The sequence below is a fragment of the Acomys minous genome (assembly GCF_964271855.1).
Source record: "Acomys minous genome assembly, chromosome: 1".
In the NCBI taxonomy this organism is placed as follows: domain Eukaryota; kingdom Metazoa; phylum Chordata; class Mammalia; order Rodentia; family Muridae; genus Acomys; species Acomys minous.
Window position 1 is genome coordinate 95,593,168 of NC_140483.1, and position 280,422 is coordinate 95,873,589.

Below are 280,422 nucleotides of genomic sequence, written 5' to 3' on the forward strand. Positions count from 1 at the left end.
ATTTGATCAAGCTCCTTTGCTTCTTTGTTTAGTGTTCCCCTCACTAGGGTTTTCTTGTGTGGACCACATGTCTGGAGTTGTTAGACACACAGAGGAGCTGGGTTTCCTAATCATAGGCCATCTGCGTATTCTGGCAGGAATGGAAGGATTAGAATGACAGGTCCTTCTGAGCCCAAGTGGCTGCGAAGGTCACAGAGGCCTTGAGGTTGTAGCCTCAGCAGCCCCCTTTGCCCTGGCTTCTTTCCCAAGGACCCAGGATAGAGCTTGTTGGGTCTTCAGGAGGCAGCACAGTGAAGACCAGAGGCCTAGAGCCTTAGACGTGGCCAGGATGTGTTTGGAAGCAGGCTAGTTTTTACCCACTAGCATTCTGGATGCCGTCATAAGGGTACAGAAGATGCCCTCAGCTGTTCCTAAAAGAGAAGGCAGTCTACACAGGGAGCAGTAAACTGCGCGACGGTCCCTGAGAAGTCTGAACCCATCTCAGCATGTGGTTTTTTTATTAACTCCCTTTGAAGCCCACACCTATGCAACTAGGTGTATCTTACTTTGTCTGAGTGCCTCTTTTTCTGTTAATCTTCATGCTGCCAGGCAGCATGGTGGTGCACACCTTTAACCCCAGCACTCAGGAGGCAGAGGCAGGAGAATCTCTGAGTTCGAGGCCAGCCTGGTTTACAGAGCAATTTCCAGGACAGCCAAGGCTACACAGAGAAACCCTGACTTGAAAAACAAACAAACAAAACCAAAATCTTCTTGCTTACATTTATATTAAAATATCTTTATTAAATCCAACTCTGGGGGCTGGAGAGATGGCTCAGTGGTTAAGAGCACTGGCTGCTCTTCCAGAGGCCTGAGTTCAATTCCCAGCACCCACATGGCGGCTCACAACTGTCTGTCACTCTAGTTCCAGCGGATCTGACACCCTCACACAGATATGCATGCAGACAAAGCACCAGTGCACATAAAGTCAAAATATAAGAATAAATAAATCTTTTTCTAAAAATCCAACTCTGCTTCAGGTGGGGTGGGGCGGTGAAGCCACCCTTGACTGAGGCCATTGGGATGGTCCCAGTGAGCAGGAACAGACTGGCTGTGACAGCTGCTGGGATGAAGACCCAGGGTCAACAGCCACCAGACAGGTAAACACAGTAGGATGGGGAGGCACAGGCAGATGTCTGAGGTTGGGAGAAAACAAAGCAGAAATGTTTGCACATTTGAGTTGCACAGGGAAGAAGGAGGTAAAAGGGAGGTGTCAGAAATACTGTAAATAGGAATGTTCACACTTAGCTCCTGATCACACTGCCGGGCCTCTCACTAGATGTCAAAGGGCCTCTCCTAATCAGTTCCTTTTTTGGCCTGGGATGAAATTACCCTGCTAGCATTAGTAGGCAGCAAGCGGAATGGATGCTGCTGGGAGGGGGGTGCTCAGATTCGCAGACAGCTGCGGGGAGTGGCACCCTGAATCAGCGTCTCCTGTCACCACCAGTTGTTAGGGTCAGAGGATTTGGGTAACAAGCCACTATGAAAACCAAGTTTGAGCCAACAAAAAGTAGCTTTATTCAAAAGCTGATATATCAGGGAGACAGCTAGGTTTGGGATCCACACTGTGATTTTAAAAGCAGAAGACCCACAAAGGAGGTGGGGGTCGGGCATCCAGTCAGATGCACACATATGTGGCGTGTTCCAACATACTTCCTACCAGGCATCTAGGGGCATCTTAGGTGGGCGTCTATGTCGAGTATCTCAGATGGCTTTCTTGATAGCTTGGCCTAGGTCTAGGCCAGCCAATAAGAGCTGAATCAGCCGGTGCTAGGATTTGGTCCCCGCTGTGTGATAACCAGTAAAGCACAGGTGAGACATTGCTGTCTAGATGCATCGGGGACATTTGACTCTGAAGCTGAATCTGGGAATTGGAGCCGTTCTGGGAATTTAGCTTAGTACAAGATGGAGACTGTACACAAGATGGAGTCTGTAGCTAAGGAGGCCCCTGACACAGTGTCCCTCCTGCTTCTCCTCAGCACATGATCAGCATGTCTTTGTGCACACATAGATGTGTCTGCAGAAAAACTTGCCCCAGAACTGAGAGCTAGATGCATTCCTTAAGTGCTGAGATCCTATTTTTCCATCCACAGCCCCTAGGCTGCTGTGCAGACCCCTGGGAGGTAGAATGCTTAGTGCACAGCTCCACTCCCAGGCCAAGAAGGGAACAGTTACCACTTCCTGCTCCCCATGAGCACCTGAACCAGGAGGGGCCGCTCAGCAACTTGCCAGAGCCAGGAGTAGATAGGGGTTACCAGAACCCTGTCACTGCTTCTGGGACACTAAGGCTTTGTGGGAAAGGCCTCGGGGTAGATCTGGGGCCACTGCAGTCTGCAGAGCCTCAAGCTCTGCTGCAACAGCTTCTTGGCAGCTGTCTGCTTGGATTTGGGTCTCGCCAACAAATTTTCTTAGAACTGGCTCTTGGCTTGTCCTTAGTCTTAAGTTCCCATCAGGACTTTCCCTGTGAATCTGAGATCTGGCCTTGCTCAGTTAGGAAGATGAAAACAATCTGAAAAGCCTTGATGGCTCCTTGGAAACAGCTGCTGGTGCAGCAGGGCCGGGTTTGCGCCTGTGGACTGTGGAGGGCCGCATCCTCACTGGATGGTTCAGCTAGCCCCCACCCTGCTGAGAGACTCTGCCCCTCCTTGGGGGAAAAAAACCTACTTTAAGATCTCCAAGAGAAAAGTGATCCCTGCGAATAACAGAGGGAGGAAACTCAAAAGAATAGGAAAGCAGAGATCTGAGGAAAGCCATCTCAACACCTGAAGGCAGCAACTATTCTGGGATGGGGATGTTGCTTAGGGGTGGGGTGCCTACCTCCGAGCACATGGCCCCATACTTAGCACAGCAGAGCCTGGAAGCAGCATCTGAGTCTGACTTGCCAGACACATTTGTTTCACTCTCTACAAAGATGGAGTAGGAAGGGGTTTCTCAGACCCTGAGAAGCAGTCGCCGCTCGCCCTGTAGCTCTTCCTAGGCACGCTAGGATGGTGACCATCCCCACACTTCCTGTAGCCCAGGGACTCCTAGGAAAGTCACTGAAGACCCTATCTTTCTATCATCTGTCCTGGAAACACTCAGCTTTGCTTACTAGTGAAGATTTCTTCTTTCTTTTCTCCTAACCGCAGGCCATGTGGACCCTGGGGAGAATGACTTAGAAACAGCCCTGCGAGAGACTCGGGAGGAAACGGGCATAGAAGCAAGCCAGCTGACCATCATCGAGGGCTTCAGAAGGGAGCTCAATTACGTGGCCAGGAAGAAGCCTAAAACAGTCATTTACTGGCTGGCGGAGGTGAAAGACTCCGCTGTACAGATCCGCCTCTCCCAGGAGCATCAAGCGTACCGCTGGCTGGGCCTGGAGGAGGCCTGCCAGTTGGCCCAGTTCGAGGAGATGAAGGCAACCCTCCAAGAAGGACACCAGTTCCTCTGCTCCACACCGGCCTGAGCTGACCAGAACAACTGCTTCCACTGCATCCTTAGGGTTTTTGGAGATAAGCCAGGATGTGCTGGTCTTGTCACAACCAAGAGCAGATAGGTTGGCTAAATGAAAATTAACTTGGCACTCTCAGGTGAGATCAGGGAAGCCCTGGATTCAATCCCTAGCACAGAAGATAATTACTTTTAAAATAGGAGCAAGCAAGAATTTTAGCTAAGTTCAAAAGCAAAGGAGGGGTAAATATTTAAAGTGCCAGCCCCAGAAATTGTATCCTAAATACACTTCAAGCAGCTTACATGCCCTTTTAACCCGTGTCTGTTTCTTGGACTCGTGCCATGGGCTAAGGAAAAGAAAACCAAAGTTATTCAGAGCTCTATGGATTTAACCAGAGGGACTCCTGGCCATCCTGACTTGTGTAAACCAGGGGAGCCCTGTATCCAAACACTGTACTCCAGGAAGCCAAGGGCTCTGGGATGAGACTGGAGAAAGCCCAGCACATCTAGGGTAACCCCTCTGCGTCTGCAACTCCAGGTTCCGCCTCCCCACAGACAGACCCACAGAGTTGGAATTTCCAAGCCATTAGAACTGGAGTGCAGAAACTGGATGTTTTTTTCAGTTACTCTCTCCAGCACCCACATATTTTGTAGTTGCATAGGAAATATTTCAGATCCAAAACTTTGGGCTGCCTGGGCCAAAACAGAGCTGGGGCCGGGTGGTGGTGGCACAGGCCTTTAATCCCAGCACTTGGGAGGCAGAGGCAGGCAGATCACTGTGAGTTCGAGGCCAGCCTGGTCTACAAAGGGAGTCCAGGACAGCCAAGGCTACACAGAGAGATCCTGTCTTGAAAAACCAAAACCAAAGCCAAACAAAACAGAGCTGGGAACAGGCAACCTGGAATCTCACATGGACCCTCACCTCTTACCCAGCCTGTCTCCCAGAGTAATGAGCCTTGTCAGCATGATTGAGGGAGACAACGAGGCCAGCCCAGGCCCACAGGCTCTGCCCAGGCCATGTCATTACACACATGCCTTTCACCCAGAACCACTTTCCCCACTTTCAGCAGACTTATCGCTGCCGTTTTTACCCCTGACCTCTGCTGCTCGCTGGCTTTCTCCGAAATGCCACTGTAAGACCCCCGAGGTGCGAGGGTTTGGTCTCAGCCTTCTTTCTGCCTTGCTACTGGGCTCAAGGAATGCTGAGGCAGGTGTTAGAGCCCTTCCAGAAGCTGCTAGCAGCTGGGTTCATGTGGATTTTATTAGAGGGCTGTTGCCCAACGACGTGCCGAAGATTGGAGGGGAAGGGGCATTGGCAAAGGTCAGCATGGATTACCAGAGTCAAGAACAGGCGCTCCAAAGGGGGGAGAGCAAAGCCACCCGGTCTCAAGCAGCCTTCCAGATGTTTCCAGTCACTGGTTCTCTGCAGACAGGGCAGCACTAGTGAGCAGATCTTGGAGTAGAGCCAAGGACCTAAATGGTTTGTTCCTCGCCCCTCTGAGCAGCACTCTCCAAAGGAGGCCCTGCTGCAGGAAGTTTTTGGAGTTTAATGTTCTCTTCCAGGCCAGCAGGGACCACATCCCACTGATTTAATAAATGCCTGCTGGGCACTGGTGCCAAACCACAGACAGGCTGCCTCCTAACAAGGACTGGCCAGCCTGCCTTGTGCTCTTAGGATGGGAGACTGGAACCTGGAAATTCTAAAAGCTCATACATCAAAGTTGGAAGGGACTGAAAATGACCCAAACTTGCTGCTTATTTTTTATTGCACGGGGAAATTTATGGTGCCTGGCATGGCGTGCACAGCCTGTAGAGCCTCAGCACTTTAGAGGCTGAGGCAGGAGGATTACCGGGAGTCCAAGTCCAGCCTGAGTTACAAGAACAGGACCTGGAGAGATGGCTCAGTGATTCAAAGGACTGCCTGCTTTTCCAGAAGATATGAGTTTGAGTCCCAGTGCCTCCTTGGTGGCTCACAACCATCTGTAACTCCCCTTGAGAAGAATCTGATGTCCTCTTCTGGTCATGGCATGCACATGGTTCACAGACATTCATGTAGGCAAAATGCCCATACACATTAAGTGTTTTTTTTTTTAATCTTAAAAAAAAAAAAGCTAAAACAGAAGCAGCAGTCACAGAGTGAGGAGAAAGTGGGGAGGAGGAACGTAATGGCCCTTGGTCCTGGAAACTGTATGTGAGAAGCTTTGAGACTGAGCTTGCCACAGCGAAGGCTTGTTAGAATATAGAGGTGGCTGAGGTGGCTCAGTGGGTAAAAGTGCCAGCCTAGTCTACAAAGCAAGTACAGGACAGCCAAGGCTACACAGAGAGACCCTGTCTAGAAAAACTAATAAAACAAAACAAAACAAATAGCTCATTAAGCTCCAAACACACAAAGACTTTTCCAGCCTAAGGCTCTAGAATCTTCCACCTGGGTCAGAAGAGGGATGGACAGTCCTCCCTCATGTCTCCAGAGAGTTTGGTTCCATTAAAAAGTGTCTAGGAGGATCACCCTCTCTCTCTAAGAATTCCTTTGTCATTTTTGTCCCATCTTGGGCTCCTAAAGTCTGCCTCCTTCAGAAGGTTCCCTAAGATGCTCGGCGATTGCTGGGTTCCGTTCCTCTTAAGCTTCTTTCTCAAACTCAGGCTGCCTACTAGGAAGTTGCTTCTTTCTTATCTCTGCCTTGTAATGATGTCCCACCATTAGCTCGAGACAACCTCAGACTTTTCTTCCAACATGGTCAATTCACTTAGCTTTCGGCCCTGGCCTTCTTTTCCCTCCTTCTCTCACATATCCTGTATCTGAGACATCATCGTGAGGCAGAGGCAGAGGGCTGAGAGGAGTGTGGCCCAGTGGTGTCTGGAGGGAGACCTGCTGGTACCGCATTGGCATGCGATCTTTGGATGTCTCCGACTCTCCAGCATCATTTTTCTTGTGCAGTGTGGCAGGTGATAACAAGAACAGATGCTAGGCTGGGAGGCTGAAGGCCACAGGCTGTCTGTGAAACCAGATGCCCAATCTTTTTCTTTCTTTCTTTTTTTTTTTTTTTTTTTTTTTTTTTTTTGGTTTTTTGAGACAAGGTCTCTCTGTGTTAGCCTTGGCTGTCCTGGAGTCACTTTGTAGACCAGGCTGGCCTCGAACTCACAATGATCCGCCTGCCTCTGCCTCCCGAGTGCTGGGATTAAAGGCGTGCGCCACCACGCCCGTCCCCAATCTTTTTCTATTTTTATTTTTATTTTTTTATTTTAAAACATTTTGTGTATATGAGTGCTCTGCCTGCGTGTACACCCGCAGGCCAGAAGAGGTCATCAGATCTCACTATAGATGGTTGTGAGCCACCCTGCGGTCGCTGGGACCTCTGGAAGAGCAGCCAGTGCTTTTAACCGCTGAGCCATCTCTCCAGCCCCTCCTTTTTACTGTAGGGAACCCCCAGCCCGTGGAATGTTGCTGCCTACGTTCAGGGTAAGTCTTCCCTGGGTTAAACCTCTCTAGAGTTGCCTTCATAAACGAGCCCAGAGGTGTGTTTCCCTGGTGACTCCAATCCAGTCAAGCAGACAAAAATGATTAATAGACATAGATATATACAGGTCGTAGACATATATAGCTTCAACAGCTGTTGGCTGGGTGGGGGTGTGTGTGGGTATACTGTATAGACTTTCAGCTTTTCAGTAGGTTTGACGTTTTCTCATGAGAACTCTTGGGAAGCCACACAGGGTTACAGACCCAGCTCATCAGAAGAGTGAGGCAGAAGGGCCACTTTAGCCCAGGAGGGGCTTGGGGGGGATAAGTATGACTATGGCTCAGTAGTGGTGGCACAGCTGTTTAATCCCAGCACCCAGCAGGCAGATGTCTGTGAGTTCAAGGCCAGCCTGGCCTACAGAGCGAGTTTCATTGCATGATGGTTAAACCTAGGTAATTACCAGATACGTCACCTTGTTGCCACTGGCCATTCTCTTTTTTGTTTTGTTGTTGCTGTTATTTGTTTTTTTGTTTTTGGCTTTTTGAGACAGGGTTTCTCTGTGTATCCCTGGCTGTTCTGGACTCACTTTGTAGACTAGGCTGGCCTCGGATTCACAGAGATCCATCTGCTTGCCTCTTAAGTGCTGAGGTTAAAGGCGTGCGCCACCACGCCCAGCAAGAATTTTTAAAAACTGAACTTATGCTTTTTTTTCCTTTGGTTTTTTGTTGTTGCTTTTTTGAGATAGGGTTTCTCTGTGTAGCCTTAGCTGTCCTGGACTGGCTTTTCTAGACTAGGCTGGCCTGGAACTCACAGAGAGCCACCTGCCTCTGCCTCCTGAGTGCTGGGATTAAAGGCATGTGCCACCACGCCCAGAAAATTTATGTATTTTTATTGCATGTGTGTAAGTGTTTTGTCTGAATGTACGTGCATCATCTGTGTGCAGTGCCCAAGAAGGCCAGGAGTGGGTACCGGATCCTCTGGAAGTGGAGGTGAGTTGTGAACTGCTTGTGGGTGCTAGGAATTGAAAATACGTCCTCTGGAAGAGCCACCAGTTCTCTTAACCACTAAGCACCTCTTTAGCCCCTGGTTTGTTGTTTGTTTGTTTGTTTTAAAATTTATTTATTTTTAGCTTTTTGAGACAGACTCTTAAGCATGTAGCCCAAGTTGTCCTCAGACAGTCTTCCTCCCTCAGCATCCTGTGGACATACAGGCATGTAACACCGCACCTCAGCATCCTGGGTGCTGGACATACAGGCATGTAACACCGCACCTCAGCTTAAAAGCCATATTTTTGAAGAGAGATTTTTAAAAATCTCTTTTGGTAAACAACAGCAACAACAACAAAAAGCAAAAAACAGAACTATTTTGGATGTAAAAAATATTCAAAGCCTGGTAAAACTATAAGCAGGTGTAGTTTTTAATAGTATGAAGTTTCAAAGATCTGAAAAATAGGAAAAGAAGGACCAAAGACAATGGAAAATGTCTTTCAATTACAAAAGGACATTTAGCCGGGTGGTGGCGGCTCACACCACCTTTGATCCCAGCAGAGGCAGAGGCAGAGGCAGATGCATCTCTATGAGTTGCCTGGTCTACAAAGGAGTTCCAGGACAGCCAGGGCTGTTAACCAGAGAAACCCTGTCTCGAAAAACTTTTTTAAAAAAGAAAGAAGAAAGGAAACAAACAAATATCCAAGTCAGTTGTTCCTTCCTGAACATCAGATCAAGCTGCCTGCAGAAACAGGAGGTAAAATGTGTTGACTGTAAGGGGCGTAATAATAATAGGTAGAAAAAGCTAGGACCAGCTTTCTGTTTATTCCAGAGTTTCTGTTTATTCCAGATAAGGATTCTCTCTCTGTACTCAGGCTGACCTTGAATTTCAGCTTTGATATCCTGAGTGCTGGGACTCATGGCATGTGCCACCACACCTGGATTGAAGGCTGATTAAAAAAAAAAACCAACTGAGACATAATTATAAATAACAAAGTACATCTTCTTCCTCAGACAGACAGAGCCTTGGCTGTCCTGGAACTCACTCTGTAGACCAGGCTGGTCTTGGACTCACAGAGATCCACATGCCTCCACCTTCCTAGTGCTGGGATTAAAGACCTGCACCACCACACTGAGCAGTACATCGTTTTGAGAAGTATAATTCAGTAGTTTTCCTTTATTCACAAGGCTGTGTAATTATCACCGCCACAATTAATTTTAGAAGATTCTCAACACCCAAAAAAGAACCTCTTGTATATCTCTTAGCAATCTCTCTTCTTCTTCTTCTTCTTCTTCTTCTTCTTCTTCTTCTTCTTCTTCTTCTTCTTCTTTGCTACCATTTATGTTACTTTCTGCGAATAGATTTCCCTGTTCTCTGTATTATATGTAACTGGAATCCTGCAATCTGGCGTGGTGCTACACACCTGTAACCCCAGCACTTGGGAGGTACAGGCAGAAGGAAGAAAAGAGTTCAAGGTCATCCTCAGCCCCTAGAAAGTCCAAGGTCAGCCTGGGCTACTGGAGGTTCCATCTCAAGAAAACAGTAAGGACATAAGTGAATCATACAGTTTATGGCTTTTTGAATTTTGCTGCTTGTGTTTAGCGTGCTTTCAAGGTTCACTCATGTATTGTTTCCTTATTCCACTTTTATGATTATTGCTTCATTGAAATATAACAACTCTGACTCGAAAAACCAAAAAAAAAAAAAAAAAAGAAAGAAAGAAAAAAAAGAAAAATACAATCTGTATGCCATATGAAACACCCACTTTAAAGTATACACTTGAAGGGTTTTACTATATTAATGGAGTTATGGAATTACAATTTTAAGACATTTTAACCATCTCTCAAAAAATGAAAAACAAGCCGGGCATAGAGCACACAGGAGGCAGAGGCAGGTGGATCTCTGTGAGTTCAAGGTCAGCCTGGTCTACAAAGAGAGTCCAGGACAGCCAACGCTACACAGAGAAACCCTGTCTCTAAAAACCAAACCAAACCAAACAAACCAAAACAAACACATAGCCACCAGCAATCACGTTATTTCTCCAAGACCTTAGGCAGCTACCCCTCTACTTTGTCCCCTCTGCTTATAGATTTGCCTGTACAGGACATGCCATAGAGTGGACTTATACAATATGTAGCCTTTTGTAACTATGGTGTTTTCAAGGGTAATCCATTTTGTAGCATGCATCAGTACTTCATTCTCTATAGTTTCGATATTCAATATTGAGTTGACCCAATTTGATTTGTTCTTTCTTTTTTTTTTTTAAGCCACTATTAAAAATGCATCAAGTTCTGTGGATACGTCGTCCCGTCCCGTCCCCCCCCCCCCCCCCCCCGCCCTTGGATATAACTAAGTATAGAACTGCAATGTCAGGTTGTAGCTATCTGTCTAGCCTCTGAGCTACTAGACTGTTTTTTTTTGTTTGTTTGTTTGGTTTTTTGGGACAGGGTTTCTCTGTGTGGCTTTGGCTGTCCTGGACTCACTTTGTAGACCAGGCTGACCTTGAACTCACAGCGATCCACCTGCCTCTGCTTCCTGAGTGCTGGGATTAAAGGCGTGCGCCACCATCGCCTGGCAACTAGACTGGTTTTAAAGTGGCTGTACTTCTTAATAGATCAACCCAGGAAGGCTGAGGGCTGGGAATGGACACAGCCTCTCCGGCATCTGTTGTTGCTGTTGCTGTTGTTGTTGTTACTGGCACCCCAGTGAGGATGAAGTGGTGTCTTAGTGCTTTTATCCTAATTGCTCTGGTGGGATATCGTTTTTGAATAGCTTTTCATACCTTGATCAGTAATTATCAGGTCATCAGGCTTGGTGCAGGTGCCTTTACCCACGAGCCATCTTGCCATTCTTCCTTTTGCTTTCTTGATGGTGTTTGCTATAGCATGGAAGGGTTACAATTTAGTGAAGTTAAACTGGCGTGTTTTTTTCTTTCTTTTGTGGACTATATTTGTAGTGTCCTACTTACGTGTGTGATCTAAGGTAATGGAGATTTACATGTATGTTTTCTTTTTAGTACCAGGGATTTACCCAGGGCCTCATGTGTGCTGGAAAATTCTCTGCTACTGAACTATACCCCCAGCTGACATCTTAATGTATGTTGGAGACAAGGTCTCGCTAAATTGCCCAGACTGACTGTGAACTCACTGGGACCCTGGCAGGCCCTGGTGTGTGATCCTACTGCCTCCTCCTAGACCAACTCCTCTAGGGTTTAGGGCTTTGGTTGTATTTAGGCCTGTGATACATTTTGAAATTTTTTTTTATGTGATAAGTAGAGGACCAAACACCAATCAGAAAATGATTCCTCCGTAGCATTCCAATTTTAGTATCTTCGCTGCCAAGTCGAATACAAGAAGATGACTCCTGACCTTGCCAGGCAGGCGTGGTGGTGCACCCTTTAATCCCAGCACTTGGGAGGCAGAGGCAGGTTGATCGCTGAGAGTTCAAGGCCAGCCTGGTCGATATAGCAAGTTCTAGGACAGCCGGAGCTACATAATAGAGAGATTCTTGAAGAAAGGAAGGAAGGAAGGAAGGAAGGAAGGAAGGAAGGAAGGAAGATGATGATGATTCGTCATCAAAGAACAGAAGCATGGGGAAACTTCAATATCTTCTTCAATTTGGGGCCTTCGAGATTCCAGAGGGGAGCCTCCTGGAAGCTCTTCCCAGTAACCATCCATCCTGTACCAAGGGTGCTCCTTCGGGAATCCCCTGCTCCCACCACCTCCACCCAGGGCGAAGGAGCAGCTGACAGACTCAGCCCTACAAGGGAGGCAGGATAATTCTCCTTTCTGAAGCAGCAGAGGCTCCCCATCACAATGTCCTCTTGCTCTTGGAAACAGTCTTAAGCCTCTAGAGAAGGCATTCGTTTGCTGAATCAAAGACCTAAAGTAATGAGGTTATAATAGAAATCCCTGCGCAGGTGTGGGAACCACGGTGTGGGCCTTCTGTGGTACAGGCTGGATTCTCCGGTCATCTTAGCCATTGGCCTGACCCAGCTGTCTCCTAGTTGAGGGCTGGAGGGTGGTCCCAGCTTCTTCCTCTGCCGCCTAGTGGAGGCCATGATATAAGCAGTCAGAACACAGACTACTCTTACATAGCCCTCGCCCAACTCGTGATTGGAGTAGGAAAGCCACGGGGTGGTGGTGGTGGGGAAGCAGTCCAAAACCTGCAGAGCACCATGATCTAACTTTCCCTGTCCTCTAGACTGGGGACACCAAGGAACAGGGCCTCCTCCAGGGCCACTTAGGGCAAGCTCAGGGCTTGCCACCTGAAGCTGAATAGCTCCCCACTTATCAAGCTGCTGGAAAGATCTTTGGGTTTGCTGAAGTAAATGATTAGTTTTAAGATTAAAGAAAAAAAGAAGGAAAACAGGTTGTGCCGTGGGAGCAGGGGTGTACCCTGTGGGGGTTGTTAGCAGAAACTGTTGGAGCCAAACAGTGGAAGGAAAGGCAACCACCCAGTTGCTACTGCACTTTGCTTCAAGGCTAAGTCTGAGCAGACCTCTCCTGGCAAGGGATAGTTGTACAGTTGTCCCCCAGAACATTTCTTCAAATGCTTTTCAAAATAGACTTAGATATATCTGAGTATACAGACAAAACAGAGGGGTGAGAAGAGGCAGATCTTAGATGGCTGGAACACCAGAGCTGGGGTCCCCCACCCCACAAGGGGCATGACTGAACTTTGGACAGCTCTCCTTGATTGCTGTGTAGGTTGGACTTGAAGGTGTGCAAGTGGGACGTGACTGATAAGCACTGATAAGAGTGCTTCAGGAGTCTCAGAGTAGAGGCCAGACTTCAGGGAGCCTAATAAATCCGAGTCTAAAACAGAGAAAGAAAAAAACCAAACAAACCAAACAAACCAAAAAAAAAAAAACAAAACAAAACAATAAACAGGAAAGGAACTTTCACCGGGATAACTATACCAGGAAGACAAGGGGACCACTGTCCTCAGCCCTGGCATCAGAGCATCTCCTAGGAGCTCCCAGCTTACACAGGACGGGGACAGAAGCCGTGGCAAGGAGCTCATACTCATCAGCCTCAGCTCAGATTGTGGTCTGGTTGATCATTATCTCAGGATTGGTCCTGCAGGCCTTGTTCAGTTGCCTGGGGACGGGGCAGTTTTGATCCTTGTCACAGCTGTTTATCCAGGGCCTCTGTTGTTCCTGGAATCCACCAGACTGTGAGAGAGGGACTTGCTGACTTGCTGAAGGAAACAGGTGCAACATAGAGGCATCCTATCCAGCTTTTGTTCTGCTTTTTAGTTAACCCATTGGGTCCCTGGAGGGCCAAGTGAAGGGTCCAACGCCTTTAGCAAAGGCATCCTTTAAGTCTTTGTTTAACAGTGGCCAGAGGATGGAGAGGCCAGTGCTCACCCTGGATTTGGGGAAGGAGAAATGTCCTGAGTGCTTGTTGAGGGGAAACAGCACAATGCTTGCCCTGGATCCAGAGCAAGAGTCAGAGATGCTTTATGCACAAGTCAGGGTATGGTGGCCACAATTCTCTTAGAAAACCTACTTGGCTAAAGATCAACCCATTCATACCCCATCCCAAAGCTCCCTTCGGTGGCCACTCAGGGCCTCCCTCCTAATTGTTGTAGTCATGCCAGCACACACACACACACACACACACACACACACACACACACACACACACGACAGCCTAGGTGCAGGAGAGACCAGTGAACTGGAGCTACAGGCGGCTGGAGGCCCTTTGGAGCAATGCTAGGCCTCTAGGATCCAATATACAGGGAAAGAGAAAAAGTTGGACTGCACAAGAGGTAATAGCAAGGATGGAGGGCAGGGCGAGGCCAGAAGGGGCTGGAAGGATGGTTCAGCAGTTAAGAGCATGTATTGCTCTTCCATAGAACCTGGGTTTGGTTCCCAGCATGCACAGGGTGCTCATAACTCCATCTCCAGGGGATCTGATGCCCTAAGCACCAGGAGTGCATGTGGTACATACATACAAGAAGACAAGTGTTGAGGGAGGCCTGCTCCTTTTGGGTAGCATAACTATAGATATTTTTATTTCAGGCCCACTTCCCCATCATCTCAGCTCATTGCTGATGTAAAAGAATCTCTATACATAGTCAGGTTGACCATAAACCATGTTTAAGTTCAATATACCCCATGTCCTTATTAATCAGCAAAACCCAACCATAAGCCCAGCTGCCCCCAACTGCCAGGCACACTTTCTTTTTTCTCGTTTTGTTTTTGTTTGGTTTGTTTGGTTTGTTTTTTGAGACAGGGTTTCTCTGTGTAGCCTTGGCTGTTCTGGGCTCCCTTTGTAGACCAGGCTGCCCTTGAACTCACAGTGATCCTCCTGCCTCTGCCTCTCGAGTGCTGAGATTAAAGGCATGCGCAACCACGCCCAGCCGCCAGACACACTTTCAAGGTTAGCTACAACTTCTTGTTAGCAAAATAGTCAGAGCTGACACCCTGTTCCACCATCCGCCCCGCCCAGCATGAGCTAATTGTGGTGTTCACCTTTAAATATGTGTCTGAAGTGAGTTTTCTCAGCTGCCATCCCAAACCCAGCAGCAAACGCATAACATAATTCTTTTAATTTCGTCCTCTGCTCCTCGGGGGCTCTGGGGAGAGCTTGCTTGGTGAAACTAACCCTAACCCTGACTGAGAACCAGAAGAGCAGCTGTGGGGTCCTTGAGTCCTAGACTTTCACGCAGCTTCCATAGGGCAGTGAGAATCTAGGTTCTCCTATCTCTCTGCGGGAAGGGGAGTCCTGATAGCACAGTGGCCTGGAAAGTGCGAGGGCTGAGAGACAGCTGGGGAAGCCAGGAGCTAAACTTTATTGTGCATGCTAAGCCTCGGGCACTCAGTGTAAAAAGGGAAGTCTAAGCTAAGACAAGAGTCAAAAAAAGGTGTGTGTGTGGGGGAGACCAAAAGGAGGGACCAAAAAGGTGACCCCTATTTGGGAATCTGGGTTTTATAAGCCCTGGGAGTTGAAAAGGGGGACCTGAGAGTTGTAAAAAGAGGAAATCTCAGGATCTGGCTTCTGTTTATAGTAAATATCTTGACAGCCTTATCTCAGAAGGGAGCGCAGCCCCTGGAAATCTGAGGTGGCTGTGAAGTTTTCATCAGAGCAGGATCAGGTCTGTGACATCTCTTACCAGATGAGATTTTAGAGCCCTGCTAGGTTCACAAGGGAGTCACCCCCTTTTCCAAGTGTCTTAGAATGGCTAACTGGAAGAGGCAGTCTTTGACCTTGCCCAGCAATGCCCCATACTTTAAAACCTGAAAGAGCTGGGCGTGGTGGCACGTGCCTGTAATCCTAGCACTTGGGAGGCAGAGGCAGGCAGATCTCTGTGAGTTCAAGGCCAGCCTGGTCTACTAATTGAGTCCAGGTAGCCAGGGCTACACAGAGAAACCCTGTCTTGAAAAACAAAAACCCACCATAAATAAATAAATAAATAAATAAATAAATAAATAAATAATGATAAAATAAAACCCCAAAGAGCCCTTGATTTTAAGCAAGACAACAACAGATACCACTACAACAGCCATCTTTTATTGAGCGCCTACTTTGTGCCAGGCACTTTCCATACATCTGTGCTTATTAATAAAATGACCTTAGAGGTAGGCACTATCATCACTTTTACATAGAAAGAAACAAAACAAAATTGAGGATCAGTGGGGTTAAGCAGCGTACTCAAGGTCACCCTGCTGGTCCGACAAATGAGCCCTTGGGATGTAGCTCACTGCGAAAGTGCTTGCTTAGTGTGCTTAGGGCCCCGGGTTCTGTCTTCAACTTTGCCAACGAGAGAGGAAACAAAAGAATTGGCACCGGAGATGGAGGTGGGTGTCCGCGGGAGCCCTGAAGCTTTCACCCGGAACCTTTCACCCAGAGAAAACGAAGAATCAGGCACAGGCTCTGTTGTCAGAGCCGCTGAGGGAAGCCGGCCATCACTCCTCCAGACATAGCCATGGAGTCGGGGTGGGCACACTGTGGCTAGAGTTGATCTTACAACAGGAGACTGGCTGAAATGAGAGACCTTACCCAGCATGTGTGTTAGCAGGTGTCAGTGTGTGTTGTCAATCACACGCCAAGCACTGTCGCAGTCGCAGTAAGAACACGGCTCCCTCTTAGGCCACACTTGAGAGCGTGTGTGGCAGCTAAGTGGTCTTAAAAGGCTGTTTGCTTCCTACACGTCTCTCCTTATGCAACATGATTTAGGGATTGAGCTTGGGTGGTAGGCTTGCCATCCAGTGCCTTCCCCTACTGAGTCAGCCCCTCAGCCTGGCTCTGGAGTTGTGAACTCTTTTTTTTTTTCTTTTAAGATTTATTTATTATTTATACAGTATTCTGCCTGTGTATACACCTGCCCCACCACAAGAAGGCACCAGATCTCATTACAGATGGTTGTGAGCCACCATGTGGTTGCTGGGAATTGAACTTGGGACCTTTGGAAGAGCAGATGGTGCTCTTAACCTCTGAGCCATCTCTCCAGCCCGAGTTGTGAACTCTTAAACTGGGCCTGGCATCATCCTGTTGAAACTCCCTGGGGAGGGGATTAGCTCAACAATCAAAGCCCTGAGTCGGCCCTGTCCCCTTCAGCTGGGCTTAATTAGCTTCAGGGATATTCCCTTCATTTCGTAGGTTCAGAGACTCATAGTGGGCACCTTTCTGTCTGTCTGACACAAGTATGTACACACATACACACACACACATGAGACACAGGTTCTTGAATTAAGGCATTGAGCCCCATCTTTGTGGCCCTACAACTTTGTCCACCAGGCACATCTGGCCCAGGGCTGGGTCCATAGTTGAGTCCAGTATATACACGAATAGGTTAGTGCAGCATTAGGCGTCTCTTCACAGACAGAGACAATTAGTCCAGGCTGAGCCCCGCTCTCCTACGGTTTGGAGAGAGGCTTTTGGCTTCCTTGAGGGCTGGCCAAGCCAAACAACTGTACAGATGGAGTGGGACCAGGCCAGTCCCTGTTCAGGTGTGTGCTGGGAACTCAGGGCCTAGCTACTGTCACTAAGAAGGCACACTTTTCTTTTTTCTTTTCCGGAGAAAGGGTTTCTCCGTGTAGTCCTGGCTGTCTTGAAACTTGTTCTGTATACCAGGCTGGCCTCGAACTCACAGACCCCTCTGCCTCCTGATGGGATTCAAGTCGTGCACCACCTCGGCCTGGTACACTCTCTAAACATGGTAGAAAACTACTTGGGAACTTTTAAAAGAAAATCGGTTCCTCATCTCAGTGGACAAAGGCAGCCACAAAGGCCAGGGGAGAGAATAGGTTTCTCTCTGTGCTTTTAAAACCAGACCCTGTGTAAGCAACCAAAGACCAGACCTTTGACCTCGGAGTTCTCTGGCCTCCGACCCAGGGATGAGGGTTTCTGGGGACTGGAAGGTGAGGAGGCTCTTAGCATTGTGCGCTGGTGCGGGAGGTTGTTTGAGCACCTCCACTCCCAGGCCTCCCAGCTCATGGCTGGAGAGCACTTTTGAGTCAGTGCCCACTTCGTAGGTGGTCTAGAGGTGGGGACTTCCTGAGGCGGGAAGATTAAAAGTGTATGAGGGATGGGATTAGGGCTGTGGGATTCCTAGGTTCTGAGCTGGGTCAGGACGCCCAGGTGAAATAGGCGACCTCATCCAGGTCGACCGGGTAATCCGTGAGCAGCACCGGCGTCTTGTCAAAAAGCTCACCCTTGTAGCTGCGCCACTTGCCCGCGGGCAGATAGACGTCTCGTTCCTGCTTACCGGGCTCCAGCACCGGTGCCACCAACAGCGTGTCCCCGATAAGGAACTGTGAGTCAATGCGGTGAGCCGTTTCATCCCCGGGTGCGATCCACCATAGGGGGCGCACGATGGGGTCGCCAGTGTCGGTGACCTCGCCAGCAAGCTCGAGCAGCAGTGGCGCCACGAGCGAGGCGCGAAGAGCGGCGAACTTGTGTGCGATGGCTACCACTTCTGCATCGTACTGCCAGGGCGGGATTGAAAACTGCATGGCAGGCATGAAGGCGGCCACCTCCAGCCAGCGCACGTAGAGCTCGCGCTCCGGTCCCGGTCCATCTTGGCGGCCGGCTGTGCGCTCTGGCACCGCGTTGCCACCTACCATATCGGGCAGGATGAACGGATAGCCGAGCATACTGACGGTGAGCACCGCAGGGATGAGAGAGCGCAGTCCCAGGTCGTAGCCCCATACCGAGTCGCGGTCCACTAGGCGGAAGAAACAGGAGATGTTCTGGGACTGGTATCCCACGCGGACCTCGGCCAGCGAGAAGAAGGGCAGCGCCATCTCGGTGTACCGTCGGCTCCACACACTGGGGTCGGACAGAGGCCTGTAGGTGCTAAAGTCCCGGGGCAGGTAGCTGACCTCACCCGCATCGAACTTAAAGGAGGCCACGTTGTAGCGTGAGCGCAGGCGCCGTAGGTGTCCCTGGAACCACTCCCGGGCCTCCGGGCGCGTGAAGTCCAGCACCGCGCCAATGCCGTTCCACCAGCGCACCAGCGCGGGGAGCCGGCCGGTGGGCTCGCGCACGAACAACTCGCGCTCCACGCCCTCGCCGAAGCGCGATGAGTTGTAGTTGACGAACGGATGCACCCAAAGCGTGACACGGAAGCCAGCTTCTCGCAGGCGGCGGAACATGTCGGTGGCGTTGGGGAACTTGCCCTCGTCGAAATCGAAGTCGCCATAGGCGGGCGTGTACATGTCATCGATTTCCAGGTGGCTGCTGTTGAAGCGGTGCTGGCGGATCTGCTGGGCGAATTGCAGCACCTTGTTCTGGTCCACAGCGCGCCCATACAGCGCCCACGTCGACCAGATAGGGTCTCGGAAGGCCTCTGACGCTGGTACCCTGGATGGCTTGTTGAAGTAACGCCGAACCATGTACTTGTGGATGGAGGTGACATCGGAGCCCACGCACACGCGATAGCTGAGCTCCGGCGCCGCAATGCGGCCAGCTGGTGGCTTGTAAGACGTGTCGTGGTAGCGTGCCTGCAGTCGCAACGAACGCTCCGTGCTGTTCCAGCCCAGGTGGAAAGGCACTGAATCGTTGACTTTGATGGCGGCCGCGCGTGAAGATAGCCAGTAGCGCTCCAGGATGCCCCCGAATGCGGCGTCAGAAGAGTAGACGTCGCTCGTGACAAATGGCTGCGGCTCCTGCTGGCCATCCAGTCGGATGGGCCAGTGTTGCGTCCTCATCTCCGCGCCGCCATACCAGTGCGCCGCAGCATCTCCCAGAAACATCGCGTGCTCTACAGCACGCCCTGGCGCAGCTTCTTCCCAGCGCACGCGGTAGCACATGACAGTGTCCTTGGGTCGTACAGTCTGGATGAAGAAGTGCAACGGGCGCCCATCGGCCGTCCGGGAGCAGCCAAGCAGGGCACCCTCCCGGCTGCAGGAGTCAAGGTCCAGCGCACCCGAACGGAAGGCCAAGCGGAAGACTTGCTCACCCTTCTGGTTACGGATGGAAAAGCCTCCACGGTTCAGGTCCAGCAGCTCTGCGCGCAGGCGTTCCGCCTTGCGGAGCGAGGCGCTGTAGTAGCACCAGGCCACAACAGCTGCCAGCACCAGCATCAGTCCCAGGACTGCGGAGCCCAGCAGAGGCCTCAGCTCTTTGGTGGCCTTGGGTTTGGCAGGTGAAAAATTGTCAGGCAGGAAAGTGTACATGGTTGCTGCTGGGATAACTTTGAGGCTTTTGGGGCCCGCGTGGCTACCAGGTCGGTGTCGGGGATAGGCCTGGTTCTTCTCTCGAAGGTTCTGGGGCATCAGTTCCTAGCTAAGGACGGAACTGCCACACCAGATCCATCTGAATCTGCCCTGCTGGACTCTGCAAAGGGGGAGAGAGAGAGGGAAAACTGAACTTTCTGTTCCACGATATTTCCATTTCTGTAGCTTAGTTGAGGGGCCCGAGTGCTTGACAAAAGGCAAAGGCAAGGGCTCTTATCCAGGGCAGTTGGTGTCTTAGCCTCCCTTTTCTCCCTCAGACCCCACTGCTTGCCAAACTGGTGAGAACGATGCGAACTGGAGCACTTCTGCCCTTCTCGGTGGGAAAACAAAGCCAGAGAAGAGAGGCACTATTCCGGATCGCAGCATAGGCAGCCGGGCGCTGGAGAGGGAGGACGGAAGTCCTGGCCTGAGAAGAGGGCTCACTTCACTATGTGTAAGGCGGTGGTGATGGGTCAGCCGGTTCCAGGAGACCTTTAACGAGAGGCTTTCCTGCCTCTTAGCCCCAAAGGAGAGGGAACAGCTCAGTCATGGGATTTGGTCTTGAGTCTAGCTACAGGGATATCAGGAAATTAAAGAAGACGCTCACAAAAAATAAATGAATGAATGAATTAATAAAAAAAAAAGACACTCACATCCACATTCAGTCACAGAGACTGATTTAGAGGAAGGTAGGGCTGGGTCAGGAGCTCGGGGAACGACCTCGTTGTTCTGATCTGTCCAATCTTAGTGCTTAAACTCTACCTGGCTCTCAGCCGGCTTACCACCAAGTCCATTTCTCTGCCCATGTTTCCCGCTCTGGCCCCAGGAGAGAAGCCGGAAGCGTTTCGGTCAAAGCTCAAGGCTTCATATGGTTTCAGCATACTTTTCTGTGCAGCCCACCCAGGAAAGTGGCCCCGAGTTTGTGATCCTCCTGCCCTAACATCTGGACAGCTGCGGTGACGAGCACACAGCACATCTGAGCTCAGCTACCTTCTGATTCCATGTCCAACCGGGCCTATCCAGAGCCCACTAAGCTCTACACACACGCGCACGCGCACGCGCAAGCGCACGCGCACACGCACACGCACACACACCAACCTAAATCCTCAAGTCACCTGCTTCTAGCTTGATAACTTCTCCTTTGCCTACCCGCTTTTCTGGCCACAGATGGCCACCACCACACATATAAACACACAAAGTGTGTGAAACATGGAGACACAGCTGTAGAGAAACTTAAGACTTTCGGGGAAGGTTTGTCTCAACCTGCTGAAAAGGCCACTATTCCTATCTCAAACCCTCAGGGCAGAGTCCAACAAAGAAGCAGCACCTGCCAGGTGCACACACACAGGCAGACACACCGCCAGTCAGTGGGTTGCCTAACTCCCCAGCTGGGGGGGGGGGGAGGCAGATGGCAATTAGTGGCTTCCCAGATGTCAGTGTCTGTTTATCTCCAGTGACTTCCAAGGTGATTAACCACTCAAGTTCTCTCCCATGCAGAATCCATCAGGAATGCCAGGTGCAGGGGCTGGAGAGACGGCTCAGCAGTAAAGAGCAATTAAGTTCCAGTGGATCCAGGCTTCCAGTCCCAGCACCCACATGGCTGCTCACAACTGTCTGTAACTCCAGTCCCTAGGAATCTTTTCTGGCCTCTGCAGGCACCAGGCATACACCCAGGCAAGTACCCATACCCATAAAATACAAATAAATGCATCTTAAAAAGCGAATGTGTGTGTGTGTGGGGGGGGGGGACTCGCTGGAGAGATGGCTCAGTGGTTAAGAGCAGTGGCTGCTCTTCCAGGGGACTCAGGTTCAATTCCCAGCACCCATGTGGCAGCTCACAACTGTAACTCCAGTTCCAGGGGACCTGACACCCTCACACAGACATACATACAGGTAAAACACCAATGCATGCATGCATGCATGCAAAAAAAAAATCAAAATAAACAAAACCCCCAAATAATTAATTAAAAAGAAAAGAATGTCAGGTGCAGATGCTAAAAGAATGCACTTGGCACCATTCTTTAACCCTCACAGCTCTCTAACCTCTCAGGTCACACCCGAGACCCAGTCTGGGACAGCCTCTCACTTCCTCTCTGATTGCACAATTTAGATTTCCCCTGGGTCCCAAGCCTGACTTACTGTTCACGCAGCACAGCCAAGGCGACACTGGGCACTAAGGGGCTAAGAGGAGAGAGTCTGATTCTGAATAGGAAAGATTCCTCCAGCCTTAAACCTTACATGTTAGGTTGGCCTTGTCTTATGACTCCTGGAGGCCTGAGAAAGTCACCTTGACGCCTGGAAAGCCCTTTCAGCACTCAGGTAGAACCCATTCAGTTCTTTGATGAAAGGAGGAGCCCGCAGACTTAAGCACCCACTCTGTTGGGGCCTCCAAATAAACCCACAGCATCCAATACCAGCAACACTTCCGCGCTGTTGTTCTCGGTGTCCATTTCACAGATGGGGAAACAGGGCTCACCAGAAGTCACCCGCACAGCACGTTAACTGGAATCCAAACATCCTGCCTCCACCTTCCAGCGAGAGAGACGGGTGTGGATGGGTGAGGCCTGTCTTTTCAAAGGCTGCTGCAGCTTCTGCTTGCCACAGGCAGATCAGGACGATTTTAGGGGTGTGAAAGGGGCAATTTAATGGCATCTGGTATTGCCGCTATGGGGGAGGAACTCTGTGGCTCCAGTCTTAGTGGCGTTCAAGACCCCTGTAATCTGTCGCGCCTGCCATCTATCTGGCCAACCACAGGCTAACACTAGCAGGCGCAATCTGTCCCAAGCGGGCCTGTATAGGCTCAGCCAGTGTCTTCCTGCTCCCTTCACTCTCAACCTCAGTCTTGGCTGCCAGCCCCTAGCCTGCAGTGTAAGCGCGAGGGACCAGCTCAGCTCAACTGAGCCACTTGAGGCAGAGTCCTTTGTTGGACACAGTTGGGAGGGGAGTGGAAATGTCAAAGGCAATTCGATCCTGTCCCATCTCCCTCCCCTGCTCAGGGACAGGATCTGCCAGGATCAAGTGACTGCGCTGACACAGCCTGGAATACTTCACACACACACACACACACACACACACACACACACACACACACACACACCCTCCCCCCTGTGGCGCCACACCCGACACGGTCCTAAGGGGCAGAGGAAGGTCAAGTGACCTGTCGCCTGGAGCAAGGGGTTCAGGTGTCTAGGGTTGCTCTACCAACTAGAGAAAGTTCAGGAACTGTGCTCCGTAGGCAGCTCATCACCCCTCACTGGGCCTCAGAGGCCTCCCACTGGGCTCACTCACCGCAGTGACCACCACACGGAAGAAGGGACCAAGGAGGTCTTCTGGCAGATCCTTTCTCCACGAGAGCAGGAGTTGAGCAGCCACTGCCCTGCGGCTTGCTGCCTAGCTGGGCACCATGGAGCCCCTCCCGCGCCCCGCCCTCGGCTCCGCCCCGCCCTCCAATGTGGGTTCAGACCTGGGACTCCAGCCCCACCCCTGGCGCCCCTCCCCTCCCCCACAGCCTCAGGAAGCTCTGCAAGTCTTGCCCGGACTTTCTTCCCACCGCCCAAGCCCTGCCCTTTGGGCACGCCTCTAGTTTGGTGCCTCTTAGTTCCACTCCCGCCTCAGGCGCCGCCCTTGTCAGGCTTTGGCTAGCTTGGCTCGTCCCCGGGCCTTATGGGAGATGTAGTTCTGAAGGAAGAAGGCGCGCTGAATGTTGGGGTTCTTGCAACTCCAGGCTAGGTTTGCTATGTGTATGAGTGCATCACGAGGTGAGGAGGCAGAGGTAGCTGTGGTGGTTTAAGTAAGAATGGCTCCCATAGGCAGTGGACATGGTACTGTTTGAAAGGACCACAGGACTAGGAGGCATGGTCTTGTTGGAGTAAGTGTGACCTTGCCGGAGGAAGCGTGCCACTTGGGGCTTTGAGGTTTCAAAAGAAATGTTTCAGAATGTAGAAGTCTGTTTCTCCAACACCATGCCTGCCTGTTGCCATGCCCTCCACCATGAGCACGATGCACTAACCTCTAGAAGTGTAAGCAAGCCTCCAATTAAATGCTTTCTTTTATAAGAGATGCCGTGGCCGGGGGTTGGAGATGGCTCAGTGGTTAAGAACACTGGCTGCTCTTCCAAAGGACCCGGTTCAATTCCCAGCACCCACATGGTGGCAGCTCACAGCTGGAACTCCAGTTCCAAGGGATCTAATGGCCTCAACCAATGCAAATAAAGCAAAAATAAATTTAAAAAAGACAGGAGAGAGAGAGAGAGAGAGAGAGAGAGAGAGAGAGAGAGATATGCCGTGGTCAGTGTCTCTTCACAGCAACAGAACAGTGACCAAGAAGCCTTTGGGAATCCACCACCTACTCCAGGTTTGGGCAGCTGGGTAGTTTTAAGAACCAACACAAGGCCAGAGAGATGGTAAGCAGATAAAGGCTCTTGCCACCAAGCTTGCTGACCCAAGCCCAACCCCAGGAACCCACAGGGTGGGAGAAGAGGGCAGACTCCAAGTTGGCCTCTCATCCCCACACATCGCACAGAAGTGTGAAAAATAGGTGTCACAGTTCTGGGATGACCCCCATGCTCCCATTTCCTCCTGGCTAACACCCCAGTCAAGAGCTTGTAGACCCAAACAGCTCATGCTGCAAGCTGTCAGTTTTCACAGGACCAGACCAGAAGCTTCCCGGTTTCTGCTTAGTATTTAGCAGTGCCCACGCCCCGCTTCTCCTGTTAGTGACAGCCTTCAGTTAGAAATGCCCATGTTGTGCCATACCCTCCCCCCTAAAGTGAGTGGAGAACCTCCTCCGACCCCCACCCCCCCAGCGGTTCCCCTGTGGGACAGAGCAGATCAGTTCAATGTGAAGTTTCTTGATCACGAGTCCTTCCAAAATTATGGCCTGCAGCTCTTAGACTTGGGTGGGCGAGGGCAGCAAGGGTGTCTGAGCACAGAGAACATTTGGGAGGCTCTAATGGAGACCTGAGACCTGAGGTGTGAGAGGAACCTATGTGGGGCCCCTGAGGAACACATCGGCCAGAGGGTCTTCAAGTAGATCTGCGTGGCCAGTGGGACTCAGTTGTCAGCGGCGATAGAGAGGACAGTGGCAGTGCTATGTGGGGGACGGGAGTACTCAGGGATGGCTTGGGGAAGAGGATTTTCCATCTAGATCTTTCTGGGTAAGGACCCAGGAAGCAGTCTTTACAGTGAAGAGTTTATTGCTCTGCCTCCTCTTCCTCTTCCTCCCTTATCCCCGGTCAAAGCTTCACCAGGAACGGTAGACAGGACAGGTCTCAGACACAAACTCAGGATGGACGACATAGTTGTTTCTCTGGGCACCACCGGTCTTCTTAAAGTGACTTGTGTCCCACCTGCAAGGAGAGATGAGGCTGACTTCTCGACATTAACCTTACCTCAGCATTTTCTCTCTGACACTGTCCACTCGCTGACCTCACGTTCTCCTGCTGGATGTCTGATACCCAAGTCATAACTTCCCAATCCCGACTTCTTACTCGCTGTATAAAGCCTCGATTGAACCCAATCCCCTCGAGTCTAGGTCTGTGGCTAACTCAGTCCCTTAAGGCGGCTCTCTATGCGGGTTTTCTGGTCTCTAGGAACCGTTGACTGCCCATGACACTGGCGCCCCCTGGCTTTAATTTCCTGTCTGTGCACTGCAACCAGCATTCTCCCCACCCCCCACCCCCTCCACCAGTCTCCTGGCCCACCCTCCAGTATGCGAGTGAGTGTATCTACGCCAACCTTACCTAAGGTTGGGAAACGGGTAAAATGACGGCGGGGGAGTTGTAACAGCACATTGCATCCCGGGCCGGTGATCGTAGGGCGAGACACTCCTAGTGACAGAAAAAAATAGCAGGGAGGGTCAGGTGTTTTTTTTTTTTTTTTTTTAAATATCGTCGTATCCCAGACCAAGAACAGTATACGTCCTGTTGTTCCTTCCTTGTCCGTCATAAGCCCCACCGCAGCGCAGACTCTGAGAAGGCTCCAGGAAATCCCATCCCCACCAAAGCCTGGTTTTTGCTACCAGGATTCTGGGGAGGATCAGACATACTCTTTAGGATCCATCTCCCCATGCCCGTTTCTGTAAGACAAGGACTTCTTCAATGCAAAGAAACAGGCAGCGAGCATTTCTAGGCCTTCTAAGAGGCTCAGGCACTTTCGCACACCCTCGCCCCTTCTGAGGGAAAAGATCCTATCTTTGACAGTAAATCAGCGTTGAGGAAGGGTAGAGGATCATCACAGGATTCGAGACCCTTCTGCCCAGTTCTAAACAGTCACAGACTTGGAAGGTTCCCCGCAGGCTCCACCCGTACTGTCTGCTGTGGCTGGCTGCAGCTTGGGTGCTGTGTTTTTGTGGCTTAGCTTTAACACCCAAAGAAGCCAAGGACCCTGTGGGAAAGCAGTACCGGCTTCCTTGCCCCCAGCCATTTTACTACCTCCTACGCCGAGGCCCAGGCAAGAGAGAAGGAATATTCTGCAATCTAGAACCTCTGTCTCCAGATCCAGGTGTCTAGTATGGATGGGCCCAGGGCCCCGAAAGCATAAGGAAAGGGTGTGGCCGAGGAGAGGGGTTTGAAATCCTTTTAAACTGTTCTGCAGGATCTCAGTCTCCAGAATACAAACACTTGTTATGTTGACCTTGAGCACGGTTGGAAAGGACAGGATTGAGGACTTGGGAGTAACCTTCGTGCCGGTTCTCCGCCTTAGCTGTTCGCTTGTGCCCTGGGGTCCTGCAAGCAGGCAGAAGCCAACGGGGGCCTGGCATGGAAACAACGGGGCTACAATGAGGCTGCCCGCAGAGGGCTCGCAGCCGAGCAGAGCAGAGCGGGACTTTAGGGGGCGCGGGGCTCGTTTGTGGGTTGAGCCCGGCTAAGGCGGGCGGTTCCCTGCGAACCTTACAGTCGGCTGGTTCGAGCACAAAGGCCGCAGGCGGCGTTCTGCGCTGGGCTCCCCCGTGGTGCAGTAGTCCATCCCGCGCAGACAGTAGTGGCGGCCCGAGCAAGCGCTTTCGTATCCTTGAAAAGGCAGGCGGCCTGGCAGAGGGTCCACGCACCCGCAGCGGGGCGCAATCTGTGGCAGAGTCCGGTTCCGGGACAGCGAGTTCAGCATGTTCACCACTACCTCGCGCTCTGAACCCGGAGTTCAGGATACCCAAAGACAGTGTCAGAGGGATGGGGGAAACAAAAGTTAGAGCCAGAGGCAAACAAACAAACAAACAAACAAACAACAACAAACCGGGAACAGAGCCACAGTTGCATCCCGTGACCCTCATCCTGCCCTCTGGCTTCCTCCCTTACACTCAATCCTCTTCCACCCAATCCATTTACCGTAGGCGTTGAGGCGCTCCGGCTTTGGAGGGTACTGCAGCGGCATTCCTCGTACTGTCTCCATGCCGGCATCCTGAAAGTGGCACACGCGCTACCTTAAGCTCTGACACAAAACAGTTGCTCCCTCCGCCATGCGTGTGTGTTTAATGTCTTCCCACAATACCCATACTTTGTCCTCAGCAACTCCCCCACACTCCTGGATTGTTTGGAGTTGTTGCTGGGCAACGCACTTGCTCCGCCTACACTACAGGGCAAGGTAAGCATGAGGATGCTAGGACCCCCGGCAGGGGTCGGTGGGAGACGTGGTTTAGCCTGACAACCCTGCTTCAGCATTTACCTACATGCCATTTGTGTCTGCGCCTCTCTAATGTGGGGAGGGGGCTACGGTTAATATTGCTTGTCCATCAGAATCCCTTGGGGGAACTTTTAGGGGAAAATCCACTTCACGAAAAAGTCCTATTTCACAGGGGTTCAGTCAGCTATCAGCCTACATTTAAGATTTGAGTTTGCCTCACATTTCCCCCGAAAAAGGCCTGGGCTTCTCTGGGATTCCCTATCTCAGTCTCTGGGATTCCGCATTCACCTTGCCACCCAGCAATTTCATTCTTCTCCTGGTCCTTGCTCCCATTACAAAGGAGTGGAAGGTGGGGCAGGGAGGAGGCGGCTCATTATTGACTCAAGGGCAGCACTGATGTCATAGTAGCCAGAGCAGATGAGGCAGCACTACTTGGCAAGTTTCAGAACAGTGAAGGAGTGCACATTAGCCATGTCCCCAGCAAGCTAGGTCAGAGACTGAGACCCACGGGTCTGTCACGGCCCAGCTCGTGACCTCCATTGTCAGCTAAAAAATAGAAAACCCTAGTTTACAGAGGGGCAAAGAGTCACTGCCGCGTGGAGATGGTGTGTGTGTGTGTGTGTGTGTGTGTGTGTGTGTGTGTATTCGTGCCCCAGATTTTTGGTAGTTGTGGTAGGCACAGTGTGGTACCTTAGGCAGTCGGGGAAGACACGTGGTATACTTGTTCCAGTAGCTGTTGTACGGACCTGTCTTCCATGTGCTGTACCGGTCATTGTCCAGGTAGCTTGTACAGCATTTGTCCTCTTCATCATAGGAGTGGAGATTGTCAGGATTACTTCTCGGGCCACCCAGAGCCTGGGACCGTCTAGATCTTTCTTCTCTGGTCTCTATCACAAGGCTGACCCTCCCTGACCCCAGGTCCCTTGCCCGGACTTGCAGATGCCCTGTTATTTATTTACTCATTTTAGAGATGGGATTTTGCTATATAGCCTGATATTCTGTGTAGCCTGAGCTAGCCTCGGTCTATCCTCCTGTCTCAGCTTCCCTAGTGCTGGGATTATAGGCCTGAAACACTATGCCCTGTTCCTCCCACCCTCTCTCTCTCTCTCTTTTTTTTCCCACTGAGTTACAGATCATGTCTCACCTAGGTAATGTCTTTGAGCAAGGTTAGGCTCCATTGGGCTATCAGATCGCACTCTGGCTGCACCCCCTTTTCAGTCAGCTGGCCTGGAAATGATGTTCCCCCTCTCTACCATATCTAGGCCTCAATGTCTGCCGGTTCAAAGCTACTTGACTTTCTCCCCTCTTCCTCTATGATCTCATCCTTGTGTCACGGTTAGCACACTGCGCCCTGCACTGCGCAGCCTGGCCTCAAATTCCAGCACTGCAGAGGAAACAAGCGCAGGGCTGTTGTGAGGCCTAGAGAGGCACTCTGTACAAATGTTTTAGGAAAATGCTGAACACAGCGGCTCACACCTGCAATTCCAGCAGGCTGAGGCAGGAGGATTGCTTTGAGTTCAAGGCCCAGTCTGGACTATATTGTGATATCCTGATTAAAAATGCCAAAACAAACAAAAAGCCCTGGTAATTCCAGTCCAGAGAAGGCAAAGGCAGGGGTATCGAGAGTTTAAGGTCTTCCTTGGCTACAAATTAAGTTCAAGGCCAGCTCTGGGTTACATGAGAGACCCTGTAAAGAAGAGGCGTGTGTGCGTGCGTGCACGTATGCGTGTGTGTGTGTGTGTGTGTGTGTGTGTGTGTGTGTGTGCATGCCGGTGCGTATGTGCGTGTGTGTACACGCACTCTGGGTTACATGAGAGACCCTGTAAAGAAGAGGCGTGTATGCGTGCGTGCACGTATGCATGTGTGCGTGTATATGTGTGTGTGTGTGTGCATGCCCGTGCGTATGTGCATGTGTGTACACGCACTCTGGGTTACATGAGACCCTGTAAAGAAGAGGCACGTGTGTATGCATGCATGTGTGTGTGTGTGAGTGTGTAGGAGCAAAAGGAGGAAACTATTCTGATTAGCCCACTGATCTCCTTGCTCCATCTTTGAGACCGTACAATCTAGCATCAACATAGAAGCCATGACACTTTCCACAAGTGAAATTTAACTATGATACTATTCTAGTTCAACATTTCAATACTGCCCATCTCTTAATCCTGTCCTACAAGACCCTCTGTGGTCCATTGCCCCAAAGTCTGAAAGACAGACAGGATGAAGGAGAACTCAGCCCTAATGGTATACTCTGGTAATCCCAGCATTTGTGGGGCTTAGGTTAAAGGGCCACAAAAAGGTCGAGGCCAGACTGGGTGACACTGTGTAATTCTAAGCTAGCCTGGGTTACAGAAAGACCCTGTGGATAAAGGCATTTGCTACCAAACCTGACAACCGGTGTTCAATCCCCGGGGCTCATATAAAAGGAAGAGAGAACTGATTCCTCAGAGCTGTCCCTAACCTCTGCCTATGGGCTGCAACAGGGGCAACATTAGTAAAAGAATGTATTAAAAGGCTGGGTATGGTGGCACCGCTCCTATAGCACTCAGGAGGCAGGGGCAGGGGCAGGGGCAGGGGCAGGCAGACCTCTATGGGTTCTAGGCCAGTTTGGTCTACATACCCAGTTCTGTGCTGGCCAAGGGTATATAGCGAGACACCGTCTCAAAACAAAACAAATGCAAAATCCTACAAAACCATAAAAGAAGTGCAAGAGAAATAGCTGCGGGAGGGGAGGGGAGGAGCGCAAACTGAGTTTGAGGTGTTTGAACATCCAGGTCAAAGAGCAAGAGAGTAGGATGCTAGTGAGAGGTCAAGGCCTGAAAGACTTGTGATTTTAGTAATTAAAGCCATGGGGCTGGAGAGATGGATCAGCAGTTACAAGCACTGGCTGCTCTTTCAGAGAACCTGGGTTCAATTCCCAGCACCCATGTAGCAGCTCACAATGGTCTATAACTCCAGTTCCAGGAGAGCCGACATTTTCATACAGGCAAAACTCCAATGCACATGAAATAAAACTCCAGTTCCAGGGGACCTTACACCCCCCCACACAGACATACATGCAGGCAAAAACACCAATGCACAGGGAAATAAATATAGACAAATACCCCCCCCCCCTTTTTGTTTTTGAGACAGGGTTTCTCTGTGTAGCCTTGGCTGTTCTGGACTTGCTTTGTAGACCAGGCTGGCCTCGAACTCACAGAGATCCACCTGCCTCTGCCTCCTGAGTGCTGAGATTAAAAGCACTGACAAATAATTTTTAAAAAAATAATTAAGCCAGATGTGGTGGCACATACCTTTAACTCAGGATGGCCAAGGCTAACACAGAGAAACCCTGATTAGAAAACACAAAACCAACCACCCAACCAAAGTAATTAAAGCCATGGATGGGTTATGTAAAAATGGCTTTAGGGGAAGAGAAGAGAAGATGGCCCTGGATTGCACCCCGAGGAACCTCACATTCCCACAGTGAATGTACCAAGGACCCAGGGAAGCTGAGGGAGGAGGTTCTTTCTCAGAGCGAGTGGTCAGAAGAGTGAAAGGCAGGGCTTGTCCCCGAGGGTAAATGCGAAGGGTTCCCGTAGGTGCGACAGTCCCACGCACAACTGCAACCTCAGTGTTCTGGACCCCCAGCGTTAACTTGGAGTTATCACTTCCTCCTGCAAATACTTATGAAGGTGCGTATGAAACCCTGTGACGGAGAGGGTACAGCTACGAGCAAGACAACATTTTGAACTTAAATGGACCAGGGAGACAGGCCGTGAGCGTTTAGCCAGAGGAGAGAGAGCATAGACTATGTTTCTGAGAAAGAGAAGGCAGCATTTTTAGGCAGAAGGAAAATGTCCCAGGCTATAGAGGGCTGAAAGGCATGAAGATGGAGGTGACTGTTGGAAAAGGGTTGCTAAGAGGATAGGCTGTAAGAGGGGGTTGGGGAGGGAAAAGTCCAAGTCGTGAGGGGAAGTTCAGGATGGAGAGAGGTTCAAGTTGAGGGCCACTGCTGGGGTCATTTCTAAGGTCAGAATTGGGAAGAGGCCAAGGACCCTACCTTCATCTTGAGAGAGCCAGTACTTCTCAGGCAAATAAGGGTGGCCTGAGATGGAACTCTTATAGGTATAGTCCTGTGCAGCACACTTGGCCATCTTCTGCAAGGCCTCCGGATCCACGTGGCGGTGCATAGTCTGAGTCAGACCCTGAGCAGAGAGGGAGGAGAGGGAAAGTGGCTAGCCGCAGGGAGGTCCCAAGCGTTGGGACCCTGCTGGAGCTGTTCTAGCCTTTCTTGGAAAGGTCGGCCTGGCTGGGTTCCCACCGATCCCCAATGCCTGAGGGATGGGTTCTCACATCACACTGGACCTACCTTCTGTTTTCATTTTAATTTTTGGTTGGTTGAGTGTTGATGTGCATCACACACATGCAGTGCCTTGGAGAGGCCAGAAGAGGGCATCAGAAGGCCGGGCACTGGAGTTACAGACATTGGCCAGGCACCCTGCAGGTGGTGGGAACTGAACCTGTTCCCTCTGCAAGAGCAGCCAGTGCTCTTAAGCACTGAGCCATTTCTCCAGCTCCCAGGCCTGCTTTTTAAATCATTTTTATTTCCCCTTTCTCTTGCTTGTTGTCTCATCTAAAGTTGACACTGGGATCAGCTAAGGTTGACTTCATTCTGCTGTTTCCTGTTTCCTGGTAAGAGATGCGTCTTCTGTTCTCTCTCCTGGACTGTGCACTCAATGGGAACGGGGCCCTGAGTCTCCTCTGTGGGGTCAGTGGACACAACCTAGGGCTTCAGGAGAGGCTGGCTCCCTGGGAGCTGACTGCCCTAAGGCAGATGTAGGGCAGATAGAAAAAGGCACCTGGGACCTCGAAGCAGGATGGGTTTGGTAGGATACCTGCTTTAAGGTGTAATAGCCTGTCACTGGCAAGATCCCGATTCTGCTGTGTCTCTTTCTCTGACGCCAACATTACTGCCCTTAACCTCGAGGTCCACCACTTTGCTGTGGTCCTTATGCAGCCTTGATATTTTTCTTGTTCCTATTCTGGACTCTGGGCCCCTGCACTTATTGAAGTTCATCTCACTCCTTGTTTGAATAGATCTACGGAGACCCAAATGAAGACCTTCTTTTTCGGGGATCCCTTTATCTTCAGTTTGAGGGTTTCATGAATCTTTATAAACAGCCAGTCTAAAGAGCCGAGACCCGCTCGTACGTGACCCTATGATTTCAAGAATAAAGGGGTGTGTGTGTGATGTCTGGTTGCTCTCAGAAAAGTCCTTAGTTCAGGACCTTCTGGGACAACGTGTACCTAGCTAACATTGTCCTGCCTTAGCTGGCACAGTGACATTCCCATGTTGGGTGGAAGGCAGCGTGGGGGCTGTATGTGCAAGGATGCCACGGTTCAGCGCTTCCCTGAGCTGTACATACACAGAGTCTAGCTACATTTAAACCTACACAGATGTGCACCCATATACACACTCACATTAAACACATACACAGAAATAGTCACTCAAGGCTGAATTAGTAATGCGTCTGCTAGGTGAGCGTAGAAACCTGAACTTGGCTCCTCAGCACCATTGTGAGAAAGCTGGGCACAGTAAAGCATGCTTCCAATCTCTCCACCCTGGGAGCATGGAGCAGAAACAGGCAGATCCCTAGAACTCACTGTCACTAAGACCAGGGTGCTCTGATCTCTGAGTTCAATGCTCCCTTAAAGATTGTGTCTCAGCAAGGTTGATGGAGGATGCTGGGAAAATGCCTCAGTAGTTAAGACCACTTGTTCCTGGCTTTCCAGCCCCCACATGGTGCCACAACAGTCTAGAAACTCCAGTCCCAGGGGTTCTGACGCCCTCTCCCGACTTCCATGGGCACCAGGCAAGTGCACGGTAGGCAGACATACATGCAAACAGAACATTAAAATAAGAGGGAGAGTTAGGGGCTGGAGAGATGGCTCAGTGGTTAAGAGCACTGACTGCTTTCCCAGAGGTCCTGAGTTCAATTCCCAGCAACCATATGGTGGTTTATAACCATCTATAATGTGACCGAATGTGCACTATATACATAATAAGTAAATAAGTAAATAAATCTTTTTTTTAAAAAAAGAGAGAGAACAATTGAAAGAGACTCCCCCAAATCAATCTCAGGCCTCCACTGGTGTATACCATCCTGCCACCATGCACACACACACACTGAGGGGGATTTCAACAGTCAGTATATGGATGCTCATCTGCTTTCAACATTCTTGCCAAGGGCCTGCTGGGAGTGGGTGGGGGTGGAGGTGAGTGGGGTGGTAGAGGTGGTGGGGTGGAGGTGGGTGGGGGTTGTGCAGGGGAAGCCTTGTGACTTTTCAGAGACAGAGCCAGGTTAGTAGGTTTAAATGACGTTCAAATATTCCTTATTTTAGTCTTGGTCCTGCTGTCCCACCTTCCGTTTCAGAGGACCAGAACTGCCAATCCCGGAGCCTTTTTTACTTCCACAGCCTTCAGCTGACCGGTGTCGGGCATCCCACTGCTGGCTTCCTTCCCACCCACACCTCAGATGCACTAGGCCAGTTACTGCTCCGTCAGGGTTTTCTGGCCCTTTGTCACCATTCTTGTGACTCTGGATGGCAAGTATCCATTTGCTGCAGTTTCAGGCAGGGGTCAGCATGCATGTGTGTTCAATTTTAACCCAGAGGATTACCCTTCTTTATGTACTCTGTATACTAATCAGTTACATGTTGCAAATCTCTCAGCTTGTGGCTTTTTTTTTTCCCCTTTAATTTTCTTTATGGCGTCTTTGATGAACAGAAGGTCCTAATTTAAACTGGTTGAATTATTAATGTTTGATGGCTAATGCTTTTTATGAGTAAAGGAATCTCTCCATACTCCCAGATAATGGAACTAATGTCCTGTATTTTCTTCTGAAAGCTATACGGCATTACTTTCCAAATTTAATCTGCCAGGACTTTCATTTTGGGTGTGGTGAAAGTTAGGTATTAGTTGTATTTCTAGCCATATGAATAACTAGTTTTTTTTTTACTAGGCACTCTATTTTTTCCCTATGGTTTGGCCATGCCACCCTAAGCCTGATGAATCTTTCCCGTCACTTTACTGTCAACCATTTTTGCTGAATACCATTCTCATAATGTATGAGTCTGTTCTTGATAGATGCTATTTTATTTGTCTATGACTTTCTATAACTTTGTAATCAATATATGTAATTCATATCTGTTTTGGAAATTATCATCTGTGAGTGAGTGTGTGTGTGTGTGTGCGCGCGCGCAACTGCACATGTCTGGACATTTGTGTGAAGGCCCAAGGTCAGAAGCCAGGTGCAGTAGGGCACGTCTGTAATCTCAGCACTCAGAGAGGCAGAGGCAGGGATCTCTGTGAGTTCGAGGCCAGCCTGGTCTACAAAGTGAGTCCAGGACAGCCAAGACTACACAGAAAAACCCTGTCTCAAAAAAAAAAAAAAATAAAATCTCAAGGCCAGGTCAATGTCCAGTGTCTTTCTCTGTGATTCTCTGCCTTACTTTTGAGGCAGGGTCTCCCGCTGCACCCAGAGCTACCTGGTTCATCTAGCCTGCCTAGCCAGAAAGTCCCAGGGATGCTGACTCTAGGTCTCCCGCCCCGGGATTACAGGCATGCGTCACTGCACCTGGCTTTTTACACTGGGTGTTGGGAGCCGACTTTACATCCTCATATTTGCACAGCAGTCCCTTCACAAACTGAGCCACCTCCCCAGTTCCATTTTAAAAGATTGGCTTTGAGACAGGGTCTAACTATGTAGCCCTGGGTCTCTTGGAACTCTCTGTGTAGCCCAGGCTAGCCTCAAACTCACAGGGATCCACCTGCCTCTGCCTTCCAAGTGCTGGGTGTGCACTGCCACACTGGCCTTAAGAAGTGTGTGTGTGTGTGTGTGTGTGTGTGTGTGTGTGTGTGTGTGTGTAAAGCACAGTAACAGCTTATACAAGTCTGTTCTCTCCACCACGCAGATCCCTGAAATTAAACTCAGGTCAGTCAGGTGCTTTTACCCACTGACCATTTGGCCGGCTTTTAAATTAATTTTTTGGGTCTACAGAACACAAATAAAGTTTATTGTACAGATTTAAGACTTCATATTTCATAGCTCACTAAAGCTAAATAATAGTTAGGTGGCCTAAATATCTTCCTCTCAGGCTGTCGCCCAGGCTGGTTTAAAATGAGCTCCTTCAGCCGGTCTCTTGAGTGGCTGAAATTGCAGACAAGCACTGTTCTCCCAATTTTCCATTTGCTTTCAATTTTATTAATGTTGCTCAGACCATTTGTTTTTATCTATTTTCTTCTAGATCTTCGGTTAGAAGTGGTTTTTATTTGTCTGTGTTTTGTCTTTCTTGAGAAAACTATAGATTTGTCTGAGTCTTATCAAAAGCCAACTTTGGACCTATATTCCTTGCCCTTTGAGTTAAAGTTTTAAAATTTTGTCAATTCTAGTATCCAAAATCCTCAGTGGTAAAGTCTTTTATTTCTGGTGATTCTGTAATATGGTTTTTATTCTCTCTCTCCCTCTCTCTCTCTCTCTCTCTCTCTCCCTCCCTCCCTCCCTCTCACTCTCTCTCTCTCCCTCCCTCCCTCCCCCCTCCCTCCCTCCCTCCCTCCCTTTCTCTCTCTCTCTCTCTCTCTCTCTCTCTCTCTCTCTCTCTCTCTCTCTCTCTCTCTCTCCTCTTGAGCAGGAGCAGTGTTGGGGGTGTAATCTTAGGGCCTCATGTTTGCTAGGCAAGTGCTTTACCACCAAGCAATGCCACCAGCCTTCAATTGTTGCCTTATATCTTAGTTATGTTGGTCAGGCCTCACTTTGGAAAGCTGAAGACCTGCAGTGAGAATGTTTTCTTGCATAGAAGTTATACAGTGAGTGAGTGAATCTGTGCCTGTGTGTTTAGGTGTGTGCGTGCATATGTGTGTGTGTAAAGTGCCTTGTATTCCAGTGTGGAGCTCACAGATATGGCTCCTCTACTTTCAGCTAGTTTAAAATAAATGTCTCTCATAGTGTTGGTTGGCATTTTCTGGCAGTATATTTATCCCTCATGATTGTTTAAAACAAAATTAAAATTAAGAAGTGATTTTATGTGAGATTTAGGGCTTTATTTTGAGACAGGTATCCATATAAAGCCCAGTGTGCCCTTGAATCTGCCATCCTCCAAGCCCCCCTCCTCTTTGTTATAAAGGATACTTAGATAAGGATATTTTTTAAAAAATTCTATTCATAAATTCTTTTTGCTACTACCACAGGATCTAATTCCCCACATTCATTGTTTCTCTTCTATCCCCAGGGCGGACAGAAGGGAATGTGGTACCCATGCATAAAGACATGCCTTATGGACATTTCTGGCCTGTTCTACAGCTAGCCCCCAAACATTTGCACATCCCCATAACTTGGAACTTTCAGCTGTTCTATCCTTTTGTTGTTGTTGCTTGTTTTTTGAGACAGGGTTTCTCTTTGTAGCACTGGCTGTCCTGGAACTCCCTCTGTAGACCAGGCTGGCCTTGAACCTACATAGAGCCTCCTGTCTCTGCCTCCCTGAGTGCTGGGACTAGAGGTATGCACCACCACGCCTGGCTTTAGAACCTGTTTTGATAAATGTAAAGCAACCCCAGGCAACACTTGCGAGGCTGATGTCGGAGGATTATGATAGCCAGTTTAGACTACACAGTGAGGCCTTGTCAATAAGCAAATAAACAAATACATAAATAAAAAAACCTAGAAATAACTATAAACACAAAGATGGCCGCATGCCAGCCATGCAGACACACGACTATATACTCCATCCGTCCCGCCCACGGCCTCTACTTACTGGGGTCACAAACTTGTTCGCTTCCCAGGCCCATAAAGGTGGGTCCTTATAGACCTCCTTGATGGAGGTAGGAGCCCTGTAGGAGTCACTGTAGGTGCTGATGGGGGTCTTGGTCTTCCGGGAGAAGAGGAACATGGTGTGGGGTCTCAAGGATGCTGTAGTGGGCACTGCCTATCAAGGACTCCTGCTGGACATGAGTGACCACCCCTTCCCTAGAGAGCCCACGCCTCCAGCCTGGACGGTGCCCCTAGCCGCTGTGACCCCCCTCCTTTGGAGGACCTCTCAGTGCCTTCCCCCTCAGCGTTCCTGCTCCCACCCCACCCAGCTTCCTTCCCAGGATGGGCAGTGCCCATTGTGATATCACCTGCCTTGCCCCGTCCCTGCACAAAAGGCCTGATTTCCTCCCTTTGCCAGCCCCTTCCTGCCTTGAACTCCTCAAAATATCCAGTTCCCAAGAGTTCAGAAGGCCCAAGAGAGACTTCTCACTGTTGACGAGAGGTTCTGAGGGGTTGTGATTCACCTAGGGCCACTCATCAGGAACAAGTGCGACAGGGGTGAGGTGGGGGGTTGGGGGTGGGGCAGCAGTGGTTTCCCTTCCTCAGCCCCATTGCTGCGGCCCATACCCCAGGTAAGGAGCTGAGTCTGGCTTGTTTGATGCTTTTAATATCATTATTTGTGTTACACGATACACAACCAAGGATGATGGTCAATACTGCGATGGAAATGTTAAAAAAAATATTATACACGGCTCATGTCTTCCACACACCTTCTTGGAAATAAATTAGTGAGCACGGAGAAACCTGGCTGGGTGGCAGCCACAGCCGAGGGTGGGGGAGTGTTAAGGCAGTATCTACAAGGGGTGGGGGAGCAGGGGCAAGCTAAGGCCCTGGCTCTTCCCCTTCAACTTCCAGACAGGGAAGGAGGAACTGTGTGCTCTCCTCGGACTCAGAAGCTACAGGCCGCCAGCTTCCTACCCCTACCCGCTGTGTATATACCACCTCAGTCTACAGCCCTCGCCTGCTAGTGTCCTAGTGTGTCCGTGCAGAGGGCGCTTTCCCATGGCGCTCAGGGCCACAGACACTAAGAACCCCCACAGGAAGTCGGCAGCAAAGGCGGCCATCTGAAGAGAGGAGGCACCTGTGTTCTAGAAGGGTGAGTCAAAGAGCCCAGTGGGTGGGGTGGTAGGGGTTCTAGTTCTGGGGCCAGAGGATGGGTGGTGGGGTGCTAACCAGGGCGGGCAAGGGGGCTCAGATGGGGACCACTATGGGCCTTGTGGCCCCCGCAGATGCTTTCTGGCTTCCTTCGGCATTTTCTCATTATCTAATGAGGATCTCTGCACTGGGGGAGGTGAGCTGAGCTGGAGGCTTGGGGACTGGAAAGTGTGCAGCCCCCGGGTGTGGTGGAGGGAGAGGTGCTTTCCTTCCTAAGCCAACAGCTCTTCTTCCCACCCCACTCCAGCTCCCAGCTCCCAGCACTGGCCCCAGACAGTGTACCGATGTGAGCAGAACCCATGACAGAAACACCAGCATGTGTGGGGTGTCAGCAGAAGGCTCGGAGAAGCCACACTTCAGCCACATTGGCTCCATGAGAGGAGGGCACAGGCCTAGCAGACTGAGACTGTGTGCGCTTTCAGTTATCTTCAGCCATGGGAGAACCTACCTCTTCAGTGAGCTGCATCCTCAGCCTTCCTCCCTCAGAACAGCATCACTGTGAACAACACACACACATATACACACACACAGACACACATACACACACCGACACACACAGAGACAGACAGACACACATACATACACACACAGACACAGACACACACACACAGGTACCCACACACAGACACATACACATACCGACACACAGACAGACAGACAGACACACACATACACACACACACAGGTACCTACACACTGACACACACACACACACACACACACACACACACACACACACACACACACACACACACCTCAGGGTGCCTCCTATGTGAGTTCAAAGACACACAGATCTCCTCACAGTCCTCTGCAGAAATTCCTGTAAAGAATTCCTTCAGGTATGAAAAGGCTTTGTCAGTAATGTCAGCTATTGTTTATTTTCCAGTTGAGAGACTTGAAGCCCTGGAGAAGCCTGGGAATTGCTTAAGAGCTCAGGGAGCATGCCAGAGCTGGGACCAGAAGCCAGGCTTCTGATGGCCTGCCAGGCTATGCCCTCGGTCCACTGCATTCCCAGCAGCCTTTGACACAGTTAACGGACCACAGTCCTTTCCTCATCACAGACACCCACCAGGCTGATCTGGACAGACAGGTTCAACACATACACACACACACACACGCACACGCACACACACACACACACACGCACACACGCCTTTCTGGAAGCCAGCCTCCTGGACCTTGGGCTAGGGTGAAATGGGGACGCCACATTGGCGGCCAGCCTTATCTCTTGCTTTCAGCCGGGAACCAATAGACAGAAGACTGAGGGGTAGGGATGAGGCAGAGGGACAGCCACATTGGTTAGAGGCCGGGAAGAACAGGCTTCTCTCTGAGGCCCATCTTACCCTCTCAGCCCTCAGAAAGCAGGGAAGCAGGGGACAGAGGGAGGGAAGAGGCTGTGGTCTAATGGGGGGCACAGCTTTGCCAGGCTCCCATCTGAAGAAGATGAGAGCAGAACACACACAGGTCCGTGGGCTGGCACGAGGGTGGGGAGGCGCTCTGAGTGTTGAGAACTGCGCGGTCATTGGGGCCTTCGCTTCTCCAAACCCCTCTTCTTCCTTTCCGGGGTGGGCTTGGGGGATTTATGGCTTCACCGGCGTGGGGCCAACCCCCCCCCCAGGCCTTGTGATTCCTTCACTGGACTGCTTACAGCTGGCCTCTGGCCTTCAGTGCTGCCCCCTGACTACAGCGTTGGGAGGGGTGGCAGGGGGCTTGGGTGTAGTCCCCCTAAGTAACTGAACAGTGCCCGCTCCTCAGCCCCGGGGCTGGAGACAGACCCGGTTTCGGTTTCTCCGGCTCCATGAACACACAGAGGTACACGTCCTACCATAGGAGGAAGCAATGACTGTTACGAGGTTGGCGGCTGCAAGGGGCTCGGAGCTGGGGACCAGTGGACCAGCTGGGTAACAGGTTGCCCCCGCTGCGTTCCACCTGGCCCAGGTCAGCACTGCCCAGTGTGCCGCGGCGACCCCGCCCGCTACTGGATGTGGCAGGCGGTGGAGGACGTGGCCTGGCAGCACATGCAGGTGGGGTTCACAGACTTGGGGGGGATGAGGTCAAGGTCCTCGTCGTCGGGGATCTCGTCTAACCGGTAGCCGTCCTTCAGCAGCTGGATGTTCAAATCTTGGTTGATCTGCTGTAGAAAAGGCTCGCGTCAGCTGGAAGCACATCCCTCTGGGCTGGGGCCTCCACTACCTCCCCAGGGCCACCAGGACAGCTCCCATCTCATCCCAGGTCTATTTCAAACTCCAGCCCGGCTGAGTCTCACTTCCTCCAGACAGGTCTTCTTAAGGCCCTGCCCAGTGCAAGGTCAACTTCTCACCTCTGTTCCTGACTCTATTCGGGGTTTGCCCAATTTGGACTTCAGGTTCGCTCCTGTAAGCTGTCGCCTTACTTCACACCTGTTCTATTTCAGAACTTCGCTTTAATAGCCTCGGCCTCACTGCAATTCAGGTTAGTGATTTCTTCCCAAACTCTCCCAGCCCAGGCCTGGCCTCATGCTGCTGGTAGAGGCAGCCCCCAGGCCCGCCCCGCCCTGGTCTGTGGAGGAAAGGGGTGGAGCCTCACCTCTGCAGAGGAGTAGCCAGAGGAAGAGTATCTGGACATGTCAAAGTCATCATCGCTGGCCCAGGAGAGAAGAGGAGAGAGAGGAAGTAATTCAGGGAAATTAAATAGAAAATTCTCTGCATCTTTGCCATACCCGCCCCCCTCCAACAGTGTGATTTAAATAACCTGTGCTCATTATGCAAATATATGTTTGCAAAGGCATGTTTCCTAGCTCGACTTTAACTGAAGTGGCTTCTTAAATCCCTTCTGGATAGAACTGCTTCCACCTTTTCCTTCTGCCTCATTCTCATGTTCTTGTTTTAATCTTTCTGCTCCTGGGTTCAACTCACCCTGGCTGTTAGGATCTTCCCAAAGTCTGTGGCTAAGAGGATGCTGCCCTGGAACAGGGCTCTTCCCTGAGATGGGGGAGGCATTAGGCATCCCATTCTGCTGGCCAGAGACATCAGGGTCCATCATGGAGCAGGCATGCAGCAGCTCTCCCATGCTGGCCCCTGCCCTCTCCCTGCCCACCCTAAAACCAACCACCAACCACAAACCAACCAACCAACCACAAACCAACCAACCACAAACCAACCAACCACCAACCACAAACCAACCAACCAACCACAAACCAACTAACCAATCAACCACAAACCAATGAACGAACCAACCAATCACAAGCAAACCAACCACAAACAAACAAATCATCCCCCTTGGAAAATTTCACCCATGGAGAGCTCCCAACTATAGGACACACCACTTCTGGCAATATGACAGGTGTGTCCTATACAGCCCATCTGTGCTCACGTAAAACCATGTGGCTTCCCAGCTTCCCCAGAAGCCATACGCACCTGTCTGTGTCAAGAGCTACCAGTGGCTTCTCATCGGGGCTCTGGTCAAGCGAGGAGTAGCCTTTATTAGGGACGACCAGCCTGGGTAAAGAATTGGGGAGTTGGAGAGTTAGCTGGAGCATATACACAAGGCAGAGGACTGGGTGTCCCACCCACCTCACTTGGCTCCTCTCCCCCTCAGCTCTCCCAAGGAGGGAGAGGCCTGGACCAGCAATGGTAGGTGTTGGCAGGTGGGGTCCCGCTGGGATGGAGAGGCTGCCTACCTCGTCCGGGCCATAACGTTGTTCTTCTTGGGTTGCTGGTTGACAGGGCTGCCCATGCTGCCATTCTTCAGGGAGCCCTTCCGGGCCAGCTCCCTTTGCTTCTCTGCAGAAGGACATGGGGAAGAAGCTGTGTCCTGCCCCAGGGCCACTGTGCCTTGCAGCGTGGGGCAGCCTGACCTGGGGTAACTTCCCTACTTGGGAGAGCCCGTGGACCCCCAGGCACCTGATGCTTAGTGGACGTGCACTTGGCTTTATGTAACTCGAGGCAGATAGTGCAGACGGAAAGAGGGGCTGACCCCTACTTTGTGAGAACCTCAGTTCCTATGCCAGGCAGCCAGTGTGTGCTTGATGTCAGGGAAGGCTGGTGAAAAGGAGGGAACACAGAAGGCTGAAGCAGAGAGGCCTTTCTGGAGGGAGAAGGAAAGTATGAACGGAAAACAGCCATGAGGTGAGTGTAACTGTGGGTGGGATGGAGGGGAGGGGAGGGGAGGGGAAGAGTGACGTTGGGAAAGGAGCCGTTTACTCAGTTAATTATTCACCTAACAAACACCAGAATCTCACTTCCGCATCAAGCGCTGTATCACAGGAATGGAATGCTCCCGGCGGCCACAAACTCAGAGCACACAGAGAGACCCCCTTGGAAACACACAACGACAACAACAAGCCTTGGCCATAGGACTGAAGCTCTTGGATTAGTGTGGATGGAAAAGGAGCCATTGAGGGTTTCAAAGTGGGAGAGACAGGGAGGGATCGTGGTCAGGGCAGGGGCAGGAGGCTGGGGAGCCTGCAGCCTGCAGTCTGCAGGGGCTCAGCCTGTAGTGTGCTGTGGGGCTGGACATCTGGCGACCTGCTGCGTGGTACACGCCTGTTACTACCAGGAGCTGCCTGAGTCTGGAAGGAGGCTCAACCACTCACGTCAATTAGAGCCAAGATGTAGGAAAAGGGCCTGTTCTATGACAGAAACATGGAGGAAAGATGTCTGATAAAAGTTGTCTCTAGCATAAAGATGGGAGGAACCATTACAGCACCTGTGACTCACTTGAAAATGTTCTCTGATTTCCATGTCTTTGAAGCTCTCATTTCCTACTCTCTTTGCCTCTTACTCTAGTTGACTTTCCCAGCCCCTTTTCAGCAGGCAGCAACGGTCATTACCACATCAAGCCTCTAGGGGGTGCAATTTGCCTTAAAGTTCTTGGTGATTTTCTTAACCGCCAATTGAGACAAGTTGGGAATGTTTTTCAGCCTTAGTGGTAATACAAGGTGAAGGGAATAAAAAGGCTATTTTAAAGGCATGCTAAGTTTGTTTGAAATCATGAAAAAACCACAGACAATAAGCTGACAAGGCTCAGACTGTGGACTACTATGCAGCCATTTAAAAGAATGACGTCATTCTCTATAGGGGCTTCCAAACATACGCAGGGGAGGGAACAAGGCTCACAAATGTGTACAGTGTGATGAGGCTACAGGGACTTGGAGTTGTTACCTCTGGAGAGAGTAGAGAATTTATATGCATTTAAAATACTTTCATTGTTGCATAAACCATAATGCTGTACTCTGAATAGAATGTCCTAGGAGGACAAACAATTCCATCAAGCGAACTGCTGCTGTTCTGTTTAGAAAACCAACCCGAGGGGCTGCCTGGACGTGGTCTAGAAGGACAGAAGCAAGGTCTGCTTTATTTTTTTTGAACTGACTAAAAGAACAGGCTCTGTGGAAAGGAATTCTGACAGCTGTGGAAGGGCGGGGCTGTTAGGAGGTCAGGGAGGCTCAGTCTTAGCTGAGGAAGAGCGCAGTTTTAGGGGGCTGAGGAAGAGCACAGTTTTGGGGGGCCGCAAGAGCCTGACTTCTGAGGGAGATGGCCGCAATGATGGAGGAGCTGAGGACAATAGCAACTGGTATTTGTTCTGCTCCCTTGTGTGTGACATGTTAGAATTTTTCTTCAGGAAATCAACCTTTTGGTGGAAGTCTGCTGTCCATAGCAGCTTTGGACCAGCAGGCTCTCCCATGAGCAAGAGGGAGAAGAACTGCAGCCACGGCTCTTTGGGCCGCTGTGGGAGTCAGGGGATTTCAGAGCAGAGAGTAGACATCAGAGCAGACATGGAACGCTCCCCAGGGGAGGTGATGTCATATCTGGAGAGGGGTTCTGGGGTAGGATTGGACAGTCTCCCCAGACAGAAGTCACCCAGGGCCTGAGACCTATTCCTCAAGCACAGCAGCAGCTACCCTGTCTTTGGGAGGCAGGTTCCCTTTGTGTGTTCTGGGTTTCGATGATTTACACTTGCGGCCACCCCTAGAATGCCTGGGCCGTGAGTAGCCTCAGGGATGTCCCCTAGAGCTTGAGGATCCTGCGGAGAACTGTCCCTGCCTGCTCTGTCCTGCAAAGACACGAGGTGCCTGGGAGTGCCAGGGACTTACCTGGAAGAGGTTCGGTCTTGGAATCATCTAGCCTGAGCTACTTTAACTGCAGCGCCTTGTAACCCAGCCCACGAGCAGCTTGTCCCCACATCTCCCGCATGGGCAGCCTGTTCCCACATCTCCCGCACGGGCAGCGTGTCCCCACATCTCCCGCATCCCCCAGACACACTCACCCAGCTTCACCTGGAGCGGGGATGGTTTGTAACTCATGACTACTGACTCACCCTCCCGGGCGTCACAGTCTCCATCTGAGATAGAGGCGGCAGCTGGGTCCTGTTGGGGAGAAGCAGAGCGACAGCGAAGTATTAGCCTGGGACCCCAGAGGTTGCCCTGAACCCCGAAGCAAACCTTCTCATCTGCCCTCTGCGTGTCTGGGAGCATATACTCTACGAGCAGGCCAGTGTTCAGGTAGGGAGAGGGCAGACTCATTTACTGTGACCCACGTGGAAGAGCCAAGACGGCATCCTACACACATCCAACAGGAGTCCTGTGTAATCCGGGCTGCTCCACAAAGCCCATGCAACTGCCTAAAACCCACAGCTTCCTCTATAAATTCTCATACGAGCTGTCTGGTTCTCAGGCTTTTATGAGTATTTCTTTCTTTTTTTATTATTATTAATTTATTCTTGTTACATCTCAATGGTTATCCCCTCCCTTGGAGTATTTCTTAAGAAAAGGGTCGGTCTACATCCCTTTCAGCGTACTGGTGGATTAAGGCCAGAGCAGGTGCTCCCTGAGAGCCCTCTGTCTGTTTCCTCTTTGCAGGATCCAAACCACTAACCGGCCAATCCAAGCAAGACCTTGAGACTAGCCAAGGACTGAGGGGGGGAAAGCAAACAAGGACTTCTGAGGTTCCCAGACGAGGCCTAAGAAGAGCCTCCTGGGAGGCTGGCGGGAGTGGTGGCCGAGAAGACAAAGCTGACAAGCCAGCAGGTCACCCTGAACCACAACACGACACGGCAAGGTGGGGAGGCGTGCAACCTTGGCAACCTTCCTTGCACTAGCTCTCCCTCGCCTCCAGCTCTGGGCCGGCCCCTATGCTCGCCACAGTCCTTAGCTGGCCTCTCTATCTGTCCAAAGCGCCTTCCCTGTATGAGACCCAGGGCCCTGGCCCACCCTGTCTCATGCCACCTGTACTCTGAGAAGGTAATCCAACTCCTGTTTTTGTTGGGGAGATTGAAGAGTTTATTCATATCAAGCAGTATTTGCACCTAGATTTGAGATGTTATTGTTTTACAGTCATTTCTCTATTATAGGCAACATATGAATTTTGTTGTAATTCTTTTTCTGGAATAAAAGATCCTATCAATATTTTTCATAATTGTCAGATTCATAATTTTAGAGGAAGCTAAAAATGTGCTTCTCTTAGGATGACCAACTCTTATTTTTAAAATGTTTTTACCCTTAGGCCTGTAGAATTGGCTCAGTGGTTAAGAGCACTTGTTCTTACAGAGGACCTGGGTTCTATTCCCAGCACCCACACATGTGGCGCACATACCTACATGTAGACACAAGACCCATAAAGTAGAATAGATTTTAGAACGTTTTTACTCTTGGAGAATCTCATACAAGGTGCCTGATCATACTCGGCCCCACACCCCCCAACTCTTCCCAAGCCCACTCTTCCATTCTCCCTCCCTCAACTCTGTGTCCCTTTTCTTTTCTTAAAAAAAAAAAAAAAACCAAAACCAAAACCAAGAGGCCGGGTGTGGTGGTGCACTCCTATAATCCTAGCACTTGGGAGGCAGAGGCAGGTGGATCTCTGTGAGTTCGAGGCCAGCCTGGTCTACAAACTGAGTCCAGGACAGCAAGGGCTACACAGAGAAACCCTGTTTCGGGGGAAAAAAAACAAACAACCCAGCAGTTCAGTTTGTGCTGATTGTATACCTGGGTATGGTACCATCCACTGGAGCATAGTTGACCACAGGTAGACATACTCTTAAAGAAAAAAATGGCTCTTCTCCCATCCCAGAATCCATAAATTGCCTACAACTCCTCAGTCAGGGCCACAGGACCGACTGACTTGATCCGTGGCGGGTGTGTGCTGGGGGGGGGGGGTGCTGTGGCGGGTGTGTGCTGTGGGGGTGTGTGTACTGTGGGGGGTGTGTGCTGTGGGGGGTGTGTGCTATGGCGGGTGTGTGCTGTGGCGGGTGTGTGCTGTGGGGGGTGTGTGCTGTGGGGGGGGTGTGCTGTGGGGGGTGTGTGCTGTGGGGGGTGTGTGCTGTGGGGGGTGTGTGCTGTGGCGGGTGTGTGCTGTGGGGGGTGTGTGCTGTGGGGGGTGTGTGCTGTGGGGGGTGTGTGCTGTGGGGGGTGTGTGCTGTGGGGGGGTGTGTGCTGTGGGGGGTGTGTGCTGTGGCGGGGGTGTGTGCTGTGGGGGGTGTGTGCTATGGCGGGTGTGTGCTATGGTGGGTATGTGCTATGGCGGGTGTGTGCTGTGGCGGGGGTGTGTGCTGTGGGGGGTGTGTGCTGTGGGGGGTGTGTGCTGTGGGGGGTGTGTGCTATGGCGGGTGTGTGCTGTGGGGGTGTGTGCTGTGGGGGGTGTGTGCTGTGGGGGTGTGTGTGCTGTGGGGGGGTGTGCTGTGGGGGGGTGTGCTGTGGGGGTGTGTGCTGTGGTGGGTGTGTGCTGTGACGGGGGGTGTGCTGTGGGGGGTGTGTGCTGTGGGGGTGTGTGTGCTGTGGGGGGGTGTGCTGTGGGGTGTGTGTGCTGTGGCGGGGGTGTGCTGTGGCGGGGGTGTGTGCTGTGGGGGTGTGTGCTGTGTGGGGGTGTGTGCTGTGTGGGGGGTGTGCTGTGGGGGGGGTGCTGTGGGGGGTGTGTGCTGTGGGGGGTGTGTGCTGTGGGGGGGGTGCTGTGGGGGGTGTGTGCTGTGGGGGGTGTGTGCTATGGCGGGTGTGTGCTGTGGGGTGTGTGTGCTGTGGGGGGTGTGTGCTGTGGCGGGTGTGTGCTGTGGGGTGTGTGTGCTGTGGGGGGGGTGTGCTGTGGCGGGTGTGTGCTGTGGGGGCTGTGTGCTGTGGCGGGTGTGTGCTGTGGCGGGTGTGTGCTTTGGGGGGTGTGTGCTGTGGGGGGGGTGTGCTGTGGGGGGTGTGTGCTGTGGGGGGTGTGTGCTGTGGGGGTGTGTGTGCTGTGGGGGGTGTGTGCTGTGGGGGGGGTGTGCTGTGGGGGGTGTGTGCTGTGGCGGGTGTGTGCTGTGGGGGCTGTGTGCTGTGGCGGGTGTGTGCTGTGGCGGGTGTGTGCTTTGGGGGGGTGTGCTGTGGGGGGTGTGTGCTGTGGGGGGTGTGTGCTGTGGGGTGTGTGTGCTGTGGGGGTGTGTGTGCTGTGGGGGGTGTGTGCTGTGGGGGGTGTGTGCTGTGGGGGGGCTGTGCTGTGGGGGGGGTGTGCTGTGGGGGTGTGTGCTGTGGGGGGTGTGTGCTGTGGGGGGTGTGTGCTGTGGGGGGTGTGTGCTGTGGGGGGTGTGCTGTGGGGTGTGTGTGCTGTGGGGGATGTGTGCTGTGGGTGTGTGTGTGCTGTGGGGTGTGTGTGCTATGGGTGTGTGTGTGCTGTGGGGGGGTGTGCTGTGGGGGGTGTGTGCTGTGGGGGGTGTGTGCTGTGGGGGTGTGTGTGCTGTGGGGGGTGTGTGCTGTGGGGGGTGTGTGCTGTGGGGGGGCTGTGCTGTGGGGGGGCTGTGCTGTGGGGGGTGTGTGCTGTGGGGGGTGTGTGCTGTGGGGGGTGTGTGCTGTGGGGGGGGGTGCTGTGGGGGTGTGTGCTGTGGGGGGTGTGTGCTGTGGGGGGGGTGTGCTGTGGGGGTGTGTGCTGTGGGGGGTGTGTGCTGTGGGGGGTGTGTGCTGTGGGGGGTGTGTGCTGTGGGGGGGGGTGCTGTGGGGGGTGTGTGCTGTGGGGGGGTGTGCTGTGGGGGGGTGTGCTGTGGGGGTGTGTGCTGTGGGGGGTGTGTGCTGTGGGGGGTGTGTGCTGTGGCGGGTGTGTGCTGTGGGGGGGGGTGCTGTGGGGGGGTGTGCTGTGGGGGGTGTGTGCTGTGGGGGGTGTGTGCTGTGGGGGGTGTGTGCTGTGGGGGATGTGTGCTGTGGGTGTGTGTGTGCTGTGGGGTGTGTGTGCTATGGGTGTGTGTGTGCTGTGGGGGGGTGTGCTGTGGCGGGTGTGTGCTGTGGGGGGGGTGCTGTGGGGGGGTGTGCTGTGGGGGGTGTGTGCTGTGGGGGGTGTGTGCTGTGGGGTGTGTGTGCTGTGGGGGATGTGTGCTGTGGGTGTGTGTGTGCTGTGGGGTGTGTGTGCTATGGGTGTGTGTGTGCTGTGGGGGGGGTGTGCTGTGGGGGGGGTGTGCTGTGGGGGGGTGTGCTGTGTGGGGGTGTGTGCTGTGGGGGGTGTGTGCTGTGTGGGGGTGTGTGCTGTGGGGGGTGTGTGCTGTGGGGGGTGTGTGCTGTGTGGGGGTGTGTGCTGTGGGGGGGTGTGCTGTGTGGGGGGTGTGTGCTGTGGGGGGTGTGTGCTGTGTGGGGGTGTGTGCTGTGGGGTGTGTGTGCTGTGGGGGGGTGTGCTGTGTGGGGGGTGTGTGCTGTGTGGGGGTGTGTGCTGTGGGGGTGTGTGCTGTGGGGGTGTGTGCTGTGTGGGGGTGTGTGCTGTTGGGGGTGTGTGCTGTGGGGTGTGTGTGCAGGTAACCGCAGCTGCTTCGAGTTCGTGAGTCCAGAGGACACTTTTGGGTCTGTCCTCCCTGACCCGAAGGACCCAAAAGACCCAGGACAGTCTCTAGCATCTCGTCTTCCTGCCTCCTCTTCCTCAATGGTCCCTGGGCTGCATTTGTGGCTGGGCATTCCACCTTCTCTGCACTCTGAATTAGGCACCAGGATGACCAGTACAATAAAGGTGCTGTCACCTTTAACTGGGGACTACAGAGTCTCCAACCGGAGGTCTGAGGACTACTGCTTGTTCTGTCCTTGAAGACACAGACAGACAGACAGTCAGACAGACGGGCAGAGAGAATGCTCCAGGACTGCCTGGTGACCCGCTTAAAATGAAGTGAGGCATAGAGAAGTGGCACAGTGACTAAGCACAAGGACCAGGGTTCAAATCCCCAGAGCTCAGGGAAAGCCAAGAGCACGGAGTGTCTGTAACCCCAGTGTTCTATGGTGCGGGACAGAGGCCCAGTGGCTGGACTCTGACAGTACTCTCAGGCCACGGGGTGAGCTCCCGCCAAGACATCCAGGGGGAGGGATTTTCAAAAGGAAAACTCTGTAGGCATGCTGGTGGCACCAGTGCCAGGAAGGATCCAGTCATTTCTAGGCTCCTCAGTCACACACAGTCCTTCATTCTTTCTGTAACCGTCGAGTGGGACACACGGCACATTCACCTGGAGCTGATCTTTTCTATGTCTATCCACAGGTCTTTGTCTCCTCAGCAGGGCCCCACCCTTCCGACTCCATTTTCTTCTTGAGGAAACTTGATGCCTCCTGCAGTCTGGATTGACATTTTATACTGACGACTCCTACACTGTGGCCCGTTGGTTCTCTACCTGCTCCCTGACCCTCTGCCTGCCGCACGAGAGTTTGTGCTCACTGTCTTTTCCCTGAGGCTGACTGCAGAGATCACAAACCCCGGACAAGTGGGGCTATGACACTGTCGCAGCACAGGCAGGTGCATCAGTCTCTTCTCTGGGGTGGATGTGACGTGTGATGCAGAAAACCCAGGAGGGACAGAAGCGGGGTGAGGACTGGGGAGCTGTTGAGCAGCTCTGGCCAGTGACCCCATTATAGTAGTTCCTGGTGGCATCTGATCCCGAGCGAAACCATAGGATCAAAGCCCTCGGCTGAGAGGCTCCACGCCAAACCCCCTCCCCTCCCCCGCAGGAGCTTCTCCGTCAGTGTCCATGGTAGAAGGCCATTTAAGCGGCAACTACAAAGGCCTCTGGCACAGTGCCACCAAACACTGTGGACTTCCTGAGTGTCTTCTCTGAAAACGCAGGCGGTGCACCATGACCGTAGTGTAGAGATTAAATGTAAAATATTCATGAACAGAAGTAGCAGAGAGGACTCAGGCAGAAGGAAGCGTCTGGCTTCAAGAATTAGAGAGAATTTAAAATGCCCCCAAAGGACTTCCAACAGGCATTAGCTAGATCCGGGAACCAGAGTGGGGATTAACAAGATTATTAATAAACACTCGACAGAGACAGACCTGAAATATATCTCTAACAGCAATCCATGCCTCTACAACCATCAAACAAATCCTCCAAAGGCTGTAGAGAAGATTGATAGCCCGGGCTACAGGCTAACGGCAGCACACCATCAACACAGGCAGCGGGGAAGCAAAGCGCCAGAAGGAACGCCATCCTGGGCTAACATGGTCCACAGCCCTCATTCAGCTGCGCCTTGGGTGGGGCTGTTACAGGGTGCTGGTTCCCTCCAATCGAAGAAACCCATTGTTACTTCAAGTCTATATTAGCCTTTCTGCAACATTCTGGTTAGCAAAAGGCAACAGGGTTTGTTACTTAAGGGAAAAACCACTAAACACAGCCCTAAGCGACCTCGCCGGGTAAAGGTGCTTGCCACCGGCCTGTGACCCACGTGGTGGAAGGCGAGAACCAACTCCGGCAAGTTGTTCTCTGACTTCCACATGTGGCAACTTCCCACCTCTCACCAATACATCAATATGATAAAAATACAATGTTAAAAAGCAATTGATTTAATCCACTCTAGTCTTTTAAAATACTTTGTGGAAATTACAGAAAACAATGATAGTGAGATTCTGTGTCTGTGTGTGTGTATCTCTGTGTGTGTATATCATATGTCTGTGTATATGTATGTATTTGTGTGTGTATGTATATGTGTGTATGTGTGTATATGTCTGTGTGTGTATGTCATGTCTATGTCTGTGTGTATATGTATGTGTGTATATGTCTGTGTCTGTATGTGTGTGTTGTATGTATGTGTGTATATGTGTAACATACGTCTGTGTGCATGTCTATGTGCATGTATATGTGCATGTATGTACATGTATGTGTGTGTATATATCTGTGTGTGTATATGTATGTATGTATGTGTATGTGTGTATATGAGCGTGTGTGTGTGTGTGTGTGTGTTGCACTCACTTGTGCTTGTGCATGTAGAGAGGCTGAAGGGTCTCTGCTGAGTTGCTGTTTCTGTTTCTTTCTCCCTGAATCTGGAGCTCTGCAGTTAGACTAGACTGGCTGGCAGGTGAGTCTCCAGTACTGGGCTTACAGACATGCACTGTCACACCAGCTTTACACTGGTGCTGGGAATCTGAACTCAGGTACATATTCTTACACAGCAAACATTTTGTCCATGACCTGTCCCCTACCCTCTACCAATTCTTTATTAAAAAGAAAACTAAATACACATCACAGAATCATCAATACATTAAGCAATTAGCTGGAAACCACATAAAGAAAACAGTGTTGTTTTAAAGAGAGGAACACAAATGTCAACAGCTTTCTTTGAGGGCTACAGAGGAAAAGCAGGCAGATGGATAGACTAATAGGTTTTAAAAAATGTTCACAATACAATTAAAAACTCGGGTACAATGGCCTGCCAAAGTTCTTCTTTTGCTGTGTATTTGAATTCTCTCACAATAAAACAAAAAGGTGCTTTTCATATAAATAAATAAATGAATAAAATAAGAAAAACTGAGCTGGGCATGGTGGCGCACACCTTTAATCCCAGCATTTGGCAGACAGAGGCAGGTGGATCTCTGAGTTGGAGACCAGGCAGCTTTTGGTCTACAGAGATAATTCTAGGATAGACAAGGCTACACAGTGAAACCCCATCTCAGAAAAACAAAACAAAAACAAACAGAAACCTCCTGCTGGGGAGGGAGATGGCTCAGCAGTTACCAGCACGTGAAGGAAAGCTGGGCCCAAGGAGGAACTGAGGAATGCAACGGCCTGGCTTGGAAGGAAGATGCTAAGGAGACACTAAGACTTGGAGCAGAGATGGTCTCTGGGTGGCTCTTCCTGTAGAGCCACAGGTCAGTCTGCTTATGCATCCCTTCCCTGGGGCTGATTTGGTTCCTCCATGGTCCCAGCTGCCTGGCCTTGTCACTGCTGGCAGCTGGGGTAATGGGCAGATAGAAAGCTAAGCTGGGACCCTCTGGTGAGCAAAGAGTGGGTGTGACAACAGGCTGAGTCCTCAGGGCCGTCGGTCTTAGGAGAGACAGGCCTGGGAAGTGACAGGACAGAACGCCTGCCTGGACAACCATCCAGTCTGCTGCAGAACTCTGGACAGCAAAACCAAAGCATGAAAGAGACTGGCTTTGTGGTTTCTCATGCAGCTCCATGAGCCTCTGAAGCTCACAAGTGTGACTGCTTCCTGAATATTCACACTACACCTCTCCTCCACTGGGAAAAGGCTTGAGTGGTGTGGGCTCACTTTCAGTGCTAAGGGGCTATCTCATAAAAGGTTCATCCGATCTCTCTTTCTCTCTCTCTCTACACACACACACACACACACACACACACACACACACACACACACACACTCTGAAGGCAAGTTCCTGGTCTCAGATCCCAGCCTCACCAATTACTAGTAGTGTGATCTGGTTCCTCAACTATAAAGTGAGATGGATTCTAATGTGTACATCAAAGACTTGTGTGAGGATTTACCGCTTACTATAGTGTATGCTGAGCAGCACACCTGCGTTAGCTATAAAGGTGCTATTGTTAAGCTCAGCATGCTGTGGGAGCCCACAGCTGAAGTTCTGGTACCATACAGTTGAAATGTGGCTTCTATGTGGAGCTACCTCTGGGAAAGATTTTCTCTCCACAGGGTTAGGGAAGGGCCTGGCTAGGGGGTGGTCTGTCTTCTTCCACCATGCTACAATGTCCTTATTCATATCAACACTAGTCCAGGTATCATAGAGATAAATAGAAAATAGACCTAACTTCAAATAATTATCAATCAAAGTAAAATGAGCCACAAAAAGTAGGAGTTGGGTGTGGTGGGGCACCTTTAATCCCAGCACTTGGGAAGCAGAGGCAGACAGGTATCTATGAGTTCCAGGCCAGCCTTGTCTACAGAGCAAGTTCCAGGCCAGTCTTGTCTACAGAGCAAGTTCCAGGCCAGCCTGGTCTACAGAGTAGGTTCCAGGACAGCCTGGTCTACAGAGTAGATTCCAGGACAGCCTCATCTACAGAGCAAGTTCTGGGCTAGCCTGGAATACATAATGAGATCCTGCCTCAGAGTGACAAAAAAAGAAAAACAAAAAACAAACAAACAAACAAAAAAACAAAGAGAGCAATGAGGTGACTTCAAAATAGCCAATCGGCAGTTCCTGGAAGAGCTTAGGGACATCTGCAGAAGTCCAACAGCCTGTGGCTGGCAAAGCACTTCCTAGCATTTTGCTTTGGCTGAAGCCCAGAAGGCAGAAGTGAATAAAGCTGGTGGGATTAGATCACAGCGGGAAGTGGGTCCTGATTCTGATTTTATTCACAGAAGATAGTGGGGAAAGCAAACTTAAGCACAGGAGTGACGTGAACATACTTGAGATGAAGGGCTCTTTATAGCAGCCATGTGGGAGATATGTTGAGAGAATGACACCAGAGGTAGATAATTCATGCCAATGAGACAGAAGGGACCTAAACCAAGTAGGAGCAGAAGACAGATGGACAGAAGGACACCCTGAAGACAAACGTGCATGAGGAAGTGTTGATATGCCTCTGGTTTTCTGTCTGGAGTATGTAGAAAAGAAATACTAATTACTCCAAATATGTAGGGGAGGAGGACACTGCCAGGGAAAAGCAGGTCAATTTATTTGTGGGTATGTTGTGTTTGGTGGTGTGTTGTGTTTGTGGGTATGTTGTGTTTAGTGGTGTGTTGTGTTTGGTGGTATGTTGTGTTTGTGGGTATGCTGTGTTTGTGGGTATGTTGTGTTTGGTGGTGTGTTGTGTTTGTGGATATGTTGTGTTTGGTGGTGTGTTGTGTTTGTGGGTATGTTGTGTTTGTGGATATGTTGTGTTTGGTGGTGTGTTGTGTCTGTGGGTGTGCTGTGTTTGTGGGTATGCTGTGTTTGGTGGTGTGCTGTGTTTGTGGGTATGTTGTATTTGGTGGTGTGCTGTGTTTGCGGATATGTTGTGTTTGGTGTTGTGTTGTGTTTGTGGGTATGCTGTGTTTGTGGGTATGTTGTGTTTGGTGGTGTGCTGTGTCTGTGGGTATGTTGTATTTGGTGGTGTGCTGTGTTTGCGGATATGTTGTGTTGTGTTTGGTGGTGTGCTGTGTTTGTGGGTATGTTGTGTTTGGTGGTATGCTGTGTTTGGTGGTGTGCTGTGTTTGTGGGTATGTTGTGTTTGGTGGTGTGCTGTGTTTGTGGGTATGTTGTGTTTGGTGGTATGTTGTGTTTGTGGGTGTGCTGTGTTTGTGGATATGTTGTGTTTGGTGGTATGTTGTGTTTGTGGGTGTGCTGTGTTTGTGGGTATGTTGTGTTTGGTGGTGTGCTGTGTCTGTGGGTGTGCTGTTTGTAGGAATGCTGTGTTTGGAGTGTCTTTGGGGAAGCAGATGGTATCACTAGTCAGTAGGATTTGAGGTTTGGGAACCTAGGGGAAAGGTGTGGGTTGGTCATGATGGAAGCTCAGCAGGATGCATCTTCCTGGAGAGAATGGGCAGAGTGGAAAAAACAAGCGTCAAGGGTGGAACCTCAAGGAGCATCCAGTGTCAGTGAGCATGTGACATCAGTGAGCATGTGACGTCGGTGAGCATGTGACATCAGTGAGCATGTGACGTCGGTGAGCACGTGACATCAGTGAGCATGTGGGGGAGGCTGGGTTGTACAGCAGGATGAGATGCAGAAGTAGGAAGGTGTAGAGTCTCAAGTGCCCCAAAGAGGGGCCTGGCTCCCAAGAGAAAGATTAAACTTAAAAACAAGGAAGTCATAGGCAGCACTGGACACAGTTTTAGTTGAAGGATAGGAGCTGAGATCTGGTTACAAGGGGTTTGGAGGGAACATGATATTGGAAAGTTGAGGTAGTGGGGAGAAGATGTGAGGGAAGACGAGTGGACAACAGCTGGAGGAAAGGCAAGGTTGTAGGAGTTCTCTAATGCTGGGGACACGTGACCACTGTCCCATGTTGAACCGAACGCTAGGCATCTAAAGAGACCGTGATGCAGCATAGTGGACTGTCTAGAGAGACAGGGGCAGAGCTTGGACCAGGGGAGGGAAGCGCTTTTCAGAAAGGCCAGGGAGGTGCTGCTGCAGGGAGATGCAGGTAATTTGGGGTCCGGGAGGTCAGTGGAAAGTTGAGGGAGTCCATTCCAAAGGCCTTATCAGGGAAAGGAAGGGGGTGAGCACCAAGGAGCAGGACAGGAGAGGCTGCTTGACCTTTCAGCAGTGCAGTACAGCCGCGGGGAATGAAGGTGCTCTCCGCGGTGCTGAACAATGGAAGGGCTCATGTTTTGTGTACTGCGCATGCTTGGTTCAGGTAAAGGAAGTACTTAGTCTTAGTTTCCCACAGGGAACATACGTCTTCATTTCCAAGCGTCAACTCTCAGGAAAAAGGAGGCTGAGCTGGACTTCGAATGAAGTATGAAGCAAGATGCCCACAGCAACACCATGTGACCTTTCTTTACAGAGCATGCAGTCAATTTTAGAGGAAGCTGGAGAAGGAGGTTCAGAGTTGGGAATGCTTAATGGATGCTTCTGGAATAGTCATGTATTCCTGGGTGAAATCAGGAGGGAGAGAAACAGCATGTCAGGACACTGGGGTCAGCGAAGATAAAGACCCGGGGAGGCCTCGGCGCAGGCCACTCTCTGACAGGTAGGCATATTGATGAGGGATGACCAGCTCTGCCCTTGTCACGGTTTGTCCAGAAAGCAGTTCAGTAGTTGCCTATGGATTTAGTACTTTTGTTTAGGCTTATACTTGTCCCCCAAGATAACTCTTGGCAGTGGGTAGAACTAGAAATATTAAGATATACTTAGAAGAGGGCTAGCAAAAACACCTTAACTTCACTGAGTGCCCACTGCTGAGAAACCATAGCTCCCATTTGTGTCTCTCAGTTCCTCTCTAGAGCTAAGGAGCTGGCCAAGACTTCTCTCTTTTAGGGACACATGAAGGTCTCTAGGGATCCCATTTACAGGGAAAGACAGAGACTCTTCATGGGTCAAGGTCTCCAAAGGACTGGAGGGGATCAGGAAACATAAGGAAGACACTCCCTAATGTTTTGGGCTCTTAGAAAGAGTGGGTATATAGAAGGCCTGAGTTTGGGGCAAGGGCACAGAATCCCCGGCTCAGGGAGGCTTCTCTTACTAGTCTAAGCCTCCAGTCTCCTGAGTTTTTCCTCTAATAAAACACTCAATTTGCTAGTGACACAAACCTCTAGTCCCAGCACTTGGGGACGCAGAGGCAGGCGGATCTCTGTGAGTTTGAGGCCAGCCTGGTCTACAAAGCAAGTCCAGGACAGCCAAGGCTACACAGAGAGACCCTGTCTCGAAAAACCAAAATCCAAACCAAATCAAAACACTCAATTCAAACAAAACCAACATATTGACCACTCTGTCTGTTCTGGGCTACAAGCTAATGGGAGAATGCAGAAGAAAGCACTCATACATACCACACTTGTCAGAGTACTTGAGGGTTAAAACATGCACAAGTGCACATAGGTATGCGCCAAGGATTCTCATGTTAGAGCTGAAGTCGAGGAACTCAGGTTGGTCATGTAAGTAAGGGTGTGTGTGTGTGTTCTGTTTTTTTTTTTTTTTAAAGACAGGATCTCCTCCACAATCCTGGCTGTCCTGGAACTGGAACTTGCTATGTAGAGCAGGATGGCATTAAACTCACAGAAGTCCATCTGCTTCTGCCTAGCTTTTTTTGTTTATTATTATTATTATTGTTGTTGTTGTTATTGTTATTATTATATTTTTAGACAGGTTCTTGCCAGGTAGGGTCTTCTGACTGGCTTGGTATTACCATATATTCCAGCCTGGCCTCAAATACTCAATAATCCTCTTGTCTCAGCCTTCCAAGTACTGAGACCACAGGCGTGTGCTACTATGTTCACTATCTTTCAACTGCCCCATTTACTACCAAACACAAGCACCAGTGAATGCTGGTGTCTTAGAAAATACTTGTAAAAGATTATCTGTGTGTGTGTGTGTGTGTGTGTGTGTGTGTGTGTGTGTGTGTGTGTGTACATGGCAAAGGATGGTTTGCAGGAGTCAATTCTTTCCTCCACTGTATAGGTCTCAGGAATTAAACTTGGTGCATCCAGCTCAGTAGCAAGTGCTTTACTAGCTGAGCCATCTTGCAGGCCCAGGCCTTAGTATATTTATTATGATATCTGTCACTGAAGAACCAAAATGGAGGAGAGTGCTGCTGACCCCAAGCCCAATGTAGCCCAGGCTGGACTCAAACCCATGATCCTATGGCTGTCTACAGCAGGCTAGGATTACTGGCATGTGCTGCCATACGTAGCCTATTCTGTATTTTCAACAGTCAGTATCAGGGGGGCTAGAGAGACAGTCCCACGGGTGACATGCTTGCTGTGCAAACGAGAGCATCTGAGACTGGATCCCCGATGCCCACAATGAGAAGCAAGGCATGGTGGCACATGCCTGTAGCTCGGTGCTGGGAAGGGGAGATACGAGGGTTCTGGGGGATTCCTGGTCAAACAGTGAGCTCCAGGTTCAGAGATGACCCAGTCTCAAAAAATACGGTGAAAAGTGACAGAAAACACATGACACCAACCTCTAGCGTCCACATGCATGGTCATGCACACATGCATACACAGTGTATACACACACATGTAACATACACAAATTAGCACCGGGATGTATTTAGCTCTCCATATTCTTACATAGCGTGTGTAGCTATCAGTTTAATGGCAGCATAGATATCCACAGGGAGAGTACAATAATTTTGTAATCCTTCAGGTTGACATTCAGGATGTTTGCAATTTTTCACTATTGCAAATGATGCCACACTAAAATCCATTTGGAACCATTCCACAAATAAAGTAAAATTACAAAGTCAAAAGCATGAATATTTTTAAGGTTCTTGATATACATATTACAAACTGTCTTCCCAGAGGATTGTTCCAATTTTACAATGCTTCAGTCATGAGTGAGAGTATGGCTGGCTTTTAATATTTTATTTCACACTGCGTGCCAGGGAATTCCAGGCCATCAAACCTGTCCATCATCTTCCAAGAGAGCTCCAGCCCTCATTTTCCTGTCTCCCTCTGGGGAATCTTCTCTCAAAGAACAGAATTTCCCTTGGGGATCACCTGACAGACAAAATATTCTTGACTTGAAGCTATCAATGAGGAACAAGAGGAAGGACAGGTCTGTCACCCTGAAATTTAGGGAAGCACTAAGTAGATTGGCAGAATTGCCTGGTGGCTGGCCACAACACTCAGCGTTAGGTCCTTGTTCACCCAGCACACCAGCCCTGAGGACCATGACTGCAATGGCAGAGCCAGGAGGCAAACCTCACAGAGCAGTTCCTTTGCTTTCAGGGTTAGGCCAGGAGAACTAAGCAAAATGTCCTAGAAAATATAGAAGCTTGTGTGGCAATTCCCACATCAAAATTTAAACAAACACTATATTATGGTGTATGTGTGTTCGTGAATGCACTATTGTATATGTGTGACTTGTGAGTGCTCTATTATGCGTGTGTGTGTATGATGTGTGAGTGCACTATTGTTGGAGGAAGGTCTAACTGTGTTCTCATATGCTGATTTCAGTGCCTTGAGATCTGGTACCGCCCTGCCGTGGGCATTGTTATGAACGTTTAACCATCTCCTGTAACCATGCGATGACAAGGAATGTTCCCCAATTACCCCTGATTGGCTAAATAAAGATGCTGAAGCCTATGCCTGGGTAGAAGAGAGGGAGGCGGAGTTTTAGGTTCCTGGGCTTGGGTGCAAGAGATGAGAGGAGCGAGGGGAAAGCAGAAGAGCAGCAGGAGGGGAGGAGCCACCATAAGACAAGAGGCCAGAGAGAGAGGAGCCGCCATAAGACAAGAGGCCAGAGAGAGGAGCTGCCATAAGACAAGAGGCCAGAGAGAGAGGAGCCGCCATAAGACAAGAGGCCAGAGAGAGAGGAGCTGCCATAAGGTGAGCATGTGGTGAGCAGACTGATGGAACAGAAGCTGTCCATCCCCAGAGTCACCAGATTGATAAGTGATTAGTTTTTAGGTTGGTTTCAAATGTATTAGGATTGGAATAGCTCAGCATCTGGCCACCATAGTGCTTACAGCTTAATAATAAATCACAGTCTCTCTGTGTCAGTCATTGGAGAAGTAGCTGGTTAAAGAAAACTGCTGCCATAATATTTTACTGCATTGATTAATATAGAAAGAATAATTCATCTTCCTATACACTATCATGAATGTACGTATGTATGATGCGTGAACACACTAGTGTGTGTGTGTGTGTGTGTGTGTGTGTGTGTGCACATGTGGAGGTCAGAAGACAAGTGTGTGGAATTGGTTCTCTCCTTTCCCCTTTCTTTGTATTCTAAGGATCAGACTCAGGTCATGGTCTCATGTCACAAGCACTTTTACCCACTAAGCCATCTCACCTGCCATACTCTTTCTCTTTTTTTCTTAATTTTCCTTCTTTTTTTTTTTTTAATTAAAAAAACCTGTGAATAGGTATTTTGCTTGCATGTGTGTCTGTGTACCACACGAGTGCCTGGTGAGGCCAGAAGAGGGCAAAAGATCTCCTGGAACTAGAGCAACAGATGGCTGTGAGCATCTGTGTGGCTACTGGGAATTGAACCTTGGACCTCTGGAAGAGCAGCCAGTGCTCTTAACTACTGAGCCATCTCTCCAGTCTCTTTCTTTTCTTCCTTCCTTCCTTTTTTTTTTTTTTTGAAATGGGGGTCCTATGTAGTCCACGCTGGCCTCAAACTCACTGTGTAGCTAAAAATGACCTTGAATTTCTGATGCTCCTGCCTTCACCTCCCAAGTGCTTAAATCACAGTCATCACCCCCATGCTCAGGCCTTTATATATTAGTTTTCAGAAATAGCTATAGGGTGGATACTTGAAAGAAATGCAAAGTCTAGGGCCAGGGAGTTTATTGTTTACTTTTGTATGTGTTCATGCATGAATACATGTATGTGGGCACACATATGCATGCAGATGTGTGCACATACACGTGAAGGCTAGAAGTTGACATCAGACGATCACTTTCCATCTTATACATCAAGGAAGGGTCCTTGGCTGACCCACAGCTCACCGACTTGGCTAGATCAGGTTAGGTAGCCAGTTTTGCTGGAGTTCCTCATTTCCACCTCCCAAGTGGTGGCATCGCAAGCCTGCTGGTCATGAATGTGGAGCTAGAGATGCAAACCCTGGATCTCAGGCTTGGGGAGCACTTTACCTGCTGAGCTGTCTGTAGTGAGGCTGTGTGTCTCCAGGTTGTTTGTCCTGTGGTCTCTGATAAAGGGTCTCCCCAGGCTCGTGGCAGATTGTAGTCTATCCCACCTCACCCACCACTCCATGGCTGCTGTTGTGTCACTGACTAAATAACTCAAGGGTACAATCTCATGCCCGAGGCATCCATAGGAAGGAACTATGAAAGAAAACCAACTTCTGTGATCCCTAAGCCTTTGTGCAGTTAACCCATACCTCAGAGAATGCCTTTGTCCTGACCTCATTCCTCCACCACAGTCCCACTCCACCATGCAGTCCACAGCCCTGGTCTCCTAGGCCACATTATATATGACAGACCACCTGGGCACCGTGAGGAGCAGCCTGACTCAGTGATTACAGACTGCAGCCTGGCGTCTGCAGCTCATCCCAGGTCCCAGGTGATGGCCATGTTAGGAGCATGCTTTTGAATGGCAGGGCTCTAGGTCAGGCCTTCCACACATACACCATCCCCAGACAGTCTCACAAAGATTCTTGAAGCCTAGTCCTACCCTGGCTACATTCTTAGTGGTAAAAGGGGACAGTCATTGACAAAGCAGAGGGAGGACAACTTAGGAGTGTGTTGGGGAGGCAGCTCGTAAGTGTTCTGGCCAGGCCACTACAGAGCTGCTCAGAACAATCTGTGGCTCTTCTACAAGTCAATGCACCCTCAGTCACTGTCACTATATTACTATAGGCTACATCTATGGCCATGGCACTAGAGGCCTTATCTACCTCATTCATCCCCCCCCCATCCTCCCCAAACCAAGTAAGTCCTACTATTCTCATCTTAAAAGTAAAAAAAAAAAAACCAGGTTGTATAAAGTACTCACAGTCATACCTTGAAGATGATTTGAACCCAATTTGTTCATTTTTCATAACTCTCAGTCCTTGCCTCAGGAGAAATCAGGTAAGATTATAAGATTAATGCCATGCCAGAACTTACAGGGCAGTGGGATTTGTCTTCCAAAGCAGTCACTTGAAAGACTGGCACCTAGTCTAGGCAGGTCTTTTATGCTCAACACACACTTGAAGGCCTTCTTTAGAAGATGACATTAGACGCTTTTTAACTTCCTGTTGAATGGATTCTCTACTGGAGGAAAATATTGTCACTCCTGAAGCAGCCAATAACTGAAGATCACACACAGACACACAGACACACACACACACACACACACACACACACACACACATACACACACACACACACACACCCCACTCAGGGAATGGAGAAAGACGAGCAGCCCAGGGGAGGAAGCCAGAAGGCAGCATAGGCTAAGATGGTGGGAAAGATGACAAGAAGGTTGAAAGGGCTCTTCAGCCTCTGTCAGGCTGACCTGGGAAGAGTGCTGTGAGGGCGTGGTAAGGATGCTAGAGCTGGAGGCAGAGAGAAAAGAGAAGAGGCATTGGAAGAGGTGTAGGAACTTGAGCAAGGGTGGACACAGGTTAAGAAAGAGGGCAGAGGGAAAACTTCTTGGCGCCATGGCTGCTGGGCTTGAGGAGGAGGAGTGAAGAGCCATGCAAGGAGAAGCAGCTGGCTTGGGAGACTAAGAGAATGCTAATGCCCCCATACGACACAGAAGGAAACAGGTCAGTTGTGCTGCCTCTATGCAGGAGGCGGTGCTTGTTCAGACATTGGAAGGGACAGAGGGGGAAAAAAAGCCACCTGAAGCGCATCAACCACAAGGAATGGACAAAAGACCTGGGGCCACAGTGACATGAACGGGGAGGGGGGCAACAGTGTCTGGGTTCTAAGAAGAGTAATGGAAGACAGGAGCCAGGACCAGAGTCCTGGGTGGAGGTGGTGGCTTTTACCATATGACAGGAGAGGCTGGTAGAGAGGTGGGTCAGTTGTTTGAAGCTGTGCAGAGAGAAACCACAACACATAATTTTCACAATATCTTTATTTTCAGTAATTACAGATCTGAACCCTGTGAGGACTAAGGCTTCCCACAGAGGGATGCCCACCAGGAGCAAGTTCACTAGGGGCAGGTTGGCTCTTTTTTAGGAAGTGTGGCTAAGGCAAGGGAGGCTGAGCAGGCTGTGACCAACCTACAGGTGAGCACAAGTGGTGAGGGTGGTGACTTGACTAGAGTCCCCTGACAGCCTTGGGCCATGCTCCCCAGCCTATAGGAAAAAAATGCAGGCAGCAACAAACTCTTGGGGCAGGGAGCCAATGCAGACTTCAGGACTATCCTGGGAATCCAGGACAGACAGAAACAGTGACTTGATGCCCCAGAACCTGGAAATTACATACAACCAGACGGAGGCTCAGCTTGGGAAACTATTCTCTGATCATGTTTTCTTACTTTTAAAGCTGGGAGTGATGGTGCATGCCTTTAAGGGAGGCAGAGGATCTCTTCGAGTTTGAGGCCAGTTTGGTCTACAGAGAAAGTCCAGGACAGCCAGGCTACATAGAGAAACCATGTCTCCAAACAAACAAACAAACAAACAAACAAAAAATAAAAAATAAGCCCTTTGAGCTGGGCGTGGTGGCTCACACCTTTAATCTCAGCGCTTGGGAGGCAGAAGCAGGCAGATTGCTGTGAGTTCAAGGCCAGCCTGATCTACAAAGTGAGTCCAGGGCAGTCAAGGCTACACAGAGAGACCCTGTCTCAAAAAACCAAACCAAACCAAACCAAACCAAACCAAACCAAAACCAAAACCAAACCAAACCAAACCAAACCAAAACAAAACAAAACAAAAAAGCCCTTCAACATCACCCTCCTGTAAGCACAAAACAACAAACAAGCAGGTAACACCAAGCCAGACGTTATCAATTTGTCTTTGGGTGCAGCGATAGAAGCTAAAGCTAGGGATAGATCTTTGTCCCTTCCATCTCTTCATCGGGACACCGAATCCATGCGTGAGTGGAAAGGCTAGGGTGGGGGAAGTCAGGCTTGGGCTACGGCAGAGGACTGGCAACCTCTCTGAGCCTGAATTTCTCCCAAAACTTTGACTTGGGGAACAAATGCATTTGGAAAAATAATCAGGTTTTGGACATGAGCAGCTTGTATTTGCTATTTATAAAAATTGGCCTGCGAATGCTTCCCAAGTTGAATGAATGTATTATGACATTTGATGCATTTGAAATAACTCAATAATCTGAAGACTTTCTGCTATGAGAGGAATGCTTGTTCCGTAGAATTAAATCTTGGTTACAATTAGGAAGGAAACTCCTACAGTTACTATGTTCCCAGGCAGGGATATAATACTTTCTCTCAACTGTACAACCTCCTGTCAATGAGAACTCTGTTGATAAGACCTTCACATCTGGGCTTCAAGGAAGCACAGAATATTTATTTCTAGGATTACTTTGGGTTTTAGACACACCAATGTAAGTGTGGTACCTTGTACCTGGTACCCCAGCATTGGAAAGGCTGAGACATGAGGATAGCAGCCTAGGCTACAGAGTGAGACCCTGCCTCAAAATAGCCACAAAAACAGGCTGGAGAGATTGCTCAGTGGTTAGAGCACTGGTGATTTCCCCTCTCTGTCCCCCTATACACACACACACACACACACACACACACACACACACACACACACACACACGTGCTATGCCTGGACCTTAAATTAAATCTTTAAAAAACCGTTTCAAAGACCTGAGAAGCCTGTTACCTGCTGCTACCATGGTCCCCACTCTTCCCCTCTCCACCTTAATCCCAGAGAAAACCTGTTGAGTGTGCAGTTATTAATGCTTTTGTGTAATCCCATGTTTCAGAGCAATGTTCAGCTTCCTGTTACACCTAGGTGTGTTAAGACAGCTTCTCTCCTTACAGATAGAAGGAATGATACTTTGTGGAGGAGGAACCCCTAATCCTGGGTGCCTGCCTACAGTAGACCCTGGGGTGCTCTGGATTCTGAGAGTTTTGCATCCTCACTCTGACTACCTCTGGCCCAACCGCAGCCAGCTGCAAATTGTGTGGATCGAGCAAGCTGCTTTGACACGCTGATGTTATCAGCCTCAGTGCCTGAAGCACACAGATGGGAGCCGGCAATGGCGCCGTCTCACCGGATGAACTAATGTAATTTAGTTTCTGAAATTCAAGTATAAGTTTTTTTCAATCCACCTCAGGAGGGGTGGGCAGAGCATAGAATTCCCAGAGGAGCCATCTAAATTGCAAAATGGCTTCTGTTGTGTATTAATAAACAGTTCAAAATGATGGAAAAGTATGCAGAGAGGATTTGCAGGAAAGTTAAGTGCCTGGTATGGAGGCCCACTCCACTTGAATGCTACCCAGGCTAGGACTAGGGCCTCTTCCTTCGCCTACTGCGTGATGGTGCAGGCACACGCCTGCCCCAGGGCCATGCATGGCTGGGAGTCTGGGCGGGTCTCAGCCCCCCTCTCCTAGGGAAGGGCATACTCAGATAGGGTTAAGAATTTTGTCTGGCTAAAGAGCAATGCTGGCTTTCCCTCTGGCTCCTAACCCTGTACTCTGCGTCACTAGCCTTACTCCCTCTCAACAGGACACCATGACTGCCCCGCCTTACACTCTGTTAGATTGTTGTCATCCTCAGACCTCGACTGACTATTTGACTATTGTCTCTAAGAAGCTTCCCATGGAGGCCGGGCTAGGGTAGGCATTTCTCTACTGTGCATTAACAGTTCCCTCCCTCCTCATTTCTTTCATGCACTAAATGCTTTTTTTTTTTTTTTTTTTTAGTTTTTTGAAACAGGGTTTCTCTGTGTAGCCTTGGCTGTCCTGGACTCACTTTGTAGACCAGGCTGGCCTCGAACTCACAGCAATCTACCTGCCTCTGCCTCCCGAGTGCTGGGATTAACACTAAATGCTTTTTATTAAGTGATTATTTGTATAATTTTTTGTTTAGCAAATGTTCCTGTAGGGGAGGACTGTGTCTTTCTCCATAGTGTCTTCCCAGTCTCTAAAACAGAGAATTGTAGGCTACAGTCTCTTAGCAGATAAACAATGCAGGGCAGGGTAAGGGTCTATTTGTAGGACAGGTGGAAAAGGCTAGTGGCCTGCACCGTGCCAGGGCCTTGTCTAGTGGCATCCTAGACAAATGTTGCAACTATGTATCCTCTTAGGGCCTTTCTTACAGCTAAGAGCCAAAAAACTGCCTCTCAGTTAATTTGGAAAATGCCACAGCAGGGGTTCACACTCGCTGGTCTGGCGGCTTGGCATAGGATGCCACTAGACAAGGCCCTGGCTGTGGAGTCCAGTTTGCCTGTGAACAGCGCTGACTGGGAGTCTAGACTGGGCTCTTCACCCCCTGAGCTCAGGGCCTGCTTTGAAGAGCGTCCAGAGCAGAGAGCAAATGAGTTGTCCTAGGTCAGTGCCAGACGGCAGCCTTGGGATTAGAATTCATGGGCTCCTTTTTCCCCCCAGCCAGCTGTTCCCTCCCTTGAGACCTGTGCTGTTTCTTCTGAATGCTCAGGGTTGTATTCAATTTAGTAAGGTTTGTGGTCACATAATCACAGCTCCTAAATAAAACAATGAGTACAGAGCATCCACCAGAAGGAAAGAAAACACAGGGGAGCCTTTGCCCCTGAGAACAGACAGAGAGCGAGCTCTGGCTGAGGCTAGGACTGTTCTACTTGAACAAAATCCAATACAAACAAATCTCTAGGGACCAGGCAAAGTCCTCATGTGCTCTTGTTTCTTCTCGATGGATACTTGTTGAAAGAGCCTGTGCTTGGCCTCATGGGAAGAGCCTCTTGGAAACTGGAATGTGCTGTTTCCAAAAGCAAGAGGGGCCAGGCTGAGGGACAGCCCAGGTCCGGGTCATTGAACATTCTTTTATTGTTTTTTCAGTTAATCAGTGGCTCTATCTGCAGGAGCAGCAGCAGCAGCCACAGTCACTGGAGCCTGGACTCTGTCAGGTCCACTCCTACCTCAGCAGACAGCAGATGCTCTTTCCCTGCCCTTCCTGCCCCTGTGGCTGGTTGGTGCTGGGACAGCGAGCCAGCCTGCGTGTTGAGTGGGATATACTATTTCAATAGTTAAGGCCGTTTTTTTTTTAACCAGTATGTTTGTTGAGGTGTAAAGGAGGCAGTAACCATGGGGTGCAACAGATCCTTCACTAAAAAAATCCAGGAACCTATGCGTTCTCATTGCCAGGCTGAAGTTAGGTGGTAGCCGTGGAAGGCTCTTTTTTCAGGCTTTGAAACATTCTCAGTGTTTCTCTTAGCATTCCTCCCTCATGCTCTGACCAAAGAGGAGAGTTTAAAGAGGAGAGTACCAGGGATTTTAAGAGACAAAGAGTCCTACAGCCTTGAAGGATTTGGGTAGCAGATTCTGGCCATGAAAAGCTCAGGAGTTTTATCTCTAAAACTGACTTTGCTTTGAGAGCGATGGTGACCTCAAGAGAGTTCAGCCAGGCCAGATATGTGTTGCAGGTGGTAGGAAAGGTGCTGAGGCAGAGAGAACTTTTGTACTCACAGGAATAGTCTTGGAAAGAGAAGAGGCCCTTTGAAGTGAGTGCCATGTTGAGGAAGGCTATTCAAGCTTGAGTTAACACAGAGCCTGGATAATGTGGGTATCCGGGGTCTCCCCTCTTAGCCAGGACAGGGCCTCTGTTGGGAGCTATCCAGCGTTCTGAATTACCTCCCCCAGAACATGTGGGAGGATCTGGTCAAGGCCTGCCTGCTGGTTAGTGGTGACCTTAAATGTCGTCAGTTCATCTTTGCCCGTGGCTGACACCAGCTGCCCGCTTGGTCCATGGCCTGGATGCCTGAAGTAGACCCAGCATGACTCCCGTCACTCTCATGGACGCAGCCTGGCCTTCATGCCAGAAGCTTGGCTCTCTGGGAAGATTTTAATAAGGGGTAAGATTCAGAATCTTGGTATGTATGTGATGAAATAATGTTCCTTAGTATATCTGGGAAGTTCAGGACCAAACAAACGTGGTGCAAGGACAAGGAAGCCATAGGGGAGATAATTCTTTGTGTGGTGCATCCTTAGATAACTCCTTAGCTTCCCTCCTCACCCTCCCCTCTATGACTACTACATTCACACAAACACAGACAGATGGACGGACGGACAGACAGACCACACACACACACACACACACACACACACACACACACACACACACAGAGAGAGAGAGAGAGAGAGAGAGAGAGGGAGAGAGAGAGAGAGGGAGAGAGAGAGAGAGGGAGAGAATTTTCCATTTTGTCACAGCAGAGAAGGTAGTCTCCACTTTCTGCACTTGGCTAATGGACCTGTTTTGTTCTCATCTTAGATAGTACAGAAAGTTGGCAGAAGCACCCGAGCTTAAATAACAATATCTTTTCCTGAATTCAAAAGAAACAGTCACTTAAAAGGTCCAGATAAGGAGAAAAGAGAAGAGCATTACTTCTAATCCCACCATCTAGAGATACCACTGTCAGTGTCCAGGCACATCGGGGTCTCTGTGTGTCAGGAGCAGGCGGTACAGCCACTTAGAACAAGTGGTGTGGCTTTGAATTAAGTCCTATTTCTGCTGTGTACTCATCTGTGTGGTTTTCTCCACAGATGAGGCTAAAGCCAGACACGTTCTTTGCCACTGAGCTGCACCTCTCCAAGTTCCATTATGTGATCGTCACCAAGTCTCTAACCTCTATGACTCTCCATTTTCACTTTTAATGTGAGGAATCTCATAGCACCTGTCTCAGAAGGTGGTAGAGAGGATTAAGTGAGGTGATATCATAATGCCTTTACCACAGTCTCTGCCACGTGGTAAGCATGTGTTTAACACACACACACACACACACACACACACACACACACACACACACACACACACACACACACAAACCACTCTGTAATGCTGTTTAAGGCCCATTTAAGACACAGATTACTCTCTCTTTCAAATACAGGCTGCATGGAGAATAGACAACTCCTTCTATCTCATGTTCCGTCCAGCCTGACTTTGCAGTCCACAGGGGATGACCTGGGACTTGGCTAATGGACTAGCCTCCTAGCTAAGGGATGAAAGAAGCAGTCCTTGATGCAAGGCCTCCAGCGTCTGGCCTGAGTCTGGCCACAGGCAGGAGGTGGGGGGGGGGTATCTTTTGATCAGCTCTTCTTGAGCAAGTAGATCTGGACATTTCTTTCTTCTCTGTTTAGAAGTATCCATTCCTCCTTCCCCTAGATTTTTTTTTTTTGACAATCTCTCTCCATATAGCTCTTGCTGTCCCAGAACTCACTGTTTAGATGAGGCCATCCTCAGTCTCACAGGGGACCATCTGCTTCTGCTTCTTGAGTGCTGGGACGTGCACCATGGCTCACTCCCTAGGAGCTCCTTATAGAAGTCTATCTGGCTAGCTTGGGTGAGCCTGCTTCCCCACCCTGTGAGTCCTGGGGACTTGACTCCTTTATCTGTCTGCATATGTGTACATGTGAGTACAGGTGCCTATGGAGGCTGGAAGCCTGAGGCATTGGATCTCCTTGGAGCTGTAGTTACAGGCAGTTGAGAGGTACCTAATATGGGTGCTGGGAAATCAACTCAGGTCCTCCATAAGCACTAAGCCATCTCTCCAGCCCCTTGACTAACTCTGGGGGTCAGTGTCATGCTCCTAGTTAAAAGTCCAATGGCCAGCCGGGCATGGTGGTGCACACCTTTAATCCCAGTACTTGGGAAGCAGAGGTAGGTGGATTGCTGTGAGTTCGAGGCCAGCCTGGTCTACAAAGTGAGTCCAGGACAGTCAAGGCTACACAGAGAAGCCCTGTCTTGAAAAACCAAAACCAAACCAACCAAACAAACAAAAATCCAATGGCTCTTTCTTTTTATCCCCACTGGATGTGAGGTTTATTATTGAACATGACTTGGGAGGGCATAGGACAGTACACTGGAATCCCTCAGGCGTGCAGGACCTGCCACTTGTCCAGGGGACCACAGCTCTACAATCATAGTGACCTGCTTCTCAGCTACCACGTCTCCAAGCTCCCCTGAATTAAACTTGAAGCAGGGCCCCAATGCATGCACCTTATGCTGCAGTTTGCTGAAGACAGACACCATCTGGCCACTGTGCCCTGGGTTTCCCCAGAGGCATCTCACACCCCTGCCTGAAGCCTACACTGGGGAAAGCACGGAGACCAGATGCATGACTGAGCAACAGGAAGTTGTTTCTGAGATCCCTTAGGGCGCCCCATAGGCAACAGGTGCACAGACTACTGCGGAGAATGCTGTTCGCAGGCACTGCCACCATGAGGCAAAGAATTGGCCCACTTAATTGGCTGCGGAACAATCACTTTCCCTAGTGATTGCCCCTCACTTCCAGTATCATTGGAAGGGCTGATTAGATATTTTGAAAATTCTATCTTCTCTTCGGTTTTTCTTTACTTGTTTATAAACTGTGTAGCCCAGCTTGGCCTAGAGTCTTCATTTTTTCTTGTAGCTATCCTTATCTTGTTAATGGTAAGCTTCTTTTCCAGCCAAATACACTAAAAATGATGGTGAGGATACTTTTAGCCCTTTTTATTTTGAAATAATTAAAGTTTTGTTACATTTACTTATTTATGGGGGTAGAGAGTGTGCAACAGGGCATATGTGTAGGTCAGAGGCCAAGAAAATGCCTGCTTAGGTATTTCCTAGAATGTCTTTTCAATTTGCCTAATGTATCTTTTAAAAATGTTTTATTTTATTTATTTGTGTCTGAGGAGGCCAGAAGAGGGTGTTGGACTCCCTTGAACTGCAGTTATGGATGGTTGTGAGCTATCAGATGGGTACTGGGAATTGAACCTGTGTCCTCTGGTAGAGCAGCCAGTGTGCTTAACTGCTGAGCCATCTCTCCATCTCTGCCTAATATTTATTGTAACCAGTTCAGGTTACAGACTTTGGAGGAGAATACAATGGAGGTAATATCTCCTCATTATGGCACACTGGGTATACATGCCTGTTTACTGGTGAGATTAATCATTTATTTATGTATTAGACAAGGTTTCTCTGTGAAACAGAGTCACGGCTGTCCTGGAACTCACTCTATAGCCCAGGCTGGCCTTGAACTCACAGAGAGCCACCTGCCTCTGCCTCCAGAATGCTGGGACTAAAGGTGTGCGCCACCACGTCCAGCCTGCTTTTTATTTTTTCAGTGAGATTAATCTTTAATCACTTTGGGGTAGGGTTTGATAGATCTCTCTGCTGTACAATTACTATTTTGTCATATTGTTTTCTTTTCATCAGAAACAAATGACTTAGTCCAGCCCATATTCAAGGGGAGAAGAGTTAAATCCCATCTCCTAGAGAGAAGGGTATCATCAACCTGTGGATGCATGTTTAAAACTACCACAGTAATTAATATGTAAGAGTTTTGTATGATGATTCAAATATCTTGATTCCTCTTAAAGTCCCACCCTCTAGATTTACAATCAGTGAATCTTGACAGCAGCCCTTGTTACTATGATGTTTCAGTGGTAATTTCTATTTCCTTCATTTTTCCACAAATATAAAACTTTAATGGAATATATATGTATATATAAAATTAGAATTCTTCTGAAAGGACTATTTGTCCTTCTTCTTTGTCTATTAACCCAGTTACCTGGGACTGGCGTTTATTTTACTTGGTGTGATAACCCAACCCCATCACTATTTTCTTTTCTTTTTTTTTTTAATCTTTTAAAAAAATTAATTTATTCAGATTAGAACTCAGTTGTTCTCCCAGCACTCATATCCTTCTGTTCCTCCTACCCTCCCACCCCCACCTTATTACCCTCCCTTAGGTCCATGTCCGAGGAGGATCTCCTCCCCCACTTTATGGTTGCAGGCTAACAAGTCTTTCTTGATAGCCTGCCTATTCTTTCTTTGCATGCCACAAGGGCTCCCCACCAAATATGGGGCACCAGATCTAGCCAATGGACAGGACATCCTCCTCAGTTATGTGGAGAGCAGGGACTAACTCTGACATCACTATTTTCTTACAGGTTGCTCCTGTCTCCCTTTGACCTGACAGGTCGTCTTCACCGATCCTCTTTCCCTTAGCCCTCTGCCAAACCAACTGGGAATGCAATGTAGCACTTTCTTCAAAATAGCTATCTTCCTGTCAGGCCCAGGCTGGCTCCAAGCTCAAGCTCTTCCTGCCATGGCCTCCCAAGGTCACCACCATGCCTGACGTCTATATATACATTTTTGTCTTCCTTTTTTCTTTCAAGTAATCTTATGTGTTATTATTTTTTAAGTATGTGTAAAATGGATAAAGCTTAAACAAAACTAAACTAAAATTTGTGTGTATGTGTGTGTGTGAGCACATGTGTCAAGGCATACTTGTGCAAGTCAGAGGACAGGCCGGTGGAGTTGGTCTTTTGTTTCCACCTTGACTTGGATTCACAGGATTGAAATCAGGTCACCAGGTTTGCAAGGCCTGAGCTATCTTGTCCACATTCATTATTCTGTTTTATTTTCTATTTTATGTACATTGGTATTCTGCCTGCTTGTATGACTCCAGTTACATGAGGCACCATGTGGGTGCTGGGCATTGAACCTAGGTCCTTTGGAAGAGGAGCCAGTGCTCTTAACTGCTGAGCCATCTCTCCAGCCCCCTCCCCCACATTTGTCATTCTTAAAACACTGTTCTAAGAATCAAAATTACTCTCTATAGGACTCCTTTGCCCAAGACCCTTCAAAGGCTCCCACCACTTAGAAATTCATTGACCTGACATTCAATAGTTTTAACAACATGGTCCTAATTTGCCAATCAAGCTGTTTCCCCAATTGCTTATCTTTCTAAATCCTTTGTTCTCTTTGCCCCAGCTGTCAGGCCTCTGTGTGGGTGACTTCCAATGACTATTTCTAGTTTGACTACATTATTTTAAGCCACTAGAAAATGGGTATTGGTTTCTGTAACTTAAGAAAGCAACGCATGTTCACTGGGGAAAGAAAACAACACACAGCAGATGAAGCAGAATCCGACTCTCCCTGCCCTGGGCTTTTGCCGATGTTCTGACTGTGTGTTCGTCTGTGTACCTCATACACATCTGCTTGTCCTCACAGAACCTCAGAGGCTGTAGGATGCCCTGGAACTGGAGTTAAAGCCTGTTGTGAGCTGCCGTGTGGGTGCTGGGAATTGAACCTGGGTCCTCTGGAAGAGAAGCCAGTGTTCTTAATCACTGAGCCATCTCTCCAGCCCTCTTAGGTTGTTTTTAAGAAGCGGTCTTTCAAGATTTGTCAATGTGTCTTATATTCCTATTAAGTTGTTGTTCCACCATAGGCAGATGCAGAAGCACGCATGTATACACAAGAGCATAACATATCTGAAACATAGGCCTTTATATTTGTAGTGCAACTTATGCTTTCAAAGCTTTCCTCTTATTTTCTCATTTAATCTCTGGCAATCATAAGTAGCATCTATTATTTATTCCAATTTTGCAGAGGAAAAAAAAATAAACTTTAGTAGTTGCCATGTAGTCTTCAAGCCAGGACTGGTCCTCACAGGCTGGAGACATGGTTCAGTGGCTAAGAGCATGTATTGCTCCTGCAGAGGACCTGAGTTCAATTCCCAGAACCCACATCAGGCAGCTTACAACTGTTTGTAACTCCAACTCCAGGGGATGCCCCCAACTTCAGGCACATGCACATATGCGGACAAACACACATGTACATGTAAATAAGTAATACTCACTATTAAAAACAAACAAGCAAACAAAAAAACTCTTCCTCACTTCCGTTTGCTGGTGAAGCTGAAGCTATAGGAAAGCTGCCATCAGGGGCTAAGAGGCGGGGTGTGTGTGTGTGTGTGTGTGTGTGTGTGTGTGTGTGTGTGTGTATCTGTTGTATCTGCTCAATGTGGAGCTTTTCATTTCCAAAGAAATGCCTTGTCCCCTTACAGCCAGAGGGCTCTGCAGGGTTAGAGAAGGAAGGGCAGATGTGAGCGGAGTGTGTGAGGTCAGCGCTGAGAGGGCCCAGCAGGAACAAGACAAGCAGATGAGTAGCCCGTAGGTATGAGGTAACGTTGCCATCCTCAAATGCATCTAGCCAATATGTCCATAAAATACCTGGTTCCAAACATATGTGGATGATGGGACAAAAATTCTACTGCCTGTGTAGGAATATGTCAGGGGAAAGATTGTAATTTTTTAGCACTTGTTACACAAAATAATAAAAGGAATAGTAAAAAATACGGTAAAGGGATGTATTATAAGAGAGTCCAAAGCAAAGGTGACTAAGGAAGAGAGTGAGCATTCTTGTATGATTAGAACTGCGGCTGCTGTGCACTTTCAGGCTTTGAACACAGATGGAGTTAGACTGCGCACATTTCATACGCATCTTATGATGGCCACTTTTATGTTAGACGCTTTTTATGCCAAGGAAAAATAGATTATAAACATCTTTTCATCTAAAATTTATTTATTATTAGTGTATGATGTGTGTGGACACACATGACACAGTGCATATGTGGAGGCCAGAGGATGGCTTTGTAGAACCGGTTGTTGCAGGATATTTGATCCCACTGTGATCCCTGAGATTGTGAACTGTAAAAACCTGTCTTTGATCTCACTGGGATCCCTGAGATTGAACTGTAAATCCCTGTGTCTTGTGGTTGAGCCCTAGCACACTTTTAATCCAAGACCTTTATGTTTATTGTAAACAGGTGATTAAGTGTGGTTCACCCAACCTTACACACACCTATAATCCAAGAGCTTTCTATACAGAGGATTTAATAAAGTTAACCCTAGGTCAAGAGGCGGAGCAAGAAACCAGCTGACAGGGATTAAAGAGTAGGAGAGACTTTTGAGTTGAGGGGTATTAAGACAGCATGTCAAAGTAGAAAGGGTCTTTGGCAATTTTAGCTTTAGGCTTTACTTTTGGGATTTTAGCTCTTTGGTTTTTAGCTCTCTAGATTTTGAGCTCCTCAGCTCCTTGGCCTTTGGCTTTTGGGGCCTTAAGCTAGCAAGCCTTTGGCCTTGGGTTTTTTGGCCGTTTTTTCCTGGCTTGTCAGCTAGGTAGTGAGCCTCTGGGCCTTCTCCATTGGGACATGAGCTGAGTAGGAAGGTCAACTGGGTGCTTTCTCTGCCTCTCTGAGCTATCAGATTTTTCACCACAGCATCTGGCTCCTGAGTCTTTATTGGTAAAATAGACCGATCAGGGATTTTCACCTAAAACAACAACCAGTTCCCTCCTTTCCTCTTCATGTGGGCTCTGGGGATCAAACTACAGTCACCAGGATTCTGCAGCAAGTGCCTTCACCTGCTGAGTCAGCTCATCAAGCTGGTCTTTAAATTTTTTTTTAAACAACTGGGTCTCATGTATCCCATTCTGGTATTGAATTTGTTATGTAGCCAAAGCTGGACCTAAACTCCTGGTCCTCATGCTTTGGCCTCCCACGTGCTATGGTGTGACCTACCATGCCTGGCTAACCTCTCCATTTATAAAAGACTGCCTATATATGCTATGGAAAGAATGTTCTATAATTTATTTATAAGTCGCCACTACTGAAGGCTTTGCTTTTGTGTGTGTGTGTGATATCTCTCTGTGTATTCCCGACAGTTCTGGAATGCACTATATAGACCAGACTGGCCTTGAACTCACAAAACCCCTCCTGCCTCTATATCCTGAGTGCTAGGATTAAAGGCATGCGCCACCACCTAGCCTCTTTGCTTTTTACATTCTTTTTTCTTTTCACTATGATAATGTTGCAGCTACTGTAGCTTTATAATCTTTATTGGAACTAATTGTTTTTGTTTTGTTTTTGGGGCAAGGGTTTTTCTTGTAGCCTTGGGTTTTCTGGACTCACTTTTAGATCAGGCTGCTAGAGTTCACAGTGATCTACCTGCCTCTGCCTCCCAGAGTGCTAGGAGTACAGGGGTGTGCCACTGCACCAGGCTTAATGGAACTATTTTGAAAGTTATATACATATTTGTTTCCACGTTTTAGAGGCAGCGTCTTACCACATAGCTCACTCTGGCTTTGAACTTGTGATCCTCCAGCTTTAGTCTCTGGAGTTCTGGGATTATAGCACAGACCACCACACCTACATGTGTTTATTCAAGAGTAATTAAAATGCCTAGTAAAAGGAAGTCTTTGTACATTTGCCTATTTCTCCAGTTTAACCAAATTCCCAGAACTAGGAACGATACTCCATTGTTCATTGTCTATTGTCACCAATTCAGTTTGGGGGGATGCTCTGGTCTCAAAGTTAGGAAGACCAGCTGTTGTATGACTTTTGGCAAGTTACTTTTATTAATGCCTCTTTCCTTTTATGGGTACCATATAACCTAGTTTGCAAGGCTGGTGTTAGAATGAAAGGGGATAATGAATGTAAAATGTTTTACAGCATGCCTGGTGTGGCCAACAAATGGGAGCTGGGTTATATATTTACGACACTTTTTTCTCATTTGCATGTCCCCATCCTGTCTAAAGTGTTTGTCAGTCCCAATTTCTCTGCCACCAGAGAAGCCTTGGCATGCTGGATAACTTGAGTTTTACTGTAATCAAGACCAAGAGGTATTGCCCTTTCATGCCTTAAAGCTACTTTCCAGAGTGCTGTCTTTAGTGACTACATCACAGAGGCAAGCACTCCTTTCGCCCTCTCAATTATCTTTATTAGAATCTTAATTAGCTCATGTTTACTCCCGGGGACACTGCAGATCAGGCCATTCAAACAGCTGGTCTTTCTTTTCACTGAGATGCTATATTACAGCCTGGAGGTGGCAAAGGGTCCATGAAAAACATATGAGGCAACAGCCCCTGAAATGCATGGCCCAGGTCAAACTCCACAGCCAGCTCTGCCAAGCACTCAATTACACAGCTAAAAAAGAACCAGGACCTGGTGGCAACTCTGTGACATACCAAAAGGGGGCAGTGTGGTACTACAGTTAGGAGGCCACAGGGCTGGTTTGATATGGCTCCGCCGCCTAGCTGTGTGACCTTAGGTCTAGGCTCCCTCTCTGTAAGTTAAGCACATACCACATCCACAGAGTGGCAAAGGTAAGGCGAACTGTTGCATGTCTGGTAATGCTCACCACCATCAGGGCACATGTGAAATATGATAGGATAACACAGGTTATTCATTCGACAGGAAGTCAGGAAGAGTTTCTGCAGAAGTATAGTGTGAAAACAGAAATGCTCTCCGCCTTCATAGAGCTTAGACTTCCTAAGGCCTGTCACAACAGCACCGCTATTCATAAAGTCCTTAGATTACACCTGTGAAAAGTACAATAAGGAGAGAAGGCCCTTGAGGCAAGCCCAGAAGAAGGACTGGAGTCAACCCAACAAGGTAAAAGGTCCTGAACAAAACATCCCACGAGAGAACTACATGCAAAAGCTGACACGAAAGGGAGCAGACCTTGGAGAAAACCGAGAGAGGGCGGAGAATGCAGTCAGTGTGGAAGCAACAGGGTATGTATGGAAGGCTGGAGGCAGACTCTCTGAAGCCTTACAGGTTGTTTGAAGCATTTGAGTTTTTTTCTTTTTCTTTCTTTTCAGGCAGAATTTCATGGAGCCCAGGCTGGCCTTGAACTTACTGTGTAGCTGACGTGACCATGACGTCCTGATCCTCCTGCCTGTGTCTCCAAGTGCTGAGATCACAGGTGCTTACTTCCATACATGCTTGGGGAGTAGTAGTTGAGGTGTAAGGGGTAAGAGACTTCCCTGGACTCAGCAACACACTTTCCTCTATATCTCTGCTTGGGTGTATGTTTTTAAGGAAGTATGTGCACTGTGTGCTGGTATACAGGAGCGTATGTGCACTGTGCGCTGGTATACAGGAGCGTATGTGCACTGTGCGCTGGTATACAGGAGCGTATGTGCACTGTGCGCTGGTATACAGGAGCGTATGTGCACTGTGCGCTGGTATACAGGAGCGTATGTGCACTGTGCGCTGGTATACAGGAGCGTATGTGCACTGTGCGCTGGTATACAGGAGCGTATGTGCACTGTGCGCTGGTATACAGGAGCGTATGTGCACTGTGCGCTGGTATACAGGAGCGTATGTGCACTGTGCGCTGGTATACAGGAGCGTATGTGCACTGTGCGCTGGTATACAGGAGCGTATGTGCACTGTGCGCTGGTATACAGGAGCGTATGTGCACTGTGCGCTGGTATACAGGAGCGTATGTGCACTGTGTGCTGGTATACAGGAGCGTATGTGCACTGTGTGCTACCTCAAGTTTTTGTTTGTTTGTTTGTTTGTTTTTCCTTAGAGACAGTGTCTGCCTATGATGTTCAGGCCAGTACTGGAATTATATACTCAAGCAATCCTCCTGCCTCAGCCTCCCAGTTGATGAAGCTCCAGGCACAGGCCATCGTGCTTGGCTATCAAGTGAGAGGCTTGAATATTCACGGTTGGCAGAGAGTAGAGGCACTGGTCCTAAAGCCCGTCCCTCACAGATGCTGAGAAGCCACTGCACTGGGCAGTGGCCACCACTGTAGCACACCTGATGTTTTCTGGCTTGTGTGGCTAGTCCCTGGCCAGTCTGCACCTCTCAGGCTTCCTGCTCCATCCAAAGCTCTGGTGCCTGGGACACAGTGACCAGAGAAGTAACAGCTGGGTGGTAGAGGGGCAGGACTCCTCGTATAGTCAGGGTTAGGGTCTGGTGGACACTGTAAGAAGCAGCTCCCAGCTCTGGGCTCTCTAGTCAGCCGACCCACTGCAAAAGCATTGCATGAGCTTTATTTGTCTCGAACACATGAACACACAGAGCACAGAGTCCACAGTGTCTCCTCTGAGAGGAACCAAACTGGATCAGTGATCATGTGGGGCACAGGAATGCCCAAGTGCCAGAAGGTGGTAATTGTTCTGCTCTCAGAGGTACTTAAACTTGGTAGGAGAGAGAAAAGGACATGAGTGCTGGCATTGTCCTTCCCATGCCTCCCTCCCCTCTCCCAGCCCATAAACAGGAAGCCAGGCTTGGGTCCCTGCCAGGACCCAGGCTGGGGCAGGAAGCTTAGGAAATAAGTGTGGAAGACTCTTGTCAGTACAGAAGACCGCTCCTGAGAAGTCCCTGGGAAGGGGAAACGATGCCAGCTCCCACTATGCCAGCAGACCTCTCCAGAGGAGGAACAGCCTGAGCTTCAGGCACTCCTCGTGTGGGTCAGGCATGGCCCTAGCAGGATTCAGAGAGCTGCCTAAGTGAGAACAGATCCAAGTCAGGGCCCTCCCCTCGGGGAAGCAAAATGCAGTTCACGAGGCTTGAAGACGTGTTTGGGCCACTTGGGTTGACAAGGAAGGAAATGATGGGATGGGATATGGACGGACGGTGTGGGAAAGATGCAAAGGAGAGAGGGCCTGTGACCAGGGACACTAATGCGCACAAGGAACTCCTAATGAAATAAAGGGCTGCTGAGAACATTAGGTAACCAGATGCTGAGGAACCTTGGTAATGGGCTGTAATCAGGCTAACCATTCCATCAATCCATCTGAACACCACAAAAATAGGCCAACTGTGTGCTCAGGATGGTGTACTCAGCCATACCTCAGTGGAGGGCAGGGGAATGCACAGCGCTGCTACCAAGCACTTGTCACAGAAAGTTGAGTCTGAATCTCACCAAACTTGAGAACTAACTACTAGATTACAGAAATGTAGGGGAGAAGAATAGGATTAGAAATACCACAAAGAGCCGGGTGTGGTGGCGCACGCCTGTAATCCCAGCACTCAGGAGGCAGAGACAGGCAGATTGCTGTGAGTTCGAGGCCAGCCTGGTCTACAAAGTGACTCCAGGACAGCCAAGGCTACACAGAGAAACCCCGTCTGGAAAAACCAACCAACCAAACAACCAACCAAACAAAACCAAAAACCAAAAACCAAACAAAACACCACAAACACAAACACAAAAAGAAATACCGCAAGGACGTGATCAACAAAAGTCCAGATTGTGGAAAACAGCAACAAAAAGGCTTTCAAACAGAAATTGCAAGAAAAGAGAAGGTAGAAGGAGGGCTACAGACTACACAGAAGCCCATGCTGTACAAGCTCGACCACCTGGGTCTGATCCCTGGAACCCGAGTAAAGATGGAAGGACAGAACTGACGCCACAAAGTCATTCTCTGATTAATAGACACACACGTGCACACACACACACACACACACACACACACACACACACACACACACACACACCAAAATTTAAAAAAGAAAGGTCACCAAGTGCAATGTATGGACTAGTTTCCAATGAATAGAGTAAAAGTTTTACGATGTTAAGGAATTATATTTGGATATGATATTATGGCCTTTTAAACACAAATTTTAAAAGAGAAACATATGAAGATGCTAAATGTGAAAGAATTGTTTAGAATTACCTCATGGTGGGGGCAGGGGTGAAACGTTGTTCTTGTGTTGATAATTGTTGAAGTTGCTTGATGAATAAATGAGGGTTCATTTTATTTCCTAGTATACATATGCTTGAAAGTTACTCTGACAAAATGTTGACAAGACCTCAAAGTCAGCAGACTGGGGCTGCCTCTTTCTCTAGCCTACTGACACAGGGGAGGGGCTTTTCAAGTGTCTTCTGAGCACTGACCTTTGTTACCTGAGCTAGCAGCAGGACAAGGCTCTCCAGGAAGGACCCACTGTGACAACAGGACTCACAGACATGGCCCAGGGGAAGGGACAGGCTCTCAGCTACCCTTCATAGCTCCCCTTGCTCCTGCCCTCTAACGGGATACCCTATGAGAAGAGAGACCTTTTGTCTCTGGGCTGGTCTTACCACAGCCATCTATCAAAGAGGCAGGGGAGGGGAAGTTTCTCATTTGATGAAGAGAAAAGGCATCTCCTCATCCTCGCCCACAAAGGTCCCCTGGGAACCACTGATAGGAAAAGGAGATAGCTGACCCCTTCATCACCACCAATCCTCGACCAGAAATGATAGAGCATTTGCAGTTCATCTGTATGTGCATGATCTTATTCATTTCATAAGTAGTCTAAAAGGAGGCTGGCCAAAGGTCATACCGAGGACAGAGCTAGGATGCACCCAGTGGACTCCCTGGCAATGCTGGCCATACCTCCTGCTCCAAGGCCAGTGACACTCGCTAGCTCCATAGGGTCTCTATAATTAAAGATATTCAAATCAGTTTCTCCTGAGGGAGCTTCCTTTGATGGTTTCTTTGTTGTGTCTCACAACCTCCAATTTGCACGAGGTCCTATCTGAAGATGACGGAGAGGTTGACAAGTGGCCCAGTCTGGTACCCATGTTTCCTCTCACTTATCTCCCTGCCATCACATAAGTCTTCCTTCTCTTCCCTAAACCAGCAGCCACACATCATGATCCCTGCTTGGCCTTCCAGAGACTGTGATCTCTTCTATGCCAGGGCTGTGAGCAGCAGGCCAGCTGAGAGCAGAGAAGGCTTTCTGGAAGCTAGTGTCTTCAGGGGACAGCTTTGGGGTCCACAGGAAGCTCAGTGGAGGCTCCCCTCAGCAGCTCTGCAGTCCGCATGCCAGCAGCTGACTTTCCCACCAAGGGGCAGGCCTGCCCCGGACAGAATGACTGGCACGTTTAGCTTCTGTACTAATAATCCTGACATGCTATAGGCAGGCTGTCCAGACGGTATCCTTCCTTCCCTGCTCCCTCTGAGACCTTGGATACCTTTCCCATCTCTAGGAGGATATATGCAAGCCACACAATGCTGGGGGACTCAGGTAAGAGCCCTTCATCAACAGAGCCTTTCTTCGCTCATTAAATATTAAACACCACCGCACTATTAATAGCTCTCCCAGACCCACAACAGAGCTGTCAGCGTGGTTAAAGGTTTCACTACAATTGGAAATGGGGCTACGCTGGCCCTCCCATGTACCCACTTCTGACAACTTACTGGGTACTGCAAAGGGAGAAGATGGAGAAAGGCCAGTTTGGAAGGGACTCAGTGGGGCGTCCCTGAAGTAGTCACTTCCTGTCAAAAGCACCCAGGGCCTCCTGAGCCTGTGGTCTGAGCTCAAGCAGCACTTTCTCACAGCACCTTATCTGACAGCTCACCTCCCCATTTTCATTCATGTCACCTTTCCTCGTGTTTCTGCCACTTGTCTTAGTTTATCACTGTGATTTTGGTTGTGTGCTTTATTTGTTTAGAATCTGTTTCTCCCACTGGGTTGCCATGTTTGCTTTCGTGACTATTCTATTCCCTACTTCTGGTGCAGTGTCTTGCATACAGCAGATGCTCAAAATGTTTCTTTGAATAATGAATGAATTCTTCAATCCATATACCCCCCCGAACACCCACAGTTCTTCAATATGTATGTTTCTGCTCCCCGGCTCCCACCTACTCATTCTTCAGAGTCCCCCAACTCCTGTCTGCTCTTACTCATCCTCAAACAAGCCAGCTGTCTTCTGTAATTCCATTTCACAAGACCAAGTCTCTTCTTTCTGGGCTGTCAAGCCCTGGGAGTGGATGCTTCCTGCCAAGGAGATCAGGGAGGAGCTCACTGCCGTGGACACCCTGGACCAGAGTGTCACATACAAAGTTAGGTACTGGACTAGACAAAGGTTAGAGCCTTGAGACTAACAGCACACAAGAATAGCCAGGAAAGGCTTCTTGGAGAAGCAGAGTTGTTCTGATTTTGAACTGGGTAAGAGTGAGTGCGTAGTCAGAGATGGAGAGGATTCTGAAGAGGAGGCTATTCTCTAGGTACCAGTAGGCGGCGAGGTGAAGGGGTTGGCTGGTCCTGCAAGAAAGCTGGCAGGAATGGTAGAAATGAACAGTCTTGAGGGATGAAGTTGGCTTAGAGGCCTCAGAGGCCCATGAAGCTTGGTGGAGAAAACTGTACTCCTTTAGATGACCAGGACCTTGGTTTTGGCCTGGCTAATGCTTATGCTCCTGGGTGACAAAAAGCCAAGCCTATTTCCCTAGGTGGGTCAGGTGTTTGTGAAATCTATTTCCTCTCTCTTAAAAATGAATATAGGATAGGCCTAAGACATTACACACTACATTTCACAGAAACTCGCACACAGGAGTGAAAGATGGCACGCTTATATCCTGTCAAAAGAAAGGGAGGCCAGGGAAAGATGGCATCTAGAGGACAGGCTTTGAAATATAGAGAAGATTAGCAAAAGCTTATCACAGAAACCAAGTGCTGCTCATAGTGTCTGGAACATGACTGCCTCACTCAGCCACGTTTCTGCTCCAACACAATTCCTGGTGCCTATTTTGGAAAGAGCATGGCATTTTCCAAAGAGCAGTGTGTCTTCAGGTGTCTTGGGCTTTGGCCAGCTGAAAAGCCACTATCTTGGGGAGGAGAGGAATAGACACCCTCCATGCTCCCATCCAATGGGGAAGGGAGGAGTAGACACCCCTCATGCTCCCATCCAATGGGGAAGGGAGGAGTAGACACCCCTTCAAGGTCCCATCCAATGGGGGAGGAGGAGTAGACACCCCTCATGCTCCCATCCAATAGGGAAGGGAGGAGTAGACACCCTTCATGCTCCCATCCAATAGGGAAGGGAGGAGTAGACACCCTTCATGCTCCCATCCAATAGGGAAGGGAGGAGTAGACACCCCTCATGCTCCCATCCAATGGGGAAGGGAGGAGTAGACACCCCTCATGCTCCCATCCAATAGGGAAGGGAGTAGACACCCCTTCAAGGTCCCATCCAATAGGGAAGGGAGTAGACACCCCTTCAAGGTCCCATCCAATGGTCCAGCATGGTCCCTGTGAAGTCACAGGTTGCTTGAAATCTAACCTCCTTTCCTGATGCTCATCCTTTAGGACTCAGAAACCTTAGTCATGTGCTCTTCTCTCTGAGACTGCTTATCCACAGGCTGAACAGCCGCAGTTTTTCCAACTCTTCTCACATGACATGATTTCGAGTCTTTTTGTTACTCTCTTGAATGATGACAGCAAAGAATTCAGGTTTCAGGCAGTGTGGACCAGTGCAGAAGAGGATGGAATAGGATCATCACCCCCTCAGCTCTGAACTTCATACTTCTATCAGTGTAACCCAACACTACATTAGCTTTCCTAGTGGCCAGCTCATACCATAGATGTATTAAATTTCCTGTCCATTGGGACACTAGCTCTCTTTGAAGGCTGCCTCACCTACTTAATCACACAGCCTTACTTAGATTCTTATTTAAAATCCACCTTGGTGAATTCAGACAACTATTTTCTGAGAATAATGGTTATAAGACATATAGCCGTGCATGCTGGCACATGCCTTCAATCTAACACTTAGGAGGCAGAGGCAGGGGAATTATATGAGTTTGAGGTCAGCCTGGGCTATGCAATGAGTTTCAGGTCATTGTGGTCTGCATAGCGAGAACCTGTTTCATAAAATCAAAATAACAACAGAAAGATTTACATCACATACACATGATGTTCTTGATTAGAGTGAGCTGCCATCCCATAGCCTCCATGGCCCCTCACTAGCCCCTGTGGCCCCTCACCAGCTTGGCTTACATACAGTTCCAGCATTGCCTCTTGACTTTACACTGCTATGCACTCTTCTCTGTTCATCCACTCTAGTTGTGCACTCTTCTCTGTTCATCCACTCTAGATGTGCACTCTTCTGTTCATCCACTCTAGGTATATATAGTTGTGTAGCTAGGACAGTGGGAGGTTGGGGAAAGCTTCAGAGAAATCACAGAAGGAGAAGCAGGGTCGACACTGAGGCTAGAAGAGGTCATGGTTTCATTCTAAGCATGGCCAACCACTTCTGTGATAGTCAGGACATCTTTGCCTTATTCTGCCTCCTTCAGTCTCTTTTCCATTCGGCAGAGTGAAGGACCCACCTTCTCACCTAGCCCACCAATTTCCAAAGGACTATTAGCTTTGTATTTGTTCATTCTTCAAGATCCAACGCTGAAGATCTACTTAGGAAGACTGAGGTAGGAACAGTCAATTTTCAGTTAAATACTACGTCACAAGATTGCACCCCTCAGTGAGACAGTCTCCCTTTCCAGCGTTGTCTGCTCAGGATAATGATGATGGTTAAGAGGAACCAGCATCGCAGGGCAGAGCACCAAAAGGCCATTCCTCCAGGGCAGACATGGAGTGCACACCTAGAGTGGATGAACAGAAGAGTGCACACTTAGAGTGGATGAACAGAAGAGTGCACACCTAGAGCGGATGAACAGAAGAGTGCACACCTAGAGTGGATGAACAGAAGAGTGCACAACTAGAGTGGATGAACAGAAGAGTGCACAACTAGAGTGGATGAACAGAAGAGTGCACACCTAGAGTGGATGAACAGAAGAGTGCACAACTAGAGTGGATGAACAGAAGAGTGCACAACTAGAGTGGATGAACAGAAGAGTGCACACCTAGAGTGGATGAACAGAAGAGTACACACCTAGAGTGGATGAACAGAAGAGTACAACACCTAGAGTGGACCAGAACATGACTCCTCTAAGCCAGGGACAAGGGACTATTCCATAGAGCACACTGGCTCTAAGATGCTAGTAGTGAACATTAGAAAGAATGTTCTGGGCTGGGTGTGGTGGTGTACTCCTGTAGTCCCAACATTTGAGAGCCGAGGTAGATAAACTGATATGGGCTGTTGTTGTTGTTTATGGTGGTGGTGGTGGTGGTGGTTTCTTGTGGGGGAGGGGGTCAAGGCTACTGTGATCTTGTTTCAAATAAAAAAATTCTATTAAAAAAAATCTTGGAAAGCATTGAGCTAACACAGTTGAAGATGCTGCTCCTCGGCAGGACTCCTTGGCGCTTTTACATGATGGTAAACACTGCAGCAGGGTGGAGTGGGTACTGTTTTCCCAAGGACTTTGGGTAGGAAGCATTTTTTATCCTAAGTATCCCAAAGGATCAATAGTCTTAACAAAACACTACAGGAGATGCAGGTCTAAGTCATTTTTGGCTGATGACTCACTAATTCCTTTATAGGGATACAATTAATATGGGAACCATAAATAACTTACAGCCTGATCGTAATTATACTAAAATTAACCACATAGTGAAATATACAGATTCTCGCTTCTCAGTGTGTGTGTTTCTCGGCTTTTTGGTTTTTTCCCACAGTGTCAGTATGTAGCCCACGCTGGCCTGGAGTTTGCCGTGCATCCCAAGCTGGACTCAAGCTCAAGCAGCTCCTGCCTCTGCCTCCCCAGCACTGGGATTACAGGTATGAACCTCATGACCAGAAATTCATTAAATCTTTTTTAAAATGAAAATTCTGATGATTCATTTATTTTTTAAATACTTGTTTGTTGGGTCATCTGTGTATGTGTGTGTGCTACATGTGCGAAGATGCCCACAGTGGCCAGAAGAGAATGTTGAACATCCTGGAGCTGGAGTTACAGTGGCTTTGAGCTACCTGATGTGATGCTAGGAACTAAACTTGGGTTCTCTGGAAAGGCAGCCAGTGCTCTTAACCAGACAGCCACCTCTCCAGCCCCTTGGGTATGTTTGTGTGGGCTGTGCACATGTGCATGCCAGTGTGTACACACATGTGTGTGAGCTCATCTGGGGGCCAGACATCAAGGTTGGGTTTTTCCCTATCACTTCCACTTTATTTTTTGAGGCAGGGTTTTTGTTTGTTTGTTTGTTTGTTTGTTTGTTTGAGACAGGGTCTCTCTGTGTAGCCTTGGCTGTTCTGGACTCCCTTTGTAGACCAGGCTGGCCTCAAAGTCACATCGAGCCACCTGCCTCTGCCTCCCGAGTGCTGGGATTAAAGGTGTGGGCCATCATGCCCAGCCTGAGGCAGGCTCTTTTATTGAACCTGGAATTCACAGACTGCCTAGATTGGCTAGCCAGTGACCTCTGGGGATCTAGCTGTTTCTGTCTTTCCAGGGCCGGGACTACAGACCCACTCTACCAGTCTCCTTAGGAAACAGTGACTCCACGCCTTTTCTTCCTTCAGCCAGAACCTCTGGTTAACCTCCTCAGCCTTAGTCTCCCTCTTCTCCCCTCTCATGGCACTGCTTGGACCAGTTTTCCCACAGTCAGCTGAAAGGCACAGTAGAGCTAACCCCAAGTGCTCCAGGGGTTGTCTTAGGTTTCTATTGCTGTGATAAAACACCATGAACAGCTGGGCAACGTGGCGCACGCCTTTAATCCCTGCATTTGGGAGGCAGAGGCAGGCAGATTGATGTGAGTTCAAGGCCAGCCTGGTCTACAAAGTGAGTCTAGGACAGCCAAGGCTACACAGAGAAACTCTGTCTCAAAAAACAAAAAACAAACAAACCAAACCTCCCAAACGAACCACCACAGGTTTATTTCAGCTTACAATCCTCAGGTCACTATGGGTCCCTGAGGGAAGCCAAGGCAGCCATCTTGGAAGGCGCTGAAGTGGGTCCTGTAGGAGTGCTGCTTACTGGCTTGCCACGCATGGCTTGTTCAGCCCACCTTCTTATACACTGCAGCACCATCTGCCCACAGGTGGTACCACCCACAGTGGGCTTGGCCCTACCATTTTGATCATTAATTAAGAAAATGCCCCACAGTCTTGCTTCAAAGCCAACTTTATGGCAGGGCATGGTAGCGCACACCTTTAATCCCAGCACTCGGGAGGCAGAGGCAGACAGATCGCTATGAGTTCGAGGCCAGCCTGGTCTACAAAATGAGTCCAGGACAGTCAAGGCTACACAGAGAAATCCTGTCTTGGAAAAACAAAAAACAAAAGACAAACAAACCAAAAACCAAAAGCCAACTTTATGGAAGCATTTCTCACTCATGGTTTTCTCTTTTCTGATAACTCTAGTTTGTGTATAGCTGATAAGACAAACAAACAACAACAAACCCAGCAAAAACAACAAAAATTCATATCTCTCTCTCTCTCTCTCTCTCTCTCTCTGTGTGTGTGTGTGTGTGTGTGTGTGTGTGTGTGTGTGTGTGTGCGCGCGCGCCCATGGAAGCCAGAAGATGTGGGATGCCCTGGAACAGAAGTTACCCTTGGTTGTGAGAGGCTTAACATGGTGCTGAAAACCAAATCCAGGTCCTATAAGAGCTGCAGACACTCTTAATCAGGGAGCTATCTCTCCACCCCACTGTTCTCATGTGGCACAGGCTGGCCCCAAACTCATCATGCAGTCAAGGATGACCTTGGATTTTAGATGCTTCTGCCTTCCTTTGCTAAGTACTGGGATTACCAGTGAGCATTTTCACACCGAGTTTGTGCAGTGGTGAGGATGGAACCGAAGGTTTCCTGCTCAAGCACACACACTATCGACTGAGGTACATCCCAGGCTTCTGTCTACTCTCTCCTGAAGAGGTGCGGGGCCCAGAAACTAATCAAGTTCAAGCAAAAAAAGTCTCTACTTTCAATTCCTGTTCACTCTGGGCTACCAGCAGTTAAAGGCAGTAGATTGCTTGGGTCAGTGAATGACTCAGCCTGAATATCAGATACCATGGTCACCTGCCTGCAGAGCCACTATGGGGGCCTCTGGGAAGCCAAGCCACCGGTAAGAGAGGCCTGTGTGTGTGGCCCCCTTGCCTGCGATGAAGCAGCACTCAGGGTTCAGCTCCAGGTGCAGCTTGCAGGGTGTGTGCAGTGATCTCAGACAGAGGGGGCGTGTGTCCTTTCCTGGTGCGGCTCTTGCAGGTAATGTTGTAGCACACACACATTCACTGTAGAATAAACCAGTGATAGGGCCCAGAAACCAAACCGTAAGTTTGCCCAAACAGATGATGAGATGTCAGGCCAGAAACGCATGCACGCCACAGGGTTGCAGATTACACTGGAATCCCAGCACTTGGAAGGTGTGAGGAGGAGGAGGCAAAGCTCAAGTCATCTTTGGCGATGCTGTGACAGAGGCAGAGGCAGTAGGGATCAGGAGTTCAAGGCATGAGACTCTGTCTGGAAAAAAATTAATTAAAAACCCCACTACGGTTTCCTGCTGCCACCAACTCTCTTGTACTCAGCAAAGCAGGCTGCAAGGGAGAAATATTTTCAGGAACACACATGTCAGTGACCCTTTGAGGCTGAGTGGTCACTGTCATCCTCATGTTTGGTTTTCTAGAACTCCAGAGATCCCTATAATTCCAGAAGTTGAGCAAAGGAAAAGAGACACCTTCTCCGTTACAGGGAGTCTCTAAAGCAGGGGTGTGGCTTCCACATTTCCTGAGATGGTTGGTGATGGTCCCTTCCTCCATCGAAATGTGCACATTGGAAACCTGGGCGTCTCCACCCAACCTCTAAAGAGGCTCCGTATTCTGCCATTCCACCTTACTCACATCTGCCCCCGCCCTTCACTCTGCATCTGTTTTAGGCCTCTCTACTGACTTCCTCACCCTCCAACCTCACCTTCTCCAACCTCTTATTCACCGCAGAGCGGTAACCTAAGCTCTGACTTGTTTCCTGTAATCACAGCCTTTAATTCATCCCAAATGTACTCTTGTTTCTTCCTCCACGTCCACTGCCTGGAATTCTTGCCTTTCCTTCACCATGGCCAGACTGCTGGTTAGCAGTGTCGACTCTAGCCAGGTGTAGTCGCACATGCCTTTAATCCCAGCACTCGGGAGAAAGAGGCAGGCGGCTCGCTGTGAGTTCAAGGCCAGCCTGGTCTACACTGGTCTACAGAGTAATTCCAGGACAGCCAAGGCTACACAGAGAGACCCTGTCTCGAAAAACCAAAAAAAAAAAAAAAAAAAGCAGTGTCGACTCTATGAAGCCCTCCCTTACCACTGGACCATCCATCTTTGCACGCACTGAGCCCTTCTCAGTCCTCCTGTTACTCCATGGTGCCTCAATCAACCCTGTTACTCCATGGTGCCTCAATCAACCCTGCTCTGGACATGCTCCAGGGCCCAATACAGCATCTGGATTCTTTCTTAGTAGTTTTTGGAGGAGGAGGAGGAGGAGGAGGAGGAGAAGGAGGAGGAGGAGGAGGAGGAGCTGTGTAGGTAAAGATGACAGTCCTGACAAACCCAGCCCCAGTTTTCCATAGAGGAAGACAGAGAGGGATGTCCTCTCTCCTGAAGCCACACGAACTCACTAGGAGGATCCACCCTGAAACTGGAAAGCCATTTGACTGCAAGGAACAACTTAAAGGTAGTTAGACCAGGGCATACATCCATGTTGCTTTGTGATGCTCTCTCCCACTCTGAGAAGCTCCTGTGGCCCAGCCACTATGTTAACACCCTGGCAACCCCCAGCCCTTAGTTTTGGCAGGCAACAGAAGTTGTCAACTCCTCTCTCAGCTCCAACAGTCAGAGGGTTAGTCTCTCTCTCAGGATCACCATGCATTGCTGTTCATCCTGACATATCTCGCTAAGCTTTCCTGTCCTCTTTCAGGCCCATCCTTCTTCTGGAGATCCGCAAACAGAGCCTTTACTTGTCTCTGTATCCTCCAAGTGCCAGGGACTGAGCAGACATGCAGCAAACACTCATGAACCAAACAAACGAGTTAATAGGTAATCTGGTTTCGGTGAGGCTGGACTAGCATGCTCTCAAGCATGCAAGGACCACATTTGTTGCCAAGTGCCACCCTCTGACTGCACAGGAGGCAGGATGTCACTTGATGAGACTAAGTACTCAAGAGGTCTATTTGCCTTTCTGGCAACACATCTCTTCCAAAACATAGACTGTGTGGCCGCACCAACCAGCTGAACAGACAACAGCCACAGGGCCCGTGCCTACCACTCATACTGCTCAGTTGCTCAACAGAGCCCTGGGCAGCAGGGAGTTTCCCTGGCTCAGTGAGGTGTATGGCACAGCTGGCACACAAGATGGGCTGATCCCAAAGTTTCTGAGAGACACAGCAGGAGCAGAGCCCAGGGAATAGGCCACCAAGAAGAGCTCTTATTTCTTTCGTAAGGAGACAAGAAGAGACCCTGGGGAGCTCAGAGACAGGCTGGGGCCTGGTTCAGCTGCTGAGATGCCGCCAGGGCAATTAAATGATTGTCATGATAGGGAAGGAAGGGAAACCACTGCTTTCGGGCAAACTCCCACCCCAGACAGGAGGCTCCAGGCAGCTGTGGTAACAGCAGCAGCAATAGGGCAGGGATTTCTTCCTCTGCCTCCCACTAGCTGAGAGCTAATGCTTAAATTAGCACCTTGGAAACACCCAGATCTGCTGGCTGCACCTTCTCTCTCGGCTGCTGCCACTCCCCCAAGCCTCCTTTTCAAGAGGAGTATCTCTTTCAAGCAAAAATGAAGAAAACGATGCTTTTCCTGCAGCTCATCTTTCCGAATGAGGAATAGCCTCTTCGTTTCCCTACCACCATGTGTCGGGAGGGTGACTTGGTGATGGGGCCAGAAGACACAGGCCTCTGCCCCTACACCGAGGCCCTGAGAGAAGCGATGAGGCCAATGCCAGAGCTGCTGTCTTTTCTTGGGGGCCTAAGGAGGCAGACTCCACTCTGCTCTCGGGGAGCTCACTCATAGAGTGAGAAATAAACTCTTACTGAATGAACTGTGTGGCAGCAGGGGCAGGGACCATCTTAACTTACATTGCCAACCACTGTGTCCCTAACACCTTGTGTAGGACCTGGGTAGAGTAGATGTTCAGTAAGGATTGGTAAATCGATTTTCTGAGTCAATGAATCAGGCTCCATGACAGTCTTTGGAAGGGAGATCAAGGAACTATTTGTTTAAACATTAAGTGAGTTGTTTGTCTTTATTTTGTAAATGGAAAAACAGCTCAAGGAGGAGAGAGACTTTCTAGAGGTCTCCATAAATAATAGCAAAAGGTGGAAGGAAGCGATCACAGGTGAATCTGAGCCCCAGGCACCCTACAGAGCCATTCTGCCTTCTACCTCTGGGGTGTGCGTCTTGATTTCCTTATGACTCAAATGAAGGTCCCTGGGGAAATGCTACACACGACTCTGCTGTTCTCAACAGAATAAAGGGCACCTAAGGAGTTGGGGAGGTGGCTCTCCACTCCAATAATGGGAAAAGCCAAGAAGCAGGGTACTATCTCTGACCCCCAAGTGTGAGACTATATTGTTACTTAAGATTCGCTCAGCCTCAACACAGCTTTCTCTTGCATACTACTCTAGCTTTCAAAAATGTCGTGGGCGGCTGCCTCTATTCTATTCTGATAAGCGCCTCCTCACCGCAAACTTTTCTACTTTAGGGACACACAAACCAAAACAGCCAGGAAACAAGAGTCACCAAGGACAACTGTGCAGTCCTGATGGCCTTAGTCTTTCTCCTCTTCCCTTGGACGGCTGTCATCCTGGGAGCCTCCTCTCCTGGACTTCCTAGCACCCCCCCCCCCATCTCTCATCCACCCTTCCATCCAGGATTAGCTTAGAACTGGGAGGGCACCCTAGTTTGAAAAAACGTGGTTAGCGAAACCTATTGAGCAAGTTCCAACTCAGCCCAAGGCCCTTCTTTACACTCACAGAACGAGCTTTTCTCTGGAGATATTTTTCTGCTTCCCAAATAATTCAGTAGCGGCATCAAGGTAGGAAAAGGTCCTGCAGCATCTCTCAGTTGGATATTGTACGCGTCTACAAAGCCCATCTGTTTCAGCTTCACAAAACGCAGAAGACACTTAGCTCCAGCTAGACCGTAACTAATTACCCAGCAAACTACCTGGCATGGAGGCTGCCTCAGTTCCTACCCTGCCACCGTGGTCCACCTCGGCTACTGTAATAGGCAGGTTACTTATCTAGGAAGCCACAAAGCATACTGACAATTCGGCAGCAGCGGAAGGCCCAAGAGAAGAACCTACTCTGGGCCACCCCTAACACGGAGGGAAGAGATTTAGGGTGCCCTCGAGCTTCAGGAGTTGGGGAGCGCATGTCAGTTCCAGCAAAGAGCAAGGCAGTCACCCATACCTTGTGGTTCCTGGCCTACCCTGACTCTTAACTAGCACAAGCCCCAAGGTCGGTTAAGCGAATGAACACGGCCTCTACATTCGTCCCCTCTCCGTTCTCTAGGCCAGCTGGCTAGACTTCTGACTTTCCTACCCATTGCTGACGCGATGACAGCCAGGTAGCCTCAGGGCAATGGCCAGCAGGCATCATCTTCTTTAGGCCATGCCTCTGTATATTGGCATCACCCTCCTCCTTCCATCCCCCTCGGCGCCGGCATCGATGACATCATTCCTGCCTGACTCTAGGACCGCGGACCGGAGGCAGGATCCCCGCCCTTCAAAGACTCCAAGCACGTAGGCCTAAGATGACATGGGCTCTCCCGATTTCGGAACCGGTCGGCCCAGCCCGCTCCAGCACAGCTCCGCCTCCTATCCTGGAGGTGCCTGAGCGTTCTCTTGGAGCGTACCCTTGCTTCTCCATCAAGCTGCCTGCTGCACGCTCTTCCCCTTCCCGATGGACGCCCCCAGCTCCAACAGGGACTCCTTTCCCCGGAAGGGAATTCCCAGGCCCTACACCGAGCCTCTGACCCCAACGGTGCCTGGTTCCTGATCAGCTTTGCAATCTTTATTGCAAAGGCGGGCAGGCCTCTCTTTTTCTAAAAAGCCTATTTCCAATCCTCCTTAGACTGATCTCCTGGCCTCCTCCCTCGCCCTGAGCATCACAGGCCTCAAGGGCTAAATGCGTTTTTTTCACACCCACCTACCCCAATCCCGACCCTCTGGGCCTGCTGCCAAAGATCCCCCTGTGACGTGCCCCTCAATGGGCCCCCACTAACGGTGTGCACTATTTTGCTTCCTTTGGTCCTATCCGACCTCGTCCTGCCTCCGCTACCCGTATCCTCCGCCCTTCCAGGTCCTTCGCTCGCACCGCAGGTAATCTCCTACGGTTTTCTCGCTCTGCAAGTCTCCCTCCCACCGCCCCCACCCCCGGCAAGGCGTTTTCAGGACTCCCTCTACCTTATCGGATGGCGCCCCCCTCGCACAATCCTCAAGGCCTAGTTCCTTCCCTCCCCTCCGGCGTCGCCCCTCCCGGCCCTGGCCTGCCCGCCGCCCGCCCCCTCACCAGCGGCTGCATCTCCGAGTGCGCGGTGGGCACCTGGAACCGGTCGATCTCCTCCATCATGGTGCCGGCGGGCGGGCGAGCGGGCCCGGGGCCGGGCGCGGCCAGGGACGCCGAGGTGGTCGGACCGCGCGGGGTGGCGGCCCCAGAAGCCTGGCAGACGATGCAGACTAGGCCGCCCCCCAGACGAGTCGGGGCGGATGGGCGGGTGGAAGGATGGACGGGCGGCGAGGGGCTCGCGGGCTGGCTGAAGCCGGCGTAGCTCCGTGGGGTTGCCTAGAGCTGCAGCGGCAGTGGCCCCGCGGAGCCGCAGGTCTTGCCTCGCCTCCACCTCCTCCTCCTCCTCCTCCTCCTCCTTCGCCGCCGCCGCCGCCGCCGCCTCCTGTCAGCAGCTCAACCACTGCGGTGACTCTGCAACTCCACTTCCGGGTCCGGGACACCGCCCGGCTGCTGCATTATTCATGAGAAGGCGGAGTCTGGGCGCCCTAGTCCTGCCCACTGGCGGGAGCTCCCAGGCCTCGCGGCCGGGGCGGGGGCGGGGCTTAGCGCCCAAGCTCCGCCTTCTCCTGATGTCGGGAGGGGGCGCTGGGTGCGCCTGCGCCCTTGGTGCCTGTCGGTTGCTGGGTAACCGCGTCAGGGAGGAGCTGAGGCTGTTCTCCAAGGGCGCGGGGGACCCCACAACGACAGCTGTCCCTGAAGAGCCTTGGTGACTGGGAATTGAAGTAGAAGAGAGTCTGCATTTCCTGCGTGTGGTCAAGAAGGAGAAACTTCTCCCCAGGAGAGAGGGAGCGTTTTTTGTAGGTTTTTCAGGGTTTGAGGTGCTTTCTATTTTTTGCAGCCATGCCTCCGAAACAGATTCGTAAGCAGGTAATGTCATACTGCGGCCTGCTGTCTTCTGATGACCTCTGACCTTAACCGCCAATTATACCCTGTTGACCTCCTCCAACTTGTCTCTCTTGGGACTCCCGGCTTGTGTTTCCACTGACCTGATTCTCCTGTTCTCTCTCACAAATTTTTACCCGAATTTACTGTGATTTTACTCTAATCTGTAGTTTCTTATTATTTCCACTTTTTCACAGACCCCTCCTGTCTCGCCCACTCCCTTAAGCCTCCCCCCACACCCCGGCTTCCTTCTGTCCTTTCCACATGGCTCTCTCATTCTTGTCCCAAAGGATTTGTTGTTTGTTGTTGTTGCTCAATGCTGCTGCACGGTCAGTGCTGAGCTAAGTGGGGACAAGAGGCCATTGCCACGTGGGAGCTCAGAGAGGGGACACAGGAGAGCTTGTACAGGAGAAGTGGAGTAAAATTGATTGTGCAAGATGTCAAACGGAAAGGAAGAAAAAGATTTCCTAAGCGTGTTCCCTGTTCTCAAACACACATTTCCTCCCTACGAGCCACGTGACTCTTCCGTCTGTGCCACCTGACACGATGTCATCCCTTCTCCTAAGAGATTCAGAATCACCCCAGCATCACCATGGGTGACAAGCTGGTCTCAGGTTCTCAAGGAGCATTCTGGGATAGAAAAGAATGACCCAGTCTTTCAGAAATTGCTTTTAAAGCTTCTCGTGGAGTTTCGACTTAAAAAAAAAAAAGAAAACTTTTCTACATTTGAGGTTTGGATAGCAAACTGTATCCATGATATTTATGACTTCACGTATTTTGGTGTAGATCCTTGCATATTAACCTGTGCCCCCTGCTTCTCCCACTCTAGGCACCCACAGCCGAAGAACCTATCAGTCTTTAGCGTTCTGTAGCTATTGAGAGGTTATCTGTTCTTGGACTGGTCATGCCCTAATTTTAGGTTGAGACTGAGTTGTGTTTTGAAAGTCCTGTACTGTGCTTAAGGCAGCTGGCCCTTAATTTATAGCCAGTTTGTTCTGACCTGATATTACTGAGATCTAGCTAGTAATATGTAACAAAATAGATTCTTTTGCACGCTTCAGATTTTGGTAGATCTGTACACTTTACTATACCCTCGATTGCAAGAAATTCTCTGTGCTTTAGTCCGGTTCAGTTCTCCCGACGCTCTAACTGCTGGTCTGCTTTCTCTCACCAGAGTTGAAATGTTTTATTCTAGCAACTTGTAGCTTGAACAGGATGAGTTTCTCCAGTCTCATTTGGGGGCAGGGATGATGACACATCAGTGACTAGTGACATTGAAAGAGGAAAGACGTGACAACAGATAGGAAGGAGACAAGCCTAGGCCCATGGGTCCTGCACACAGCAGCGCTGTGTGCTGAGGGAAGGTGTATTGCAGTACTGTATAAACCCTGTGTGTTAGAAGGAAGGGCAAGGCCACGTTAGACTGTGCTCATCACCGGCTTGCCTCACTGAGACTCAGTGTAGATCAATACTAAGTACTAAGGTATGAGGTAACCTGGAGATGCCCGGGGCATGGCCTCTATCTCAGTGTAATGGAGAACGGAAGGATGAAGGGTTCTTGGGGCAGCAGGAGAGAAAGGCATGCAGGTTGGAGCAGTTGAGAGGCTTCAGGGGGGACAGGAGGACTTAGAAGCCCACAGAGGTAAGAAAAGATCAGAAGCGAGACAGTTAGAGGACAGGGAGAAGCTCAAACTATTTGCTCACCTTAAGCCTTTTAGTGCTTTCTTTTGAAGGCCTCTCTGTCTCTGTCTCTGTCTCTCTCTCTGTCTGTCTCTCTGTTTCTGTCTCTGTCTGTCTGTCTATCTCTGTCTCTGTGTCTGTCTGTCTGTCTCTCTCTCTGTCTCATGTGTGTGTGTGTGTGTGTGTGTGTGTGTGTGTGTGTGTGTGTGTGTGTGTTTGTGTGCGTGCGCGCGCACGAGAGAGAGAGAGAGAGAGAGAGAGAGAGAGAGAGAGAGAGAGAGAGAGGGAGAGAGAGGGAGAGAGAGGGAGAGAGAGGGAGGGAGGTTGTTGAGATCAGAGGCATCAGATACCCGTGGAGTTAGAATTAGAGATGATTCTTAGCCACCTAAAGTGGTCTCTAGGAATCAAACCCAAGTCTTCTGAAAGAGCAATGTGTACTCTTGATGGCCAAATCATCTTTCCAGCACTGCTTTTTAGTATTTCCTGTTGCTCTCAAAGTCTCAAAAGTCTGACTGGGTTCATAGGGCCCACGTCCCTGAATGGGGTGGTCATCGCTACCCAGTCGACTTCGGACCTTACCATTGCTTTTGTGCAAACTCCCCCGTCAGTACGCTGACTGCTCTCTTCTCCCTGCACAGTGATGTCCACACTGCCCGTCTTCTCTAGGCCTTTGAAACTGCTCTCGCTGCGTGGCTGGTACAGCCTTTTCTGTCCACTGCCATCTGCTTCACCTTGCCCCGTCCTAAATTTCCTTTTACTTTCTTGTGTTGTCTGTCAAGTTTTAACACAGCATTCGTATTTTCCTCTACCAGACTGAGTCCACTTTCTGCAGACAGAGCAGCCTACCGCTGTGTAAACTGTGTTGTTCATTGTTGATCTCTGTATTTTGGATACAACCTTGCCTATATTTAATTCTGAAAAGAAATGGATTGACTATTAATCTGAAATGTATGAGCTCATCTTTGGAAGTTTTCACTTGAGTGTGTTTGATGGGTGGGAAGAAGTAAGCCTGGGGTGGTAGTGATAACAGGCATCTTAGTGGGACCTGGTAACAAGAAAATCCATGCATAAATGTGCTCTTCTGGGTTCTTGTGTGTGCGGCTGCTCTAGCAGCAGGGCTGTGAATGATCTGGACTTGAACTGCGTGCATCTGTGGCTTAGGAGACTAAGAGGCTCCAAAATCCTCATGAGGTAGCCACGTCTTCCGACGCAGTGATTACAGACAGACCGCCTACCCTGTGCCAGGTGCTGTCCTCGATATTGGGGACACAGAAAGAAATGACACAAATAAAAACCCCTGCTCTCAATGGAGCTTAGCTTCTAAGTGGAGGCAAACTGTCACCAAGTATATAAGTACAACACACGGCGTGTTAGGTGGTAGTCCATTCCAAGAAGAAACACACATCAGGGTGGTGATAGCTGGACGTTCAGGGGTCCAGATGATTATAATTTAAATAAGGTACTCAGACATAGCCGCACGGAGGCAAGGACAGAGCAAGGACCTTCAGAAAATACAGGGGGGTGGGATTGCTGGGTTTGGGGTGGGGGTGGGGAGCCTTCCAGACGGATGGCGTAGCAGGTGTGCAGCTCCTGAGCTGGGGCCCACTTCTCATATTCTGGATGGCAGGGAAGGGACACAAACAGTGACAGATAAGGCCCTGGGTGCCTCTCGCCTTTACCCTAGAGTTAATCAAATACTTCACACTATATTAAATTGGTCATGATGGCACCTCCACGAATCATCATCTGTAATTGAAATGCATGAATGTCAGGCACCATAAGCCATGACCAGCTCCAAACACCACTGGTAATGCCCCAATAACAACGCGTCCTTCCTAAAAATGGTGAGCATGCCAAATAGCTGTGTGTGTTGTGTGCAGGGGCTCTGCAGCGTTGCCAAACATTGCCTGGCAGTCAGACTTCTTAGTAGAAAACCAAATTAGAGTCTTCTGTGAACTTCAGTTAAGAGCTAATTTTAGTTTATGACTAACAAATTTTAGTACCCTTTTATAACTCAGTTGGTTATCATTAAAAGGAAAAGGTCTGGCATTTTGCACTGTTTGCTTATAAAAGCCCAAGAAAAGGACTTACATTTAGACACCGTTGTGGTCTTACAAGAGACCCCCTGGGGCAACACTTTCAGAAATAGCAGTCTGGATGAACGGTGGCTAGGGTAGGGTTAGGGACAGGGTTGGATGTGAGACCAAGAGAGCACTAGGTAATTGTGACATTTCTCCCTAGGCCTTTTCACTTCCCTTCCTTCTAAATAACTCAGATAAAACTGCTGCCACTCCCAGGCCCACTCTATAGTCCTCTTCCTTCTAGAATGCTACACAAGCCTTGGAACTGCTCATTCCCAAATCTGCCTCTGCCCTTTTGAATCCACTTTCTACCCTGCACCAAACATGATTTTTTTTTCCCCCCACCAAGCAGCAACATACAACAAACCTTGCTTCAAAAGAACAAGTCTGGGCCAATGAGATGTCTCAGTGGGAAAGGAGCTTGCTGTGAAGGCTGAGGACCCACAGGGAGAAAGGGAAAACCTCTGAGCTCCACGGGTATGATGTGGTACATGTATGTGCTCTCATGTGTGCATTCACACAGACATATACACAGGCATATGACAGGCATGATGTAGCACATGTGCACATGCAGTGCACGTGCAAGCACACATGTATACAAATAAATAGATAAATACATAAATGGACTTTGAAGTAAACAGAACCCCAAGTCTTTTCAAGCTGACAATATGATGAGGCCGTTCTCCTCTTCAGAATTCTTCAGTGACTCCCAGTGTTTTTTGAACAGAGTCCTGATATTCAGATAATCTTTCAGGGCCCTGAATGGACAAGGCTTGCTCATGTCTTAAAGTTTAATGTATACTGTTCTTCTCTCCTAATTACTGTACCGCATTTTTATGTACTGTCCCCTGTTTATGGTGTTTTGTTTTGTTTTGTTTTTTGGTTCTTTTTGGGGGAGGGGGTTGAGACAGGTTCTCTCTATGTAGCCTTAGCTGTCCTGGACTCACTTTGTAGGCCAGGCTGGCCTCGAACACACAGCGATCCACTTGCCTCTGCCTCCCGGGTACTGGGATTTTGTGTTTTGTTTTGACACAGAGCTTCTCCTTCTAGCCCATCTGAAGCAGCCTCCTGCCTCTGCCTCCCAAATGCTGCAACCACAGGCGTGCCTGCCAAAGTCCCCCACCCCCTGCTGCACATTTTAAAGTCTTCAAATCTTCACTCACACATGTAACCCCAAGCTTTTTAACTCAAGAGGTCAATCCCCACAACCTGGTCTGATGTCTCCTGCCCTGTTGATGAAGGAGACAGGGCTAAGGTTCATCTTCATTCATATGTATATATTATATAATAACATATATAATATATGTTATTGTGATCTATATTCCTTTCTCTCATAGCACGCATCACAGTGTGCACCTATTCACTTGTTTGTGTAATTATTTCATCGTTGTATGTGCCTCATGAGATAGTATGCTTATTGGAACAGGGCTTGTGGATACTTTTTTGTTTACAGCTGATTGCTCAGGCCCTTTGTGACAGGGCCATTGTGTCAGAACGTGTTCAGTGAATGACCGAGTGTTGAAAGAATGATTCTGGGAAGACTTTTCAGAGAAATGTCAACATTGTAGGAGTGAGCAGGTACACACGAATCCAAAATGGAGAGTAAGAAATAACCAAAAGAAGTCAAATGATGGTGAGGTGGGGTAGCTCTTTAGAGGCTGAAGGAAGCAGTAGGGCTGTCAGCCGTGCCGCCGGCTGCTGCAGTGTCGGTGGAGTAAGTGGTGAGACATGGCCTTCAGATGCAATGATTAGGAATTCATTAAGGACTTTGCGGAGAGCAACTTCAGAGGCAAAGGCAAGACCGTGAACTAGAAGGCACCGAACACCATATGGGCAAGGGTATAGTTTTTTTTTTTTAAAGATGAAAGTAAAACTTGAATATATTAAGCCCTGTGGCAAAGGATCCGGATGGAGAGAAGTTGAAGATAAAGGAGGGGAAAATTGGATTATGACTTGGTCCGAGTTTCTGAGAAGGTGGGACGGGAGCAGCGCGGACTGACGGAGGGATGCTTTGAACCAGGGGAGAAGAAAGGACGCATGCCGACGATGATGATTTGAGGTTTCGTGGCAGGAAGTTGTGAGGATTTTCTCTTTCTCTTCCCCTAATAGTGTTACGGAACTCCTTCTGGAAGTGATAACTAGAAAACAAATTTTGCCAATGGCTGTTCCATTTTGTTATGATTACAGTCATGCTATTTTCAGAGTTATGGTCTGAGGTTTGTCATGCGCAATTATCAGATTACAAAACAGCTGTGAGCGTTTGAAGCCGGAACGCAGTCCCACCCCCCACGCCACTCGCTGCGGAGCCTAACACATTGCTAGTATGTGGGACATGCCAGGTACTCGGATAATAACAGCAGCGGGCTCTCGGGCTTATCTCTGGGCTTTGCAGCCTGCAAGCTGATGCCGAAGAGTAATGGCGGCTCCTTGGCTCCAGCTGCGTGCAAGCCACGTGAAATTGTTTCTGCCGGTTGGGAACGTGTACTGGGTGCTCAATCTTCCCAGTTGTCGAGCTCTGACAGGGTGCTGTGGGAGAAGCAGAGAGTGTGTAGCTGTGGGTCACACTGTAGTTCCACCTCCCTGAGTGTCCCCGCACTTTGGTTCCGCTGGACTTGAATGCCCTTCATTTCTCTTGCCTCCCCGCCTTAAGAGCCCTTGGGGATGGGAGCCGGTGTAGCTTTGCTCTTTAGCTGACATCCCAGGCCCTGCATCCTGAATACTGGGCCGATGGCTAATGGCTGAGTGAATCAAAAGATGAGTGGCTACTGGGTGATGGGAAAGCATGTGTGGCAGGCGATAGTTTGAACACTAACTGCTTTCTGCCTGCAGAAGTTGTTCATGCCACCTTTATCCTCGTAAACGCAGTCCGATCCCGTGTTCAGGAAAGGATTCTGACTGTGGTGTTCAGCTTAGGCTCCTCCTCCTATTACTCACCTCACACCCGTTTTCTCACTTCTTGTTCTTTCCATGTACCATATGTTCAGGTCCAGCCCTGGGTGCAAGTGGACCAGGTCACCTGTGGGTCCTTGAACAGACAGACATCTATGTCTATGCTTCTCGCGGCTGTAATGACTTTATCCCTCTCCGTAGAATGCCTAAGCCATTTCTCTTACCATTATAGGCCTAGTAAATTCTTAGGAATATGTACAGGTGGGTTCTTTTCTTTCAATAGGTTTACAACCGTATAAACCCACTGCCAACTGAAAATATTGTGAGTCAAATGCATTTCCTGCATATCACTTACCAAGCACTACAGTTTAGCAGCACAGTGCATTGTAGAGTATGAGCTACTTACCCTTACAATCACTTAGCTGACAGGGAGTTTGTCTCTCTGCTGCTGCCTGGCATTTCAAGGAAGTGCGCGCATCACACTAGCGTAGGGAGGGACCGAACTTCCAAGTACTGTCTGTACTCAATGCTTATCACTTCCACCCATCATAGGCTGAGAAAACGTAAGCCAGAGCATCCAAGGTCAGAGGCTGCCTTTATTGTAGGTAAATTCTTTGGATTGTAAAGAACAGAGCCTCTCTCAAGTTAGCTCAAAAAAGGCAGGTGGGAGGCTGCAGTGTCTGTGTGGAGGGCTTCGTGCGTATCTCACAGCTTCTCTGCTTCTCCTAGGAATTACTGCTGGCTCTCTTGGTAGCACTGCTCAGACTCTCAGGGAAGGGGACTGACTGACCTTTGCTTCGTGACTTTAGTCCACAGAGTGTGTTATTAGCATGAGCAGAACTCTAAGGCTCTGTCAAGAGCCAAATTGGGGAACAGGGCCGTCTCCCTTAGAAAGAGCCATTCTTGTTTGCTTTTTGCTTTTTTTTGTTGTTGTTGTTGTTTCTCTCAATGTAAAATATGACTTGGTTTACACTAAAGTAGCTTTTGTGTTGTTTCTGGTAAATCTCTTCTTTCTCATGAATTGTGCAGGAAGGGGCGCAGGTTTCTTCTAGTTCACTGCCTTCATTCAGGCCTGGTATTTCCATTACAAAGGGTAAGTCCTTTACAAAAGCCTTTACTGTAGAACTTTTTAAAAATGGCACATTTCTGCAACGAATTTTAAGATACTATAATGTTACTGTGAGGGCTTACATTCTTGCTGTCACGAAGCAGTTAATTCCTGACTCGTGGATACAATGCTAAGACAGTCCTCTTAAGGCCCTGAGCCAGGAGCGGTACAGGACATTGATTCCTGTAGGAAGGAAACACCCAGGCTGAGTCACACTTTTTGCCCTTGCTCTCTGCCTTCTGACAGTTGCTTGATGAGGGCTTGGGGTGCAGGAGATGGATGCTAAGGAGGGGAGGGGAGAGTGCTAGAGATAAGCCATGGGTATTGCTGAGAGGGGGCAACGGCTTTAAGGCAGTCTTTGAAAGCATATTTACAGAATGGAAGATAGCGCTGTCTTATGGATGGACAGATGGGAGATCTCAACAAAAACATAGAGACAAAAGGAAAACGCACTATCAGAAACGAGATTTTCATTGGATGGCCTGAGAGCTATCACAGTGGACTGTGTTGCTAAGCAATGCATTTGGTATCTCAGGTGTATTAAATGCATTTTGACTTACAATGCTTTTAATTTACAGTGGGTTTATCTGATGTAACCCTGTTGGAAGTAGAGAAACATCTGCATACACACCTTCCAGTTTGCTAGGCCTATAGCGGTGCATTCTGGGTACATGAACAGAAACAATCCATGAAGGAAACAAGATTTTTTTTTTAAACAGAAGCGTTGCTGATCTGTGACTATATGTCATGTGTATATTTGGAATATGTATGTTGTTGGAATAACAGAAGGAAAAATAAAGGAGGATGAAAAAATGTAAAGAAATAGTATTCAGATTTCCTAAACAATGGGAAACTTATGGGATGATGAGCCCGAGGAGAGTGAGCTCAAGAGAGTCAGTTCCCTCGGGATGAAGCCATTCACTCCGCCCTGCCCTGGCTCAGCAGCTTCCTGGGAACTGCACTCAGCAGGAGGCAGGAGCATCTTGGAGTTGTGTGCTGTGCAGAGAGAGCACTGCTCCTCTAGTCCCGGGAGGGAGGCGGGCACTGTGGCCTTGGCTTGCTATTCCTGATGCGGCACCTAAACCCTCAACCAGTTTCCCAGTTTGTTTCACCTTGAGTTGGAAACATGTCCTAGGGGAGCTGGTTCCCAGGCCGCCCTGAAGGAGCCCGACCCTGCTCTGCCAGGGCCCCCGGCACAGAGGGAGGCGAGTAACAGCTGCCTCCTCGGCATTTGCATTTTCGCCTTCTTCTTTTTGCCTTAGTCCACACCTTTGCCACATCCCAGGAACCAGCTTCTAATCTGTCCCACTACTCATGTTTTTCTCAGCAATCTTGTAGTTTCTTACAAATCTGGTTCAAATCCTAGTACAAGGAGGAAAAAAGAAAGAAGGAAAGAAGGAAGAAGAAAAAAGAAATTAAAGTATCTGAGATGTGGGGGTGGGGAGAGAGGAAGACATAGTGCTTACAGGGAACAGTGATATAAATTATATATCACTTCTAAATGGAGTCCAGACACAAAGCAATTATATATTTAAAGCACTGAAGGAAATTACTATTAACCCAGAATTCTATATCCAACACTTCTCAAGAAGAAAATAATAGGGCCAGTGTAAAAGCACTCACTACGCAAACCTGACAGCCTGAGTTCAGTTCCCAGAGCCCATAGTGGAACCTGACCTCTACACACACACACACACACACACACACACACACACACACACACACACAGTGATAAATAAAAATAATAAAACGTGTCCCTCAAAAAAAGGATGAAATATATTTTCAAATAAACCAAAGCTAAGAAGATTTATTATAAGTATACATCAAGACCAAGATGTACTGGTAACAGGAAACATGTTGGTAAAAGCAAAATACTAGCTTCCCCATCCTTCTCTTCTCTCTTTTTTTAGGGGGTATGTGACTATTTAATGGGAAGGTAATTATTATTATTACTATTATTGTCAGGTGGGGCCCATACTATATGTAGAAATTAAATATGTGATAACAGGGCGGAGGTAGTGGTGATGAATGGAGTTATAATGTTGTAAAGTTATTGCAAGTGGGCTCAGTGATGCACTCCTACATTTGTAGGTTGAAGGTTAATGCCTTGAGACCCTGTCTACAAAACAAAGTGAAATCCAATATTATTGCATTGTGAAGTCCTGTGCTATTTCTTTCTTAGTAGACAGTTATTGCACTGTGAAGTATAAAGGGGTCTGATGTTCTTCTCTGCTCTTTTGTGTTTTCTTGAAACAGTCTCATATAGGCAAGGCTCGCCAGAAACTTGTTATGCACTCAAGGCCAGCCTTGAACTCTTAATCCCTTGTTCTCTATTTCCCAAGTGCTGGGATTACAGAAGTGTACTACCACGCCTGGTTTAGTATGTTACTGTCGGCAGAGAGTGCGTGTTGTAGACCTTTCAACAAACACAGACATACACAGACTGCAAAGGGGCACAGATGAGAAAATCAACCAAGAAAATGAAACAGAACACTAAAAAAGTTTTCAATTAACACACATACAAAATTTAAAGAATAAATAAAAATCAAATGGTGAAAAAAACAAAACAAAACAAATAGCATTCAAGGAGGCAGAGGCAAGTGAATCTCTGTGAGTTCAAGGCCAGCCTGGTCTATAGAGCAAGTCCAAGACAGCCAAGGGCTACACAGAGAGACACTGTCTCAGAAAACCAAACCAAACCAAAAAACAAAAGAAGCCAAAATCAAAAAGAGTCTCTCTCTCTCTCTCTCTCTCTCTCTCTCTCTCTCTCTCTCTCTCTCTCTCTCTCTCTCACACACACACACACACACACACACACACACACGAGGAACGTAGTAAAGGTAGTCATGCCAATCAATACCGTGACCCAAGAGGTAGAGTTGATCAGGCTAGGGGAAAGAGCTCAATCCCAAGCCATGTTTTGCCTACATGAGATAGGGTTTAAATGTAGAGACATAATGAGAATACCAAAGATGGGGGAAATTGCTGTGTAACCCAGGCATGGTATACACCCATAACCCTAGCTCTTCTGATGTAGAAGCGGGAAGATCAGTGGTTCAAACCCAGTCTTGTGGCCAATTCAAGACCAGCCTGAGTTACACAAGGTCCTGTCAATAATTAATAATACTACTAACAACAACATGCAATGCAAGTGGCAAGTATAAGCAGCTTTCTTTATTAAACAAAGTAAGTTTCAAGAAGAACTCCCATTGCTTAATAATTAAAGGTAATTCCAGAAAGAGAGAAAAAAAATCCCACTACAAATTGTATGCACCTACTAATAGAACCTCAAAATATATGAATTAAGAATTGACAGACCTAAATAGAGAAATAAATACAGAGACAACGATTTTTAGCACTCTTTTCTTACAGACAGAGAGAGAGAGAGAGAGAGAGAGAGAGAGAGAGAGAGAGAGAGAAGAAAAAGTCTAAGCAGTACTTTCAACCACCTTGACCCAATTAATATTTATAGATCATTACACTTAAGAACTTCAGGGTGTTCCCAGGGATCAACTGTACACTGGGATTGAAAATAAGCCTTAATATGTTTCTAAGGCTCCTACAGATTTTAATTTTATCAAAATTTATTATCTCCACAAAGGACAAAACATTTCAGCGTAGTTTAGGCAAAATAGAGTTCAACTGTATGTTCAAAACCAAGTTAAATAATGTGTTCAAAATTTCTAAACATTAAAGAACCGACTTTTTAATAACCCATGAACCAAAAACAAAAACCAGAAGAGAAATTAGAAAATACTTTAACTGAAAGTATAAAAATATATAAAAATTGTGGGGTGCTGTGGACTGGGGCTTTCCTGAAGCGAGAAAGGCTCATGGTCAGTCTTCTGAACTCCCACATAGAGGAGGCTGTCGAGGGCTGCAGCCTGCGCCTCAGTGCACAGACGACCCAGGTCAGCGCCCCGCACAGTGGCTCACAGCTGCGATATCTCCAGCTCCAGGGGAATTAAATGTACATTGCAACACACAACACACATGTGCACATACATTCACACCAACACACATGTGCACATACATTCACACCAACACACACGTGCACATACATTCACACCAACACACACGTGCACATACATTCACACCAACACACACGTGCACATATATTCACACCAACACACACGTGCACATACATTCACACCAACACACACGTGCACATACATTCACACCAACACACACGTGCACATACATTCACACCAACACACATGTGCACATACATTCATACCAACACACATGTGCACAGACACTCACACCAACACACAAGTGCACAGACACTCACACCAACACACATGTACACATAAATAAACATAAGGTTAATCTTTAAGGAAAGAAAGAGGCCAGTGAGGCAGCTCAGTGGGCCAAGGCACTTGTCCAGTATGAGAAACGAGGTCCAGACCCTGGAGCCCACACAGTGGCTTCTGTGAGTTGTCTTTTGATTGCCATGTGTGTGCTATGACAATAAGCAAATAAGTAGATGTAAAAATATTAAAGAACACAGAAAAAATATGCAAATCAAACCTAAAGTACTTGAGTCAGCATTTACATGACATCCTGTGTTTCTTTGATAAATCAATTTATTTTACTGTTTCTGAGAAACTTGGAAAGAAAAAAGTTTAGTAGGGTCAGAAGTTGGTTCTTTGAAAAGAGTAATAAAATTGATTTTTTATCACTTCCATTATTTTTGACATTAAAATATAATTACATCATCTCTCCCTTCCCTGTCCTCCCTCTAAACTCTCCCACATAGCCCTCCTTGATCTTTTTCATTAATTGTTGTTATGTGTATATAAAAGTATATGTATATACATATATATTCCTAAATACAGCCCGCTTAGTCTGTGTAATGTTACTTGTCTATAAGCACACAGGGCTGACGACTTGGTATTGGATAACCAATCCATCTTCTTCCCTGGGAAGGCTGCTTTTCTACTCCCAGCATTCCTTGGTGCCTGTAGTTCTTTGGGTAGAGCTGAAGCCTGGGGGTCTTTCCACTGCCCACTTTCCTGTTCCACCAATGTCTCTTGTCGTCCTTGTCCAGCTCACGGTTAGGCTGTCACGTTGGTGAGGTTGCTGAGGTCACTGGAGGCACAGTGTCACAGCAGACTCCCTGATCCCTGACGCTTGCTGTCTTTCCGCCCTCTCTTCCACAATGTCCCCTGAGCCCGAGCTGCAGTTGTTTGGTAGACGCATCTATTGAGATTGGGCTCTACAGTGTTGATTAAAAAAAAAAAAGCTATCCAGGCTTATCAAGATTTTCAAAAGATAGAGTAGCTGGTATTAGGTCCTATAGGTATTAAATGGATAGCCGGAGAATATTATTAATAAATTAAGGCAGTAAATTCATTAACATACATGAAATGGAAAAACTTCTTGAAAAATACAGTTCACCTCAACTGACATGAGAGGAAATGGACAATACCCCTATCTACTAAAGAAACTGAATTCATGATTTAAAACCTCCCCCAAAAGCCGGGTAGTGGTGGTGCACGCCTATAATCCCAACACTCCAGAGACAGAGGCAGGTGGATCGCTGTGAATTTGAAGCCTTCCTGGTCTACAAAGTGAGTCCAGGACAGCCAAGGCTACACAGAGAAACCCTGTCTTGAAAAACAGAAAATAAACAAATAAACCCCCTCCAAAGAAACGTTAAGTGTAAATGACTAGGAACAAAGGACTTCAGACTTTCCAGGCTTGCTGGCATGAAGTACAGCCCCAGCTCCCCAGAAAGCCGAAGAGGGAGAACGCAAGGTCAGGCCCAGCATGCTCGATGAGGAGAGAGCTTGTCTCAAATAAAATAGTACTAAACAAAATGACAAAACCGCAGTCTTGCAGCGTTCTTTAGAAAACAGAAAATTGATGTAGCATAAAGCTGATAGCAAAACCAAACTATTGCACAAGAACAAAGTTACAAACGGATCCTTCTGAAACATCAGTGCAAAAAAATGGACAAAATATTATTAAATCTGTTCCAGCAATATATCAAAAGCATAACATATTAGACCAAGTGTGGTTTGTCTCAAGAATGTTCAAGAACTCAAGTCAGTTCAACATTAAGGAAAAAAATCAAAGTCCTTCTTGACATTAACAGAATAAAGGAGAAAATTCATATGGTGGCATCTCTAGATGTGGGGGGGAAAATCAAATACAGCATCCATCCACGAAAGATTGTTATAAGGGTCAAATGGAAATGTTCACTCAAAAATGTGAGGCAGATTGAAAGATGCTATGTGATACAAATCGTTTTTCTTGCTGTGAAAACCCTGAGATGACAGGCTCCTTTTTGACAAGTGCTTCTTGGACTCAGGACTGCACACTCTTCATCATCGGCCTGCAGAGAGAGCCTGCTGCCGTGCACAGCAGACTGTGGTGTGAGAGAGCCTGCTGCCGTGCACAGCAGACTGTGGTGTGAGAGAGCCTGCTGCCGTGCACAGCAGACTGTGGTGTGTGAGAGAGCCTGCTGCCGTGCACAGCAGACTGTAGTGTGAGAGAGAGCCTGCTGCCATGCACAGCAGACTGTGGTGTGAGAGCCTGCTGCCGTGCACAGCAGACTGTGGTGTGTGAGAGAGCCTGCTGCCGTGCACAGCAGACTGTGGTGTGAGAGAGCCTGCTGCCGTGCACAGCAGACTGTGGTGTGAGAGAGCCTGCTGCCGTGCACAGCAGACTGTGGTGTGACAGAGCCTGCTGCCGTGCACAGCAGACTGTGGTGTGTGAGAGCCTGCTGCCGTGCACAGCAGACTGTGGTGTGAGAGAGCCTGCTGCCGTGCACAGCAGACTGTGGTGTGAGAGAGCCTGCTGCCGTGCACAGCAGACTGTGGTGTGACAGAGCCTGCTGCCGTGCACAGCAGACTGTAGTGTGTGAGAGCCTGCTGCCGTGCACAGCAGACTGTGGTGTGTGAGAGCCTGCTGCCGTGCATAGCAGACTGTGGTGTGAGAGAGCCTGCTGCCGTGCACAGCAGACTGTGGTGTGAGAGCCTGCTGCCGTGCACAGCAGACTGTGGTGTGTGAGAGCCTGCTGCCGTGCACAGCAGACTGTGGTGTGTGAGAGAGAGCCTGCTGCCGTGCACAGCAGACTGTGGTGTGAGAGAGAGCCTGCTGCCGCGCACAGCAGACTGTGGTGTGTGAGAGCCTGCTGCCGTGCACAGCAGACTGTGGTGTGTGAGAGCCTGCTCCCGTGCACAGCAGACTGTGGTGTGAGAGAGCCTGCTGCCGTGCACAGCAGACTGTGGTGTGTGAGAGAGAGCCTGCTGCCGTGCACAGCAGACTGTGGTGTGAGAGAGAGCCTGCTGCCGCGCACAGCAGACTGTGGTGTGTGAGAGCCTGCTCCCGTGCACAGCAGACTGTGGTGTGAGAGAGCCTGCTGCCGTGCACAGCAGACTGTGGTGTGAGAGAGAGCCTGCTGCCGTGCACAGCAGACTGTGGTGTGTGAGAGCCTGCTGCCGTGCACAGCAGACTGTGGTGTGAGAGAGCCTGCTGCCGTGCACAGCAGACTGTGGTGTGTGAGAGCCTGCTGCCGTGCATAGCAGACTGTGGTGTGAGAGAGCCTGCTGCCGTGCACAGCAGACTGTGGTGTGTGAGAGAGCCTGCTACCGTGCACAGCAGACTGTGGTGTGAGAGAGCCTGCTGCCGTGCACAGCAGACTGTGGTGTGAGAGAGCCTGCTGCCGTGCACAGCAGACTGTGGTGTGTGAGAGAGCCTGCTGCCGTGCACAGCAGACTGTGGTGTGTGAGAGAGAGCCTGCTGCCGTGCACAGCAGACTGTGGTGTGAGAGAGCCTGCTGCCGTGCACAGCAGACTGTGGTGTGTGAGAGAGAGCCTGCTGCCGTGCACAGCAGACTGTGGTGTGAGAGAGCCTGCTGCCGTGCACAGCAGACTGTGGTGTGAGAGAGCCTGCTGCCGTGCACAGCAGACTGTGGTGTGTGAGAGCCTGCTGCCGTGCACAGCAGACTGTGGTGAGAGAGAGCCTGCTGCCGTGCACAGCAGACTGTGGTGTGTGAGAGCCTGCTGCCGTGCACAGCAGACTGTGGTGTGTGAGAGCCTGCTGCCGTGCACAGCAGACTGTGGTGTGTGAGAGCCTGCTGCCGTGCACAGCAGACTGTGGTGTGTGAGAGCCTGCTGCCGTGCACAGCAGACTGTAGTGTGAGAGAGCCTGCTGCCGTGCACAGCAGACTGTGGTGTGAGAGAGAGCCTGCTGCCGTGCACAGCAGACTGTGGTGTGTGAGAGCCTGCTGCCGTGCACAGCAGACTGTGGTGTGTGAGAGCCTGCTGCCGTGCACAGCAGACTGTGGTGTGTGAGAGCCTGCTGCCGTGCACAGCAGACTGTAGTGTGAGAGAGCCTGCTGCCGTGCACAGCAGACTGTGGTGTGAGAGAGAGCCTGCTGCCGTGCACAGCAGACTGTGGTGTGTGAGAGCCTGCTGCCGTGCACAGCAGACTGTGGTGTGACAGAGCCTGCTGCCGTTCATAGCAGACTGTGGTGTGTGAGAGCCTGCTGCCGTGCACAGCAGACTGTGGTGTGAGAGCCTGCTGCCGTGCACAGCAGACTGTGGTGTGAGAGCCTGCTGCCGTGCACAGCAGACTGTAGTGTGAGAGAGAGCCTGCTGCCGTGCACAGCAGACTGTGGTGTGTGAGAGAGAGCCTGCTGCCGTGCACAGCAGACTGTGGTGTGTGAGAGAGCCTGCTGCCGTGCACAGCAGACTGTGGTGTGAGAATATAGCAGCTGTAAAACCTATGTCACCACTGGCAGCTGAGGGCTTCCTGGTGCTGGGCTCGGATCGAGCATTCTTCGTGAACTGTCTTGCTGTCATGTCAGTTCTCTGAGGAGGGCACTAACGGTCTCTCCTTCAAGAGTGAGGACTGGAAAGCACCTTGCTCGGTGACCACACACCCAGCTTGTGGCAGAGCCAGGAAGCCAGCATGGCTTGCTCTGCAGCTTTGTCTTCTTTTCATCCACTTCTTTTCTTCATTCATTCATTTGTTTTTTATTTATTGGGCATGAGTGAGTGCGCGTGCGCGTCCATGAGAAAGTCAGATGACATCTTGGGGAAGCAGCTCTCTCCTCCCACTACAGAGATCCCAGCGTCCTTAGGCTTGTCCTCAAATGTCTGTCTCCTGTGCCATCACGCAGCCCCTGAGTTCTGATCTTTTAAACTATACCCTGCTTCGTCTCCTGCATCCTTATCTGGGAAGAGGCTCATATAATTGGCTTTTGCCCATATGGGTTTCTGGACAGTGCAGGCCTGGGCCTTTGTCTCTCTCATCCTCTGGGTTCTGGTGGCAGGTGCCTTTACCCTTGGAGCCACAGACACAAATTCTTGAAGTAAAAAGATAGACCTTAGTCCTGTAACTGTTTTTCTTTATTTTCTTCCTTACCTATTCTCTTTTTATTTCCTATGCTTAGGACCAAGCTAAGCTTCACACTTAGCCACTGTAACATGCTTTTTGTTTGCTTAAGAATTATAGTTTCCAGAGAAACCCTGTCTCAGGAAAAAACAAAAAACAAAACAAAAAAACCCGCAAAACCAACCGAAGAATTATAGTTTTATTTTATTTTTATATAAGTATTAGCTTACAAATAATTAGGTTTCATTATAGCATTTTTCAAACAAAATGTGTCTCTGTTGTTTCTCTCCACAGCCTTCTTCCCCCTTTCCCCTCCCTCCCTTCTGCCTTTACCTCCCCCCTTCCCCCCTTCCCCCCCTTCCCCACCTCTGGTCTACTCTCATGCCACACATGACCTTTCAAGGGCCCTGGCCTACTTCATGCCACACATGACCTTTGACCTTTCAAGGCTCCGTTTTTCCAATAGTGTTTCTTCCCCTTAGCCTCCAATCTAGTTTCCTAGTCTACACCCATTTTTAATAAAAACTATTTTATTGTTTATGTGTATGGATGTTTTGCCTGCATATAAGTCATGAATGTGTCTGGTGCCATGGAGCCCCGAAGAGGCTTCTGGACACCTGCAGATAGAGTCAACAGTTGTGAGGCTTCATGTGGAAACTGGGAATTGAACCTGGCTCTTCTGTAAGAGCAGCTATGCTCCTAGGGCCAGGTGTGGTGGTGCACGCCTTTAATCCCAGCACTCAGGAGGTGGAGGTAAGTGGATCTCTGAGTTCCAGGTCAGCCTGCTCTACAGAGCGAGTTCCAGGACAGCCAGTGCTATTACACAGAAAACAAAACAAACAAGTTAGAAAACACACACATTATATCTCTGTATCTCTCTCTCCATCCATCTATCTATCCATCTATCTATCATCTATCTGTATATGTGGGCTGGACGGTGGTGGTGTACACCTTTAATTCCAGCACTGGGGAGGCAAAGGCAGGTGAATCTGTGATTTTGAGGCAAGCCAAGGCTACCCAGAGAAACCCTCTCTTTAAAAAAGAAAGCAAAGAGCAACCAGTACTTATAACTGCTGAGCCATCTCCCCAGCCCCTCTATACATTCTTTTTTGAATAATATACTTTAGAGAATTTCCCAAAATGCATAAATATGTACATCTTTTATTTTTCAATAATCTGCTTATTAATAAGTTATATGTATAATGCATATTTTATTTATTTATTTTGGTTTTTTGAGACAGGGTTCCTCTGTATAGCCTTGGCTGTCCTGGACTCTCTTTGTAGACCAGGCTGGCCTTGAACTCGCACCCTGCCTCTGCCTTCTCAAGGCTGGGATTAAAGGCGTGCGCCACCATGCCTGACCACGTACAACATATTTTGAAGTATGCACACATTTAGAAAAATTAAGTTAAACTGACTAGTGTACATTACCTCACAGTTAACCTTTAATATGTATACTAATAGTTAAAACTTGCTCTTTTAACAAATTTCAAGAACAGTAGTCAGATATGAGAAGGCACATCTTCCCCCATCATCATCATCACACACACACACACACACACACACACACACACACACACACACACACATATATATATATATTAATGCAGTGCATTGTTGAAGCTGGGGAGATGCCTCTGCGGTTGAGAACACCTGCTGCTCTTGCAAAGGACCTGGGTTCAGTTCCCCCCACCCACGTGACAGCTTACAACCATCCATAACTCCAGTTCTAGGGAGTCCAACACCGTTTTCTGCCTCCACAAACAAAGACACACACAGTGCACATATGCACATGGGGCCAGAACACTCATATACATGTGGTAAAAGTACATATAACTTTTGTGAGCTATCGTCAGCATGCTGCGTGACAGTCACTCTTTCCTAACATGCACAGTATTCTGTTGAATTGCTGTACTTGCTGTGTGCATGCTTTGTAGGTATGCATTCGTGTGTGTGTGCATGCAGGTAGAAGCTAGCGGTCAACTTTGGCTGTTGTTCCTCGAGGTAGCCTTCTGCTTCATTTTGTTTGGTTTGTTTTTATTTTTGTGTTTTTGAAATAAGTATCTCCATGTATCCCTGGTCATCCTGGAACTCTCTTTGTAGACCAGGCTGGTCTTGGAAACAGAAATCTGCCTGCCTTTGCCTCCTGAGTGACAGGATTACAGGCGTGGGCCATTGTGCTAGGCTTCTTTTTCTTTCTTTTTTCTTTTTCTTTTTCTTTTTCTTTGTGTGTGTGTGTGTGTGTGTGTGTGTGTGTGTGTGTGTGTAACTGGTGGCAAATGCCTGTAATCCCTGCAAGGAGTAGGTATCTTATACTACACAGTGAACTGGAGCCCATATGGGTGATGAGAGACCATCTTTTTAAAAAAATAGTTATTTTTATTTAATGTGCATTGGTGTTTGTCCTGCAAGTATGCCTGTGTGAGGGTGTCAGATCCCATGGAACTTGAGCTACAGAAGTTGTGAGCTGCCATGTGGGTGCTGGGAATTGACCCTGGGTGCTTTGGAAAAGCAGACAGTGGTCTGAACCACTGATCCATCACTCTAGCCCCAAAAGACTGTCTTAAAATTCAAAAGAAAAGCCCTTTGGGCTCAGTAACTTTGACTTTCCTATGGTGAACATTAGACTAGAAAGCTTGGTAGCTTCTAGAATCTTCTAGAACCAACACCATTGCTTGTTCTCTCAGTCAAGGACGCTGTATTGGAAATCAGAAAACCAAACTCCCTCTCAAAAACAACTGTCACCCTCTTTTGTTGTATTTTCTAGAGAGTCTTAGAAAGATGTCCCGGCCTCAAACGTTTCATCTTTTTTGTCAGCCTCTGCAGAGCTGGTACTCCATCCTGCATCCTGCCATTTTGGATTTTCACAGAAGGCATTTTGCCCAATGAGAACTTGGGCTGTGAGGAGTCACCAAACCTTGGCCCTCACTGGACCTGGCCTAAGAGGAGACTGACCTCCTGGGCCACTTCTGCCTTACAGCTCCTGTTTGGGACACTGAGCTGTGAGGAAGCCCAGACTCTGAGGAGATGGTGGTCTCAGACCTGTGGGACCCGCTCTTGAGAGGCCATAAGCCAGGCCACCCTGGCCTGGGGCTGCTCTTCCGCTCAACCCTACATACCTCCCTCCTTCATAGGCTCAGCAGTTCCGGAACCTGCTGTCACCTGCGCATGCTCTGCGGGCCAGGCAGGGGCTCTCAGGGAATCCTGCTGCCTCTACCTCCCTAGTAAAAGATCACAAACACTCACCACCATGCCTTGTTTTTTATGTACGTTCTGGGGATTGAATTTAGACCCACATTCTCGCCCAGCAAGCACCTTATAGGCTGAACTATAGCCGCAGCCCCGACTCGCTTCCTTACTAGGTGCTTCTTGAATATTTAACAGTATTATGATAATGCTGCAAATACATTTGACTCACAAAGTATGAGGATTTCAAGAATCAGGAGGCATAAGATGTGTATGTGTGAAGTTTCTATGAGGAAGACGCAGGGAGGGCTACCGAACTGAGGGGTGTGTGAGTTCTAAACATTTTACATTGAACTGTATGTGTATGGATGTTTTGTGGAGTGTATGTTTCCACAACTCTTGCACACCTGGTGCCTGTGGAGGCCAGAAGAGGGGGGTAGGAGCCCTTGAAATGCAGTTACAGACGGATGTGAGCGGCCATGTGGGTGCTGGGAATTAAACTGCAGTTCTCTGGAACAGTAGCCAGTGCTCTTAAGCACTGAGTCATCTTTGCAGCCCTGGGGTATATGCATTTTAAATTTCAGGATGCAATACCAAATTGCCCTCGGAACACTTGCATCAATTCATTCTCTCAGAACAGTGCGTGAGAGTGCTCGTTAGCCAGCACACCGCTGTTCCAAAACTCAAGGCTTCTCATTAAACCCTGACTGTGCGCCTTCTGTGTGCACTCAGCTCAGGGATTTGAAATGCACTCCTTGTAGCTGGATGAAGATGTGCTGGTGAATTGCCGTTCCTTTGGGACTGAGAGCGTCTACTTTTTTAGAAACCGAAGCTGCAAGCTGGTGAGGTATTTAGTTTCAATTTAGCTTAATGGAAACCTGTTAGTGAGTTTTAAAATAAGGACCAAGGATGACTGAAATGGTAAACACTGTCTCTTGGGCCCCAGGAAAGAGACAACAGTGTCTGTGGGCTTGCACACTTCGGAGAGCCCCTCTTTCCAAGAGCAATTGTGTTGCAGCATTGAGTTCTTCAGTGACTTGGGAACTGCTGAGGACTAGCTGCTCCCAGGTCCTTCCTAGCAGGGAGCGGCCCATAAGACCCTGCACGGCTCAGGGCAGAGCAGGGCCACACGGAGGAGGGTAATGCTGCCAGCACCGCACTACACTTTCTGCACATCTGCTCACTGAGTCCTCACAGTCACTGATTGCCTGGGGGTGGGGGGGCGGGGGGGGGGATGGGGTTGCTCTGAGGAAAGTGTTAGACAGACTTCGAGGTTTGGAGAAGACAAATGTTTGTCCTAGAATCATGGAGTTAGCCTGCACCTGCACCACAAAGCCCACACACTCGTCCGTGCCTCCATCTAATTGCACCCTTACTTGAAAAATGATAAGGAATGCCTTACTTTTTTTTTTTTAAGTCAGGGTTTTACTGTATAGTCCCGGCTAGCCTGAAACTCACTATATAGACCAGGCTGGCCTTGAACTCTCAGAGATCTGGCTGCCTCTGCCTCCTAGGTCCTAAAATTAAAGCCATGTACTTCTATTCCATTTTTTAAAAACATTTATTTATTTATTTAACATTTTTTTTTAACTAATTACCTTTCACTCCTGAAGATTTAAGGCTTTTTAAGTTGCTGGGTGGGCAGTGGTGACACATGTGTTTAATCCCAGCACTTGGCGAGCAGAGACGGGTGGATTTCTTGTCTACAGTGTGAGTTTCAGGATAACCAGGGCTACGCAGAGAAACCTAGTCTCAAAACAAAAAACAAAACAAAACAATTTAATTAACTTTCTTACCCTAAATTATGCTCAGACACCTAGGCTACTTCTACTGTATCAAAACAGCCAGAAAACAAATTAATTCTAAGTGCTGGTAAATGCGCAGTAGGTGGTGATTATAATCACGCGCAATGACCAGGAAGCTTGTGTTCAGTGTGCTCTTGCATTGTGAGCACCATGTAAGTGAACTGTTCTCAAGAGCCTTGTCTTTAAAATGAGAGCCATTTTATCTGCTTTGTAGGGAGCCTGGTAAGGAGCAAGTATCATGGCTGCCTGGTGCCTCTGCAGAGCGCTGGCCTGAGGGAACGCTCACTAGCCTGCAGCCAGGGCTGCTGATGTGCTCAGCTGGTTTCCACCCCCTCTTCCCCACTCCTCCCGGGTTTGTTTTTTGTTTGTTTGTTTGTTTGTTTTTCACTGTGCCAAGTGAACAGATCTTTTGGTTCTTCACCTGCTGTAACAGGCTCGTCAGCTGTCTTCTTCTCCCTCAGCTCCTGTCCACTGCTCTGGTAACTGTTCTCTGCCCTCTGGCTTCCTTGAGAACCTAGGACACCCGGGGCTACACTGAAGGCTGATTATAAATGGAGACAGTACTGGAAGCTAGGTGAAACCAAGATATATATATATATATTTTTTTTTTAAAAGATGTTATTTATTGTCATATGTGTGCTTGCATGTGAACGTAGGTGCCCACAGAGGCCAGAAGCGTTGGATACCCCTGGGTCTGGAGTCACAGGCAGTTACAAGCTGCCTAATGTGGATGCTAGGAATTGAACTCAGGCCCTCTGGGAATGACCTTAACGTAAAGATCATGCCAAAGTGTGCTGAGCCATGTGGGTGATTCAGTACCATGCCTGAGGAAAGAGGGGGCTGTGCAAAGAGGTAGCATCTTTGTTGTTGTTTGTTTTCAGACAGGGTCTCTCTAACAAGCCCTGACTGGCCTGGAACACACTGTGTAGATCAAGATGGCCTTGAACTCACAGAGATGTGCCTGCCTCTGCCCCTCTGCCTCACAACTGTTAGGATTAAAGATGTGCACCACCATGCCCACTGAAAGGCAGCGTCTTTTGTTTTGTTTTTGAGACAGGGTTTCTCTGTGTAGCTCTGGCTGTCCTAGACTCACTATGTAGATGAGGCTGGCCTCGAACTCACAGAGATTCACCTGCCTCTGCCTCCCTGAGTGCTGGGATTAAAGGTGTGTGCCCACCACACCCCAGTTTTTTTTTGGTTGCTTGTTGTTTGTATTTTGTTCTTGAAAGGCAGCATCTTGAGGAGGGGGCTGGCCTGACAGGGGAGCGCTGACTGTGGCCAGACTTCATGACTGGCTGGTGGTGTCAAGGTCAGGGAGAAGGGTGCTTGGCACAGAACAGAAGAGTCAGGTGACTCAGGAAATGGACACAGAGCATGGAGAAAGACAGAGATTTTTTTCTTTTTGCTGAAGTTAATTATTAAATGTATGACAGATTCCAAGACAACACTTCATTGTGGTCTTTGAGGACAAAAGATGTTTATGTAGGAATGGAACCAAGGCTCACTGCTGTCTTAGCTCGAGGAACGCCTTATTATTTGCAGGGTTTCTTAGCTTCACCTGGAGCCAGGCTGCTGCTCCTTTTGTTTTTAGGTGCAGGCCTGCTCTCCTTGACCTACCTGCCTTTTGGCCTGTCTCAAGGCCTTCATTTGCCCACCTTCACAGCTGGACCTACCACCTGCCACTCCTCCAGGAAAGAAGTCATTTTATGTGGGCAGCCTCTCATAGGTAAGCCACTGTCACCTAGCGAGGAAGGCTGCAGGGGACACACCTTACCAACAGACACAAAAGTTCAGTATGTCTGACCATGAGACACACAGGCCCAGAATCCCTGCTTACATGGCTCTGTCTACTTACACTTGGAAAGTCCTCTAATGACTCAGTCTGACTATGAGAAAGAGAGGAATGCGGGCATGAAGGAGGCTTGGGTTTTCTCTCCTGAACAGTGAGGAGTTCTTGGAGACTTTAAATCAAGACAGCACCATGATCAGATTTACATTTCCGGAAGACTATAGTGATTAAAGTACGATCTCAAATTGTGCTAAATTGGGATCAGTTGCTCTAGCTCTCTAAATCTTCATTTCCTCATCTGTAAAGCAGGGATGATGACCCCAGAGGGTGACTATAAATATTAAATATACACAGATCGTTTTGTGAATGGCTATCTCAAAGCAAGTGCCCACCAGCTGAAAATGGTGGTAATGATAAAATCATAGAGGAGAGAAGCTGGAAACAGGGCAGCCAAATGTAGTTAGGCAGTAAGAATAGGAGGGTGTTCAACTGTTAAGGCACAAGGCTGGGACACCTAACTTCTCATAAGGACCAGAGCCATGTTGCTTGCCATAGTGTGCTGAGTAGACTTCTCCTGTCTCGCTCTGCAGATAGCTTTAGTTGACCACTTAGAGTAGCCCGCCCAAGAGAAGACAGCCTTCTTTGATCAACAGAGTAAAAATGGCAAGCCTCTCGTGCTGGACTTTCTAAGCCACCTCCCATATGTACTGTAGTATTGTGATTCTCCTCACACTACTGTCCCCTTTTGTAAACCAAAAGAGACAATAGAGAGTCTAATTAAAGCCTAATAGAGGCCTTAATCCTACAACAGACGGTGCTTGTGTGCTAATCAAAAGTAGAAGGGAGCCTGCTCAGAGCGAGGGAGGGAGACGGATCGTTCGGAGGAGTTGGAGGGAGCAGAGGCCAGGTGAGCTGTCAGAGCAGGTAGGGCAGAGGGGCTGAGGATCCTGGCAGAAGAAACAGTGAAAGCAATGTGGAGGGGAGGGAACGCCCAGGCCGGGCTCGGACTGGATGAAGCCTTGAGAGAGCGTCTCCAAGTCCTGTGTAGGAGAGGCTGGAGTGGCGGCATGGGGCCACACAGATGCAGCGCTGAGGGCCCAGGGAAGGAGCGGGGGCTTTCTTCTTCTGTGGTTTGATGGCTTCTGGGAGCAGCCATCAAAAGCCTTTCAGGAATTCAGGCTTGTCTATCTCAGGCGTCTCCTTCTGGAAGACCAAGAGCCCAGAGTGGCAGCTTGACATTCAATCTCCTTTGCCATGGTCGGAAAGTCAGGGTGGTAGCTGATTTCATTGGCCTGTTTTGCATTTATTATAGTGTGGCTTTTATAGTGTGTTAATTGAAATATTTCCAACTGCCAAAAACAATCACACTCAAAGTGCCTTGTCAGTTCTTTCATTGCCAGATAAATGTTTTACAGACACTTACAGGGCAGTTGTGACTGACACATGCACAGGGCAGTGGTAACTGGGTCTCCTTTCTACTTACGGCTGGTGGCTTGGGTTGGCACTGGCCCTTCAGTGCTCTCTTGTGGTCCAGAAAGCTGTTGGATGCTGTGATGCTTTCATCCAGTTACCTTAGAGATCAGAGGCTCTTCAAAGGAAGGTTCACAGGATCTAGCCTCAGAGAAGAGTTCCCATCACTGGAAACCTTGGCAATCTAGCTGAAATCTGAATCCTGGCTCCTGCCCTCCCAGCCAGAGTCCCACTCTGCCTGAGATTTTTTTCCCTTCTTCTCCTACAACCCCTTCCCTCCTCCTCACTATTCAAGCCTTTCCCAAGGACCCTGTCCTGTAAGAGCCGTGACAGCTGGTCTGCTCTACCCTCCTCATTCAAATGTTAGCTTTTTGTTTAATGGAACATTTTACTGTCTGTGTCATTATTCTTTTCTTTATCTTCTCCCTCTCTCTCTCTTTGTTTTTTGTTTGTTTGTTTGTTTTTGTTTTTTGTTTTGTTTTGTTTTGTTGGTTTTTTGAGACAGGGTTTCTCTGTGTAGCCTTGGCTGTCCTGGACTCACTTTCTAGACCAGGCTGGCCTCGAACTCACAGCTATCCGCCTGCCTCTGCCTCCCGAGTGCTGGGATCAAAGGTGTGCGCCACCACGGCCAGCTCTCTTTTCTTACCTGATGTTTTCTCCTTAAAACAAAACAAAACTCAGGCTGGAGAGATGGCTTTGTGGTTGAGAGTCCCTGTCACTGCTCCAGAAGATGTGAATTTGGTTCCATCACCCACATGGGTGACTTGCTGTTAACTCCAGCTCAGGCTGTCTTATGCTCTCTTCTGACTTCCACAGGTGCATACACACACGTACATACAGGCATGCAGACATGTATATACAGAGAAATAAAAATAGATATTAAAACATCACCAAGACAACTTGTTCTGTTGACACTAAACTGATAAATGATCACAACGACAACAAAAAATGACATCTTAGCTGGGCGTGATAGTGCACGCCTTTAATCCCAGCACTTGGGAGGCAGAGGCAGGCAGATCTCTTGTGAGTTCACGGCCAGCCTGGTCTACAAAGTGAGTCCAGGACAGCCAAGGCTACACAGAGAAACCCTGTCTCAAAAAACCAACAAGCAAAAGACATCTTTGTTGTGTACCCCAGGCACAGAGCTAGCTTTCGAAAAAACCTATGCTAAGTGGGTGAGCGGGCATTGACACCACCTGTCCTCCATGGATGCTAGGTAAACTTGCAAAGTAACCTCATTTTTTTGTTGTTGTTGTCTTTGTCCCACTACTTAGGTTAGAGCACAACAAATAAATAAATGCTCCATAAATGTTTACCAAGTTGAATTGAGCACATTTCTTATACTAGACCGCTTCTGTTACTGTAACGGATACTGGGAGCAGTACCAGAGGAAAAGAGTGTCATTTGTTTTGTTTTGTTCTGAGACAAGGCTTCTCTGTGTAGTCTTGGCTGTCTTGATACTTGCTCTGTAGACCAGGCTGGCCTCGAACTTGCAGAGATCCGTCTGCCTCTGCCTCCTGAGTGCTGCTACTACAGGTGTGCGCCACCACGGCCCCGGCCAGCTCCCAGTCCTGGAGAGACTCAGCTTTGCTCCTTTGTCTTATCTACTGAGGTGAGGACCACATGGCAGAGCTTGCTCAGGAGGAAGGGTAACATCTTGATCCAGAACAAGGGGAGAAGGAGGTGCCAGGCGTCGTCCTTTTACAAACACTCTGAGAACTACCAAGTTACAGGCTACAGCACTGCCTTAAAGCCTTCCAAAGGTGTGTCCCCAGGATCCCAAGGCCTTCCCACCAGGACCCGTTAAAGGTTCTGTTGCTTTCTAGTGCCCACCCCGCGGCCAGGCCTGCACGCTTTTGGCAACGTGACATTTAATTTTTAGAACGTTTACTTGCGTGTGGGTATCTTGAGTGTGCCTGGTGCCCTCAGACATCAGAAGGGGTGTTGGATCCCCTGGAACTAGAGTTCCACATGGTTGTAAGTCTCCACTGTGGGTGCTGGCAGTCAAACCCTGGTCCTCTCTGCTCTCGCCCACTGAGCCATCTCTGCATCCCCCACTCCAGCCCCTGACCAGGATGGTTTAACAACAGAACTGGAGATTGTCATGTTCCATTCTGTACCTCTCACCGAGGAGAAGCCTGAAGCCCAGAGAGGAAACGCTTTTCCGAAGGCTAGCCCCACCAAGGAGGCTGATGGAATTCCCTAGTCTATTTTGTAAGTCATCCAATGCCTTCTGTGGCTGAGCATTCTAGGTGATGGGCATATAGTAATATTCCAACCAACCAAACATCTCCTCAGGCCAGGTGGTGGTGGCACATGCCTGTGATACCAGCTCTTGGGAGGCAGAGACAGGTGGATCTCTGCAAGTTCGAGGCCAGCCTGGTTTACAGAGCAAGTTCCAAGACAGCCAGAGCTACACAGAGAAGCCTTGTCTCAAAAAAAAAAAAAAATCCAAATGAACATCTGCTGATAGGAGTTTATATTTACCCCAAACAAGTGTTTATAAATGTAAGATGCCTTTGAAGTCCCCATATTGCCTAGTTCAGTACTAAGAGTATAGACGTATGCCACCATGCCTGTTTGTTTTGCATTTATTGATTTGTTTGATTTTTTTTTTTTGACAGTCTCACTGCATAACCCTGGCTGTCCTGGAACTCACTATGTATACCAGGCTGGCCTCGAACTTACAAATATCTGTTTTTCTCTGTCCTGAGTGCTGGGATCAAGGGTGCTACTATACTCTTTGCAAGTGAGTGTGTGTGTGGGCGTGCATGCTCACTTATATGGAGGTCAGAGGACAATTTGTGTACACTCTTCTCTCCTTCTACCGTGTGAGTTTCAGGGCTCAAACTCAGGTCACCAGGCTTATGAACGAGCATCTTGCTGGCCCACCAGTCCTGGTTTTATGTGGTATTAGGAGGTGAGTCGAGGGTTTCATGTATAGCCTTCAGAACTCTACCAACAAAGCTACATCCTCAGGTCTTAGCATATACTTTTAAAATATTTGCTGAACTAGTTAATAAGTAAAATTCCCAGTGCTAAGTTTCCCGCATTAGTTCTCCTCAGCTTAGCTGTGGCGATGCTAAGCCAGGGCTGCCGCAGACACAGGGCCTCCTTGTTCATCTAAGAAGCACCTGCTGCTCCTGGACGAAGCCCCAACATTGTTTCTGAGAGTTGGGAGAGCTCAAAGCCCTTTGTGGCAAAGTTCTTGGGTGGAGCTTCGCTGGGACATATTTCACGCTACTCCTGTGCAGTCCCGCCTATGACTTACCTTTTGTTTCATTCTCCCTCTAGAGTATCAGCATGACCAGAGGAGGCAGGAAAAGAGTAAGTGCTGAGCCCGTCGGCCTCTACTGAAAATACTGTCTATCTATTTTTATAAAAGTTGAACAAGCTAGAAAACTTTAAAGTTATCCTTAAGCTACTACTAAGGATAACCTTTTATTTAACAAGTAATGTAATATCCTCCCAGATATTTTTATGTATATACAAAAGTACATATTCATTTTTAAATGTAAAAGAACAGCACTATTTTATGACTTGTTTTTCACATAAATGTTTAGGGAGCCTTCCATTGATAAAACACTTTTATTATATCATGTGAAATTTCTACATAATATTTAGCTATCTGTCCCTAAGGCCATACCATACTGTGTTTCACCATGCTCACTATAGAGGAAACACATTGACATTTCCTCTATTTTATTATTATGACCGTCTAATGGGAAATCACATACCTGTATCTCTGGGCATGTCTTTGGTAATTTTCTTTTTGTAAATTTCTACATATAAATATTTGAGTCAAAGACTGTAAATAGTTATTAGGTTTGGGTAACTATTTCCACATTACTCTTTAGAAAGGTTGCTCCCATCCCTGGAAGCCCACCATCCACACTAAATGTTCTTTTTGTTGTTTTCCAGTTTTATTGTGGAGTAAAAATTATCGCTTTGTTCTGAGTGTCTTTGACTGTTAGTAAAGACGAACACTCCAAATGGCCAAAAGCCTGTGGCTGCTCTGGTATTTAACTCTTTCAAGCAATGCAGAACTTCTAGCCTTGAGCTCTTTTGGCTTAAAGGAGTAAAGTACAAGACAGTATTTGTTTTAAGAGTCATTTTTATAAAGGTAATATTGATGTGACAGATTGGAAAGTCAAGTACAAGCTTGGATAGCATTGGTTGGCAAACAGCTTGGCCTCTCCCTGGCTGGCTAAGCACTTTACATAAAGCCCTGGGTAGATGGTCAAGAACTTCAGCTTTTAGGCTTTGTGGCAGGCAATAGGAAGAGCGGGCTCTTCTGATGCCCTGCTGGGGACAAAGGCCCACTGCAGTGTTTTGGGTGAGCACCGATTCCCGGGATAGAGGTAGCTGTCATCTTCCAGGCAGTGAGGTCCCTGGCACCAGCAGTTTCTTTGGAGTCTCCCATGAGTGGACTGCTGGACAGTTTCTATTCTGTGCACAGGAGATAGGTGGTACCTGGCGTCAGGCAGGACTTGTGAATAAAGGGTCCTGCAGCTGTCTTGCTTGTCCGAGCAGCTTGCGCACTCCTGAGCCTGATGGGGGTCTTTGTTTAGGATGAAGATTCAGGCACTGATGTGGGAGAAGGAACTGATGAATGGGCCCAATCCAAAGCCACAGTGCGACCCCCTGACCAGCTGGAGTTGACGGAAGCGGTGAGTCCTGCCTCAGAGATGGGTCTTCCATAGTGTAAATTAGAAGCCTGCGCAGAGCTTACAGGTACCCTGGGGCCCCCCAAGTCTCAGGTGACAAAAGGGTGAGCATGCGTGACCCTCTTGGTGTTTCTCTCCCTCAGGAGTTAAAGGAGGAGTTTACTCGGATCCTGACAGCCAACAATCCGCATGCACCCCAGAATATTGTCAGGTACAGCTTCAAAGTAAGTCATCCCCCCCTGGGCAAGGCTTGATGACTTCCTGAAACAACAGTGACTGAGAACATAGCAAAGGATCCTTGCCAGTTTACAGGTGATCACTTGTAAACTGAGGTCTCTGGCTAGAAATCTGGAGGTTTATAAGGACTGTTCCAGAGATACTTTTTAAAAAATTTTTAAGGTCGCATGTGGTGGCACACACCTTTAATCCCAGCACTTGAGAAGCAGAGGCAGGGGGATCTCTCTGAGTTCGAGGCCAGCCTGGTCTACAAAAGGAGTCCAGGACAGCCAGGACTACAGAGAGAAACCCTGTCTTTAAAAAAAAAACAATTGTTTTAATTTTTTTGGTGTGCTTGCATAGGTGAGGGGGCGGGGGGAGAGAGAGAGAGAGAGAGAGAGAGAGAGAGAGAGAGAGAGAGAGAGAGAGGGAAGGAGGGAGGGAGGGAGGGAGAGGGAGGGAGGGGGGGAGGGAGGGAGGGAGGGAGGGAGGAGACGGGTTACGGTGTGTGTGGAGATCAGAGATCAGAGGTCAGAGGACAACTTCTCAGAGTTGCTTCTCTTTCTGCCCTGTGGAGAGCTGGGGATCGAACTGAGGTTACTAGGCTTGGCAGCAGGTGCCCACATCTCCTAAGCCTTCTCTCAGGCCTGTTTGGAATCTCTTAATGCATAGCCCTAGAAGCCCTGCCAATTGTAAAGCCATCAGTACCCTGAGGGGGAGTTCTTTTCCTGTGCTGGGGACTGAATCCATTAAGCCTAGAGCTTTGCACACACTGACCAAGTGTTTTGCCACTGAGCTACATCCCCAGGTTTCAATATATTTTATTTTCAGGAATGCCTTTCTAATATATAGACACATTCTCCACCAACACAAGCTGTTGGATCTTTCGAAGCTTAGCTTTTCCTCCTGTCAGACACCTGGGTAGAGTCGCCTCTGAAAGGGATGTTGGCCTCAGATCCATGCAGGACCTCTCCACCTGAGCGGAATCCTGGAGGCTCTGGCACAGCCTCTTGATGTGACAGGCAGGCAGGCGACTCCCAGGGCCATCGTTTAGTGACCGTGTTTGTCAGGGACAACAACAGTGTTTCAGGCAGCTGCAGGGTTAGCTCCTGTAAGGACTGAAGAGAATTCCAGAACACTTTTAAGCTAAAGCAGAAGTCGCGCCTCTGTTTCTTATTTCACTTCAGGGTGTTTTGGTCCCATTCCTACTGTGTGCCAGTGTCAGATTTCATGTGAAGTGTTTTCACATGGACCATCACACACAACCTCGGGGTTCTTTGATATAGAAACTATTATTATCTTCTTTTTTAGATTCTCTATTAAATTACATAGAACAAATGGAAAAAGTCACACAACCTGTGTTGAAGACAAGATGTGAACTAGTTTGTCTGATTCCTAAGCAAGGTCACATATTGCTTCTTTTAAGCAATTTTTTTTAGGCCTGGTGGTCACACTTGTGATCCCAGCACTGGGAGACAGAAGCAGAAGATCACTGCAAGTGTGAGACCAGCCTAGGATATATCCACATGGCAGACCCTGCCTCGGCAAACAAGCAAAGCAGAACAACACTTTACACACACACACACACACACACACACACACACACACACACACACACACGGGAGAAAGTTTTGAGTATATAACAGAAACCCATAGTACAAATTTCAAAATATTCAAAAATGGTAGAAAGTAAACCTCCCTCTGTCCCATGTCCTTTTCCCAGGGAGGACACCCAGCTCTTTGTTTGTTTAATTTTTGAGGCAGAGTCTCCCCATCGACCTGAGTGGACCTCGATTCTGTGGCCCTCAGAGTGTTGTGGCTTCTCCAGCCTGGTCTCCGGGTGTGCATTGCCGTGTGTTACCTCTTTGTTCTGGAGATGGGTTTAAAACTTACAGTGATTGCTCAGCGCTTATTCAAAGATTATGCAACCCTCAACACAATCACTTTCCAGACTCTTTTGCCCTCACCTTGCTTCTTAGAGACAGAATCTCAGGTGATCCAAGCTGGCCTCGAGCTCGCTGGATAGCTGACCCTGAACTCCCGAGCCTCTGGTCTTCACTCCTGGTGCTAGGATTACAGGTGTGGACCTCCATGCCAGGCTTAGAGTATTTTTATTTTCCCCACAGGAGGTGCCATACCTCATGCTCTTACTGCTCAGCCCTCCATCTCCTTGAGCCCTGGGAAGCTCTAAATGATTTTATGTCTCTAGATTTGCCTAATCTGAGCATGTCTGGTGATGAGTCCTATACTTTGTAGTCAGCATGACATTTCGCTTCATCCATGTTATAGCATATACCAATGCCTCATGTCTTCTCATTATAAATAATATTCATTCCATGAATGTGCTGTACTGTCTTTATCCGCCCATCAGTTGATAAGCATTTGTATTATTCGTTCTTTTGGCAATTTTAAATAATACTGCTGCTATGAACATCTGTGCGTGTCTTTGTGAAAAGTCTCATGAACGTGCTGCTTGGTATTCAGATTGTGTGGTCAGCCCTTCCACAGAGCTGTGGAAGCCAATCCTGATGTGCTTCCTAAAGGGTGCTGACCAAGGGCTTTGCTAATGGCCTTCCTCAGGCAGTTCACAGAGGTTGGAGGGGAGCCTTCTACTCTCTGAAGTCATGCTAGACCGCGGCATACCTTCCTGTCTGGACATTAGGAAGAGGGCCTCTCCAGGACTCAGCGGGCTGGCTGTGGCGAGAGCACTGCAGGCCAGATGTCACCTTTAGGTTTGAAAGTCTTCTTCTTGCTCTTCCTTTGAGTGAACTACCAGTTGGCTCCCAGAAACCTCGCCTTATTTATGCTTTCAGTATCCTTAGCCTGTCCAAGTTCTCCCACACAGGGTGTCTCCAGCTCGTTGGTCCTGGAAGGCCAAGTTTTAGGTTGCAAGGTGGCTACTTTCCACTGACCTGCTAAAGAATCTGGATTCTATCCCTAAATTGCAGAGGAAATTCCCAGGCATCTGTAGGGGGCAGAATGGAGGCATTGTCACTCATTCTCATGTGGTCCTCAGTCATCGCTGTTGCTGGTTTATTGAGGGTTGGTACAGAGCATTATTATGTGTTAGGCGCTGTGTTAATGGGTTGCTCTCATCGTTGTCAATACTTACACTGCCTTGCAAAGTGGATATCATTATTTTATTTGGTAGAAAAAGAAACTAGGGCCTGGAGGTTTAGGACAAGGTCATGAAGATGTTAAGGAGTGGACCGAGGATCTGAGCCCAGTTCTGCCACCAAAGATTATCCTCTTCAGCTCCCACAGCTTCCCCTCCCCCTCCCCCTCCCCCTGGGTTAGTGACTTTCTGAGGTGGAGTTTCTCATCTGCTGTGGCAGTGAGCTTCCCTTCCCGCCCCACCCCCACCCCCCAGGCTGCTATAGCTTGAGCCTATGGGTTGTTTTCTTCTGGTATGATTTTTAAAAAAAAATAATCTCAGGGTGCCATACAAATATAATTCTCTTCCACATGATGTGAAATGGTTGAACAGAACTGTTTTAAAAGAAGGATAGGGGCCTCTGGACTCCAGCTCCATTTTTGTGGTTGCTAGGAGGATGATCAACAAGGTGATGTCTGCAGGAACTCCAGACCATAGGCCCTGTAAAGGCAGGAACCGTGTCTGGTCCAGACCATAGGCCCTGTAAAGGCAGGAACCGTGTCTGGTCCAGACCATAGGCCCTGTAAAGGCAGGAACCGTGTCTGGTCCAGACCATAGGCCCTGTAAAGGCAGGAACCGTGTCTGGTCCAGACCATAGGCTCTGTAAAGGCAGGAACCATGTCTGGTCTTGCTCAGCTTTAGGTCCTGGGCACCTAGAAAATACTTGGCACATTGTAGCTGCTCAAAAATTATTTGTAAAATGAACAAATTTCCTGGGCTTGAAGCCCAGTCCGGCTTCTCATCGGCTATGTGACGTGGACAAGTGCCAAGCGCAAACTTTCTCTGGACCTTTCTGGTCCTCTTGGATAGCAGGAGTGTTAGAGAGTTGGAGGTCTCTGATGCTCTCTTCTCTCTGACATCCTCTATAGTGGTGTGGTGAGGCCTTGCCAGGTGTGTTGGACAATTGTGTCTGACCTGCCCAAGGTCTGTCATGAGGCAGGGGATCTGGGGTCCCTTGGCACAGATGTAGGAAACAAGACGTCCGAACCAGTGATTGGTAAGTCTGGGCTGCCGCAGGCTGGATGAGTCTCTGAGGCCGGGCATGGTGGCTCACACCTTTAACCTCAGTGCCTGAGAGGCAGACCGCTCTCTGAGTCTGAGGCCAGCCTGGCCCACACAGGGAGTTCCAGACCAGTGCCGGCTATGCAGTGAGACCTGATCTCAAAAAAGTTTTGATTTGTTTAAAACAAATCTTTGACGAGAACTTTAAAAAAAAAACTAATTTTATTTGTTTTTTTTTTTTCTTCTTTAAGCAGAAATGCAGTGAAAAACCAGGCTAACCAAGGATTCGTAGCTATAGTTCTTTTAATAAAGGTAAAATGCTGGCTTTAGAGCAGCAGTTCTCAACCTGTGGGTCACGACCCCCTGAGGTGGCCGGATGTTAGGGATCACCTAAGGCCATCAGAAAACACAGATAATTACATTACAGTTTGTAACAGTAGGAACATCACAGTTATGGAGGTGCAACAAGGATAATTTGGGGGTCAACTCAACGCAGCATGAGGATCTGTGATAAAGGGTCTTAGGAAGGTTGAGAAGCGCTGGTTAGAGAGCTGAGGTGGGTCACGTTCCGACACCAGCTCCTCGGGACCCTGCTCTGATTTAGTCCCTCCTTTTTCTCAGGAAGGCACATATAAGCTTATTGGTTTTGTGAACCAACTGGCTGTTCACTTCAGCCAGGTGGGGAACCTGATTCCCAAAGACTCAGATGAAGGACGTCGGCAGAACTTCCGTGATGAGCTGGCGGCAGGTATGACAGTGGGCCAGCCTAATGCTGCAGCCCCAAGCCCGGCTCTCCAAGGACTTGGTCCTTCCAGAGCTGTGGAGGCCTCTTCTTCCGTGATGCCCAACAGTAAGCTGTCCAGGCCAGGCCTGGGAGAGCCCAGGGGACAAGCAGGGTCTGAAAGTCAGGAAGAAAATGACCCTCCCTGTCAGACAATGAGCAGGCTGAGACCATGAGCTCATCCGCGATATCTTGTCAAGGTTCACAGGAGTCTGCTAAGGTGGTGACTTCAGAAACAGAAGCCATCGAAGAAGAGGAAGAACCCAAAGAAGGGGAAGGAGAAGCTGGGAGTCAGACAGATGTGCCTGCTGCAACTGAGGTGAGGGCAACTGAGGTGAGGGCAACTGAGGCGGGGGCAAATGAGGTGAGGGAACTGAGGCGAGGGCAACTGAGGCGAGGGCAACTGAGGCGAGGGCAACTGAGGCGAGGGCAACTGAGGCAGGGGCAACTGAGGTGAGGGCAACTGAGGTGAGGGCAACTGAGGTGAGGGCAACTGAGGTGAGGGTGCTGGTGCTCTTGTCCCTGCTGTTCCAGATGAGCTGTGGATGGAGGCCTTAGGGGTGACTTGGAGAAGAAGGGGGAGAGGAGGCTGCACGTGCCAGAGCTCCTGGCAGCATCCTCTCGCCTGCCGCCACCCTCCTAGGCCAGGGCTTCCTCTCTCTGACTCCTGACTACACGTGTCTCCCTCTTAAACTAAGCGCTGGCCTCCTGATCTTTATTTCCAGGCACCTGAAAAAGTGATTGAAGAAGAACTGATGACTCCTGTGCAGCCCAGGGAACGAAAACTCACTAACCAGTTTAACTTCAGTGAGAGAGCATCACAGACCTTCAACAACCCGCTCCGGGTAGATTCCCCCTTTACTCTGAAGCTCTGTGCTCTGCAGTGACAAGGCAGACACAGTCATGAGACCAGTTGTTACGTGGCTCAGCCAGGCAGGTGTAACAGGGCAGACCACAGTTTATCTCTCCGAGGAGAACCGGAGCCTGTGTTCGAGTCCCTATAAGCCATCTAGGTGGTTGGAGGGTGGCTAGAGCCTTCAGACTCCACTGAGAAGTGGAAACTTGGCTTAGACGTGGAAGAGGAAGTGGAAACCAGGACAGAAGTGTACCAGGGACATGGGGAGTCTTGGAACGATGTCACTGAGATTGATGGCCTCTGCGGCAGGTCAGCTTGGACACGCTAGAGCCAGGCTGAGAGAGCCTGGCAGGGTTTTAGTCGAGGCCTGCACACACGAGTGTTCTACAGTAGTGCATCTGTGATGGGGGGGGGGGGGCAGCACCTCACTGCCTGTGCGGTCCTTAGGCTGATGTTGGGGGATCAGAGTGAACCTTAATGAGGAGAGGGCAGCCTACACTGCTGGAGGCAGAGGCCCAATTGTTAGGGGAGAAGCCGTCTCTTTTTTTTTTTTTTTAATTATTTATTTACTATGTATATGGTGCTCTGCCTGCATGTACAACTGCACGCCAGAAGAGGGCACCAGATCTCTTTATAGATGGCTCTGAGCCCCCATGTGGTTGCTGGGAATTGAACTCAGGACCTCTGGAAGAGCAGTCAGTGCTCTTAACCTCCGAGCCATCTCTCCAGCCCGAGAAGCTGTCTCTTGTCAGAGACCTTAGTCCCAGCTTGTGGGAGGCTGGCCTCTGTGGCCTGTCCCGGGAGTCTGGTGACAGGCTGTAGTCTTGCACCTGGATCTGTCCTTCACCTGGACCTTTTCTTGGTCACAAACTGGCGAGGGTGATCTTCACTGCCCTTGCTCTGCAGCGTAGGCTACTGAAGGAGGCCAGGTGGAAACACACATGCAGGGTTTGAATAATTCAATCTCTCCCGTGCTCTTCTTTGCTTCCCTAACCCTGTTCCACCCTTCCTCAGCTCTAACCAAATTCGCCTAGAGAGAAACTGCTGTTAGGTTAGGTGAGAGGGAGGCGAGCAGCCTGTTGTCACTGTTCTCTAGGATCGAGAGTGTCAGATGGAGCCTCCACCAAGGACAAACTTTTCAGCCACAGCCAATCAGGTAAGATCCTGGGTCAGCCTGAGCACTGTCCCCACCCTCACCCCCCATGCATCCTGGGACACTGAGCAGCGGAAGTGACTGGCGTGGCTGTGGACTCCCCTGCCGGTCAGCCTTGATTATCCATCCATCTTCCTGCATATTGTCCTGAGCTGTCAGCCTCTGAATATGGGGTGCATGGCACAACAGGTCCCCAACAGTGAGCTCTGGACCAGCCACATGCCCTGGGGTCAAGGCTGTGCATGCTGGAGGCATGGCTTTTGGAGCTCCCCTTCAGAACATGGGAGAATGCTTGTTCCCAGGGATTTAGGGTTCTGTGGCACCCTGTGACTGACTTTACAGTACCAAAGTACTTCCACCTGCCTTCACAGCAGCCTCTGGCGTTCTTGCTGACCTCCCACCTTCCCCGTTAAGCCTGACTGGCTGGCAGTGCTGACATGGACAGGATCTGGTGCTAGGAGACCTAAGCTCAGGGCCAAGCGCTGCTCTTTCTACTGTGAGATCCTGGGCACAGTGTGCGTCACTTTTTTCTTAATACTTCTGTTTCTTTGTTTGTCAATGATAGGTCACCTCCCAGGAGTGCTGGAGGGCTCTGAAGGAGATAACAAATGCTGAAGGGCATTGCAGAGAGGCAAACTGGCCTGTGGGCAAATCTTTAAATGTAAGGTGCGCCTATCCAGCCTCCAGGTGGCAGTGACTGCCCAGGCTGAGGAGCACTCTGAGCTCTGCTGCATTTGCCCCAGCCCCAGATTCTTGCTGCTACTTCTGCTACAGCCTCTTGCCCGGGCTTTCCTTCAGGTCCAGTTGGCAGAATACCTATTAATTTCCTTCTAATCTTAAGATGTGGGCAGTGAAGTAGACAGTTGGCTTGAGCCAATATGTTTATCCTGTTCCCATGGAGGCAGGCATTTTTACCATTAATTGTGTGTGTGTGTGTGTGTGTATGTGTGTGTGTGTGCGTGCATGCGCGTGCATGTATGTGTATGTGTGCACGTGCGTGTGTCTGTGTTGTGTGTCTATGTCTGTGTGTGTCTGTGTATCTGTGTGTGTGCACGCATGTTCAGAACAAAAGACAGCTTTTAGGAGTCAGTTTTCTTTCAACCACATGTGTCCCAGAGATTGAACCCAAGTCATCAGGCTTAATGGAAAGGGCCTTTATCTCCAAGCTTACCTCACCAGCTTGAGGAGGAAGGTTTTTTTTAAAAAATGTTTTTTCTTAATTCAGTTTTAGAGGTCTCCAGTGAACTGTTAGTTACATCGTGGCTGCACATTTTCTCTGCTGGGTGCGGCTGACACCTGGAACAATAGTCACTGGTCTCCAGATTAAGATTCAGACCCTGTGCTTTAGATTGGATAAGCCTAGCTCAGGGGACCCTGAAAACTCCTTCCTTCCTATTCTAGAGTAGGTGATTAGCAGGGAGACAGGCTTTGAGCATGTAATTAAAATGAGCCAACCAGAGGGTGTATGGAGACGCTTGGCAGGTGTGCTGACAAGCAGGCCTAGTGAAAGCTGTGCCCTGTGATAACTCTCTGCCTTGCTCTCGCCTAGTGGGAAATCTATGATGCTTATGTAGATGAGCTCGAGAAACTAGAAAAGACCAAAGAGAAGGAGAAGACAAAGACTCCGGTGGCTAAGAAGACAGAGAAGATGGCCACGAGAAAACTGACATCCATGGAGTCCCAGGTTGGTGGGGTGTCTACAGCTCTGCCACAGAATGTCACAGCGGGGTAAACAGAAGCTTGGCTGTATAGAAGGGGTCCACAGATACTCAAGAGGGGAGGCTGATATTGAAGTGTGGTGATTTCTTACCTTGGGCCTTGGGAGAACATATGATGGCAGCTAGAATTGTGCCAGGCGGTCCACATCTTCTCCCTAACGCCTACTCAGAGGGTCGGAAGGGTTTGGGAATCCCCAGACTGGGACAGACTTTCTGAGAAAGTCTCTCTTACCTGTATTGCAGGAAAGCTAAGGGGTCTGCTCACAGTCGGGGTGGATCTAAGGATGAGGCACACCCTTTGAGTTTAGGGTGAAGATGATAAAAAAAAAACGGTCTTCTGTTTATTTGTGTCTGGTAGAGTGAGAGTGATGGTTAGCGTTAGTTGTCAACGTGGCATGATCTAGGATCACCAGGAAGAAGGCTCAGTGAGGGATGGTGTAGATCAGATCAGCTTTGTTCCTGTCTGTGCGGACTGTCTGGATTACATTCACTGATGAGGGAAGACCCAGTCCACTGTAGGCGGCTCTATTCCCTAGGTTTGCACACTCATGCTGGGTTGCATAAGGCTGGAGTGAGCTGAGTATTAGGCAAGCATTTATCCTTTTTCCCTGGCCCCCGAGGTCTGACTAGTTGTCTCAAGTCCCTGCTGCCTCGAATTGCCTGCTACGATGTACTGTAACCTGGAATTTTGAGCTAAAATAAACCATTATTCCCCTAAGTTGCTTTTGTCAGGGTATTTTTATCACAGCAACAGAAGTGAAACTAGGTCAGTGAGTCTTCAGGGCCATGAGCCAATCCAAAAATGATCGTAGGTGCCGTCAACATCAGCTCAATGGATATAGCCACCTTGAGTTGAATTGATCATAAGTGAGAGTTTTAGAAAGACTGCCCTTGGGGACATAGACCAGTGCAGCCAGCGAGAGTTTGGGGACCAGGATAGAGTAAAGTGATACAACCATAGGGTGAGGGCATGGGGGAGATTGGAGAGATCGGTACAGGAGATGCCAGAGAACCTCATTTATTTCCGTAGCAGAGAGAACTCTGGGTCAGGAGTGGGAGTCCCAGAGTGGAGATCCCATGGGTGTGACCTGCTTTGCAAGAGGGTCACAAGAAGCTAGGGGCTGGTTTCAGCACTTTGGAGAGCGCTCAGGGCGCCTCACGGGGAAGTGGCCCTGCCCCTCTCCACCCATACTAAATCCAGCTCTGTTAAAGTCCTGTGCTCTGTGTCTCAGGTGCGCTCACTTGCTCTTAGTTCTGTTCCACGCCTCTGATGTCACATTTGAAGGGAGATTTTAGGGTGCCTTTTTATGGCTTAAGAGGCACTATCTTTCAAGATGTTTTGTTTTGTTTTGTTGTTTTGGTTTTGGTTTTTCGAGACAGGGTTTCTCTGTGTAGCCTTGGCTGTTCTAGACTCGCTTTGTAGACCAGGCTTGGCCTCGAACTCACAGAGATCCATCTGCCTCTGCCTCCCAAGTGCTTGGATTAAAAGCGCACGCCACCATCCCCGACTTGTTTTATTTTGAATCACAAAGGAAGCTGGGTTATTTTGGCCCTGCTCAGCACCGGTCCCAGGGAGCGATGGAGACCCTGCCTTGAGGGCTATGTGAGTACCCTTGGCTTCTTTGCACCATTCCTTGGAGCCTTGGAGGATGGGGTCTTCAGAGGAGGTTCTGGTCTGGGCTACGGTCAATGTGAAGCTCTGTCAGGGCTTTTGCTATTGGCTCTGCTGGAAGCCGTAATGGCAGAAACCCCAACTAGAACCATTAAGACTCAGGAACCAGGAGGAGACTCTGTGGCTGAGACTGAAAACTGAGCCGAGGCCCAAGTCTGCCGAAGTTGGTGTGTAGCATTCCCTATCGCTCTGGCTTCTCCCAGCTTTGCTGACATGGAAGACAGGGACATTAGGCGGAGTCTGACCCTCCTTCCCCAGGAAGTACCTCGGTAAGAAACCTCTCCCCAAAGGAACTGAGTTCTAGCTGGGAATGCCGGTGCTGAGGCAGGCTGTCTGTGAGATAGAAGGGGAGTGGCAGCAGTTGCCCAGGTCTAGAGCTTGACCAGAGAGATACCATTTCCTCAAAGACCTCAGTCCATTCAGGTTGGTAAAAAGCGCAGGTGTGGGCAGAGAGAAGATAGAAAGTTCGTGATCCCTGTGGGAAGGTCCCCAGTAATGGGCTCAGGCCTCACGCTCATCCCTGACTTGGCTGAACACATAAAATGAAGGCAACTTGTCTGCTCTGGAAGACTTGGCAGGCAGAAGGAAATGGGACCAGAAACCACAGTTCAGTCAGAGCCCATAGGGGGATGTGGCTGTTCCAGTGTCACAGCATCTAGAACAGTGGAGGCCACAGCCCGCTGCACTCTCCTCTGAGCACACCTGGCTCTGCACCTCCAGGACAAGAACAGTGTAGTCACAAGGAGTAGTCACTAGCTTCCCAAGGGACAAGAGCATGGGCTCTAAGGGCCACATACCAGTGCTGGAGCCTGGCTTTGCTAGTATGAGATGGAGCTTTCTAAAGCCTCAGCTCGCATCTTAATGACGTCACACTTTGCAGGGTTGTCGAACAAACCCCCAATAATGTGCACACACTGCAGCAGCATTGTTACTGTTAGTAATATGCCACACCAAGGCTGGTGGAGCTCGGAAGAGAAGAGCTGATGTGGGCAATGAGGTAACTGTCACGCCACAGCAGAGAGGTTACCTTCAGGTGTGTAGCTCCCTGTGGCCAGAGGGAAGGATTCAGACTGGAGGCGGACGAGCCCAGGGAAGTGGGTCAGGTAATGGCTCTCTGCCCACAGCGAGCGCTGCCTCACGTGGTGCTTGCCAGGAGCTATAAAAGGAGGGGATTGTGCTTTGGGTCGAGAACTGGGAGGTGCGTCTGGGGACGGATGGGTCTGAGCACTATACTTACAGACTCCAGTGTCTGCCCTCCTTGCCCAGTTCTCTGAAATAAAGAGAGTCAGTCTGGAGGGTCTTGAAGGACCCTCAAAGCGCCACTTCCCAGATGCCAATGTGTGATCCTCCTCCTCTGACTGCATTGTCACCAGGAACTGAGCTAAACCAATGTGAGTGCCACGTGCTTCCTCCCCACAGTGTCTCTGGGGGGCAGACACTGCACACTTGTCCTCACTTTGTCCCAAGGACTCTATGACTCCGAGGATCAAAGTGACTGGCTCGGAGTTGCAGCCGACTCTTTCCTACTCCGTGGCCTAGGGAAGAAATACACACACATCTGTGTGGTCTGAACCTAGTTTCTTTTTAAGTTTTTAAATTAGATTTTTATTTATTTGAGGTGTTGGAGAAGTGTCTCACATGAGCCACAGCATGCGTGGAAATCAGCAGATAACTTGTGGGAGTCCTTTCCTCCTACCATGTGAACCCTGGGGGTGAGCTCAGGTCTTTGGACCCCACCCACTGAGCAACCTTGCCAGCCCTAGAACCTAGTCTCTTAAGCACAGCCCAACATGGCTTCCCAGGAGTGCTAGTCTTCAGGGGTGACATGTGCCACCTGTGGTCACCCTCTGGATACCCACTTAGCTTGTTCCCTCAGCCACTTGCCCCAAACTCTTTGTACTTTTCTAAGGTTTATTTTTTATTATTTCTATTTTTTTGTGTGTGTGTGTGTGCGCGCACACGCGCGCGTGCGTGTAGAGGGGGGTTGCGTGCACATAAATAAGGTGCCTTGGGGTCCTGAGGTCACAAATTCCTCTGGCGCTGGAGTTACAGGCTGTTGTGAGCCACCCAGAACGTGTGCTGGGGGTGAGACTCCAGTCCTCCACTGAACCATCTCCCCCGCCCCTCTTTGTGCATCTCTTGCCAGCACCAAATATCCTGCTTCTTCGCTAACCTGCCATGTGGTTTAATTTATTGGTTTATGGAAGCTGCTTCTTCATTCAGAGGTCGTTTCCTGGGTAGAACGTGCTGCTTTGTCTGGGTTAGCAGGCTCAGGTCAGCCTTGCCCATGCAGCTCAGCTCTCCCCATCCGTGACTCCCTCAGCCTGACTCTACACAAGGAATTTGGGCTAGAAGATCCCTGAGGGCCTGTGTGGGATCTGCCACTCCCTGGCCTGAGAAAGCCTCCAGCAGGTCCTTGGCTGCTCTGCCCTCCAATGCCCTTCAGTGCCTTTTCTTGAGCTCAGAGAGGTGCCTTTTCCAAAACAAACTTCAGTTGGAGGAGTGGGGAGCAGCTTTACCCAGCCACCCTTGTGCCTGTGTGATGAAAGGGCTCCAGCATGTGGTGCATTTGTATGGGGTAAACTTGGCTGGGAACCACTTCAGAACCATCTGGGCTCTGACTCGGGGCATATGACTTTGACAGGTGCTAACTGATAAGGACCTGTGACTTCTGTACCCACAGAGTGATGACATCACCAAGGTGTCCCAGGCTGCTAAAATTGTGGAGCGAATGGTCAACCAAAATACCTATGATGATGTCGCTCAGGGTAAGACTCATGCGGCTAGTGGATCTCATTATTTTTAGGTGTCTATGTGTGCACCTTCTTGCTTGAATATACATGACGTGTGTGCCATGCCCACAGCAGCCAGAAGAGGGAGCTCCTGGAACTGATGTTACAAATGCAGTGCGCTGCCTTATGGGTGCTGGGAACCAAACGCAAATGCTTTGCAAGCGCTCCTAAGTGCTGAGCCAGCTTACCAGCCCTGTCAGTCACATGCAATATTCTTCACAAAGGCTACTACTATTTGAGTGTTTCATGCTAAGTCCTGTTGTTTTTTGGTTTTTGGTTCTGGTTTTGGTTTTTCCAGACAGGGTTTCTCTGTGTGACAGCTCTAGCTGTCCTGGAACTCTTCTTTGTAGACCAGGCTGGCCTCGAACTCACAGAGACCCACCTGCCTGTACCTCCCAAGTGCTGGGATTAAAGACATGCGCCACCACGCCCGGCTGCTAAATCCTATCATAAAGGGAAAAACAAAACAACCACCTCTCTTCCTCCTCTGGATGTCATTGAAGAAATAAGCCATATGCAAGTCCACCATGAATGATGGTGTAAAAAACACAGGTGCAGTGATCAGACCTGACACGTAGCAAAAGTGAGCTGCAGAATAGTAATCTGATGTCACCTTCCCAGCAGTCCTGGGGAGCAGGCAGAGCAGGAGTGACTACTCTGACTTCACATATGAGCCGCAGAGGCCAACACTGCCTGACTAGTGAGTAGCAAAGAGAAGTCGGATTTGGGTCTTGAGCTTGTGCCCTAGTTCTCCACCTGGTCGCCTTAGAGATGCTGACACAGAATTCACGGGAGAGGAACTTCTCTGGTGTCTCCTAAAGAAGAGAAAAATAGCCAGGCAGTGGTGGTGCACGCCTTTAATCCTAGAACTCAGGAGGCAGAAGCAGGCCGAGCTCTGTGTGCCAGCCTGCTCTACAGAACACATTCCAGGACAGCCAAGGCTACAGAGAGGGACCCTGTCTCAAAGGAACAACAAAAGAAGAATAAGTACAGGATGCATGGGAAATGTCAAGGGAGCCCTGGGCAAGGTCCAGGGATGGGCGGGGCCTGTGTGAGAGGATGTAGCGGGAGGCTGTTCTCCGTAGAGTGTGTCAGCACCAGTGACTTGGTGGCAAAAATGAGTAGGAATTGACTTGGGCGGGGGGAGGGAAAGAGTGGTCTCAATGACCCAAACAGGAGCTGTTGGGAAAGAGTGAGAATTCAGACTGAGGAGGCAGCCGGGGTTGGGGAGTGGGCGGGTGGGGCCTTCTCTCTAGACAGGTGATAGGCACTGACATCCCCTAGGCACCAGGCAGAGCAAAGGCCAGGGAGAGCAGAGCTGAGGAGGATGTACCTGGGCAGAATTCAGGGCCAGGGGTGAAGGTATGGGGTGGGGCAGGCTGCTGCGTACCCGGGCAGACTGTAGCGGTGGGGATGGGACAAAAAGAGAGCTGTAGTGGTGGGAAAGCAAGCACCAGGGCTCGCTGGGCAAGGCTTGTGTGGCGGGCATTGTGCTGTACATGTGGCCATAGTGTGGTGGGCATTGTGCTGCACATGTGGCCATAGTGTGGTGGGCATTGTGCTGCACATGTGGCCATAGTGTGGCGGGCATTGTGCTGTACATGTGGCCATAGTGTGGTGGGCATTGTGCTGCACATGTGGCCATAGTGTGGCGGGCATTGTGCTGTACGTGTGGCCATAGTGTGGCGGGCATTGTGCTGTACGTGTGGCCATAGTGTGGCGGGCATTGTGCTGTACGTGTGGCCATAGTGTGGCGGGCATTGTGCTGTACGTGTGGCCATAGTGTGGCGGGCATTGTGCTGTACGTGTGGCCATAGTGTGGTGGGCATTGTGCTGTACGTGTGGCCATAGTGTGGCGGGCATTGTGCTGTACGTGTGGCCATAGTGTGGCGGGCATTGTGCTGTACGTGTGGCCATAGTGTGGCGGGCATTGTGCTGTACGTGTGGCCATAGTGTGGCGGGCATTGTGCTGTACGTGTGGCCATAGTGTGGCGGGCATTGTGCTGTACGTGTGGCCATAGTGTGGCGGGCATTGTGCTGTACGTGTGGCCATAGTGTGGTGGGCATTGTGCTGTACGTGTGGCCATAGTGTGTTGGGCATTGTGCTGTACGTGTGGCCATAGTGTGGTGGGCATTGTGCTGTACGTGTGGCCATAGTGTGTTGGGCATTGTGCTGTACATGTGGCCATAGTGTGGTGGGCATTGTGCTGTACATGTGGCCATAGTGTGGCGGGCATTGTGCTGTACGTGTGGCCATAGTGTGTTGGGCATTGTGCTGTACTGTGGCCATAGTGTGGTGGGCATTGTGCTGTACGTGTGGCCATAGTGTGGTGGGCATTGTGCTGTACATGTGGCCATAGTGTGGTGGGCATTGTGCTGCACATGTGGTCATAGTGTGGTGGGCATTGTGCTGCACATGTGGTCATAGTGTGGTGGGCATTGTGCTGTACATGTGGCCATAGTATTTTATGTTTCCCACACAGCTCTGCTGTGACATGAATGGCCTTGTTATCCCTGTTTTACAGATGAGAAAAACCAAGCTAATATCCTGCTGCTTAAACAAAGCCACAACCTTAGGAGCTGTGAGCGGTGCAGTCAGAACTGGCCGTGGTAGAGCTGTAACCGCTTTACCGCTGGGCTGGAGGAGACATTTCTGTGAACACCCTCAATAGATCTACCCAGAGACTAGATAGTGTTGAGGGGAAGATAGAAACTGATGCAGAAATGCCTCAATCCTGGGGGCCTGGGAAATTCTGGTGTCTCTGACAATGCCAAGGAAATGGGATCCTTCCCGTGGTATGAGCAGCGCATTCCCAAGTGGCTTGTATTTCCCTAAGAGGTTGTGCATTTCTGTGGAGCAGCTGCCTCCCCGGAGCTGGCCATGCCATGCCATGTGCTGGCCGCTCTCCTCTGCTGACAGCCTAGGGCTCTTCTTGGTGACTTGATGCTTATTACTCACCCGTGGGACACAAAGACTAAGGCTGCCAAGACCAGCAGCCCAAACAAGCCCCCTCGTTATCGTTCAAGCTGGAAAACGACCTTGAGTGCTTTTCAAAGCTGTCAAAGTGCACAGCGGCTGTGAATGGATTTGTCACTCACACAGCTTCGCTTCCTGAGACCCAGCCTCTGCAAGTGGCCCACCACAAACAAGGCTGCAAACTTGATTACTATCCATGGAGAAATTGGCCTTGTGAACTGCTTTCACTTATAAGAGCACGGTCACATAAAAATGCATTGTACTTTTTTTTTAAATTGCACAGCATTTTCCCTTTGGGAAAGTGTAATCATGAGAAAGAAATAAAAATAAAGAAGTGTTACCAATTAATCCCCACACTGAAGTGAGGAATGTTCCCCCAAGCTCAGGAATCGTAATGTGATCAAGGCTCGCATCTTTCTGACCACTCAAACCTTTTTTATTTTTTATTTTTTGGATGTAGTCTTGCAGCTTTAAGGTATGGGGCATTGTGGGAGGGACATGACCCAACGGTTCTGTGTAGAATCAGAGAACGCCTTCTAATGAGCCATCTCACCTGAAAGAAGACAGAACCATTTCCTCACTGTTGCTTTATTTCCTTGAATCCTTTGAAAGGACTTTGGGTCTCTGCTTTGTGGCTGTCCCCACACCCTGTACTGGAGACACAAGGATGAACAGAACATATGTCCCACTCTCCAGGAGCTGTGCTGCATGGGAGTCAGGCAGAAAGACTGACAGGTGTCTCAGGAGAGGAGCGGCGGGGCTGGAATAGAAGAGAAATTACCCCTACTCAAAGGAGCCAGGTGTGCGGCTATGGTGGCTCATACCTGAATTTGCAGCATTCAGGTGGCTGAGACAGGAGGATTGCCATGAGTTCCAGGCCAGCCTGAGCAATATAGTGGGTGATGGGGGGTCGGGGGGAGCATAGTGGCACATAAACTGTTACTAGATACTCAGAAGGCTGACGTAGAAGGTCACCTGAGCCCAGGCATTCCAGCCCAGCTTAGATAATATAGTGACATGTCCTGTCCTGCGCAAGTTCTCTCTCTCTCTCTCTCTCTCTCTCTCTCTCTCTCTCTCTCTCTCTCTCTCTCTCTCTCTCTCTCCCCCTACCTCCTCCTCTCCTTTATTCCCCACTCTCTCCACCATACCCCCCAAAATTAGGCCATGCTCCTCTGCAGCTCTCTCCTGCCAGAGAGTTGATAAGCAACACTTGCGAGTAAGACTCCAGTCTCAAAGAAAAGAAAGGAAAGGGAAGACTCCATAGCAGAAGAGGGTGTTGACTCAGAGAGGCAGAGGCAGGTGGATCTCTGTGAGTTTGAGGCCAGCCTGGTCTACAAAGTGAGTCCAGAACAACCAGGGCTACACAGAGAAACTCTGTCTTGAAAAACAAAAAACTAAAAAAAAAAAAAATCAACCAAACAAAATGGATTTAAAAAGACTGGAGGAAAATAGCCAAGGGTTCCCGAGCTTTCTAGTTTAGGTAAATGGCAAGGCAAGGCTTCTGGCTACCGTAGAAGAAATATAAGACAGAGAAGGCTTTAAGGATGGAGCGTTGGGAGCCTGTGGCTGGGTGTCCACGCAGCTTCCTTGCAGCGAGGCTCAGCAGTGAGTATAAAGTGGGGCTGTGTTTACTCTATGCCTCTAAGCAGCAGAGTGAACAGAACTTTTACCGTTGGAATCGTGTCACGCTCACCTGAGCTTCCAAACACCGAGGGAGCTCACAAAGATGGATGAATCAGCACGGGCTCCTGGCACACCCACGGCTGCTTTACTGTGGTTTCCCCAAACAACTAATATACAGAGAGAACGCATGTGTCTGGCATTTTTCTAGACACTTTGCATATATTAAATCCGATCTGTATTCTCACAACAGTCCTCCCGCATAGGCACTGCTATTATTTCCAGCCCCAAACACAAAGCGGTTCATCGTATTGTCCACAGAGGCACCAATTTGCTGCTAAGTGGCAGTCCCTGGCCGACTATGTCTATTTTTGTGTTTAAGATTTTAAGTACTACGAGGATGCTGCCGATGAATACAGGGACCAGGAGGGTACGCTGCTGCCTCTCTGGAAGTTTCAAAATGACAAAGCCAAGCGCCTGGCCGTCACCGCCCTCTGCTGGTGAGTACAGATACTGCAGCAAATCTGGGGCCTCCAGAGCACCCACTGCGTGCACTTTGCATCTTGAGTGTGACACCAGACACAGTAAGGTAAATAGAGGCCCTGGATTCTTATTGGACTGCAGGATCATCTAATGTAACGAACAGCAAGAATCTAAGCCAGACAGTGGCCGGGTGCCTGCAGTGTGGTTGGTCACCAGTGCCCATGGGAGGGCCAGGTCTTCTTCCTGTGCCAATGAGTTCACATTTCCTTTGCAGGAATCCAAAGTACAAGGATCTTTTTGCAGTGGGACATGGCTCCTGTAAGTGATCTACTTATTTATTTACTTGCTTGTGTGAACGTGGGGCACTAGGTTCCTAGTCTGTTCAGAGCTTTTTACCAGCTGCAGAAAGACAAAGATGACCAGGATGTAGTGGCTGGACCTCTGAGGGAGCTTACATTCACGCAGTGCTTCTCCACAGTCACGCAGTGCTTCTCCAGTCATGCAGTGCTTCTCCACAGTCACGCAGTGCTTCTCCACAGTCACGCAGTGCTTCTCCACAGTCACGCAGTGCTTCTCCACATCCCAATGCTCCAGTCCTTTAATACAGGGCCTCCTGTGTCGTGTGCTGACCCTAACCATAAAACTGCTTTTGTTCCTACTACATAACTGTAATTTTGCTAGTTATAAATTGTAATGTAAATATCGTGTCTACCAGTGGTCTTAGGTGAGCCCTGTGAAAGGATCATTTGACCCTCAAAGGGGTCACAACCCACAGGTTAAGAACCACTGGTCCAACGGGAAGACCCACTTTCATATGGGCAATAAATGCTGGTCAAAAGAATGACACAGCTGACTGTGCCAACTGGCCCTCAAAGACCAGAGGGGGGAGAGCTTTGTAACACGGGGACCAGTACAGGCCAAGTCTGCAGGCCGGAGGATACAGCAGTCGTCCCTCAAAGGACACAGTAAGGAAGTCGCTGAAGGGATTCTAGACTGGCAGAGACAGGTCCAGTACAGGAAGGGATTGCAGGCCTGAGACTGGAGGCCGGGAGTCCTGGTGCAGGTGAGCCTAGGAGAACTGGACCGACCTTCGCAACTCTAGAGACTGGCATGGCGGCCCTCTCCCTGCCGCCTCACCTGGCCTTTCTGACCAGGCCTGAGGCAAGGTAGGCATGAGGCAAGTCAAGCACTTGAAGTTTCTTCTTCTGTCCCTGAGGCACCAGAGACCACTGTTATCTGTGCTCCTGGCCCTGCCAGGAAGTGCCAGGAGGCAGCACATGCTGGTAACTGTGTCCAGGCAATTTGCCTTCCTTCATATTACTTGGGCCAAGCAGGAGCACCCACTACTGAGCTGAACAGTCCCTGTTCCTACACGGCAAGCCAGGCACAGTTCCCTAATGCTAACAGCCTGTTCTCTGGTGGGGAGGACCCACTTCTGTGAACAGAAAAACCTTTCCATTCTCCAAGCTGCTGCTGGCTGGCAGGCATACAAGTTCCTGGTCACTGCCCCTCAGATCGCCCAGCCGCACTTTACGAGCAGGGTAGGGAGCCAGGAGAGGGGGCTGGGGAGGACTCGGTGTTTGTCATTCCTCTCAGGGAAGCTGCCTTTGAGGATGCCCTAAATGCCTGCTTTGTGTCCCTACTCCTGAGGGCTGGCTCCTGCCAAGTGGGAAGCGCCCTCCCCCTCTGGCAGGGAACTAGCACATTCCTCCCCCTCTGCCGCAGCTACTGGGCCTGGAACAGAGCCTGAGGGTTGGGTAGGCCCTCCCAGGAGTGGGTGTGGACCCCCCCCCACCATGTGAGGCCCAGGCTCTCAGCTTGAGACTGAGGTAAAAGTAGGGGAGCCTTTGCAGAAGCCTCTCCATAAATCCCTGCCCATCTTCTAACTACCTTCTAGCAAGGTCATGTGGAGGCCGGCAGGAAAGGTAATACCTTCCAGGAGGGAACGGTCTCAGGTTGCCAGGCTCACTGGCCTCCACTAGGCGAGCACTCACCTAGGAAATGTGGTACCCACAGGCAGCTGGAGACCTCCCTCTGAGGATTATCACCTCTCAGTGCCTTTGTCTCCTCATTAGTGACCTGGCAAGACTGACAGCCAGTCAGGCCTCCATCTCAGAGCCATCAGGAAGGCCGCCTGAGAGGAGAGTGTCCGGAGAGCTGCATGCTTTCTCCTTCTCTCTCCTCACTGCCCTGCAGACCCCTGAGCACAGCCCCCTGGGGAGATGAGGAATCTCTTTAGAAGCCAGTGGCAGAGGCAGTGTGGCTGGCTGCTGTCACTGGCACAAGAGCTACTGGCCAGCTTTCAGATGACCATCTCTTACAGTACCAGCCTCGGCCTGGGCAGGGCCAGCTTTCAGTGTTGGCTCCTGATGTCACCTGGGGCATCCTATGTGGAAGGAAAAGTGCAAGCTGAGGCAGCACCCCGGTTATGGACAGGGTCACTGTGAAGAGCAGCTGGTCTCACCAGCTTCCATCACAGTCTTTGAAAGTTTCCAAATACCAAACTCCCAGGGGGGGAAAAATGGCTGAAGACAAACACTGAATGAGAATTCAGGTTTATTGCTGAGTTTGCTCCTGATAGGAGAAGGCCAGGCCTCTTTTTTTTGTTGTTGTTTGTTGTTTGTTTTGTTTTGTTTTTGTTTTTTGAGACAGGGTTTCTCTGTGTAACCTTGGCTGCCCTGGACTTGCTTTGTAGACCAGGCTGGCCTCAAACTCACAGTGATCCACCTGCCACTGCCTCTGGAGTGCTGGGATTAAAGGCGAGCGTCACCACACCTGGCTTCAGGCCAGATCTCTTTCTCTTTTTTTAAAATACGTATTTATTTATTATGTATACAGGGTTTTGTACCAGAAGAGGGCACCAGATCTCATTATAGATGGTCGTGAGCCACCATGTGGTTACTGGGAATTGAACTCAGGACCTCTGGAAGAACAGTCAGTGCTCTTAAACCTCTGAGCCATCTTTCCAGCTCCCAGGCCAGATCTCTTAAGTGTTCTCCCCCACCCCTGAAATTCCTAGGTGTTTATTCTGGAACTCAGCCACAGAAAAATTAGGTAGTGTCTTAGTCACGGTCACTATTGCTGTGGGAACCAGGACCAAAGCAACTTGGGAAGAAAAGATTTATTTGGGTTCTATTTCCCCATCACTTCCACATCAAAGGAAGTCAGGACAGGAATTCAAGCAGGACAGGAACTTAGAGGCAGGAGCTGATGCAGAGGTCATGGAGGATGCTGCTGCCTAGCTCGCTCCCCATGGCTTGCCTCAGCCTGCTCTCTATAGAACCCAGGTCCATCTGCCCAAGGGAGGCACCGCCCACAGAGGGCTGGGCTCTCCTCCACCAATCACTATTTAGGGAAATGCCCTTCAGGCTTGTCTACAGCCTGATCTTATGAAGACTTGTTTAAATCGAGGCTCCCTCCTCTCCGGTGGCTTTAGCCTGTGTCAAGTTGACATAAAACTGTGCAGCACAGGGAAGATGGCACACGTGCTCCAGGGCCTGCCACATCCTTAGGACACAGCTTTCTGGGTTAGTCAGAGCAAGAAGAGAAAAGGAAGCTAGCTAGCAGTGGCGCACACCTTTAATCCTAGAGACTGGGAGGCAGAGGCAGGCAGATCTCTGTGAATTCAAGCTCAGCCTCGTCTACAGAGTGAGTTCCAGGACAGCCATGGCTACACAGAGAAACCCTGTATGTAAAAGCCAAAAAGGAGAAAGAGGAGGAGAAGGGGGAGGAGGAGGGGGAGGAGGGGGAGGAGGGAGAGGAGGAGGGGAAGGAGAGAGAAAGGAACTATAAGCAAGAAGCCAGCCTCTGCCTCCCACTCCAGCTTCTGGTACCAGCCTGCTAAGATGCTTAAAGCACAGAGACAGGGTGCCCCACACATAGGTCAGGCTCCATGTTCCCAGCCCAGGGGAGAAACAGGCTGTCAGCAGGTGGAAGAGGCCGAGGGATATTGGCAGACAAAGGGAGTCAATTGAGGAAGAACAGAACAGCTGGGATGTGACTGTGCCAGCCTGTGATACGGAAAGGGTCCGTTCCAGCCCATTAGCCAGCTCATGGCAGGGGAATGGAGACTCCTCACGGTCTTTCAAGGATGGCAGAGCAGATTCTAGAAAGTCTGTGTCCTCCCAAGGCTGTCCCATAGGAGGTGGGGCAGGAAGGGCAAAGGAGGCGCTTTCCTGCAGCCCAGCCTTTCCCTGAAGCAGCACCTCAAAAGAGGCCAACAGCAGCCCTAAATCCTGAGCACAAAGCTCACTCCAGCTCTGTCCCTTGAACTTGCCCAGGCCAGAGATACACTCGTAAGAATTTAAATCTTTCCCGGTCATTTATTTGTCAGCTTCACTAATTAAGCAGTGTTAATTTCATTTACCCAAAATGGAAATTCATCCACCTCATTTCTCCCTGTTCATCCTCCACACACAAAATCCATCACTCCTTAGCTGCAGGCTGCGTAAAATTTACAGGACTAATTATGTTGTCAGGTCTCTTTGTAAACACAGTCCATAAAGGCCACTGTGCTTGCCGGGCTGCAGCGCAAGGGCATTCTGTTGTTAGTTTAATTACTGGTTAGTTATTTAGGCTCTCAAATGTTTGCCTCATTTTCCCTAAATCAAATTAAGTGTCCCACTTGATGTATTCTGTCTCCAAGGCCTTGCTCTTATTTCCCACACTATTTAAATACAACTCCCAATCTGACAAGGGTGCCCGGGAAAACCCTACTGAGAGTCTGTGCCCAGCTTGGCTCTGGTGCCTCTGGCCACGCCTGGGGTTTGGAACTCTCCGGGAAGCCAGCGTTGGGCTGGTCCCCTGCCTATGGACATTGTGGAAATCCCAACACAAGGGGGCATTTCTCTTCCTGGAGTCGGAGTTGGCCAAGTCCCGGGGTAGGACAGGGAGAAGGAAGAGCTGCGGATCACTGCACCCCTCCCATGACTTCCAGAACTGCTTCTGTGACGCCCCAGGAGAAAAAGGGTCATTGCTCTGCCTCCTAAAATTAGAGTTTGGGCCGCCCTTCCCCGAGTGCCTCTCATATTTGGTCCCTGTTGCTGCAGCAGCAAGCGACTACAAACGCAATGGCTTAAGCAACAGAGTTCTGAGTTCTGGAGGGCAGAATCTCCAGATGGATTACACTGAGTTAAAATCAGGTGTCAGCAGGGCTGCGTTCTCTCGCGAGGCCCCCCCAGGGAACACCTGTTTCTCTTTCTGTTTCCAGCCTCTAGTGGCCGCCTGCATTCCGTGGCTTGTGGCCCTCTTCCAGCCCACAACCGCAACCGCATCATCCTGACACCGGCTTCTGCCGTCATGTCTGCTTCTCCTGACTCGCTTGCCTCCTTCCTTCCCTTATAAGAACTCTTACGATTACATCAGATCCACCCGGGTGATCCAAGATAATCCCCCATCTCAAGGTCTTTAACTTAATCACATCTGTAAAGTCCCCTTTGCCATACAAAGTGACATATTTATAGGCTCTAGGGATTAGGATGTGGACATTGGGGGGGGGCACTATCCTGCCTACTCCACGCCCCCTCCAAGTGCCTCTTGCATGACTTAATAAGGGAGTCATCAAACAGCTGCTGCCTTGGAACCAGTCCTAGGCTGGCCTCGTTTCGGATGCCACAGTATGAGAAGCAGCCTGCCAGCTAAGGCTGGCACAGTACTCTTGTCTCTTTAGTTGGCATCTACGTCCTGCTGACCGCTGACCTGGCTCTAGCCTTGTGCCCCAACATGCCCTCCACCTGCCTGGCTCTCTGTCAGTCCTGAGTAGTCTTGCTGCAGCCAGAATGTTCTACAGTGCCCATACTTTATCATCTAGAACTGCCCAGACAAGGGCCCATGGTTGTGGCTCTGAGGCCCCTAGGATAGATTCAGTTAGGAAGACGCTGATCTTTCTTGCTCATTGACTATGACTCTGCCAGAGCTCCAGTAGCAGAGGCTGAGGGCGGTCAGAGCTTTGGTCTATGGTAGAATTAAATCATGTACATGAAGCATGTAATCCCAGCTCCTCAGGAGGCTGAAGTGGGATTGCAAGTTCACGACCTGCCTGGGCTGTAGAATAAATAAGTTCAAGGCCAACCAGGGCAATTTAGTGAGACCCTTGCTTCAAAAGAAAAAACAATCAGAAGGCCAGGCTCAGTGATATAGTACTTGCCCAGATGCAGCCCCCAGGAAGAGTCTCCCCCATCTCTCTCTGTCTCCCTCTGTCCCCTCCTCTGTCAAGAGGAGCTGATTCTCCTCCCCAGACCTTGGGCATCACTGAGAGTCAAGAAGGCTGTGGTGACTGTGTGGTACATAGAGTCAAGTTAGCAGGAAACAAACTCAGCTGCCAGAGAGAGGGGAGATGTGCTACATAGATGACTTTAACTTTCCTTCGTTCTTTATACTGATGGTGGGGAACAGCACTTCCTCAGAAGATGGAGCCCTAGTACCGAATGTTCTGGAAGGATTCCCAGAGACTATCGAGACCAGTAGACTTTCTCACTCCTGGACCTCTTCCACCTCTGCTTCTCTGTTATACCCAGCCACATGTACTTCCTGAAATCCTATACTCTGGAGGACTCTGGAATTTCTTCACTGGCCCCCAACTAGAGTCTTATTATACAAAGGTAAAGCTAGGGGGCTTCCAGGGACCAACATCCAGTTGGTAACGGTGCCACTATGTGATCCTAATGTCATACTGGGACGACTGGTGACCTGGTTAGTGGTGTACTGGGAATGTTGGGTGGCTGAGCAATGACATCATCAGGCTTCTGGTGCCCTGGCTGGTGATCTTATACTAGGATTTTTAGACAGTTAGGCAGTATGACACTAAGGGATGATGTCACATGAGGACCATTGGTGGCTGGAGTAATAATGTTGTCATTTAAGCATTTCTAGAAGATAAGATGATGATGTCACGTGGAGTTGTTGGGAGTTGGGACTGGGATGTCACACTGGGTGTCCTTGCAAGTAACAGAGACCACTAAAGCCAGTGGATGAAGGGCAACCGAGTCCAAGCATGCGTGTGACTGTCACACTAATGTAACTGGTTGTCCTCTGTGTGCCTTATTCATGACACCTGCTTCTCTCTGCACACACATTCTCTTATCGCGCGTGATCCCTGGAATCCAGACTAGAAGGAGAAAAATGACTCCTACCGATTGTCTGCAGATTCGCAGAGAAAGATAGTTTCAGCTACCAAAGGACACGAGGTATCCATCCCTCTGAGACTCGGTTTCTCCCTCCACAGTTAGGAGGTCGTAATTCGGGCTTCTAGTACAAGTGGCTCAGCAAGCAGGTCAGAATTGTCTTCTGCTGCTCCGAGTGACTCAGCCGCCTGGGGCTCCTACCCGCCCCCTTCCTGGCCTCCCTGGGTTGCTTGTTTAGTAGCTCATCACTGCTGCCCATCAAGGGGCCAGGCCCACAGCATAGCACTCAGGCTCTCGCTCTCCCTCTTGCCTCTCCATCTCTTACCCTGACAGTCTTTCATAGTGTAAAGGACACAGTGGAACCAGAAGGCCCGGTGGCTCATCTCTGCCTGGTGGCTAGCTAGAGCACCCAGCGATGTGTAGAGCACCCAACGATGTATAGAGCCCCCAGCGATGTGTAGAGGGACCAGCGATGTATAGAAGGCCCAGCGATGTATAGAGGGACCAAGGATGTATAGAGGGACCAGCGATGTATAGAAGGCCCAGCGATGTGTAGAGCACCCAGCGATGTATAGAGGGCCCAGCCATGTATAGAGGGCCCAGCAATGTACAGAGGACCCAGTGATGTATAGAGCCCCCAGCGATGTGTAGAGGGACCAGCGATGTATAGAGGGACCAGCAATGTATAGAGCACCCAGCGATATATAGAGGGCCCAGCGATGTACAGGGGACCCAGTGATGTATAGAGCGTCCAGCGATGTGTAGAGGGACCAGCGATGTATAGAGGGACCAGCAATGTATAGAGGGCCCAGCGATGTATAGAGGACCCAGTGATGTATAGAGCGCCCAGCGATGTGTAGAGGGACCAGCGATGTATAGATGTATAGAGTGCCCAGCGATGTATAGAGGACCCAGTGATGTATAGAGTGCCTAGTCATGTATAGAGGACCCAGCTATGTATAGAGGGCCCAGCCATGTATAGAGGGCCCAGCCATGTATAGAGGGCCCAGCCATGTATAGAGCGCCCAGTCATGTATAGAGCGCCCAGTCATGTATAGAGCGCCCAGTCATGTACTGTCTCTGGCCTTGCGGGGTGAACCAGGAGTGAAAGGGTGGGAGATGGGGGAGAGGCAGGTGAGTGCTTGGAGAACAGGAGGAGCTGGGGGACCAAGTCTAGTCCTTCCAGAGTGGCAATGGCCATGGCAAGCTCTGTGTCCCTTCCCTTGGAGAATTAGCCTGTGGGACCCCGTGAGACCCTCCTAGGAGTCAGGAATGGAGGGTCGGCCAGGCCCTCCCATCTACCTCAGGGCACACTGTGGCTTTGGCTTCAGGGCGTGGGGGGGTATCCACCAGAGAAAACTGTTAGGACACAGATTTAAGCCAATAGGAAGTCTTTATTATGTGGTTAGGATCCCAACGCAGCCCTGTGCCTTCTCAGGGCGAGCCGTTAAGCACAAAAACCATGTTCTGGCTTGATACATTTCAGTCGGTGAGAACAGAAGCAGAAGCACAGAAGACAAAAAGCGAGGCTAGTGCATTTAGAGACCTTCCCAGAACTGTGCACTTTGATGGATTAGGCCTTTGTTTCCATTTTGGCTGCTGGTGTTGAGTTTTACAGCCTGAATGGTACTTCCGTCATGGAGTCAGGTGTGCTAAGGCCTGGGGCTCTGTTACAAGGGGACCTTTTGAGGCTCCCGAGCTCGGTTCCTCTAGGATAGAAACACTTTTCTTACTAAACCACAGTGTAGCTGGGCAGTAGTGGTATACAGCTTTAATCTCAGCACTTGGGAGGCAGAGGCAGAGGCAGAGGCAGAGGCAGAGGCAGAGGCAGAGGCAGAGGCAGAGGCAGAGGCAGAGGCAGGTGGATCTCTGAGTTTCAGGACAGCCTGGTCTACAGAATGAGTTCCAGGACAGCCAGGATGCACAGAGAAACCCTGTCTTGAAAAATCAGCACCCGCCTCCTCTGTGCTGGACCCTGGAAACCTCCACCATCCATGCAACCCCTCTTTGGACGCAGGAAAGGAATCCAGAGCGGCCTCCTGAGCACAGCCATAGAACTGTGAGGGTTAGTCACAGCACAGAAAGGTGAGCTTTTCCTTAGGCATGGTCTTCGCAGACTCTCTGGGGTCTGCCACAACAGGGATGCACATAGTGATGGCTGAGGTCATGACAGGAGTCCAGGGACCACATGGGTCACCTGAGAAATAAGATGTAGAAATGACTCACCAACGCCACTCAAGTTGCCCTTGCCTCCTCCCTTCCCCACACCACTGCCCACCTCAGAACTGGCTGCTCTGCTGCACATGGCCAGGCTCTGCAGCCACCAGGCTGAAGGAGGAAACCCTAGAACAGGGAAAGTGGACAGGCCAAAGGCTGCTGGGACAGGATGCTGGGCAAGATGGAGGGCCATACTAGTCTGTCTGTCTTTCCACTCTGGCTCCTCTTAGCTTGGGAGGCTGGGAGGTCTGGACTGGACGTGAGGGCTGGGTCTATGTGCTGCTCAACGGCTGCATATCAGGATAGTCACTATGAGTGCAGGAGATGACACGGGACGGAGTGCTCCATTGTTATCACCGCGGCCTGGGTTTGGGCTGGGTGGGCCTGTGGAAGCCTGACCTATTTGGCTAGCGACTTCCAGGTACTGGAGGTCTGCTTAGAACCTGGGCGTGGCTTCTCTTGAGCTAACATTAGGGTAACATTATGAGGAGATGCTAAGTGGTGACTGCGTGGCTGACAGACAGCAGCATGCCTTTGTGCTTTGTCCTGCTTGCTGTGCTGAAGGCTGAAGCCTGGGCTTTGTGTACTCCTCTTCCTCTTCCTCCTCCTCCTCCTCCCCTGCCTTCTAGTCGGCTTTCTCCTACCCTGCCCTTCCTCCCTCCTTTGTCCTCCTCTTCCTTCTCTTCTCTTCCTCTTCTCCCATCCTCTTTTCTCCTAAATTGGCTTCCTCTTTCTCCTTCTTCACTCTTGTTTCTCCTTTCTTCTTTCTTCTTTTTGAATTTCTGAGACAAGGCCTAAACTAAATTTCGCAGCCTGACCTTGAACCTGCAGCTCCCCTGCCTGCAGCTGGGATTTACAGCTACAGCACCAGGCCTGATTAGACACTAGCTCACCAGTTCAAGCTTAGTTTCTGACCTTGGCTGAGGATTTGTGAGGAGCTTGGGTATCTAGGTATGTGCTGCTGTACAGCAACCTGCCTCTACCCTGGGTATCCAAATGCCTGCCGAGGGTACTACGCCTCCCCAGATCCACTCACATTCTTAAAATAGCAACTGTCTGAGCTTGCACCCCCAGAGAAAACAGAGAGTGACTGTGGCTAGTCACCTTTACCAGGCTTTGGGAGGGCCAAATTCACGCTTCCATTTCATGGTCAGAGGATAAAAGGCCAAAGAGGCGTCCCGTGCTTTCTCACAGGCACAGCCAGGTGGGGCCCACTCATCTGCTGGGGCACAGGCAAGGGGGCTCCCCTGGCAGAGCAGAGAGCCCTCCAACTGCAGCCTGCTGTCTTCCCTGGGTAGATGACTTCATGAAGCAGAGCCGGGGCATGCTGCTGCTCTACAGCATGAAGAACCCCAGCTATCCTGAGTACATCTTCAGCAGCGAGAGTGGCATCATGTGTCTGGACATGCACGTGGACCACCCCTACCTGGTGGTCGTGGGCTACTACGACGGCAACGTGGCCATTTACAACCTCAAGAAGCCGCATTCACAGCCCTGCTTCCGCAGCACCTCCAAGTCTGGCAAGCACACGGACCCCGTCTGGCAGGTCAGCCTGGGGCATGTGGGCTCCGGAGCCATGAAGGGAGGGGCCGTGGGGAGGAGGAAGTCATACATGAGGGGCTGGGGAGGGCAGATGCCCACCAAGAGGCCCAGGAGCTGGATCTGAGAAGAACAAAGGAGACTTAGGAGTCAAGCGTTTATTTAGAAGATGGAGCCTGCTGCCCATAAGCTCCATCAGGAAGACGGTAGCTGTCTGCCAAGGCTGAATTAACTGGCGCCAACGGTTAATTCAGCGGCCATGGCTGGATGCGTCCGGGACCTCTGGTTTAGATCCTTACTTGTAAATTTCCTGGGCCCTACAGGGACCCTCGTCTGTCACCTGAGAAGGATTTGGGGATGTTCCCAGATAGCAACCGCACCTCTGCGTGTGACTGGAGTCTGGTGGGCAGTCTGCTCTTGCGCCTCTTTGCTGCACCCATATTCTCTTGACAGGGTTAGCAAGGAAGGCAAGGCCCCAGCTACTCCCCACTGCGACCCAAAGGTGCCCCACCCCCTTATGTGTACCACTCTCATGGGCGGGTCTGTGGGGGTCACCACAACATGAGGAGCTGCATTAAGTGGTTGCGGCATTAGGAAGATTGATCTGGATTTTATTTTACTTTATTTTTTGAGACAGGGTCTCTCTCAGGGCTGGCTGTCCTGGAAGATCTGAAGAAAGGACAGACGCCTAGTTGTTAGTGCACTTAGCTTGGGCATTTCAGATCAATGGTTTCAAATGAAAGGTTAGTACAAAAAAAGATGAGCCAGGCGTGGTGGCGCACACCTTTAATCTCAGCACTCGGGAGGCAGAAGCAGGTGGATCGCTGTGAATCCGAGGCCAGCCTGGTCTACAAAGCAAGTCCAGGACAGCCAAAGCTACACAGAGAAATCCTGTCTCGAAAAACAAAACAAACAACAACAAAAAGATGAAAGTAGAGCTGTTGTGGTAAAACTAGGGCCTTGCTTACCTAAGTGTCCCCTGTTGTCATTTCTGCTGCCTCCTGTGGCACCGTCCCAGGGTTCCTAAGACATCCTAGGAATGTAATCTGAAAGTCACAGCCCAATCATCAGAGAATTTGAATCGAGGTATAAGTTACACTCTGGCTATAGCATGAGAATTTTCAAGGCTGAGAAAGGGCAGAGGCAACAGAGATGGACATGTGGTGTGGACATAGGATGGATGGACATGTGGACATGGGATGGGTGGACATGTGGACATGGGATGGAGGGACATGTGGACATGTGGACATGTGGACATGGGATGGTGGACATGTGGACATGGGATGGGTGGACATGTGGACATGGGATGGATGGACATGTGGACATAGGATGGATGGACATGTGGACATGGGATGGGTGGATGTGGACATGGGATGGATGGATATGCGGTGTGGACATGGGATGCGTGGACATTTGGACATAGAATGGGTGGACATGTGGCCATGGGAAGCCGTGGGAAGCCGTGGGAGTCTGTGGAGCCAGGGCTTTAAGAAGGCTCATGTCCTGCATAGCACAGGCCCCTTTCCCAGGCAGCTTGCATGGTGCCTGAGCACTGATCAAATCTATAGTTGCGAAGCCTTAACCAGCCACGCTCCGTGCCAGAACAGCACAAGAAAGGGAACAGCAAGAAAGTGTGTGCATAGACTGGTCCAGGACTGTGTCAAGCAGATAAGGCAGAAGAGGAGGAGTTAGTGCGGTGCTCCTCACTGATCCTCTGCACCCTGCTAGTAAACCTTACCTCTCACCTTTACTCTCTAGGATCATGCTCACTCGCATACATACACCACACACACACACACACACACACACACACACACACACACTGGGCATGAGGCTGCTAAGTGGGGTGTGAAATACAATTTCCATGAGTGCTGGCGTCTGCTCATTAAACACTTCCCTTTGCAGCTCCCCTGCGCCTCTTACAGCCTGGCCTTTGACACCTTTGTCCCCTCCGCCCCCCCTTTAAAGGGACCATGTTTGCACAGAAGGGGAAGCTGTCTCCAGGCTCATCCGCGTTGTGTCTTACAGCCTCAGCAGCATTCTGGCCTCCCAGGGAAAGCACAAAAGAACCCGCTACCCAGACAGGCCCAGGCAGGACTCAGCCTGGCCTCCTGCAGCGGCTCCAATCTGATTCACCAGGCCTAGAGGCTGGAGAGAGACAACCCCTTCTCCCTCCCTCGCCCCCCCCCCACCCCCCTCCTCAACAGCCATGGTGACAGCTGCGGTTACAGGCAACAGCAGTTACAGGCAACAGGCCTAGGTTGCTGGCCTCCCTCTCTGGACCTCAGCTTGTGACAGAGGGAGGGGACTGGACAGGGGTCCCAGCATGGGGGGTCTGGAGGGAGTCAGAGGATGGAAAGCTCTGGGCACTCGGCCCCACCCCAGCTTTCAGGGACTTGGCTTGGCCAAGCCTACACATCTGGCAACAGAAACTTGAGCCTCAAGCGTGTCATCTTCATAAGACAACAGCTCTGTCTCCAAAACACTTTCCCATATGTTTGCTCCCAGCCCTGAGAAGACGGGTGGGGCAGGATAATTAACCCGGATTTGCAGATGGAGAAATGCAGCTCAAATCTGGGATTTGGGAGCAGGAGCTAGTGTCGGTTTGAAGGTGGGAGCAAAGGAGGCTTTTAAGAAAAAGGCCGAGCCTAGAAGAGGGCTTGACTCCTTCCTGTTGCCCATCTCCCATCAGGCAGGGAGCAGGCCCCACAGCTGCACGCAGTCCACCTCACTGGGATGATGCTTATGAGGGTGTTAGCTAGCAAGAGTTTGTTTTTGAGGCAAGGTCTTGCTGCTTAGCCGGGTCTTGAACTTACGACCCTCCTTTCTCAGTCTTCTGAATGCTATGAGTCATTTCTCACAGATGCCATCAAGCTGAAAGTATTTGCCACCATACCTGGCCCCACCATACCCACCATACCTGGAACATGTTTTATGTGCAGTGTCCTGAAGGTTTCCCATGTGGCATAGCATGTACCTCTCACAACATGCTTACATTATCATGACTTCCATGTGGGACTCTGAACCCTCCAGGATGTGTGGGGAGATTGAACCCAGAACCAGAGCCTTCGTCCTCCAACTAAGGCTGCTAGAGCCCAACCCAGGGAGAAACTGGGTACCATTTCTGCCAAAACCACATCTTAGAGCAATGCTCTGACTGCTACTGTGGCCCCAGGTTTGAAACAGAGCTGGGTGAAAGAGGCAAGACCATCTTAAACACGGAGTTCTGGAAAACGGGCTCTCAGAACTTCCACCCGAGCCCCACGGCTCCCTGGGGAGCCACGCGCACAGCCCTAACTCAGCACCCTAACAGAGTTCCGAAGCTTGTGGCTTGGGGTGTTTCAGGTCAAGTGGCAGAAGGACGACATGGACCACAACCTTAACTTCTTTTCTGTGTCATCAGATGGCCGGATCGTGTCATGGACCCTTGTAAAGGTGCCTGCTTCCCAGAAAGGGTCCTGGACGGGGTGAATGGGGAAGTGGGAGGAGCTAATGGCAAAAGGCTGCTGAGCCAATCCCGCCTTCCTTCCGGCCCTCTGACTGCAGAGCGAGCTGGTGCATATAGATGTCATCAAGCTGAAGGAGGAAAGCAGCACCACCGAAGTCCCTGAGGGGCTGCAGTTGGACACTGTAGGTAGGAGCCCCAGTTCTCACACCCCGAGCCTGAGCATTCAGCCCCAGCACCCCAGGACCGGTGACAGTGGCAATTCTGTGGGCCGAGCCCTCGACCATCGGCACACCCCTGTTCCGCAGGTCCCATGGGCACACTCCTGCTCCGCAGGTCCCATGGGCACACCCCTGCTCCGCAGGTCCCATGGGCACACCCCTGCTCCGCAGGTCCCTTCCCCTGTGCATACCCTGCTCTAGTTTATGCAAATGAGGTGCTGCTCTGCAGATCCGTCCCTGTTTATGCAGATCTAAGCCCTGTTTACCCAGATCCTGTCCCTGTTTACTCAATTCCTACCCTGTTTATGCAGACTCTATCCCTGTTTGCACAGACCATGTCCCTGTTTGCAGACCCCCACCCCTGTTTACCGTGACCCTGACCCTGTTTAACTCAATTCCTGCCTTGTTTACCCAGGCCTCCCATTCTTGTCTGCCGAGTCCTAACTGCCTAGGGCAAGCAAGTCTGAGGTCCAGTTTCTGGCTTCCTGGCCTGAGCCCAGCCCTCACAGCGGCCTAGTTCGATCTGTCCAACACTGAGCTGGGTGGGAGGCTCCCTCTGAGAACCAGCTTACGTTTGTCCCCTTTTCTTCTAAGGCTGTGGCACCGCCTTCGACTTCCACAAAGAGATCGACTACTTGTTCCTGGTGGGGACAGAGGAAGGGAAAATCTACAAGGTGAGGCAGCACTGCCTGCCCTGGAAGCTCCTCCCAGGGTCACTTGGACTTAAGCACCCAGGGACAAATCTTGTTCTACACTCATGACACAGCATGCATGTGGAGGTCAAAGGGCACCTTTGGAGAGTTTGTGGGGCTCTAACTTGGGTCTTCAGGCTTGGGACCTTTTAGCCACTGTGCCATCCTGCAAGCTCAGAAGAGAGGCTTCCCGGATACACACACACACACACACACACACACACACTACATGTATATATGTATTTTTAACACTTATTTACTGGTGGTGGTGGGGACACATGCATGGAGATCATAGATAGCTGGTAGGCATCTTCCAAGGGTTGAAGCTCGCCAGGCTCAGCAGCAGCACCTTTATGTGCCGAGCCATCTCACCAGGCCAGGAAGGCGTGCCTTGGTCTGCCTGGGTGTGTGAACGAGGGGCTACAATCAAAGAAGATGATGGAGAACAGAGAGAGTAACTTGAACCAGTCTCTTTCTCCCTTTCCTAAGAAGCAGACACAGGAGTAGGGTTTGGGGGAGCCAGGACATTCTGGGGCCCCTGGAGGAGATCTGAACTTGACCTGGGCTTTCAAGGCCAGATATCAAGTGGACTGATCTCTGACTATGAGGCGCATGGCTGCCAGCAGGACACAGCCCTCACGGCCAGTTCTTTGCCATGTCTCAGTGTTAGTAGGTGAGCATCCCTCTGAACCTCCGTCGTCCAGAAATAGCTTTGCTGTGAGCTGTTCTTAGGCTCAGAGGCTCACAATGTTAATTACAGACAGCCTCCCGGGAGCCCCAGAGGCCCAGCCAGAGTTGGTCTGAATGCAAAAGAGAGCCCCACCCCCTCTCCACCACTCCCAGTGGCAGAGAGAGAGAGAGAGAGAGAGAGAGAGAGAGAGAGAGAGAGAGAGAGAGATATGGGGGGCAGAGAAGGGGGAGAGCAGGAGAAGGGAAGACAGTCGCTTTGTCTCCTATAGGGAGGGGAAGAGGCTTGCTGGCCAGGGCAAACACTGAGTGGGGAATCTGGAATATCTGAGCTGGCTCCTGGCTCTGCACCTGCCCTTACCTGTAGGAGGTGCTGCTGCTGACTGTGCTGTGGATGATGTGTGAGCTGCAGAGAACCCATGGCTTTGGCATGGACAAAAGGTTAGGCTGCCCCATCCTTGGCCAAGGGCATGAGACCCACCCTGCCTTGGAGACAGAAGCCTGAACCCCAGTCCTTCAGTGCTCCCTCTTCTTTCAGAAGTCGGGGGACATGGACAGGTGGGCTCAGATGCTGATCCTCCAGAGTCCCCGGGGGAAAGGTTACTGCTGACTTTTCTCTCACTGTCGAGCCTGGTCTTCCTGAACCGTCCATCCTTTATCCTGCCACAGTGCTCCAAATCCTACTCCAGCCAGTTCTTGGACACCTATGATGCTCACAATATGGCCGTGGATGCTGTGCTATGGAACCCATTCCACACCAAGATTTTCATGTCCTGTAGCTCTGACTGGACGGTGAAGATTTGGGACCACACTGTCAAGTGAGGGGCCTGCCTCAGCCCTTCCCTCCCCTCCCCTCAGCTCTGCCCCGGGCCCCCCGTCCCCTCCTCTCCCTGCAGCTCTGGCACTGTGACCCTCTGTGTTATGGGCTTGTCTCTTCTGCTACTGCAGGATGCCCATGTTCATCTACGATCTGAACTCAGCTGTGGGTGACGTGGCCTGGGCACCGTACTCTTCCACTGTGTTTGCAGCGGTCACCACGGATGGGAAGGTGAGTTTTTTTTCCTTACCCTGCTGAGACCCCCCCATGGAGACAGGGAGGCACCTCGGGGTCTTCTTCCTGGAGAGCCCACCACATGCTACCCCAGATCAGCAGAGGATGATGGGGCACAGGACTATGCAGGGAAGTGTGGAGGCATCCTTCATCACAGGGGACCTCCAGGGAGGAGCAGCAATGTCCCCCTTGGGGACCTGAGGTGTCATCCAGAAGTTGTCCTCCTCGAGGTCCCTGGGGAGGGGCGCAGAGGGGCCAGTCACGGGTCTGAAAGTGTAGTGAGGGCCATCACCTCCGCGTCACCCCATGTCAGCCAGCCACCCGTTCCCTGAACACGTTGCTCAGAGGCATCCATGGCGCTCAGTTTCAGCCTAGGATTGATCTGCTGATTGTGGCACTCACATTATAGCGGAGAAGAAAACAAAAACAGGCATCAAAATTCCCACCGTGTAGAGCAGAGAACTGCAAGAGGGTGGGGCGGATGCAGATGTGTATAGCATCATTATTCATAATCTCTAATGGCGAAAGAAGCCAGTGTCTATCAAGTCATGAGGAGCAAACAGAATGCTGTGTACATGCAAAAGGATCATACTCAGCAGACAAGGAACATATGACAACATCGATGGACATGGAAAGCTCATACTAAGTAAAATATGCGAGACATGAAAGAACAAATACATGGTAAGACTAAAATAGACTTGAGCAGCACCCCTCATGTCAAGAGACGAGTCTATAGAGGTGGAGAGTACGTTCGCCTTTGCTTTGGATACAAGGGTTGAGAAAAAATGGAGAAGACAAAGTTTGTCTTGTGGGTGAAAAAAACACCCTAAAATGTGTTGTGATAATGGTTTGATAAGTGAATATGCTTAAAAGCAAGAAGCGTATACTTTCAGGATAGTAAATGAATGAGTCCTATAGTATGTGAATTATATCTCAATAAAACTTACATCAAAGAGAGAAGCCAAGCTTGGTGGTACATGCCTATACCTATAGTCCCAGCATGCAGAGGGCAAGCTAGAGGACCAGAAGTGTGAGTTGGCGTGGTGGCGCACGCCGTTAACCCCAGCACTTGGGAGGTAGAGGTGGGCGGATCGCTGTGAGTTCAAGGCCAGCCTGGTCTACAAAGTGAGTCTAGGACAACCAGAGCTACACAGAGAAACCCTGTTTTGAAAAAAAGAAAGAAAGAAAAAAAAAGGGAAAAAAAGTTTGAAGCTAGTCTGGATTGCACAGAAAGGGCCATTGGACCAGACTGAGCTATATTGAGACCCTTGGGTACCATGGATGGTGGGTAGTGGTGGGGCTTCTTAGAAAAGGCTTCTTTGAAGAGGTGAAACTCAAGCTGAATGGTGAGCACCACCAGCCTTTTATTTATTTATTTATTTATTTATTTATTTATTTATTTATTTAGACAGGCTCTTATCTATCATGTAGCTTTGCCTGTTCTCTGATATAAACCAGGCTGGGCTCTAACTCACAGATTTCCATGTGCCCCCGCCTCACGCGCGCTGGGGTTAAAGGTGTGCACCACCGCACTCTGCAGGACGGGCAGTCTGCTGATGAGGTGGGGAAGCTGCTCACACTGAGGATAACGTTACGAGGTGGGAAGGAGCTCATCAGGCTTAGGGACTGAGGAACTATACCTGAGCCGCAGCGAGCAAAGGGGAGAGGTCGTGAGATAAGGACGCCAGCAAGCATGGGATCTGGCTCCAAGGAGACTGAGAGAGGTTGTTTTAAGGGGAGCCTGGGTCCTGCATGGAGGACAGACTACAGGTGGGCAGAAGCAGAAGCAGGGACACTAGGTAGGAGGCTGTTGCCACAGGAGCTGATAGTGACCTCCCTCCAGGCAAAGATAGTATCAGACATTTACTGGGCACTGAGGGATCAAACCCAGAGCATTCTGTATTTGTTAGTTGGGATAAACCCTTGGCTCTGCCACTTACAAGTGAGTTAGCTTCCAATAGTTCCCAAGTCCTCATTTACAAAATAGTGACAGTAATAGATCCACAGTGTGGAGCGGTTGTAAGGGGTATATAATTAGATGGTCCAGCTTTGTAACACTCCTGCCCAGAGCCTGGGACGTGGTAAGTATATTAGACTGGATAAATGGCGGCAGCCATTGTTGGTTCTTTTATAAAACACTGGGTTCCTTTGTGGTGTTTTCATATACACACACTTGTTCTTTTTTTGTTGTTTTACTTTTTGTTTTTTTATTTTTCGAGACAGGGTTTCTCTGTGTAACCTTGGCTATCCTAGACTCACTTTGTAGACCAGGCTGGCCTCGAACTCACAGCAATCCACTTGCCTCTGCCTCCTGAGTGCCGGGATTAAAGGCGTGTGCCACCACACCTGGCTCACACGTTTGCTCTCACCCATCTTCTTCCCATGCCTCTGAACCTCACTCCCGTTCCTTTGTCCCCTCAAATGGTCTTCCGACTAATAGCCTCTCCACTGCTTAAGATTTCTAATCATTTTTATGCTCAGTCATGGGAAGAAAGCAAACTGACATGAAAGCGCCTCTGCCATCTCTGGCTCTGCTGTGCTGACTCTTAGCCTTTTGTAGGGGTCTCAGAAAGCCCGAATGGGAGACCAGGACAGTTTACCCAACTGTGACACTAACCTCTCCCTAGGCTCACGTGTTTGACTTGGCTGTCAACAAGTATGAGGCCATCTGCAACCAGCCTGTGGTGGCCAAGAAGAAGAACAAGATTACCCACGTGCAGTTCAATCCCATCCACCCCATCATAATCGTGGGTGACGACCGTGGGCACATCACCTGTCTCAAGCTCTCTCCCAACTTGCGAAAGATGCCAAAGGTATGAGCTCTGGGAGTCCAGGCTACCATCAAGAGCTAAGGGGGGCTGACAGGGAGGAGCCAGGGGCCACCTCAAGTTTCTGGCGTGAAGGATTCCAGGTAAGGAGGGTGTCACTGCCCGAATGAGGAGGCTAGGAAATCCAAGTCTGTGAGGTAACAGATCAGTTTGACCTGTTGCATACGAGTTCCCTTAGGGTCCAGCGAGGAAGTTTCCAGGAGTAAGTGGCCTTGGGGCATGGAAGAGGCTTACTGGACTGCAGGATGCTGCCAGTGTGACAGGACACCAGGAGCATCATTGCTGGGCTTACAGTTTCAGCTCCAATGGTCCCTAAACTCGGAGCTGTGGATCTACCCAGGGAAATGAGCCATGAGCCGGGTAACTAGGTCAGCAGCCATGCAGGCCTCCTGAATTCCGGCTTCTGTTTCTCGGGTCTCTAATGGTGAGAAGACTCTTCCCAGAGCCCAAGGACCCCAAATGTATGACACAAAGCCCAGAGCAACCATCTTAAATCTATACCTGAGCCCAAATTCAAAATAAGACTCAAGCTTCACAGCACAGGCCCAACTTAAAACCACAGAACCCATTTGCATATAACAGTGGGTATGGCTCTTTGGCTCTCTACCCAGCTTTGGGCCAGGATTGGCCAAGCTGCCCCGATCACTGACCCTCCAGGGTGATTTGAGGCATATTCTGCAGTTTAGGACAGGGTTTGGGGCTTGTCTTCTTCTGCCCCAAATGTCCCTACCCAGCCCAGACTGTGCACTGTTCTTTGGCTACTGGCATAGACCATTCCCCATCATGGCCAGGGAGGCACGGGCTGGAAGTACGGATGCCCTGTAATTGTAGCCAGCTGAGGGAGGGGGTGGACTCGGCTAGAAATAGTCAGAAGGCTGCTAAGCGCCTGCAGCTGTGGCCCACAGGCTGTGGTGGGCTTTGGGGGTTGGGGGAAGTCAGGCACGGCCTAAGTCTCTTTGCTGAGCCTGGCTCTTTGGCCTCAGTGGGGAGAACAGATAAAATCTGTTCTTAATTTAATGAGGAGCAGGCTTAGGATGGCAGAGCTGGACAGCCCCCCTGGGAGGAGGATGGCGGACACCATGAGCACGGTAGATATGAAAGAGTCCTGCCCGGTGTGATGCTGGGAGGCAAGATTTATCACAGGTCCATCTCCTCACAAAGCAAGGGTCAGCTGTGGCTGAGGGAGCTGAACTCCGTGAATCTGCAAACCTAAATCACCAAGGATCTGAGCAAGGACAGTTTGGGGCTAGTGCTTGGGAGGATTAGAAGTTCCTGTGAGATGCCTTCTGACCCTGTCAGCAGTCAAGTGATTCATACAAAAGGAAGTCCTCAGGGCATCCTTGCGGCCCCTCCTCTGGGAACTGCTGGTTTCCTACCCTTCCTGAGAGGACTTACCTCACAGGCCCAGACTTCTCTCCTCTCCCTCCCCCTCCCCTCAGGGACTTCCCTGAAGGCCCGCAGAGGTCAAGAGCCATCTTTCCCTGACTCCTGCACAGATGGGAAAGTGAGGCCTAGGAAGCCAGGGGACTGGTCCAGTCTTCTGGGGGCTAACCAAAGCAATGGGGCTAAAAATCAGGTCTCTAAAACACCACGGCGTAGGGTAAAGCTGAGAAACAGCTTAGTCACGAAGGGAGAACTGGGCCTGTGCCTCTCCTGAGTGGAGCAGTGAGCCAGGTAGTGGCAAAGGGGCTACGGGAGCAGATGAGGGAACAAATGGAGGGGTCAAGGCCAGGGGGAAATCGGAGTGAGAATGGGGCCAGGAAGAAGCCAACTGGCTCTGCACGTTCTCCTCGCCGTATACCTCAGCAGGTATGGCTGGGGCAGGTGCCAGCAAACAGTGGGCACAGGTGGCAGAGAACAGAGGGAGGGCAGGGAATCGCAGCTGCCCAGCCTGTCTCATCACAGTCCACATCCTACTGTCTGGACAGTGGAGAGAATTTGACTGGTGTGGCCTGTGAGCCAAAGATACCCGTGTCCAAAACTCCATTTTCTCAGGCCTACCTTACCACACTGAATGCTTTGCAGGTAGGAATAAGGGTCAGAAGCTCAAGATCTAAGAGACAATAGCCCCCCTGGAGTGACGTGGGAAAGTGTCTGCTCTCATGGGTTTCCTGTGTACTTCCCCGATCCTGGGTCCATGACACATCAAGTCTGGCTTCAAGTGGCACCCCTCCCCAACAGGTCTGAGGACACCTGTGGCCTAGTCCATGACCCCCCCCCACCCTGGATGCTGCCTTCCTAACAGGATGATGGGTTTGCTGCTGCTGGGACAAGAAAACAAGGAAAAGCATCCCCTGAGCCTTTAATCCCAGCACTCCAGGAGGCAAAGGCGGGAGGATTAGGAGTCCAGGGCCAGCTTCAGCTAGGAAGGGGGTTTGAGGCCAGCCTGGGCAACTTGAGACACTGTCTCGAACAAACAACAAAGCGAGCACACACTGGCTTCTGCATTGATCAAATCTCACAGCCATACCTAACATCAAAGGACACGGGAAATCAATCTTCCCGGAGCTCTGAAGGAAAGGGAACCGGAAATATTAGTCAACTTTAGTTATTTTCAATTTATTTCTGTTGTTCTCCTCCACGCAGAAGTCTTATATGGGTGAAGAGCCATGCTTGCAGACAAGCCTCCAGAGATGTTGTGAACAGAACACACACTCTGAGTCACCTTATCCGAGAGCTTAGGGACGGAACAGGAGTAGCAGCGACCCAGTGTTTACAGGGCAGGGAACAGCTAGGGCACGCTGGGAAGAGGAGCCAATTGTGGTGCCCGAAAAGAAGCAGCAGGCCTTTCACCATCCCCACTGATATCTCCCCTCTCCCCAGGAGAAGAAGGGCCAGGAAGTGCAGAAGGGTCCAGCTGTGGAGATTGCAAAATTGGACAAACTGCTAAACCTGGTGAGGGAAGTGAAAACCAAACCCTGAGAGGCCGGCCCCAGGCCCCGCGTTCTGAACCCAGTGCTTACTGCCCTGTACCAGCATGCCATGCACCAGGGATGTACCTCACCCTGACCAAGTCCCAGGGTTTGCCTCTCTCATTCTGGTTCCTAAGGTTATGCCACCCCTCTCCACGATTTGACCCTCAGCACCCATCATACCCTCTTTGCACAATAAATCCGTTTGGAAGCTCATCTCAGACCTTTAATTTCTTTTCTACCACACAGACCCCAAGAAGAGGAGAAATCTCAGCGTAAGCCAAGTTCTGTTTATTATCCAACAGACAGTGGGAGGACCAGAGAAGGGGCCGCGCCTGGACACCCTCCCATTATTGCCACGGGTTCCAGTTTGCTTCCCCAACCTAGAGAGCCCAGAGGTGCTGAGCCTAGGGAAAGAAAGGGTAAACTCAGCCCTTGGCCCTTGGGATGGAGCAGAGTCCGGAATGGCCCTGGCCCTAGCACCAACTCCTAGCCCCCCTCTCCAGGCCTGTTTCTCTCGGGCTCCTCAGGCCTCTCTCGGAGCCAGGCTGGCTACAATCTAGGCTGCTGGGTCCAGCTTCAAATAGACTGGACTCTAAATTCTGGACCCCAGGCTGACAGAATTCTGGGATCGGATTCCACGCTGTGACTCGGGTGTTCTCAGGTCCAGGCCTCCAGGGTAGGCCAGGGGCCTTCAGGGCTGCAGCAGGTAGCTGCCTTCATGGCTAGGCTTCTGGGGTGGTGGCGCCTTCTCAGGACAGGGGCCAGGGCTGGAGTTGGGACTGGATTCCGAGAGCGAATCAGCGTCAGCAGAGCGAGAGTGGCAGGCCCAGCAGAGAATGACCCAAAGTAGAAGCAGCAAGAAGCCCACAAGGCCGTTGCAGACGATGGCGATGAGAGCCCCCTGGGAGATGGCTGCCCCCATGACAGGCAGCACCCTCAGGCCAGCGCAGACGGCAGAGCTGCCTCAGTGGCAAGGCCCATGCCGAGGCACGACTCTGGAATGGCCGACTTTCCAGGGAGGCTGTCCCATCCACACACAATGACTCCTGGGCAGTGACGATGCCCACCTCCAGTCCCGAGCCTGGGGAGGTACAGAGGAAAGTAGAGGGGGGTGAGGAGAAAAAGTGAACTGCAGCCTGGGGGGTAGGGATGGCTCCCCTCTTCTGACTTTGGCCACAGGCAGAGAGCATTGCGTCCTAGCAGGCTCATGTACCCCACAAAGCCAGCACCTCCATCAGGCCTGGCTCTGAGCACCTGGGTGCTGTGGTGCAGGCAAAGTGGGGAAGCTGTAGTAGGCAGGCAGCTTCTATCTCACTCTCCTTGGAACTGGTGGGTATAGCCTAGCCCTCCCTGCCCACCAAGCTTGTAGCTTTCAGACATGCTGTTGTTGGTGGGCGGGACTGAGGCAGTCCAAGGCCCAGGAGGAAGAGGATTATGACCAGTCGTAGTGGCTAGGGCAACCTCTCTTTTCTGAGGGCTGCAGTCAGCCAGTCCAGGAGACCTGCAGAGGTGCCAGCTCACACAGAGAGAACTTTGTGGAGGCCCTGGCAGGGACGGGTGGGCTCTGAGTATCCAAGCCTATGTGTACCTCTCTCTGGGGCTTTGCCTCTCTGGGTCTGGTGTGTGTGTGTCTGAAGGTTCATACATCCCCCTTTCTGGATCTGCATCCTTGCCTCTGCAAACCCACCTCTGTGAAGGTGTGTGGCTGGCTGCCTGTCCCTACCTCTGAGCGTCTTGAGTGTTTCATGTGTGTGTCTCATTTCTCTACCAGTCTGTCTCTGTGTATCTCTGTCTCTTTTCACGTCTGCATGTCCCTCTACCCTCGAGGACACATCTCTTTCTTTCTCCATGGGGTCCGTATCCGTGGTTCTGTGCGGCTTGCATTTGTCTCTGCCTTTGTGTCTATCCTCCAAGCTGTGTGTCTCTGTCTGTGTGGGTCACTATCTCTTCATCTCAGTTCAGGATCTCTGTATCTCGACCCCCCGCCCGCCCGTTGGGGAGCCCCCCTCCCCTTACCTGTGTTGAGCCCGGTGCGTGCCCGCAGGAGGGTCGGGGCAGCGGGATGCTCAGCGCCGACTCAGGCTCCAGAGCCTGCAGGCGGGGGGGGGGGGGGGGGGGGGGCGGACGGGAGGCGGGCAGGGGCGACGTCCACTCCCCGGGCCCTCCCCCGGGGCCGCGCAGCCTCCTCCGGCCGCTCCCGCCGGGGCGCGACCGGGCCGGCCTCTGCCGCGGGCTGTCTGCGGAGAGCGGGCACCTCCTCCCCCTGGGGCGGCGCCTCCTCCGCGGCCGGGGCCGCTAGCTCGCTCGCTCGCTCACTCGCTCGGCGGCGCTCGGGCGGCGACGGCCGGAACGTCGAGGAGTTCGGCTGGGCTCGGCTGCGTTCGGCTAGGCTCGGCCACGGCGGGAGGGAGTCGGCTGAGCTCGGCTGAGCTCGGCGGGCAGCAAAAAACAGCGTAGAGCCCCGCCTCGTGAGTGGCCAGCGGCCTGCGGCCCTTCGGGGGCGGAGACATCTCTGTGCCGCTGCCGCCCTTCAATTGGCTGGCCCGGCCAAGTTCCCGCGCCATTGGTTGTGCTTTGGGGTGGGACAGGACTGTCCTGGTGCAGGAGAGAAGGGAGGGGCTGGAGGAGGGAGAGAGGGGATGAGGGGGCCACTTTGTTTTGATTCATCCCTTGAGAGGGTGGAGGGCCAGGCCACCTTTTTGCAGCGATTTCTTGCACCTTCCACACCTGGAAGGCAATTCCCCCCCGCCCCCGCCTCTAAGCGTCCATCCCTTCTTATCTGGGAGAAGTCTGTTATCTGGAAAAGTCCATGTGTCTCCACAGCTGACCCCCCTCACCTCTTATCTCTCTGCACATCCCTTTCCCAGCAGAATGGGCACTCTGCATCCGGACCTTACAACACCTACAGATTGCCCCTGGTCCTAAGCGCAGTGTGCTCTCCCGCAACACAAGAGCTTTGTGGCGGTTTATTGGTTTCTCACGCAGTGTTGGTCACAGGCTTTGTGCTCGGCTTGCTGGAGGGAGCCTGAGCCACCTGAAGAATGGCTCAGCTCTGGCCGAAGTAGATCCAGGCCTGGAGGATGTCCCGACTCCCCATCCTCAGAGCTCTCCCGAGACCCAAGGCAGCTTGGGCTGGAGCGGTCAAGTGGGCCTTCCTCTCCGCGACCGTCACGTGGCACTGCCGGTGGCTCTGAGCTCACACATGCGAGACAAGCGTGTTCTCTACTACTGAGCTGCATTCCTAGCCCTCCAGTGGTTCTTGAATGTTCTTGTGTGTGCCCTCTTACCTCACACGCTGGCCATGGACAATCAGCTCTCTCATGTGCCTCCCATTGCGCTACCTCCAGTCTTAACGGCTTTCTGAAATACTACACAGCAAAATGCCTCCTGGAGTCAGGGTGCGTAGGGCAAGTTTCTTGACTCTCTTAAACACAGCTTTCTTCTCTGTAAGATGGTTACAGTAATAGCTACCTGTCAGGGTTTTCCACTAATTCATTTATACCATACCGACTACATCTCAGCAAGTGCCAGAGGACATAAGCCAGGACCAGGGGCCTAAAGGTCAGGGCCCTTCCTTCCAAGAAGACCCCTAGAAATCTGGATACCGTTTTGAAAATGAGAAACAGGAGCATAAAGTCATCTGAACAGCTGAATCATCTAAAGCTACTGTGTTAGCGACTGTCTAAAATAAGCCAGAGACCCTGTGGAGTTTGTCAGGATGGATTCATTTTAGTCGTTTTCCCCACCCCCACCCCCTGCCCCTGTTACCCAGCAGGGTGGGGGCATTATGAGAAGGATCAGATCAGTTATAGGAAAGAGAGGAGACATATGGTCACACATCTGAGCGCAGTGTGAGGGAATTTGTGACCTAGCTGCAGGGGATCGGGTTTTATCCTGGAAACAGTGGGGAGTCACTGAAGAATTTTGAGCATCGGAGAGATGTAATCATGGCAGAAATTAGAAGGATGATCTGGGCCGTTGGGTGGAAAGAAGTTTTGAAAGCATTTGAGAGTGAAAGATACGCTTTCTTTCCCATCGGCGAGGAGCTCCAAATGTCCTGAGCAGAGGTGGGAGAGCACTGCGGGGGGAGGGGGCGCTCAGGTACACCAGTAGGCAGAACTCAGCAGGCAGGGGTGAGAAGAGGAGGGCGATCCGGGGTAACTGGTGAGTAGATGCACTCTGTGATGCAATGTCTAGTGATAAAGAGCACAGAAGAGGGGCCGGCGAGATGGCTCAACTGGTAGAAAGCACTTGCCACCAAGCCTGACGACCTGAGTTCAGGCCCTGGGATCAACACAGTGGAAGGCGACAACTGACCGCCCCCTCCCCCAGTGCTACACTCCCTGTAGCGCACATGTGCCCCCACCAAATAAAATTTCAATGTGAGCTTCAGCAAAGGACTTAGGCAATAATATTTGGAGATGTCAAATTTGAGGGTGAATGCTTTATGGAGGTGTTCAGTTAGGCATGGAAAAGGAGCTCCAAGGTTCAGGGAAGTTAAGTCAGAACCAGCTGAAACAGTCCCCGTAGACCTGTCACACGCCCTGGTCACCCCTACTCTCATGGTCTCCCCACCACACGCCCTGGTTGTTCCCACTCTCATGGCCTCCCATGCTCACCTGGTCCACATGGTGACCCGGCCACACGCCCTGGTCACCCCCACTCTCATGGTCTCCCCACCACACGCCCTGGTTGTTCCCACTCTCATGGCCTCCCATGCTCACCTGGTCCACATGGTGACCCGGCCATATACCCTGGTCACCCCCACTCTCATGGCCTCCCATGCTCACCTGGTCCACATGGTGAAAACAGGACTTCGAACAATTCCAGATATTAAAATCTTATTGTCTAGGACCTAGACTGGGTTGTCAAGGAGAGGCCTGTGGATCAGCTGCTACTGTTGTCACGGCTTCTGTTAGAATGCAATTCCTTGGAAAGCACTCCGATTTGTTTAGCTTTGGACTAGTCATCAGTGCTCAAGAGATGGGAGTCAAATTGGGTAACATGACCCACGCGACCCACGTGGCCCATGTGACCCTCATGATCCACATGACCCACGCGACCCACGTGGCCCATGTGACCCTCATGATCCACATGACCCACGTGGCCCACCCTATAGAGTGGGATGCATGGCGCCCAGAAGACTGCTGGAAAAGAAACAGAATGGCAGATAGTATTGTCCACCTAATGGCTTGGTCCCCAGATTGGCATTGTCGAGAAGTGGTAGAAACTTTAGGAGGTAGGGCCCAATCTATGCAGGGTGGCGCTCACCTTTACTCCCAGCACTCAGGAGGCAGAGGCAGGTGAATCTCTATGAGTTTGAGGCCAGCCTGGTCTATAAAGAGAGTCCAGGGCAGCCAGGATTCTGTGTAACAGAGAAACCCTGTTTAAAAAAAAAAAAGAGGTAGGGCCCAGTGGGAAGTATTTGGTCACGGCAGGGGTGCTCTTGAAGGGGACTGTACGACTCTGAACCTCTTTATTTAATCTTTCTTTCTTTCTTTCTTTTTTCTTCTTTTTTAGTTTTTCAAGACAGGGTTTCTCTGTGTAGCCTTGGCTGTTCTGGACTCCCTTTGTACACCAGGCTGGCCTCGAACTCACAGCGATCCACCTGCCTCTGCCTCCCAAGTGCTGGGATTAAAGGTGTGCACCACCACTGCCCGGCTCTCTATCTTTCTTTTCTGGCCCAAGAAACAAGTAGCTTTGCTCTCTCTGCCCTAATGTTCTACCTTGCCACAAGCCCACAAGAAACTAAGCCATAGACACCTAGAAAACTGTGAGCTAAAACAAACCTTTTAACTTTGAATTTTTTATGACGTTTATGAACATATGTGCATATAATTTATTTATTTAGTGTGCGAATGCGCATGTGCAGGAGCCCCACAGGTGTGCCGGCCAGGCAGAGGACAACTCTCAAGAGTTAGGTCTCTCATTCCACAGGTGGGCTCTAGGGATGGAACTCAGATTAGCAGACTTGGTGGCAAAAACATTTACCCATTGAGCCATCTTGCCTGCCCCTCTTTCTCTTTTCTATTTAAAAGTTGAGTATCAGTCGGGCGTGGTGGTGCACACCTTTAATCCTAGCACTTGGGAGGCAAAAGCAGGTGGATCTCTGTGAGTTCCAGGCCAACCTGGTCTACATAGTGAATTCCAGGACAGCCAGAGCCACATAACGATCCCCTGTAAAGTAAATAAACAAACAAACAAACAAATAAATAAATGTTGAGTATCTCAAGTGTTTGTTACAGCAGTGGAAAGCTCCTTGCCTTGGTTACTTTTGTTGAAGTGATAAAATACCCTGACAAAAGCAACTTAAAGCTACAATTTTTTTTTGTTGTCTTTTGAGACAGGGTTTCTCTGTGTTAGCCCTGGCTGTTGTAACTTGCTCTTGTAGACCCAGCTGGCCTCCAGCCCACAGAGATCTGCCTGCCTCTGCCTCTGCCTCCCGAGTGCTGGGATTAAAGGTGTTCGCCCACCACCGCCCCTTAGATAAGAATTTGCTTTGGCTCTCAGTTGAAGTTGTAGCTCATGGTGATATGGAATCCCCAGCAGCATGTGCTGGAGGCAGCTAACCATATTGTATCCACAGTCAAGAAGCAAGGACTAATGCATGATTGTGCTCAGCTTACTTTTTTTTTTTTTTTTTAAATACAGTCCAGAATCTTAGCCTAGGGCATGGTGTCACCCACAGAGGGCAAGTCTTCTGACCTCAACTAACCTAACTGAAGCCGCTGCCACCACCACCACCACAGTCATTCCCAGGAGATTCTAGGCCTCACCAAATTGACCATTGAGAGTGTATTGTATTTCTGACAATAGACTCACCTCCTTTCCAGTGAAGGGCAACTTCGCTACTAGCTCTGGTGGTTACAGGACAAGTGTTCAAGTACAAGCTCTCAGGGCAATGTCCCTTCCTGTTCTGCTTAGGTCTCCATGAGAAATGAATGCAGTTTCTAATAAGCTCAGTCAGTCAGTACCTTTTGACTACCTTAAAAATAATGAACACCCACCAGGCGGCGGCGGCAGCGCAGACCTTTAATCCCAGCACTCGGGAGGCAGAGGCAGGCGGATCGCTGTGAGTTCGAGGCCAGCCTGGTCTACAAAGGGAGTCCAGGACAGCCAGGGCTACACAGAGAAATCCTGTCTCGGAAAAAAAAAAAAATGAACACCCAGTAAAAGTCCTAATATTTAGAGATGGAAAATAGAGGATAAAGTGGAATAAAAATAAAACATTATGTGTTTATTCCACGGATCATTGTTGGCCCTGAATAATAAAATGATAAGACTAGACAACCTCATGGTATCTGTTTGTTGGTCAGCCTGTCATCCGTTCCTTGGTCCTGTCTAGTTTTTATTCACAGTGATGAGATGCTTCTTCAGTGTCCTGAGGAGGCTGCTGTGGAAGAGCTCCCTGTTCCAATGACATGCCTCTTCTAGTGGCACTTTGGGGATCGTCCTGGATTGAGCAAGCATAGACCTCTGCACTTATGAGGATTAGGTGTGGACTTCCCTCTCCAGATGATGCAGTACAGGTGTAGTGTGCTAGCTTGGTGTGTGTGTGTGTGTGTGTGTGTGTGTGTGTGTGTGTGTGTGTGTGAATGTGTATCTGTGAGTATATATGTGTGAGCGTGTATGTGTGTGAGTGGGTATGTGTGTATGTGTGTGAGTGTATATGTACGTGTGTGAATGCCTGTGACTATGTATGTGTGTGTGAGTGTGTGTACATATGTGTGTGAGTGTGTGACTATATATGTGTGAAAGAGTGTGAGTGTATGAGTGTGTGTGTGAATGTGTGAGTATGTACATGTGAGTGGGTATGTGTGTGAGTATGAGTGTGCATGTGTGTATGTCTGTGAGTGTGTGAGTGTTTATGTATGTGTGAGTGTGTGACTATGTATGTGTGAATGTGTGTGAGTGTGAGTGAATGAGTATGAGTGGGTATGCATGTGTGTATGAGTGTGTGTGTATGTGTGTGTGTATGAGTGTGTGTATGTGTGTGTATGAGTGTGTGTGTATGAGTGTGTGTGTATGTATGAGTGTGTGTATGTGTGTGTATGTGTGTGTATGTGTGTGTGTATATATGAGTGTGTGTGTATGAGTGTGTATGTGTGTGTATGAGTGTGTGTATGTGTGTATATGAGTGTGTGTATGTATGAGTATGTGTGTATGAGTGTGTGTGTATGAGTATGTATGTATGTGTATGAGTGTGTGTATGGGTGTGTATGTGTGTGTGTATGTATGAGTGTGTGTATGAGTGTGTGTATGTGTGTGTGTATGTATGAGTGTGTGTGTATGTACGAGTGTGTGTGTATGAGTGTGTGTATGAGTGTGTATGTGTGTCTATGAGTGTGTGTATGAGTGTGTGTATGTGTGTGTGTGTATGTATGAGTGTGTGTGTGTGAGTGTGTGTGTGTATGTGTGTGTGTGTGAGTGTGTGTGTGTGTGTGTGTGTGTGTGTGTGTGAGTGTGCCCCAGGAAAGGCATTTGAAAAGTCTAATGACCTGAACTGGACCCCTGCAACCCACGAAGGGACAGAGCCAGCTCCTTCAGGCAGTCCTCTAATCTCCACACGCTCTGGAATGCTCATGCGCACGCCATGGCGCTCCAGCCACCACCACCAATAACAATAAATGTAAAAGCTCAGTAAATTAAGCAACGATAAATGACTTAACAACTTCATTGAGGGGCGTCCCGTTTGCTAAGGACGGATTTCGTTGACTCTAAGGGGCTTCGTTTCCCACCCAGCTTAAACAGCTTTGGAATCAGAAAGGGTTTTTCAAGTAATGGCATGTAATAGATTTTCAGGCCTTTTGTTCCCCTTAGAAATTCACAAAGAAATTTGCCTTTTGTAACTGATGGGATGTGAACTTTTTAAAGCATAGTAATTTTATCAGTCAGAGTTCCTTTGACAAACAATAGAATCTACACTGGATAGTTAGAGCAGAGAGGGGACTTTGTCAGAAGAGATTATTTAGCCCAGACTTTTTTTCGGCCCCCAGGGGAAGTGGAAATGATGTTGAGGCTCAGCTTGTAGGAACAACACCCAAGCCACACCACACCACACAGCACGATGAGGAAGCCGCAGCCTTTACCACTCCGAGCTCAATCGCCTGCCTAGCTTAAAGGCTCCATGGCACTCCTGTGGTAGAAACTCATTATTGCAACCAGTGGGAAACCACAGGCTGCTGCCACTACCAGCCCCAACGCCGGACACTTGTGTTTCTACCAACAAGAGCAGAAACCAAAGCCCCCGTGTCAGCCTGCTTCCTACCCATGTCGGCCAAGGCTAGCTAGGAGGCAGAATCATTATCATCAGCTCTTACATTTTACTGACTTCAAACAACACACATGCATTTCTTCCTCACACTATAGTTCCAGCATGGGCCACAGTTGGACGGGGAAGTCCTGCTCAATGTGGCCATTAAAGGACCAGGCTGCAGGGAGTCCCACCACTTATCCATAGACAGGGTTTTACTCTGTAGCCCAAGCAGGCCTGGAACCTATGCTGAAATTCTCCTATCCCAGTCTCCCCAGTGCTAGGATTACAGGCATGAACCAGCACACCCTGGATGCTGCCTTCCTAACAGGATGATGGGTTTGCTGCTGCTGGGACAAGAAAACAAGGAAAAGCATCCCCTGAGCCTTTAATCCCAGCACTCCAGGAGGCAAAGGCGGGAGGATTAGGAGTCCAGGGCCAGCTTCAGCTAGGAAGGGGGTTTGAGGCCAGCCTGGGCAACTTGAGACACTGTCTCGAACAAACAACAAAGCGAGCACACACTGGCTTCTGCATTGATCAAATCTCACAGCCATACCTAACATCAAAGGACACGGGAAATCAATCTTCCCGGAGCTCTGAAGGAAAGGGAACCGGAAATATTAGTCAACTTTAGTTATTTTCAATTTATTTCTGTTGTTCTCCTCCACGCAGAAGTCTTATATGGGTGAAGAGCCATGCTTGCAGACAAGCCTCCAGAGATGTTGTGAACAGAACACACACCATTCTGATTTTTTCCTCCCTATTCAGTTAGGATTTGTTTTTCTTTTCTTTTCTTTTCTTTCTGAGACAGTCTTGACAGGTCTGGAACTTGGTGAGTGGACCAGTCTGACCTTGAACTTACAGGGATCCACCTGTCCACCCCCTCCAGAGTGCACCAACATGCCTAACAAGATTTTGGAGAGATGGGTTATTTTTATTTCTAAAGTCAGGATTTAAAACTTGGGAAATTTCCAGACAGAAAAACTGAAGGAAGACATTCATGGACACAACATATTACCATTACTGTACTCTACAGCAGCACAAGAAATTAGTGGAGCCACAGCCCCTAAACACCAAGAAGAGGCAGATGAGTGGGCGTTTTTTATACTGTCCTGGCATAATGTGCTGGCTTTTTCCTACTCTAGACTTTACAACAGAGGTGCCATCCCATTTGCCCATCAGGCAAGGAACATCAAGTAAGGGCTTCCGATCTTCTGGTGGTTCAGCATACCCCAGTCCTGACTGCTGCTAACTCACAGTTCCTTAATTAGAGAGCGCCAAATAACAGTGTCTGAAACTCACCAAGGAAACATAATTGTCTAACTCCCAGCAATCTGAGGTCACCACTAAAACAAATTCCCTTCTCTGAGCACAAGGCACTGTGCTTCCCCTGGCTGCCTGCAGACCACCCACCTGGACTGGATAGCTTGACTTCTTATCACTGTTTCTCCAGAGGCTTCAGCTTTAGCAGGCTGAGACCTCAGCAGAGAAGGCAACAGGCTGCAGTAAAGCAATTGCATTGCTGTCACTTAAAAAGGACTCCCAGATTCTCATACTAGGGTTATTGTGTTTGTATGTTTGTATGTATGTATGTATGTATGTATGTATGTATGTATGTATGTATGTATGTGTGTATGTGTATGTACATGTGTATGTATGTGAGTGTATGTATGTGTGTATGTACATATGTATATGTGTACATATTTTGTGTGTGTGTGAGCACATGTACAGCTTGGGGGAGTGGGTTCTCTCCTTCAACCATGTGGGTTGTGGGCGTCAAACTCAGCTCGTCAGACTCCAGGGCAAGCATCTTTACCCACTGAGCCATCTCACTGGGCCTTCTTGCTCTGGGATGAGGAGGTGCCCACTGCTTCTCTGTCCACCATCTTAATCTTAGTCAGCCCCTTATTCTCAGGATTATTATTATTATTATTACTATTATTATTATTACTATTATTATTATTATATTTTTATTATAGAATATTTTAGTCCTGATCCTTGTTATCCTACCCCACCCCGACAAGCAGTCAATAAATATATATATATATTTATTTTTTTTATTTTTATTTTTTGAGACAGGGTCTCTTTGTGTGAGCCTTGGCTGACCTAGACTTAATTTGTAGACCAGGCTGGCCTCGGACTCACAGCAATCCACCTGCCTCTGCCTCCCGAGTGCTGGAATTAAAGGTGTGTGCCACCACATCCGGCTTCAGTAAGTATAATTTTAAAAAAAAGATTTATTTATTTATTATGCATAAACTGCTCTGCCTGCTTGTACCCCTGAAGGCTAGAAGAGGGTATCAGATCTCATTATAGATGGTTGTAAGCCACCATGTGGTTGCTGGGAATTGAACTCAGGACCTCTGGAAGAACAGTCAGTGCTCTTAACCATTGAGCCATCTCTCCAGCCCCAGTAAGTATAATTTTTAAATGAAAAAAAAAATTAAAAAGTTTCTTATGTGACTAAATACCGTCGGGAAGGAACCGGGAGAAAGGAAATAACCGACAGCTCCCTGACACTGTCATCCATCTCCCTAGGGTTGTGCAGGTCCAGACAAGCAAGAAAGAGCGAGGATGGAAGCTGACACTGGGGCAGAAGAAAGAGCCGTTTCCACTTTCCCCAAGCCACAATAGAAAGTAGGGCAGGGAGAGGGGAGGTGCCTGGCCTCAGCCTTGGCTGACCCAAGCTGTGGTCCTGGGAGCACCGAGGGCCTGGGATTATACCCAGACAGAGAAGCTTTGTGTGCAGAACAGAGAGTCCCAGGGCGAGAGCAAGGCCTTCCAGGTAGGGGTGCGACAGAGATGCTTCCTTCTGGGATGGGCAAACTCGCTGTGCACTCTGCTTCCCCTTCTGTAAACCCCGCCTCTCACTGGCCCCCACCCATTCACCTATTCACTGCTCATCAGCCCTGCCATGCTCTTACCTCCTTCCTCATCTGCACTCCCCAAACCCCACCCCGTCCTGTGCCCACCCCCCTGCCCGCCCTCCCCTAACCCCCATCCCAGCCTCCTGCTCTCACCATCCCTGAGGTTGGCTCACCAAGGTCACTTTCACCTCCGAGTCAATCCCGATGAACACTTTAGCCCTTTAGCTGTTATCTCTGTTGGCTGCTTGGCGGCCCTGCAGCTGATTATGGCCTTTTGAAGCTACACAGTCCTGTCTTACAGGCAGGTGCTTTCTCCGAGGACGTTTATTCTTCCTGGTAAGAAGACACCACTTGTTTATGAAGCACCTGTATTCTGTTGGCGCTTCTCGTCCCTTGTAGAGGCTCTCCTCCGTGCAAGACAGGCGGAGGGAACAGACGAGGGACCCAAGGCTCCAGGCAACCAAGGAATCTTCCCAAGGCCCCCATAGCAACAAGTGACAGGCTCTGTATCTGAACCTAAATCTGTTGCTCTACCCTTGCCTCTAGCTCACTGGCTTCCTGCCTCTTGGCTGGCTGCTCCTTAGCTCCTTCCCACCCACCCCCCCCTCGTCCCTGACCCGCCTCCTACGCCCCTTCTCCCATCTGCAGCAAGCTTCTCTGCGCCAGTGGCCATTTTTGTTTTGACGATGCTTTTCCACTAACCCAGCTCTCAGGTGCTACTTACTGCTGCTGCTGTTGTCGCTGCCGTTATTAAGAATTGAGATTTACAGTGTTTCCTTAGTTGTAGGTGTGGTGCCAAGTTTGTTGCGTGTTATCTTATTAAATCCCCACAACCACCGCAAGAGGCAGACATTGACTGTTGCACTATTTTCCCAAAGAGGCCTCCAGGTCAGCAGAAGCTGAGATTTTTTTTGCCTGACCTTAAAGTCATTGTTTGGAACACAGTCTTGTTACGTAGCTCAGGCTGCGAGTACAAGCACCTCCCGTGGCATAGCCACTGGCTTGCCCGCTGGATCGACTCTTCTGTCGGGAGGTACCATTAGCACCCTCATCTCTGAAACGGCTAAGTCTCAACCTGTCTGTCCCTCACCATAGCAAGTGACAGGATGTCCAAGCTGTAGCTGTTGCCCAAATCCTGTCCTCTCATGATGGCTATTTTAATGGACAAGTGGACAAGACTCTTCCTCCCTTCTCCTTCCCAAACCCTGCTCACCATGGACTCCAGCAAGTGGCCTTTCACTGGCCAGCCTAGTCCTCCTCCTGCCTAGACAAAGCAAGAAGCCAACGTTTTTGTTGCTGTGGTTGGATGGATGGGGAGGGAACGGTAGACCTATTGGAGTGTGTTGGTCCTCGCTTCCACCTTGAGCAGGGTCTTTGTTGGCTTTATGTTGACTAGACCAGGCTAGCCCACAAGCTTGGGGGTGGGTGACTAGACCAGGCTAGCCCACACACTTTGGGGATGACTAGATCAGGCTAGCCCACACGCTTGGGGGGGGGTTTCTACCTCCGCTTCTGTCTTCCTATAGGAGTTCTTGTATTACACTGTGTCGGGCTTTTATGTAAGTTTTGGTGATTTGAACTTTGGTCCTCACGACAGCAAAGTAAGAGTTTTTGGGTTGTTTTGAGATGGGATACCTTGAAGGCCAGGCTGGCCTCAAACTCACTATGTAGCTGAGGCTGTCCCCGAACTTCTGGTCCTCATTATCTTTGCTTCCTGAATACTGGGGTAACAGGCATAGGCTGCTGCACCCAGGGACCCAGGGCAAGCATTTCACCGACTGAGCTTACACCCCCAGGCAGAAGCTGCCACACACCGTTCAGTCAAAGCTTCTCCCAGGCAGCGTGGGCTCCACAGTCTTTTCCTTGCCTGTGTTCCTATGCATGCTGAGCGCGAAGCTGACCTATTCCCCCAGCCCCGAGCCCTCAGCAAAAACTTCAGAATCTCAGCCCGACTTTCAAACCCTAGGGCATGTGGCCCCACCTCTGATGCAGCCGCAACTCCCAGTCAGCTCACCACGAGGCACAGAAGACTCTGGCTTTTTCTGCCCATCTTTCTTCCTGCTGTGCCGTTCAAGGGCAGGAGATATTTTCTGTGTCATCGTAGTCCTAATCTTTTCCCTACTGGTAAGTGTTTTTCCGCTAACACTGAGTCTAACATGTGTGCTCAGGCATACAAAATCAATAGTTTCTCTGTTTATAAAAACTAAGTAGACGAGGCTGGTGCAGTGGCTCAGCAGGTAAGGGCGCTCGCTGCTGAGCACGGGAACCAGAGTTCAATCCCTGGGACTCAAATGTAGAAAAAGAGGGACCCCCTCAAGTTGTCCGCTGTCTACCACCCACGCACTGTGGAATGTGTGCTCCCCACCCCTAAGTAAATAAATAATGTTCAAAAAAAACACTAAGTGGGGACCCGCCGGAGATGTGGCTCAGCAGTTAAGGGCACTTGTTGCTCTTAAAGAGGACCTGGTGGCTTGCTGTTCCTGGGATCTGACACCCTGCTCTGACCTCCGAGGGCACAAGGCACGCATGTGGTGCACATACACATATTCAGGCAAAACATCCACACACATAAAATAAATCTTTAAAAGCCCACTAAATGTATGCACACAGAAACACATGTTCATATAGAGATACACACGTTTAACATTCATTGCCCAGATACCACATAGGCAGGAAAACTGACTCAAAACAGTTCACAGGCAACCAGGAGTGGGCTACATGCTGGCTGTGCCCCCCCCCCCAGTCAACTTTCACATAGGCCAGAGTTATTTGAGCAGTAACCTGGGTTGACAGCATGTTTTCCATCAGATCGGCCAGTAGGCAAGTCTAGGGGATGTGTATGCATTTTCTTGGAGGGCCCAGTCTGTTGCGGTGGTGCCACCTCTGGGCTGACAGGCTGAGCAAGCAATGTGAAGTAAGCCAGTAAGCAGCATTCCTCCCCGGCTTCGGCTTCCATTATTGCTTCTGGTTCCTACCCTGGCTTCCTTCAGGGTTAAACTGTAAGATGAGGTAAATCTCCTCCTCCCAGATTGCTTTTGGTCATGGTGTTTCTCACTGCAGCTGAAAGCAAACTGGAACACCTGGAAACCCAGCACTTAAGAGGTTAAGAGGCTAACACATTTGAGGCCAACCTAAGCTTCAAAATGAGACCATGTCTAAAAAGTTAAAGATAATAATAAATGACTAAATAGGTAGTTTATTATTTTTATCATAATAGGCTGGGCATGGTAACACATACCTTTAATCTCAGCATTCAGAGCCAGGTGGTGGTGGCACACACCTTTAGTCCCAGCACTCGGGAAGCAGAGACAGGTGGATCTCTGTGAGTTCAAGGCCAGCCTGAAACCTTCTCAATAAAACCAAAAACCAATAAAACCAACCACCAACCAACCAACCAACCAAACAACCAAGCAAAAAAAAGTCAGGTGCAGGTGGATCTCTGTAAATTTGAGATGAGCCTGCTCCACATAACAAGTTCCAGGCCAGTCAGGGCTACATAGTAAGATCTTGTCTCAAACAAACAAACAAACAAACAACCGCCCCCCATATGCTAAGATAAACAGACTCTGGGGGCACACGGCAAGTACTAGGCAGCATTTTGAATTAATGACAATGACACTTTCTAGAATTCAGAAGCATTGTGTTCTAGACAGGCTCTTAAGGGAGAAAACCAGGTAGGATGTAGAAAAGGGGGAGAGAGACCCACGAGCACCCGTGACAGTGGCCGTGACAAGCGACGAGCGCAGCACGAGGTGGGAGGCGTCAGAGTTGGCTGGACGAAAGCCATGGATGAGGAAGGTCAACTGGGGCCAGGAGGCAGGCTTGTAGCAAAGCGTCAGTATTTGCCTCTCGTTGCTGTTGTCACAAGTCTGTATAAACTTAGCTGCTTTGAACAACACAAGTCTATTCCTACCATCTGAAGTCCGGTTCACCTGGTTAAGGTGTGGGTGAGACTGGCCTCATCTGTGGGCTTTAAGAAAACAGTCTGTGCCAAGGCGTGGTGGTGCACGCCTTTAATCCCAGCACTCGGGAGGCAGAGGCAGGCGGATCGCTGTGAGTTCGAGGCCAGCCTGGTCTACAAAATGAGTCCAGGACAGCCAAGGCTACACAGAGAAACCCTGTATTGAAAACCCGGAAGAAAAAAGAAAACAGTGGCGGATGATGGCGGCTCGTGCCCCTTGTCACGTGACTACCGCTCGCTCCTCAGAGCGCAGCGCTGCAGCCTTTGCTCCCACCACGCCAGCGCCTTCTCCAAGCCCCTCCTCACGCTCCTCCCTCTTCTCGGTCAGAGACGTTGCGATCCCCAGGCCCCGTCTGGACAATCAAAACAATCTTCTCATCTCAAGACCCTAACCTTGGTTCTTTTAACTTATGGTTTTTATTTTATGTGCGTTGGTGTTCTGTCTGCATGTATGTATGTCTGGCCAGAGTGTCGGATCCCCTGGGACGGGAATTAGAGGCAGTTGTGAGCTACTATGTGGGTGCTGGGAGTTGAACCCAGGTCTTTTGGAAGAGCAGCCAGGGTTCTTAACCGTTGAGCCATCTCTCTAGCTCCATGATCCTTACCTTAATCAACCTTCAACGGCCTTTTCTCATATTAATTAGGTGATAGTCACAGGTTTTGGGAGTTTGGATTTGGACGCGTTGAGGACCATTATACAGCCTACCACAGGAGCACGGCCTATTATCTCACAGTCTTCAAGGTGCCCTCTGACGTGCAGAAACTTAAGCCTAGGGCTCTAAGGTTCACAAAAGTTCTTTTCCATGTATGTGCGTGCGTATGCCTATGACAGGGTTTCGCTCTGCAGCATTAGATGGCCTGAATTTGGCTATGCAGACCAGGCTGGCCTTGAACTCACAGAAATCCATCTGCCTCCGCTCCCTTATTGCTCGGATTAAAGGCCTACAGCACCATGTCTGGCCTTAGGTAGACATTTTAAAAACATACCCCCCCAAATTACTATTATTATTAATGTCGTAGATAATTTTTAAAAATTGCAAGTCAGTGTCACCGCCCAGAAACGGTTGGTGTTATATTTAGCTAGCATGTACATATATAGAGAAAAGTAGCCTTGGGGGAGGCAGAGAGAGATCAGGGCAGAGCCAGCTCAGAACGGGACTGTTCTCTATCCTTCTGACTGCACAATGCTACAGCGGATTTTTTAAAACCAGAAGCAGAAAGTGTACTTTTACTTGAACTTAACCAGGAAAGGAAACAAGTGGGGGGAAAAATGCAATAAACGGAATTATTTCCTCACCTCAAAAAGCAGTCGTTCTTAAAAGACCTCTCTCGAGTTTAGAAAAATGCTTTCAATTAAGGAGTTGGAGCAGGGTTTCTACCACTGTGTCTCGGCTTCATACACTGTTAACTGACTCTGCACTTGAAAGGAAACGTGATTAGTGCTGCCCTCCCGCCACCCTTCTCTCCTCTGCAGACTGTGTTGCCAATGTTGTTTTTGTTTTATCAGGATTTATAATATTTACATTTTGTTCTGCAACTAATATATTCCTACAGTTTCATCTTAACCTGAATGGAATTAATGCCACTGCTGGTGTCCTTTACTACAGTCCTCCTTCCCTCAGTTGTGGTTTTGATTAATTTCTTGGCTGACTGGATTTTGTCTTTTAAAAACAAAAACAGAACCCACAAGGTTTTTACGAATCCCGGGCTGGCCTCGAACTCACTATGTCGCTGAGCATGGCCCTGACCTCCTGATCCTCCTCAGTGCTGGGATTACAGGCCTGGTTTAAGCAGTGCTGGGGAGTGAATCTAGGGTCCTCCGCTCACACTAGGCAAGCACTTTATCAACTGAGCCACATCTCTAGCCCTGGGTTCTCAGGGTTTGTTTCTCTAGAAAGGGTCACCCAGGGTCATGATTAACCTTGTCATTTATGGTTTTGTTTACCCTGAGGCCTCTCTAGATGCCACTTACCTTTATAAAGTGCTACCCTGGAGCAATGTGGGACCACCCTGTATGTAGATGAATTTCCAGTTCTTCATTGGGGATTCTTCCTCCCCTATATTTTAACACTGTAACATCCTCTTGCATCCCATGTATTTTAACACTGTAACATCCTCCTGCTTTCCCTTTTCAGAGCCTCGGCTTGTGGCTTTTGGCCTCTTACCTGCATAGTGCTTCCCTGGCCCCATCTTTTCCCACCAGCTGACTCCCTCCACATCCCTCTTCAGCCATGCCCTTTGTGCATGCTGCTGGTCCTGGCTTATTTGCTGCATCTACAACATCATTGTTTTGGTCCTCTATGATTTCTCTCTGTTCTCTGCTCCCCGTTCACCTCATCCTGTTTTATCATCTTGTCCTTGTTCTTTGTCCTATCGATTTTATACTATTAATAAGGCCTACAACAGGAAGAACTTGTGGGAACTATGCTTTCACTCCTTTGGCTACATTTCCTTCTAGGTTGGCGTGTGTGTGTGTGTGTGTGTGTGTGTGTGTGTGTGTTCTGCTCCTGGTTCCCTCCCTCCTCTCCTTCTCCTCATCCTTCCCACTCTCTTCTTTCCTTCCTTCCTGTGTTTGCCTGAGGTCGTTGGGCCCAAAGGCCATCTGCTTCTTTTTTCTCTTGCTGCTATCTGCCGTGGCTTGCGTGCTCCCACGACAAGACTCATCCTTTGCATTGTGGATGCCTGTGCTCTTTCACATCTCGTCCCAGCCAATTTATCCCGCTGTTGCTGCTGGCCTGCCGCATCACCTTAAGGTGGCCTGGCTGGGGCCACCAGTCAAGCTTGCTAGTGCGTGGGACCCTGTTAGACACCTGCTCCGATTGAAGGGGGCTGCAAATGCCATTCTACAATGTTAGCTTAAGGCCCTGCGACATGGCAGCCTGCAGTCCCCTCGGCAGCGTGCACCGGCCTCCCCTGTGCCTGCGTCCTCTTCTGCACAGCCACAATTAATATGGACTCTTGCTTGTCAGCTCACCTCTTCTGAGTGCAGCTTTGGTGAAGGGGAAGAAGGCATGTCAGTCACTGCACTCAAACCTCATGCTGCTTTGGGGGGAGGGGGTTGTCATTATTTAAGGGATTCCTCTAAGTTCCTTCCGGTTGGTGGTGCTGTTTTGGGGTTTTGTTCATTTTCATAGTGGGGCTGGGGCCGAAGGATTCTGTAAGGATTCCTCTTGCCTCGTCCTGTCCTTGCTTCATCCACATCCCCTTCCCAAACTCCTTTCCTCTCGCAACTCTGGCAGTTCCTTTAAAAAGTGTCCTTATGCTCTCCTACTGTGTGTGCTGTGCTGCTCTCCTGCTGTGTATGCTGTGCTGTGCTGCTGCTCTCCTACTGTGTGTGCTGTGCTGCTCTCCTGCTGTGCGTGCTGTGCTCTCCTGCTGTGTGTGCTGTGCTCTCCTGCTGTGTGTGCTGTGCTGCTCTCCTACTGTGTGCTGTGCTGCTCTCCTACTGTGTGCTGTGCTGCTCTCCTGCTGTGCGTGCTGTGCTCTCCTGCTGTGTGTGCTGTGCTGCTCTCCTACTGTGTGTGCTGCTGCTCTCCTGGTGTGTATGCTGTGCTGCTCTCCTGAGGTGTGTGCTGTGCTGCTCTCCTGAGGTGTGTGCTGTGCTGCTCTCCTGTTGTGTGTGTGCTGTGCTTCTGCCCAGGACACACTCCTGTAAAGAGATTCTTTGGTGGACAGGGGCAGGTGTGCATCGCAAAGCCTCATTTCATGTTTCTCTCTTCCATCACTGGCCCCTCCCAGGGAAGCAGCTCTGCTCTTACATTCACATACATTTCTGTCCTATGAGGCCTGAGGTGTTCCTGTTGTCTGTCCACAGCCACAGCAAAGGTCTCCACTATGGCCACACCAGACAAGCTACAAACCTACCACACAGATGTACCCTGTATGCTCAGTCAGTGGACACGGACACATAGCACTGCATGGCTGCACATCATCACCGTAATTTGCATGCAACCCCACAGTAGCAATTCCTTTGCATAAAGCCCCAAAAGGCCTGGCTTCCCTCTGGGGTTATTGCCTGAGTCTCCTGAGGACCTACCCTGCCCCCTGGTGGCCACTCCCCAAGCCACTGCCCAGGAGGTGCTCTGCCCACCTCTCTGGCCTGTTATTTAGTCAGAGACTCTGGCCTAGAACAGCCCCTCTCTTAGAGTAACCCATCAGGTTAGGACCCTTAAGTCCTGCAGACCAGTCATCCCACAGCAGGGTGAAGCCGTTGCATATCCAGTGGCCAATTGTTCCACTTTGCCTGGAAAGGGTTTTCCAAGATTTGAGATCTTTAGTACTAAACCTGGGAAGGTCCAGGGCAAAGGAGGAGCAGTTGGAGATCTTAGTCCTTCAACACACAATGTCTTCAGACCCATCTCTTCAGCCGGGATCCATCAGACCTTCTTCTGGAACGCATGTGCCCGCCTAGCCTCCTTTGACTGGACCGTTACCCAGGCCTCTCACACTGTTCACTCTCAGGTTAGTCCTGGCCCCCCCCCCCCGCCCCCGCCGCCTTCCACCAGTGGCATTACCAGATACGGTGCCCCCTGCTGCTCTCCTCAGACCTCCCTCGTCACTTCAGAGAGAGACAGAGAGAGAGGTGCAAGTAGAGGGAATTACACTCCAATCCTTCCTGCCTGCAGGGCTCTGTCTGAATGTGGAGCTGTTTAAAGGTTAGGAGATCCTGGCTGTGGATACAGTGGGCATGCAGGCCTAGGCCACAAAGCTACACAAGTGCAGAGTACAACACTGGGACTAGGAGCCAACACTCACTTCTCTCGTATTGACAATCAACCTTGACTCATCCTACAGAGGTAGTGGGTGCCCTGCTGTTGGAAGCTCTCAGGCCCTAGGAGGAGGAGTCTTACCTGACAGTTACCTCTGCCCTACCGAGCTGCTGGAAATGCAAAACACAGGTTTTGTATGTTGATAGCCACTAACCTCAGAACAGGAACAGAGGGCAGGCAGGTGGCCGAGAGGGGGCAGCAGAATCCAGGACAGACCCTGGCTTGGGTCAGAGAAGAGCAAAGGCCATAGGCTAGGGTCTGGGTGTGGGGCAGAACCCCAAAGGAAGAGGGACCAAGATTGACCTGGACATAGGGATGGAGATGCTCACAGAGAAAGGCACATATACAGAGAGACAGGGATGGAGAGACAGAGATACAGGAGAGAGAGAAAGAGAGAGAGAGAGAAAGAGAGAGAGAGAGAGAGAGAGAGAGAGAGAGAGAGAGCGAGAGAGCACGCAGGAAGGAGTCAAAGAGTAAGAGACAAAGAGGGAAGAGAACACTACAACACTATAAAGAGACAAAAGACAGAGGGGGAAAGAGACAGATATGAGACAGTGACATACAGAGATGCAAAGATTGGGACCAGTGGCTGGAGAGATGGCTCAGCGGGTAAGTGTGCACTGTTCTCTCAGAGGAGCCGAGTTCATCTCCCAGCATCCACGCCAGGCACCTCACAACTGCCTGTGACTCCAGTTGCAGCAGTTCTGACTCCATGGACATCCCTCCACATATATACAAGTAATTAAAATAAAACGAATCTTTAAAAAAAAAAAGAACAAAAAGACTGGGACTGGGACAAAGACTTATTCAGAGACAGGGATAGGACAGAAAGAGACAAATATAGAGACAGGAATCAGGTCAGAGAGGAGAGGGGCAAAGGTCAGAGAGGAGAGGAGCAAAGGGGTTTAGAGCTCTGAGCATATGGCAGAGCCACCATGGGAGCGAGGAGAGATTCTGTGTCCAGGCTGCTGATAGATCAAGACATCGAGGGTACGGTACCCCCATTCCCAGGGCACTTCAGGGAGCAAACAGCACGAATGGACTGGAAGGCAGGTCCACTGGGCCTCTGCTTCCCCAAGCCCTCAGAAACGTCCCCGTTCTCTGGGTTCTGGCTATATCCATCTCAGGCTCCCCAGAACCACCCTTACAAAGGGCTGTGGAGAGACGGCACTCAAGGGAGGCAGCAGCCGCCAGCAGCCGAGACCCTCCGAAGTGACTGATCTCTGAGGTTAAGGGGAGAGGACTTGCAAGAAGGGATGATCACCCCTAGAGTCCACGACGACACTGACCAGACGGGCTTAGGACAAGGCTGATCCCCTGGAGCTGGGGGCAGGGAGAGACCCGCTCCGGCAGGCCCCCTTTCCTCCTGCTCCCTCCTTCCCAGGGCCAACATAATTGCTTTCCCATGTTGTTAATGGAGGCCAGATTGCTGATGCCCAAGCCCTGGGTGGGCGGTGGGTGGGTCAGGGCTGACCAAGGCTCTCCAGTCAGGAAGGCAGCACAGGCCAGCCCACCCACCTTAAAGATAGACAAGGGGCAAGGTCCTAACACATCACAGGGATATGCTATTCTTGGCAAGAGAGTCGGCAACCCCTTGATCTCTCTATAACCAAGCTGGACCTAGAATGCAGGCTGCAGCCTGAGCCACACCTCACCAAGCCCAAAGCAACAGGCAGAACTGTGCGTTCAGGACGGAGGTGCAGGTCCACAGCTACTTCTTGAGATATCCGCTCCGGGACTCTCCATCTGTGCCCAAGGGAGCCATTGGGTTAGTCAGGCGTGGTGGCGCATGCCTTGAATCCCGGCACAAGGGAGGCAGAGGCAGGTGGATCGCTGTGAGTTCGAGGCCAGCCAGCCTGGTCTACAGAGCGAGTTCCAGATCAGCCAGTGCTGCATGGTGAGGCCCTGTCTCGTAACCAATCAATGAAACAAATGAACAGACAGAAAGGCGGCGGGCTGAGCTGTGGGTGTGGGTGGGGCTTTCTCTCCACAGGACGATGCCTGGAACATTCTCTCTCCTCTAGCCTGGGGGACAGGCAACCTCCTGCACTTCTCAGTCCCTCACCCGGGACTAACTCAGTCTTTGCCTGGTCTAGGCCTGATGCACCAAACACTCTGGGTGCGATCTCCCTCCCAGGGCAATGCTCCCATATGGGCCTGTCAAGGCTAGTGAAAAGCGCCTGGTCTGAGGAACAGGGTGGCGTTGTAGTGACATCAGTAGTATTCCTGGTGGTGTCTGGAACCTGCCACAGGGAGTATGGACTACAGCAGACACACTGGTGTATGTGGCTTTGACTGCACCTCCCTTTATTCCAAGCGCACAGAGGAAGGCCACGCCTGACTCCCAGGATAGGACCTCCTACCTCAGGAGTCTGTCATCCTGACTCGGTATGTTTTCAGCAAAGTGCCTTCTGCGAGAGAGATTGGATCTTGGAATTTGGTCTCTCTACGTGGCCCTGGCTGTCCTGGAACTCACTCTGTAGACCTCAAAACTCAGAGATCTTCCTGCCTCTCCCTCCTGGGTGAAGAGATTAAGGAATGTGCCACCACGCCCGGCTAGAACTGGTATTACTGGGTGGCCAGGAGAAGTCAGAAATGGAAGAAAAAAAAAAGTATGGAGCTGGACCAAAGACTGGCTGGACGAAAGCCCAGACCCTCCAGCCCGAGTGCTATATATATAAAATCTAAATCTGAGACTTAACCTTGTAAAATTCCAGTTCTGAAGGACCAATCTCCATCCTCCGTGCTCTAAGGAGCCTCTGCCTTCAGGCCACCGTCGCCCTTGGCCAGGCCCAGGGCCCCTGTGGTCTGAACCTCTGTGGCCTGGCTGGGTACTAGTGCTGACCTGCCGATCCTTCTAGACTTTGTCTCCTGCCTGGGCACTCCTAGAAGGCAATTCTGGGGATGACTAAGAAACAGCTCCTGTCCAGCCAGAACCTACGAGCGCAGCCTCTTCAAACAACTGGGTACCTCCGTGTTGGCCCATGCGGCACTAGGACCCATTTCTCACAAGCTAGCCCTTGGCTGCATACCCCACCAGGGAAGCCCAAGCCCTTAAGAAACAGAGCGCGTGACCTCCAGTGACCGTGGAAGCGGAACCTCTTCCCGTGCTCCCCACCCTGGTCCTCTCTCCTCCCACCCCTGTAGGGCACGGGTCCTCGGAAGAGTAGTTCCCCCCCCCCCCAAAGCGGTTCTGCTCCAAGGTCTCATGAAATGGTGACGTTTAATGAGAACCCCTCCCCCACCCCTCCCACCCCTGTATATACATCTATAAAAAATTCAAATACAGCAAGTTACCATTGAGTCAGACTAGAAGGGACTGACAGGACATTAAATACTGGGGGGTAGGGAAAGGGTCAACGGAGGATCATACAAAACGGGGGGCAGAGGTGGAGGGACTGAAAAGTGTGGGCACCGGGGGGAAGGGGATGGCTGGGCCCCCCCCAGTGTCAGGAGCTTATAATCTGATGGTGGTAACAGAGACCCTGGGACAGACAGGAGGCTGAGGCAGGAGGAGAAAACTGCGGATGTGACGGGGGTCCCCTTCAGGTCCCCCAAGGGCTCCTGGGAGTCGCTGGCGTTGGAGGGTCCAGCCCGAGGGGGCAAAGATGAGAGGGGTCTTTGGTGGGTGGGTTAGCTGCATGGTCCTCCTCTCCGGATGGAGAGAAGGGCCGGCTTGGTATGATGGGGCTAGGGGGACGGCAGGCCCGGGCCTGCCGGGGTCTCTACAAATTGTGTCTGAAGAGAATGCAAAGGTCCTCCTGCCCGTGTGCAAAATAGAAACCGGGGTCTGCAGGCTCAGCTCCGGCCTCCTGCTCCTCTGCAGGTGCTCTGGCGTGGGATGCCCGGCTCTGGGGAGACAGGTTGGAGGCGGGGCCCCAGTCAGAGAGGGCTGAGGCTGGGATGCAGGTCCCGAAGGCCCTCCCTCCCTCTCTCCCTCTTGCTGCCCAGCCTCACTCACCTACCAGATCAGGAGATTGTTGGCTGTGGCGGCAGCGGCAGCCAGGGCCAAGGTGACAGGGACACTGGTGAAGAAGGGTATGGAGGGTCCTCCGCCGCTGCCTAGTTCCCCGGTGTCACAGATCTTCGTGGTGGGCGGGGGTGCCAATGAGCTGGTGGTGCTGGTCGTGGTCTCTGGGGAGCACGGGGGAGACTCAGGGCAGGGCCAAGGTTGGGTCCCCCCTCCCATCTTCTTCCTGAGGCTCACGGGTGACCACTGCACCCATAAATTCCTACCATGGACATCTAAAAAACAAGACCCCGGAACACACGCGTTGGACACGTGGGTGTGTGGGTGTGACAGCCAGAGAGGGTAAGCGGCCGAGGTTCCTGCCCCTGGAGGAGCAGCAGGTAGTACGCGTGGAGAACCGGACGGGGGGTGGCGAGCAGGCTCACCGGGGGCCTGGGCTTCGGTGGTGAGGTGTCGTGGTTCCTCGGTCCAGGGTGTGGCGTGAGCGGCCACACTCCAGTCACTCCACGTCCCAATCTCATTGTCCTTGGCTGCCACCTGGATGATGTACTCCTTTCCAGCATAGGCGTCCGTGATGGTGTGCGCCGTGCCGTCTGAAAGCTCCACCTGCCGGGGTAAGAGAATGAATCCAGGACATGGCGCGCATGCGCGGAGGAGGCGCGAATGGCCCCAGTGCCCGCGATGCTGTTCCCTAAGATGCTGGGGTGCCAAGAGGAAGATGAATAGAGAGCAGTGTGATGGTAGGCTGCCTCCTCTCAGGGGGCTATGCCTAAGGTTAAGAGTTTGGCTCCATCTTGCTAACTTGGAGGCCGAGCTGCATAGCCTCCACGGGCTTCGTGCCCCACCCCTCTGTAAACTTGTGCTAAGGACAGCAACTACGTTGGGGTTCTTATGAGGCCTAAGTCCCGAGGAAAGTACCAACCACACCTCAGCCAACACCGTCATTGTGGGTTGCAGCCTAGAGCCAGTGTACCCACCATCTAGCCCTAACGGGGCCTCTCCCAGGAAGATACCCACGTGTCATCGCTCTACTTGACGTAGGAAGGGGTGGGGACAGCCCCAGGATGACAGGACTGCTGCTCCATTTTCTCCTGGAGGTATGGCATCACCACCCCACCCCCACTCACTGGCCTCATTCTGCTGGTCTTCAAACTCCAACCCCCCCCCCCTCTCCAGGGCAGCCTGCCTGTCCGGCGCCCCTCCCAGGCCCAGGCTGGGCTCTGGTTCATCTCAGCGGCACCCGCTGCCTCATTAAGCCGCCTCGTAAACAGGGGCAGCCGGTGGGGGCGAAGGAGGGGGCTGTTCTGGGCCATGTCTGGCTTTAAGGCCTTTTTAGTTCCTGTTCCAACCTTCTCCCCAGAAAAATATGGCCTAGGCCACCTGATGCTGCTGGCCTGTTATACACGTGTATGCATGTGTGCTGTCGGGACCACGAAGAGCGGAAAACCTCTCATTTCTGCCAAGTCTGTGGTCCTGATGCTGGAGGTCAAGGTCAAGGTCATGCTGAAATACACTGGAGCCCAGACCCTGGCTCAGTCAATCCTACTCCCAGCCCTGGAAGATGGACAGGCACCAAAAGCCCACCCTCTCATGGTGGTGGGACTCCAGTCTCCTCTGTCTATAAAGACTCCCGTTGGCTGGTTAGGTCCACCGTTCTTGGCCTACAGATCTCCCCAAGTCCTTCCCAAAGGACAAAGGGGAGAGCCAATTGGAAGATATCAAACTGCCACCTCTCCGGTGGACTCGAGACACTACACATTTTTTGCCAGTAATCTCTGGGCAGTGACAATCCTAGGCCTGGACCCTCCCTGGCAGGCTGTCACTGATCCTTAAGAAAAGGATCCTGGGCTGGAGAGACGGCTCAGTGGTTAAGAGCACTGGATGCTCTCCCAGAGGTCCTGAGTTCAATTCCCAGCAACCACATGGTGGCTCACAACCATCTAGAATGTAATTTGGCGCCCTCTTCTGGACTGCAGGTATATATGCAGACAGAGCATCATATACATTAAATAAAATCTTTAGAGAGGAGGGGGGTGGAGAGAGAGAGAGAGAGAGAGAGAGAGAGAGAGAGAGAGAGAGAGAGAGAGAGAGAGAGAGAGAAGGATCCTTCAGTTAACAGGAGTTGTCACTGCCACTCCACTGGCCTTCAAGCCCCCCCCCCCACTCAGTCAGCTGCAAGTGTCAGACAGACACCGCCCTCAAGCTTCCTGGCTGAGTCAGGACGCAGAGCAGGTGACAGAGGATGCCTGTACTGGGTTCTGGCTCTTTCCTTACCCTTGTCCATGCCAAAACAGGACTGTATTTCCCCCAAAGCTCCAAATGAGCTTTTTCTCTGCTCTCTCCTCTCGCAACCACACACCTGTTAGTGTCCAAGACCAAGGACAGGGAAGGTATTCTATACAAAATTCAAGTTGAAAAGAGCCACAGATCTAACCAGTTCAAATGCGCGTGAGACATGGAATAAGGCTACGGTGTGTACCGTAGAATATGCATCTTGTCAGTGTGGAGTTCTGCCACAGTGTGGTTCTTGGTATGTTGGTCCCATGCATGTGTGCAGCATGGATCCTGCTGGGAGCCACGTGTGTGTGTGTGTGTGTGTGTGTGTGTGTGTGTGTGTGTGTGTGGTGGGCAGTGTGCCAGATCCAGTGCAAGGCGTGTGCGCTGCGACGCGCAGAGCTGCTGCCTGTAGCTCGTTAGTGGGGGAGGGGGCTTGTGAAACCAGACCCTGGTTATTAGCAATGCATTAGGCGCGGGCAGCTGGCCAGGCGGGAGGGGACTCCGGACTCTGTCAGGGAACACATGAGAGTGCGAGTAGCCTTTGTGGGGACCAGGCCTACAACCAGGACAGGCACCTAGGAATCAAATTACAGACTTTAAAGGCCAGACAGGAGAAGGGCGTAAGGAGATGGCACTGGAGCCTGGTGGGGGTTCAAGCTGACCCCCAGGAGACAGACTGGTTTGCCTCATGGAACACTTCCAACTCTCGTCCTAGCCCAGAGCTCAAGGGCCACCCAGAGTGCCCACAGCTTGCTGGCCCTGAGCTCTTAATATGAGAACACTACAAGTCTTCATAGCCCTAGCTGCTTCCTAGAGCATTCCATCTTGCCTTGATCAATATCCAAACCATAGCCTCTCCCCATCCTGACCCTTGTCCACTGTCTGGTTCCCAGCCCAGGCCACCACCTGACCTATATGACCTTAAACTGACCTTAAACCCAGGCCTCACTCTGGGGCCCAAATAACCATCAGGATCTAAACTTGCCCCCTAGATCAAACTCAATCCCAATATCTGGCCCTAACCCCTGGGCCCATCTGGAAACCCCTGAGGAGTGTGGTTAGCTTGTCCTTTGGGTCCGGCACAGACCTCATGTAGCGGGAGGTGCCTGGGCAGGGCTGACAGCTCTCCCCATCACCTCCCTCCTGGCTCTCCTCACCACTACCCTGATATCCCTTTCTGCCCCAGACAAAGCCTCTCGGACTTCCAATGAGTCCCCTATTGGTGCTGATGCTACCCGGGCTATAGTTCCCGCCTCACTGTACTGCGAGCTCAGGCATCAGGATCTGGGCGGGGCAGGATACTCACGTGTTGCCATTGGTCCAGGATTAGAGGCCGGTAGCGCAGAAAGAACTTGAGAGGAAAGGATTCCGGGTCAGGCCAAGTTGAGGGTGTCTGCCACGTCACCTCCAGTCGACGAGGGTTGCTGGGCACTGGCCGGGCCACCACGTTTTCTGGAGGGTCTGGCTTCACTGTTAGAGAGACATAGCTTTGTTAGCGTGCTAACCTCCAGGAACAGCCCCGCACTGTCAGCTCCAGCCACTGATCAGCCATCTCTGCTGCCAACAGTTGAAGGCCACCATGCCCCTTTCCTGTTGTCAGCTGTGACAACTACCAAGAACAACCATCTGACGGCCACCTCTGACGTGCCCCCATCGTCACCACAGCTCTCGGTAGCAACAACCAGGATCTCAACCAACTTCCACCATAACTCCATCCTCACGGTGTGTCCAACACCCCAAAGACAAAGCCTACATGATACCCCCCACCCCAATCACTGTCACCTCCATGGCCACCGAGATCAACCTATCTTTCACATCGCACATTGGCCCTGCCAGCTTTCCCTCTTTTTTTTTTTCCTTTGTTTTTTTTTTTCCCCCAGTTCTAAACTGAGACTGGACTCCCTCAGAAGAGCCTGGATTTGAAGGTGCGCTGCGGGTTATTGGAAAGCTGGGGGTCTAATGATGGCAGAGTCCAAGGGCCCAGTCATAGAGGAATAGTCTGACTGAAGACCCAGCTGTGCAGCCTGCAGGAAAGACGGAGAGGGAAGGTGGAGGAGAGGGAGGCAAATCAGTGTCAGAGCCCTACAAAGGGGTTGTTTGGGATGGGCTGGGAGCAGGCAGATCCTGTCTGGACTAGGGCAAGTGCAGGCAGAGGGTCTGGATGGGGTAAGAGGTGGGGAGAGGGCAGTGTCTGTCCTACTCCCGTCTCCTGTTCTGACACCTCATTCATCACAGGCCGTAAGGAAGCCATTAGCATGGGGGGGTGGGGTGGGGGGGGTGGCTGCAGCTGCGCAGGAGTCTGGCCCAGATTGCCGCCCCCCCCTTCTCCCTGCCGCGTGCTCTCTGAGCCAAAGAGACAATGAAATGAGCTGCTGGAGAAGTCTCTGCCCTGCAGGTAAAGGATATCCGCTCGTACGGTCACGGCATGTGCGAAGGCAGTGTGCATGCCTGTGAGCATCCCCACCTGGGCTCACGTACACCTCGGACACACTTCCGCACTCCCAGAGTACACAGGGCTTCCCACCACCACCACCACCACTATCACACGCACCGATGGTGAACTCGTCGAAGGTGATAGCCGTGGCATTGTGACCCAAGGCGTTGCTGACACTTATGGACACCTTGTACTTGACGGTGGAGAACAGGTGCAGGTAGCGAATGTGGCAGCGGTTCTTGAGGGCTGGGTCCTTCTCACAGACCATAATTTTGGAGCCATGCCTGGAAAGGAATGAGATCCAGGTACTCTTACCAACATCAAGGGGTAAGCTTGGGGCAGGCTAGGGGAAGGTCAAGCCCAAGGCTGGCCTGAGGGGGGGGAGGTCCTTGGACTCAGGACATAATGAAGAAGGGGGGGAGGTCAAAGGTCAGGGCTGGGACCGGAGGTCAAGAACGCAGGTTACTCACAACACAGTCACGTTGAAGGTATTGGGGATATAGGTGGGGGTGGGCAGGTGCCAGCTGCAATAGAAGCCCTTGGGGTACGTGTTGGATCGGCAGCTGAGCACGGGTTCCCGCGGCGGCACTGGGAAGGTGATGACAGGGAACTCAGGGTCTTCCTGAAGCCTCCAGTCCCCTGTACTAGTGTGGGGACAGGTGGGCCCCAGAGCCCCAGCACTCCCCATCCCCCCCCTCCACCTATCATCGATGCCAAAGGTGGGGGGAGGGCTGTCAGCGAGGGTCTGAGGCTTCCCAGGCCACAGAGAGCCAGATGTTTAATTAAAGAAAAACAAGGCTGTGTGGAGGATTCGCCCCCCCCCCCACACCTGCTCAATGGAGGCAGGAACTGTAGGGAGCAGGGTGGGGGCTGCGGGCCCCACCTCATCAATCACAGCACGGAGGTGATTTCTCAGGGAACTGTCTCCACCTATGTCTCTTGTCACGCTGTGTCCACTTCCAAAGGAATGCCAGCGAGACAGAGGGGATCTCAGTGGCACGCTCTGCCTGCTAGGGGTGCCCTCCGCCTGTGGCTTCCCGTGTGTGGACTGAGGGAAGAACAGGCCTGGTAGCCACACAGGAGTACAAGACGGCTATAGTCGTGAGCACATCCATGTGTGTACATATGCATCCATCAGTGTGTGTGACACACATGTCTCTGACATGAAGGAGTGATTGGTGACATCAGCATTATGTCGCCCTTGGTCATGTCATCCATGCACGACCATATGTGAATATTTATGTGGATCAAGTGCCTGCCGGAAGAAAGAGACTGTTCCCTTGGTGTGTTCCCTCAGCTCCCCGGCTCTGGCTGCCAAGTCTTTCACCTTAAGGAAGGCTGTGACATGACCAGTGGCTGCCCTTCAATCTGGAATAAGCAGGCACAGAGAGAGAGATACCGTTTTTTTTTTTTTTTTTGCTTGAGGTCACACAGCAACCCGGAAACAGAATTAATCTCAGAAAGGTATTATTCACCTACATGACTACATCCGGGACATCTTTTCTGTTGTCTAACTGTGTTTTTTGCTGCTGTGAGCACTCAGGCCAGCTGTCCCACCTTCGGGCATGGGGCAAGGCGTTAGGACAGGCGGCTCAAGTTCCTGGAAGGAGGCAGCCTCTGTGATCTGACCCAGGCGAGGAATGTCTGTGGCCCCAGGGACATGGACACCCCCTTCTGTACTGCTCCCCTCTCCACCCCCCTGCCTGACAGGTGGACAGGAAAACGGGAGGGGGTAGCTCAGCAAACCAGGGACAGTGAGGGAGAGTACATGTCTACAGTTGTGGAGTGGCTGTGGTGACCTTCAGGGGACCGAGGCTTCGACCCACAGCACACATGATCTGGGCGGCTTCACGCACACACCTAGGACGCACAGTCTGTGGGAAGACACGGAGGGGTCTGGGACCCCAGCCCCAGAGCACACACACCCGGCTCTGCAGCGGGAGAGGAAGGCAGGAAAGCACCAGGAGAATGTCCCTGCAGCAGGTGGAGCCACGGCACTGTGGGCAGGGCAGTTCCTGCCCCCCACCCCCACCTCAGCTCGCAGGAGAGGGCACATGGCGGGGGTAGGGGTGGGGGGTGGGGACACCACCCTGCGTTCTGCCCACCACTGTCCGCCTGTCCACCTTATGTTTGTCCGTGTCATCCCGTGTGTCTGTCACGTTCCTGCCCTGTCTGCCCGTGGGTATAGAAGAGCCTGCATGGGGGCGGGGTGGGGGTGGCCAAGGACACAGGAAGTGCCTTCTGGGGGCCTGGGGGCCAGGCCAGGGTTGGCAGCACTCTAGGAGGAAAGGACATTCCGAGGTCGCTGAGAAACCTCCACTCCCTGCTCCTGCAGCTGCCCCCCCTTACCCCCAGCTTCAAAGGAGAAGAGCACTGCTGGGGGGGGGGCGGGGGGGGGCGGGGTGAATGCAGAGTCAGCTCTCTGCCGCCTGCCTGCCCCGACTGAGGGCAGCGCAGGCCATGGCACTGGACTCAGCCCCCTTCCCTGGGACAGGCTCACATGTCTCCTCGCCTTCTGTCCAGTTCCCCCTCTCTGAATGGGTAGGTCACAGGGGGGGTAGGGGCCAGGCAGGGGGTTAGTCTGTCATCTGGTTACTCCTGCCTGGCCCAGGGCCCTGAGCAGAGAAGGGTTTGGTTTCCTGACAGGGACCAGGTTTCTCAGAGGGAAAAGGAGGAAAGAAAAACAAAGAAAAGGAAGAAAAGGAGTGACTTGCTGCAGCTGGAGCCCAGCTGAGGGGCCGGGTGGGCGGAGATGGGGGTGCTGTGAGAGCCCAAGTGTGAGACTGTGGGACAGGGTAGGATGGGGAGGCCCCTCTGTGAGTGTACTGCGAGCTCAGGGGTGTGGGGTGAGGTGGGGGGAATGCGGGAGGGGGGGGGGAGGCGTTTTTAAGTCACTGTGACTGTAAAGGTGGCTTCGTGCACAAGGTCGTAGGAAGTGGACAGGCTGGATGACTGGGTGACCTGGGGTGAGACTGTTTAGCCTGCGGTCGTCTATGAAGGCAAGGCTGGGTTTCTTATGTCCGCCAGTGAGCCACTGCACCAGAATGATGCTGACGGACACGTGGGTATGTGACGGAGCTCAAGTCTGAGTGCTCTTTTTTTTTCTTCCTTGAGAAGACAGGGTCTCATTACGTAGCCCCGACTGGCCTAGAATTCACTTTGTAGATCAGGCTAACCCTCAAGTTCAGAGATCTGCTGGTCTCTGCCTTCCAAGGGCTGGGACTAACGGCGCGCTCCACCACACCTGGCCTTCAGTGTGTTTTTCAAACCGTGGGTATAAGAAGATGCCCCGAATGCCCAGCAGGCCCACTAACGGGCTGGACCTGCTGTGAGCACACGTCAGGGGTGCCTGACCAAACTCCTACACATATGACTGTGTCAGATGCCCAGGAACCCTGAGCTCCCCTTGTGGGGGGTTCCTGAGAGGCCTAAGTGACCATGTCAGTTGGGGCAGTGCCTGAATCCCATACAGGGCCATGTGCGTGTGCGTGTGTGCCTCTGCTGGCCTGAGGTTTGTTTGTTTTCCTCCTAATTGGCTTGTTTTTCCATGTCCAGCCCACCAAACCGCATGTTTTTCCTCTCATCTAGCCAGCCCTCCTGGGCCGGAGCCCCCAGCACGCATGAGGCCTGCCCGCTGGCCTACAGAGGAGGAGAGGCGTGGGCCAGGCCAGATCAGGCCAGGGTGGGGCGCACTGACCCTTCTGCTGCAAAGCCCGCCCACGCCACACCCACACTCCTTCTGCCTGGCATTCAAGGTTCATGGCCTGTCTTAACCTTTGCTTGCGGGAATCCCTTGAGGTACCCCAAGTTCTGGGCTCTCAAACACCCCCTCCTGCCTCCCCCTCACTTCTTGACATCTCTAACCACAGTCTTTCCCTCCCAGGCAAACAGAGCCGGGGGTGGGCAGCAGAGCCGAACCAAAAGCCTCTGTCTTGGTGACCCTCAGAGGGAGGGGCTGAACAGGAAACTGTCCATTTAAGAATTATTTTAATCTCTGGTTTGTTTTAGCTTAAGGTCGGAATGATAGGCACTGTCCAGTAAACAAACAAACAAACAACAAAAGAGATGCTACTAAAAGGAACATTGTGATCCCGTTTCCTAACTGGTCAGTGGGAGCCGCCTTGCCGCTGTGTGAGGAGGATTCACCTGAGAGCAAGAAGACTCAGTAAGGGGCTCCCCGGCTAAGGGGTCTTCTACAGAAATCACCATGGCTAAGTTCCTTTGGGAACTTGGGAATAAAACTTGTACAGGTTTAGGCTAAATATTAAATTATAATAAATAATAATTCTTGGTCTAAAGGACCCACAAACTGCAGGCAAGGTCGCCGTGCCCTTGAGTGGCTGGCAGGAAGGATACTTTGATACTGATGCCGTCAAACCCAGTCTCTCGTTATTAACACCAAGGACTGAGGCAACCATAGTTAATACTCTCTGTCCCTCTAACCGGTTCCTTAGACGGAAGTAAGGCCGTGAGAGCTAAGCACCTGTTACAGATGCTACCACGGCCAATGCATGGCCACCCTCCCCTGAGGGGCAAGGTCAAGGGAGTAAAGTGAGCCGTATCTGAGTGCTCTGGACCCTGGTCACAATGGCAAGGCTGCAGCCATGTGGACATTTACCTCAAAACTCAAGCCCCCTCCAAAGACTGCAGCACCAGAAACTGGGTTAAGGGCGACCAGACACCGGGCATCACCACCAGCCTTATTCGTTATTTTGGAAGATGGTTCTTCTGCGCCCTCTTTACCGCCATGGAGCTAACCTGAGTTCTCCTGTTACCTGGTGCTAAACCCAGGAGGCTCTGGCCCTGCAATTCTACACAAGGACAACAGGGGTCACTCCATCCTTGGCTCACGGATAAAACATTTGGCTTCACAGCCATCTCTCCCTGATTTGAACACAGTTTGAAAATGCTTTTCCAGCTGGGCAGCGGCGGCGCAAACTCTTAATTCCAGCCCTTGGGAGGCAGAAGATTCTCTGAGTTCGAGGCCAGCCAGGGCAACACAGAGAAACAATGTCTCAAAAGAGAGAAAAAGAAAAGGCTTTTCCATGGAAAGGATGTCTCCACTCCTGTATTTTCACACCCCATTCAGCCCCATTGATGGGGATTTTAGTGAGTGGTCCTAAGCAACTTTTCAGCCAGCATTGCACATGGTTGGTCACACCGGTCTCCGGACGAGAAGCAAGACTACCAGATAACTTCCAGGGAATAAAAAGAACTTTCTATCTTTTGGCTGTTGGGTAAATTAAATCCAAATGTGAAGAAGCCAAAGAAACAGGAATATTTGGCTCAGGAGAAAAGATGGGAGGATTTTTCCAAGCATTCACTCTGTCAGCCAAGAGCAGGGCACCTGCCCACCGGGCGCATCCAGGGACCTCAGTACCCTGCCTTCGCTCGACTCCTTTTAAAGATTACACTCCTCTGGGCTGGAGAGATGGCTCGGTGGTTAAGAGCACTGACTGCTCTTCCAAAGGGTCCAGGGTTCAACTCCCAGCACCCACATGGCAGCTCACAACTGTCTGTAACTCCAAGATCCGACGCCCTCACACAGATACACATGCAGGCAAAACACCAATGCACATACAATAAAAATAAATAAATAAATAAATAAAAAGATTACACTCCTCGCTTCTACATTCTGTCCTGCTGCCTCCGTCTCCCCGTCAACCCATCACGTACTGCTGCTGTTCAGGGCGGAAGTTCTGAGTCTCCCTCTACAGTCTCCCCTCTGTCCATCTCATCCCCTCCCAGCGGCAATAAATGACAACCCCTAAATTTCCACCTCCCATAGATGCCTGTCCTTGAACCCCAGACCCTTAGACCTACTGGCCTTCACTCTGGACCAATTGCAGGTCTGTCCCTCCCCACACCCGTCACCTGTCACACACCCCCACCCCGGCCAGACGACCTCCGCCTGACACCTATGGCAGATGTCTGCGTATCTCACGCACACCAGTGCCAACGTCTGCAGTTATTTTCTGGAGAGACCTCTCTGGCCAGCGAAACACTGGGCCAAAAGTGTGAGGTGATGAAAGACCCACAGGCACACTCCCCCAGGAGGGCCCTCCATCACTGATGGTAGGAGAGTGTCAAACACTCTAGTGCCCTTAGCCCTCAGGAGGACAGCTCGGACGTGTCTTCTGCATCTCATACCCAGAGTCCCCTTACTGGTGGCTCTTGTCATCAAGAGACAACAAACACCCTGTAACTCTTTTTCTTTTCTTTTCTTTTTTTTTAGAAAAGTGTCCTGGATAGATCAGGCTAGCCTCAAACTTGCAATTTTCCTGCTTCTGCTTTCTGGGTGTTGGGATTATAATAAATATGCGCCATCATGCTCACTAATAATAACTCCTCCTCCTCACATCGTTACATTTAGTGTGGGCTGTGCATTTGGCCTACAGCACATGTGTGGAGATCAGAAGACAGCTTGCAGGATTTGGTTCTCTTCTTCTACCACGTGAGGCACAGGATTTACCCGTGGAGCCATTTAGTCTTCCTGATAAATACTCATGTTTTTTATTAAATAACTTAACTTCCCTCTCTATGTCTCTTTCCCACTTGCTTGTTTGTTTGTTTGTTTGTTTTTGAGACAGGGTTTCTCTGTGTAGCCTCGGCTATCCTGGACTCACTCTGTAAACCAGGCTGGCCTCGAACTCACAGTGATCTGCCTGCCTCTGCCTCCCAAATGCTGGGATTAAAGGCGTGCGCCACCACCTGCCAGCCGTCTTTCCCACTTTTTAAGATGTTTCCATCATGTGCAAAATAAACTGCTTGTCTTTAGAGCCTCATCTTGGACCTGGGTATAGGGGGACCCAAGACCAGCCACTGTCCCAACAGAGCCTACTTTTGCTCCTGTTTCTTCCTGTCCTGTGCCCAGGCCACCAGCCCTTTCTCTCCAGCCTTTCCCACCTCTGACTCATCACCAGTCCCTGGAGGCCCCCACATCCCTACTTTCTCAGAGGGAACTGCATTCTCTGGTCCCAGATCCTCACGATGCCTTCCGCACCTCCCGAGGCCGCCTTCCTGCCCCTGCCTCGCTCCCTCCACCTTGCCTCTCTTCGCTGCCCGGACCCGATTTCGACCATATCACTCACATCAATTTCCTAGATCATGAGCTGTACTCTGTCACTTCCCTAGGTTCCCTGTCTCCACCGTCATCAACCCAAGTGGCTCTGAGGCCTAGTCAGCTCTCTGTTAGAAATGGTGTTTCCAGCCAGGTATGGTGGTGCACACCTTTCACCTCAGCACTCGAGAGGCAGAGGCAGGTAGATCTCTGTGAGTTAGAGGCCAGTCTGATCTCTACTGTGTTAGTTCCAGGCCAGCCGGGTGGCATAGTAAGATCCTATCTCAAAAAAAAAAAAAAAAAAAAAAAAAAACCAAACACACACACACACACACACACACACACACACACACACACACACACACACACACACACACTGTTTCCATATATATTCTGGATCCAGGGTCTCTCAAGTGTCTCCCACTGTTGGAAGCTTTCTTCCTTCCTTGAGTCCTCTCAGGCTGCTCTTGCGTATAATAATCTTATGCCCTATTTCCCTTCGTCAAGCACTCTCCTGTGGGAGCAGATGCGGTGAGGTCACTCCAGCAGCTCAGGACTGTGACCCTAGGGTGCCTTTCTACCCACCACGCCTTGCCAGCCCTCCTCAGCCCGCTGTGTCACAGGGATTAAGAAGGACACGGGGAGGTAGAGCCCTCCACGGAGGTTGGATACACAGGCAAGGTGAGCAGGGCTTGAGCAAGATGAAACTCAAGGGGTCAGAGGAACAGGTTAGGGTAGGATCGGAAAGTAAGTCAGGCTGCAGCTGTCTGTCTCTTCCCTCTCTTCCCAAGAGGAAGAGCCGCGTGTGACCTGGTCCTCAAGGAAGGTAAGCCACCACCAGAGAAGAGGTCAGGAGTCAAGGGCGATACTTACAACCCACGTGTAGAAGGACTTGGTGGCGCAGGTGCCAGGAGTCTCGGTGGAAACAGGCGTACAGGCCACTGTGGCCCAGTTCCAGGCTCTGGAGTATCAGCTGAGAGCCATTGAGCAGGTCAGGGGCTAGGTCTGTCCCATTTACCCTCCACGTCACAGCTGCGTCCCAGCTCGCTGTCCCACACGGCAGCACCACATCTGCGCCCAGCCGCTCATACTGCACATGGGGTGCCTCTGCGGGGGAGGGGGGGCAGGGAGGGCACAAGACAAAATTCACAGGTCACAGTCCTGCCTGGCACACCTCAGGCGAACATGCCTGGGTGAGGCTGAAGGTGTGTGGGCTGAAAGGAACCGGGCCGGGCCTGTGCAGAACTTCTCTGTGGCTACACAGGTGTGCGAGGGGCTTCATTTCGGAACGCATGCATATGTGCAGAGACCCTCTGTGGGGTGAGGGAAGGAGAGAGAAAGAGGAGGCCCATGAAGAGAAATTGTGTAGCATTCGTAAGAATCTATTCTCAGTGAAAATTCAGTTCCCCTTCAGAGTCTGGGACTTTTAGAAAGCTTCCTGACTGCTGTGACCCTAACTTCGTGCCATCAGCAAACCCCCATCCCTCCCCTGAACCACTGTTCTTTGGGCTGGAGCATCCACTCTGGTTGCTGCTTCTGCTGTCCTCCCTGTGCCATGTGTCTGTGTCTCCAGCTGACATTATAAAGGCAAGATGACGCTGAGCCGTGCCCTCCCGGACTTCTCTCCCTTGTGCCTGTCTTTCCATCCTGTCTCCTTCCCTTATCTGCCCACCCTCCCCACGCCCCTGCCCCCACCTTAGCCATCCAGGACACGGGTAGCAGCAGCTTAGGGTTGGGTGGGAGGGCTGGGGCTGAGGGAGTAATCTGCAAGTTCCTCTCTTGCCCCCCAGGAGGGGCCTATCAGAACTAAGGCCAAACCCCTGCCTTGGCCTGGCAGCCTGGGGGGGGGGGGCCCAACCCAGGAGTGACAGACGGACAGAAGGACGGAAGGGAGCACCTGCAGAGAGGCAGCGCCAGGTTGAGGAGGCAGCAAGCAGGGTAAAGTCACAGAGGCAGATCCACAGGCACCGGCAGACACCCCCACCTCCTGCCCCCTGAGCCTGGAAGGGCGGATGCTTCCCTCATCCCAGGCAGAACTGTGGAGTGAGGGTGGGAGGGGAGGAGGGAGGAGGAAGGGGGCAGCCGTGGGGGGGGGGCGGTTGCTGCGGGATCCCTCGTTAACACTTGTTCACATCTCCCCTCCAGAGAGCCACCCCGCTGAGTTGGGGGATTTTCAGAGGCAATTCCTGTTAACGAGCCAATTAAGTTGGGCCAGTGGCCTCTTAATTAGACTTGTTAACACCACCAGGACTTTGGGAGGGGGGGGGAATGATCCCTCAAGGGCCCCTCGGTCACCCCCCTCAACGCAGCCCCCTCCCCAGGACTGCCTTTCTCTGGGCTGGAACATCTGTCCAGTTTGCTGCCTCTGTCACCCTCCCTGGCCAGGGTCTCTGCGGCTGCTTCCTTTGCACTGCCTGTCCCTGCCTTTGCCCCTCTTTGAGCCTCTCTGTCCCTGTCCAGAGGAGGGGGGAAGCAGGAAACAGAGCCAGCCCTGACCACTTGTCTGTGGGGCTTTGGACCAGCCGAACAGAAGATGAGCAGGCGGAAGGGCGGTGGCTGGGGGCCTTGGAGGCCACAGCTGTGAGGCTGGACCAGCCTCCCCCTGACCAGAGGCCCAGTGTCCAAGAGTCAGGCCATCGAGCCCACCCCCCCCAATCAAATAGCTCCGGCCACTGAGCCCCCTTCCAAAAACCTGGAGCTTCCAGGAAACATGCCAAGCCCCTCTCTTCCACACAACCTCCCCAACAGAGACGCCGCTGCATCCAGCTGCCTGAGGAGGAGGCTGAAAACTGACCGTTGGGGAGGGGGCGTGGCCATCAGGGTCTCAGGCGGCAACATATCAACACTGACCAAAAGCCGCTCAGCACAAACATGGTCTCTGTATGGCCCTGGGGCAGGGGGTGGCACAGCCACAGGTAAGAAGACACCTCCTGACAGCAAATACAATAACAGCTGACTAAACACTTCCCCCATCACACATTGTCTGTCTTGGGGAAAAAAAAAAAGTGGAGACACAATCTGATAGCAATGACAAAGGAAAGGCAGAAGAGACTTGCAACAACCGCAGGTCTTGACACAGAGGCAGGAGCAACAGGAAGTGACAACCACAACAGTGACAATAACGCAACAATGGCAACCACTTCCGAGATGGCACACTGGTTTGATGGGGACAGCCCTGTAGGTGCCCCTCCTGGTGTGTTGTCCATTTCAGAAATTAAACCAAGCCGCAGCAGCAGGGAAGATGAGGTTCTTGGCCCTGACTCGGTGACAAATGCTCCAACGGGATCAGCTGTGAAAAGGTTGTTAGAAGCCAGGAGGAGAGACAGAGACAGGATGAGGTCATGGACGTGGAGAACACAGAGGGACAGAGCTGACAGCTCCCTCACACCTGCACACACAGACTCACATGGGGACTCCATGCCGGAAACAGTCCCCCCGGGTGTGCAAAGCAACTTCATTTTACCACACATGCAGGAGGAGGATGCTTACACACCGAGCGTCAGCACACACCAGCCACTTGTCACAAGGCTACAGGCATACATGGGTTCAATCCTACGGGGACACTATGCCCTCTCAGGGATGGTAATGCCTAATACACCACCACATGGCATGTGGGGGGCGGGGCAGGAGAAAGGAACCGTCACCTAGAGGCACAGTTACTCACAGCGACAGGGTCTCACGGACAGGGTGAGTTGTAACAAAGACAAAAACATACAAAGAAAAACAGATACTATCACACACAGGACATAGTCTCAAATTCAATGATACAGGCCCAGGAAGGGCGTTCACCCAGCTAATGCACAGCCTACAAAGAGGTAGACACACGGAGACACCCAAACACAGCCATGCTGTCACCTACACAAGAAAAGTCTCACACACTCTGAGTTGTGACTTTATGCCAGGGGCCCTGGCCATACGCAGCCCTGACTTTAATGTATGTAGAGACCTATATACACAACAGCAGAGGCACCTGGCAGGTCCTGAGCTGATCCAGCCGGGAGCTCTGGGACTGGCCAGGCTCAATGTGGGCCTCAATTGCTAGTCTCATTCATAAGGAAGAGGCCACAGGCCACAGATGCCTTGACCCCTGCTAGCTACCCTTTCAACCCACACACAGTCTGGAGGATGGTGGGGATCAGCCATCAAGGTCGGCTAGACGCCTGGGCACTGGCGTTACTTCTTTTCACGGCCTCCCCAAGCCAAGGCAGAGGAGGCAGGACAGGGTTCAATCAATGGGAAGGCTGCAGGAGGCAACCTGCAAGTTCAGACTTCAATGTAGCTAAAGGGCTGACAGTCATGTTAAGAAGGGGTACATGTCCCCACCGGAAGCGGTGAAGCTCTTTGTCCTATAAGCTTATGGGGTCCTCTCTAGACAAACAGGTGGGGGATGGGCAGAGGTTACCATCACCCGGCCCCACCCCGCAGCCGTTCCCCTCTCCTCTAGCCCGCCTGCTCCCATCTATCTCCACCATGACGTATGTCTGTTTACCATCTTTGTCACTATTCTTCAAGGATAAAGGCGACATCGGAAAGTAACCAAAAGCAGTTTTGCCCAGTCTCTTAAATGCCCCTGCGCCCCTATGTATTTTATCTAAATACTTTCCAGGGGCCCTGTCCCCACCTCCACTCCCAGGCCCTATCCCTGTACCCTCTCCCTCCCTTCAAAACAAATGATTCCGATCAGCACGTCCGGATGGAGGTGTGTGACTGCGGAGGGCAGCGCCTAGGAGACATCAGTAGGTCACCCTGCTTATCACTGTCACACAACTACACGTCCCCTGGGTGACGCATGCGTGACTCTCTGGGGGTCATCTGTGTGCAGCTGTGCCAGTGAGGACTCACGCACAGTTCTGGGAGGGAACTGGCAAGCCGCTCTCTCCCAAGCACTCACCCTGTGGACTACCATGCCTCTGGGTGTAGACCGTGGCAGCGGCAGCAGCAAGCACAGCACAGCAGGCCCATGGGACAGAAGCAGCCATCTGTTGGGAGAAACGGGTTGAGGAGGGGCAGCATGAGCCCAGGCAGAAAACCTCCTGGTGGGTTGGGGGTGTGCTGCTCTTCCACCCCCCAGGCCAGGGCACCTTGACCCCCCAAACACTCTTCTTAATGGGGCTCGGAGTCTCCTATCCAGCAACGGAAACCAATATATCGGCACCTGGAGGAAGGGTTTGCTAAGATGCTAGGACAACAGTGGTTTGTCATTCAGTGAGACTGCTGACTGCAGAATGTAGTCAACCGTGGATGAGTTATAGAGCATCAGTAATGCCAAGGCCATTTTTCAAAATTAAAAAAAAAAAAAAAAAACAACCACCCACCCACATCTCTACCAGTGAGCTTAGCTAATTAGGTATACACACCGCAAACTGAAAGGGTGATGTTTTAACTTAATTGAGGGTCTATACGTTTCCAGATTGCCTTGAATATAAGGCCACCTGCTGTAGTCCTCCGGGGAGAAAGCCTGAAACCTGGATGCTCAACAGCCCCTTGGCTCCACAGAGACTCCTACTGGGCTCCGGGAAACTCGGGGCACCAAGACACTGGCACGCATGCTAGCCAGGTCAGATGTTGCTTCGGCTTTATTGTGTGTTTGTTTTTTCAGAAAGAAAATGAAGACTGTTCATACAAAAGTCCCTATCAAGGATTCTAGACCATTCCTCACCTCAGATACATGCTTTTAGTAGCCTGGGACACCCAGCCCAGGGGAGTCAGTGTGTACATGTGTTCATGCAGGTATACAAAGTACATCCAGCACATGTCCCCAGAAGCCAGGAGGAATCCAGTGCCGGGGGGGGGGGGCTTTCCCCCCTGCAATGTCCTGCCTCCCTGAATCAGACCAATTCCCCAATCCCTCCCGGCACATGCTCAGATCTGAGACAGGAAAACATTTTCTTGCAGGATGGGCTCTAAGTGTGACAGCCTCCCTTTTCCTGTCTGAGGGTAGAAACTGAGGGACTGTCAACCACACCGAAGAAGAGCCCCAAAGATAGACACAATGGCTGCTGTCAGGCCCAGCCAGCCTCCTAGTAAACCTTGGCCAGAAATACTGCCCAAACAACCAGACACAGCCCCCAAACAATCGGCTCCACACGAGAACTGTCAGAGAGGGCATCAGACAAAGATGGACACAGCTGGATAAGCAGCCAGGAGTGATCAGAGCACAGCCAAGGCCAAAGCCAAGCCACGGATAGCTGCGTGGCCAGACCCCAGGCGAGGAAAAGCAACAACTTAGGCAAAGAAACCAGCGGCAACACAGCCAGGGAGACTGACACACAAGCAGGGAAAGTGCTAGACATCAACAGGCGTACACTCAGACAAGAAGCTAGAGAAAGAACCAGAGCCTCAGCCGCCGGATGCTCAGTCAGGAAGTGTCCGCATCACTGAAGACACTGCCAGAGGAGACACTGTATCAGGGATACAGTCAGACGCTCTGCCAGGGACGCTGTCAGGGACACAGCCAGAGGATCGGACACACTGCCAGGTACGCCCAGAGGAAGCGGAAAGGAAGATGGGCATTGGCTGCTGCAACTAGGGTGGGAGTAAGCCTGACTTCCTGGGAGCTCCGCTATGGGAGAGGACTTTCCACTGCCTTCTGCTGCCCTCCGCCCACCCCAGATTGCCCACCTCCTCTGAGCCTGCTTGTCCTCATAGCCACAGGCACAGGCTCTTTCTGCTGCTGTGGTCTTGACCCCTTTCCACGTCAGTGACTCCTAGGGCGTTGGTCGCCTTTTGGCCAGCTTCCATAGGACTCTCATCTTCAGATACTCCTCAGGAGGTTAAGACAATGAGCCAAGACACAGAACCAGCAAGCTACAAAATGGGTCCCGAGTCAGCTGGAACGCAGAGCTGGTGAAAAGGCGACAGGCTGCCACCCTGCCTGGTTCCCTCCACCCTGGCCTTGGAAGGCCTTTAGCTACCCCTCCCCCCAATTGCTGCCATCTGTCCATACTTTTCTCCTAGATGCTGTACCTCAGTGCCAGTCCACTGATCATCACCTGAGAACAAGAACCAGGACACATATGGGCAGGGGCGGGGGGCGGGGGGGGTGGGCAGGCAGGGGGTGGGGGTAGGGTGGGCAGGCAGACAGGTAGACCAGCAAGCAGAGCAGACAGACGTTAGATCCAGAGGGAGAGCCAGAGCAAGAGAGGAAGGAAGGCCTCTGCTCTCTGCTCCTTCTAGGTCCTCAGTGGGCTAGAGGGGTAGATAGCCAGGACAGGAACACAGCATTCTCCCCAGCGTATACACACACTACACACACACACACACCACCACCACCACAACACACACACACTCACATACACACCACACACTCACACATACCACACCACACACTCACACACACACCACACACTTACACCACACACTCACACATACCACACACACAACACACACACTCACAGACACACACTCACACACACACCACACACTCACACATACCACACACACAACACACACGCACACACACTCACACACACACTCACACAGTCAGGCCCCCACAGGGGGAGGGGAGTCTTCTTCATCAAAGTCGCCTCCATCAGCCCGATGAGTTACTGTAAGGGCCGGGCCCTGGGCCAACAGGGCTGCAGCCACAGGAGACGGGTGCTGCTGAGAGCTAGTGAGCTTAGCTAGTGCTGCAGAGAGTGGGGGTGGGGTACCAAGACAGACACTGCAGGGTCTGGGCACACAGAAATGGGTAGGGGAAATTGGCATGGTGAGGCAGAGTGCTGAGTGGATGCTTAAAGGGACAAGGAACAGAGACAGAAGTGGAGGTAGAGACAGGAGAAGGAAGGCGGGCACACCAGGAACTGCAGATACTCCACGGCAAATGGACAGACACAAAGGCTCTCTCTCTGTGCCCACCCTGGACCGTCTCCAGGAGCTGGAAGTGGGCAGGCAGGCAGTGCAGCAACCGGGACTGGTAAGGTGTAACAGCCAGCTTGTTCTTCCTGAGCTTGGAAGGATCCTCACCAGGCGGGGATCTAAAAGCCCACTGTCTAGGAAACTGGTGAAACAGAGCCTCACCCCTGTTTCTGCTGATGATAAAAGCCGACAAACAAGCAAACAAACAAAATCTCAGAGCAATTTCACTCCCACATCTCCTCAAAGTCCCAGTGATGCTCACTTCCCAAATGGGGAGAGCCAAGCTGGGGGCATCCAGAACAGAACACCACCTCCCTGCCCTCCAGTCGCAACCAATTCCTAGCTCGAGGCAAACAGCTCCTTTCTCAGAAATTGTTCCAAGTCCATATTCCAGGGCTCTCGGGTAGATCTGGACGACAAATGTCATACAGCCCCAGAGAGGAGTGCACACTGGCCGAGGCTCCCTTATGGGTCACTCAAAGGAGTTATCATCAGGGAGCCCAGACGGCATGAAAAACAGCCCAGTGCCAAGCAGCACAAGTTCCCAGCCACATGGAACACCAGTGTCGTCATTATTTATGCATACAAGTCACATATAAGACAAATTTTAGGGCCCTAATTTAGTGTCACTGTCCCACTAAGACACACTATCACACAGTGATAATAAGTCAGAGAAAATGATACAATTGTACTATTCACAGTGACACACAAGGATGCTGACAGTCATCACAGTAACAATGTTGCGGTAAGTGACAATCACAATGACACCAGTTGGGATGGATACAGTCACACAGAGTAGCACATGGTGACATAAAGATGTTGACAGACTCAGTGACATACAGAATGATACCAGTTCACAAAAAGGCTATCACCCATGAAGGCTGACAGTCACCATTAGTAAACTGCCAGACACAGTGACAAGCTACAGACTTGGGGAATCTCAAATTATCCAGTTTTGGAGTCTGGTTTAGGATTCGTGACTCCAAGACCACTCTTACCAGCCCAGCAATGTCCCACTTGTCCTATGTCCCCACCTCATTTGTTGCCTAGCTAAAGGCATAGTCTAGGGGTGCTCTTTGGAAAATCCTTACTATACCACAGGCAGAAGTTTGGGGAAATCCCTGTCAGACAACAGGTTGGACTGGGGGTTGGGAGCACTGCTGACTGGGCCTCAGCCCCAACTGTGTGTGAGTGTTGATCTGTGGTAGCCTGTCCTAAGCTTCGGGTGGAGGCCGGCGTGGGGGTTAGGAATGTGCATTCTGGCCTTGACAGTGAAGGAGACGGGCGGCCTCCGGTGACCTCAAAGCAAGGTTGCCAATCCATCTCCAAGCTGGGTAATTGAGACCCAGTGGTCACTGGCCAGGATTCCTTGCACTGCCTAGTGCAGGGCTGAAGTGACACTTTTACAGCTTCCAGTCCCCCCTTGACAATTCCAAACTCAAAAATCCCAATAGAAAGGGGCACCCTTTGCCCCCCCCACCCCTCCCCCGTTCTCACTTCTACCCCCACCTTCTCATAGCAGCCCTAAGGGCCCTATGTATGGGCGGGAAGCCAACACCTGAGACACAGATTCAGATGCCTGGGATGTCAGCAAAGCCTCGGACTTGTGGAGAAGTTAGTCCTGGCCTGGACAAGGGGGAGCTTGGGAGAGACAGGGCAGGAAGCTCCAGGGCGGAGGAGGAGTCTGGGCTGGGAGGCCCCCAGATCCCACCAGGCCTGGACAGCCTGGCCAGTGTGGGTGGCGAGGGCTGATGCAGAGGCCTGAATGGTTAACAGGCTGGATGGGGGAGGCCCAGGCCAAGAAGGGAGGCCTGGCTCCTGGCAGTTGGTCTGCAGGTCCCTTCACCAAAAGGGGAGGACATAGGTGGGGGGCCAGCTCCTGGGCTACGGGCTCCCACTCACAGCAGTAGCGCCCTCCCACCTTGACTCTTGCCTGTATCCCCTTCCCTCCTTTGAATCTACACCTCCTCTCCCTCTCATCTCTTGGTGCCACCACCTCACGTGACATAGGACCCAGAAGCAGCGACTGAGGTTGGGATTAGAGGAGTCTCGTTCTCCTCCTGGGCTGCCATAGCCCCTCCTGCTATTGGGCAAGCCTCAGTGCTCCCAGGGAAAGGACCCCCTGAACTAGTGCACATGTCCCCCCCCTTTGCTCAGAATAGGGGGGTAGGATAAGCTAAGCACCAGTGGGAGGGGTGGCAGGAGGGAGGCAGGGGAGCAATCTCCCAGCGCTAGCCGCTGGCTGAGGTTGTGGAAAAGGAGGCCGCCCCGGTGTGAGTGAGTTGGGGGGGTGGGGGTGGGTATCTGCACCTGCTGTTGTGACCTCCAGAGCCGGAGATGGGGGGCCTGTGGCGGGGGACACATACAGATTCCGATGGATTTTGGCAGCAGCCTGGACTCTAAGCGCTCACACTCCCCCCAACCCCCAGCCTCTTGTACCGTGGGGACCCTGAGTTCAGCATGTGCGTGCCCTGCTTGCTGCACGTGTGTACAGACGTGTTTGGGGAGCGGGAGGGGGGGGCCTCTTGTGATGGGCCTGGCTGAGCAGCTGGGGATGTGTCCTGGGAAGATGGGACTCTCCCCACCAGCCTGTGCCCACAGGTGAAGGTCCGCTTGGAGTCCTGGAAGCTGTATTCAAGCAGCCCTCTAGATGTGGACGGTCTGGGCTTTTTTTTCTTCGGAGGACTCCAGCCCTTGCCTCTTGCATGGAGACAGGTGACTTCACGGCCTCTTTTCAGGCACACGCTCCAGACAGCTTCACAGAATCTGAGGCACAGGTGACAAACTCCCTATGCCCCAAGCCCAGTCTGCAGTTTTTAGAATTACCAGGGGCGGGGGACTCCTACACCCAGAAAAGCCCAACATACCAGTCAGGGGACAGACGAGGCAGTATGGGTGCAAGAGACTCTCTATAGCTGGGGTAGGAGGTAGGAAAGGGTCTTCAACAAGTTTGGAGGCAGGAATGAGATGGCAGGGCAGTGTCCCCCCATGGAGACAGGATGGACAAAGTAGCTTTTCAGACTTGGGGTCCAGTTCAAAGAGCTGTTTGCCTCAGCATCTCTACCATCCCCCAACCTTCACCTCTGCCAGATCACTGCTAAAGTACAACACACTCTTGGCAGGGTGTGGTAGTCCACGCCTTTAGTCCCAGCACCGGGAAGGCAGAGGCAGGCAGATCTCCAAGGCCAGCCTGGTCTACATAGTGAGCTCCAGGACAGTCAGGGCTATGTAGAGAGACCCTGTTCAGAAGAAGAAGGAGGAAGAAGAGGAAGAGGAAGAAGAAGAGGAAGAGAAGAAGAAAAAGAAGAAACACACACACACACACACACACACACACACACACACACCCTAACACCAGCAGGACATGTGAAGCACGGGCTTGTAACCGGAAGAACTGAAGATGGTTTTTTTGGCAGAGCCAGCGCTGGTGTGGGGGGGAGACGTCTCTTTCTCCTTATGGAACAATGTTCTGTTTTCTCTGCCCCCTTAACATGCACGTGTGCCATGCGTGCTGCTTCTGCGGAGCCTTCTGCTCTGCTGGGTGAGAGCAAGCCATCCTCCCTCCCCCCCCCCTGCTTTTCACAATCTGTTCCTGATGGTAAACACAGGCATAAGTACACACACACACACCCACATGTTCACACACACCCTCAATTCAGGGTGACACAGGGCCCAGCATTCACCTCACCCCAAGACAAAGCACACACTAGAGACTTCCACAGCCACCCGGAAGACCTTCCCAGGGCTCCCATCTTCACACACACACACACACACACACACACACACACACACACACACACAGGCAGCGCCCTGCAGACATACAGACTGTCTACAGTCACGGCCACATATGATCACTCCCCTGTGGACACCCGCTGCCACATGCTTCATACATTGGTGTGTACACACACACACACACACACACACACACACATTAGTCACAGTTGCACACAGACTCTCTCACACAGACCACTTCACATATGGATGTCATCACACTCAAAGCCGGCAACCTTCCACATAGACACAGCTACCTCCAGAAAGCCAGGGCTCCCCAGTCCCTTTCTGCCCGCCATACTCGCAATGGGAAATACACAGACGCCATGACACTGCCCTGGAACCTGGCTGCGCTTCAGGAGAGGAGGTGAAGCGAGTGTCTGAGGAGTAGCTTCATGTCTTTAGAAGGTGAAGAATGACAGTTATTTCCCAGTCACCTCTGCCTTCCTCCAACCCTGCTTTCAACAACATTATGGGATGGAGGGAGATCCAGGAAGGCTGCAGGGGTGAGGAAGGCCTGGGATGGGAGATGGTGGCGCTGGTAACAGCACATGCCAGAAAACAACAAACAAGTCGACCTGTGCTCCACACCCTACTGCCTCCCCAATTTCTCCAGGCTAAGAAGCAACAGTTCTCCGCCTATCTCCCCACTGACCGTCTGCGCTCTGTGCTCCTGACTTGTGCTGAAGTCATGCAGATGGCAGGCCTCCATGCAGCCCCGGCAGGAGAGAGGAAGGAAATGAACAACGCTTTACCTGAACAACCACACCCAAGCCTCTCATCACTGTCAGGAAAAAGAGAGGAGGAGACAGGTGCCCAGCAGTGGACAAAGTAGGTGCTCACCTAACTAAGCACTAAGGACAAGAGTCCTAGTGTGCCCTTGGCCAACTGCCAACTCCTATCACAGGACCTGATATTAGGTCCCAAGGTGCTATCCAGGCACAAAGGAATCCAGGCTGAGCTGGCCAGTCCCCAAGCCTGGAACAACTCGATGCTGCTGACAATCTTAGCACCTGCAGGCCACTCTAGTTGTAGCGGTGGCCCTGATACCTGCATCCCATGAAGAAGAGCCTGTTGCACACTCCCTGGACCAGGCATGACGGCAAACACCAGGTACAACACCTAAGGAAACTAAGCCTGGCATGGACAATCCCAGAAAAGCCAGGTGATCATCAACTGAGGAAAGCAGAAGAAATCAGGCTGTGGGAAATAATGGAAGTCCAGGGGACAGTACCCCCAAAGAAGGTAGTCACTGCAGCCAAATGAAGCCAGGTACTGGAGACGGCACTGAGCTTGGGAGGTGTGGACAAGTAAGGCCAAGCACTGAGGACTATAGAGAGCTGGGAGGTGTGGACGAATGAAGCCAGGCTTCGGGGATCAGATAAAACTAGGCAAGAAGCCCACAGGATGTGAGAGAAGAGAGATATCAGGAACTCATCCCCCTGTCTAGATGTCACCCCCACACCCTAGGCCTCTCTCTCGGTAGCCCCCTCCCCCAGGCCGATGGACACAGCCAGAGCCCCCTCCCCTCTCAGAGGCCTGGTCCGCCGGCAGCCAATGGGCCCCGGCCCCATCCCTGAGACCTCAGGAAGTCCCAGTCCCTCCCACCCGCTGCTGAGGCAGGGGGGCTGGGGAGAAAGCGCAGAGAAGAGAGACAGCTTGGCAGGGGGAGCGCCGAGCAGCCGCGGGGGGCGGGGGCTGAGGAAGGAGCGGGAAGCGCCGCGGCGGGCTGGCGGGCTGGCGCGGGGCGGGGGTGTCTCCGCCGCGGCGGGGCGGCGGGGTGACAAGTTCTCGGCCCCGCGGCTGCGCGCACTGACCTGGGTCCCCGCGCAGGCGCCCGGCCGGTGCTCGGCGCTCCGTGGGTCCGCCCGGTAGCCTGTGGGCATCGGTCCCTGGGGCTTCCCACCCCCCCCCCCACCCGAGGGGCCGGGCCGGAGCGCCACGGCCGCTCCGGAGCCAGCGGGCGAGCGAGAGGGCTAGAGGGCGAGCGGGGCAGCGAGCGGGCCGGGAGGGGGAGGCAGCGCGCCGGGAGCCGAGCGAGCGAGCCGAGGCAGCGAGTGAGGGACGGCATGCAGTGAGGTCATCCTTTGAATCTAATTGTCTGAGTCAGGAGGAGATGTGGCACTTGATGCTGGGGGAGGGGCGGGGAGGGGACCCTCGACAGAGCCGGGGGTGTTAGGCCCCGCTCCCCCCAACCCGCGGCTTGGATGCGGGACTCGGGGCTGACCTCTGCTGCCCGGGTACCAGCCAGCCAGCAAGGAGACGCACGACTCAGTCCCAGCTCTGGGCCACCTTCCTATTCTCTTGGGAGTGATGGGAACCTGCCTCAGCCCGGGTCATCTTTCCACATTTTTTTAAGGGAATAGCAAGACACCCCCCCACACACACACACTCCCCGTCATATTCTACCCTCGAGAAAGAAGGGCGGGCGTCAACCCTCAGTTCTGCATTGTCTCTGTGCACTTCAGGAAAATGGGCCTGGGACTCTTCTCCCAAGTTAACTACCTGCACTGGGCATCTGGTGGACTCTAGAAACTGAGCTCTATTCAGTGCCTTGCTCTCCGGGAAGGACAGTGTGCAAAAGCCACATGTCGTCTTCCATTCCAACAAACGCACATCCCCAACCCCTTGCCACACACACACACACACACACACACACACACACACACACTTCTTGCTCTACTTGCCCAAGCCTCATTCAGGAGGGCCAAGCAGGGCCAGTTTCCAGAAGTACCAGCAGGAAGCTACCCAAACGACTCAGCTGCTCAGACAGCAGCGGGACAAGTCAGCAAGTAGGCCTTGGGCTGGTCAGGCTCACACACCCATGACTGTACACAGGAGCACATGCACACATTTGCACACGCGGGCGGGCTCAGGGACGGACCAGGCGGCTGGGGATGCTCTCACCGAGGGACCACATGCCCCTCCCCTCGCCCCCGTGGGGGAGGGGTGATAAATATTTAAGGGGCTTTTAGCTCCGAAGGGGCTGAAGCCGAGTGGGGGGGGGGAGGGAGGGGGATCCACGCTGCCTGATTAATGGGGTTACGGGCTTGGATCAATCTGTCCGCCTGCCGTTCCCTCCTTCCCTCCTCCTCCCTCCCTCCGCCTAATGCGCTTTATCAGGAGACGTTTTTCTGACTTGGCAGCGTCGGGCGTTTTAAATAGACCCATTTAGAGCTCGGGTTGGGGGAGAAGAAGGGGGAGGCGGAGGGAGACAGAGATTGAGACGGGCAGGGAGACAGAGACAAATAGAGAGAGAGAGAGACGCCCGGAAGAGAGAGACAGGGGAAGTAGGGAGTGAGAGAGAGACAGAACTGAGAGGAGAGGCTGAGATGACTCCCATGGATGCTGAGATGGAAAGAGGTGATGGGAGGCCAAAGCAAAGGTGGGGGCTGCAGAGCAGAAACAAACACAAAAAGACAGAGAGAGGAAAGCAGGCACCAGCAGCAGGCGGGAACCCAGAGAGAGAGGCTGTCTGCAAGGGCTGAGTGCTAGCCTGAGAGACAGCAGATATCTTTTATTTCCAAAAACAGTTTTTCATCCACTTTGTTAAATTAAAAAGCTGTTTTTAAAGTGGTGCAGGAGGTGCTGCTGGGGAAGGGTGGGTGGAACTGCCAAGCCCTCCCTCCTCAGTCCTCAGCCCTACAGAAGCTGCCTCAGCCTGAGCCCCTGGGGTGTCTCCAGCTCCCCTGCTCTCTGCGATCCCCTGAGATCCCCGGGGACAGGGTCAGGGCATCTGAGCTACTGTTCACTGGCAGGAAGACCTTCCTGCTGTCTGGCCTCGGTCCTTCTTGCTGCAGGGAGTTCATTCTTCCTCCTGAGCACCACCCTCTCTCCTCAAGCCTCTTTTCCTAGCTCCCTACAGTGCTCCCCATTTGGGGGTACCATTTTCCAAACTCTTACAGCTGCCCTGTTTTCCTAGGCTATATCCCCAATGTATATCCTCAGGTATGCTCCAATAAATTGCATCTATTATCCTGTGAATCCATTTTGTAGCACCTCCCAATCTGAACCTCTAACCCAGACTCCGCACCCACCCACCCACCCCATGCCCTTAGGCCCTCTGGGAAGAGCCGGGGTGGAAAACTAACTTACACTGCAGCCGTCTTTTCCTCCTTCCTCTTCTGGACCCCTGACCCATCTAAGCTCCCCTTGAAGGCCATGTGCCAGCCTGAACTATCCCACTCCATCCTTAACAACACTCACTCCTACTTTTGAAGGGTCCCCCTCCTGGGGCCCTGCTGCCCTAAGCCGGGAAAATGGCCAGTCTGTTTGGGAGCTGAGATGAAAAGCACAGCCGGCCTTTGTGGGCCTCTGGCCTTTGTGGGCCTCTGGCCTTTGTGGGCCTTTGGCGGGTTTTGGACAATAGGCCCTTCCGTTCCGCTCCAGTGGCTCGATTCCTCGGATGCCCTCACCCTGGGGCTGCCAATCCAGGGGCCTTGCCTGCTTCAGTGAGAGGCAAGGGGAGTGAGACGCAGCCCCACAGCTGGCCCCAGAAGACTGTGGACCTGCCATTCCATCTCCTTCAAGCTCAGCTGCTTCCTTGATGGAGCCAGAGAGGTGTTTTAGGGCCAGAGATGGAAGCAAAAGACATGGAAATGGCAACAACAAAACACACATGCATGCGCGCACGCACACACATGCACAGTGACAGGCGCACACACACATGCACACACACATACACACACACACACACACACACACACACACACACACAAGGTGTTGCCTTTCCTACATTACAATGGATGAATCTCTTTCCTTTTCTGGGTCTAAAATAGGGGTGTGAAGAGCCTCAAGCCCATGGGCCTCAGGCCTGCAGAGACAGGACAGGGGAGCTGAAGGAAAGAGAGGATCTCAGGCCTTTCATTCATGCCCCCCCCACCAGCCCTGGTGCACCTGCCTGGTGCCCCAAGACTGACCTGCTCTGTCTGGGCTCCCAGCACCTACCTTGTCAACAGCAGACGCACTCCAAGCACATCAATATTATCCTTTTCTCCAGACCAAAGTCTTCCCGGGATTTCCAAAACCAAGAGGGATGATGTGGCAAGGCTGGGTTCTAGAAGGGCAAAGGACATACATCAGGTCACAGAGAAGCCACAGGTCTTAGTCCCTCTCGGAGCCCATCCATCCTCACGAGCCCACTGGAGAGACTGGCACCTCAGTGTTGTCGTCTGTGAAATGGAAACAGTGAACACTGTTTTTAATGATGCAGCACTGAGGGGTTGGTCGTGATGGTCTGTGCACACAGCTAGGCAAGCACGCTTACCTAGCACGGGTTTCCCCAGCACTGTCCCCCCAAAAGATAGCTGCTATTATCATATCTCTGCAAGAAGCAGATATGCCTGGAAGAGGAAAAAACAGAACAGTGTTCCTCTACCACTTCCTTGCTGACTTCAGTTATAAACCACAGGAACAAAGGGCACGAGATAGGCCTGAAGCCACACACCACAAATTTCAACACACACACACACACACACACACACACACACACACACACACACCATGGGCATTGGCATCAATGCCCACCATCCTCATGTCCTCCTATGTACTATGATTTGCAGAGCATCCATCCTGTACCAGAAAATGTATATGCAGCCTTATTTGCACTATACCCTCTCTTCCTGGTGATCTCTTCAAGAGACTCAGGTGCTAGTGTTCTTGCCACTTGACGGCTAAAAACAAAACAAAACAAAACAAAACAAAACAAAACAAAAACCCTGGCATTCAAAGACATCAAATAACTTATACAAGACTGTAGGGCTGATGGCTCCTGCAGCCTAGAATGGAGTCAGTAACCCCCGCGCCCCCCCCCACCCCAGGCCTTCTCTCCATACCAGTTTGCCTCTGTAGCTCTCACCCACTTACATGGTGCTTTTCCAGTGATAGGAACTGCTAGGGTTGTTTGTTTATTTTTGTAGTGCTGGGGACTGGACCCGTGGTAGGTGAGCACTCATTCACTGAGTTAGATCGGCAGCCCGTCAGCCAGCCAGCAACTGCTCAGATCCTTGGCTCAGCAGACTTTACATTAAGTCCATAACTGACTTCTGACTGTCCCCCCCCCCCCACTCACACACAGGCTCTCACTATGTAGAGCAGACTAGTCTAAAACCCTCACAGGTCTCCTTGTCTCTGCCTCCTAAGTGCTGGGAGTAAAAGCTGTGCCACAACACCCAGCTTGACTTACATATATCCTTCCTTTATTTTCTTCGTTACTTATTTTACTATTTTATGTAGACAAATGCTTTGCGTGCGTGCGTGCGTGCGTGCGTGCGTGCGTGCGTGTGTGTTGCCTATACATCATGTGAGTGTGTGGTGCCCTCAGAGGTTGGGGGTGGGTGGATGGAGGTGTTGGATCTCCTGGACCTGGCGTTACATGAGTGGTCATGCAAGTCTCGGGTGTCGAATCTGGGTCTTCTTCAACAACAGCATGCTTTTATTAACCACTGAGTCGTCTCTCTAGCCCTTAACTTACATTTAAAAACAAAATTTCAGGTCATGTGTGTGCATGTGCCAAAGTGTATGCACCACACACATGCAGGAGGCTGCAGAAGTCAGCAAAGGTCTTGGGTCCCCTTAGCTGAAGGTACAAGCTATGTGGGTTCTGGGGCCTGAACCTGGGTCCTCTGCAAGAGCTGAGTCATCTCTCCGGCCCCTTTAACTTGTATTTTTGTGCTGAGTCATCAAAGCAGCATTCTGAGGTAACCTTATTTCTATTTGGTAGTGAGAACACCGGAGACAGCAAAAGCAGCTCTGCCCAAATCACACAACTGGCTGCTGGCAAGGGCCCTGGGAATTCGGGGTTATGGAGATGCCTCCATGAAATCTAGCCATTCAATAGACGCCCCTCACCTTCTACAAGCCCCCAAGAGACAGTCAGGGTCTGACTGCTTCCTCAACAGGTCCCGGAATAAATCTGCCAAAGGTATGATTAGGGCCCGAAATGCGCGCTCATGAGAAAGGAAAGGGACTCTGTCATGGAATCTTGCCCAGAAACCAGAAACATCGCTAACCAGAAAAGGCCAGTAACTAAAACAGTGTGTTAGAGAGACAGGCTGGCTGGCGGTGACAGATACCAACACACCAAGACACAGGCCCAGAGAGAGGGAGATAGAGGGAAGACAGACACACATCAGGCCAGAGCGTGGCAGGTAGCCTGACAAAGAGACAATAGCAGTGGAAAGGGGACAGGCTAACATGAAAACACAGACAGATACACGCTGATATGCGGACGAATAAACAAATGCAGACCCAGCTGACCTTCACAAGCTAAAAAAAAAAAAAAAAAAAAAAAAAAGCAAGCTAGGCCCGAGCTGTGTGTGTGGCATGTATGTGCGTGTGTGCGTGTTGGAGGGAGCGTGCAGTATCGCTACGCACATTACACCAGCTGCTTCCAGCAATTTCATCTGATTAATAATAAATGCCCTGTAATTACAGCTGCTCCCCCCCCAGCCCTTCTTCCTGTTTTTTGTCAGCTGCCGCCAGCCCCCCCCCATCCCTCCCCACCACGGGGGGGGGGGGGGGGGTGCTTGACTCTTCCTTCTCACCTGCAGCTCTCTAGGAGACTGAGAGAATGTGCAATGACAGGGCCAGCTCCCCGCTCGGCAGGGGGCTACCCTGCTCTCTAACTTGGATGGATGCCCCTTCAAGACGTCAGCTCACTTGGTTTCATTCACAACTCCCCCACCACCTGTGGGTAACCCTAACCCTAATACGGGCTGAGTGGGCGTCTGGGCCTGAGATATATGTAGGTGAACTCTCATAGCCGCTACTGTCACTGTCTTTCCATATACACCCTGGAAACCCACAAGCCTCAATGGAAAAAGGCACCAACCAGTTTAACAGATAACCATCCCCCCTCACCACCTTCTACCCCATCACACCAACTCCAAACATCCCAGTCGCTTACCACTCTTAGGCCCTCTGGCTTTGGAGGCTGGGAGGCTCTGGTCCCCCACTCCTCAGTGCCACCCTGCGCTCTCCCCCCCGCCCCCCGGCTCCCCGCCCCCACCCCTCCCCACCCCTCACCCCGTGTGCCTCCCAGCCTATCTCCTTCCAGGCCTCCCACCTCTCTATCAGAATCAGCTGCGGGTCTGTGCTGATCTGTTTCTAATCGCTGGGGCCTGGTTCACGCTTGGGCCCCCCCCACCCCCACCCCCAATATTGATTCCATTATTTGGAGAGACATTGACGTCAGGGGCCTGGATGGATGCCAAAACCGCCTTCTCTCCAGGCCTGGGCCGGGGCTCAGCACCCCCTCCCCACCCTTGCCCCCAACCCATCCCGCAATTTCATGGAGGGGCTTGGAAAGGTCAGCTCACGGGCCAAGGTCACGTGGCATCTGTCTTCTGATATTGGACTCCTCTTGCCTTTTTTGGGGGACCACCACCACCACACAGTGTAGTTCCTCCTCCTGTGGGGAGGGCCCACACAAAGGCCTGAGGTCAGAAGTGAGGTAGACCTCTGCAGAAGGTGGTCTTAGGCCCTTGCACGAAGGGGGTAGGGATGGATACTGCTCAGAAGAGGTCACTTAGGGGAAAAGACTTACCACATGCTTGCTCGGAACCTGAAAAGGTGCCAACTGACTGACTGCTTGGTTTTTAGTTCTGGAGCTGGGATGCCCTCAGCCTGCTAAGGAGGCAACTCCTTGGAGTGTTTAAGATCACCAGGAGCCCTGAGTGCTACCATCGTCGGACTCACCCACACAGCTGATTTTTTTTTTTTTACAAACCTTAGCTCTGTACAAATCAAAGATTCTCTGTCTCTCCTGCATTTCCCACCCGAGCTTGCCTCAGTTTCCCCCTCTCACATTTGCTCCTAGCCTCTCCTTGGAGATGCTCACCATAATGTAGCGTGTGAGTCTCTCCTTTTCTCTCTCCAACTAAGGCGCAGCCATGCTGCCCGGGGCCTCCACCAGCCACTCCTGGGATCTGGCAGGGCTCAGCGTTTTTAGGGCCCAAATACTGTGTTCTCAGACAAACATTAATAACCGACACAGACAGTCCACCCTGCCTGAGGCGGCTCCTCGGCCTCGGAGCTGAGCTCTGGTGACTTGGATCTGCAGAGAGTGAGGGACACACTGGACACTACAGGGGAGCTGAGACTTGTCCATCTTCAGGAAAGTCACCAATGAGGGGAGAGGGCAGGGTGTCCCCCCATCATTGCCTCAGGACCAGTTACTCCCCTGCTTTGCTCACCTATACCTCTCTAAGGAAAAGTCTCTGACTTCTGCCCTCATTCTCTGAGCGAAAGGAAGCTTTTCCTATTTCTAACTTGCAAATCACCCACAGACCCTTTGAACCAAAGTGGGGTGCAAAGAGGAGCTCTTGCTCCTCAAACCTTAAGCCCCAAAGGCTCTCCTCTTCCGACAACCATGCCTCAACACTGAGAATCGACTTCCGGCCAAGCACTAGGACCGAGATCCTGCCCACAAGAAGCCACTTGTTTGATGGAAGAGAAAAAGCATTGTTCTGCTACTATATGTCCCATCCATGTCACAGGCAGGGTACAGTGGTGAGTGAGGCAGACCCAGAACCCATCCGAGTTCACAAGTAACACTAGCACCTTGCTGAGCTATGCGAGGAAAGAACACCCAGGGGTATGACTGGACGCTGGACGCTGAAGACTGGGACCTGAGTCTTCAGAACTCTGTCCCAAGTTCACGGACACTTCTGTAGAGACAGGCCTTGCTGGTTACCTCAGGCCTCAGGGCACCGCCACTGCCTAACTTCAGCGGTTTCTGCTGTGGCCCTAGGCCCAGCTGCTGGGTCTACTGCTAACTGCCACATCTGTTCCAGTTCCTCCTTTCACCCTTTGGCTGCCAGAGCTCCTGCCTCTGGTGACACTCCCCCCCCCCCAACCCAGCGCAGTTGCATGCTTTGGGGGCTCCCTTTGCCTGTTGCAAATATAAAGGGGGACAGCGACCCCCTTGCTCTCCACCCACAGTTCCTTCCCACCCCACAGGAAGCCAGAGCACAAGTGGGTGTGGTCACCCAGGGCCACAGGGTCTACACAGTTCACCTTCACCCCCACACCCCATAGCCGCTCTGGAAGAGGGGGTCAGTTCACTTCGTCCTTCTTGCTTTCTGGACCCCCTCCCCAAACCAAGCACACATGGTGCCGTCGTTCCCCCCCCCAAACCAATCTGCATTTCAAAGAAAACCCATTCCATATGTTTCCGATTCATTTACACTTCAACTCGTCATGGGGGGGGGGGGCGGGCGGCAGAGAGCGGGATGCCTTGCCTCCAAGCCCCCCTACTCCATGGGGGGGCTGGAGAGCATGTGTCCAAAGGGGCACATCTTTCAAGGCTATGGAGCTGTTGAAGCTCCCTCCCCCACACCGCCTCTGCCTGGTGTGCCCCCCTCCATGAACCAAGTCCCTACTGTGTAAGCGCCTATGGAGTGGGAAAGGGGGGTATTATGCCTCAGGTGGCCCCACCCACTAATCTCCACTGTGGGCTGGTGAAGTCCAGGACCATTTCTCTGTAGCAGGTAGAGTCCTGGGGCAGTCTGCAGCCCACACTCCCTAGGAGTCTGCCCGGAAGCGGGGTAGGTGGGTAAACACTGGAGCCAGGACGTAACATAGCCCTAGTCTAGGCAGAGGGGAGTAGAGAGGGTGCCATTAGATACAGTCTCTTCCCCCTTAGACTCACACAGGCACCTGGGAACTTTCCTGGAGCCCCACCCTCAGGCCCAAGGATGAGTGGGTAGAGAGGAAAGGCAAATGCCTCCTTTCCCCCAACCTTTTGACCAGGGAAGAGGTGGCCACAACTATTTAAGGAATATGTACATAGCACATGGAGAAATCTGACGGTTCACTGACCCCCGCACCAACAAACCACTCAGACATTCCGCCAAGAGCCTAGCTGCCTTGTGGAAGGCTGGAAGGGAGGCCTGGGTGCTCAGCTTTCCCTAAGACGTCGCTTTCCACCAGACCACAGCCGCCGTAGCCAAGTGTATGGCCCACCTTCAAAGCGTGGCTGTCCTTTGTTTGTTTGGTTCTCTGGCAGTGCTGGTGAGCCAAGTATGGGTGTGAGTGTGAACTAAGGTTCTGAGGTGTGCCGGGCTGTATGTCCCAAGGGGTCATGAAGTGAGTTCGGGGACTGCTGTGACTTTAGTCCTAGGAGCCCCAAATAACAAAACAGTATGAATTCTTAGCTTTCAGGGTGTCCTGAGTAGGAGTTCAGGCTTCCCTTTTTAAGTGTGAAAGTCAACCCCACAGTGCCCCTGTAAAGCCAAGTGTATCAGAATCCCAGCATTATAATCTATTTGACTCGGGGACAAAAGTAAGAATCCACAGTATGGACACTAGGGTTCTAATATGCGGCTAATTGGGAAATCCCAGCCCCTCCTGTCAATCTGAGTGTGGGGGCACAGAGTTTCACAAGAGTCCGAGAGAGTCACCGAGATCGTGGTATGAGTCCAAGGTTAGCCCCTTGAGTCTGACCCTTTAATTCCCCATGTGACTCTTAAGTGTGAACCAAAGGTCCTCGAGTGACTCTGAGTGTCGCTGAATCTGAATGTGAGCCCCGATCTGTAGAGGTGTAAGTCAGAGTGCACAGCCCCCCCCCCCCGGCATGCGAGCCTTACTGGAACTGCAGTGTCCCCAAAGAGTGGTAGAGTTCACATGGGAGCCCGAGGCTCTTTAGGGGTTTGAGGTTGGCGGGACACTCGGGAGGCAGAGGCAGGAGGATTGCTGTGAGTTTGAGGCCAGCCTGGTCTACAAAGAGAGTCCAGGACAGCCAAGGCTACACAGAGAGACTCTGTCTCAAGAAACCAAAAAAAAAAAAAAAAAAAAAAAGAGTTTGAGTTTGAATATGGGCCTCTAGTCTCAGAATGACAGGGTCTCTGAATGAACCTGTTGATGTGAAGGGCTCCCCGCCCCCACTCCACCCCTGTGGTCTTAGAAGGGGTGAGCTTCCATGGGCCAGTTCTAAGTCTCAACAATGTAAACCTATGAGCTAAGGGAGCCGGATGTGTAAGTGTGAACCCTAAGTGAGAGCAGACCCCAGGAGGTAAGCATAAATCTGAATGTGAATCCCACTGTCCTGGTGTGACTCTGAACACAAGCCTGTGAGTGTGAGCCCCCAACTCTCTGGAAAGAGTCCAAGTGTCCCAGTGTGAACCTGAGTGTGAATTCCAGAGCCCCAGGACATCTTGAGTGTGAACTTTAAACTCTGAGTCTGTGGGTAGACTCCGAGTCCCAACTGGAGTATCAGTTCTGACAGAGTCTGAACCTTTAGCTCCATCTTAATCCTTCCTAGAGCCCCAGGAACAGACAGAAAAGATTGTGTGGGCTGTCAGGGTGGAGACACAATCTGAGGCTCCCTGTTCCCTTCACCTCCCAGATGCAAGCTCGCCCTGCATCTCCACAGAAGATCCAATTGGCCAAGCCCCACGTAACAACAGACACCCAGGGTTAGACACACAAAAATACACCCAGTGTTTCAGACCCCAGGACACACAACAGTTGACCGATGCACAGACACACTCAGGATTTCCAACTCTTAACACATCGGTGAATACGGCATACAAAATAAACCCTGTGACACAGACACAAATACATCACAGGCAAAACAACTTGTGTTAAAGACACACTGCCTACAAAAACCCACCCCCAAGTGCTGTCGGCAAGATAAGGTGCCAGACTCTGGTGCACACACACACACACACACGTATATACACATACATGCAGGAGTGAGGAGGATGAATTCTCAAAAAGAGAGACTAGACAGACAGAAAGAAAATCCTGAATTTTCAACAAGGCGTGAAATGGTCCTGCCCGCCTGAAGCTACCGCAGGGGGAGGGGGGCCCAGGGAGCCAGCAAGCTTGACGCTGGAGAAGCTAGGCAGAAGAGAGGAATCAGAGCTGTCCGTCTGGTGACCTCCCCGCAGCCCTGCCCCCCACGCACCGGGAGATACACTTCTCTGTACAACCTGGGGACACCCAGCCGCACCAGAGGAGGCACACATAGGCAGACTCACAAAAGAGACACTTGGGGATATGCCACAGGCTTGAAATCACACTAAACCAGAGAGGACTTACAAAGAGACACACTAAACAGGACCCACTGAGTGAAGATGCATCCAGGCGGACTCATGAAAAAACCACAGGCAGGATCACACCAACACACACACAGACGCGCGTACGCGCGCGCGGATTCACACGGACACCCAGGCACTAGCAGAAGCGCAGCCATCCCTTTACACTCCCGGGGACTTTGAAGTCCAGATCCTCCCTCCCCCCGTCACGAGAAAAAAAAGCAAGCTTTGGGTGCGTGGGGAGCCACAGTGATCCCCCTAGCTCTGGAATTTTCCCAGACCCCGAGCGTGCTGCTCAGGGGTGGGAAGAACAGGGACACTAGGACTAACCGCCCTGGCCACCTCCCTCCCGCCGATCGCCCAGCCTCACCACCACTACCACCATCACCACCACCACGCCCAACCCCTGGCGCGCCCGGACATGGGGGGCTGCTGCTCGTGCGCCCCCGCCCCCGAGTTTGCGGGCAAAGTTTCTCATGAACTTTCCTACCTCCCCCGACCGCGGGGCCCACGCGTGTTCCCTCACTGTCCCCGCACGCGCGAGGGCCGCGGGTCTGTCTGCCTGAGCGTTCGAGGGTCAAGCCTCGCGCAGACCGCCGCGGAACACTCACCGCGCCCTCGGGCCACCCGGGCTCCGCACCGCGCCCTTCGGCCGCTGCAGGCGTGGAGCGAGGCAGGAGCGCGGAGCGAGCACCGCGGCCGGATCACACTGCCGAACCCCGCGCCGCGCCGGCTGGAGCCGCCGCCTCCACTGCCGCCGCCGCCGCCCGCTCTGCACCGGCTCCTCGGCTCTCCGCGGCTTTAACCCCCCCATCCTCCTCCCTCCCTCGCGCGCTCCCTCCCTCCTTCCCTCGCCCATGTGACCGCGGGCGCCCGCTCGGCCGCGCGCGCCCTTGCTCCCCTCCCCCTCTCGCCTTGTCTCCCCGCGCCTCCGCGGCCGCGCACCACGACCCCCCTCCTAGCCACGGCCCCCGCGCGCCTCCGCCTTGGCACGTTCCCGCGCCTGGCACGCGCGGCACACTCGCCCGCGCAGGCCTGTGAGCCCCCACTCCTACTCGCCCCGCGCTGGCAGGCGCCCTACCCCCCGCTGGCACGCTCGGCGGCACTGGCACGCGTGGTCCCCTCGCGTTCGCCCTTTTTCGGGCGCGCCCTCCTGGTGGCTATGGACCCGGTGCTTCACGCGCGCCCCGGCCGTGGGTCTCGCAAACGCGCGCGCACACACCCACACCCACTCCACCGGCTCTCCTAGGGCGGCCGAGCGCGCACCCACCCCCGAGATCGCTCATCACACTCTCAGCTTTGGCCAGGTCTCTCCTGCACACACTCTTGTCCGTTCTGCCCCTCAGTGTCTCGCACCGGGTGTCTGGCACACCCGGGACGAACTCTGGGGTCCTAGCATCCCCGAGAGGAGTACAAGGCAGAGCCTCCCCCCGCCCCCCGTGCCTATTAAACCAGCTCTCTCACTCCTTCCCAGTTCCTACCGCCCCCATCAACGACCTCCCTCCCTCCTGGTCCCTCGTCCGGTGTTAACCGGACCAGGATGGATGCCCAGGCCCCTGCCCTTACCCCTACTCTCGTCCTCTGTCCCCGGGACCCCGGGCCTGGAAAGCAGCCTTCATGAGACGGGTAGGAAGGCTGAGACTTAACTGCCTGGTCGGACAGTTCCAATAGCAGGACATACCCCTCTGGGAGCTAAGCTTGGCTCTGGCATTCCCCCCCTCCGCCCCCCCTTAGCCTGGGCCTTGGGGGTGGGGGCGGGGTGTTCACTTCACTGGACCTAGGCCTCTGTTCTGGCTACAATATGAGAGATTAAGGTTAGACAACCTGATCGACTTTTGAGGCCCCACGAAAGCGCAATAGAAAAAGGGATGCCAGAGACAGAGAAGCAGAGGTCCACCCCCTTGGATTTTTCAACTGGCCTTTGACCCATAATCCCTGGGCCTTGCCCCTCCAGGGAACTGTTCCACGGCTGAGGGCTAGGGGAGGGAAATATCTCGCTGTTTCTTCACACTCTTCCCCAGCAGGCTGTCTACAGCGGCCCGGGCCCTTTCCCAACAAATGCCTCAGAGACTCGATTGCAGAGAGAGAGAGAGAAGAAGAAGAAGGGGAAAAAAAAAACCTTCCCGCCACTGCTAGAGTTTTTAGGCTTTCACTTCCACCTTCCACGGTTCCACCGGCTCCACCGCACAACAGTTTGGAGTCATGCTGGGCTGAAGCTCAGCCCAGGGCTTAAGGACACACAGCGACAACGTAGCTGAGCCCTGCTGAGACGGTCAGAGCACCACCACCACAGCAGATATACTCGCTAACTGGCTTCTCTGGACCCACCTCAGGTCCCCAGGATACAGACCCTGATTAGTGGGGTGAGGGAAGGAATACAGGAGGTGCAAAGAAATACGGAGCGCGTTGGGATGGGGACACACGCTAGAGTTGTTTTTCTGGGCTGATGGTAGGTAGGCCTGGACCAGGTCAAATTCTGGAGAAGGGACCGATGATGTTGACCGGCCCACGCGCTCACACCGGGCTGGGGACAGGCAGACAAACGGACACGGATATCGGCAGGTCTTGAGTGGGCCGATTTGACTTTTCAGGTGCTCTTTCTGCAGGTTGAGAGCAGTCAGGAATCATGCTCTCTGCCCCCCAAACGTCCCCAAACGACACCAGGGCACAGGGAGGTTGCCATCATCACTTCCGCAGCTAGCTGGTGTCGACCATTGTTCGCACCAGAAATCACAAGTCCAGGAATACGACTCAGTGTGGGGGAGGTTGAGGAGGGACGCGCGTGGAACCCCGGGTGGTGGCGGTGGGGAGGGGGGATGTCAGTCGGACGGCAGCTCCTGGAGCGGAACCAGCGACGGCACTCTCGTCCCCGGGGCCGCAGCGACACCTGGCGGGAAGAGTCGCGTGTGCGTTCTCGGCTGCGCTGAGGCCTTTGAGGACCTACTGAACCAGGGAGGGTCTGTCCCCTTTTCATTCTGTGGTCACCTAGTTCAGAGCCTGCCTTCTTCCCACTGGTCTGGGGCGACAGAGTACTGATGGCTTTTCACTCGTGCTGTTTCGGATGCCTAGCCTCTCTGCTTCCTCAGCCTTGTTAATGCCTGAGGGAGGGTCCACACCGCCTATGGGTAGAGCTAGGCTGCTTAGGCAAGCCTTCACCCCTGGACGCATCCCCTTTGCAGCTCTTCCGGAAAGAGAGCTGGCCGCCCCACTCTGTGCCAGCCCCTTCTCTAAACTGGTAAGGTAGACTGCACTCACAGACACCTTCACTCAAACCGTGCCTCAGCAGATGATTCCCTGTCGCCCCCCCCCCCCCCCGTTTTCACCATCTGCTTTACCTGTGACAGAACGGCAGGAAGTCATACCCCCCCTCAGAGTAGAAGACTCACAATAATGGGGATCCCAGAATTAAGTAAGCTTGAGGGGTCTTGGGACACTGGAGATGTTTGTTTTCCGTAACTTCAGGTGTCTTTGCGCCTTTGTTATTGCAGTGGTCGGATGGAACCCAGGAAGTGCCAGGCAAGCACTCTACCACCGAGCAAAGACACATCGCTAACCCTCCTGGGGTTTTATCGCTGCTGTGAGAGGCAGCACTCTGGCCAGGACTTCAGACTTCCATGTCCTGGCCCCTGGCCGGGGTAAACTAAGTTGACACCCACACCCATACCCACACCCCCAAGAGTTAACCGTGCCATTGCAGGTCTTTAGGGCTGCAATGACTTTTTCCCATTTACACTGATCTGTCACAGGAAGGAAAGCTACGTAGGTGGTCTCACCTTTCCAAGTGCTCCTACAGAAAATAGTCCCATTTCTAAGCACCAGAAGGTTCAGGGCGGAGGCAGCCTCCTGGCTAATAGTTACACTTTCACACAGGCTGCCTTAAAAGCACTAAACCCAGGGTCACATAAAGTCACACACCCTGTCTCACAGGTCAGAGTGCTATGCTCAGCCTCATGGGATAGGACGAGCCATAGGATCCTTGCTTAAGCCAGGAGCCTGGGGTCTGAATGGGACAGAATCTCTGAATGGGACAGAATCTCCGAATCGCACATCCACAGCACATACACACAAGGCATAGCCGTAGTATACCGTGTGTCACACAGGCACACACGCAGTCACACACGCTCTCAATCACACTGGGGTTGGCGGGTCGGGGCGGGCTCTGGGAGGCAGTTACGTAAACGCCCTCTCAGCCCCCCCTCACTCCCCCTTGCCCCCCCTCCCCTGCTTCCTTGCACAGTGCCAGCGCCCGGGGCGGCTTGGCCGGGGCCCGGGAACAGCTCGGCCTCGCGGAGGCTCCAGGCGCCGAGAAACCCGATCCCGACACAGCCCGGGGCCGAGCCAGGGAGGGGGGCCCAGAACCCCCCCCAATTCAGGGACCAGCCCAGCCACCCCCATGGGCGACTCACATATACCACCACCCCCCATCCTGAAACAGCTCCAGCACCATCTTGGGACAGCACCTGGGGCGCACTCACAACAACCCTTTCCTTCTGAAATCCGGTGGAGGAGACCACTGCCTCTCTATGCCTCGACCCTCCCAATCCCTAGTACCAGAAAAGAGCAAGCATTCTCTGGAGGTGGAGGAGGGGAAAGGTGGCGCCTCAGTAGGGAGGCAAAGCATTCAAATTGAAATCCTCCAGGTTCCCCAGAACTCCTTACCCACGCCACTAGGGTCCTTTAATCCACACCGAGAGAGAGAGAGGCCTCCACTATTGCCTCAGGCTCATGTCAGACTATCTTGCCTACAAGATTACCAACTCCAGCATACCCTATCAAAATTCTCAGTCAGTCAACAGGCCCGAGGCCTCCTTCCCTCCTATTCTACCCTCCTTCAAGGAAGTGCTGACTGCAGTCTAATCACATCCCCCCCTGCTTTGCTAGGAGGAATTCCGAGGACAGACAGAAGCGGAAGCGCCGGGAATCAAACCCCTGGACGGACAGAGGAAGGATTAGGCTCAGGAAGCCCCTGGAAGCCGGAAGTCTGAATGGAGGGCCCCGGCCCCCATCTCTTCACCCTCACCCTACCCTGCAGCCTAAGGCCACTTTTTCCCAACAGCTTTTGAGTGTCCGATTGGACTGCCCAGGCCCAAGAAGAAAGGGAATTTCCCCCCATGTTCTCTGCTAATGAACAAAACATTTCATGTCGAAATTCCTCCTCGACTCCCAATCCAGAGTCTCTACCCCCCCCACCCCACCCAATATGTTGGAGTTGGGGGGACCACTAAGAAGGGCGTCAGAATGAGAGAAAACGCATAACTTACATTGGGGACATCCCTTTTAAAAAAAAGTAATTAAAAATGGCTCCCACCCTCCCCTCTCTGCTTTTGGCTAAAGTCACCCACTTCTGTGGCTGCATCCCAGAAAGGGTGGCCAGAGCTGTCCTGAGGCCCAGGACATGGCCCCCCTCCCCCCGGGCAAGGAGCCTTCCTGAAGTTGTTTTCCTGGTCTCTTCCTCTTGGATGTTTTTTTGATTATTAATCACATTTTCCATTCACAGACTCAGTCCAGACCCCTTCCCTCCCTTCCCCCCCTCTCCCTCCCCCCCCCAGCTTAGGGTCAGGGCTGGACAGGGAAAAGAGAAGAGACTCGGACTGGAGGAGGGGTGACAGGCAGTGACCCTGGCCTTGGCTGACCCGAAAGAGGCTGTAAGTGGAATGTCACAGATCACACCGTCTGCATGCTGGCACATAGTAGGTGCCATCCTTGAGCAACACAAGTGAGCTAAGTGAATGAACAGGTGGCTAGTCTTCACGGCACCCAGCTGGCACTGGGCGCAGGGGCCTTGGTGTCTCGTGTTATGCTACAGATAGAGAAAGAGCCCGGAAGACAAGGAGGCATTTGCCAGAGCCACTCAGTAAGTTAAAGCCGCAGCCGGAGCAGCACAGCACAGTGATGGCACCGCCTGTTCCTAAGAGTGTGAGCGTACCCTACTGTGTGCCGGGCACTGCCTTCTGGAGGATGCAGAAGGACAGGAGTCCACACACGGCTCATGTGTGTGCAACTTGGTAACTTGAAAAATGACAGGATGGGGGGGGGCAGGGAGCTGGAGAGATGGCTCAGTGGTTAAGAGCTCTGCCTGCTCTTCCAGAGGTCCTGAGTTCCGTTCCCAGCAACCACATGGTAGCTCACAACCATCTATAATGGGATCTGGTGCCCTCTTCTGGTGTGCAGGCATACATGTAGGCAGAATACTGTATATATAATAAATAAATCTTTTTTAAAAATAAAAATAAAAATGACAGGATCCACCAAAGTGAACGTGCACAGAACCTAGGACCTGGCAATTCTATCCCTAGACACACACCTCAAAGAACGGATCAGATACGCGTTATCAATTATATTACAAATGGGGATCAAGACAAATAGATAATAGTGATGTTGTCACCGCCGCTGCCGTGGAAAAGAGCCAACCGCAGCCAGGCATGACAACAAAGTGCCAAGCGAAGGGGCGGGAAGGAGAAAAGGCTCAGGGAACACGCTGACTTATTTCACTACTAGGAAACTTCAGAACAAGCAAAATAAAGTCGAACCTGTAATTTGAACTATATACCCTTAAATTGTGTGCACTTTACTGTTTACATTTGCCTCAGATTTGTTTTTACGTTCCCACCCTCATGGGACTCACATTCTCATCAAGAAAGATGAGTATTTTAAAAAGAAACTAGAGGGCTGGAGAGATGGCTCAGTGGTTAAGAGCACTGCCTGCTCTTCCAAAGGACCCGGGTTCAGTTCCCAGCACCCACATGGCAGCTCACAACTGGCTATAACTCCAAGATCTGACACCCTCACACCAATGCACATAAATTAAAATTAAATAAAATACTTTTTAAAAAGAGAAAGAAAGAAACTAAAGATAATTGTACAGTTAGCCCATGTAGAATTCCCATGTTTAACTTTCCAGGCTCCTCAGCCAAGAAGTGATATCTAAATGTGTCCTAAGAGCAGCGTGGACTAAGCCCCTTTCTTCCCTTTCATGGTACCATGTTCCTTTGCCTAATATGGTTAGGGTGGTGTCTAGGTTAATGGCTAATGTGGTATCCATCAAATTGCCTAGTTAGCTGTGTTCTGCGAGGGTGGTCCTGTGGCCTCCATCTCGAGGTGTTGGGTCTGGCATGGAACAGGTGATTCCAACAGTTGAAATAGGTTTTGTGTATGTATGCTATGCTGGAGGAGCTGTTTACCACTGAGTTATACCCCCCAGCTCTCTCTTAATTTTGCTTGGTTGTTTGGTTGGTTTTTCAAAACAGGGTCTCTCTCTGTTAGCCTTGACTCTCCTGGACTCACTTTGTAGACCAGGCTGGCCACGAACTCACAGCAATCCACCTGCCTCTGCCTCTCAAGTGCTGGGATTAAAGGTGTGCACCACCACTGCCTGGCCTTTTTTTTTTTTTTTTTTTTTTTAAGCTAAGGTTTCTCTGTGTAGGCCTGGCTGTCCTGGAACTCCCTTCGTAGACCAGGCTGGCCTCGAACTCAGAGATCCTTCTGCCTCTGCTTCTTGAGGGCTGAGATTAAAAGTGTGCACCACCACTTCTGGCTTCTTTTTAATTTTTAATTTTGAGGCAGGATCTTACCAGATTGCTCAGACTAGCTCTGAACACACTCTTTAGTCCAGGCAAACCTTGAACTTGGGAACTTCCTAGCCCTGCTTTGCAAGTAGCCAGGACCACCAACTTTCATCACCAGACCCAGATGTTCAATATTTAAACATATATCCATCCTTTAAAATACATCGGATGGGTGCGTGGTGTGCTGTAAGCGGGACAACCCTGACCTATGAGACGTACAACTAAGCTTCGAGGCACAGGGAGAAAGCATTTCAGTCACTAGCCATGAGAGGCAGGTTTAATAACGCCAATGAGGACTGAGCAGAGGCCTGGGAGGCAGGCTGAGGCCGCAGTGGTTCAGAGACGCCGTCATAAAATGCCTTGGGTGCCAAGGCCATGGTTGTCTGAAAGGGATAAGTAGGTAGATCTTTCTAAAAATTAATTTACAGCCGGGCAGTGGTGGCACACGCCTTTAATCCCAGCACTTGGAAGGCAGAAGTGGTGGATCGCTGTTTGAGGCCAGCCTGGTCTACAAAGTGAGTCCAGGACAGCCAAGGCTACACAGAGAGACCCTGTCTTGAAAAACAAACAAACAAACAAACAAACAAAATTTACTTACATGTATGTGTTTGAGGACACATGCATGCACCACATGCACACAGGAGCCTGTGGGGGTCAGGAGAGGGAATCAGATCCCATGAGCCACCACGTGGGTGCTGAGGACTGACCCTGGGTCTCCTGCAAGGGCAGTCAGTGCTCCTAACCACTAAGCCACCTCCGTAGCTCCTGTGAGCGAGCTGCTGCATAGAAGGTCAGATTTTCATCTTGACTCGGGGACAAGGCCCTGGGACTGGAAAGAAAAGACAGTGCCTTTTAGAGAGGGGCTGCTCAGATTCCTCTTTTTCATCTACGTCTCCCCCCCACCCCTTCCACAGAGGACATGGAGGACAGGCCCCCTGAGCACCTAATCCTGGGTCTGCTCTTTGAAGGTTCTTCCCCGTGGCACCCTGGGGTCTGGGTTAAGCTTGGAAGGAGAAGCTGGCGGGAACAGAGAATGCAGATGGAAAAGAGGATGCAGAGGACTAGGGAGGACAGGGACATTTGAGATCAAGGGACGTTGTGTTTCTTGAAGACAAAAACAGGGACACAACAGAGACTTGCAAAATCACAGATGCAATTTTTCATTTTGCAAAAATTTCGCATGAAACCAATTCACTCCTCAGAAGTCGCCTCCCCACCCCGTTGTTGGGCTCTGGCTTCTTCCCTCCTGTTCTTCACACTGGAGACATCTGTCCTCAAAGGACTGTCCCCCTCTAGTGACTCCCTGCTGCTGATAATAAGGCCGATGCTTTCAAGATGGGCTGAGGGTCCCCAACAAGGCTTCTCCTTTCACCTCCAGTGGCTTCATTCCTGATGAGCCTGTGACCACTTGGGGTAGGAAATAGAGGGTACAGAGGCCCTGACTCCCCAACAATCCCAACCACCACGGTGATTAGGAAGACCAAGACAATTGAAAAACCCGGAGACTTACTGCTGGAGACACCAAGTGCTAGGGAATAGGCAGAGGCACAAGAGAAATTCCAAGAGAGAAAATTGAGTTAAATTCAGGTCAACAGACATTTATTAGCGCCTACTGTGTGCCAGGCCCAGAGGGAACATTGTGTACAAAAGCGCAGACGACTCCCAGGCCTTTGGCATGAGTGACTGGGAGGTGATGGTGCCATTCACAAAGCCTTGATGTGTTCAGCGGAGGGGTCTGTGGCATGATGGGTAGGCTAGGGAGGGAGAGGATGTCCTCAAGCACTGAGGGCGAGCTGGCTGGAGGTGTGCAACCCTGTGCAACAGTTCCCAGAGCCTTCTGTGCCGGCACATGGGAAGGCTTGGGTAGTCATCAAAGTCCCAGGCTGACCTGGGCATTGTGACAGTCCTGGGGGATGGCAAGATCTTTATAAGGGAGCAAGCTTGGAATGTGATGAGAGAGGGGAGAAAGGAGGGAGGCGGAGGACCGAGAGAGAAATCGTGTGTGTGTGTGTGTGTGTGTGTGTGTGTGTGTATGTGTGTGCGTGCGTGCGTGCGTGCGTGCGTGTGTGTGTGTGTGTGTGTGTGTGTAGCGAGCTCTGGTGAGTGCTGGATAGGCATAGCAGAATACACCTGCAATCTCAGCACTTGAAAGGTAAAGGAGGGAATAAAATAAATTCAAGGCAAGCCTTAGCTAGGCAGTGAGATCTTACCTGAAAAACAAACCAACCAGCCATCACACCACAGAGAGAGGGGGGGGGGCGGGCTGGGAAAGATGCAGGACTCCCAGAAAATAATTTTAAATTGTTATTACTTAAAAAAAAAAAAAGAGGAGGGGTGCTGGAGAGATGGCTTAGCGGTTAAGAGCACTGACTGCTCCTCCAGAGGACCCAGGTTCAAATCTCAGCACCCATATGACGGCTCACACCTGTCTGTAACTCCATGATCTGACACCCTCACACAGACATACGTGCAGGCAAAACACCAATGCACATAAAATAAAAATAAATAAGAAAAAACATTTCTAAAAAATTTTAGCCTGGCGTGGTGGCACGTGCTTTTAATGCCAGCACTCAGGAGGCAGAGGCAGGTGGATCTCTGAGTTCGAGGCCAGCCTGGTCTACAAAGTGAATCCAGGACAGCCAAGGATACACAGGGGAAACTGTCTTTTCTTTCTTTCTTTCTTTCTTTCTTTCTTTTTCTTTCTTTCTTTCTTTCTTTCTTTTTTTTTTTTTTTCTTTTTCAGTTTTTCAAGACAAGTTTTTCAAGGCTGTCCTGGACTTGCTTTGTAGACCAGGCTGGCCTTGAACTCACAGTAATCCACCTTGCCTGCCTCTGCCTCCTGAGTGCTGGGATTAAAAGCGTGCACCACCATGCCCAGCGAGAAACCCTGTCTTGAAAAACAAACAAACAAAACAAAACAAAATACATTTTAAAAAGAGAGAGTTGTGGCTTCAGAACTTAAAAAAAAAAAAAATTCCCCCAAATCTAGGAGCAGCGTTTGTTATGCGTCTTTATAAAGAGCTTGTTAAGACCACGCCCCGGGCTCTCAGCAGCAGGAGTTGGGTGGAGGCAGCTGGACCACAATGGAGGTAAGGAATTGGTAGGACCCTGCCTTGGAGCTCATGAGCAGCATCCCATATGGCTCCTCCCCAGCTTTCCACCATTTCTGGGAGCCCTGTGTGGTCTGGGGGTGGGGGGCCTCACACAGCCATGTACAGGGGTAGAGGAGTGTGAGGAGGCTCCGTCAGGCCCTAGTCCTCTACCCCAGAGCCCCTAGTCTCTTGGCCTTCCCAAGAGGCTCCGGAACCTTCTTCAAGCTCAGGAGCCTGCTTTGCAGTGGTGGGAGAACCCTTGGGACCTTGCGAGTAATTGAAACCAGGGCTAAGACATTAGGAACCATAACGCCAACTCCCGGACTCCCCCAGGATAGCTCCTGGTTTTCTTCTCACCACGACCCCCCCTGTTGTTGACAGCCTGGCTCTCCTAGGCCCCCACCAGCTGGGCTGCTGACCCTCCTCTCCAAACTAACTAGAAGGCACCTCCAGCCAGAGACACCCAAGCCCAGGCTTTGGGGGACCCCCTTCTCTGTGCTTTGAGAACCTCAGGGTGTGTGCTAGGCTAACCTCCTCATTTCAACGTGTCTCAGATTCTAGTCTTGATTGTTAGCTGCGGAGGCTAGACTAGGGAGTTAAAGACAGGCAAAGCCAGAGCCGGGCGTGGTGGCGCACGCCTTTAATCCCAGCACTCGGGAGGCAGAGGCAGGCGGATCGCGGTGAGTTCGAGGGTAGCCTGGACTACAAAGTGCGTCCAGGACAGTCAAGGCTACACAGAGAAACCCTGTCTCGGAAAACAAAAAATAAAATAAAATAAAGACAGGCAAGAAGGGTTTTTCCACAGTGAAGGAGAGGTGGGTTGTGGCGCAACTAGCAGGTGTTCAGCAAACACACAGAGAAGAAAGAATTCTCAAAGCTGGGGATGTGGGGGGCGCAGACGGGAGGAGGGGGGCGGGGGGAGTGGACGTCACAGGGAGGCTCTGGCTAATCTGAAGCAGCTTGGGAGAAGGGTCGGGTAAAGAACTCCACGATGTGGGGGTGTCCTTCCTCCCACCCCCACCCCCCACCCCTCCACCCCTCCATCCCCCCCCCCCGAGCCTGATAGCGCTCTTCCGTCTTCCTTTCCTTTCTCCATCACTGACAAGAAGACCTAGAAGTTCCTTTCCTTTTGTTTCCTTCCTGGGAAGGCCCCTCCCCCCCTCACAGCTGCCTGAAGAGCCCTGGATTTTCAGATTACCCAAGAGGGGTTGGTTGGTATGGGAATCTGTCTGTCCCTACCTCTGTCTCCGTATCTGTCTCTCTCTCTCCCTGGCTCTCAGTCAAACTTGAAGGCTCTGAATACCTGCTCCCACGGAGCCTTTCTGGCTTTGAGGCCTCAGGCAAGTGACTTAATGTTTCTATTATTTTAGATGTAAAAATGGGTCTCAATGACCCTAGCAGTGAAATGGGATCATAACAGCGCCATCTATTTCCTAAGACTGCTGGAGAGGTTAAGTTAAATGAGAGTCTCTTCTGTCAATCTTTTCTCTCACCGCTATCTCTGCATCTCTTTCCCAGCCTTTTGCTTTTCCTGTGTCTGGCTCACTTCACCCACCCCACAACCCCCGTCTGAGTCTTCTTCTATTCCCTGGCACAGCTAGGGTGGGCTGGGGCAACTTTTAAAACTTCAAACAGGATTCCTGGCGGCAGGGTCACGCCTGGGCCTGAACCGTGGGTGAATCACACTTGGTGGGGGGAATTCTCCAGGCTAAGGTCCTTCCCGGCTGAGTAGGAGAGCTGGGGGCTTTGGCCCCACCACCTCTTGGAAGAGAAGGGACTTGTCCTGACTGCTTCAGCCGCCCCCACACCTGGGTCCAGGCCAGCTCCCCCACGACTAGTGCCTCCCTGGAGGTAAGGCAACCTGCCCAGAGCCAAAGACCAAAAGGGGAAGCCCTCTACTTCCATACTGAGGGACTCACCTGCGCTCCAAACATCCTGGCGCCTCCCACGCCCCATTCCAAACACTGCAGGGAAGCATCCTTCCTAGATCTCTTTTGTTTCTGGCTTGCTCACACTTGAGCCCTGACTTCTGCACCTGTGTTGCATTCCCAAGCAGAGGCTGCCAGAAAGAGGGGACCTTGAAGGGCTCTTCATCTGGCCAAAGACCTCCTTCTTAGTGTTGAGGCACAAAAATCTCCAGGTTTCATTTCTGTGTAATGTGAGGACCTGCAAAGGCAGGGGCAGAATAGGTGTTCGTCAAGTGGAAACCAACCACAGGGGTGACACTCAGAGGGTCAGTCCCACATAAGGAATTGGATGACTGAGGCTGTAGTAGGCGGGAACATGGGTAGATCGCAGAGCGGCTGCTGCTTAGCTTTCTGGCTCAGTAAGGAGTCTTTACCGGGGACCAGGATAGGTCTCAACTGGCCCCAGACACCCCCACACCTGGGCCCAAGCCAGACCCCTCACGTCAGCTTTTGGGCAGAGGGCCAGATGGGCAAATTAATTAAGACTCTTCTCTCATTTCCCTATTCTCAACACATCGTTGCCTCAAGGTGCCATCAGTTTCAAGGAGAGCTGGGAAGATAAACTCAGAGGGGCAGGAATAGGGGGGCACAGCCACATGGCAGACAGAGGCTGGACAGAGGCCCAGCCAAGGCCTGTCCTAGGAATCTTGTGTCAGTCCTGTGACAGGGGCCAGATTCAAAACAGGATTTTATGTGGGGAAAGTGCTTAGGAACCCTTGAACACGTGCACAGCTGGGACAGGGGTGGTGTGTCCCATCAAAGACAAGCTGTCCAACAAGAGGTTCAGAAAGACAGAACCAGAGCCACTGAGAAGAGACAGACACATACACACATACCAAAAAACAAAACCCAAAGACATGGACAGAGATGTGAGGCAGGTGCAGCCACAGGAAGATACAGGAGGGAAAACCATGGAATGACAGACAGAGGCCGGAAGTCAGAGACAACAGCATAGAGAAATGTGGGCAAAAAAACTTGAGGAGAGAGATCAAAAGGGGTGGAGAGGTGGAAGGAAGCCAGGCCAAGAGACAGACAGAATGAAGCAAAGAAGTAGATCAAACCATCGTAACTGAGGAGAGCAGGTGGCCCAGCAAAGCCTCCTGGTCTCAGTCTCTCTACCCTAAGTCTCCCCAGGGTGTGCCCCTCCGTGCTATTCACTTGTTTCCATAGCAACAGCAAGGGCAGCGCCAAATTTGCATACTCATTTACATTCTTCCTATCTGCATAATTCAACAGGTCTGTGCATATTCATGAGATGGAGTGAAGGTGACTCCTCCAGTCCTACTCAAAGTCTGACTCTGGTGCCCCCTCCTGGCAGCACATGGTTATGGCTCCGGCTGGAACCTGTGAGACCTGGCCGACAACATGTCTCCCACTCCCAAATGTGCCTTTTGTTGTTGTTTTGTTTTGTTTTTTCGAGACAGGGTTTCTCTGTGTGGCCTTGGCTGTCCTGGACTGGCTTTATTGACCAGGCTGGCCTTGAACTCAGTGATCCGCCCGCCTCTGTCTCCGGAGTACTGAGATTAAAGGCATGCGCCACCACGCCTGGTTAAAGAAATGCTATATATATAAAGCAGGATGAGCTGAAAGCTGACAGATCTACTAGCAGGGAGGAACCCAGAGGTCCCTTGATACAGAAGCTGACCAAGATCCTGGTTCTAGCCAAAATAAGCAGAGGAGCTAGGATGGTGTTCAAAAGAACAGACGGCACAGCAGCTCGTACAGTGAGGCAGGAGAGGTCTAGGGATTATAGTACTTTCAGAGTAACAGGCATTGAGAGATGCTGCGGGCTGGAAAGGCCTTCCCAGAGCGTGCCCGGGTCGTAATGTTGGGTCTACCGATCTCTTCTTGGCTCCCTCCCTGTTGTTTAGGCCCCGTGCGCCCTCCACTCAGCAAGCTGTAGCATCCAGAGTCCTCACTCTAAAACAGCCTGACATTTTACCTCATGCCTTCCTCAGAGACTTCTGGAACCTCCGAAGATAAAGTCCAGATTCCCTGGGCAGGTTCGCAGTGTGGCCCTAAGCCATGCCCGAGACTCATCCCTAAGAGGCCCTTCCTTGACTTTCACTCACTAAATTCTGTTTATACTTCTTTTTTTTTTTTTTTAAAGATGTATTTATTCATTACATATACAGTGCTCTGCTTGCATATACACCTGCAGGCCAGAAGAGGGCACCAGATCTTATTATGGTTGTGAGCCGCCATGTGGTTGCTGGGAATTGAACTCAGGACCTCTGGAAGAGCAGTCAGTGCTCTTAACCGCTGAGCCACCTCTCCGTCCTCTGTTTATACTTCTTGTCTCCTCCTGTGTGTCAGCTCAGGGTTTCCCTCCATGTGTGTCCTTCCCATGTCTCTCCCAGCTAATTGGTCTTCAAGCTTGTACACAGGCATTACACACACACACACACACACACACACACACACACACACACACTATTAAAAATGTTTGCCTGTCTCTAAGTGCTAAACTAGGGGCTCTTTTTTGTTGTTGTTTGGTTTTGGTTTTTTGAGACAGGGTTTCTCTGTGTAGCCTTGGCTGTCCTGGACTCACTTTGTAGACCAGGATGGTCTCGAACTCACAGAGATCTTGAGTGCTAGGATTAAAGGCGTGCATCCCCACGCCCTGGCTCTAAACTAGGGGCTCTTATTTCTGCAGTGATGAACAACCTGAATCCATGGACCTGTTACTGTCACATTTCTGAAGGTCTAATAGCTCACGTGAGACTGGAGGTTCTAAGTACAGTGACTAAATTTGTCTCATAGTGGATTCTCCTTAGCTCTCTTTTGAACAGCTGAGATGTCACTCAGTTTATTACAGACCAAATTGCAAGACTAGACTGTTTTGCTTCTATCTTGGAGCTTCTGGCAAAGCAGATACTAGAGGATGGATGGGTTATCCCTTTGTGAATGCTGCCACCTTGTGGCTACAGGTAGAAATTCTCTGAGGTTAACACTAGAGTCTTTCGAACACCGGAGAGGGCGGAGTGGGGGCAGGTAGGGGGCGGGGCGGGAGTGAGGGGGCATGCTCTCTGTGTTTGATAATCCTCTGGTTTGATAATCACCTATGTAGACAAAATGTCCTCAGATGGCAATCCTCCTGCTTCAGCTTTCCAAATGTTAGGATGTGAACGTTCAGGTCTTGTTTTCAAATCGTCTTGAATTTGAAGAGACAAAGATCAGAGGAAGAAAATGTAATGATGTTTGGAAGAGGTTGGGCATCAGTGTGGTCAGAAGCCAGAGTACAAGAACCAAAATAAAGATGAACAGTCAGGGGCAGCAGGCCAGCAAGGGGGTCCTGTAAGGCTGGCCATTCCGTGAATAAAGCTGGGTCCTGTCGTCTACTCTGGGAATGGAGGGAGGGCCAAGGGATCAGTGAATGACAGAGTCAGCTCTGGGTGTGTCCACACCCTTGGAGGTTCACACTCATTCCCTCACTGAATGATCGGTGCGATCTGCTGTGTGCAACTCGTGTTCAAGAGTCTTTGGCTACTTCAGAAGCCACACTCTCACCAGGAGGAAATAGACAAAAGTTGTATTTCATTTATACTTTAAGACATCTTATGTGTATGGATGGTTTGCTTGCATATGTGTGTGCTACATGCATGCCTGGGTCCAAGGAGGCCAGGAGAGGGTGTTGAATCCTCTAGGGCTGAAATTACAGATGTCTGTGAGCCACTACGTGGTGGCTAGGAATCAAACCTGGGTGCTCTTACCCCCTGAGCCTCCTCTCCAGGTCCCCAAAATACTATTTTTTTAAAAATGGATTTATTTGTTTTATGTATGAGTGCCCTATCTGTATGTACACCTGCATGCCAGAAGAGGGATATGCAAGCCAAACACTGTATACATAATAAATACATCTTTTTTTTTTTTAAGAAGCAAATTCTATTTAGAAGGTGAAAAATGCATGACAAAGGGGGGGGGCGCCGTGGTAAAAGCTCTTGCTGCCTGACTTGATGGAAGGAGAAAAATGGCTCTTCCAAGTTGCCCTCTGACCTCCATATGTGAGCTGTGGCACATGCACTCCCAGGCACCCGGCAAGCTAATAAACATAATAAAATAGAAAAACACTTCTTGGACTCTAGAACTGTCTGCTGTTTGTGGCACTTTGTTCTGACGGCCCTATGAGAAACTAGCATTGCTACACTTTCCTGTCGCTCTGTGGCACTTTACCTCATGCACCCTAGGGAGTTCACGAGGACTCCAGGCCACAGAACCCTGCAATCTTCTTTTAACTTTTCCTTCCGACTCAGTGCGGGCACCGCGGCCCTGCTCTCTCATTCCTCTTCAGTCTTTGTTTGTTCCTGCCTGAGTCTCGGTGTGGGTATGGCTGGCGCCCACATTCTGGTAGTCATCAGCCACCACTGGCCTTCTAGCTTGCTGTACTGGATCACGTCACCTCCCTCAGCTGCAGCAAGGATCTCAGGCTTCCTGACCCCATCCCTCCTGCTTTGGGAAGAAAGGATTTCTGAACTCTCATAGCCTACCTGCATCACCACACTGTCTGCATGCTGGCTTGACTTCAACTCTCCCCTCCTGTTATGAAAAGCCATCTTTGTGCTTTTTTTTTTTTAAGCCTTTTTAAAGTCCGTGTTTGTCTATGTGTGTGTGGAGGTCAGCGAACAACGTGCGGGAGTGCGTCTTCCTTTTCTATGTGGGTTCAGGTTGGGCTCGGTGGCAAGCGTGTGTATCCTCTGAGTCATCTCATAGACCCCTGCTCCTATTTAAATAAATTTTTTAAAAAAACTGTTTTGCTACATGTATGTCTGCGAACCAGGCGCCTGCAGAGGTCAGAAGAAGATGTCAAATGCCCTGGGAATCGTGAGCTGCTGAGTGTGTCCTAGAAATTGAACAACCACTTTTTAGTTGTGTTATTTGTGTATATGGGTGTTTTGTCTGCTTGTACATCTGCACACCAGAAGAGGATATCAGATCTCATGAGACCATAGCTAATCATGGTTGTAAACTGCCACGTAGGTGCTGGGAATTGAACCTGGGTCCTCTGGGAAACTAGAGCTCATAACTGCTGAGCCATCTCTCCAGCCCCAGAACCAGTGCTTTCAACCAGTCAATTCCCTTGCTCCTGCTGTTTGAAAGGGATCCCTGCCCCGCTCCCCCCAAACCCTTCGCTTCTGTAAGGCACTGTGGGGGCAGAAGCCACACTACAGTGGGTTAGGGAGAAATGCGAAAGAATCACGTACTACGCTCAGGTTCTGAGGCTGAGCAGCCGTTCCCACTTCCAAGGCTTCACCTCTGCTTCCCCCAAGCATTCCTCCTGGAGATGTCAGAGCCCGGCAAGCTCCCCGGGGGCCGAAGGATAGGGAGAGTACCCCAGATTCTGTTCTCACAAGGGATTCTGACCACAGGTGCTTTTTTCCGGGGGTGGGTGGGGTTAGAGACAGAGTTTCTCTGTGTAGCCATGGCTGTCCTGGACTCACTTTGTAGACCAAGTTGGCCTTGAACTCACAGCAATCCACCTGCCTCTCACAGGCATTTCCCTTCAGATCCCTCTCCAATCATTCTGTTAAACTCAGATGACTTCTAATTAAGCAGCACAATTGGGACTTGTCACTCCCACTCCCCTCCCCACAGCCCCCCCCCCCCCCTTTTCTGGAGCTCACAAAGACACCCTGCTGAATCGCCCTCCAGCATAAGTTATTGTGTTCAGTATAATGTGTGATTTCTCTAATCTGGCCAGAGCAAAATGATCAGGATGGGATGCCAGATCAAAAGTTACCAACAACTTACAAGGTAATGTGGCCCAAAGTTCTGGAAACTCCGTGACACTGAGAACTGCTTACAGCAAAACAGATATTCAGAAAAGGGCATGGAGACACACATGGGACAGAGCAGCGGGTGAAACTGAGGAGCGGAGCCTTGATTCGCCAGGAGGATGGAGGTCAGGCAGCTGCTGGCAGAACAGGCCAGGCAGTCTGACTGTCCTCAGCATCGGTGAGGTGTCCCAGGCCTGCTACAGGAGCTTCTTTTTCCTCATCACCCGCCCTTCCCAGAGAGCCCTTCCTGTCACTGAGGGCTGGTCTAGCTTAGAGAGCGAAGGATGTCGTGTTTAAAGGTCAGGCCACAGCCCGATGGCCTGCGGTCACTCATCTGCAGTTCGTTCTCTCATCATCCCAATCCCTTCCTGCCTGGTCTGAGAGAAGCATTACTCAACACCTTCAACTTGCTGGTCCTGCTACTGCACAGACCCAGGAGAATCCCGACTTGATTTGCTCGTAACTGGACATCCAGGTTACTAGACACACTGGAGAAAACCCTGACTCACAGGCGGTGGGGCCAACCCATGCCTGAGACCACTGCTGCTCACGGTCCCACTCTACTGCCTGGAGCCACCTGACGACCGAGCCAACTATTCTACTCTCTCTCTTCCAGGTACCTGTGCAAATCTGAGTCAAAGGCCAGAGTGAGACAGAAAAAAGCAGCAATGGGGGGGAAAAAAGATAAGAATGCCACCTAGGGGCTGGAGAGATGGCTCAGAGGTTAAGAGCACTGGCTGCTCTTCCAAAGGTCCTGAGTTCAATTCCCAGCAACCACATGGTGGCTCACAGCCATCTATAATGAGCTCTGGTGTCCTCTTCTGGCCTGCAGGCGTACATGCAGTCAGAATACTGTATGCATAATAAAAAAATCTTAAAAAAAAAATGCCACCTAAAGAAAGATGTGGGTCTACCTTCAAGATAAGAAAACAGCATGTTGGACCTGGGCGTGGTGGTGTACCCCTTTAATCCCAGCACTTGAGAGACAGAGGCAGGCAGGATCTCTGAGTTCAAGGCCAGCCTGGTCTACAAAGTGAGTACAGGACAGTCAAGGCTACATAGAGAAACCCTGTCAAAAAAAAAAAAAAAAAAAAAAAAGAAAGAAAGAAAGAAAAAAGAAAGAAAGAAAGAAAAAGAAAGCAGCATGTTTGTAAACTGAGTTCGTTATAACAACGTGTTAAAGTCACCAGATGCTGAGGTGGTATCTGAGTGTCAATGTGCACATCTCTTTATAATCATCACAACTCTAATGAGGTGAGCACCTTAAACCCCACTTTACCCCAGAGAAGTAACTTTATCCCAAACCACAAAGCAGTAACTTGGGAGTAGGAGAACGAGGATTAAAACCCTGACAGGCCAAGCCTGAGTTCATGATCCCACTGTAGGAAAACAGATGCTACAGACAGGAGGCAAATGCCTGGCCTGGCAGAGTCCCAAGCCAGCTTAAGGCAGGTGGCAAAAAGCCAGCCAGGTTACTGCTGGAACTTTTATTGATACCAGACCCATCCAGCACCAGCCTACCCCTACCCTTCCTGCTTCCGCCCACGAGCTCCCGGGGGACAGCAGTTTTTTTGCCACTCCTTCAGTCTCACTTACACGCAGCAGCAGGCCAGACAAAACTGGCTCGGCCTTTATTTCCTTTCCCGTCACGGGGGTCAACGTCTGATACAGTGGAGACAAAGGCAGCCCAGGGCCTGCCTCAAGCAGTCTTTAGCTCAGGACTGACCCACACCTGCCAGTTCTCCGTGGCAGTCCCACCCACATTCCAGCGGGGACAGGAAGCCATACTTCGGTGCTGGCACGTTGAGCAGTCACAAGCACTTCTCAGAGAAGGCACAGATATGAGGTCTCAGGTACAGTCAGGCTCCACAGGTCTTCAGTAGCGGGTGTCCCGAGCCCTTCTCCTGGGTCTGGGACCACAGCTGCCACTAGGTACAGGGCCCAGGCCAGGGGGTGCTCCTGGAGGTTGGTAACCACATTCACTGGGGTCCAAGGGGTCCCGGCTGAGCAGTACCCACACTGCAGGCACATGGCGTCGAACTGTGAGGGGGTCTAGGCCTGTGTCTGGTGAGGTCGGGACCCAGCTGTCCTCAGTTTGCAGGAAACGGAGCTTGGTGAGCTGGTGTAGGCCCGGGACCCGCCGCTTGACAATCTCTGCGCAGCTGACAGCCTTTCCAGCAGCCCGGCCAGAACCCGAGAACACCACGTGCCTTGTGCTTCCAGCTTCCAAACGCCCCAGGGCCAGCCCTAGCAGGTTTCGGATCTTACTCCCATCTCGGACTCGCATTTCCAGCGTGTCAGGAGGGAGCTGGGGCATGGGTGAAGAGGCTGGGAGCTCTACAGAGCCAGCCCTCCGGTAGTGCTCCATTCTGCGCGCACCGCCTTGGTGAATCTCACTGCGAGAAAGGGTCAGGTGAGTGCCAGGAAGATGAGCATTTTCCACCAATGCCTCGTCCACTTCCTCGCCACGCAAGGGGATTTAACTCCGAACCCACCCCCGCCTCTCAAGCCTGGGGGCCAAGAATTATCCCTTAGACCCGTTTCTCACCATCAGAACTAAATCCGTGTCGTCCCCATCCTCACTCACCCCCCTTCTCTGGGATAGGGCCGTGCGCTTCGCCATCTCTAGCTCCTCAGGCCTAGGGCGCAGACCCCTTACCCACAAACTCGCTGAGGACAAGCGGGCTCTCCCCACTAGGCTTCTACGGACTCCTCGCGGGACAGCCGCGAGCCCTCACAAAGAACTCCCCAAAGAAAGAAAGGAACCGGTCTCGGGGCCCTAGGCCGGGCGGAGGGGACCTCAGCTGGAGCCGGGCCACTCGGGGATCCTCGAGCGAGGACTCGCGCGGAGAGCTGCCCCGCGCACTCATGGGCGGCTGGCGGGCTCCCCCGGTCCTGGGCCGCCGTCCCAAGCAGTAGGCAATCCCCTTTCCCCAGCTCTGCGTCCTCCGACCCCTGGGATTTGGTTCCTACCACACTCGCCAGTCCACGCTCAGCCCTCGCGAAGCAGCCAAGATGGCGCGCGGGCCGGGAGCGCGCGGGGACGCGCGCGCGCGGTTGGGGGGCGGGGCCTGGGCTCTGCTCCGCGGAGCTGGTTCCCGCCAACCCGCCGGCCGGGAGCAGCCGGTGCGGTGACGGCGGACCTCGGCAGGGTTCCTGCGGTGGGCTCAGCCTGGGACGGGGACACCATCGGAGGAGTCCTGCACCTGAAGGATGAGGACCTGCGGCCTTGAAAGATTGATGGCGCGCGTCACCTGTTGACAATGCAAGCCACTGATGGACGCGAGCAGGCGAGACCCTCAGTTACAGACTTCTGAGCTTTGCTCTCACCCTGGGCCACTGGACAGCCCTGGCGGTCTTCAGTAGGGACTGAGCCATAGCTTGTGTGTAACTTGTTGGCCACAGAGGATTGGCGTACAGGCTGAGTGGATCCAGTGGTGTTGGGGTAACAGATAGTGGTGACCCTGGCAAAGGGCTGTACCCCATCATAGCGCTGCGGCCACGGGGCGTGCCCACAGAGCCTAGACCAGTATCCAATGTAAAATAAGCTCTCCGATATTTGTCCAATGATATGTTAACCACCGAACATATCACCGGCTAGGAGAACTGAGAAGAGATGGTAGAAAGTCGTAGGAAGTTTTGGGAAAGAGCGGGCGGCTATTCGGGTGGGATAGCTACTTTCAGGTCAGCTTGGACACGCTGCATTTTGGGTACCAGCAACACTACAGGTTGGGTACAAGGAGTTAAAGGAGCCCTGGAACCACCCCTCCACCGACCACCAGAGGGCAGCATACACTTGGTGGAGCACGGTGCTTTTTCATCAAGGTCCCCTGCTCCACCTTCCCTCCCCCAGATCCCAAAATTTCCTACACCCAAACCTCTTGGGCTCCTCCTTGGACTGCTGGTGTTGGTTAGATACAAGGCTGTTTGCCTTGGCGCTGAAGTCCCTGCTTGCTCCCCCATGACCATCTGGGGAGCTGCTGCTTTCCTAGTCTTCCCCAAACCCTATGCAGAGATCAGGTGACCCTACCTGTGCCCTCCCTTACTTAACACAGGACCTGATATTTAGAGGGTTAGTTGGCAAATGTGGGATAAACAATGCCCGGTGTATCAATCTGATGATGTGAGAGCTCTGTATTTCTCAGCAAGCCAGACCTGGTCCCCACCCGATGGGGTTGACAGCTCTTCTTGTCACACCCCTGCTCCTCACAGCCAAGGCCATTGTAGATCAGCAAGCCAACACACTCGTTTAGTGGTCGCTACAGTTTATTGTCAGTGGACCAAATACACTGATGGGGAGTGTAGATCACACCTCTAAGGTAAACCCAGTCTCTGACCTCAGAGCCCCCAGTAGAGCACATATAGGCAGTATTTAAATTCAATAACTACAACGCTGTCTCCGCCTTATGAAGGCAGGTTGGCACGGGCCCTGGAGCCTGCCTGCCGTTCCCTGGCGGCGAGCATAGTGAGCAGCTGTCACTCCTCGGCTGGCTTCACTTGCTTGGCAGCCTCCAGCTGGCACAGTAGGTCATCCCACTGCACAAACTGCTTGGAGAGGAGCATTATCTGGGGACGGACGGGTCAAGGTGGCATAAGGACTCTGAATGGACAAGTGGGGGCTTTGCATGGGCCCAAAGGGGTGAAGGTGGGGGAGGAGGATGGGATGAGCGCTCATTTGGGGTAGGAGAGGTGGGCTTTGGGAGAGCACCCACTAAGGACCACGAAGCACAAAAGATACAGTCTTGTTGTACTCCTCCAGGAGAGCCTTGGACTCCTCGGTGATCCCCGCACACTGGTCCTGTCGGCCAAAGTATACCCAGGAGATGAGTAAAGCCCCTGTCCCACTGAACTTATTATTCCCTCCAAACCTAGAAAAGATGATGCTTAAACAACCTATAGTAAAAGGAGCCATCTGCAAAACAAGACTTTCAGTCCTAGGCCAGGTGCCCTGAACAGCAGGGTAAACACTGACGGGAAGGGCGGTTCCCACACATGAACATCCTCTCCTCTTCTTCCCTATGTATTCTAAGGATTTATGTTTATTCTATGTGTATGTGTAGTTTGCCTGTGTGCAGATACACCACGTATATGCAGTACCGAAAGAAGCCAGAGGAGGGCGTCAGATCCTCTGGGATTGGAGTTACAAGGTTGGTTGTTAGTGGCCATGTGGGTGTTGGGGACTGAACCCAGCCCCTCAGCGAGAACAGCAAGTAACTTTAAGTGCCCAGCCAGCCCTCCAACCCCTCAGCCCCTACTTCTTTTGTTTTGTTTTTTTGAGACAGCGTTTCTCTTGTAGTCCTGGCTGTCCTGGAACTTGCTCTGTAGACCAGCCTGGCCTCGAACTCACAGCAATCTGCCTGCCTCTGCCTCCCAAGAGCTGGGATTAAAGGCGTACGTCACCATGCCTGACCTCAGCCTCTATTTCTATTTCTAAACAGTATTTGAACTTGAGAAAAGACATTTCACCCACAGTCAAAAACAAATGCCCAGGGAGTATTGGGCCCTCTCAAATTCAACCTTCTAGTATCTCAGAAGAGCTCTATTCTGGAAGGCAAGAGACCTGGATGTGACCTAGTCAAGTCCTTTCCCCTTGGTGGCACATTTGGAAATAGAGGACAGACCTCCACATTTCCTCCACTGCCAACCCAGCGGGCTAGGACGCTTCCCCAAGTGTCAGCGGACATGAAGCCTCATCACGTCCCCCGGGGCCTCTCTCCATGCATACCTGCTGTTGGATGTGGATCTGGGCCAGGCGCTGCAGGCGGGCGGCGTGCTCAGGAACAGCTGTAAAACACAAGGCACACCGCACCCCGCCTGATGCTGTCTGTGCCCTCCCCCGGGACTGCTCAATAGTCTATTAGGTCTTCGCAGGATTAGAGTATTGAGCAGAGAAGCTAAACAAACGCCAGGCTTCATCGACCGCTGTAGCTGGAGGTGGTGGTGGGGCTCCCTGCCTACCCCAGCCTCACTGCAAGACCCGGGGAGGGGGGGGGGGAGAACAGGTGCCCAGAAGACAAAACCTTTAGGACTTCAGTATTGCTTGCTATGAGCAGGGCCAAGTAAAGAGAGTTTTACTTATTACAGGCCCTGCCCCTTTGCTCTCAGCTCAGCAGGGCAGCTTCCTGGTGTAAGGGATAGGGGAGCTTAGGTGGCTGGAAATGAAGACCAGGTCCCTATACTGCCCCGTGGATGGACTCCCACACCAACAGCCTAGCACGCCATGTTCTGCTGGCAGCTTCAGGCTGTCAGATAGTCAAGCGGTTAGCTGATCAGGGCAGGGAGGGGAGCTGAGAGAAATACCTCTAGAGACATACAAGATGGATATCTGGATTCAATTAAAGCCACTGTCTGCTTGTCAAAACCCAGGCCCAGGGGCTCTTTTAGCAATGCTCTTTTAGCCGGTGCTCTGACAATAGAACGTGGGCTCTGCAGCACCCTGAAGCGGAGATACTAGGGGCAGGGAGAAAGCAGAGGGAATACCTGGCATTGGGAATGCTGGAGCTTAGCTCCTGGACCTAGGCTCTTACTTGGGAATTTTAGCCAGTCAGGTAGTAGGTACCCACAGGGTGGGAAGATGCAGACAGCAGATGCAGCATTAGTACAGGGAGGCCTTGGTCCAGGTTAGTACAGCATTAGTACAGGGAGACCATGGTCCAGGTTAGTATAGCATTAGTACAGGGAGACCTTGGTCCAGGTTAGTACAGCATTAGTACAGGCCCCACCAAGCATGTCCCCCAGCGTGTCCCCCAGCGTGAGAGCGGAGCTGCGACCCCGGGGTACCTTTGATAGAAGCGCTGTCCAGCACAGGCACCAGGGCGCTCACTTGTTCCAAGAGGGCCACCTGGGAAAGGACGAACGGCTCCTCTGAAGCACAAAGACAAGATGACAGTGGTGAAGCTACTATGGGCATCACTACACCTGTGTACGGCAGGTAGCAGGCTGGGCCCCAGAGCTCTGAGCAGCTGCTGTGCCCACTGGTCCCTTCCCTGGTTGCACATCCCCATCCTGCCCAGCCTTCCCATCTTGAGCCTAAGGAGCAGCTCAGTCTCTACAAATCCCCATCCTCAAGCTCTGACTCCAGATCCTGCTCTTCCAGTCTCCCGTCAGTAACTCAGCAGGTGGTCCTAGCCCTCTTCAGGCTCGGCTTCCCCAGGCCCAGGGCCCAGGAAAGAGCTGACAGAGGAGAAGTGTGGCAGACCATCAGACAAGTTCTGCTCACTGGCTCTCCAAGGCACAGGTAATTACAAAGGACAGGGGCGCTGAGACAGAGTGGAAGAGGCCAGTATGGATGAGTAGGGTCCTGGCTCTTCATGAACAAGGGGTCTGGTGCATTGAAATCCACAGAGTGGAAGGTGTTTGGAGCAAGGCTGTCGTGTGTGAACAGATGGAGGAAGGGATACTTGGCAGTCAGGAGAATTCACTGAGCTGGCTGGGAGGCTAAAGTGTTAGGATTTTATCCTAGCAAGCAGTAGCCAAGCGACATGATGGCAATGCTTGTGAAGATGCGACAACATGCAGAAAGGAAGCTGCCTCAGGCTCTCTAGGCCTTTTAGGAAGCTGGAGAGATGGCTCAGCAGCTACGAGCATCCTGTTCTTCCAGAGACCGGAGTTCAGTGTCCAGCACGCAGGCTGGGTGGCTCACCACCACTTTAACTCCGGCTCCAGGGAAATATGGTGACTCTGAGCTCTGTGGGCACCCGAATCTATAAGGGTGATGTAGACATCAAGGGAAAAGGTACTGTCTACAAAGGAAACACCTTGTGTCGCCGTGGCAAAACAGGGAAACCACAGTGTCACTCGGCATTGCTGGCATTGTTGTAGACAGTTAAGGAGTTAAGGGCAAAGTTCTTACCAAGAGAAATACTGTATGACCTGCATATGAGGCATTCTTTTTTTTTTTTTTTTTGAGACAGGGTTTCTCTGTGTAGCCTTGGCTGTCCTAGACTCGCTTTGTAGACCAGGCTGACCTTGAACTCACAGTGATCCGCCTGCCTCTGCCTCCTGAGTGCTGGGATTACAGGCGTGCGCTACCATGCCCGGCCCATTTGAGGCATTTTAAGAGCTGAGACAGCTTCCTGAAATGAGTGAAGGAAACTGATCAAAAAAGGGAAGTCAGGGCTGGAGAGATGGCTCAGAGGTTAAGAGCACTGACTGTTCCTCCAAAGGTCCTGAGTTCAATTCCCAGCAACCACATGGTGGCCCACAACCATCTATAATGAGATCTAATGCCCTCTTCTGGCCTGCAGGATCCAGGCCTTTAATGAATCCTGCAGGCCAGATTACTATTAATGAATGTAATAAATGAATACATCTTTAAAAAGGGGGGGGGGGGAGCCAGAGAAAGGCACCAGTGTTTAACCAAAGCATCAGGCTGCCCCACCCAGAGAAGCTCACTTCCTGAGAATGGAGGGAAGAAGTGAGCTGCTAACGCCCGCCACCTGTGAATGCATTATGACTTAGTGCACACAAAGAAAAGAATCAGACTGAAAGAACAGCAGACAGAACCCATGCCACTATCCTCCCTTCTCCTGAAAGACGACAGTCACTGTGCCTGCTCTTCTGGGAAGAGCCTCTGCGCTGTGAGCACTGTGGAAGATTCTAAAGGAAAATCGTAGGATGGGCCTTTGACAGAGTATTAAAGTAGTGCCCATATGCCTGGCACTGTGCTCTGCAGCTGGCGCAGAGGTATGTGCTACACCCAGTGCAGACACTAAACTCACAGGGTCACCTCGGGCCTCAGGTCAGAGGCCAAGAAGGTAGCTAACAGGTTATATGTGTAACAGGTAAGAGAGGGAGGCCAGTATTGTGCCCACCCCCTCCACAACTGACATCCTCAGAGCTCCTGCGCGCCGAAGTCGAGCGCCCCCGCTAAGATGAACTGCAAGAAGAGCTCGGGTGCTTAGCCTAAGTCTGGCATCACCTGCTAAGATGAACTGCAGCTTTGAGGCCTCCGGGATGGCGATGCGATCGATGTACTCAGGATCCAGGTATTTGATCAGGTCTTCAACTAGCAAAGGAGCAGGACAGGAAAAAACAAACAAACAACCCAGGTAGAAATAGAACCTTACTTTATACAGGAGGTTTGGAGGCTTGGCAAAATGGCTGAACAGGTAAAGGCAATCGCTGCCAAGTCCAAGGGCCTGAGTTTGATCCCTGGAATCTCCATGATGAAAGGAGAACGGATACCCACAAGCTGTCCTCTAAACACACACACACACACACACACACACACACACACACACACACACGGAATACATGTTTAAAATGAAATGATGTTTCATGAACGCTAACCAATCCCTAGGGAGATCCTGGAATTAAGAGCTGACCACGCCATGCCGGGTCAGCAGCAGCCACTGGTCCTGTACTCTGCCCCCCCAGATGGTAGCACACTATCATCACCTGCTGGTTGATCTCAAGCTGTGCGGCCTGAAACACAAGTGCTGCCACAACTTGACCCCCAGCAACCTGTCCTCACCAAGGCAGAAGGCGACTTTCTATTCAGTACCCCAAGACAAGCTATGCTTTTGTCTAATTTCTACTGACTGAGGAAGTTGCCGGCTACAATAATATAAAATGTTTGGCTAAAGCAGCACTGGGGCTCTGAGGGACTCCTTGCCTTCTCAGCCTTGCCTAGAGGCACGCCACACCCTGGCCCCCATTCCCCACCAGGGGAAGCTTTGAGGGAGAACTTTCAGCTCACAGCTCTGGACAATGGGCACAGGCTTGGGATTTATCCACAAGAAAGCACGCCCCGATTTACCACATGAGCAATAACATGGCTTCTATCCTCAAGGGGCTGTTATAGTGACAAACTGGCTGAAGGGCAGGACAGGCTTCAGGGAGCGCAGGCATGGGAGGCAGTGCTGTCAGGCACCTGATCAACATACTTACTCTTTTTGTAGAGAATCTTCACCCTCTCCCTCTTACTGGCAATGTTCCCTAAAGCCACTTGCACCTTCACCAGGCCATCAGCCACCTGCAAGGAAGTGGAGGTTAATTCCGAGGTATACTGCTGGCCACGTGACTTAAGATGACTTTAATCCTAGCACTCCAGAAGCAGACACAGGCAAATCTTTGTGATTTTTGAGGCCCTTCTTGGTTTATATGACAAGTTCCAGGACGGCCAAGGCTACTTAATAAAGACCGTCACCAAAAGAAGAAAAAAAGAAAAAAGGCCTGGAAGCACCCTCTTTTCTCTATGGACTTTCAAGTTGTTGAATTCCAATAGTCTAGGTTGGTCTCCCTCCTTTTGTATTATAGAAGAGACAGCTTCGCCTTCAGGAGCTCTTTAATGTGAAAGGAAGGGGACGCGGATCATGCTCTCCTTTGTGGGATGAGGCGGAGGTGTTCCTCTACTTGGGGAAGTAATGCACTAGTTTAGGGTTTAATCAAACACCCTTACATACTATTTATTTCCTGCTTCCTAAGCCCTGGGTTTGGGCAGGAAATACGCAAATATCCTCACCCAGAACACCCTTAGCTCAAGGTGGGAGAATAGACTGGCTGGCCTACCTCAAGCTAGCCTCATTCCCTCAACATCAAGTCTAGTACAGGAGACGAAAGACTCTAGAAATCCCAAAGACTGGCCGGGCAGTGGTAGCGCACACCTTTAATCCCTGCACTTGGGAGGCAGAGGCAGGCGATTGCTGTGAGTTCGAGGCCAGTCTGGTCTACAAAGCGAGTCCAGGAGAGTCAAGGCTACACACAGTACACAGAGAAATCCTGTCTCGAAAAACCAAAAAAAGAAAAAAGAAAGAAAGAAATCCCAAAGACAAAGACATGCAATCCCCATCGCAGAGAAGATAGAAGAAAATCAGTTTAGGGCAGAGGCAGAGGTAAGGGTTTGGGCTTGAGAGGTCTGGGGACAGGACCAGCAGATAAGCATCAATCAGGCTCTCAGAATAGAAAATCTGGGACGGGAGAAGCACGCTGGAGACATAACCACATGAAATGTGTACTGAAACTACAGGCGTGAATGAGCCTGCCTGGGGCTGAAGAGCACAATATTCCAACAGTCAGGGTCAGCTAGAGGGTGAGGCTGAGGAAATGAGGGCATTCACTGAAGGTTTTTGTTCTTGTCAAAGCTGAAGAATACTACTACCCAAGGGATTAATGCGTCGGGAGAGGCACCCAACTAAGACTGACGGTAGCAGTCAGCGATACAAGGAAAATCAGGAGGGTCAGAGATGCCGAAGGGGAGAGTGTCTTGATAAAGTTGCTTCTCAAATCCGAACACAATCTGCTGGTGACAATTTTACAAAAAGTACACAGGCATCATTACCTCTGATGTGCTTAGGTCCAGCTTCCCGACACTACCGGAAGTTCTCCAGTAAATGGTTTCCACATCGTAAAAAGGGATTTGAGTGCACCTACGCTTCCTGTCAAAATTCAGACATTGTGTTCGCCCACATCTGAACACCTAGGACTCAGTTTTCTAACCTTCCTTTTCCTGGGCCTGCTTAGGCCTCACCTCTCACCCCTTGGAGCCTTCTTTATCCACCTGTGCTCTGCCTCCTCTAGCGCTCCCGTCCCGCGCAATTAATTTGGCAATTAGCTTCGCAGGGCTCCAGATCGACACCCCACTGCGGACGTCAGCTCGTACTGAAACTCCCATTAATCCGTTTTTGAATCGGATTCAAATTGCCTGGTCTCCTTAGCACGCCTGGGATCGCAAGGGTGGAGTTTTAGTTAAAAAAAAAAAAGTTGTCGCCGCGCCCATCTCGGACAGGCTTAAGCAGCCGCCCTCCCGTCCCGACGCCCTCGGGAGCGAACCCCGCGGGTCCGATTCGTTCCAGGAAGCCCTGGAACTGTTCTATTTCACGGGCTGGGCTGAGGATGCTACAGAAGCGGTAGCATCCGTCCCGAGGGAGGGCAGGGCCAGCGGACCGCGTCTGTCCTGCCCCAGAAACGGATCGATGGACCGGGCCCGCTCACCTTCCTGGAGCCTCGGGTCCCTCCCGGTCCGTATACCCAGCGCTCCAGCTCCTCCACTCGGGACTGTAGCCGCTGCACATCGGTCAGAGCCGCCATCGCTTCTGCAGCGACCCGAAACAGCCAGGGGGTGGGACTTCCGCCCAAATAAGCGCACTGGCCAATCCGAGAGCGCCGCTGCTCCCCCATAGGAAGTGACGTCACCACCAGTGAGTCGGGATGTCGGAAGTGAGCGGGCAGATGTCAAAGCAACCTGGTTACCTAGGTAACGTTCCAGGTCTTGGCCCCATCCTGTTTCCAGGACCTGGTTGTCAAGACTTTTGATGTTCTAATTCCGAGATACATAGTCCTTTTTTCCCCACCCCATTCCCTGAGAGTTCACGAACAAATACGCCACTATTGCAATATAGACTCATACCTATAGGTTACTAGGCAGCTTCCTGAGGGGGGCACCAGAAAGTTTTGGAGTCTTTTAGGGTTCAAATGAATTGCACCTAAACCTTTTATCGTCAGGACTTACATCCAAACAGTATGATTTGAGACCGTGCTCTGTGTGGTGGTACTAAGGGAGAAAAATGACCGGAGGCTGATTGAAAGTTTGAGGACAGGCTGCCCTGCACAGTGATGAAGACCGCTGAGGAAACAACATAGTGAAAGCTTGCTTCCCACCCACCCCCAGAAAGGTGCTCTCCTACTCTCATGGAGCTTTGCTGAGATTTGCTCTTCAGTCTTCCACTTGGACAGCTCAATTGCAATCAGTGTACCCCTCACCTCCCAGACCCAAGCAGAAGAGGAGGCGCAGGAGATGGAGGAAGTACAGCTTTATTTTCCAGATGCAACCCAATGGACATCCTCACATTCAAATCCGATCCTTCACCTGCATCCTGAAAAGGGGCAGAATTGACCCAGAGAGGTAGGGTACCAAAGATGACACTGACATGGCGGGGGGTGGGGGTGGGGTCACATGAAAGGATGATAGGGGTTATTGGGGGAGGAGCTCTTTGGCAGATGCTGCTGGAATAGGGAGGCAGTGTCCTCCTTTTACAATGAGGTAGATGGAGCATAATAGTAAATCCCTTTGGTGTGGAGGTGGCATGCTGGTGTCTCCCAGGACCGGATCCCAGAGTGGGCATCATATCCTGAAAGAGTCAGGGCGGAAGGGTACCTTCTCTCCCCTCAGCTCAAAAGTAGCTGCTTTCAGGGCAAGGTGCTGGAAGGGGGCCCTGTAGAGGGTGGAGGATTGGTTGGACCCAAGGAAGCTGGCACAGGCTGGCGTCGAGCAAAGAGGATACCTGATAAAGGGACAAAGAGATAGGAAAAAATGCAAACCAGAGAATGTGAGAGCCCCCCCCCAAAAAAAGGCGAACAAAAGTGGATTCTTAGAGAACCACACACATCCCTTGCCACACACTGCCGGTGGCAAGACCCTCTGGCCAGCGAGCAGCTCCTGTGGCAACGCCGATACCCTTAAGTGGGTGAACAATAAATACTGACAACTCACGGACCCACGGCCAAGCAGACATCCCGTGGCAACTGTGCCGCACAGACCATGCGGGGACCCCATGCCATGTACACGTTCTCGTTAACCCATTTTAGTGTAACAGTACTCTAACCCCCATGCAGGTTCAGATACCCATGAGCCTCATGCTAGTAGAGAAAACTCTAAAAAAATCCCCCATGCCAGTCTACATCCCGACTTCATGCCAGTGTAGACAGCCTGTGGTACCCATACCAGTGTAGACCACCCCATTGATCTCGAGCGCCATGTTGATACTGCTGATGCCACTGCCTGCCAGATTGAGGGGCCCGTCCAAGCGCTCTTCTGTCCAGAAGAAGGCAGGGAAGTCACATTTTGGGGAATCAGGTTTCACACTTAGACTCCTCCCTTATTCCTACAGATAGCCCCCATTTTACTTGAACCCCATATTATAATTATGTGGGGGCACTGGAGAGATAGCTCAGTGGGCAAGAGCGCCCCTGCTCTTCCAAAGGTCCTGAGTTCAATTCCCAGCAACCACATGGTGGCTCACAACCATCTGTAATGTGATCTGATGCCCTCTTCTGGCCTGTAGGTGTACGTGTAGGCAGAACACTATACATAATGATAAATAAATCTTTAAAAAAATTATGTGGCCATCTATAGAAGGATCTGTCTGTACCACAAGTCCAAAGCCCTTCACTAACAAGCCCTTCCTCACCCCTTAGGGGAGCCTTGCCACGGGGAAGGAAACTGGGGGGTGCCCCCAGCCGAGGTGGGTCCATGGGGCCCATCAGCACAGCCCTCTTCTCTGGGGGCTCTTCTGGTGCCAACTTTTCCCGGGCAGCCTCCAAGGCCAAGCCCACAGGTAGTGCCAGACGTGGAGGTAGAAGTCCACTCTCTTCTGGAAAAAAGAAAGAAAGAAAGAAACAGGCCACTAGGCTTCTCTGGTCCTACCAGCCCACGTTTGCATTTGACTCTCCCATAGGCCTGGGACCAAAAGAGGTTGATAAACCATGTACAGTCCCTCCTCTCACCCAGAGACTCTGGCGTAAAGCCTCCGGAGATGTGGATTAAAAAGGACCAGCATATAGGTCTAGAGGGGTTTAGGTGAGAGAATGTGTAAGATTACCATGCTCTTTGTTGTTAAATAAGTCACAGAAGTAGCAAACTACATCCAAAAGGGACCCCTATGAGGACAGCAGTTCAATAAAGGTGCTATGGATGAAGGACCTTCTCCTGAACCTCAGACCCTACAGCTCTCGTGGCTTTCTTCACCTTAAAGCTCAGGGTCGCTTACTTAGAGATTTCAGACCCCCCGAGCCCCATCAGATCTTGCTGCTCTCATATCGCAATGCCTCCCATACCCGAGTCCCTGCGCATAGATTTCAGAGATGCCATCCCCAAGCTCCGCCCTCGCCCTTCGCACCTTTCTTTACAGGGTTCGGGCTCAGCTGAGCGCAAGCGTGAGCTGGCAAGCCGGAAGCAGGACCCTGGACAGGACCGGGACAGCTCGGGGTCGCGGCTGGGGCGGGGCCATGGCTCGAGACGGGGCCAGGAGCGCCCCGAGGTGTCGTCCCTGCTAAGCTGAAGAGCGGGACCGTGGTGTAAGCCTGGCGACGGCCCTCACGCCGATTGCTGTCTATGGCAGCCTGGAGCTCCCCTGGGGAACTGAGTGCCCGCGTCTCACACTCGTAGGGGTACAGATACTTCATGTACCTAGAGGCAGACGGATGGCCAATGGGAGTGCGGATCTTCCCAACGCTGCCCCGCCCTTCACTGCGGTGCCCCTCCGGCTCTGCCCCCTGTGTCCCCCGCCCTCTGCTGTCCTCACTGGGTGCGTAGCGTGAAGGCCGCAGAGGTGATGGTGGTGGGCAAACTGAGGCCGCGTGTGACTTCTCGCCACACTTTTCGGTTGATGACTTCCACCAGGCCGCCCTTGGCTGTCACCAAGCGAAACAATGCGTACAGGTCCAGCACCTGTTTGGCCATGATGGGCACCCGGTTCACTGGCGTCCCTGGTGAGAAGCGGGTAGGACATTAGTCAGGACACTAACATTAGGCCTCATCTGAGGTCAGCTCAGGGGAACTGAAGGGTATCTCCACGGGGCTTGAGTAAAGACAGGACCCACAAAAGGATTGGAGAGGAGGGGGCAAGATTACAGGCAGAGGCCCCCCCCTCACACCCCCGCCGTCCCCTCCCCGGTACTGCCCTATAGCAGGAAGGACCAGAGACTCTTATCTAAGCTGACAAGAAATCAGCTTAGTTTTCCTGTAAAGATCCGGAAGGTAAATATTTAGACTCTGTAGGCCAAAAAGTTACCTGTTACAAATACCCAACTCTGCAATCATATGTGAGAAACAGCCTTAGACAACATCTAAGAGGCTGGACATGGCTGTGCCCCCACGAAACTTTATTCACAGACCCTGAGGTTAGAATCTCATAGGCTGCCGGGCGTGGTAGCGCACGCCTTTAATGCCAGCACTTGGGAGGCAGAGGCAGGCGGATCGCTGGGAGTTCGAGGCCAGCCTGGTCTACAAAGTGAGTCCAGGACAGCCAAGGCTACACAGAGAACCCCTGTCTCAAAAAACCAAAAAGAAAAAGAAAAGAATCTCACAGCCTATAAATGCTAGGAGTGTTTCAACTCCATTTTCCAAATATGTAAAAACGAAAAGCTGTTCTAATCTACCAGATAGCCAGATTCGCCCGAAAGCTTTAGTTTGCTGACTGTAGGAAGGACTTCCCTGCGTGCCGAAGAGCCATACTCCCCAAAGCAGCCACCCGCAAAGGCTGCAGGAAGCCAGGGCACAGCAGGCGCAGAAGGATCAGCTCCTGCCTAGGCCAGCCAACTCCTTAAGTCTAGCCACCCCCGCCAGCCAGTCCTGACAAAGGGACATGTCTGAGCTGAGCGATGGGCCCCAGTTAATTCTTTACCGATCCCGGCCCCTTCCACCGGCGCCTTTGGACCCGAACAATTAGCTGCGGCCTGATTAATGGGGGGAAATTATCGGCCCCGAGAGACCTCCTCCCCCTGCAGCTGAGCAGAGGGAGGCAGAGCTCGGGGTGTGGGCAGTGCTGTCAGAGCATGCCACCCCATTTCCAGGAGAGAGAGAAAAGGTCTTCAGGAAGGTGCGTGGCAGGGACACTGGACTACCATGACCTAGTCTCCTTGGGGAGCAAGAAAGCCTGGGGTCCTCACCCAGGGCTCTTAGGAAGGAAGGGACCAGAAAAGGTTGCTGAGGATTGGGCCGGGGACTGGGGAGACCGTGGGCCAGACGCTGTACTGGGAGGGGGGCAGTGCAGCCAGTTAATTAGCAGCTTATCAGGCTACGCTCTGAGTGAGTTAATTAGCTTTGTAGAGAGAGATAATGAGTCAGTGTTCAGTCCCATGAATCTGGGGAGAAGCGGAAGTGATGGACTGCTGCCCATCCTCACCCGGCCTGGACCCCTTTCTGTATGCTTTCAACACTGAGATTTTTCTGGAGAGGAATTCCTTCCCCATTACCCATCCACATGGCCCCAGCCCATCCTTCAGTCTGATCCTATTCCTCCCTGCTGCAGGACGGGTAGGGGGTGCCCTGGGCTAAAGCAAAAAGGAAAAGGAGGAAGGGCCGGGCTAGAGGAAGGCCACACTGTACACGGATGGTCCTAAGCCCTGGGACCCTCCTATCTCAAGCCAGTCCTGACCAGTTCCCACTCCCACCCTCCCAATTGATCTTACACTCATTAACCTGCCTTGGGTTGGCCACTAATTAATCCCTGGTGGAGAAGGGGGGGGGAGCGCAGGGTCAGAGGTTAAAGATGTTATTGAGGGACCAAAGGACAGGGTGCCGCCACCCTCAGGTCTCAGCAAGGAGGACCTCACCTGGGGACTACGCCCTGAGACCCTCCCTCCTGGGATTTAGCCGGGGCACCTCCCCCGCACCCCCGTACTCACCTCTCTTCTGCATGAAGCTAAACAGGTCGTCCAGAAATTCCTTTCTCTTGGGGTCCGCGTCGAGTTCATACAGCTAGGGAAGGACCAAGGTCATTCTCCAGCTCCACCACCCCTGCCCCCCCAACCCCTGGAGCCCCAGTTCGAGCGGTACCCTGGACAAGAGTGTTTCCTGAAAGGGTGAATGAAGTCTGGTGTGAATTCTCTAGCTCCAGACCCACCCGCAGGAGCAGGCAGGGTGCCTTTAATACATTCAAGAGACCTAGCCCAGCTAGTGGTACCCTAGGCAGCTCAAGCCTTGCATCTGGCAAATATAGGGAGAGGGAAAGCAGGAAGTACTGTCTTAAGGACGGTCTTGAACATCCTGGGGACCGAGCTTCAGAGTCCCAGGAGGGAAACTAAGGTGAGGCCGTGCTGCACACTGAGAAAAAAGACTGATGGGTGTCTGAGGCACTTAGTCACTCGCCTTAATCTGAATAAGGGCCTCATGAAGTCCACACTCTTGCCGTCCAGAACGTGGACTAGGGTGAGTTCAGGCAGGAAGGATGCTGGGAAACTCCTTACAGGAGCCATCTTGTCTGATCCCCTTCCAGAGGTGGTTTACAGTGCCCACTACAGAAGACACTACGCAAGCACTGGCCACACGGGACACACAGAACCTGACATGTCAGAATATGGTGGAAGTCATCCCCACCTCCAACGTAACCCCCCAAGTCTAAAACGAACAGTTCCAGAGTAATGGAGTCATCGACCCAGAGCAACAGTTTCTCAGCCTCAGCTTGCTGTGAGTCACATAAGTAACACTCCGTCCCTCAATAATAATAACCTTGCAAAATCCTCCCATCAGTATCAAACCCCAGAGACCCAGCTTTGGAGACACGCATGCACGCACATGTGCACACACACGCACACACACAAGCCCCAGAGCTCTAAGTCTCACCTGGGTACCTACAATGGTACCCACACTTTCTCAATCATCAGCCCAGAACAGTGCCCTGTAGAAACAGTCACTAGAGACGCTCCAGGCTGACAAGGCCCTGAGTGACACTCCTGGTCTTACATACACTAATGCTATAGAACACTAGCTACAGATTGGCACTCCTAGAAAAATACCCCAAGCCAACACCCTCTGAGTGACATCACTAGAATGGCACAGCTGGAAATCACAGCCCTGACTAACACCATGGTGACACCAATGGTGACAGCCTGGCTTTACTGTTCCTAGTATGGAAGGGTTCGGATTATGGTCATGCACATAAAGACTTGTGGGGGGGGGGGGAGGGAAGCGGCCTCAATCACACTGCAGCTGAAGTGGCCAGCATAAGCTGGGAGCTGACACCCACGGAACTGAGGCCAGAGGAAGAAACCGGATGGTAGAGCAGTGTAGCGGGAAAGAGGGTGGGTGTACCAGTCTGCGAATGGAGCGACAAGCTCTATTCTCCTTCCAAAGACAGCAGACAGCCTGGGGCAGTCCCTTTGGTACTTGAGACTTGATAGGTCAGAGGGTAGGTGAGATAGTGGTGCCCTGGATTCCTCAGACTCCAGACTCCCATCCCTCAAAGACCCTTACACCCCATTCTTCCCCACCTTTCAAAGTCACCACTGCTCCCACGTTTCTGTGATCTCCTGTGCCTCTTAATGAATTCCCGTGTATGCTCTACCTATATGGGTGTCTCTCCTGACGCATCACTATCCGTCTTCCGGTTTCCCTATCCCTCTAGGTCCCTGTTTTTACATCCTGCAGAGGGTGGTAGGGGTGTGTGGACTACTGTTGCCAGAGGGGAGCAAGGAGGGACAGCCTGGCCGTGGCAGGGAGGGGGCTCTTACCTGCTTGAACTGTTCCTCATAGGTCCACTCATGCGGTTGGATTCCAGGGGGTTGGCTGGAAGGTGAGTTGGGACATCGGGCTCCTGGATGGACCTCCTCAGCTGCCTCCTCTTCTGCTAAGGGCGCGTCTCCCTCCTCATCTTCTTCGGCAGTCTCCTCTTCTTCAGCCCCAACCACCCCCAAAGCCCCCTCAGGAGCCTGTAGGGTCCGGGTGCCAAGCAGAGAAGGCTGTGGAAGCCGTAGGCGGGGAGGGGCCAAGGGCCCCACTCCTTGGGCCAGCCGTGCTGCCTGCTGCCTCTGCAGGGTCTCCATTACAGCTTCCAGGCGCAGTCCCCCTGCTGGGGGCGCTCCTGGTACCAGGCGGGGCCCTGAGGAAAGGGCCGTCTGTGGGGGAGGGAATTATGGGTGCTGGGCCTTGCTGCACCCACACCTTACAATGCAAGGGGAGATGTTCACGGATTCGGGGGGCATGCATGGGGTTATAAGAAAATGACAAATAGACCAAGAAAACAGAGACAGAGGGATGGAGAGAGCAAAAGAGCCAGAGACCAGACGTGGGGAGTCAGAAACGGCCAGAGACTGAGGAGAGGGGAAGGCCAAAGCAAATTGGAAAGAGTAACAGAAACCAAGGAAGAGTGGTGCAGGGAGATGTGACATACACTCGCGTACACACAGAGACAATGACAGGGAGATGTGGAGACAGATTGCAGGAGAGACAGGTGGGGAGACAGAGATTGAGGAGGTCCAAGATGAAGAGGGAGGGAGGGGAGAGAGAGAGAGAGAGAGAGAGAGAGAGAGAGAGAGAGAGAGAGAGAGAGAGAGAGAGAGAGAGAGAGAGAGAGAGAGAGAGAATACCTAAATACCTAAGAGAGAGGGACAGGGACAGACCGACAGCTGAAAAGAGACAGCAAAATGGGTTGAGAGAGACGCGGGAAGACCGACGACCCAGCAGGAGAAAGAAAAGACAAGAAAGAGACAGAAAATAGAGAGCAGTGGTGGAAAAACGGTGTAGAAAGGTAAAAGACAAGAATCAAGAAACCAAGAGGCACTGCAGGAGGGCAGCAGTGTATATGGGTCTGGGACAGGGACCAGGGACCGGACTAGACTGGCATGAGGCGGCGAGTCACTGCGCTGGATGCTGGGCTCCCGGCGCCCTGCAGCTACACTCACCTGCCTGGCACCGCCCGAAGCCCCCGGTGTCTCCACGGCGGTCCCTCTGCTCCACCGCCTTTCCAGCGGCTCCTATCTCAGCTGGTTTCCTTGCGCAGGGTCCCCGCTGTGCGCTCCTGCCGCCTTGCGATCTTCTGACCACCGTGCGCTCACTGGCGGTCACTCCGCTGCCGGCGGTCCCGGGGGCGGGACCCTAGCCCAGCAGGGCGGGCGCAGCGGGCGGGCGGGCGGACAGGCGCAGTCGAAGAGGCCAGGGTGGGCTTGGCCCTTCTTAGCCCCCCAACAGGTGTCTCCCACCTTCCTTACAGCCAGACTCGAGGGAGGGGGCGCCGGAGAGCTATGGGGAAAACCACGCGTGGGAGAAAGAGAGAGGAGAGTCCACAGCTAGTAAACTCTGGCCCATGGCCCCCGCCCAGGCTCACAAGTCCTGTCCCCTAAACCCACACTCACGTTCACACATAAACACACCTTGTCACAAGTTCTGGCCCAATCTTACACATTCTGTTTAAAGGTCACTAGAGGGGTCACGGGCCTGGGGGGAATCGCTCTGCAGGATGCTAGGTTGATTATGGAGCACCTGGCCAGAGCAAAACGTTGCCTGTGCCCTGCACATGTGGCATCTCCGACTGCAAGTGTGTGGCAGTTCGTGCACAGGTATGCACACGCCAGTGGCCCTGTGTCTAGGCACTGACACATTCAGAGGTCTCTGTGCCACTTGCACACCCACATCAGGATATTCACACTGTATTAGAAATACAGGACACTTCATCTGACATTCTCCTAAGAATTTCCAGGTACGTATGGAAGAGCGAAGGGTGTGATGACTCAGCGTCTCACGGTCTGTTTGTTCTGGTCATCAGCAATTTTCCCATCTTCATACACACTCCCCACCCACCTGCCCTTGACTTCCAAATCTGCATGTCGAGACTCCTTGAGCCAACAGGGCCTATCCTACCCCACCAAGTCCCTGATGCCTTTTCCTGTTTTGGGAGTTCTGACTAGCAGGCCACAGTCTCTCCCCTGAGCACCTTGACCCGTATCCCTCTCAGGTACCCACATCCATTCCGAGCTTTATTTTGTGGTCAACCAGACCCAGCTGTGGAAGGCGCGAGGACCACAGTAAGCTGGGAGGGCAGCGGGGGTTGGCACGTGCCTGGCTATGCAACTTCGCCAAAGCCTTTAGTGCTGAGGCTGCTCTCTGACTTTACACCCAGTAGGGCACATATGCCTCAGGACAAACATGCCCCCACACGGGCAGGAGTTTTCCCTCCCCCTCCTCTCATTTCTTAGCTCCTCCTAGTCTCAGCTTGCCCTGGCCAGGACCACACATTCCGGTGCCAGCCCTGGTTCCCAGCCTCTACACTCTGCCCTACTCTGAAATCTGGCTCCTGATGCTCTATGGACCCCTTGTTCTTTGTGGCTATGCCTGGCCATACTGGGGCTCAGTCCATTTATTCCTTTGGCTACTCTTGGCCTTTCCCCTCCCATATCTGATCGCATAGCCAGTCCTGGTCCCTTCCAACCCCTCCAGTCTTTGATGATCCGGTCATCTTCCGTACTGAGACTCCCTCACCCCATGCTCACGGCTATCTGAGTATATACACACTCTCCTCACGCAGACCTCACACACTCCACTATGCTAGGCCCACCATGAGGGGGCACTAGTGGAATTAGCACATGCACAGGGGCAGACGGTCATCTCCCAGGGTGTTGTGGATAATTGGAGGGTAAAATAAAAATTAAAATAAAGAGCAGCAGATAGGAATGCTGGTGCTCGGCTTACTTTCTCCTTTTATTTTTATTCAGTCTGGAGCCCCAGTTCATGCCATAGCACTCATATTCAGGGCTGGTCTTCTATGTTCCCGTTAAACCTTTCTGAGCCAGGCACAGTGGCACATGCCTGTGATCCCAACACTCAGGGAGGCAGAGACAGGAGGGGCTCTATCAGATCAAGGCCAGCCTGGTCTACAAACCCAGTCCAGGACAGCCAGGGCTATTACACAGAGAAACCCTGTCTTGAAAAACAAAACAAAACAAAACAACCCCCTCCCAAACAAAACAAAACAAAACAAAACCAAAAAACAAGCCGGGCGGTGGTGGTGCACGCCTTTAATCCCAGCACTCGGGAGGCAGAGGCAGGAGGATCACTGTGAGTTCAAGGCCAGCCTGGTCTACAAAGTGAGTCCAGGACAGCCAAGGCTACACAGAGAAACCCTGTCTCGAAAAACCAAAAAACAAACAAACAAACAAACAAACAAAAACAAAAAGAAAGAAAAGAAAAGAAAAGAAAAAGAAAAAAGGAAACCCACCCTCATTAACATACTGAGGGGTGTGTTTCTGTGGTGATTCTTAGTTGCCTTGACTGCTGGATGGGTGCTGGAAACCCGCCATGGGTTCTCTGCAAGAACAGCAGAGTCATCTCTCCAGCCCTCACCTCTGCTTCTGCGCTGAGGGGCACAGTGTGACCAGCTGCCCCCCACTTCTCCCTCTATAACCTCTCTGCCGTAAGGGACCGTACCTGTTCTTGCTGGCAGGTAATCCCTTCCCCTGAGTTGCTTTTGTCAGGTGTTTGTCACAGTAATCAAGAAAATAACTAACAAAAACTTCACAGGGTGAGCTGGAGAGATGGCTCAGAGGCTAAGAGCACTGGCTGCTTTTCCAAAGGACCTGAGTTCAATTCCCAGCAGCCACATGGTGGCTCACAACCATCTATACATGAGATCTGTTGCCCTCTTCTGGCAGGCAGAATACTGTGTTTAAAAAAAAAAATCTTAGCTGGGTGTGGTGGGTGGCGCATGCCTTTAATCCCAGCACTTTGGAGGCAGAGGTTACACAGAGAAACCCTGTCTCAAATACCAAGAAAACAAAACAAAACAACAACAAAAACCATAACAAAAAGCTTAAAGCAAAACGAAAACAAAACAACAACAAACCCTCACAAGATAGCTGGAGAGGTGACTGGAAAGTTAAGAGCACTGGTTACTCCTCCAGAGGACCCAGGTTCCGTTCCCAGCACCCACGTGGAAGCGCGAGATGATCTGCAACTGCAGTTCCGGGGGGTCTGACGTCCTCCGCCCCTCCTGCGTGTCTACGTATGCGTACTGCATTCATGCCTGGTACCCTCAGGCCCCGACTTGGGACCGGGGTAAAGCACCTGGTGTGGGTGCTGAGAATAACTCATGCCCTCTTCAAGAGCAGGAAGCACTCTTCGCCACAAAGCCAGCTCTCTAGCCCGCGGGCTGGCTTCATCTCTTGAAGGAGGACGCGTCAAAAACTGCTCTCGGAGGGTGGGAAGCTGGGGAGGTAAAGTTAAAAGACAGAGCTGTTGCGAAAGCACAAGGACCCGAGTTCAGTCCCTGGCGTCCAAACCAAAAAACCAGGAGCCCTGGCACAAACCGGTAATCCCAGCCTGAGAGGCAGGGGGCGGGGTGGGGTGAGTGAGCACAGACAGGAGGATCCCTGGGTGTACACACACACACACACACACACACAAAGACACACACATATATACAGACACACGCACACACACACACACACACACACACACACACACACACACTGACACACACACAAAGACACACACATATATACAGACACACACACAGACACACACACGTACTTGGAACCTATCACAGAAAGGATGTTGCATGTTGCTGTGTGTTAAAGGAAAGACTTTCTAGGAGAAACTGAGGGAAGGGGAGCTGTGTGGCCATCTAAGTAGGAGCGTTGACACTAGCTCTCCCGAAGTGGAAAAGTGTTTGCCGGACTGAAAAGACAATCAGGGGCCATGGGGTGGCTGAGGGTGAGTCACAGGTCACTTGGGCCTTGGAGCTCATTCATGAAAAGAAAGGACCAAATGACAGAGAAAGCCAGTGAAAATATTTTAGAATGAGTGTCTGCTTCTGGTTTTTCTTTTAAGATTTTATTTTATGGTGGCCGGAGAGATGGCTCAGGGGTTAGGAGCACTGGCTGCTCTTCTAGAGTAGCATGGCAGCTCACAACTGTCTGTCACTCTAGTTCCAGTGGAGCTGACACCCTCACACAGACACAGACAGGCAGAACCCTAATACTAATAAAATAAAAATAAATTACATAAAAAGATGGCATATTTTTAAAAGATTTATTTTATGTATTTAAGGACTCTATCTGCATGTCCACCTGCAGGCCATAAGAGGGCATCAGATTCCGGTATAGACGGTTGTGAGCCACCCTGTGGTTGCTGGGAATTGAACTCAGGACCTCTGGAAGAACAGACAGGAGGCTGGCGAGATGGCTCAGAGGTTAAGAGCACTGGCTGCTCTTCTGAAGGTCCTGAGTTCAACTCCCAGCAACCACATGGTGGCTCACAGTCGTCTATAATGAGATCTGGTGCCCTCTTCTGGCCTGCAGGTGCTACATGCAGGCAGAACTATGTATACGTAATAATAAATAAATCTCTTGCAAAAAACAAAAAACAAAAAACAGACAGTGCTCTTAAGCTCTGAGCCATCTCTCCAGCCCCTGCCTCTGCTTTTTGTGAGGCACCTCCTCTAAAGAGGCAAGTATGGTCAATCAATGCTGCTGTCCTGAACCAGACTGGTGACAACGGAAGTGGTAGGGATGGTTGGAATCCAGATGGTTTTAGTGTTGTTTCAAGACGAGGTTTTTCTATATAGCCCAGAATTCACTATGGGGGCCAGGCAGCTCCTGAACCCACAGTTCTCCGATTTTGTAGGCTGGGATTACAGGTTTCTGCATAGTGTACAATAGGTGCCACTATTCCCACCAGGTCTGGATATGTTTTCAAGATAAGCCTGAGGATTTGTAGGTAGACTGGGAGCTATGAGACCATCCAGCATATGAAGGTTTCAAAGTGTAGTCCAAGGCAGTGAAGACTGCACCGTGGTGGGGTCGCCTAAGACTGGGAAATAAAGCAGTTTCCTTTGGGCATCTGGAGACACCTATTAAAAACAACCAGGTGGGGGCTGGAGAGATGGCTCAGTGGTTAAGAGCGCCGCCTGCTCTTCCAAAGGTCCTGAGTTCAATTCCCAGCAACCACATGGTGGCTCACAACCATCTATGATGTAACCTGATGCCCTCTTCTGGCCTGCAGGTGTACAAGCAGACAATACTGTATACATAATAATAAATAAATCTTTATTAAAAACAAACAAACAAACAAACAAAAACCCCAACCAGGTGAGATATTGAGTAAAGGGAGTAAGATGCCCAAAGCTGAAGCCCTGGGAAGAGACTGAGGTGGTTTGAACAGGAATGGCCCCCATGGATCCATGTGTCTGAATGCTTGGCCATAGGGAGTGGCACTATTAGGAGGCGTGGCCTTGTTGGTATGGGCGTGGTCTTGGAGTGGGTGTGGCCTTGTTGGAGGAAATGTGTCACTGTGGGGGTAGGCTTTGAGGTCTCCTATGCTCAGGCTCTGGCCAGTGTGGAACGCAGTTCCATTCCCACTGCCTTCAAACCAAGATGTAGAGCTCTCAGCTCCTCCAGCACCACGTCTGCCTGCACGCCTCCATGCTTCCTGCCATGATGATGGTGGACTAAACCTCTGAAACTAAGCCAGACCAAATGAAATGCTTTCCTTTGTAAGAACTGCCTCGGTCACGTCTCTTCACAGCAATGGAAACCCTACGACACACAGATAGAGGAGTCAAGATGTGTGGATGTAGCTCAGAGAGAGGAAAGATTGTACAAGCCAGAGAGGCCAAGGGCACAGGAGAGCACAGCCCACAGAATCCACTGAGGGCTCACAGAAACGGAAGTGACAAATCCTGGAGCCTGCGTGGTCTTCTACATCGGTCATGGTTATCAGCTTGGTGCTGTGGTGTACTCTTAACTGTGGAAGCAGGGGCTGTCTCTGACTCTGCTGCCTGCTCGCTTTCGGGACCCTTTTCCTCATCCGCCTGTAATATGAGGGTTTGTGCCTGGTCTTATTGTAACTTGTTATGCTGTATTTGGCTGATGTCCCTGGGAGGCCTGCTCTTTTCTGAAGGGAAACAGAGGAATGGATCTGGGGTAGAGGGGAAGTGAGGCAGGGACTGGGAGGAGAGGGGGGGGGAGGGGAAACTGTGGTCAGGATGTATTGTATGAGAGAATAAACAAACAAACAAAACATATGTAGCCGAGTGGTGGTGGCTCATTCTTTTAATCCTAGCACTTGAAAGGCAGAGGCGGGTGGATCTGAGTTTGAGGTCACCCTGGTCTACACCCCGGTCCAGGACAGCCAGGGCTACACAGTGAAGCCCTGTCTAAACACACACACACACACACACACACACACACACACACACACACACACACACCCCCCAAAAACAAAATAAGCAAACAAAAAGATATGTAGATGGGTGTGGTGGTGCACACCTTTTATTCCAGCACTTGTGAGGCAGAGGCATGTGGATCCTTGTGAGTGGGGGCCAACCTGGTCTACAAAGGGAGTCCAGGACAGCCAAGGCTACACAGAGAAACCTTGTCTCGAAAAACAAAACAAAACAAACAACAAGATATGTAGATGTTACCTATTTTGGGTGTATCCGTGCTGAAGCCAGAGGACACTGGGGGCCCTACTCTAATTCTTTTCGCCTTATTCCCTTGAGACCAGGTACCTCACTGAACCTGGAAGTAGGTTATGGACTGGCAAACCTCAGCAATACCCATGTGTACACCTTTCACATCACTGGGGTTATAGGCACATGGCCATGCCCAGCTTTTTACATGGGTACAGCTAGGATCTGAATGCAGGACCTCATGCTTTGTAGCATGCACTTTTACTGACTGAGCTATCCTTCAGCCCTGTAGACTGCATTTAAAGTTACAAGAAGAGGTGGCTGGAGAGATGGCTCAGAGGTTAAGAGCACTGTCCTGCTCTTCCAGAGATCCTGAGTTCAACTCCCAGCAACCACATGGTGGCCCACAACCATCTCTAACATGATCTGATGCCCTCTTCTGCTATGCAGAAGATAAGGAGCTGTGAATAAAGAAAGAAAATGCTGAGTGTGGCGGTGCCACAGACCTTTAATCCCAGCACTCAGGAAGGAAGAGGCAGGTGGATCTCTGTGAGTTCAAGGCCACCCGCTCAACAAAGCAAGTCCAGGACAGCTAAGACTACACAGTGAAAGCCTGTCTCAAAAAAAAAAAAAAAAAAAAAAAAGAAAAGAAAGAAAAAAGTATCAATAAAGAAAACAAAAATTATCCTTGAAGCCAAATTTTTTTAAAGAGATATTATCTACATCAAAACAAAGTTGAGGGCCATGGCACTAAGTGGTTGGATATGAACTTAGAGTGTCCAAGCTCTTAGATTTGAGCGTCAGGACCACCAACAAAAGTTAGGAACTATGAGACGGGGCTGGGGGCGGTGGCGCACGCCTTTAGTCCCAGTAGAGATTTCACCAGGGAAACGGAGGTGGATTTCTGTGAATTCAAGGCCAGCCTATGAGTAAGTTCCCAGACAGCCAGGGCTCTGTTACACAGAGAAACTCTGTATCAAAAAACAAAAAACAAAAACAAAAAACTATGAAATGACCAGTGGCTTTAGCAACAGAGATGGGGGTGGGGAGGAGAGTCCTTTATAAGATGGTGATGGGACATCCCTGATGTACGTGTTTCTAGACTAGAGGCGAAGTTTGTCACAGCCAACATGGTGGTAATGTGGGTTTGCGGGGAAGGCATCAAGGTAGCCAATTTGCCTGGGTTTTATATTTAGAGCTGCACACTTAAAATTGTTGATGCTAGCCAGGCACTGTGGCACATGCTTATAATCCCAGCACTTAGGAGGCAGAGGCAGGTGGATGGCTGTGACTTTGAGGCCAGCCTAGTCTACAAATCAAGCCCAGGACAGCCAAAGATACACAGAAAAACCCTGTCTTGAAAACAAAAATAAAAATTGCTGATGCTTCTTATTGTTTGGGATACAGTCTTATTCTGTAGTCCAGGCTGGTCTGTACCCACTGTGTACACCTGGCTGGCATGGAGTTTGCAGATCCTCTTGCCTCTGCCTCACAAATGCTGTGATTACAGGCACGAGCCACTCACTATGCCTGACTAGATTTTTGATGTTGTCGTCAAATACGTTTATGTATGTATGTATGTATGTATGTATGTATGTATGTATGTATTTGTGTATTTTAGAATGTTTAACTTCCAATATTAATTTATCAAGTCCAAGAAATAGGAATGGTCTGGACCTTATTCAACCTAAATAAGACCAGGCTAAAGGTGATGCAAATTTGGTGGCTAGGGGGGTAAAAAAAAGCCATGAACAGGGTCCTTGGGAGTGCGTGTGCTTTTGGCTCCATCTGCCTTGAGCTTGGTCCGTTTCTGCCCCAGGCAGGAGCTCCCCGAAAGTGCTGGGTCAAAGGCAAACCAGAGCACATGAACTCTTGCTCCAAGTGTGGCTGTACCCCATACTCTGGGAGCCCACAAGAAAATCAAGCTGTTTCAACCCCAAAGTGGGAGCACACTGCCACCCCATGGCCACTTAGGGTTAAACTCTCAGGACCCACCTGCCAGGGCTGAACTGAGAGGAGACAACACACAGGCCTCAGTTATCTCATATTCGAAAACTTACCTCAGACAGATGCCACCCAGTCAGCTGGAGACTCGGGAGCCTTCTAGGGTTGCGGCTAATACAGCGCTTGCCCAGCACGCGTAAGGCTCTGGCCTAAATTCTTAGGACGCGGCAGCCTTCCCTGCTGTTCAGACACACAAGGAAGTGGAACTGTTTAACAATGTTTTTATTAACAGTGATGGACAGGTAGACAGGGAATGCAACAGAAACGTCTGGAAAATTGATAGGGTGTGCACACATACTAAAGGCTTCTTTTGGAATGGGGGGGCCTCCTTGGACCCAGGTTTTACCTCTCTGAGCCCTGGGCTTAAGCCAGCTTTCCCATTTACCCCGGCTGCAGGGGTGTCCGAGATGGAGGACCGTCCTTCCCTTTAGCACTCTGAACATCCCTCCGCTCTCCCAGCTGTGCTGGTTGCTGGCTGGGGGGCATGGAGGACAAGCCGCAGGGGTGCTTGCATAGCAGGGGAGTGGAATGGAAGATAAGGCATATGGTGAGGAGAGGGGAGATAAAGGGAAGGGCAGCCTAGCTGCATGTGAAAGAGGGGGGGGGTCTCCCAAGGGCAGCTCCTCTTCTCCTTTACCCAAGATCACTACGGGACTGAGGTGACGTGTTAACATCTACCCCAGTCCTTAACCTCAGAGCCCTGAAAGCCAGCAGGAAGCTCTGAGTCAGTGAGTGAGTCAAGCTTGTGATACGGGTTCAAACATGACCACCCCCCACCCCGGAATATATGTGGGGAACTCTGGATGGACGTGAGTGCATGACCTTACAGTACACACAAGTCTTAGCATCTCTATGTGTCTCGTTTGCTCCCAAAGAGGTGTGTCTTGGATGTTGAAGTATGTATGTCCTTCCTCACACAACAGGGACTTAATTAGCTGTGTGGTATATGCTGCCGTCTGTGTACATGAGTTCCAGCAAAGTCGATGAACATGGTCCTGCCTGCTCCTGTCCATCCGCAGGTCTCCCCCTCAGACCTGGCTCGTCAGGGGTCTTGGCCGAAGAGGTAGGTGGTGAGCTCAAGCCGGAGGCCCCTGGCGTAGGAGCGAAGTGTATAAAAGAGGGTGAGGAAGTCCTGGGTGCTGAAGACCGTGTCAGCTAGTGCAAAGGCCAGGGTAGACGGGATGACACCTCTGCCGTACTCCACCATCCATGTGTTTGGTCCCCACTCGACAGCTGTTGCCTCTCCAGGGCCATGCACAACAGTCTCTCCTGGGAGGGGGGGTGGTGACAGACAGAAAACAGCCTCAGGAGCCTAGCTCTGCCACTGCCTTTTACACTGCACCTCCCTAGCCTATGGGCTATCACTGTAGAGGCGGGGAATGGAAAGAAAGTTTCAAGAAAGAAAAAAACTCTACCCCGATGGCCTGGCTGTCCAATCAGAGGGGAAAAGAGAGACTAAAAATGTCTAGTCCAAGATAGTCTATAGCATTTCCTGGTCCATGTCCTCTCTTGGGATACGACTATAGAAGGCCACCCCACCCCCATAGCTACAGGCTAATAAAATTAATAAAATGGAAGTCAGGGGCATCTGTATTCCCAAGCCTTACTCATATCTAGTGGAAATGTTGTGAACCGTGAGCTGGGCTAATTTGACAGGGGGGGCGTGGTTACTAGGCTCCCTAGGCTCCCTGATAAGTGTAGCTGTTCAGTCACAAAGCTTGATGCTTACAACTTTACACTGACTAGTCCAAAACTTCGCCCCCCTCCACCTTTCTTCTTTTAAACAACAAAGGCTCAGTAGTTAAGAGCACTCACTGGCTGCTCTCCCAGGGTCCTGGGTTCAATCCCAGCACCCACTTGATGGTTCGCAACAGTTTTGGTAATTTCAGTCTCAGGGATCAGTTGCCCTCTTTTGAAGGCTTGACCTGGTGCTCAGACATAAACGTAGGCAAAACACCCAGACGCATAAAAACAAATAAAAATTTGAAAACAACAAAAGTACAAAACAAACAAACACCAAAACCCCAAATTGCCTCACTAGTTTAAAAAGAAAGATGGGAAATGAATGTCTGTCTTAACGTTTGGGTATAAGTGTCTCCCAAACAACTGCTGGGATAACAGTTGGGTCAAACAGGCCGATTTAAAAAAAAAAAATCAGCCCTCTATGACCGGAAACTGCCATGTTCTGTTTCCTTTAACAGATGAAAGCAGCCGAGTTCCTCGGGTCTGCCCTAACTAAACACCTGTGGCTTACCAGGGAGGGAAGGAAGGAAACCATTGGGTAGGCTTCCTCATTACGCCCTTTCCACGTCTGTCTTAACGCCCCTCTCCGGCTCGAGGGCGGGCACAGCTTCCTCACTCACCTGGGTAGAAGACCTCACTTTTCGTGGTGCCCTCTCTCCACTGGTGGAAGGTGCCAGAGATGATGGTGTCGGAGATCTCAGCCCAGTATCTCCCTGAGCAACAACAAACCAGACATCGACCATCAGGGTATCTCTGTCGACACACAAGCTCAGGATGGGAGGGCACCCAGCCTCCCCAACCCGGCCCACCGCCAACACTGACCCGAGTGTCCACGGGAGCCCAGAGCGGTGCCGAAGAGCAGCACGTACTCAGACAGCGAGGCGTGCAGGAGGCACATGGCGCCCATCCAGCCGCCCGCGTTCACGAACACCCACTGCAGCTCCTCATCCGGCAGCACGTGGCCTGGGTGCAGCCTCCGCAGCTCCACGATCAGCCGAGAGAAGGCCAGCTCATGGTCCAGCCCTGATGCAAAAGGGGGGAAAAAGGAGGGGGGGAGGGAGAGGCGTGGGGTGAGGCCATCCCGAGGGTCCGGGTCCGGGGCTTGGAGGGGGTTAGACGCGCTTCTCGGAGAAGCGCAGCTGCGCTCCGTGCCGGGGCCCTCCCCCCCAGCTCACCCGCATACTGTCGAGCAAGCTGCGCTATCTCTTCTCTCTGGAAGACGAAGTTCTGCGTGCCCAGCCACAGCCAGACGGCCTGGGTCAGCACCGCGCCAACAGCCAGGAGCAAGGTGACCCATGCCCAGCGCCGGCCCACCGCCCACTGCATCCCAGCGGGCAGCCTGCAAACGCCAGCAGCGAGACTCAACAACCGGGGCCGCAGGTTGTGTACTCACAGCCTCCAAAAAGCCGCTGCCCACGGGCGCGCCCCCCCCTTCCCTCGACACCGTGGTACGGCTCGCCCGGACCAATCGCGACGCCCCGAATCACTTAGCACCGCCCTCTGGGTTGAACCATTTTCTAGCGAGGCGAGCATAGGGGTTGGGTGGCGCGGTCTGTAGCGGTGAGGGGGCGGGGCTCAAGTGTTCAGTCCTGGTGTTTCTCCGCCCCCTCCCCTCCCCCCCCCCCCCCCCCCCCCGGCCAAGCTCCAGGCTCATTTTTGCGGGGATGGGGTGGAGGTGGGCTAGCGGGGGAGGTGAACTGCGAGGAAGATCTAGAATGGACTGACCCGCCTGGGCCGGCGAACCCAGAAGTAGAGCTTTCTAGCTTTCGCTAGCACAGAAGCGAAGAGGAGGTAGTGCCAACTGGAGAGTTAGGGATAGGCCTTCCAGAAGCGGTGGCTGTCCCTGGAAGAGGAGGGTGTTTGGGAACCACTCCAAGAGTCAAAAGGGCAGAGGGGTGAGACAGCATATGTAAATATATGTATATATGTGTAATATTTTACACAGGCTCTTGCAATGTAGCCCTAGCTGGCCGGGTACTTGCTATGTAGACTAGGCTGGCCTCACCCGGATCCTCCTGTCTTTGCCTCCACCACGGTGTTGGCGTTAAAGGAGTGAACCGACATGCTTGTTTAACATAGGGTTTTCTCTAAGGCTACAGCTCATTCTAAGTTCTGGAGCACAAAAATGCGAAAGGCTTTTTAAACCAAATAGACTTATCCACTGGGGAGCTATGGGACTAGATTTTGACGCAGATGGTTCTGGGCTACATAGAAGAGGGGAGCAAAAATTGGAATAAGATTCAAGGAAGAGAGCACGTATGTCTTAGCATTTAACAGTATGTATTGACAGCCGGGCGGTGGTGGCCCACGCCTTTAATCCCAGCATTTGGGAGGCAGAGGCAGGCGGATCGCTGTGAGTTCGAGGTCATCCTGGTCTACAAAGCGAGTCCAGGACAGTCGAGGATACACAGAGAGACCCTGTCTCGAAAAACAAAACAAAACAAAAAAAAAGAGTATGTATTGACTGCTTTATCTCTAACATAAAATAAATAAATAAAAGTATCTGCTTCATAGGCCATACCTTCATTATTATTATTATCATTAAATGAATTAATATTTTAAAGTAATTAGTGCCCAGCACATATTAGGGCTATATGTGTTAGTTACAAAAAGACAACATAAGGCTTGGGAGTGGTGGCACACACTTGTTTTTCTAGAACTTGGGCAGGAAGGGCACGAGGATCTGTAGTTCAAGGTCATCCTTAGCTGTGGAGTCAGCATAGGTCACAGGAGGGAGGCCACGTCAAAACAGCAGCAGCAGCAGCAACAACAACAGCAACCAAGCCCACGAAGGAGCTAGAAGAATCTAGCCTTATGCATAGGAGTGGTGGGACGAAGGCTCAGTATAGTCAAATGTAGCCAAGGGATTCAAGGCTTTTTCAGTAGAAGTATGTGGCAGAGTCACTTCCTTTTGCTCTTGAAGGATCAGAGTACATCCCACAATTATCCTCTGTAATCAGATAGGGCCATGTACTGTGTGATTTTATTCTGGACAACGAAATGGAAGCGGAAACACTGTATGGTGTTTCTAGTTTCTGAAAACATGTGAAATCTTGGGGCTGGAGAGGCGCCTCAGTGGTTGAGAGCACTGGCTGCTCCTCTGGAGGACCTGGCTGGCTTCCTAGCAGGTACATAGTACCTCACAACCTTTGTATCTCGGTCCCAGTGCACCTGACTCCTCCTGGCCTCCATGGGAGCTGCACACACATGGCACACTGACATGTATGCAGGGTTCCTCTTTGTAGCCTTGGCTGTCCTGGAGCTCACTCTGTAGACCAGGCTGGCCGCGAACTCAGAGATCCGCCTGCCTCTGCCTCCCAAGTGCTGGGAGTAAATGTGTGCGCCACCACCGCCAGGCAGTAAAGTTTAAAAAAAAAAATGTGAAATTCTATGCCTTATTTTTTTTTTTCACCTTTGCCAGTTACAGACAAGATGTTTCCTGGGGAGACCCACCACCACTAGATAGGGAACGCATGACAGTCCAGAGTACGAATACCACCAAAATCCAATTTGGTGGACCAATGAGTTGTATTGGGGTCGCTTCCAGAATCAGAAATGACTCAAAGAGAACTGCATTACTGAAGCTCACTCCAACATGGTTGACAACTCACAAAAAAAGCTGGGAAGCTGGGACATACTGCAGAGGCTGCAGACAGTTCCACAGGCCGGAAGGGGGGGACCTTTCCACGTGGTTCAGTGGGTCTGAACCTCTTCCAGGCAGCTCGGCAGGTTTCTGCTTCTTCCAGGGAGCTGGTCTGGTCTCAAGAGCCTTCTTTGCAAAGGGAGTCGAGGACAGCCAAGGCTACACAGAGAAACCCTGTCTCCAAAAAATCAGAGTCCTCTTTGCAGCTCAGCTTCATTTTGTCTGAGGACTCTCAGTGTTTGCTGTTCACTCTGGCAGGGAGGGGCCTCGTGAATTTGGTCAGTTTCAGGGACTTGCTGATGCTGTTTGAAATGTTTACCTTCCTGCTCAAGGAGCTTCTTTATTTTATTTTATTTTATCCTTTTGGTTTTTTGAGACGGAGTTTCTCTGTGTTAGCCTTAGCTGTCCTGGACTCACTTTGTAGACCAGGCTGGCCTCGAACTCACAGCGATCCGCCTGCCTCTGCCTCCCGAGTGCTGGGATTAAAGGCGTGCACCACCACCACTGCCTGGCTTCAAGGAGCTCCTTATAGGATGGGATGTTTCCATCCTAGGAGGAAACAGTTACACAACACCTATTGTGTGGCTAGTCTTTTTTTGTTGTCGTTGTTTATTTATTTATATATGTGAATGTTTTATTTGCATGCATGACATAAGAGGCATCAGACAGAAGAGGGCATCGGATCCCATTAGAGACGGTTGTGAGCCACTATGTGGTTGCTGGGATTTGAACTCAGGACCTCTGGAAGAGCAGCCAGTGCTTTTAGCCACTGAACAATCTCCCCACCCTGCGATGGCTGTTCTTGCTTGTCAATTTAACCACATCTGGAATTTAAAAATTCCAGGAGTGGGCACACCTGTGAGGGATTTTTTTCCCCCTTAGTTAAGTCATTTGCAGTTGGAAGGCCTACTTCTAATCCAGATCTTTGAGGTGGGAAGATACACTGTTAATCTGGACCACACCTTCTGCTGTCAGCCTCTCCGTCTTGATGGCAAGTCCATCCCCCTCACCGGCCTTAGAGCCTACTTCCTTGGGATTTCAGTGTGTACTGAAGACCAGCTGAGACATCCAGCCTCGTGGACTGAACAGTGGGTGTTTGTGAGATTCTTGAACCCTCTCTGGTGCACAGCCATTGTTGGACTAGCATGCGTGCGGCCTCTAAGCCATTCTAATAAATCATTTTCTGTTGCCCTTTTGTTTGCTCATGTTGCAATATATTGTACAGCAGAAAGTAAAGGCTGGAGAGATGGA

The 280,422-nt window shown here is 51.0% G+C and overlaps 10 protein-coding genes and 1 long non-coding RNA gene across 23 annotated transcripts in view; 3 read left to right on the plus strand and 8 right to left on the minus strand.

The window, feature by feature from the left end:
• Window positions 1-3,767, plus strand: part of NUDT2 (nudix hydrolase 2) — a 15,857-nt gene extending 12,090 nt beyond the window's left edge. Inside the window, exon 3 of the mRNA XM_084794753.1 lies at window positions 3,165-3,767. Coding sequence (XP_084650879.1) covers window positions 3,165-3,481 — 317 coding nt within the window. The 3' untranslated portion in view covers window positions 3,482-3,767. The remainder of the gene's footprint in view (window positions 1-3,164) is intronic.
• Window positions 3,768-15,405: 11,638 nt separating this feature from the next.
• Window positions 15,406-37,274, minus strand: LOC311606570 (myogenesis-regulating glycosidase). The gene is made up of 9 exons (XM_084797862.1): window positions 36,981-37,274; window positions 31,231-31,375; window positions 27,882-27,994; window positions 26,897-26,969; window positions 26,464-26,698; window positions 25,316-25,402; window positions 24,821-24,922; window positions 19,873-19,975; window positions 15,406-19,641 (listed from the first exon to the last, which is right to left on the minus strand). The coding sequence occupies exons 1-9, from the start codon at window positions 37,113-37,115 to the stop codon at window positions 17,485-17,487; spliced, it is 3,150 nt and encodes a 1,049-aa protein (XP_084653988.1). The 5' UTR covers window positions 37,116-37,274; the 3' UTR covers window positions 15,406-17,484.
• LOC311604701 lies at window positions 31,807-33,838 on the plus strand. Its single transcript, XR_014781618.1, has 3 exons — window positions 31,807-31,862; window positions 32,268-32,409; window positions 33,607-33,838. It is a non-coding gene; the product is annotated as an uncharacterized lncRNA (long non-coding RNA).
• A 353-nt stretch (window positions 37,275-37,627) lies between the features above and the next one.
• Window positions 37,628-93,638, minus strand: FAM219A (family with sequence similarity 219 member A). Of its 6 annotated transcripts, none has more exons than XM_084789740.1 (6): window positions 93,243-93,638; window positions 44,438-44,537; window positions 41,850-41,952; window positions 41,587-41,667; window positions 40,757-40,811; window positions 37,628-40,322 (listed from the first exon to the last, which is right to left on the minus strand). In XM_084789740.1, exons 1-6 carry the CDS (start codon window positions 93,300-93,302, stop codon window positions 40,167-40,169), a joined length of 555 nt encoding a protein of 184 aa, XP_084645866.1. In that variant the 5' UTR covers window positions 93,303-93,638; the 3' UTR covers window positions 37,628-40,166. The 6 variants fall into 6 exon arrangements, with proteins under 6 accessions (XP_084645866.1, XP_084645867.1, XP_084645869.1 ...); XM_084789741.1 differs by having other exon boundaries at window positions 37,628-40,325; window positions 93,276-93,635; XM_084789743.1 differs by having other exon boundaries at window positions 44,489-44,537; window positions 93,243-93,635.
• Window positions 93,639-93,842: 204 nt separating this feature from the next.
• DNAI1 (dynein axonemal intermediate chain 1) lies at window positions 93,843-165,697 on the plus strand. The gene is made up of 20 exons (XM_084775648.1): window positions 93,843-94,106; window positions 122,772-122,804; window positions 124,049-124,147; window positions 124,288-124,368; window positions 129,138-129,264; window positions 129,498-129,616; window positions 130,023-130,142; window positions 131,250-131,309; window positions 132,856-132,990; window positions 137,380-137,464; window positions 142,468-142,585; window positions 142,843-142,886; window positions 153,205-153,452; window positions 156,791-156,880; window positions 156,992-157,079; window positions 157,706-157,785; window positions 159,160-159,308; window positions 159,439-159,538; window positions 162,169-162,354; window positions 165,193-165,697. Exons 1-20 carry the CDS (start codon window positions 94,080-94,082, stop codon window positions 165,289-165,291), a joined length of 2,088 nt encoding a protein of 695 aa, XP_084631774.1. The 5' UTR covers window positions 93,843-94,079; the 3' UTR covers window positions 165,292-165,697.
• Window positions 165,557-168,575, minus strand: ENHO (energy homeostasis associated). Of its 2 annotated transcripts, XR_014778017.1 has the most exons (3): window positions 168,122-168,575; window positions 167,301-167,903; window positions 166,202-166,365 (listed from the first exon to the last, which is right to left on the minus strand). XR_014778017.1 is itself a non-coding variant. In XM_084775865.1 (2 exons), the coding sequence occupies exon 2, from the start codon at window positions 166,204-166,206 to the stop codon at window positions 165,976-165,978; it is 231 nt and encodes a 76-aa protein (XP_084631991.1). In that variant the 5' UTR covers window positions 166,207-166,365; window positions 167,301-167,761; the 3' UTR covers window positions 165,557-165,975. The 2 variants fall into 2 exon arrangements, 1 of the variants encoding a protein (XP_084631991.1); XM_084775865.1 differs by lacking the exon at window positions 168,122-168,575 and having other exon boundaries at window positions 165,557-166,365; window positions 167,301-167,761.
• Window positions 168,576-189,364: 20,789 nt separating this feature from the next.
• Window positions 189,365-228,133, minus strand: CNTFR (ciliary neurotrophic factor receptor). Of its 6 annotated transcripts, none has more exons than XM_084795346.1 (10): window positions 228,110-228,133; window positions 218,451-218,559; window positions 206,767-206,854; window positions 202,749-202,982; window positions 195,286-195,403; window positions 194,933-195,099; window positions 193,688-193,851; window positions 190,530-190,710; window positions 190,096-190,268; window positions 189,365-189,985 (listed from the first exon to the last, which is right to left on the minus strand). In XM_084795346.1, the coding sequence occupies exons 3-9, from the start codon at window positions 206,852-206,854 to the stop codon at window positions 190,096-190,098; spliced, it is 1,125 nt and encodes a 374-aa protein (XP_084651472.1). In that variant the 5' UTR covers window positions 218,451-218,559; window positions 228,110-228,133; the 3' UTR covers window positions 189,365-189,985. The 6 variants fall into 6 exon arrangements, with proteins under 6 accessions (XP_084651472.1, XP_084651470.1, XP_084651474.1 ...); XM_084795344.1 differs by lacking the exon at window positions 228,110-228,133 and adding an exon at window positions 227,625-227,755; XM_084795348.1 differs by lacking the exon at window positions 228,110-228,133 and adding an exon at window positions 227,155-227,348 and having other exon boundaries at window positions 190,100-190,268.
• Window positions 228,134-246,550: 18,417 nt separating this feature from the next.
• Window positions 246,551-248,028, minus strand: RPP25L (ribonuclease P/MRP subunit p25 like). The gene is made up of 2 exons (XM_084793406.1): window positions 247,915-248,028; window positions 246,551-247,337 (listed from the first exon to the last, which is right to left on the minus strand). Exon 2 carries the CDS (start codon window positions 247,307-247,309, stop codon window positions 246,818-246,820), a length of 492 nt encoding a protein of 163 aa, XP_084649532.1. The 5' UTR covers window positions 247,310-247,337; window positions 247,915-248,028; the 3' UTR covers window positions 246,551-246,817.
• Window positions 248,029-249,189: 1,161 nt separating this feature from the next.
• DCTN3 (dynactin subunit 3) lies at window positions 249,190-257,032 on the minus strand. Of its 2 annotated transcripts, XM_084793193.1 has the most exons (8): window positions 256,876-257,025; window positions 256,223-256,319; window positions 254,833-254,917; window positions 253,862-253,948; window positions 251,722-251,805; window positions 250,667-250,725; window positions 249,680-249,739; window positions 249,190-249,507 (listed from the first exon to the last, which is right to left on the minus strand). In XM_084793193.1, the coding sequence occupies exons 1-8, from the start codon at window positions 256,953-256,955 to the stop codon at window positions 249,418-249,420; spliced, it is 642 nt and encodes a 213-aa protein (XP_084649319.1). In that variant the 5' UTR covers window positions 256,956-257,025; the 3' UTR covers window positions 249,190-249,417. The 2 variants fall into 2 exon arrangements, with proteins under 2 accessions (XP_084649319.1, XP_084649318.1); XM_084793192.1 differs by lacking the exon at window positions 256,223-256,319 and having other exon boundaries at window positions 256,876-257,032.
• A 652-nt stretch (window positions 257,033-257,684) lies between these two features.
• ARID3C (AT-rich interaction domain 3C) lies at window positions 257,685-265,315 on the minus strand. The gene is made up of 8 exons (XM_084793084.1): window positions 265,282-265,315; window positions 264,112-264,479; window positions 262,288-262,360; window positions 260,184-260,367; window positions 259,779-260,068; window positions 259,071-259,253; window positions 258,605-258,694; window positions 257,685-258,164 (listed from the first exon to the last, which is right to left on the minus strand). Exons 2-8 carry the CDS (start codon window positions 264,421-264,423, stop codon window positions 258,070-258,072), a joined length of 1,227 nt encoding a protein of 408 aa, XP_084649210.1. The 5' UTR covers window positions 264,424-264,479; window positions 265,282-265,315; the 3' UTR covers window positions 257,685-258,069.
• Window positions 265,316-273,992: 8,677 nt separating this feature from the next.
• SIGMAR1 (sigma non-opioid intracellular receptor 1) lies at window positions 273,993-276,970 on the minus strand. Its single transcript, XM_084778806.1, has 4 exons — window positions 276,704-276,970; window positions 276,351-276,551; window positions 276,149-276,241; window positions 273,993-275,054 (listed from the first exon to the last, which is right to left on the minus strand). The coding sequence occupies exons 1-4, from the start codon at window positions 276,852-276,854 to the stop codon at window positions 274,828-274,830; spliced, it is 672 nt and encodes a 223-aa protein (XP_084634932.1). The 5' UTR covers window positions 276,855-276,970; the 3' UTR covers window positions 273,993-274,827.
• Between the last annotated feature and the right edge of the window lie 3,452 nt (window positions 276,971-280,422).

Coding starts and splice junctions, on each gene's coding strand:
- SIGMAR1 (XM_084778806.1), bottom strand. CDS start 276,854: ATGCAGTGGGCGGTGGGCCGGCGCTGGGCATGGGTCACCTTGCTCCTG. Junction 276,242..276,350: donor GGGCTCCCGTGGACACTCGG/GTCAGTGTTGGC, acceptor GTTGTTGCTCAG/GGAGATACTGGGCTGAGATC. Junction 275,055..276,148: donor AAGTGAGGTCTTCTACCCAG/GTGAGTGAGGAA, acceptor CCCCCCTCCCAG/GAGAGACTGTTGTGCATGGC.
- LOC311606570 (XM_084797862.1), bottom strand. CDS start 37,115: ATGTTCCTCTTCTCCCGGAAGACCAAGACCCCCATCAGCACCTACAGT. Junction 26,970..27,881: donor GTCTTCCCCGACTGCCTAAG/GTACCACACTGT, acceptor TGCCACTTTCAG/GATGCCGGCATGGAGACAGT. Junction 19,976..24,820: donor TGTCCTGTCTACCGTTCCTG/GTGAAGCTTTGA, acceptor CTCCCTCTCCAG/CGCCCGGCTGCCTATGCTGC.
- FAM219A (XM_084789739.1), bottom strand. CDS start 93,302: ATGATGGAGGAGATCGACCGGTTCCAGGTGCCCACCGCGCACTCGGAG. Junction 41,668..41,849: donor AACGTTATGGCCCGGACGAG/GTAGGCAGCCTC, acceptor TTCTTTACCCAG/GCTGGTCGTCCCTAATAAAG. Junction 40,812..41,586: donor GTAGCTCTTGACACAGACAG/GTGCGTATGGCT, acceptor CTCCTGGGCCAG/CGATGATGACTTTGACATGT.
- ENHO (XM_084775865.1), bottom strand. CDS start 166,206: ATGGGGGCAGCCATCTCCCAGGGGGCTCTCATCGCCATCGTCTGCAAC.
- DNAI1 (XM_084775648.1), top strand. CDS start 94,080: ATGCCTCCGAAACAGATTCGTAAGCAG. Junction 130,143..131,249: donor CCTTCAACAACCCGCTCCGG/GTAGATTCCCCC, acceptor ACTGTTCTCTAG/GATCGAGAGTGTCAGATGGA. Junction 157,080..157,705: donor GCTGCAGTTGGACACTGTAG/GTAGGAGCCCCA, acceptor TTTTCTTCTAAG/GCTGTGGCACCGCCTTCGAC.
- CNTFR (XM_084795346.1), bottom strand. CDS start 206,854: ATGGCTGCTTCTGTCCCATGGGCCTGCTGTGCTGTGCTTGCTGCTGCC. Junction 193,852..194,932: donor CTTCGACGAGTTCACCATCG/GTGCGTGTGATA, acceptor TCTCTCTAACAG/TGAAGCCAGACCCTCCAGAA. Junction 190,269..190,529: donor CACCGAAGCCCAGGCCCCCG/GTGAGCCTGCTC, acceptor CGTGCTCCCCAG/AGACCACGACCAGCACCACC.
- ARID3C (XM_084793084.1), bottom strand. CDS start 264,423: ATGGAGACCCTGCAGAGGCAGCAGGCAGCACGGCTGGCCCAAGGAGTG. Junction 260,368..262,287: donor TAGCTTCATGCAGAAGAGAG/GTGAGTACGGGG, acceptor GCTTCTCACCAG/GGACGCCAGTGAACCGGGTG. Junction 258,695..259,070: donor TGGCAAGGCTCCCCTAAGGG/GTGAGGAAGGGC, acceptor TCTTCTGGACAG/AAGAGCGCTTGGACGGGCCC.
- DCTN3 (XM_084793193.1), bottom strand. CDS start 256,955: ATGTGCAGCGGCTACAGTCCCGAGTGGAGGAGCTGGAGCGCTGGGTAT. Junction 250,726..251,721: donor GGACAGCGCTTCTATCAAAG/GTACCCCGGGGT, acceptor TGTGTTTTACAG/CTGTTCCTGAGCACGCCGCC. Junction 249,740..250,666: donor AGATCCACATCCAACAGCAG/GTATGCATGGAG, acceptor TTTGGCCGACAG/GACCAGTGTGCGGGGATCAC.
- RPP25L (XM_084793406.1), bottom strand. CDS start 247,309: ATGGAGCACTACCGGAGGGCTGGCTCTGTAGAGCTCCCAGCCTCTTCA.